This window comes from Ambystoma mexicanum, chromosome 7q (assembly GCF_040938575.1).
Source record: "Ambystoma mexicanum isolate Mex_15411 chromosome 7q, UKY_AmexF1_1, whole genome shotgun sequence".
Classification (NCBI taxonomy): domain Eukaryota; kingdom Metazoa; phylum Chordata; class Amphibia; order Caudata; family Ambystomatidae; genus Ambystoma; species Ambystoma mexicanum.
In genome coordinates this window covers 1,114,455,841-1,114,744,198 of record NC_090941.1, presented here as the reverse complement: position 1 = coordinate 1,114,744,198, position 288,358 = coordinate 1,114,455,841, and positions in this window count along the sequence as shown.

The following is a 288,358-nucleotide window of genomic DNA, read 5'->3' as shown; positions in this document are numbered from 1 at the left end:
CTTCTTGAGTTTCTGTGTTTGGTGTTTAAACTGTTTTGAAAGGTTCATTTAATTTAGCCATCCAAAATTAAAAAAATATTTTAAAAAAGAAGTACAGCGGTATATCTCCCTTCCTTCCCCTTGTTCAGGTTTCTTGCACAGTTCAACAATTGTTGGGGAACACCCTGTTCTCAGGTTGGCCCAATTTAGACTTACTTTACTGTCTCTGGGTGCCTGACCCCGATTGGCAGACTTAGTTCTCTTTCACCAGGCACAGTCAAAAGACAAAGTTGTTTGAATGTTTTTCCAGACTGAGCTGGATCCTTCACCCTGGTTGGCAGACCTGGTTTCCTCCCACCAGGAACTGCGATGAAGAAGAATAACCTGGATACACTCCCAGGTTGTGGTGGGTCCCTAACCTGGTTGAAAGACCTAGTTTCTTCCCACCAGGTATTGCAGCAAAGAAGAATAACCTGGATTCACTCCCAACCCGTGGTGGGTCCCTGACCCTGGTTGGCAAACCTGGTTTCCTTCCACCAGGTACTGCAATGAAAGAGAATAGCCTGGATGCATTCTCAAGCTGTGGTGGCTCCCTGACCATGGTTGGCAGACCTGGTTTCCTCCCACCAGGTACTTCGATGTAAAAGGATAGCTTGGATGCACTGACAAACTGTGGCGTTACACACAGAATTGGTTTACTTGCCTGCCAAGTACTGCATTTATTGTATATCACTTTCACAGTTCTCTTTGTATGGGTGTGCTTCCTAGACTCGCACTGCGGGTGTCTTCCATTACCTCGCCAAATTTGGTTCAGTGTTCTGCCAAGTATTGTTCAATTGATTATACTTTCTGAAAGTCTTTGGATTTTGAATAGGGTCGCAGACCCATTCATGTGGCTCTTTAGGCCTACTTGCCTCCTCAAATTGTCTCTGCCACTTTACTCCCCAATTCATCAGCATAGCCAAAGTGGCGTTCTGCAATATTCTCAGGACATCCCGTGCACCTTCTGTCTTTGGTGGTGCTTCCCCTGCTTCCTCCTCTTGTCTCTGGAGGCCTGCGGCTCCTGGGTGACTGCTTCTTCCTTGTCGGCATGGGACCATTCTTCTATGGCTAATGACCTTCGAGGATGCTAAGAGCATCTTCTTTGCTGGTCACTGAGCTGTTCCTGCACCCAGACCAGCTTGCTAGCAACCTCCTTGCTTGGCTCCCCAGTCTGCCTTTCCCCGAGTGTACTCCATAATGCGATACCTCCAGAGTGGGCCTCACACTTTGTTAAATCCTTCTTTGCTTTTAACTCAGCTCCTCCCAGTCGGCTGTCGAGAACCTCTAAGAAGGACAAAGTGGTTCTGGCAGGCACTCTGTATTGCTCCGCGCCTGCTCCTCATCCCAGTACTGATTTAGTTATGGCGTTGTAACTCATTAGAGATCTACCTTGTTTCAGTACTCTATACTTCTGCTGTACCACTGAAATAAATAGGAGTGTAGGTGTGGCAAGGGAGGTGGTGAAAGGGAGGTGGGGGTGTGAGAGGGATACTGTGTTCTCCTGATATGGTCGTCACTGGTCCGACAGGGGGTTTCCGCTCCCATGAGATCCACCTGTTGAGTGCTACCCGCAAGGGGACTATCGGGTAGCAACCTCTCCTCCCTGGCCTCGTGGGAAGGGCCTCCCCCTTCTGAAGCAATGACAACATCTAAAGATTCGTCATAGTATTTAGTTCTTTCACAGATGATTGCGTTGATGGATCAGGGTAACTTTTTTGACAGCAGCCATTTTGCAGTTGCACGTTCCGTGGTTACTGCTTCCCTTCACACCTCCACCCTTACCTATTGGGCTGGTGTGTGGGTCTCTTTTCCCTTTTATTGTATGGAGAACACGCCCAGAAACCCCAATTTTCCTTTTTATTTCATTTTTTTCCAGGCACCTCAAAATCCTTTCTGTGCTAATTTGGCCCTTTTCCAGTGATGATATCTTGATAAAATGATTAGGTGGAAATAGGGTGTCACTAGGTAAACACTGCTCATGGGATTGTTCACACAAAGTAACCATATATGCAAGTTCCGGCCGAAACGCACCTGTCACCTCCCACGCAAAGCGAAACCATCCAGAAACAGTTACCTTTGCGTTCTCCCCGGGCACAAATACATGCACCCTTGAAACAGTGCATGGGGTATCCCGCAAGCAGGCTTGCATCTCTGTTACCGGCACCCTGACAACATGCGTATGATTTTTCATAACTCAGGGAAAACTCAGAAAGTCTGCATGCCAAACCCTGTAAATCATTCCTGCACCCCGCTACACTGTATACGTGCACCTCTAAGTTGGAACAGAACTCTGACAGCGTACATGCACCCCTAAATTAAACACCTGATCTTACCTCTGCACGGTGAATCCCATGCGCAAGTGTCTGTCCACTTGCCTTTGGGTGGCGGATAGAATGAGTGCTTTGCGTGGGCATTTCTATGCCTATAGGTTGCGCGGTTGGATCCATGAATGGTTATCGTTCTGCGCAATAGTGGGCATGCGATGACCCTGGATTCTTTCCAGCCAGGCCATGGAGACATGGCGGGGTGCGTTGGAATGGTGGTAAATGGGAATGGTGATAAGGAGGAGTGGATTGAAGGTGAATGGGTGTGAAATCTAAAGGGAAGGGGATGGAATAGAAATGGGGGTGCAGATGGTAAGATCAGTAGATTGATGTTTCTAAACTGCTTGTGTTCTCTTTTGCTCTGGGTTTGTACTGGATGTTTTCCTGGGTCAGGTTATGCATATATGTTGAATAAACGGTGCACACTTTTTATTCTTAGGCAATGATTTATTGGGTTTCACCTCTCAGGCTCTTGTTAGAGATTTGCAGTTAACAGTTGTAATGTATCCTGCTGTGGCAATGGCAGTTTCCCTGTGGGAATGGGGCGGGTGGATGGAAGCTCCTGGGAGTAGCGGGTGAGAAGGATGGGGGTCAGACCAGGGATGCAGAGAATGGAAGGTGAAAGGAGTGAGGGTTTTATGGAAAGAGTCAAGGGACCAGGTGCCAGAGGAGAGCAGAAGATTTTGGAAGGGGGACAGGAGAGCGCGTGATTTTTGGAGGGATGAACAGATGGAAGGGGAAAGCGACTTTCCCCCTTAAGCAACATTGAGTGGTCGTGGACAAAACCCCTATACGTCAGCATGATCCGGTGAGGTGGACGTGCTGTTTCTTTCCCGCCAGAAGCCTGAACCCAGAACACGAGCAGTAGAAAAGAGAACTTAAAATACATGGAACGTTTTCCCCTGAAGTTCGTCAATGTCACACTGTGACAGCCATTAACTCCGCCCACCGTAAGCGGCCGCCTACCCACAGTCCTCTGTCAGTCTTGCCCACTTAGCCTTTGCTTAAATCTGCCACTGGCAGTGGGTGCCTAGCAGTGTCAGTGATGCTTGAAAGGGGGCTCCCGATGGGCGGGGTTTCATTCCGTAAAAGCTTTGGTGGAGCTAAGGGGCGGAGCATCAGATCCCAGGTAATTAATTAAGGCTGCCAATTCAGTCGCCATCTTTAATTCGGTTGCCACAGACAATTGGTCACCTCCAAATTAGAAAGGATTTCAAGTGGGCAGAAATTGCCATTCCAAGAGACTTAGAGGGTAGAGTTTCAAAGTTCTCTTCTACTTACAAAAAGGCACTTTTAGCAAAGGTCTAGTATTTCTCCCACCCCCTTTACTTCGCCTTCTACAGCCCTGCTCTGCTGCCCTCATCCACCCCCTCTCGATAGGCAGCAGGCGGGCACCCCAATCCTGCTACTATTGGCAATCAGGTTTGGAGAACATGTAACAGCGAGTAGAGTGAATTGATTCAAAGGGCCTCAGGGGAAGTCTCTGAGAACATCCCCGAGCCCACAGCCAACCTCCCGAGTGTAAGGAAGCAGACTTTTCCATAACTAGAATCAGGAGAAGCCGATAGCGACTGATACCAAACAGCCTGGCACAGGACACCCACTGGGCACACTGGGGCTGCCACAGCATGCTAGCACCCTGGGCACGGGGTTCAGAATGTGACCGCCTTCCGAGCAGCTGTGGCCAGCTGCGTGTCCTAGGCCCACGGGAACCACCAGACGGGCTAGCCACGCCCCCTGAAGCCACGCCCACAACATCTGCACCTGCCGCCGCAGACACCAGCTGCACGTGCTAAGCCTTTGTTTAACCAACAAAAAAAGAAGTAATATTTAGCGTTTGTGTCTTTGGAGCCACTGCTTAAGACCTTGCGTTTGAGATCACCACAATCAACACAGACCGCGAAGAGTGGAGTGGCTTTGAAAATGCAAAGCCTAGGGTGGCACACCAGTTGACTGCGTTAAGGGACCCTTTCTTTTCTTGGGCCCAGGGCGGTGCACTTGACTGCATTAATGAACGCTCTTTTTTTTATTTATCATTTTTAAAGCGCTCACACAGCCCGCGGGCATCGAGGCGCTGTTACAGGAATTGTTTGCTTTTTTTTTTTAGTTTCGTAATTGTTTTTTTGCATATTTAAACACCCAGAGGTTTCTAAGCACGGACCCGGGGATCGAACCTGTGTTGCTTCGTGTCGTCTTGCTTCCAAGGCGCGCACGTTGCTGCTGAGCTATCCTCCCAGGCTATTGTAGAGATATCGCGAGAGCGCCCACTCTCGCAAGATCTCGCCGCGAAAGTTAGCTCCGTCCCCGCGCGCTCCGCGCGCATTACGGGAAGAGCCGAGGACGCGATAAGGTGCGTCCTGCCGGCTCCTCCGAGAACGGGGCCCGCGGCCCACACCCAAGGACACGGACATTTCGGCTGCAGCCTCCCAGCCACGTTAGGCCCGTTGGCCTTTGTTATTGAGGCACGTACTTGGTGTGCAGTGTTGCATGAAACCTGTGGGAGAATAAAACACAGTGAGACAAGCCCTGCGACTCCTGTCTTCATTGTAAGCATTATACTACATAAATTGGCGACGAGGATCAACACCAGAACTCACGGAGGATCAGGCAAGGGGCAACGCCACCGCCACCCTTTCTACAGACTCCAGGTAGGCCTGTCATCCCATGGCCACAATGGCAACCCCTATTCACAACATATGTGGAGGCTCTAGGAGGAGCAGGGTTCTCAGCGGCAAGGCGCCGGGCCATCCTACTCAATGCCTTGGGAGTGGAAGGACAAAGAGTATTCGAGAGTCTCACCCCGATACCGGTGGCTGACGACAATGACGATGTTTTCAAGGAGGCGGTCAGGAGAATCATAAAAAGATTTGCCAGTAAAGAGAACTCAGTCCTCCACAGGATACGGTTTTACACTCGAAGGCAAGAAATGTCTGAACCAGTTGACGATTACGTCACCAAACTAAGGGAACTAGCGGCGCTGTGTAGTTTTGGCAACAATGCAGAGAGCCTCATATGTGATATGTTGGTCGTTCACACCAACAGTCGGAAAGTCCAAGATAAGTTCATTGTTAAAAAGGAACTGCAGTTGGAGAAAGCAATTGAGATCGCCAGAGCAGTCGAAGAAACGGCGGGAAGACGAAAGGAGTTTACAGGGGCCCAGAGTTCCGCTGAAATACAATCAGTGGGCTTCCATGCAAAAAAAGAAAGGCCGGCAACCGACACGAGAGAAGGGAGAGGGAGCAGGAAAGAACCCCTCAAGTGTCACAGGTGCACCAGCACGAAACACCTAGCGTTCGACAGGGAGTGCCCAGCCCGAGACAAGGAGTGCTCCATATGTAAACGTATTGGCCACTTCTCTATCGTGTGCCGGTGGAGAAACAAGAAGGTCTCCAGTCTCAATGCAGATCGCAATACGGAGAAAGAATCTTCCTCAGAAGATGAAGGAAGACCCACAGTCATTATGGTGAACAGCACAAGAACAAGGAGCGAGAAGCCTCACTGCACGATCAAAATTGATGGCATGGAAACAAGGGTCATGGCAGACTCAGGTTCGGATCTAACGATCATTCCCCTTCGGATGTATAAAGACATGGTGGGAAAAGAAAAGGTGCAAGTGTTAATGACGAGGCATAAACCCACGGTGTTTGGAGGCGCGTCAGTCGAACTGTTAGGATACATCAAGGGCAAAGTAGAATTCAAAGGAAGGGAAACCACAACCAGAATCTACTTCAGTCACGAAGGTCCAGCAGTGCTAGGTTGGGATGACCAAGACAAGCTGAAAATCAGACTAGATCCCAGCACCGAAGAGCAGGTCCTGTCGGTTAGGGTGACGAGCAGACCCGCCGTCAAAAGCGACTACCCAACACTTTTCTCGGAGGAGCCGGGGCACATTAAGGGTTTTCTACCCAAAATAGTGCTCAAAAGAAATGCAGTCCCCGTAAAGCACCGCGTGAGGCCAGTACCGGCCACGGCAAGGGACATCCTTAGAAGTCAGTTGGAAAAGATGAAAACGGAGGGGGTCATTGAAGAAATCGAAGCATCTGAATGGCTGAGCCCCGTTGTGCTTATAAAGAAACCCCAATCACAGGAACTCAGAGTGTGCATAGACCTGCGCAGTTTAAACTTGGAAGTCATCACAGATAATTACCACCTTCCAAGCATAAATGAACTCATTCTGTTAATGAAAGAAGCCAAAATATTTTCGAAACTTGACATGAGGAATGCATACCACCAAATACAGCTACATGAAGAGTCGAAACCCCTCACGGCATTCATCACTCCATTTGGCACATACCAATTCACCAAAATGCCATTCGGGTTGTCATCAGCAGCATCGGCTTTCCAACGTATGATGGATGTCTTGCTGAGGAAAGTTAAAAATGTGGTGTACTTCCAGGATGACATCCTCGTGTATGCGGAGGATGAGCAAACGCACGATGCCACGTTGAGAACTGTCCTAAGCAAGCTACAGGAAGCAGGTGTGCGATTACGTCATGAAAAATGTTTGTTCAGGGTGAATGAAGTTGAATACTTAGGGTATAAGATTTCAGAAAAAGGAATCAGTCCCAAACAGAATCTCAAGCGAGCAATCATCAAAGCACCGGAACCCACCAGCAAAGAGGAAGTGAGGTCATTTCTTGGACTGGCTGAGTACTATGCGAAGTTCATACCGAAGTTTTCCGAGACCACGGCACCCCTCCGCGACGTACTCAAAAAGGGCTCGGAATTCAAATGGCAAGAACCCCAAAAGACGGCAATGGAGAAAGTAAAGCAACATATCATAGATGCACCATGCCTTCGGCCATTTAATCCGGTGTGGGAAACAGTCGTCACTACTGACGCCAGTGCATATGGACTAGGAGCAGTGCTAACACAAAAGAAAGGTGACACGGAACATGTTGTGGCCTTTGCGTCGAAGGCATTATCGGAGGCGGAACAGAACTATTCCACCATAGAAAAAGAAATGTTGGCCTGCGCATGGGCAGTGGAACATTTCAGGACATACGTATGGGGCACAAATTTCAAGTTAGTGACTGATCATAAGCCCCTCATTCATATGCTCAGCCCGGGAGGAACTAAAGTATCCACACCCAGATTAGCACGCATTGCAGCCAAACTGCAAGAGTACACGTTTGAAGTCCAGCACATCTCAGGCTGGAAAAATTCGCAAGCTGACTGCATGTCGAGACTGCCGGAGGGTAGGGATAAAGCCACCACATTCCTTCATGGAGAATGCATAGTTGCATCCATCACGGACTTGAGAGCACCAGATTACCTAGAACTCAGTGAGAGACACTGGGAAGAGGAAGATGGGAAAGACCCCACCATGGCCATGATTCGCAAATGGATCAAGGAAGGTTGGCCAAGTGAAAAAACGCTGCCCGAGGGCATGAGACCCTATTGGAAGGTGTCAGACGAGCTATCTGAAAGGAAGTGTATAATTATGAAAACCGACCAGATTATCCCCCCCACAGGAATGAGAAATACCATTGTATGTAGAGCCCACGCGGGCCTCTTGGGAAACACGATGACCCGTCGCAGAGTGAGAGAGGCCTACTGGTGGCCATCCATGGACCAGGAAATTCGATCCATGATAGAATGTTGCCATGAATGCCTCAATAGCGACAAGAGACTGAAGGTCCGCCAAGCACCCCTAATACCCACGGAAATACCAGAAGCCGTGTGGTCAAAGGTTGGCATCGACTTCATAGGGCCTTTGGAAGCAATGGCACCTGAACATCGGTACGGAATAGTACTGGTTGACTACCTATCCAAGTGGGTGGAGGCGGAGTTTGTCCCAAACATAACTACAGCAACAGTTATAGAAGTACTTACAGAAATTTTTCAGAGGGAAGGCCTCCCCAAGGAAGTGGTTACAGACAACGGGGTGCAACTGGTCTCTAAGGACATGGAAGAATTCTTAAAAAGAAATCACATTAAACAAAAGAAAGCGGCCCTATATCACCCCCAGGCAAATGGGCTGGTAGAGAGGGCAAACAGGTTCATAAAGGGTGCCATCCAATTGGCAACGGCTTCGGGTATGGACCCGCTCAAAACCACCAAGGAGGCCATAGCGGCCCACAGACTCACTCCAAATGGAATCACGCAAATATCCCCGTTCAAAATGTTGAGAGGGAGGAGTGCGGCTTCCACGCTGATTCCACCATGGTTGTCGAAAATACGAGAAGACGAAGCAGTGGACATGGCAGAAGTAGTCTGGAGAATCGAAAGCAGCAAGACACGCATGAAATCATGGAGTGATCGGAGAAGAAGAACCAAGCAAGCGTCCGACATAGGAAAAGGAGACTTGGTTAAAATCAGACTACCGAAGAAAGATCAGGTCACGGGGTCTCGGTTTAGCCGACCTATCAAAGTGAGTCACAAAGGAGCAAATCATGTTCGCACGGAAGACGGGCGAGCGTGGAAACTCGAAAGAGTGGCACTATACCAGAAGACTCGAGGAAGAGCGAGGACTCCGGAGAGATCACAAACGGAAACCGAAAGAGACTACGGGACAGGCGCGGAACGAGAACCAGAAGGAGACGACAGAGAGAGGGTGGAAACCGAGGTCGAGCCGGAAGCACTGAGGGCAGATCCCGAACAGGAGCAACAGGAAGATTGCGCCGGAACTGATGATCGGCCCAGAAGAGAACACAGAAGACCAGTGAGATACAATGACTATGTTTTACAGTGAAGTGCTGTCCATTGAAAAAGGGAGATGTGTAGAGATATCGCGAGAGCGCCCACTCTCGCGAGATCTCGCCGCGAAAGTTAGCTCCGCCACCGCGCACTCCGCGCGCATTACAGGAAGAGCCGAGGACGCAATAAGGTGCGTCCTGCCGGCTCCTCCGAGAACGGGGCCCGCGGCCCACACCCAAGGACACGGACATTTCGGCTGCAGCCTCCCAGCCACGTTAGGCCCGTTGGCCTTTGTTATTGAGGCACGCACTTGGTGTGCAGTGTTGCATGAAACCTGTGGGAGAATAAAACACAGTGAGACAAGCCCTGCGACTCCTGTCTTCATTGTAAGCATTATACTACAGCTATCCTCCCCCCTCTCTTTGCTTGGGCCCAGGGTGGCACACGTGACCGCATTAAGGGACCCTCTCTTTGCTTGAGCTCAGGGTGGCTACTGGAACGCGTTAAGGGACCCTCTCTTTAGTAGGGCCCAGGACCCAGGGTGGCACACTTGACCGCATTAAGGGACCGTCTCTTTGTTTGGGCCCTTAACTTGGACACCGGTCATTCCAGGAAGACCGGTCCAATCCCCAGGTAATAATGCCTCATTAATGACGTCCTCATGCATCCATTCACCTATTTTTTTTTAAAAGTAGTATCCTGGTGCAGCCGCAAAGCGTGAACATGACTTTTAAAATACTAAGTGCTAGATTCATGAAACTTTGAGTGCGTTCCAAAGTGACTTTACACTGCCAACAAACACCCTGATCCACAGAGCGGTGCAAAGTGCATTTTTGCAGTGAAAAATGACTGCCCTCCCTTTGCACCAGTGTAAAGTCACTCTGCAACGCGCTAAAAGTTCCATGCATCTGGCTCTAAATAGGGTTGAGGGGCTTCTGCGATTCTGAGTCACACAGCTGCAAAGGGTCAGTGGGTCCCTCAGCTTGGCAATAAGTTGTGACCTGTCTGGCGCTGTGTGCAGGGTCATGCACCAAGAAGTCTTATTTAGACATTCTGGGCCTAATTCACAGAGGTTTTTATAATGGCAAAACTCCATTGGAAAACGTTCTATGAATTAGGATATCTGCCTCTTCACGAGTTTGGCGATAACCCTTAAATGCGGCAGTAACGCTATTACCGCTGCATTTAAGGGTCCGTCAAATCATGGGCTTGGTGGATTTACCCCCAGTAATACCGCCGGCGGTAATAGCGCTGAACATTCCCCATTGGGCCCAATGGGGAATGGGGCATTCCTGAATGGGCCCAATGGGGAATGGGAACTTACTGTTCCGCCAAACCCGTGATCAGGCGCTAATAGCGATGGGGGGTATGCCAGTAACGCTAATAGCCCCGGTGGTAATACCACAAGGGTTACCACCCAACTCCTGATGAGGCCCTAAACTCTAAGAGGTAAAACTACCAGCTGTACCTCCTCAGAGGTATTCTTTCCTTCCGCACTTTCCCCCAGAAGCTCACTGTCTCCAGAGCCCTGGTTCTCGGCTGGACTACTGCAACAGCCCCTTTCTAAATCTTCCTGTCTCTACTCTCCGTCCTTTACAAATCATCCAGAACAGGACTGCGAGGCTTGTCTTTGGCCTCAAGCCCAGGTACCGTATCTCTCCAGCTCTGAAATCTGTTCATTGGCTCCCAGTGGCGGCAAGGATCAAGTTGAAGACCCTCTGTATTGTCCACAAGGCTTTCTGGGGCCTGGGTCCGCACTACCTCCAACTCTCTCTTCCTAAGTATCTCCCTTCTAGAGTTCTCCGCTCTTCCACCTCCAACTCGCTGAGGGTCAGCCGCTTTTCCAAGCAGAGAGTTGGGGGCAGATCTCTCTCCTCGGCTGGGGCCTCCCCCTGGGACAGCCTCCCTGCCTCTCAGGCTTGAGCAGAACCAGCTCTGGTTCCGGAAGCAACTCAAGGCCTTCCTCTTCGCTTCCGCTTTCTCTCTTCCTCTCCCCTGCTGACGATCCATCTGTTGCACGCACTGGTCACCTGGCCACCCTCTGAATTTGGGCCCAGATCCCTGCCTGTCCAGTTGCACCTCGTACTGCCTCTTGCCCCACCTCCCCAAGGCCTTGTGGTCTGTATCTGTTACCCTAAAGTCCACCCACTCTCTGCACTTATGAGCCACCCGCTGGCTGCATCCTCTGATTACCGGCACTTAGCCACCTGCTGGCTGCACTCTGTTCACTTGCACTTCTTCATCCCCCCTTACTTTTTAAACTTCTCCCCCCCCCCTTATGCACTTCTCCCATCCCCCCGCCCTGCGCTTGTGCGACCTGAATGACACAAGGCCTTGCAAGATCGTTGTTTTGTCCTCCCTTTGTTTCCCCCTCCTTGTCTTGTCGTGCGCCTAGAAACACTTGTGTACAGGCGCCTTATAAATGCCCCATCATATCATTTCGCATCATGCTGGGAATAGTGAGCCGGCGCTCTTCAGCCCTGCAGGATTAGCGTGTCTGCTGGAGCAAAGCACTAGTGCAGCAAATCTCTTGTGAAATGAGTGTACAAGGGATAGAGCAGACCTACAGGCCGATTCATGTAATTCCTCACAAAAGTGTCGCACGCGGCTGGCGCACAGCGTGCCCGTGCGAATGTCTGCGCCAGCCGCGTACGATAAAATCAATTTCCGCGCACAACGTATTCATGGATTTTCGCCTCCAAAAGCAGACGTGGCGCAGAGTGGCGCAGCGACCCTGCAGCAGCGCCAGTTACGCCCGTAAAAACGCCCTTGCGCAAGGAAAAGCCATCAAGATCGCAAAACCATCGCACTAGGGGCTGCGCCAACCCTGTACCAGTTTACCGGACTGGCAAACAGCAAACGCAAAGCGGGGAACGCGTATTACGGGTGTTTCGCGTGCGCGAGAAGTTTCACACGCGATCTGGCCTGGGGGAGCGTGTGCGTGTATTTCAGGGGTGCGCAAGAAATATTACACGCGAATGGCCTTGGTGCATGTATTTCAGTGGTGCGCGAGAAGTTCCACACACGAATGTCCTGGGCGTGTGTATTTCAGGGGTGCACAAGAAGTTCCACACACGAATGGCCTGGGTGCGTGTATTTCAGGGGTGTGCGAGAAGTTCTACACGCGAATGGCCTGGGTGCGTGTATTTCAGGGGTGCGCGAGAAGTTCCACACGCGATTGGCCTGGGCGCGTGTATTTCAGGGGTGCCCAAGAAGTTCCACACGCGATTGGCATGGGCGCGTGTATTTCAGAGGTGCGCGAGAAGTTCCACATGCGATCTGGCCTGGGGGAGCGTGTGCGTGTATATCAGAGGTGAGCGAGAAGTTTCACACGTGATTGGCCTGGGCGCGTGTATTCCAGGGGTGCGCGAGAAGATCCACACGCGATTGGCCTGGGCGCGTGTATTTCAGGGGTGCGCGAGAAGTTCCACATGCGATTGGCCTGGGCGCGCGTATTTCAGAGGTGCGCGAGAATATCCACACGCGATTGGCCTGGGCGCGTGTATTTCAGGGGTGCGCGAGAAGTTCCACACGCGATTGGTGTATTTCAGAGGTGCACGAGAAGTTCCACACGCGATTGCCCTGGGCGCGTGTATTCCAGAGGTGCGCGAGAAGTTCTACACGCGATTGGCCTAGGCGTGTGTATTTCAGAGGTGCGCGAGAAGTTCCACACGCGATTGGCCTGGGCGCGTGTATTTCAGGGGTGCGCGAGAAGTTCCACACGCGATTGGTGTATTTCAGAGGTGCGCGAGAAGTTCCACACGCGATTGCCCTGGGTGCGTGTATTCCAGGGGTGCGCGAGAAGTTCCACACGCGATTGGCCTGGGCGCGTGTATTTCAGGGGTGCACGAGAAGTTCCACACGCGATTGCCCCTGGGCGCGTGTATTTCAGAGGTGCGCGAGAAGTTCCACACGCGATTGCCCTGGGCGCGTGTATATCAGGGGTGCGCGGGAAGTTTCACACGCGATTGCCCTGGGCGCGTGTATTTCAGGGGTGCGCGGGAAGTTTTACACGCGATTGGGCTGCGTGCGGGTATTTCAGGGGTGCGTGAGAAGTTCCACACGCGATTGGCCTGGGGGAGCGTGTGCGTGTATTTCAGAGGTGCGCGAGAAGTTCCACACGCGGTTTGCCTGGGGGAGCGTGTGCGTGTATTCCAGGGGTGCGCGGAAAGTTTTACACGCGATTTCAGCAGGGTACGTGTATTTCAGGGGTGCCGGGGAGTCCTACATGTGCTTTGGCAGTGTGGGTCCTCCCAGGTGTTCCCTGTACACCCTCTACGGCCCCTGCAGGCAGCCCACACCACAGGGGACTACCCTGCATCCCTGGTCATGTCCCGCAGGCAGCCCACCCAACATGGGCATGCCCCCCAGCAAAGGCACATGTCTCCTTGCACTAATGATCACCAACTCATGTCCCCTTGCACCCCCACCCCTAGAATTGCGGGGCACCTGCCAGCAGGCCCCCACTCATGTCCCACTCATGTCCCCCTGCACCCCCACCCCCCAGCATTGCGGGGCACCTGCCAGCAGGCCCCCACTCATGTCCCCACCACCCCCACCCCCCAGCAGTGCAGGGGCACCCTCCACCAGGCCCCCACCCATGTCCCCCACCACCCCCAGCCTCCAAATGCAAAACACCCACCCGAGTATTGCATCCACCCACTCAGAAATGGCAATTACATGACAGAACACCAATTGCAAGTTTCGAAACAAACACATGTCCCTCACATACACCCAATGGGTGTCAGTGAATCTCAAAACCCATATCATGATATGCATGAAACCAATGAGATGATACTACACATTGAAGTTCGATAAAAAAAATATGTATTAAAGGAAACATAAATAGATTCAAAAATAAAGAAACAGAAATGGGAATGTACAAAAAAGAAAAGAAGCATGTCCGTGAAAAAAAGCAAATCCAAAAATCATAATCCAAAGTAATGGTGTCCAAAGTCACTGTCCACAAAAGCAAATCCAATGGGAAATAATAATAGAAAGCTATTGCTCCATGGGTAAGTTGTGAAAGAAAAATTAAATCCAACAGTGAACTATGTACAGACGAACAAGCCAGGGTCCATTATCCCAACAAAAGAAATGAAACCTATCTAACAATACTAACTAATAAAATAAACTATATACAAAAATGTGGCCAATGTCCAAAAGGTCCAAAATAAATCAAAAAACAAAGGAAACCTGACACTACCTACATAACTATGTACAAGGGCAGCGGGCCAGTTTGACAGCTCACTTTTGGATGTCCCGGGCCAGGGCATCATCGAACTCCTGCTCAATGTCCCGGAGGCGGTCCTCCTCCATGGCCCCGAGGGTCCGCAGGGCCGTCGACGTGTCCACCTCCAACCCCCTGCGGATTGCCTCGAGGCACTCGGCCCGTCTCAAGGCCCTCCGAATGGAGTTCTCCGCCCTGACCATTGTGAGCCGTGCCTCTTCCGCCCGCTGCCGCTCCGCATCTATGGCGTGGCCCAACTGCTGCCACACGGAAGACACTCTCTGTCCTGGGTCCTCCTGCCCTCCGGCCGATGCCTGCCCCTCCGATGTTGAAGGCTCCGAGCCTTCATGGCTCCCACCACGTTGCTGCTGCTGCTGTGCCTCTGCCCGTGCACTGCCTCCTGCTGCCTGCACATCCTCCGCCGGCTGGGGTGCAGTCGTTGATGTTGCCACGCCTGCTGGACGTCCGACTCCCGACTGTGGCAGGGATGCCTCCTCCACCAGCCTGGCCGCACCGTCAGAGGCAGCTCCACAGGGCACCTAGGTGATCGATGGGTGGGAAGATGGCACGGAGGACGACTGGCGCGTAGGGGGTTCAGTTGAGGAGGGGGTCGTAGCAAGCCCCATCAAACGGAGGAATCCGGCCTGGGTGACCTGTCCCAGCAGGCTGACGTGGTCAACGAGCCATTCGAGATGACGTGCAGTCTCCTCATGAAAAGACTGCAGGTCACCTCGCATGGCCCGTTGACGCAACGCCACACCAGTCAGGACAGGCTCAACCCGGACCCGGATAGCCACGTCCGCAGGCAGAGGAAGGCCAGTTGTCGTTTGCTCATCCCCTGCCTGAAAACGGGTCTGGACGTAGGCATCCCTGCTGGTGCAAGATGATGCAGGGACAGGATCAGGGACAGGATTGCACACAGGCACCTCCGCGGCAGCCTGTGCTGCCTCCTGTCCCTGGTCCTGCACTGCACCACTAGCACCAGTGGGATCCCCACCTCCAGACCCCGTCTCTGTTGCTTGCACGGCCTCCTCCTCCACCAAAACCCCCACCAACCTGGATGACTCCGTGCCATCTTCCCCCGTTGGGCCCTGTGGGGTCCCAGCTGCCCCTTCTGCTGCCGAGGAGTCCAACTCCGACCTCTGCCTCTTGGACCCCCCCCGGCAGCTGCGGCCTGGGACGCGGCACCGGACTCCTCACTCCCCGACGAGATGGCAACATGGGAGGGGAGCCGGGCCTTGCGTCTCCGGCTGGCGGTGGGATCCCCGCTGCTGTGCTCCACAGCACCTTCTCCGCCCTCTTCATCAGTTGACGCTGCAGACAGGGAGAAATAAAACACAGGCATCAGGGCACTGTACAATGGACACATACACACATTGTCGGGGGGGATTCTGCCGGGGTCGGCCGGGCCGTCCGCAGACCTCCGGGCAGGGAGGCCCCAACTCCTCCCGTGTATATCTCGGATCGAGACAGAGTATGAGGCACACACAAGGAGCAAGGCAACTTCTGTCGTTTATTATGCAAACGGCAGGGATGGGTCAAGGAGCGTACGCGTTCGTCCTGACACACACACAATAGTGGGGCTCGCAGGCCCTTTTTACTACATTATGACGCGCTACTTGCGTCATTCCAAAAAGTTACCAAAAGAACCTATCGCCACTCTTGATTGGTTGCTCGAGTGGTGGGGTTAGTATAGTACGCATATAGAGAATGATATTAGTGGTTAAGATGTAGTCAGGTGGTATATCTGGGTTGTCCCTACAATTAGATACATAAGAATTGTTACATGAAGACCCCTGAGGATTGGCTAACGTTACTGACGTCTGAGATAAGAACCTCATGTTCTGATTGGTGCATCCGTGAGCTCCCCAGCCTGGGATCACCGTTGTTCCCAGCACACGGTGCACCTGTGGTTGCAACAGTGTTTCAATATGGGTACGTGCAGGCAATGTGAGGATTTATTCATAGGTGGGAGACTGACCGTTCCCACTGTAGCAGGTGTCCATTGAGCCTTTCAAGTGTGTCGGCCTGCGTCTCGTAGCGAGGTACCCAGACGCCTTTTCTCTCCTGGGTTTTGGCATCTCGTCAGGTTCGGCTTGGTCACGTGGGGAGGGACCGTGTTTGAGGCATAATTCTGCACAATTAATATTGTTTTTCCACTGTATGTCTGGTTTAATTTGCAGATATGATTTTAACATTGGTACGTGGAGTGCGAGGTTGCAACATCGTGCCTTTGAAGATTTGTTTCTTGACTGTGGGTTTGCAACATTACGACCTTGGCTGGTTGCTCCACTGGGTTCTTTCTGCAGGCTCAGCAACCTGACTTTTGCTTTGTTAATGTTCACGGGAACTCTTGCTTGAGGCCTACTTGGGCCTGGTGCACGGGTAATCCATTTAGTGCATGGATGCTTTAGGTTATAGTGGCATACAGTTTCATGGCCAGTATCGTGTTTCCATTATATCTCTCATGATGGTAACGGGTTTCAAGAGAAGCGTGAGCAAGCGTTATAAATGAGCTCATGGTGCGTCTTGCGTTTCTGCATTCTGAAAGCCTATGTAAAAATAATAAAGATGCACGTCCGTGAATAAGCCTGTCGCCTACGTCAGAGCACTGAGTATGTTCTTCGTGTAGATTGGTGTGGAAATGTTCAGCGTGTATAATAGTTCAGCGGTGCTTCCCGTTATCTAGGTCGTCATGGCATCTCTAACGATGTGTAGATTTCAGTCTAGTTGGTCCGTGCCGCAGGTGTCGGCATGGCCAGTGCGGGCTGTTGGGCAGGCAGATGGACACATCCGTATGTTTCTGTACCAGGGTATTTGGTCATCTGGTAAATGGGCAAACTCTTCTCGTGGCGGGTGTCTGGGCCGCGACCCTCTAGGCCAAGCGCGAGAGGTGAAGGACGGGAGTCTGGTTTTCCATTCTCCCACTTCAGTCCCCCCTCTGGTCGACTTGTCGACCACAAACATATCCTTCTCGTTATCTCCTCTTACTCTCCATATCTTGGTTATCCCTCCGAGATGTCCATAATGGTTTACGTGATCTTCAAATGACCAATACATGTATTCGCATGTTCCTCCAGGAGTACAGTACACCCATCTTCCTATGTAGCTCCTAGGGTTCCTTGGGTTCTCGATCTTCACTGATGGTGGGTCTAGATGATTGGCGATGATTTGGGTGCGCAACTTCTCCCTTTCGTGTATTATCACACCTGTGTGCTGGCCGTCATCCGCTGGCATCAAGGGGTGCATTCCCACCATTTCCAGCAACTCATCAGTTGAGCGCGCCTTCCGGGCTTTCCAAAATCTAATTATTATCAGTGCAGCTCCAGCCAAAATAGCACATCCCACTATTATTTTCAGTCCATCTGACAGCCAAGATGGCATCCATGACCATAATAGTGAAAACCAGCTTTTATCCTTGTTTACGCCGTTACTTTCGTCCATCATTTTGGAGTGCATCTGGGCCAATTGTGAAACTGCTTCTGTTAGTGTACCATTGTCGGCATCGTTGGCAGGTATGAACGTGCAGCATGATTGTCCTATCTTTGCACAAACTCCTCCTTCCATTGCTGTGAGAAGGTCCAATACATATCTGTTCTGTAGTGCTACCATCCTTACAGCTCGCAGCTCCTCTTTAATTGCGTTAAACCCATTTACTGTCGAATTTATGGTCATCATTAGTTCCCATCTGGTTATTTGCAGCCATTTTGCGTTTGCGTATGCCTGCAGTCCCGGATGTATTATTGAGGAGAAGAACATTGCTGCTCTGCTGAATAGTCTGTGTTCTGGCGGTATTGATGTTAGTTCCGTTTCCGACCTTCCCCACAGATAATTTCCTGTTAATGGCTCTCCTTGTCTTTTTCTCCTGTTTAGGACAGTATCATTGCTGTTGGTCCTGTTTTCTTGCTCCTTCTGGAGTGGTGCAGATCTCTTTCTTCTCCTGTCTCCTTCATCCATTTTCGGAAATTTCGCCACATCGACATGCTTCTTAGGTACCACTAGTGATGGTACATTGACGTGTACCATTGTGCACACACCACTCCACAGGGGAGGCAGTGTATGATATGCCTTTTCTCCACAGGCCCAATAATGGTCCATTATTACTGCTGTTCCCGCTCCCCCCTCAGGTAACTCCATCACACTTGCACAATTGGTGTTATATCCCACGTCCACCTCTCCTTTATGCTGGTAACATACTTTGGGCGCAGTCAATGGTAATATAGTTATCGGGTCTTCATCTTCTTCTACCCACGTGAGCATTGGTACATACTTGATCCATGTCGTCCAACATCGATGATTGTGTGTCTCGATGGTTGAGATAGTTTCTTTTGTTACCATGTTGCTGCCAACCACTCCTATCTCCCAGCTGGTACCCAGGAACACCTTTCCTGTTATCGTCAGTAATGGCCTCTCCCAGCATCCTTGTTTACCCGGAACTTCCGTGGCGTACCAATCACATGGTAGATACTGCAGTGTTACCTTCTTTGTTTCTCCTTTTTCAGGGCCACTTGTTATGTATCTGAATGCTTCAGCATGTAAACTGGTCTTGTGATAACTCAGATAGGTCTTGAGGAAGTTGTTTTCATATGGGTATGAGTCTCGTGTTTTCCATGTCATGTGCACTACTGTTCCTTGGAATCTTCCTTTCGTTTGGAACAGGGCCAAATATATTATGCACTGTGCTGTTTTTTCATCTATTTCTGTGGCAACAAATGTTCGTGAAGCGCTCATGGCGTATGGTATTAATGAGCAAACGTAACAGCTATCCTCAGTTGTCTGCTTACCAATGCGGGTCATGTGCTGGTACCATATGTTGTTTGTGACGTGTGCTGAATCTTGTACATAATTATCAATACCTTTATTGTCTGAGTATGTGCTGCGTTTAACTTTATTTCGCTTTTGTTCATTGTTACTGTTACCACCTGACGTAACACCTGTTGCAGCAGGGAGGTGGGGTACATTAGGTTTGGGTGCAGCAAAAAAACTCATAGCATAGCTGTACTGCCATACAGAGGCAGCCAAAACTCCGGTGATCATAAAAATCCCTATTATTTTTATTACATATGCTAACCTCACCGACATTTTTGCTCTTACCTTGCTGCAGTCCTGGCAGCGTATTCTTGCGACGTTAAAGTTGCCCGCCTAAAAATTCTCAAAAAGTGCTTGTTATTAAATGTTAGTTTTGTTTCATTAAGCTCTCCCTATCAAATAGTCATTCAGTGCCCAGGTGAAGAGTTGCTCCCACGCTACTCTAAGTGATCGGTCTCTCAAGACCGGTAAGTATGGGCGGAGGTGGGGCATGTAATTTTCTATGGCCAGGAGGAAGGCCGTGTAGTATACACGTACCCTTTTCTTTTTTAAGTATGTTGGCCTTTTTATTTCGTATACAAATTGGTGTGACAACTCTTCTGGGTAACTATCGTCTGGCAGCACCATCTACGCCTGCACACTGAATTTGTTAGATAACTTTTCTTAACAATACAATATTACGCAGCTCCTGTATGTGCGAGAGAAAAAGAGAACATTCACGTGTTTACATGTGTATTGGTGCAAGCGAAGTCCTTAGTTTTTATTACAATTGTATTTAGTAGTCAATGGGGGGGGGGGGTTTGCTCAGATGGCGGGAGCAGTTTTACTCTTTGAACGTGTGACCATGGGGTGGGCAGTGTGGGGATCACCCCCTTCTTCGTCCGTTATTCTCTCCGAGGGAACAATTGGGTCGTTGTCTGTGGTTGTGTTTTCTTCCGCTGCCGGGGATGTTGTTGGCGTTTTTCCAATGGACCTGTCGTTGGCGCTGGGGCGGGTCTGCAGTTTGTAGATTTTTACATCATGCAGGTGGTTCCACGCACGCTTATCCTTTAGTTTTACTGCTCTTGTTGATACGTCCTCTACTAAATGGGGGCCAGTGAACCTCTGCTGGTTCCACTTTCTATTAAAATTTCGAAGTAGTACGTGGTCACCTTTGGCAAGTTGGCACAAGTTCTCCTTTCCCAATTCTGTATTTTCGTCTATTTCTTGGTTGCTGGTGGACCCGCCCCGTGTGCGCTCGAGCTGTTGAGACACAAACACAACGCTAGTAATCAAAGAAGACACATATTGATACATTTCATCACCTAACACATTCGCAGAACTTTCTTGGTCGGTGAATGCCCTTGACGTTGGTGTTAGGGGAAGGCGCATTTGGCGTCCAGTAACCACCTCGTGTGGGGTGAGGTGGTGGTCGGACCCTGGCCTGTTTCTAAGTTCGAACAGTGCTAACGGAAGGCAATACAACCAACTTTTCTTTGTTGTTTGCTGTATTTTAGCAATTGCCTCCTTCAATAGGCCATTCAGGCGTTCACATACACCATTGGCCTGTGGGTGGTACGCACATGCAAATTTGTGTTTAATGTTCAGTAGGGATGTGATATGCTGGAACATTTCATTTGCGAAATGGGGTCCGTTGTCTGATCTTAACACCTCGCACACTCCCCACCTGGGGAATACCTCCCTTACTATAAATTTGGCTGCTCTAAACGCATCAGGGTGTGAACAGGGCCCTGCTTCGATCCACCTAGAAAATGGGCATACTACTACTATCATGTATCTATTGCCTTGACAAATGTTGATCATATCAACATAGTCAATGTGGAGGTGCCGAAAAGGTCCTTCTGGTCGGGGTATGGTACCTCTTATCACCTTTAAAGTATGACCGGCCGTGAACTGTTGACATGTAAGGCAATTGCTGATAAAATTTGACACATGGGATGTTAACTCGGGACAGAACCAATCTTCTCTAATTCGTGCTGCTATTATTTCTTTGCCTGTATGGGCAGGGTGATGTAATTGGTTCAAGGCGGTATTTAACAATGCCAATGGTATTACAACTTTCCCAGTGCCACCCTGGCGCCATAGTGCGTCGGTTGGTGACATTGTGCATCCTCTTTTCACCCATACTTCTTTTTCGGCCATTGGTGCAGCCGCTTGTAACTCCATAATCTGGGTGGCTGGGAGATGGGTGTACCCTTCTTTTATTAACATCTCCCTCGCTATTCCCCTCCCTCTCCCTCTCTGTGAGTCTGTGGGGTTCCATATCTCACCAAAATATGCAGCATATTTTGCATGTGCGTCTGCTGCTGCATTTCCTTTTGATATATAGTCTTCTCCATTGGTGTGTGCTGTGCATTTTACTAGGGCTAGTTCTTGGGGATCGTTTATTACTTCAATTAGTTCAGCCAACAAGAGGGCATGTTGTACTGGAGTGCCGTCAGCTCTCCTAAACCCTCTTCTTCTCCACTTTGATAGCCCTGAGTGGACAGTGGATGTAACATATGCACTGTCGGAATATATAGTAACTTTTTTATCAAAACTTTCCTTTAGTGCCAATATGAGTGCAACCAGTTCCGCCGCTTGAGCAGAGTAATGCTGTGGTAATTGTACACACTTAATAGCCACACACACTGGCGCTTCCATCATTTGTACTACTGCTGCCCCAGTCCTCCTTATCCCGTCTCCTTGATCAATAGTTGATGACCCATCAATAAACAAAAGCTCACCTCCCTCTAGTGCGTTTTCTTCAACTTTCCTAGTACATGAGTACATCTCAGTTACTTGGGTGCAGTCGTGGGCGTAATCTCCCTCTTCAATTACTTCTGCTAAGAACCTTGCAGGGTTAACCGTGCTACATCTAACAATTGCCAGTTCAGCTTTGGACAAAATAATCTCATAACCTGTTGCCCTCTGTGTCGTCAGTGTGGACTTAGGTTTATTCAATATCGCAAATAGTGCATGTTCTACAAATAGTGTAGTTGGACACCCCATAGTTATTGATGATGCTTTTTCTACTGCAAATGCAGCTGCAGCAAGACCTTGTTCGCAAGAGAATTGTCCTAACATTATTGGATCTAAGTGACCGCTGTAAAATGCTACTGGTTTATAGCCCATGCTAGTCTTTTGGGCCAATACTGCTTTCATTACTGCTGAGTCGCAATGTGAAAATATAAAAAATCGTCGCTCATAGTCTGGGGATGCTAGTACTGGAGCAGTTGATATTGCTTCTTTTAATTCATCAAATGCCTCCTTCATTTCCATAGTCCATCCCAACTTTTTCTCCCCTTTATTTGCTTCCTTCAAACCCTCAAGCAGGGGTCCTATGTAAGAGCTGTAATCAAATACCCATGCTCTACAGTAGTTGCACAGTCCCAGAAATTGCTGCAGTTCTCTTACAGTCTGTGGCACGGGAGTGCCTGATATTGCCTGTGCTCTTTGTGGTGCAATCCTTCTTCCATATTGTGATATCAGTTGGCCAATGTAAAGTACCTGTTCCTGACAGTATTGTATCTTTTCCATGTCTACCTTGTACCCCTTTTCAGCCAATATCGTCAACATTTTTAATGAGTCCTCTCTACATTTATCTTCATTTGTACTGCAAATTATTATGTCATCCACATACTGTAACACTGTGCTTTCCAACTCAACGTTACCCAAATCCATCTGTATTACCCTATTGAAAATTGAAGGTGATTCACAATATCCCTGTGGTAATCTGGTATGTTTCCACTTCCTATTTCGGTAAGTGAAGCTTGTCAAGTCTTGTGAGTCTGGGTGTAATGGTATTGAGAAAAAAGCATTTTTAAGGTCAATCACTGTAAACCGTGATGCTTCTGCTGGAATGCCACACAAAATTGTGGCCGGGTTTGCTGTTACTGGATACTCTGCTTCTACTATGTTGTTCAACGGTCTGAGGTCCTGTATGAACCGCCAAGACCCTCCTTTAGCCTTGCGCACCGGGTACACAGCTGTGTTGCATGGGGATTCTGAGGGGACCAATATGCCATTGTTTATAAGGGCTGTTATGGTTTCGTATATGCCCTCATCTGCCTCTCTTGACAATGGGTATTGTTTCACTCTTGGTAGTATGGCACCCTTTTTTAATTTTATCCTTACACCCCCTATGCTTTTAATGCATCCTACATCATAAGGGCTAATAGTCCATAATGATTTTGGCACCTTTGACATATCTTCTTTAAAAAATGGGACTGGTGTGCCAGCGGGTGCCTCAAGTGCCATTGCAATTTTCTGTGCCACTTGTTTGTGAGCCACTGTTAGCCACATTTCTACACTCATCATGAACACCATTTCATTTTCCTCCTTTTCTTCTGAAAACAACTCTTCATCTGACACCTGGGTCAGCCTACATCCTTCTGCTAGTGCTATCACCGCCCTCCATGCTCTCCCTTCTTTATCTTGGGCGTGCACAGCAACATAATCAGCTGTTGCAATAATGCTCTCAATGTCCACTGCAAGGACCTTCCCTTCCAGTTCATTAGCTGGTGTTTCTGGTCGGAATAGATAGGCTGCTGGTCTCCTCCATATTTTCCCTCCTATCCCTGGCATCCATGCAAATGCCATGTCTGTTCCGTACTGGAATAGCTCGCCGTCTACCGGCTCCGCCCTGATCGCTATCTGTCCACAGTATGCTTGCAAAATCTGTCGTGCTGCAAGCATGTTAATCCCTGGAGTAGAGCAAATTATGCCATCCTCTGTAAAGGAGATCGTCATATTTAATCTGTTCATTATGTCCCTCCCCAGTATGTTTACTGGTGAGGCACTATAATACAAAAGTGGTACTGACAGATCGTAATCTCCAATAGATAGCGGAACGTTATCAGTAAATGGAACCAACCCTTTAGCCCCAGAAAACCCTTGTGTGTTCATGGCTTCGCCTGACATCTTAAACTTACCTTCCCTTATGCAAGACCGGGTTGCCCCGGTGTCAACAAGGAATGATAATTTTTTGTCACCTATCGTTACCTCTATGCGTGGCTCCTCCGCACTATTAGGTGTTACTGACAGGATGGGACACACCAAGGCCGTCTGTGGGCTGTCCTATTGGGGGTACAATGACTGGCCATTCCCTGTGTAAGGGTTGTGCCCTAACACCGTCACCCCACCCAATTGCGTTCGTTCAGGTTGTGGTGGTGGTTGTATTAACGCTGCACCAGTTACTTGTGGCAGGTATTGTTTTATTTGTTGTTGTGGTAGGGAATAGTGTTGGTCACTCCCTTGTGGTGACATCTGCTGTGGTTGTATGCCCTGCTGTTCTTGTGATGTCCTATGTTGTGCTTGTTCGTTCCATGCTGGTGTTCCTGGCCTGACCCTGCATGTACGTGACATGTGTCCTAATAGTCCGCAGCTCCAACACACGGGTGGTTCCCTGTTTTGCCATGGGAAGTTCCCTGTGTTGTCCTGGTATACTGGTTGCCCTGTCTGGTAGTTATTTCTGAGTCCCCCAGCCTGTTGTTGGGTATTATATCCGTATCCTCTTCCCCTCATAAACCCTCCTCTCCCTCTATTATAATTATAATACCCAGCTCCTTGCATTGGGTACCCTCCTCCCATGTTCTGTGCGTGTGATTGCAGAGGCAGCACTTGCTCTATTACCTCTTGTGGAGGCGCTATTTGAGCTGGATTTTGTGCAGCCACTACTTGCGTTGGGCTTTGGGCCATTGGTGTTGGCGCAGTTATTAGTGCCCCTTCCATGGTATATTTAGTAAGTTTTTTCTGTACTAATTTGGCCTCTTCTGTTTTCCTGTCCTCTTCCTTTTGTTTCATTTTTCCTTGCCATGTTCTACAGTGATGTACTATAGTCAGTTGTATTTCCGGCCATGGTTTTGCTTCCATCCCCACTACTTTCTTTAATTGTCTCTGAACTCCTTCTGGGAGCCCTTGTACTAGTATATGATAAAATATGGCTGGTGTTTTGTCCCACTGTTCTCTAGTTTCCATGCGCCACTTCTCTTGAATATCCTGGATATAATCAACAGGATCCTCGTTCTCACCCATCTTACGGGAAGTAATGGCTCCTATGTCTGATGTGTCTGGGTACTGCACTCTTAGTGCCTGCCATAGCGCATGTCTGCAGTTTGCAAATGGTGCCCCATCATGCGATGTGTTTGTTATTGTTACCCCATGGAATCCCGCTCTTTTCCAAATGTCATCCGCTCTATCCCCTAATATTGATATTAACAGGCCCTTAACATCTCCCACTGCTAGCTTCTGTCCTGCGGTGTGTTTTTCCATTTCATATATCCATTTACCCGCACCTCCACTTAATGATGGGAGCCTACATTTTATGTTTTCCTTATCCGTATGTTTCCAAGGTACATATTGTGGTCTAACCCCTCCTCTCTCCAGCAGTGGCATTACATTCTGTCTTGTGTCATCCTTTATGCTCCATGATGTTAACTCTTCACACCCCTCCTCTTCCCCCATTCCTTTTACTACTTCAAATCCTTCCTTACTACCTCTTCTCCTACCTCCCTCTTCTTCCTTTCCCCTTTTTTCATCCTTTCCTGTGTTCAATATTGGCACGTCTGTTTGCCTGTCTTGCCTGCGACTAGGGAGGTCCCTAAGCCGACATGCATAAGGTGTAACTTCGTCCATGAAGGGTGCGAGCTTTATTCTGTGCAGAGAGCGTGCAGTTGTTGAACATGTGGGGTGTGGCGTTAGAGAGCGTGATGGTGATGTGGGTGGCGTGTGTTGGTTGGTGAGCGTCGGTGGCGTGTGTTCGTTAGTTTGTGTTTCTCCCATTCTTTTCACTTCCTCCTTACTTCTCTCCAGCTCCTCCCATCTTCTACTCACCCATGGCGAATCTATGTTTGTTCTAGTGAGGTATAGCTTATCTAAGCTTTCCCTTTCACTCTTCCTTCCATCCTCACTACAAAAATCATTCATAAATTGCGCCCCCCACTCTGCCTTTTTTCCTTTTATTGTTACAGTTTTTAAGTCTATTAGGTCTCCCTCTTCCTTTCCGTTGTTACCACCTGTTCCCCTTAGTGCTGACGTTGTTGCTACCTCTCTATTTTTATATACTTCTCCCCATCTTTCACTCTCCCTCTTACTCTCTTCTCTCTCCCCTTCACTCCTCTCATCCATCTCCCTACTATTTTCCTCTCTTTTCCTTTTTAATTCCTCCATTACTTCGTTGCTCATCTGTTCCAATATCCTTTCATCCTCTCTTCCCTTTCCCATTTCACCCTTTCTCTTTCTACTATACTCTCTATTACCTTCCCCTCTTCATATTTTTTAGCTGTCTCTGATATTATCCTCCTCCTCCATATTTCCATTTCTTTTTCATTTTCTTCTTCTTCCTTCTTCTTCTCCCTCATCACTACTCTTGATACCCTTTCTGCTGCTGCTTTTACCCTTACAGCTTCCCTCTTTCTCTCCTCACTTTGCTCCCTTAATTTTTCCAATTCGTCCTTACCTTCTTTCCTTTTCCTCACTCTCTCTCTTTCCTCCCCCTCAAGTTGTTTTATCAGTTCATTCTGCTCATCCCTTAGTTTAGCTAATCTTTCCTCCAAAATCTCTTCCTTCTGCCGTAGCAGCTCCTCTCCCCTCATTTCACTCTCTCTTTCACTATCCTCGTTTGTTCTCTTTACCGCCTCCCTTTCCTCTCCAGTTAGTGATCCTCGTAATTTCAACAATATCTGTGCAGCTACCCACTCATCGTTTCCTATCTCTACAGTCTGCTCTTCTCTCCTCCCGTCCCCCATTGGTATCTTTCCATGAGCCACATATGGTGGAGGGCTGTATGCCGGGTTTGAGTATCCTTCAGCCGCCCTTAACTGTCCTTTTATTTCTCCTAATTCTCTTAAAGGGTACAACCCTCCTCCCTCTGTTTTCACTCCCGGTGTTAAGGGTATCTCATTGCTCGGTTCCTGTTTTATGTCAGCTAATTTATCAACCTTTCCTCCACCCAGTTTTTCATTCCCCATATTCTTTGTTCCTTCACTCTCCTTTTCCCCATCCGTTCCTTCTTTCTTAATCTCCTTTTCTTCCGGTGTTTCCCCCATAGTGAACATTCCATTTGGTCCTGGTCTAGACCCCTGGAACATCCTCCATAAGTTAAACACCTCCACATGGTTTGCCAACTTCTTCCCCTTGTATGTATTGTGCAGATGGTTTAATAGTGAATGTTGGGCATATGGGTCAAAGCTACCATTAGGCGGCCATGGTGTCAACATTTTGTTGTCCGTCCCCTGGGTCCACTCTATGCTGTACTTAATTAACTTCTCCCTATGTGGTGGCAGTGTGGTGCATATATGTTGTAGTGGGGTAGTGAGGGTATTCCCCCACCCTCCCAACCCTCTCCCGTATGACATACTAGCGCACCCTTTCTTACCCTTCCCCTTGCTACCAGTTTGCAACATACAACCTTTTATTGCTTACCTTGCCCCGCAAGTGTGGGGACTTACGACAATCCTTTGACAAATTATCCAATGATAATAATCACAAAAAAAAAAAAAAAATTATAAAACAAATATATTTATGATGTTATATTATATTCCTTCCCCTACGGCCCCCTGCGGCCGAAGCGCACGCAGCCCCCTGCAGCTGCGTACCCCTTACGACGATCTTACACAGTCGTCCTTTTTCCCCGTTCTCCTCCCACCTTTACACTTGCCGTGGCCGGCGTTCTCCGTGCGCAGCCACGCCCCCTTCCCCTTCTCCTCTTTGATCCACTCGTTTATCGTTTATCTCCGTGTCCGCTCCTTTATCATGTTTCTCTTCCCCACCAATGTCAAACCCAAAGCTTCTTGTGTTCACGATATCTTACTAAATCCCTACTGGTGACGTCACCTATTTCTTCGAACTACTGGTATATTCGTGTTATGTTCTTTAAATTCAAAATACACTTGCAATCTACCCCGCTAACCCTACAGCTGTCTTCCTGTCTCTCCTGGAACAAGGTAATCTCATCAATACTATAACCGGACTGCGCACGCTGCGTCGCCTCGCGTGTGATACGCCCCTCAACAGGAGGGCTTAACCAGCCAATTATCTTCCGTTTTGGGCAACTACGTAACTAGCCACCGCCCACAGGGAAACGTCATCTACCTATCGAGTTTCTTGCTCGAACAATAGGGAACCTCATCTACCTATCGAGTTTCTTGCTCGAACAATAGGGAACCTCATCTACTCATTGAATGATAAATGTCAAATCGTAGGAAACCACACACACCCACCCTCACACGTAGTCGCGATTTAGGCCAATCAGTGTCTTTCGAGCGGCTGCACGTGATGTTTTCGTGCCCCGCCCCCCTCTTTCGCGTAACGTTAGCTTTTTGTTGCGAGCGTCTGCACGTGTTGTTCTCGTGCCCTGCCCCCCTCTTTCGCGTAACGTTAGCCGCCTTCCCTCGCACTCAATTCACTACCATTCATTCCATTATCATCACTCAATTAAACCTTCACCCCACCTTTTTACAATACCTCCCTCCTCCCTTATTTACTTCCGCCCCCTCCCTCACAATTTCGCATTGCTTGTTGTGCGTGTCATGCTCACCAAGTTCCCTCGATGCAGGGCCGCTCGACTGCGTGCACCCCTCCAAGCGGCTCGCCACCTCCCCTCGTCTGGACCACGTCTGGACACTCGCCGACCGCGGGCGGGATACTTCTCAACCGGCTCCCGAGGGCCAATATCCGGATTGCGCTGTCCGGTCCTCTCGCAGCTCCGCGATGGTCCTGTAGTCCTCAGAAGGGGGCAACGGCAGAGGGGGCCGCGCCGCCGGGCCTCCCCGCAACGGGAGTCACTGGAAAAATAAAAAATAAAAGTCGATCTTAAACAGATCTCAGCAGTGCCTCCAACTTGTCGGGGGGGATTCTGCCGGGGTCGGCCGGGCCGTCCGCAGACCTCCGGGCAGGGAGGCCCCAACTCCTCCCGTGTATATCTCGGATCGAGACAGAGTATGAGGCACACACAAGGAGCAAGGCAACTTCTGTCGTTTATTATGCAAACGGCAGGGATGGGTCAAGGAGCGTACGCGTTCGTCCTGACACACACACAATAGTGGGGCTCGCAGGCCCTTTTTACTACATTATGACGCGCTACTTGCGTCATTCCAAAAAGTTACCAAAAGAACCTATCGCCACTCTTGATTGGTTGCTCGAGTGGTGGGGTTAGTATAGTACGCATATAGAGAATGATATTAGTGGTTAAGATGTAGTCAGGTGGTATATCTGGGTTGTCCCTACAATTAGATACATAAGAATTGTTACATGAAGACCCCTGAGGATTGGCTAACGTTACTGACGTCTGAGATAAGAACCTCATGTTCTGATTGGTGCATCCGTGAGCTCCCCAGCCTGGGATCACCGTTGTTCCCAGCACACGGTGCACCTGTGGTTGCAACAGTGTTTCAATATGGGTACGTGCAGGCAATGTGAGGATTTATTCATAGGTGGGAGACTGACCGTTCCCACTGTAGCAGGTGTCCATTGAGCCTTTCAAGTGTGTCGGCCTGCGTCTCGTAGCGAGGTACCCAGACGCCTTTTCTCTCCTGGGTTTTGGCATCTCGTCAGGTTCGGCTTGGTCACGTGGGGAGGGACCGTGTTTGAGGCATAATTCTGCACAATTAATATTGTTTTTCCACTGTATGTCTGGTTTAATTTGCAGATATGATTTTAACATTGGTACGTGGAGTGCGAGGTTGCAACATCGTGCCTTTGAAGATTTGTTTCTTGACTGTGGGTTTGCAACATTACGACCTTGGCTGGTTGCTCCACTGGGTTCTTTCTGCAGGCTCAGCAACCTGACTTTTGCTTTGTTAATGTTCACGGGAACTCTTGCTTGAGGCCTACTTGGGCCTGGTGCACGGGTAATCCATTTAGTGCATGGATGCTTTAGGTTATAGTGGCATACAGTTTCATGGCCAGTATCGTGTTTCCATTATATCTCTCATGATGGTAACGGGTTTCAAGAGAAGCGTGAGCAAGCGTTATAAATGAGCTCATGGTGCGTCTTGCGTTTCTGCATTCTGAAAGCCTATGTAAAAATAATAAAGATGCACGTCCGTGAATAAGCCTGTCGCCTACGTCAGAGCACTGAGTATGTTCTTCGTGTAGATTGGTGTGGAAATGTTCAGCGTGTATAATAGTTCAGCGGTGCTTCCCGTTATCTAGGTCGTCATGGCATCTCTAACGATGTGTAGATTTCAGTCTAGTTGGTCCGTGCCGCAGGTGTCGGCATGGCCAGTGCGGGCTGTTGGGCAGGCAGATGGACACATCCGTATGTTTCTGTACCAGGGTATTTGGTCATCTGGTAAATGGGCAAACTCTTCTCGTGGCGGGTGTCTGGGCCGCGACCCTCTAGGCCAAGCGCGAGAGGTGAAGGACGGGAGTCTGGTTTTCCATTCTCCCACTTCAACATGACAGTTGTACATGAGTGGCATTGGCAAACCTCAGACATGCCATCACAATCCCCAACACACATGTCATTTGAACTCGCACACATGAGCCATACCACAGCCATATCGCAACTGCCAGCACCATCCATACCGATACAACAGCATGAGCAGGCAAAGCTGAGCCAGATATCACATGCAACACAGGAAGTGCACCACACATGTACACACACCAACACACTTGCATGCATGTGTACACCTCTGCCAAGTGTCGCAGTGTTCAGATGGGCATCCATGTCACATCTGCCAATCAGGCTTCTACATCCCGCTGTCACATGCATCCATGTTGCATCACTGTTGCACCCTTGTCAAATACACACAAATGCACATGTACACAGTGCTGATACATGCAGCTGAAAACAACATACATGCGTGACATCACGGACATGTCTACTTACATACACATTCATCCAAACATGTGTGCCCACACAACTGCATTTGGCATGCAAGCCTACACACACAAGCACCAACCATGTCTCACACATTACAGCCCTCGCATGTGTTAGCCCCACGGCCCTGTACACCCCCACCCATACTCGACCCCATACAAAAAGATGTGCAACCTGCACACTACTGAAACATCACCACACGCACAGCTCACAATCAGGATGCATGTACACTTACCGCTCGACTCCAGACGGGTCTGCCTCTCAAGGACCTGGACGTGGAGCGCTGGGGATATGCGTTCCAGGAACTTCATCTGATCTTCTGATAAGTGGCCCTGGCGCCCCTTGGCATCCGCTGCCTTCAAGAGGCGCCGGGCCTTGTTCAGGGTCCTGGACCTGAAGTTCTCCCAGCGCTTCTTGACATGTTGGAAGTCGCGGACTGCCACCCCCTCCGCGTTGATGGCAGTCACGATGTCAGTCCAGATCCGAGTCCGTCCTTCCTTGTCGGCGCGGGAACTTCCGAAGAGGGCATCATACTGCCCCAGGACTTGCTCCACCAGGACACCAACTTCGGTGGCACTGAAGCTGGTGCCCCTCTGCCTCTCTGGCCGGGGGTTGTCAGTGGTGCCAGATGTTGCAGTGCCCGACATGACAACCCCAGAGGCAGGAGTGGGTGGGCAACTGGGTCCTGGGGCTGGGCTGTGGAGCGATGGAATCCCAGTCGGGAGTCTTCGCTTCCAGCAGGGGTGGTCACAGCAACAGCACCCCTGGCTGATGTGCAGGCAGCAAATGGCAGGGCACGTGGGCAGCAGGCAGTCAGGCAGCAGCAGATGGCAGGTGGGAGCGTGCTCGGGGCTCTGGGGGGCAGTAGTTCGGCCTTCTGGGCAGGAGCGTGGTCTTCCGTGTGCTTACGCGTGGCCAGCTTGATACTGAGTGATTTGGCACGTGAAAATTCTGCACGTCAGCGTGTAATTCGAGGAAAGGCCCTTAGCGCGTAAGCGCGTCAGCACGCATACGCGATTCCATTGGACCAAAGGCCCTTAGCGCGCATGCGCGTCTGTGATGTATCGCGCACGGGCGCTGCTTTTCGTGGGGTGCGGTGCGTGTGTTTTGCAGGCGTTGGGGTTCACACGCTATCACTTCACAGTGGGTGGGTGTTGGCTACGTGTTCTTCTACACGCAAGGCAGACGGGTGAGTGGTACCCTGCTCCCCCAGGCCCGATCGCGTGTGAAACCACCCGCAAGCCCCTGAAATACACGTACCCCGCTCCCCCAGGCCCGATCGCGTGTAAAAACACCCGCGAGCCCCTGAAATACATGTACCCCGCTCCCCCAGGCCCGATCGCGTGTGAAAACACCCGCGAGCCCCTGAAATACACGCGCCCAGGCCAATCGCGTGTGAAACTTCTTGCGCACCTCTGAAATACACGCGCCCAGACCAATCGCGTGTGGAACTTCTCGCGCACCTCTGAAATACACGCGCCCAGGCCAATCGCGTGTGGAACTTCTCGCGCACCCCTGAAATACACGCGCCCAGGCCAATCGCGTGTGGAACTTCTCGCGCACCTCTGAAATACACGCGCCCAGGCCAATCGCGTGTGGAACTTCTCGCGCACCCCTGAATTACACGCGCCCAGGCCAATCATGTGTGAGAAACTTCTCGCGCACCTCTGGAATACACGAACACGCTCGCCCAGGCCCGATCGCGTGTGAAACTTCTTGCGCACCTCTGAAATACACGCACACGCTCCCCCAGGCCCGATCGCGTGTGAAACTTCTTGCGCACCTCTGAAATACACGCACACGCTCCCCAGGCCCGATCGCGTGTGAAACTTCTCGCGCACCTCTGGAATACACGCACACGCTCCCCCAGGCCCGATCGCGTGTGAAACTTCTCGCGCACCTCTGAAATACACGCACACGCTCCCCCAGGCCCGATCGCGTGTGAAACTTCTCGCGCACCTCTGAGATACACACACACGCTCCCCCAGGCCCGATTGCGTGTGGGCCTTCTCGCGCGTGTAGTACTTTGGCGCACATTTATTTCCTGCGCAGGGACGCTACCCCCTGCTTTCGTGTGGCGGACATGTATGGGCCTGTGCGCATCTTTGGCCGTGCGCTGTTTTTCCCTATTCGATTCCATGAATACGTGTTGTAGGCGAGCGTGTGGGCGTTCTGCGCACTTGCCTCCTGTACTTCCCCCGTGACGCCCACATTTTCACGAGTTGTTCCCCATTCTGCGTGTGACGCCCCGTGTTACGCCTACTTTTGTTATGTGCGCAGCGCTATGTGCGAATTCGCTGTGGCCTTATCGCACGGCGTACGATGACCTGTGTGCCAGTGTGCGCCAGCGTGCGCCGCGCACTTTTTCAGCGCACATCCCACATTTTGCACGTGCACGGACTTCCATGAATTGATGTGCGATGTTTTCTGTGCGATAATCGCACTTGCACTGCGATTTTCGCTATTTCACTGAGAATCGCACGTTTTCGCGCCCGTGCGCCGTTTTTTCGGCGCACATTAATTCCATGAATCGGCCTGCTAGTCTGTTAGAGGTGCTTTAGGCGCTGGTTTCTTCCGCTTGAACATCATACTTGTGGAGGAGACAGCACATGTCTGGAAGAGTCAAAATGGGGGTCATGTAAAGTTTCACCATATGTGTTTTTGGTGTTTGCAAACCCTGTCCAACGTCTCGGCTTCCACGAAAACAACACAATCAGTCGCGCTAATTATTCCGCTGCAGATAAAGGTTAGATGCAGGGATATACCCACAGGAAATGCCCAATAAAGCTGTCTTAATGCATGCTGGTGAATGATTCCATTTAGTGTGAGCCCGGAGGGGTGCGAATTCCCTGAAACCCGGCCAGCGGTGCCTATCCCACACGTGGATCAGAACTAGCAGGCCCTTTCAAGCGCTGTCCTTTTATTGCCAAATTTGGGGTTTCAATCTCTGGCCTCAATTAGTGGATGTCTGGAATAACACGGTCCATAGTGGCACATGCGCTGCAGTGTGGTTAGGGGGGCAGCTGGCCGCCAGAAGTGGATTCACATTCAGTGCAATCGGCTTCATCTGCCAGACATCTAGCCTGGCATTACCCGCTGCCGCCTCGATAGAGGGAGTCCGCGTGCCCATCTCTTGTGCACTGAACCCGTTGGCAGCAAAGGCGGCTAAAGAACCGGTGCAGAGACTTCTGCAGACCTCATGAGCAGAAGCCTGCACCTTCCCAAGGAATGTTCCATTCTCTGCTCATAGTTCCTAGAGCAAAATCCTACCACCATACACAGCGTTTGGTGTGGCACCTGGAATAGTGATGGGCACGCGAGCACACAGCACTGGGCCTCCTCCTAACTAAGTGTCGCTTTAAACAAACAAAAAAAAAAGGTAGTTTACAATTGCGGCTCACAGCTGGCTGCCTTTCTTTGTTCTGCCGTGCAGAGGCCAAACAGCAGCTACTGACCCCCACACGGATTAAGCCACAGAATAAAGCAATAGGCTCCAAGGTCGTATACACATGTTCCCTAAAGAAGCATCAGTCTTCACAAACTAAAGTCTAAGCCAAATTATTTTCCCGGCCAAAGGCAGGCTTCGGTGTTAACTTATCACAGATCTGCTTTCAGCTATTTGGCTGGAGCAGTAGTTCAAAGTGGAGCTCATGTTATGGAACTTTAAGGATAAAACCAAGGAAATCACCCGCTGGAGTTTGCCTTAGGGAAAATATCCATCATTTAGGCACCACACAGCTGCCTCAGATGGCTTTCTTTAGCTGTAGGCAATTGGGACCCCACATATTTTGAAATGGGACCCTTACTGGCCTATAGGGCAATAGGCCCATGGCCAAACCAAAAACGCAAAATGCTGGAGTGGGCCAGTTTTTTTGTTCAAAAAGGGCCAGTTTTTTGGGCAATGTGGGCCAGTTTGATGATTTACTTCACAATGCGGCTAACACCGGTTTTGACCAGTGTTGCCGAATAACTAATCTATAAAATGCACAATTAGTATCACATGTAGCAAAAAACTCACCCTTGGGTACTATTCAAACAGTGTCACAAAAGGAATGAATTGCCATTTGCCACTGTGGGCCACTTTTCTATTGGTGCCTGTGACAATGCTGAGGCCCAGTCCGACCCACTAGCACCCCTGTATCTTTTGTCGACCCCCTAGTACTTTACACATTTGCAGGCACGTACGAAAAGTGGTGGGGAGGCGTGGAGAGAGACAGGGGCACTCTACATGAACCGGAAGCCTGCTGGTGATTACAAGCAACATGGCTTCTCGAAGGGACTCTGACGAGTCTGTAATTTCCGGTTCTGTGAAACCGTATCATGGCCCAGCTGTGGGTGCAATGCAGACCCCAGGAAAGCTGCCCATCCAGAATCAGCTCTCCTTTGACCAGTGGGATTAATGTTCTGCATTAGGCGTTTGCCAGGTCCTCAGTAACCGAGACAGAATCCGAAGCCACTTCTCCATAAAACGTGCCCAGTATTTGCCATGGGTCTCAACCCCCTCACCGGGGACACATATAGCCACAGGACAGCCATCTTCCCCACTCATCTTCTGGCGCGGATGCGCCAGAAGTTTGGTCTCAGAATTCTGCTGAAGCCAGATAGGCTAATGCGGTGCAGAGTGGAAACTAGGAAAGGGGGAGGAGGGATTTCTCAAAATGTCCCATCAAGCAGGGAATACCCCCTCTGTGCAGAGGGGGCACCACAGCTGCAGAGAGGCGAAAAGAAGCGAGAACACGGGGGAAACCCCTGCTGCTGTCATAGTATCTGCCATCCTTCAATGCAGTGCAGCATGTGGTGTCCTTCTTGCCACTTGTTTGTTTGTTTGTTTATTTTAATATTTATAATGCGCGCCAGACCCAGGGGTATCAGGGCGCAGAGGGCAGAAGAGGATTGTTCAGCTTCGGTTACATTGCTGTAAAGTAACATACATTATATACACATTAAGGCATTAAGGGTTGATCAGCTTCGGTTACATTGCTGTAGAGATGTCAGGGTCAAGAATTGATCTTGCTGGAGGGGTTCACTCCCTCCAACCACAACCCCCACCCACCAACCCCTCTACTCTCCCCTGAAAAAATATGTTATTGAAGGTTTTCATTTTTGGACATGTATCTCCACTTTCATTAAAGGGAAAAATGTCCAATTTAGGAAATAGAACATTTGTATTCACAGGCTCTGAGACAGGAAACAACTTGTAGACCTTTATCTGTCAGAGAAAGATCAGACACAAACACGTCTTTGTCAAAGTATATTAATTATAGAGCACTTACAACATTGTCCTTAATGTGCCTTCCAATGTGTGTCTGACCAGTTAAGGAAAGTGGTTGAGCACGTGGATTCACGGTGTAGAGAGCCTTCGGTAGAACATGAGTGTCTGTGCAAAAGAGATGGCACAGTGTGTGACAAATCATCTTCCAGGGTACCAGTGTCCAGGGGTAAATATCGGTTTCCAAACCATCAGTCATCCCCACACCCCTAGTACACCAGAAAGGATCCAAACAGATTGTAATAACAAGCAAATTATAAACCTCTTTGTCCAATTTTGGTAACGTGGATGGAACGGCGGCTTGTTTCCACAAGATCGTGGATCGTTGGTTAGTTGCAACCCAGGGAAAATACAATTATTACCCAATGATAAAAGAAGTGTCCAGTCAAGGTTGTATTAAAACCACCTACTTTATTAATCACAACAGATATTCTAACAACACTACGAAATAAAAACTACCCTGTCGAGGAATGCAGAGGACAGACAGTTTCAAAGAAGGAAAGGGGATGCCCTCTGGAAACAGACAGGAGGGGAGTTAGCATGGCAAATAACCAGAACAGTTTGTTAGGGTTTCTTTGCTTTAGCACAAATGGAGCAATGGGTCTTAAAAGGTCTCTAGCGGTCTTCTGGGAAGGACCAGGGGGACAGAACCACAATGTACCTTGTGCTGTAGATCTTCTTAGTGGTCAACAGGATCAAGTCGGCTTCAGGGTGCTTTGCAGGATTCTGCAACAGAGTTTGAGATAGGAGTTCACTGCGGGTATCAGGCATGTTGGGGTAGCCAGGAAAGGTCCTGTGATTGAGGGTTTCATGTTGCATGCACTGTATGGCTAACTGGGGATAGCGGCGAGCTGGGCGCCATGATGTCATTTCATGGGTATCAAAGTGTAGTTAATTATGGATGGGATATGTCACTTTAGTGTTCCTGTTGGTCTAGAAATTGATACATATTAGCTTGCATGCATGCAGATAGATAACATGTTAAACCCACCAAATGTAAAAACATGCATATTCAAAAATAGAAATACATGGAGAATTCATGACTCTCACTAATGAAACAGAAACACAGTAGTTGGGACTATTTTTGCAAAATGTACTTTGACTTTTAAACTGACTTTGGCAGGTTTTCCAAATGCAGAAGGCAGGTGAATGAGTAAGTTCAACCTTCGCGGTCAGTACAGATGTAGAAAATAGCCATGAATTTCTATAATCTGATAAGTACTGTAAATAGTAGATGTAATCTGCCAATGTCTGAGAGCATGGCAGAAGGAGTTCTGTTATTTATTTTGGTTAGTAGTAAAACGTGGGGTGAGCCAGTGCCTAATGCTATTCTGGAGTTTCAATTGTGTGATGCAGTGGGAGTTTTGTAGATTGGAACGTTTTAATGTAACGGCAACCTGGCGGATGAGATAGCATTACTAACTCAAAGAGAAATCATTCACCCAGCTTTCCTCATATCATGGGAATATTCATGCAAGCCATGTGCAAATCAGTAGTTAGGGTTTACATGGTTTGGGCCAGTTATTGCTAGTAATAAATTATGTTAATAACAATGTTTAACCATGTGCTGACGTTATCACCTACTACGGATGAATCCTAAGATGTGGTGTGTTATGAATATGACCTGAAGATGAATTTTAAGCTAAAACTGGCCAATGAAGAGTTAGGAATTGGGAAAAGATGGTATTTCTTTGAAAAAGGGTTTGTCCAATCATGTTTGGAGGGTGCTTTGCAATAAAGTATTTGTGAGTGTTTTAACTGTTGCAAAACTGTATAAAAGATGTGAACTGATGTGGTTTGTTGAGACTTGGGTTAGTTCGGTTCTACAGCACCATCTAAGTGCTCTCTGGAGAAATGTACAATAAACCTGCTTCATGTATAACCTTGTACTCACTTCTTAAGTAGTGGGCATTTTTGGGTTATGGTGATTAAAGGCCCATCCACACATTTGGGGAGACATGGTAGGAGGTCAGGCTTTCTGAGACATTGGGGGACGTGTGCCCACACTTCTCAGCTGTGGCCCCTCTTGACAGGGACCATTCTTCAGTGGATGGTGAAAAAGAGGTCTGCGGACGGTATATTGGTTAAGCTCTGCAGGATGACTTGACGGAGCACCACATTGCAGTGCCTTGAGTTCACGTAAGTGCACATTTGGGGTATAAAGCAAGGGGAAATTGGGGGAAAAGGCGTTGTTTCTTTGAGTTAAGTGGTTTTGGTAAGGGTAGACATGGAGTTTGGGTGTGAAATTAGTTGAGTTTCTTTTTTATTTATTTGCATTTTTAAAGCACTCACAGCCCGGAGGCATCGAGGTGCTGTTACAGGAATATGTCTTACTTGCATATTTATAATGTGCTTAATACCCAGAGGTTTCTATGCGCGGACCCGGGGATCGAAACTGTGTTGCTTCGTGTCGTCTTGTTTTCAAGGTCAGCGCGTTGCCGCTGAGCTATCCTCCCAGGACAAGTAAATGCAGTAAATGGAAATGTGTCTGTTTTTGATAGAATGGTTGAATTGTGTTGCAAGTCCCCTGTACAATTCTTTTGCCTAGTTTGGTATTTTAGAGGTGTGAGGGGGTATATCTTATCATGAACACCTAGTATGAGGTTTGACCTGATACCCTTTAGTTTGCTTGTCTGGTTGGCTGGAGCCCTCACCTGAAGGTGGGGTGGTATCTTAGGGTAGGTCCAACCATAGATACCTCTGACCTCTCACCTCTCACCTCTCAGATACTAGAGCCTCTTACCTCGGTCTTCTTGGTTAGTCTAAGCAGTGAAGGGGAAACGTACTGCAGTCAGGAAAAGTCGGTCTTGTAGTAGAGAAAGCCGTACTAGTAAAAGAGAGAGAAGTGAGAGCAGCGGTGCTGTAGCAGAAAGCATTGCACCCCTCCTATGCTTGGGTGGTGGGGATATCGCAGAAATACTGGCCAGTGAGTGTTTTTGTTTTGATAAGATGCTGTCTTTTGTGTAAAAACGAGAAGTAGAATTGAAATGATTAGCTGAGTGAGGTAATTGCGATATAGACCAGTACAGTGAATGAGTGTGAAGTACAACTGAGGAATTGGGTATGGGTAAAAGGATGTTTTTGGAGCAAACATGTTTTTTGTGCCTCTGGTTCGGCTCGGTATTGGATTTTTGCGAAACTGTTTTTTGATAACTTGGGTTGGAGTATGGAGTTGAATCGTTTGTGCCATGTGTTGCCCAACTATAAGGCCAACATTTTAAAGTATCATAGAGAATAGTTGCCGGAGAGTAAGGGGAAAATGATACTTTCTTTGCCTATTGCAGGAAGCTGATACAGTGATATTTGAGAACCTGCATACCTTTTTAAATATAAAGCACAACACCAGACGTTAGAGAAGCAATTAAACATCTTGGAATTATGGAGATGTATGAAAAACAAGGGAAGGGCCATAAGGTGGAAATTGTGGGAAGAGGGTCGAAAAAGGATTGTGCAGGAATTTCTTTGGTGCTACCCCCACAGATGGATACATGTAACACCTCCATCAGTTACATTTTCTAAAAACTGGGATTTTGAGGAAAGTGGAATGATAACTCCTTCAATGGTTAGGGCTACAGAGAGGTTGAAAACCGAGAGCGGGAAGGTGACAACACCCCCGACTGCCAAGTTAGCAGATATATTAAGTGTGGAGCAGCCTATAAAGAGTGAGGCTGGTAGCCAGAAGAGTGGAGGAAGGATTGAAAATGAGAGATAAAGACAAGGTTATGCTTTTTCCTGCTAGGATCGGGGATAGGCTGCAAAGAGTGGTAGACGCACAAGAACAGGAAAAAATGAAGGAAGTGCTAAGGCTAGCAGAGGAGGAGGTAGTGCTCCTATGGCGGCAAAGAGATGAAGGGCAAGAGGAAGTGATAAGACAGGTAAGGGATGTAGAATAAGGAAGGCGGAGACAGGGGCAGGTTCTTGTTAGATTGGATAACTCGGTTATCCCAACGGTTCAGGTGGATAGGGAGTAATTATGAGTTCTAGGCAGGGACAGCAGGGGCAATCAGGACCACAGGAACACAGTGAACCAGTTATGACACAAGGGTGGATAGATGGGTATATCCCCAGTCCAAGGCTGATGAGAGGGTTTCTGAGGGGCAGAGGAGGATTTCCATGGGATCAGGGTCATTTGGTGGGTTCTGAGGACTGAGTCCCTGGATTAATGGGCCAACAGGAAATAATGTATGGGATTCAGTGTTGGTCATTTGGGAGGTTGGGACATGTGTCATGAGTTTGTCATGGTGGACCACAATATTTCAACATGGGAGCTCAACAGATGGAGGCCTGACCCTGCCATATGCCCTGTGATCTGTGCAATCTCAGTAGGCACGGGTTGAACAGAACCCAGCGACTGGGGCTGCACAGATCTTAGGAATCCCACCGACCATGCCAGCACAAGCATTTGTGCAGACATGGGACAAGAATCCTTTACTCCAAGGAAAAGTTGTGCACTACACTGGAGCTAGTGTTTCCTGTCATTTCCATATACTGAAGATCTTCATATCAAGGTGGGTAATCAAAATGTATCAGCCCCTGTGTTGTATTGTACAGACATCCCAGCAAATCCTTTTGGAAGGGACATCCTGAGTAAGTTGCAGATGTCAATTGCTTTGACGGAGGAGGGTATTGTATACTCAATCCTAGGGTTGTATCTGTAAAGGAAGCAGCGTGTTTTCAGACCTATTGTAGCATTAGCGCGATAAGGGGGGGGGGGAGGTTTGCCGTGCATGCAGCATTGTTTCTTTATGGGGTGATGGTTTTGTTGAGCTGGGTCCCAGGGATCAGAAATCAGGCCTGGCGGGTACCATTTGAGTTTTTATTTCGGCCTAATGTGCCACAGGAAGTAACACCAGGCACTATTCTTACGATTATCTTAGAAGCCATAGTGATCAAGGAGAACAGGGTAGTTCTCTCAGGCACAGTTGAAGAAGGCAGAGAATGGCGCACAGTTCTGTGCATCGATCCAACCTTGTTAAGGGATGTGCGCAATGAGCAGTTGTTCGAAGACACTGATGATACAGGAGAGATGGACTTAGAAATGAGGGTTCCTTGCCAGATAGTGATAGAGCAAAGGGAAGTAACACAGACCATGCTCATCATTAAAAAGGGATCGCCATTTTGGAAGGAGGATTTGGGAAAAGTGCTGGACCATTTGTGGACCAGCAAATGATGTGGGACTGCTAAAGAGTGTTGGAGCAGTGAGGATAACATTGAAAACCAGTATGATATTACCATGGATTAAGCAGTACCCCATGTCTAAGGAAGCAGACAAAGGGATATATGAGACCATTATGGTGTTGTTAAAGCAAGACATAATAGAACCTTCTGTGTCGCCATGCAATACGGCTATCTACATGTGAAGAAATCGATGTGGTCCAGTTGGAGGATGGTCCAGGATTTGCGCCCCCTCAATAATATTGTGGCGGCGGAATTTCCGGTGTTACTGAATCCTGCCACCATTCTCTGTGATACCTACTGATTTAAAAAATGCATTTTTCTCTGTTCCCTTAGACCCCTATTCTTAGTACCTCACAGTGTTTACATACCGTGGTCAGAGATTTGAGCACACAAAGTTGCCCCAGGGGTACTGCAAATCTCTGAGTGTTTTTAAGAGGGTAGTACAGATGGAATTGGGGAATCTACATGTGTCCAGAACCAGTAATTCAGTACATGGACAATCTATTAGTCTGCAGCATTTCAGAGGAGCAGTGTCGAGAAGACTCAATAATGCTCCTCACCCTGCTCGAGGAGAAGGGGTACAAAGTGGATAAAAAAGAAATTGCACTAGTGTCAGCCAGAGATAGTATATTTGGAGCAAGTAATATCACCTGCATGAAGAAAGGTTATGCTGTAGAGAGCCACTGCAGTTCAGAATATGCCTCAGCCAGACACAGTGAAACAGATGAAGCAGGTTTTGGGGCTCTGAAACTATTGTGGACCTTCAATTACTCAAGCCATGAGAGGCTTTACTGCAGGGACTAAAGGAAGCACAGAAAATTAAAAGTATGATAGAGTGGCCTGAGGAAATGGGGACTTGCTTTCGGGAACTCAAGGCTGCGATCAGCAATGCTCCGCTGTTGGCGACTCCAAATTACAAGAAGCCATTCTTTCTGCTTTCCCATTCAAATGGGCAGGGGATGGCAGCAGTCTTAACCCAGCAAACATTGCTAGATCACAAACCTTTAGCATATTAGGGTGGACTCCTAGACCCAGTGAACCAGGGACGGTTCCCTTGTGAGTTGGCTCTAGCAGCAGCATTTTTTGTGATTCAAAGTCTTCGATAATTACTACTATGGGTTTCCCAGTGACATTGTACATGGAGCATGCAGTCTTCGCGATTCTAGAAAAGTTCACGTTAATGACTCAGAGAGTGTCAGGGTATGAGGTCATTTTGTCAAGTGCATCAATTCCTTCCATGTGATGTCACCTAGTAAATTCTGTGACATTTGTAGTAGAGCCAGTGCAGCCTGAGGATATAGTTCACAATTGTGTGATATATGAGGGAGAAGAGTATGAGAGTATGTATGTGAAAGAGGATGCCCTGGAGAGGGGTGATGTGATTTTTGATGATGGTTTTTCGACCATCAACCAGGAGATGGGTGAGAGACATACGGGTGCAGCTGTCGTGGGTCTTGTGGATGGGGAGTACCAGGTCAGACTGAAGAGATGGTTGCCTTCTCATTAGTGTGCACAAGTGGCAGAACTGGTGGAACTTATGGAGGCACTAGAAATGATTAAGGGAAAGGCAATCACTGTTTATTCTGACTCCACGTGTCTCACCATCACCGTCCGTTCTGGGTTATAAAGATGGCAGAGAAGAGGGTTTAGGAGGTCTGATGGGTCACCTGTCCAGCATGCTGTGCTGCTATCCTGGCTAATTGAAGAGTTAACCTTGCCAGCAGAGATAGGTCTCGTAAAGTGCACTGCTCAAACTAACCACACTAATTCAGTAGCTTTCGGAAATGATGCCGCAGACAAGGCAGCAAAGGAAGCAGTGTATTTTCCTTTCAGAGATTCACAGAAAATGCAAACTGTGTCCCATCAGGCACAATTACCAGTCCCATACACCCCAGCCCTGATGATCCAGATAATAGAAATGCAAGGAAAAGCCCTGAGAGAAGAACAGAAATTCTGGAAAAAAGAAGATGTGTTCTCTGACCCACAGATTTTCTCTGGAGAAAGGAGGTTATGGGCATGGTAGTAATGCCTATAGAGCTGCTTCTTTTGGCTCTAGAACCACAAGATTACCTGTCACATACCTCTCAATGACAAATCACAGCAGAGCTCCAGGAGGACTGGTTTATCCCTAACTTACAAGAACATGTAAGTACATTTGTGGGGAATTGTGTAGTGTGAAAAAAGTTCAAACCCAGAATGCCTGTAAAGATGCTTCTTTTGGCTCCAGATCAATTAGATTACCCGTTGCATACTTCTCAATGACAAATCATAGGAGAGATCCAGGAGGAGTGGTTTATCCCTAATTTAAAAGGACAGGTAAGTAGATTTGTGGGGAATTGTGTAGTGTGCATGAAGTAAATTCACGGAAACACTATGAGGTTGGCGAGGGGGATCTTGCCCAGGCCCATATCGATTTTGTGGATATGATGATGAGTTGCAGTAACTTCATATATCTAATTGTCATGGCTTGTCCATTATCCCGGGGGCTAGAGGTTGGTCCCTGCATATATCCTGATGCTAAATCGGCAGTGAGATGTCTGGTGAGAGAGGAATTTCCTAGATGGGAAATTTGCGAGGTCCTAAAATCCGACAATGGAACCCACTTCTTTAATGCCTTGTTTGCAGAAATCACTTTGCTGCTAGGAATAAAGGATAGGTTGTGTTCAGCGTACCACCAGCAAGCCAACAGAATTGTGGAGAGGCTCAATGGGGTCCTTAAGGCCTGTTTAGCTTAAATATGTACAGAGTTAAACATCATGGTATGTATGCCTACCACTAGCACTGTTCATCAGCCAGGGAGGGAACACCACTTGATCCCTCTCGAAAACATGACCGGTCATAGGCTACAAACAACTCTCTCACCTACACATATTACATCAGATGCGCACAAGACCACAGCAGTCCTAGGAGAGGAGTTTAGCGAATACCTTAGGGCGTTAACGAAAAGTGTTAAGATTATATCTTCACAGGTTGTGCCTTCTCACCAACAGACAACAGGAGAAAACGGCTAGAGAATACCTACGATCAGCACAAGACACAGCTTCCCCCGGGGACCTCAACTATATCTGCACCTTTGTGTGTCACTGGAAAGCATCATTTCCATGGACCGCACAGAGTAATCTACGTGACTCCGGCCGCCGTGAAAGTGGGGGCAACAAGAGTTGGAGCCACCTAAGGGATACTCAAAGGGATACCAGCAGCCCTCCACCTGCACAGAAGCAGGCGCACGCTTAGAAGATTTGTACCCGTAAGGATTCCCCATTCATTTCAGTGTGAAGGGGGTGTTGAAGAGATCTGCAATTTAAATACGTTTTGTATAGGAAAAAGAATGTCTAAGATTGTAAATGATTTAAAAATGAATGTTTTTGTGGTTTTCTTCGTCCTTGGGTCATCATGTCTGAAGATGACAACTTGTATAAAAAGGAGACATTTAAAATGTCTAGTTTTATTAAGTCTGAGGAAAAATGTTAAGAGTGAAAAGAAATGTTGATAATAATCTTTTTTTATAATGACGATGACAATTTAGAAAATACAATGAATGCACATGGTTACACAGTGGATAACATACGGTATAGTCATATGAGGAAGGTGGGGAGAGAGGATTCGTAGGATATTTCTACATCTGCTCTCACATCCCTCATGCTTCTGGCATTCATAGCTTCTGGCATTCATAGACTATTCATCCCGAATGAGGTAGAGGGAGCAGATGCTCTATACCTAGTGCTGCTAGCCCTGTGCAGGTTCAAGGGCAGTTTAGAGGGCATTCAATTACTGCATCAATTATACCAAGGGATGATGATTGTTCAATTGCTGAGCGAGCAGAGCACAAAAAGATTAGGTGCGTTCAAAGAGTTCAGTTGACCTTGGAAGGAGCTATTATTTTCAAAAAATCGATGGGAGCAAGGGGTGAAGAATTGCAGAGCTGGAGGAATGAGGGGTTTTTTAGAGGAAGGGGTGGCATGAATAAATCAAGAGTGCAGGACAAGATTTAGAAATCATTTGCAGATAATTAACATGATGGAGCAGGCATTAATGAGGTAAGGGCAAGGGTATGGGATGCCCTACAAAGCATGTACCCAGATACCCGTGACTTACATTCTTTAATGCCCTGCACAATGGGTGATGATGAGGACCCAATTAGGTTCATTCTTAAGTTACAGGAAATGTGGAAAGTTGAGACAGTACCATTTTTCTATTTTATTGTAAAGAGGGGACTACCAAAAGAGGTCCAGGTGGCACTAGATAAAATTGTGGGAATTGAATCCAAAGGGTGGGCAGAGATACAAAGTATAATGGTCCACAATTGTAAGAGAATCAAGGAGTGGAACAAGGAGACAGCCCAAATGTGGCAAATTGACGATGCAAAACTAGTGGAAAAGAAACTAAATAAGGTTGTCAGTGATGGCACCGGCTCGGGGTGAAAGGACACAATATATACTCAACAAATGGGGAATGCCACAACTGCGGCACTATGGGTTGAAAGAGGACAGGGACAATGGGGTCAGGGGGACAGTACCCCAATCCACAGTGGCAGTATGAAGGAGCACCAAGGGGAAAAGGAGGATTTTGGGGAGCAGGAGGCTTTGGGAGGATAGGGCCCCGGGGAGGAGGACTGGGAACATCACAGTGCTGGTATTGCAGGAAATGGGGGCATTTCGCAAGGGAGTGCAGGAACAGGCCTGGGATGAGATTTAATTATGGCCATCACATTCAGGGCAGAGATTCCAAGGGCCTCAAGGAAGGAGACAACAGCAATTTGGGCGAGGGGGTCACAATCAGTTCCCTTATGGGGCTGAAAGGCAAGGGTAACATGCGCAACAACTACAGCAGGGTGAGGGAACACAGTTTAACAGAATGGAATTGGGAACAGGTGCCCCATTCCAAGGAGTTACAATGACGGGGCGGCCCTTTTTCATTCCCCAGGACAAATACATATTCTGTATAGGCAGCCCACAGAAGGAACTTGCATGTCCAATCCTATTGATAACCGCACACCCTGAAGAGGAGCCCTTGGTGGGAATAGGAAACAGGCAATTTATATTCATGGTAGATTCAGGTGCATCTAACTCATGCATCATGGAGGGGAACTTTCCATTATCAGGTAAAACTCTTTACATGCAGGGATTCCCTGGGGCTATTTCTAGAGTTCCACAGACTGAGGAGCTGGATATAAAAGTGGGAGGGGATGTAGTACGAGCCCCCTTATTATATTCAGAGAGTTCCCCTGTGAACTTGTTGGGTAGGGATCTGCTCAGTACAATAAATATACACTGTATTATTCACAGATCAAGGAGTAGTGTGTTCCACTCCAGGGATGTGTGTAACTCAAGCAATGGTAATAATCAATGCAATAGCAAGGGAGTCAGTAGTACATGGGGTTCCTGTGGTCCCAGATACATATTTTGTTATGGTATCAAGGTATTAGTAAATGCAGTGCCTCAAATTGTGACAAAGTGTTGGCAAGTACCTACAGACTTTATGTTCCGACCCATGGTGCCACCCGGGATGGTGGCAGGGACAATATTGTCATTAGATTTTCAAGGACTAGTAGTGTCAGAAAAAGAGCAGTCCTAATTGGAACAGACCATGTTGGGTGCAAGTGGCACACAATATCATTTATAGACTCAACAGTGTATTTCAAGAAAATGACTGATGAAGAGTTATTTGAGGACAGTGAACAAAATGGGGAGATTATTTTAGAAATCTGCATCCCCTGTGATATCATGGTTCAATATAGGGAGGTGCAGTGCCCTCTGATGGCAGTGGTAACTCAGATATTTTTATTTTTTGAGGAGGACATGCGATATGTGCCAGCACAATTATGGACTTGAACTGAATAACCTTAGCCCTTTAAGATGAGTAGCAATTACCCTGGAGATGGATGGGGATGCAGACGTTACTCAACATCTATAATCAAGATGACTCAGTTAGTTGGTAAAAAGGATAACTGTTCTATTTTCAATTGTCTAAAACAGGGAGCATAATGAGCACCAACGAATTCGCTCAATCCTCTTACTCAAAGCAGTTCATAAAAAACACAACTTATATATCAAAAACTCGTCATCATTGACGTTGACCTACGTTACTACCAACGTCATCCTATGTGGCAAACTACAAAACCTATTAACAACTATGATAGGCTCTGGGTGAACATCTAAGTATACAATCAATACTAGCATGGGATAATAAGTGGAAGTGATAGGTTTCTTAACAACAGGTGAGGCATCTAAGCCCTCCCTTTAAAATGGCCACTATGAACATCACTAAATACGCAACGTTCCATTGGCTACACAAACTTTAGGACTCTTAATTATGTGGTAACCCTGCAATTGGTTGGCACTCTAACCTTTGTCAGTACTTTTCCACCTACGTCTAGCAGCAAGCAGATTGGACCTCCACGTGCTGGTGAGCTTGTCTTAGTCCCAGCTTCCCACTAATTAGCATATCAATCTATCATCACCTCAATGGTCAGCATAGTCAATTAGGCCTTGAAGCTCGGCTTTGAGTTTGTTCTGTACTGTGGAGAATCAGGGGAGTGAAGGCACGCTCTGCCCTCATGCGTAGGTGTGAGCATCTTGCTCGTCCAACTTCATCCTTCCCCTGACTATAGGCCACAAAATTCAGCTTTTAGTGTATTAAAATACTATTTTTTAATAGACCTGTGATGTCTTCTGTGTTTTGTTCATGCCTTCTGAACAGAAGCTGCTCTTTCACATGATTCGGTACCCAATGTCAGCTCATTCCAACCTGATAAGACTTTTGCTTCTTGGCTTGACTTCATGGCCCATTCAACTTCGTGTTTTCGAGTTTCACTTTTAATTCATGTGTTTTCTTACTGCGCCACACTGAGAATGAGGCCTTCCATTTTTAGTCCAACTCTGCTATAACACGTATTGGAAACATCCATCCTTTATTTTTAAATGCATATATGTATATATTGACGAATGCCACAATCTATTGACTATAAAGCTAGCTTCAATAATACTTCACCTGCTTGCGTTTCTTTTGCATCTGTACATGTGCAAACTGATTTGATTTCTTCATCCATTGTATGGCATAAGCTTCTTCACCTTGATCCCAAGATATCACTTATCCTTGATACTTTCTTCATGCCTTATAGAATAACTGCATTCCCTAGTCTCTGCATCTCTTCTAGGTATGTCAGCTCAGGTCTGTATGATGTCACCATACATCATGGCCATTCATTTGCTCTACTTCTTCTGGGATTTAATTCAAATGGCCATCATATTTTCTCGAATGCAGGCATGGTTTTTTCAATGGGAACCTTGCTTCCAGGATTCTCTTTGGTATTGGTATTCTTACGGGTACCGCACATGTCTCACATCCTGGCTCCCAACTTATAGGCAATATGGGTGACGTGGTTGATGTGGGGGTAGTTGGCTCCTTCTCTACAGACTGTTAATCCCCATGATGTTGGGTTACTGAGAGATGTGACCCCAGTACAAGATTACATTGAAGTTAGGTGTTTAGCACAAATCATCCAGTATGTGGATGATCAGTTGGGATGTAGTGAAAATAAACATTAGTACAGGAGGGATTCTGTTGCATTATCGTAATTGCTGCTCACAAAGGGTACAAGGCAAATACAAAGAAGCTACAATATTGCCAGCAGGAGGGACTATACCTGGCACAACTCATTTTTGTAATGGGGAAATATATTATCAGATAGGGCTGTGGCAGTACGCACCGCCCCTAGGCTCAGTACTGTGAAGGAAATGTAGATGTTTTTTGGGCTTATTTATTTATTGTAGGGCATGGATCCTAGACTACGCAGTCTGAACAAGGCCACTGTTATAAAGTCTCAGGGAAGGACAGAGGACTTAAAAGTACATTTGAATGGACTGACAAAATGACTAGATAATTTGAGGACTTAAACTATTTGCACGGCCCCTGTTTTAGCAACTCTGGATTGTATACAGGAGTTTTATTTATTTTCCCACTCTCATGAATGGCGCATGCATTAACAGAGGGAGACATATTATATGTTGATGGGTCATAAATAATTGACCAGGGGATGGGACGGAAGCACACAGGGGTGGTAGTGGCGTGTGGTAAAGGGGGGAGAAATAGTGACCACCCCTGTAGAAAGCAAGACCATAGTTCCATACACAGCATTGCCCATATTAAAACTGGACCATTATTATCTGGGGAACTGATCAGCCCCAGGATTAAAGGTCCATATGAGTTGCTGTTCTGTACTCCTCTCGCCATCCGTTTGAAGGAGTTAGATATTGGCTGCATCTCTCGGATGTCCTAAGAGCACCTGAGACAATGCAAAAGTTTAGTAAGGGCATAGCGAAAGAAGAGACATTTTTGAGTATTCATGCCAGAGTGGGGTGCAGTGGCACATGCTTGCTTTTTTCTTTTTCTTTCTCTACCTCTTTCTTTCTCCCTCTCTCTACCTCTCTCTCTCCCTCTTTGTCTCTCCCTCCCGCTCTCTTTCTCTCTCCCTCTTCTTCTTTCTCTTTCTCTCCTTCTCTCTCTTTCTCACTTTCTCTCTCTCTCTGTCCCCTTTCTCTTTTTCTTCCTCTTTCTTTCTTTCTTTCTTTCTTTCTTTCTTTCTTTCTTTCTTTCTTTCTTTCTTTCTTTCTTTCTTTCTTTCTCTCTCTTTATTGACAACCTTTTTTCTCCTCGCCAGGAAAAAGCAAAGCTGGCTGACCGACCTCTCTGTTATGTAGGGATAAAGTTAAAATACATTACATTTGTTTTAGAAATTATGTAGTGCCTCTTTTTAGTACTATGCAGTTTTGTATGACACTGGTTGTGGTTGTTGGGGTGGATGAAGGTATGTTTCTTATATGGGGTGGCCATATAAAGGGGGTATTTTTCAAATATTCTTTTTTTCTTTTGGAAGGTCCATGACCCAGTCGGCCCTGGTGGAAAAAGAGTCTCCCTCTTTCTCTCTATACCTCTTTCTTTCTCCCTCTCTCTACCCCTCTCTCTCTCCCTCTTTGTCCCTACCTCCCTCCCTCTCTCTTTCTCTCTCCCTCTCTTTCTCACTCTTTTTCTCCTTCTCTCTCTTTCTCTCTCTCTGTCCCTCTCTCTCTTTCTCTCTCTTCTCTCTCTTTCTCTTTTTCATTCTCTTTCATTTTTTTCTCTTTCTCTCTCTTTCTTGACAGCCTTTTTTTTCCTCGCCAGGAATAAGCAAAGATGGCTGACCGACCTCTCTGTTATGTAGGGATAAAGTTAAAATACATTACATTTGTTTTAGAAATTATGTAGTGCCTCTTTTTAGTACTATGCAGTTTTGTATGACACTGGTTGTGGTTGTTGGGGTGGATGAAGGTATGTTTCTTATATGGGGTGGCCATATAAAGGGGGTATTTTTCAAATATTCTTTTTTTATTTTGGAAGGTCCATGACCCAGTCGGCCCTGGTGGAAAAAGAGTCTCCCTCTTTCTCTCTATACCTCTTTCTTTCTCCCTCTCTCTACCCCTCTCTCTCTCCCTCTTTGTCCCTACCTCCCTCCCTCTCTCTTTCTCTCTCCCTCTCTTTCTCACTCTTTTTCTCCTTCTCTCTCTTTCTCTCTCTCTGTCCCTCTCTCTCTTTCTCTCTCTTCTCTCTCTTTCTCTTTTTCATTCTCTTTCATTTTTTTCTCTTTCTCTCTCTTTCTTGACAGCCTTTTTTTTCCTCGCCAGGAATAAGCAAAGATGGCTGACCGACCTCTCTGTTATGTAGGGATAAAGTTAAAATACATTACATTTGTTTTAGAAATTATGTAGTGCCTCTTTTTAGTACTATGCAGTTTTGTATGACACTGGTTGTGGTTGTTGGGGTGGATGAAGGTATGTTTCTTATATGGGGTGGCCATATAAAGGGGGTATTTTTCAAATATTCTTTTTTTCTTTTGGAAGGTCCATGACCCAGTCGGCCCTGGTGGAAAAAGAGTCTCCCTCTTTCTCTCTATACCTCTTTCTTTCTCCCTCTCTCTACCCCTCTCTCTCTCCCTCTTTGTCCCTACCTCCCTCCCTCTCTCTTTCTCTCTCCCTCTCTTTCTCACTCTTTTTCTCCTTCTCTCTCTTTCTCTCTCTCTGTCCCTCTCTCTCTTTCTCTATCTTCTCTCTCTTTCTCTTTTTCATTCTCTTTCATTTTTTTCTCTTTCTCTCTCTTTCTTGACAGCCTTTTTTTTCCTCGCCAGGAATAAGCAAAGATGGCTGACCGACCTCTCTGTTATGTAGGGATAAAGTTAAAATACATTACATTTGTTTTAGAAATTATGTAGTGCCTCTTTTTAGTACTATGCAGTTTTGTATGACACTGGTTGTGTTTGTTGGGGTGGATGAAGGTATGTTTGTTATATGGGGTGGCCATATAAAGGGGGATGGACAGTTGGAAAATAATGCTAGTATAAAAATATCTATGAAACAAAAACACAATTACAAAATGTCTCACTTTTTGCCGGCCACCCCTACAAGTTTTCTTAGACGAATGATATGGGAAGTATGAACATCGTATGATTTAAATAAGTGGTTGGGCTTTGGTACCATTTCTGACATCCAGCATTTAGAAACATTGAATAGCTGGTACTCTGATATGCACATTGCAGGAAGGATTATAATCAAAGAAAGCTGTTACATGTGTGCACTTATCCTGCACACATCAGGGGCTCCTAAGGTTTTAGTTCTACGTCCAGTCCCAATTACAGAGGCACAATGATTAGTACATCTTGCACTATTCGGGATAAACAGCACATTCCAGGCACATAGTGTGCAGTTGAGGAGCATTGATCTAGACCCAGCGTTATGCAATGGCAACACAAAATACCACAGTGTCTACAAGGACCATATTTCTCCTTAGGAGGTTACTCAAATGACAATCACAAATGGCAAGGCACCAAAGTGATGTGCCTGGCATATGTGCTGATCGAGTACAGTGGAGAAGCAATATCCCAAATAGAGACTATGGGCCTCATTACAACCCTGGCGGTAGCCGTGCCTGTAGATCAGGCACGCTGCCCCGGAGTTGCATTTTTTCTGGCGCCCAGAAATGGGCAATTACCAGGTCATTACGGCCTTGCTGGCATTGGGCTCAATGGGAATCGGGAAGCCGGATGCACAGGCACTGTTATAAACAGTGCCTGTGCATCCAAAATGCTGTGCTCGCCGATGCCTTTCATTCCGCCAGGTCAGTCCTGGCGGAATGAAAGGCATCCGCGAGCACAACTCAGAGTTTGTATTTATTTGTATTTGTATTTATTGAATTTATAGAGCGCTTTACTCCAAAGTGCTTAGTTTCCCGGTCTGGATACAATGGTACCGGTAAGCTTACCGGTACTGTTGTATCACGACCGGCAAACTCGTAATGAGGCCCAATGTGTGCGCACATATGGTCCCAACACATCACAAGGCTGACACGGATTGCAACAATGAAGAAGCTAGTGCAAGTACATAGAGCCATAGACTCAACGAAGGAACAGTTCCTGGTGGCACAAACACACAGTGCATCCACACTCTTGTGATCCCTGGTATGACGAAAGGTGCGGCAGCGGTGATGGATTACTACTGGGTTTGTGGCCAATGAGCATACCTGCACCTCCTGCCATTTTGGAGGGGCACGTGTTCACTGGCCACTCTGCACTCTGCACTCAGTGCTACTAGTAATCCTGGAAGAACACCTGAAGGGAAAAGAAATGCCTGTCGAGGTGCCAATAGTCACTCTAGCATCTAAAGAAGCAGAAAGAAGCTTGCAGATCATGCAAGAATTTGGTATACTGCCAGAAAAAGACCGATTTCAATGGCGGGGAAGAAGGAAGAGCTCAAACTGTCTCAAAAGACTGTTCCACGCTGCTCAGATGAATACCTGACGAGTATCAGCTTTTTAGCTCAGCAGAGACTTTTCTTGCATCTTTTTTGGCCCCTGGGGTACAAGCAGCTGCTGCACTTTTCTACCCCCGGAGGATGCTGAGAATGGGTCACTATCCCACGTCATCAAGGCGGTGCACAATCTAGGTGTTCAAATGAAGAAAGAAGGTGGAGTTCAGAACACAGATTGGCTATCGCTTGCCTTTGATTGGGTCTCGTCATGGCTGGAGGTTGCAGTAAATATACTGGTTCTTGTGATCATGTTCTTCTTGGTTCTGTTCTGCACGAGCCAATGGGGTCCACGATGATGTGTTCCTATAGTCCCTAAGAGTGCAAAGATGATGGTATCAATGGGGATCTAAATCACCTTGCCATACAATAAACAGCGTAAATGCAACGCTCACCTCACTCCCACGGAGACGCTGACCAGGTCTGGACTGCTGCGGCCTCTTCTAAGGTGATGCGCAGAACTCGGAAGACCGACTGGACAGGACCCCCAAATCTCGCTTGTCTGACTCGCAGGAGAATCCTTCTGCAGATGGAGAAAGGGGATTAACTACCTGCGGAGTAGCGCATCGGCCTCCTACTTCCCTCTTTCGCTCTCCTCAGACCACCTCCGAAATTCCCCGTTAACTCTCACCTTAAGGTTTGAAAGGACGAGCTCTCCATCCTGCTTCTGGTGCAGGGGTGCGTTTATTTCCAGTTACTTCACTGGTGTTCGGAATGGTGAGGATCCAAGCTTACTTGACTTTCCTGGCAAGGTGCCGTAATTATACTGTTGTAAAAGTTCAAGAGTTGGCCTCCTTTTCTATTTGCCTTTATATTCAGTAGTCCGTCTCTTATCCCTTTTATCACAGGTGCTGAGTGAAGATTTTGCGTAGAGGAAACAATTCGCCGAAGGTAAACTCAGGTGAGTTTATGGTGGGTGGTTCCTTTAATGTCCTTATATTCACCCACTAATGCGTGTGTCTTTTTTCCCCATAGGGGCCGGGGTACAGTACTGCCGAAGAAGTGGCGCCGACCCGAGATGAGGAAAGATTCTCCCAACAATAATCAGGTAAGTCTTATGGCGAAAATCTGGCTTTCCTCAATATGTTCCTTTTGCTCACCTTTTGTTCTTCTCTTCCCCCTTAGGCGCAGGTATGCGGCGGATCGTGCAGATGGTCGCTAAGGAGCACGGAGATGCTTCGTGAACAGGTGAGTGGAACGCGGCGCTGCAGCGAGTAACGCGATGTGTCTTTAAAATAAATGTCTTCCCTTAGGATCACCGGCGTGATGACTCCGGACTCCGGGTAGAAGCAGGTAATGTTCTTCTGTTCACCTTTTCCCTTCTCTTCTTTCCTTTCAGGTGTTCCAGGATGGAGGCGGGCGTGGCTGGAGTCAGGATGCAGGAGCAGACACGGTGAGCGTCCAGCTGCTAGGTGCAGAACAACGCGAAGCGTGAGCTGCTGTCTGGGCGTGGCTTAAATAGCCCCCAAAGTAGTTCCAGGTACGTATTCCTCCCCGGCCACGCCCGAGTGGCAAAATAGTCCCACAGGTAAAATAGTCCCTTCAGGCCTCAAAGAGGTCTGGATCTGGCAGCACGGTCTGCATCAGGTAAGTTCACATAAGCACTCCCTTTATGAGCCTGGCACCTATGGCGCCAGGACTGAGGTCCAAAATGAGCCTGGCGCCAAAGGCGCCAGGACAGTGTCCAAAGGGCCCCTACTAGGGGTTGCTGGCCTTTTCCCCGGGAACATGATGTCTTCTTCCGGGGACGCTGGTCCTGGACTGGTTCTCCGGGAGTAGGCATCATGACAATAAATCAAACTAATATTTCTGCGTTTGTAGATATGTCGGGTGGGGATTAGATTGTTACTGTAGAAGTAATGAAAGGGGGGAATGTTGGGAAGGAGCCTAGTGCTTTTCTTCATTCCCAAACTTCCCAAGCACTTTAGAATTAGGCAAGACTTCTGTTAACTGTTTTCTAAGCACTACAGACACCCTTTGGTTTCTCACAGTTCAGTGCCATTAGGGAAGAATGAAGTGCTCTGCAAAACCGTTATATACTCGACCACTTAACAGCAATGGAAGGTGGGGTATGCCGGAAGATAGGGAGTACCTATTGCACGGTTGTGCTTCCCAATGATACTGAAAATGGGACACTTACCAGAACCTTTGCTGCCCTGTATTAACTGAAAGTGGTCATGGAAACAGTGGCTCAGATCACCAACAACTCTCTATTCTCATGGGTGCCTTCTTGGTTGAGTCTCTCTGCAAAGATCATGTTACCTATTTTTGAGTTTTTTCTCATTCTTTTTTGTTATTGTCAATTGCTGCTATGTTGTTGCTCTGCCCAGGTACCAATAGTTGCTGCTATGATGGCCGTACCCTGTCCAAGGCTAGGGCCACCACCCATATGGGTGCTCAAACTGAAGGTGACTTGTGTCCTCCACCAAATTTGCATGCTAGTATGGAACAGCAGGTAGATAGCGGGAATGGTGGGCAGATGAGTTGGGCTTGTTCGGCAGAGGAGTATGCCCATATTGAGACCAGTGTGAAAGATGGTCGTGGGGTTGTTCTTGAAGAAGATGATTATGATTTGTTAGTTAAAGTATTAAATAAAGGGGGGAAATGTCGGGGTGGTCATGAAAGCTTACCATGATTACAAGGGGTTCATGTTATGTGCACCGTATGGCTAACAGGGGGTGGCGGTAAGCTGGGTGCCATTTTGCAATTTCATAGGTATCAAAGTGTAGTTAACTATGGATGGGATATGTTACTTTAGTGCTCCTATTGGTCTAGAAATTGATACATATTAGCTTGCATGGGTGCAGAAAGATAACATGTTAAACCCACCTATTGTAAAAGCATACATCTTCAAAAATACAAATACATGGGAAATTCATGATTCTCACAAAAGAATCAGAAACATAGTAGTTGGAGCCCTTTTGCAAAATGTACTTAGACTTTTAAACTGACTTTGCAGCTCTTCAGAAGGCAGGTGAATGAGTAACGTCAACCTTCGCTGTCAATACAGCTGTAGAAAATGTCCATGGGTTTTTATGATCTGATAAGCACCATAGCTAGTTAATCTCCTGATTCCTGAGAGCGTGGCATATGGAGTTCTGTTATTTATTTTGGTCAGTAGTAAAGCGTGGGGCAGACCAGTGCCTAAGGCTATTCAGGAACTTCAATTGTGGGATGAAGGGGGAGTTTTGTAGATTGTAAAGTTACAATGGAACAGTGACCTGGAGAATGAGATAGCATCACTAACTGAAAGAAATATCATTCACTCAGCCTTCCTCATTTCACAGGGAATATTCATGCGAGCCATGTCCAAATCAAGAGTTAGGATTTAAATGGCTCAGGCAGCATGGTGAATTTTGAGGGTCTCTGGAAATCGGATGATGGGGTGTAAGCTGAAAGTTCATGTAAATATATGAAACCTATGCAGCCGACCTGCATGCGGCTGTCTTTAATAGAAATGGCATCCAAATATCCACCAAAAAGCAATCATCTCTGATAAAGAACAATACCGGTTTTACAGTCAGCAGTTCTTAGAAGAAGTTGTAAATTAGTTCTACTTGAGCAAACTGTGATCGTGGGCACATTTTCATGTGACTGGACTATAAACTGGAGCTGATAAGCATTTGGGTTCACCAGGATACATGCCTTAAAAACAAAAAGATGACTGCAGCTCTGTATCTTTGCAGACCGCTGGCCTTGAATATATGGCTCTGCTCCTACAATTGGACTGAACATCTCCCCTGGATTATAACAGTGAGGAAATGCAAAGTTTATTTTTACAGACGGTTGCTCTATAACTATGCGTGTCTGTTTGGGTCTAAAGTGAGGCATTGCCACTTGCAGCAGTGGGGCCAGACAGTTGTGTGGATGGCAGCACCATAGAAGGATTCTAGGACAGGGTTTTCACTGTCAAGACTTTCCCAGTATCAGTGGGCACATCAGACCCCAACCTCAAGATGCCTTCGTGCAATTTATTACACTCACAGGGGAACAAAGCAAACTTGGCCTATGCTTCAAACATCTACCAAGGAACCATGGAAGCTGTACAGGCTATTGTCCTCAAATGTCACTGAACATACATACAGACGCACATGCACTGGCTGATTCAAAAGAAAGTACTTTTGTGTAGTGTGGCCAACTTCCCAAAATGGTTCCACAGAAAACATTGAAGGTGTAGGTGCATCAGAAGCAGTCTGCGGTGTGTGGGTTCTATATGGCTTCACCCGCACTCACTGTGTGGACGGGACCACCACCTCCAGGGCTATCAGATATCTGCACTCCCTGTGACTGTTGTTGGGCCCGCCCACTGCTCAGGTGTGTCCACTCTGAGCCCCCAGGCCGCTGCTGCAGATGCTTCCCGGGGTCAAAAGACTCACCTAGGGTGCCAATTATAATGGTCCGCGAGGAGCCTGGGGCCACCTAAGGTCTCCTTTGTTCTTCTTTGAGACACAGCTGAAAAGGACATTGGGCCTTATTTATAAAGTTGGCGGCCACGGTATGAATGGTGCTGCGCCATAGAATTACGAGGTCTGCTCGCGGGTGCCAGACAGCCCGCCAGCATAACTCGTAATTGCACTGGCACCATTATCAACGGTGCCGGTGCAACCATGCACCCACCCCCATTCTGCCCTATGAGGATCAGGAGCCCGGCAATAGCGCCACCCGCAAATGGGCAATTACCAGCCCATTCAACTCATAATGGGCCGGTTATTGCCCAATCGCGGATGCCGGTGCCGGTAGAGAGTTTGGCGGTAGCCATGGGGGACCTTAAGGTAACTATGGTGGCCTATTGGGATTAGATTAGTGGATTTCAGTGTGATCAAGTACAGGCAAATCCCAGAATGGTGTTTTATTTTGAATTAAGGAGATACTCCGGCCAGGAGTTACATCTTAATGCTGATTCTGTAGTGGTATATTGCCCATTATTTTTGTTTAGTTGATTTATTTGTAAAGCACACCAAGCTCTGCGGCATCAGGACACTAAGCTTACAAGTTTTAAAGTATCTTACATTTTACAAAGTTGCATACATACAGTTAAGTTACATACAACGGAGTGGAATAGGTGCAATGATGTTGCCAAGCAGGCGTATCTTACATAGTTACATATTTAATTGATTGTAAAGGTCAACTGTAGCCGTTAGGTCTGTGAGTGTCATTGAGGGATTCATAATTGGCTGGAGTAAAGGTAATAGTTTCTCTGCCGTAATATTGCATTTATTTCTGGTACACAAGGGTGGGGCAAGGTTCTGTTGGTTAGTCTGGTTACCTTCCTTGATGATAAAGGAGATTAGGTGATGGTCGGACCATGCACATGGTAAGTTGGACAAGATACTTATGTTGCAATTGAGAGCCAATCTAAAGTTCTGCCTTTGTTGTGTATTGGTTGAGTTATGCAGTGTAGGAATCCAAGTTTGGTGATAGTATCGTCGAGGGCCAATGCCTTGGAATCTTTAGAGTCCTGAAAGCCCAGGTTCAGATCACCCATGAGGATAACCTGTGAACTAGTCTTAATGTTGGAAGATAAGAGGAGGGAAATGTCTTCAAATGTGGAGGTGGGGGCAGGGGATCTGTAAATGAGATGGATAGTAATATTACTGGAAGGTGAGGTGGGTAGCTTAATGGATAAAAGTTCTGCTGATGGCATGGTTTGGTTAGCGATGATCTTTAGGCTAGTGGTGTTTTCGAGATGAAGGCAATGCCCCCGCCTTTATATAGGTTAGTTTCTCTGTCATGACGAATAATGGAATATTTGTCCGGGCTAGCCAGAGAGAGTGACGATCCTGATGCAGCGTGGAGCCAGGTCTCAGTAATGGCAAGGAAATCAAGGTCATGTGTCGTTATGTAGTCAGAAATGTTTAGAGCGTGGGCTGGCACAGATCTGGCATTGATGTGAGCCCCTTTAATTGCAGAAGGGATGATGTCCAATTTATCTTTAGAGTGTGAGGTGCTGCGTTTAGGCGAGTGTACATTGATGCCAGGCCTTATAGGGGAATTGTCTGCGTTGGAGGTTTGTCTAGAGTAGGGTGGGGGGTGTCGCAGCAGGAATCTGGAGCTTAGTCTGAGATTTCAATTTAAATTTGGGCATGGAATGTTGGTCGTAGGTGTAATAGTTGAATGAATAAACCGAGGGCTAGGTGATGATGGAATGTGGTTGTCTAGCTGTGGAGGTGATGTTACAGGTGGTGTGTAATCCATGAATGGTGTACTCTGATGTGTGACTAATGTGGCTCTAGGTGAGGCTTGACAGCAGTGTGGTAAGAAGCCTGATGGTGGTATGTGGGCTGAGGGTGGTAGGCTCAGGGACATGGATAAGCGAGCGTGCTACTACTAGTGATAGACATGAGTGAATATCTGAGGACTATAGAGAGATAGGCTATGACTGGGAGTAGCATGCGCATGGCTGGAAGTGTTAAAGCGACGGTGGGTAAATGGACACATTTAGATCCTTCAGACTGCTTCTGCTCTTGTGGTCAGGGCCACAAAAAAGTGCCCCATTGCTTTTTTATGTCAACATTATCTGTGTTTCAGACAGGCCTGTCTCTGACTTCTGCTGAAGGAAGGCAAGATAATGTATTTTCAGGAGGCTTTTTGTTGGACACTTTCGACCACAAGCCCAGTTTTGGTGTTTGCGGTTGCTTCTTATAATTGGAAAGCATTCTACTGTAGGAGATATTTATGCAACCACAATCAATACAGGAATTATTTGCCTCCGCAATCTGAAGCGCCACACCAATATTCCTTGTATATTCAATCAATCCCTGTCTGTGACTCATTTAGAACCACATGGGTCCCTCACCCTTTAGCAATAGGTAAGCCAAGAACCAGGCTGGCGTACAGAAAGAATATATTTTTTATTAATTAATAAGAACATTAATATTTGTACAAAATCACAAATCACGCCACCTCACTCCTTTTCTTTTCCTAACAACGTAACAATTCTCTTTTCACACACATTGAAAACACTAGTAGGTTTAGGATAACACATATCACAGACCCTTTAGCCCCACAACATGTACAGTCAAAATACTTTGCGGAAGGTTCACTTTAAATAACATGTAGTACCCTGAAACATGACAAGATCACAAGGCTGGCACTCTAATTTATTTGAAATTTGATTTAAATGATATGCAACACTTTTCTATTTGGAAAAACAATTTCAAATATGCAGCGCTCTGTCTTTTTATTGATCTCCATGCGCACTAGGCAAGGCTAGCAGTGTTGGAGCACAACAGACTTTGAAACCAAAACACTTTTTAAACATATAAAATCCTTCTTCCTTCACCAGAATGCAATTAAGAATCACTCCCTTTCTCACTCTATGTAGAGAGTCTGCTTTTCAAATGAGGGACCTCCCTTTATTTAATATTGCTAGATACTTTTCTGTCCCAGCACAAAACCCAGATATTCAGTTGACATTCAGCATCTCTCTGCTTTAAGGCAGAAATGGTGAACAGTTGGGAATTTTGTTTTCTATTCACCCCTCCATATACGGAATTTTGGGTTGTCAATCAGAAACAGGAGTACCCAATTACTTTACAGGCTATATTTGTATTCACACTGAAAGCAATGTTGCTGAGTTTGTATGTCAACAAAATCACCCCATGTTAGTTGGCTATAGGGGAATTAATTAAACTATGTCTATATTAAAAATACTAAGGGCCTGATTCATGGAAGTGTTTTATAATGCCACAATCCCATAGGAAAACGTTCCATGAATCAGGCCCTAAGTGTCTACTTGGTATGCCCTCCCCATCAATAATGGCAAGATATTACATCAAATTGATCCCTAAAAGACTTGGTTTGTTTGGACAAGTTTACTTACATAGAGTCGCTGGGTTTTTCGTGCTGAGGGAAAAGACACCACCTCAGAATTTGTTTAGAAACCCCTCCAGGTTCAGTCAAGAATGGTCTCCAAGATTAATCCCTTTTGATTGGCCTCTGCTTGTATAGAACCCCGCCAGATTTGAGTCCCCTACAGTAATCAGCAGGTCCAACTCAGATGATTTTAGACCACTCTCTACCCAATATCATTGTGTGTCACCTTATGAATCCATAATCACAGCCCTAATTATTAAAATTAGGATGTGCCAATTAGCTCTTGTTTTGGATTGGACCTGTATTGTGACTCTCATTGCAATGATTGGTTCCTGAAGATGTAAGGCATCATCCCTTTGAATTTCTGCCTCCACCCACCTGGGACACCCTTTTCACACATGTCAATTTTGCACTTAAAAAACTATGATGCAAATATATTTTGTTTATAGTCAAGCATAACAATATATATTTGCCTGAAACCGTCTGCTTATGCCAGACCTAATGGAACATGTCTCACCGCGGCATGATGCTGCAGGTTCCAATGAGAGTTTTAGTTTTACAAAGGTAGCGGGCGCCCCTCTCTCGCAAGAACAGACATGATAACCTGTTCCGTGGTTATTAACCACTTGAGAGTTCGCAGCCACTGCTTTTACTCACTGTGCCTTTCACAGATGGGAAATATCCATTTGCATATCAGTCTTTGTCCTGCCCAGGGGCAGTCCAGCACCGAAATACAATGGCAATTCCAATCTGAACGAGAGTACCACCAGCAACCCCATACACGTGTTTCACCCTTGTTGGGGATCATCAGTGAGGTGAAGCTGATGCCTCTCTAAGCACAGTGGGAGGGAGACCACGTCTGGTTGCCCCCAGGAGACCTAGGGTTACCAATCCCAGGTTCCTTAACAAATAGTTTTACAAAGGTAGCGGGCGCCCCTCTCTCGCAAGAACAGACATGATAACCTGTTCAGTGGTTATTAACCACTTGAGAGTTCGCAGCCACTGCTTTTACTCACTGTGCCTTTCACAGATGGGAAATATCCATTTGCATATCAGTCTTTGTCCTGCCCAGGGGCAGTCCAGCACCGAAATACAATGGCAATTCCAATCTGAACGAGAGTACCACCAGCAACCCCATACACGTGTTTCACCCTTGTTGGGGATCATCAGTGAGGTGAAGCTGATGCCTCTCTAAGCACAGTGAGAGAGAGACCACGTCTGGTTGCCCCCAGGAGACCTAGGGTTACCAATCCCAGGTTCCTTAACAAATAGTTTTACAAAGGTAGCGGGCGCCCCTCTCTCGCAAGAACAGACATGATAACCTGTTCAGTGGTTATTAACCACTTGAGAGTTCGCAGCCACTGCTTTTACTCTCGTTCAGATTGGAATTGCCATTGTATTTCGGTGCTGGACTGCCCCTGGGCAGGACAAAGACTGACATGCAAATGGATATTTCCCATCTGTGAAAGGCACAGTGAGTAAAAGCAGTGGCTGCGAACTCTCAAGTGGTTAATAACCACTGAACAGGTTATCATGTCTGTTCTTGCGAGAGAGGGGCGCCCGCTACCTTTGTAAAACTATTTTTAAGGAACCTGGGATTGGTAACCCTAGGTCTCCTGGGGGCAACCAGACATGGTCTCCCTCTCACTATGCTTAGAGAGGCATCAGCTTCACCTCACTGATGATCCCCAACAAGGGTGAAACACGTGTATGGGGTTGCTGGTGGTACTCTCGTTCAGATTGGAATTGCCATTGTATTTCGGTGCTGGACTGCCCCTGGGCAGGACAAAGACTGATATGCAAATGGATATTTCCCATCTGTGAAAGGCACAGTGAGTAAAAGCAGTGGCTGCGAACTCTCAAGTGGTTAATAACCACTGAACAGGTTATCATGTCTGTTCTTGCGAGAGAGGGGCGCCCGCTACCTTTGTAAATCCAATGAGAGTTTTTCCTGATTTATTCACCAAATATAACAGTTATCAACAAAACATTTCCAATACAGATATCTAATTAATAAGCTATCATCTCTCTGAATCTCTGCTTCGTGGCATTTTCTGGGGGGGTTAGAAACACATTTTAGGTTCTAGCTTTAGTTTTCAAGGTTGAATTTGTATGAGATGTAAATGAACATATAGGTCTGGTCCTAGGTTTTACAGTGACATGTGTCCCATTATCGTATGACTTATGGTTCCTGAGAAAATGAACAAAACATGATCCTGCATACTCTTCTATGTAACAATATTTGACATGCATAGTTTCCCTTCAATTAACTGATAGATTTTTGTTCCAAGATCTATTTCCAGGCTTGGCCTCTGGCCTTTGTTGCCTCAAGTCTGCTATAAAATAATTTCTGTCTCCCAGAGCTAATGGATCATCTGTTGCTTATCTTTGAGAGCAGTGGCAAGCTTTACCTCCATGCTCATGGGCCATTTTCTGAAACCCATCACTTGTAAAATGGTCTTGGGCTACACCATAAAACACATGTATTGTATTTTTAAAGTGTTTACTCCTTTTGGCTGAATCTTCTGGTTATCTAAAGTTTCATCTGTTCACCTCATCAACCCTTGGGTCTGGCCTAACCCCATCCCATGCCTTAGTTCTGTGAGCTTCAAGGAGATCTTCTTTCAGATAAAGAACACATGCAGGGTAAGTGTGAGTTCTTTGTCATTCACACACGTGGCACATTTAATTTGATTTCTCTGCAAACAGTATTTTGATTTGGCAGTTGAGACTGAAATGCTGCATTTTCAGTTTGCCAGTCATCTCTGTGGGTTTTCAAATTCTAAGACAGTATTCGTGCATTTTTAGGCCCAACTCAGCCAGATTCTGTTTCTTTTTGTTTTGGGGCTGTATTTGTCCCCACAGATTCTCCCCCCGCCCCACACTCTTGTCCTTTATCATGTTTTTGCTCCTGGTAAAGATCAGGGAAGAGTGGGTTTTTTCACACCATTCACATTTTTCAATGGAGCACATCCCACTCTTTTTTTATTCCTCTGGGAGTGGGTGATTTAGTCGACATCGCCCGATTTTGCGTTCCAGGTGTATGGTAATTTATTTATTTATTTTTGATTTGTATAGCGCACTAAGCTCTGGGGCATCACGGTGCTGTTACATGATCAGTTACTCAAAAGAACAAAGCACATATATTTCTTGCATAACAGAGTGAGCAGATATCATTGATTAATTGAATGTAACATTGTACATATCAGATTAAGTGAACATCAGTGCTTTTAGCATTTTTTGGAAAGTCCAATAAGAGTGCTCTGCTCACAAGATGGGTGGGAGAAGGTTCCAGTGTTTGGCTGCAATTGCCGGGAAGCTAGAGCCTCCATCTTTTGCCTTTTTAAATTTGGGCTGGACGATGCTGTGGGAGTAGGCTGATCTACTAGTAGGTCTGGTGGAAGAGGCTTTGGTGAATTTTAGAGATAAGTAAGGAGGGGCATCCTTGCACAGGCACCTATGAGTGATGCACAGTGTTTTGAGGAGGATCCGTTCTCAGATAGGGAGCCAGTGAGCTTTTGGTTCAGACTGTAGTGATATGCTCAACTTTGGGGATGTTCAGGGCTGCTATAAGAGCGTGGTTTTGAATAAAATGCATCTTTCGAATATTGTAGTCCGAGGTGCCTACAAAAAGGGCATTGCAATAGTCCAGCCTGGATCCTATGGTGGCTCTGGCAATTGTCAGGCAGCTGTCCAGGGAGAGGAAGTGTCTGGAGGCAATGGTGCTGACATGCCATATGAGAGATAGGAGGCATCCAGGTATACACCCAGCGTTTTCACAAACGGTGAGACTGGGATCGGGATGCCGTCGATCTTAAAGGATGAATATTATGAGTCTAGTCGTTTGATCATTGTGGTCCCATCAAAATGAACTCTGTCTTTTGTGAGTGGCCCTCCAGGCCTGGATGGTCGTGTTGATGGAGTTTAGGGTGGAGGAGTCCTTGTGGTAGTCGTCAGAGAGGGTGAGGAGAATTTGAGTATCGTCTGCATGGTTTGTTTAGGATATGCCGATAGAGTTCAGGAGTGCAAATAGTGGGATTGTGAATATATTGTACAGTGTAGGGGATATGCGGGATCCTTGATGTATGTCGCAGGTGATAGGTGCGGGGGGCACTGGAATTGTCTGAGAATACTCTCATTGATCTGTTCCCTAGGAAGGAGGCAATCCAGACTTTGGCCTCCGGAGAGAAGTTTGCAGAAGTAGAAAGTTGGTGACCCTGGATTTTGTGATCCTCCAAGTCAAATGCTGCTGAGAGATCGAGGAGTAGTAGCAGGACTAGTTTGCCTTCATCTCTAATAGTCAATATGAATCTTCAGGTCCAGTAATGCTGATTCTGTTCCATGGACTGCGTGGATCACTGACTGGTGTATTCCTAAAATGTGCTTGGCTTCTAGGTTTGCTGGATTTGCAGATAAGCTGCTCTGTCCAGGATTTTTAACAAGAATGGGACTGCTGTGATTAGGCGATAGTTGGATGGGATGGTAGGGTCTGGTGTGGGTTTTTTGATAAGGAGGAGCATCCAGGCTTCCTTAAGGCTAGTGGGGACTATACGAGTGGAAAAGGAGACTTTGATGAAGGCGGCAATAAGGGGTGCTAGGATGTTAGTGCAGTCTTTGATAACACTTGTTGTGTTGGTGCTCCTTTACATCAGGAAGGTTTAAGTCCTTTTAAGATGGATATAACTTCATCTTTATAGACATTAGTAAAGTGGAACATGGGAAAATCTAGAGGGTTACTGGTGAGGAGTGGTGGGATGCTGTGGAAGCTTCTGAAAACTTTAGCAAGGATTGTATAGTTTCAATTTTCCTGTGTAGGGAGTCAACGTCAGTGAGCATGGCATTTTGAATGTTGGTACACCATGTGGCATCTTTGGATATAGTGTCAGGGGGTTTGGTAAGGTTTTCTAATTCCTTAAGTATAGTGAAAATATCTTTGGTGTCAGATTTGTCCTTGGCAATGTGGGCATTGTATATGAAGGATTTGGCAGAGAGCATGTCCTTTTTGTAGTGTTTGGTGGCTGTCGTGAACAGTAGATTTTTGGCTTCTGAAGGTGATGTCTTCCTGTTGACTTTTACAAGCCATTTGTTGGAACGGAGCATTTGAGGTTCTGGTGTGAACCATGAGTTTCTGTGTGCAGATGGTTTGAGTTTACATGGTTTAAGCAGGTCAGTCGTGTCAACTGCTGTAGTAAGGATTTTGTCATACAAGTTTGCAAGTGTATTGGGGTTTTTGTCGAAGGGGGGCATAGGTAAGAGTGAGCTGAGCAGTGGAATGAGGCATTCCTTGGTAAGGATTCTGGAGTTTTGTGCAAGTGTGGGAGGCAACAGGATGGTGGTAGGTGGGGATTGCCTAGTGAGTGCGATAGAAAAGTGTATGCTGATGCATTATTGGAAACCAAGAGCGCTAAGTGTGTTAGAGAGAGATATGGCTGCTGGGTCATTAGGGTCATTATACCCTAGGTTGAAGTCTCCCAATAGAATAGATTTCGAAGTAGGTTTGATGTGGGTGCCCAGTGTGTGTAGGAGGGACTCCTCAAAGGACAGGACTGGGCTTGGAGGACAGTAATTGGTGTAAATGGTGATGGTGTAAGGTTCTTAGAGGGTCAGTTTATCTGACAGTATGTCGCAGTTGTCAGACAGGGTGGTGCTCAGTTCTGTAATGGAGAATGCGTCTTTTGCTATGATTGCTACTCCTCCACCTTTGGCATTGGCTCTGTCCGAGCGGAAAATGGATTACCCCTGTGGCAAGGCAACAGAGAGGTCAGGACCAGAGGCAGCATGTAACCAGGCTTCTGTGGTTACTAAAATATCGAGGTTTAAGGCAGTGATTATATTGTGTATGTCGAGGGCGGGTGCAGGGATGGATCTTGCATTGATTAGGGCGCATTGTAGTAGTAGGGTAGGAGCATGTCTTTTGTGGATTGCAGGTGGACCCCTGATGGAGTCCTTCTGCTGACTGGCAGGTTTTATTGGTCTATAGATGATGTGGGTAGCTGCCCGCTTGGATCTGGGTTAAGTGGGGGGTTGCTGTCTGCACTCCTAGGTGAGTGTTTCTTAGGGCAGTAGTTAAGGGAGTGGTCAATAGCCTAGTTCTAGGTCTGTAGGACAATCCTGTCTGCACTCCCAGGTGAGTGTTTCTTACGGCAGTAGTTAAGGGAGTGGTCAATAGCCTAGTTCTAGGTTTGTATGACAATCCTGTCTGCACTCCCAGGTGAGTGTTTCTTAAGGCAGTAGCGTGGGGGAGGGTGGTCAACAGCCTAGTTCTAGGTCTGTAGGACAATCCTGTCTGCACTCCCAGGTGAGTGTTTCTTAGGGCAGTAGTTAAGGGAGTGGTCAATAGCCTAGTTCTAGGTCTGTATGACAATCCTGTCTGCACTCCCAGGTGAGTGTTTCTTACGGCAGTAGTTAAGGGAGTGGTCAATAGCCTAGTTCTAGGTTTGTATGACAATCCTGTCTGCACTCCCAGGTGAGTGTTTCTTAAGGCAGTAGTGTGGGGGAGGGTGGTCAACAGCCTAGTTCTAGGTCTGTATGACAATCCTGTCTGCACTCCCAGGTGAGTGTTCTTTAGGGCAGTAGTCTGCGGGAGTAAGGCATGCCAGAGGAGAGATGATATTTGAGGGATTGCGTCGCAGGGGGGGGTAGCTCTAGAGGACGTAGAGGCTTGGGGCCTTGCAAAATCCCTGAAGCCTCATGGTACTCTTTTGATTGTCTATTATGGCTGTGCAAGGTGAAGTAGGGGAGGCCCTAGGGTGGCTACTAATGTGCTCATATGGTTGGGGAAGGCTGCTTAGCATGTGAGTGTGTTCCGAGTGGAAGACTGGACTAAGGTTATAGGGGGAAGTAGTTGTGAACAAAAGTTGTGCTGCGTAAGGTATAAGAAGCTCTGTGGTGACGTATCTTTGTGGGTGGGGCTGTTGGGAAGCTATGGGGAAGTGAGATGGAGGCGCTCTGGGATAGTTTAGGTGTGACAATCATGGACCTGGAGGCAGGGGTTACTATGGATGTGGACAGTGTCCTCCTGTCTAAGGGTGCTTCAGTCTGTGGCGGGCAGAGAGGCGCGGAGCAGGGTTGTAATATCTGACTTTGCGTGGACGGGATGTACAGCTCTGTTTGCCCAAGGCAGTGTGTTTTGACAGTAAAAGTAGATGGGGTAGCATGGCAGAGTGGAGGGACGAAGGATGTCAGCAGTGGGAGGGAGTGCAGGTAGATGTTGGCTGCATGCGTAACACTTGAGGGATGTAATATATAATAGCAAGCAAAGTGCGATCTGAGCAATTGCACATTTCCTTGATGCCGTGGTAGAATGAGGTCCGGCGAGGGAACTGATCAGGAAAATTGCTTAAGGTTGGTGGGGATGCAAGGTGATGGAGGGGGGTGCCAATATCTAGGTCCGGCCAGGAAAGGCCAAGACAGGTAGTGGCCTTAGGCTGCTGCCTTCGGGTGATGCTGGCTCCGCTTTGCGTTCTGGGGCTCCAGTCCCCTCCTTTACCCTTTGTTCCTTTCCAGGGACCCTGGGGTCCTACCAGGATTCCACTTCTTCCAGTCCACAGACTGAAAGGAAGAGGCGTTATTGTTCTAAAGAGAATAGTACAAAGAATTGTTAGGTCATTTTTGCTCAAATCTTCATTCCCCGGAAGACATTTCAGAACAAGACATTAATATATATAGTTTTATCTCAGACAATATTAATTAACCATAATGAATCATACATTATCATTTACATTTAATTACTTACCTGCTATATATTTTTGTTTCCATCCAGTATTTTGATTTACCTCCATTCCTCAGATGGTTCCTCAGTTCTAACGTCAGTGGGCTCCTCGGTCACTCTTAAAGTTAGTCTGAGATAACGGCTTTTTAACTGATTCATATGGGCCCATTTCTCTTCTGGCTGTTATCTTTTGGGATGCAGATCCTATAGGCAACAGGTGATGTTTTGTCCATAATTTCAAAACTACCACGCCAAGACATAAGAGATTTCCGTTCCTTGGCCTGGTTTTTCTGGGAACTGTACAGGTAAACCTTTTCAATTACCTTCTACTCATTTTTTTGTAGCTTTCAGGTCGTAGCATGATTTCATTCCTTCAGCCGACTACTCTAAGCTCTGTTTCACATAAGCAAAAGTGTGCTGGAGGTGCTTCCTTAGGTTCTCAATGTAGTCATGAGAGGTGGATGCATTTATCAGTGTCTGCTCCTGCGTTTTATAGAGCAGATGCTGAGGTAACATCATTTTAGTAGCATAAGATGTTGTAGACCTAATAGCCATCAGAACAAGAGGTAATCGAATGTCCCAACTGGGTCCAGAGTGCTCCACAAACTTCTTTAGTATGCTTACAATTGTCTTATTGTATCTCTCAAACCCTCCGTTTTGCAAAATTATGAACAAGTGATTTTAAACAAATGGCAGCAAAACACTCAATTCATTAATTAATTACAATATGCTCAGATTAATAATAATAATATTTAAATATTATTAGAGTTTAAAATAAATGTTACTGTTATTCATTCACACCTATATTTATTTGCAACTAAAACTTGATTTCATAGTGTAACCTTTAAAATATTAAAAGTCACACCCCAAAATATGACAATAGTTGCATTTCAATGCACGCGGCTTTATGATGTAATGTGCTCTTGAAAAACAACATCACGTTGAGCACTCCCCACATTTTAGGGAAATTTTTCCTATTTTGTTTGACCGATGTAGAAGCTGTTATACATTCCCCAGATTATTTCGATATTGTTGAAATCGCATCAAAATAAACACCTGTGTATAAATACTCCATTGCCTCCCTGTAGGAACAGAAAGAAAATGGCTTACTATGTAAGGCAGGAAGCTTTTCCAAATTCTTAATGAACCCGGGCAATCGGAAGTAGCAAATTCTAACACTTCTGGTTTCTCTTGCAAACTTGATACAAAAGCTGCAACATTAAAACAACACAAAATTCACTGATCTTTATCTGGTAGCTAATAGGATAGAACATTCCCAGTATTACTGTATAACATATAGTCTGATCAAGTGTATGCGTACTTAATTCACCAGAATCAGTGGAGAATCTCAAATCTAAAAGTTTATTTTTTTACCTTTCTTATCCATCTCGAACTTTTAACCTGCTCATTGCACACATTAGCAAAATGTGATCAAATACAGCTCTTCACACAGGGCATTTAGTAGAGAAGTTCTCAGTGTCTTCCTTTGACAGTGATAAAAGGGTTCCCATCTTATCCTCCTTTAAGAATATATTTATAGAGTACAGTAATTCCACGACGAATAGAAGCTCCAGTCTTATTGCCGTCACTGGTGGTACTTGTCTTAGATTTTGTGACTTTCTCAAAGGTTTCACTCTGACAATCTTTAGTTTAGTGATGTCAAACCAGCCAAGGCTGAGAATATCATCTGGGGAAGGAACTACAATGAGTAGGCTTGAATAGGTTTAATCACCATATGTAAGTATTGGAAATTAAACAACAAAACACCATTTCCTGCACCAAAGCTTCAATATTCAGAGGATCAGAATAATTCCTCCTCATCACTTTAGAATCAAACATCACAACCAAGTATGCATCAGTAGACGTTTGTTCAGCAGTTTACCAGTTATCTCACACCTCAATGCTCGTTTTCATCTTATTGTGGTTAATTGCTAATCTCTTCATATGTGACATCGGATGGATTGACTGCTGGAGCCTGTGATGAAGCAGGGATAAACAATAGCTGACATGTAAATCAGTTCCCAAATAAGGAAACAAAGAAATTATTAGGGCAGGATAATTTAACAGAAATGATGCTCATGCCCCCCTAAAGAACGGATGCTGTCAGTAGGGACACACACATTTTACAAGTCCCCAAGGTCCCTTGTCAAAATGGCTGAGACCTTTCCTTCCTCCATAATGGGAAAGCTAATGCAAAAGGGCAACTCCCTCGGGTTCAAACATCAAAAAGCAAACAACCAAAATGTCTATTAGGTTGGCTCCTGTATAAGGTAAATCTAAGTGTCTTGATTCAGTCTCTGTTGGAAGACACGCTAATTCCCAAGCCAATCAGGATCTTCAAAGACTGTAGAATCTGTACATTGCAGGGTGCTGTTCTCACTACTTGAGTATGAAGCAGGAGAACTGCTCCTCTCCCTCTAGTTGGATTCACCAGGCAAATATTCAGCACCACCCAATACATATCAATCAACAGGGCCATTGCTTCCAATAGTTCAGGCCTTTCTTAGATTAGACACTCATTGTCGCTTTGTGCAACTGACCACTTCACTGTCAAAGGGTACTGAACCTAATCCCCAACACACTGCCCTCTCTTTCCTCCTCAATGTATCAGCACATGATTGTTCCAGTGCGACTCTCATCTAGTTCTTTCCTCTGCCCCCTTTTCCTCTTACATTTCTTCTGCATCTCCTCAACACGTTGTTGTGTGCTCATTCCTCCACCCCCCCTCCCTCAGATTCATCCCTTGTGAAATGATGTGCACTAAGTATTCCCCTTGAGTACCACATTTTGGCTTAAACTCTAGCCTCTTCCTTTCCATGCTCCTGGTGAATAGTAACTCCTCTTCACTTTTAAGGTTCCTTCTTTCTTTATGTTTATTACTACAACCTCTTTCAGGCTGTTCTTTCTCACAGAGAGCATTCTCCATCAAGTTCTCTCTTTCCATCTCCTGATGGCCTTCTGTACCTTGTCCATTTTCCCTCTACCTCCTTTTTTTCTTTGCTGCACTTTCCGTCGTCTGCTCGCTTAGGAAAATCTTTAGTCAGTTTCCACCTCCTTCCTGTCACTCCCTGGATGATCTCTACAATGCCTCTCACCAAACCATCATATCTTATTCTCTCTCCTCCATCTCCCCCTCTGTAATATTCTGCCACCTCTTTCTTCTCTCTTTTGACATACTGCCTCTCCTCCCATAAAACCTCTGATACACTTCTCTAAACCTTTTTCTTCTCCCAACTGATGTTCCTCCAATCAAAGAGGGTGTCATACTCCATCTGTCCATCCACATAGGTCGCCCAATTTCCAGCTAGAGACCACAAGAGGCTCCTCTGGTAACACCAATCAGGAAGAAAGCACCTCTTCCCAGCAACACCAGGGAAGAAATCAGGGAGACCAACCACTGATTTACTAGGTAATCGAATAACGAGAGCGTGTGACGTCACTTCCGGGTTGTGGCTTCACTTTTTGTCTGTGACATCTCTTCCTGCGGTCATCTTGATTCAGTGACATCTCTTCCTGTGGTCATATTGGCTTGGTGACATCACTTTCTGCTGCCGTCTTGGTTCAGTGAAATCACTTCCTGCGGCCATCTTGGTTTGGTGAAATCACTTCCTCTGGCCATCTTGGTTCGGTGACATTACTTCCTGCAGCCATCTTGAGTCTGCCCAATCTCTTACTGACTAGGCAATCACATGACAAGAGCATGTGATGTCATATCTGAAATCTCTAGGGGTGTCCAGGCCAGGGAGTCCCAGTAAAGGCGGAACAGTGAAGGGTGAAGAGCAGCCGTTGACCATTCTCTTTGCTTCTTTGCCTTTGAGCCTTTGCTTTTGCCTTCCTACCTGCTTGCTAATTACTGTGCTGTCTATACACACTGTGGTGCTCACTTATTATGCATTCGCTCCTGCTGCTCCTCCTACTCAGCTCTCTCTACACTTTATCCAATCATACTACAACGTCCTCCTTTCTAATCCCTTCAAAAAACTCACGTCTCCAAATGCCACTACTCCGTCTCTCTTTAAACTACTTCCAACAAACATGGCCGATGAGAAAACCATACCTTCTCTAACACCTATCCACCTCACATCTCTTCCTCTGAGACAACTTCTCTGCTCTTCCTTACTGCATCAACTGAACATTTCACTCTGGAATGCTCAGTCTGCATGCAACAGAACATCTTTTATCACTGACTAATTTCACACCAGCACTCCTCCCCTCTGTCTACTTGCTATCACTGAAACCTGGATTTCTCCATCTGATACTGCCACCCTGGTGGCCCTACATGACTGCACATTATCCTTTATTCACTCTCCTCGTCTGGCTGGCAGAGTGTCAGGACCCTACTCTCTTCCCGCCTCAACGCCTCAAAAAACTTTAATGCCACATCCTATTCTACCTCTTTTGCATTCACCATCTCTACTATTACTCAGCATCACTCAATTTACATCATCTCCATCTATCACCCTCCTGGTCTGACTGGACCAGTCTATGATGAACCTGGGCAACTCCTTGATTCTCTTTCCAGTAAACATCATCTCATTCTCTTGGGTGACTTTAACCTTCCCTCTCTAACCACTTCTCAGAAATCAGGACTTCAGTCTTTTCTTAGTGACCACACTCTCCACTCTTTCCATAACCTACCAACCTACACCAGGGGTAACAGTATGGATCCCTTGTTCATCGCCACTTCTCTCCCAGTGACTAATATTACTGTCACAACCTCCCTATCCGATCACCCCATGTTTCCACCCCCATCTCTTTTCCACCATCTGACCTCTGCTCATCACTTGCCTCATCTATTAATAATATGAAATTTCTTCCTTCTGTCATTCCTACCTTTCTAACTGACCTACAGTTCTCCCTCTTCTCCTTCATACCTGATGCCACTTCCACTAAAACTGCCTTCTCCAGCTTCCAATACCTGCTATATGACTCATTCTCCTCTCACTTCCTACTGCTAACTTTCACCCCTAAGTCTCAGCATCCGTGTTAATGGGTCAACCCATTCATACACTCTCTCTGCAAAACATGTGTCAGCTGCTGTCCCAAAAGGAGGCATACCCTCTCCCAAAAGGACCTTCAATACTACCTCTCTACCCTGCACTCTCTATGAAATCCTCTCTTGATAGAGCAAAAAGAGAATTCTACCACACCCCCTTTCACTCTTACTCCAACCATCCTCACCGTCAAGGGCCCCCTAAACGCACTTGTCACTCCTCCAAAACCTTTCACTATCCACTCCATTCTCACAGCTAATAACCTAGCTGAGTATTTTGCTGCACACGTTTCCAAAATTAAAGACTCTCTCCTAACCTTCCACACATCCTCTTCGCCTACACTCTACACTCTGCCTACTTTACCATCATCCTCTGCCTCTATCTCCCACTTTAGTCCACTAATACTGAAGAAGTCCGATCTCTATGGATGAAGGTTAACCCCTATTGTGCCCCATTAGACCCTCTTGCTCCTCAGCTAGTCAAGCCTGTTGACCATTAAGTGGTCTCTCACATCACTGAACTCTTCAACCTGTCCCTTTGACTCTGCTTGTTTTCCCTCTATTTTCAAAACAGCCACAGTCAACCCTCTCCTACAAAAGAAAGGGGGTGACCCAAAACTACCAGCTAGCTTTTTTCCTGTTCCCCTCCTTAAGCACTACTCTGAAGTGCTCAAATGGGTTGTGTTCAACCATCTTACGAATTTCATAGACATCCACAACCTTCAAGACTACCTACAAGCAGGTTTCCTCTACTGTCACTCCACGAAAAGTGCTCACATGAATGTCTCATATTTTATCACCTCTGCTACGCACTCTAACCTATCCTCTATCCTATTTTTCCTTGACCTGTCCACTGCTTTTGACACTGTTGATCACTCTGATCTTCTTAATACTCGCTCTCTTCTTTTCATTCACAATAAAGCCCTTGCCTGGATTAAATCCTACCTGGCACCTTTTCAATTCTCTGATGTCTCTATCAAAATTTCCGACTGTTTGTCTGCCATTAAATTTTGGATGACTTTGCTCTCTCTGATCTTAAACTCTACCAAAACAGAGGTGCTTTTCTTCCCTGCCAAACACCCTCTCTCATCTCTTCCCCTGCCTATTCATTTCCCATCTGACACTCTTGCCTCAACCTCCTAAATGTAAGGAAAATCAGAGACCTCCTTCCTTACAACACCGCCAAGCATCGCTTAACCACTCTTGTCTCCAAACTGGACTACTGTGCCAGCACCCTCTTTGATCTCCCCATCTACTCTTTCTGTCCTCTCAACAAGATCATTAACTTTGCAATCAGGACTCTCTTTGAACATCATCACTAAACACCTCCTTCCCCTTATCTTCACCAGGCTGGATGGTAAGGCACCACTGTATCTATCCTCCTCAACTCTACAAGCCTTCACGTAATATCCACTCTGCCTCCTCGACTACCCTTGTGGCAACTCGCCATCCCTGTGCTTCCTCTCACTTACACTCTTTCTCTCTTTTTGGTCCATTTGCATGGCATTCTCTTCCCTGGACATCTGGGAAACAGTCCACACTGATTTGTTCAAAACCAAGTAAACACACACCTAGTCACCTCTGAGTTTCCCCCTTAAATTATCTCTTACCTGCCTTCCAGCTAACATTTTTCCCTCACCACTAGCCTGCCTGTGTCCCTCATTTTCTCTGCCTCCACTTCGGCACGTCATTCATCATGGTAATATCCGTAGCACAGCCGGCCATAGCACCTACATGCACAATGTCTAATGTTGATTTTCCTTAAGCGATGTATGTCCACCCGTGTATTGTCCCCGGTGACTGTTCTGTTTACTCCCCACCACAACCTGGTCAGAATGTCACTCGAGCTCACCCCATTGTCAGAAGCTCTCTGCATGCCGTCAAATCTGATCTCTTATCTATTGCACTTTCTTTTGAGATCAAAATAGCATTGTTCTTCCCTGTATATAAATAAATATAAATAAATCTGGTAGACGGCTTGCAAATCCTTAGCAAGGAATGGCCTGATGTATAGGGGCCAACATAGTTTCTCCTATTTTACTGTCTCCCAGAACTGTTAAAAGTGATTAAAATAGCTGTCAGGATTTTAATCCCGCAGTGGACATTTGAAGGAGCATGGTCGGAGACTACAGGAATTGGCTGTGCTACTGTTATTGTATTGTATTTGGTTATTTATATAGCGCTCTTTCCCCATTTGTATGCGCTTTCCAATTGTCCTTATGCCAGTTTGTTTAATACAGTCGTCAGGGCTGCAGAACCTTCGTTCTCCATTGAAACTCTTGAGCGTGAGGACAATGGTCCTGGGTCTTCCATCATAAGTTTGGCATATGGAGGATGGAAACATCTTTTGCTGTAGCACCAGCTTGGGGGAGAGCTGCGTCTGATTCTTTGGTTTGCTCTCTTCCCCCAGACTGAGAAAACAGCCCTCCGGCCTCACCCAAAACATGCCTGTGATTAAGCTAGGGGGCAATGCTGTTAACTCATTGGACCCCTCGGATGCTCCTTTTTAAAATTTGAAATTTATTTTTATTGGAGCCAAAAAACATTTCCAAAATGTTTTTTAGCTCTTTCCTTTTGCTTCCTTTAAAAACGTTCTGATTGACTTCCGGTAAATCCTAAAACTGATGATGCAACCGTCATGAAGCACGTTATGAAAAAATCTATTTTATACAATTTCCAAAGAACATTCAAATAGAAATATTTTTTGTATTTCAAATGATTATCACACTAGAAGCCCTTTTTCCGGTCGGTTGTGCCAAGAACAAGTCATTTAGAAACCACACCTACATTGATCATCAGATAATTGAGCCTCCTACTTGTCTAGAGGGGAAGTAGATGCCCCCCCCCAAGACTTCGACTCGATATGCAAAATGTGCACCAATAAGTAGAAATGTGTTTTTATCTCAGCTCCTTTGCTTCCATCTCACTATATTTCCTCCCTTAGAGCCATATCATGAAACCTAGAAGTGGAACTAATAACATGAGCAGATCAGGTGACGAAAATATAATTTCCTGGACAAATTGTCACTTCATGTCTCTCCTAGGCTGAGAAGTGAGTGCGTGTAGAAAAATCTTCTGATTGAAAAAATAAGTCAATCAAATATGACTTGGAAGTATTTTCCATTCTATTAGCACCCGGGAAAGGGGAGCCAACCAATCAGGTTGCTCATATCGCAGACTGAATCCCACAATCTTAGCCCGTGTTGCGAGCAGCTTGATGACTGTTTCCCACCCCGCCATCTTCCCCCCACCATAGACTCCAGTCAACATTTCTTTCCCTTCTTAGCCCGTACCACACTCACCTTACTGTTTTAGTGTCAGCAACTGCCACTCCAACCTCCGTCCTGGCCGGCCGGCGGCCATGGAAATGGAATAGAGGCTTTGCATGGAGCCCTGACTTCTGTCTCCACGGTGGCCATGTTAAGTCAGTATTTTCTTTTAATGAACGGGACACCATGAGATGTCCTATTCATTCAAAGGAAATACATTGCTATCAGCACCCCCGTTGTCCCGATTGGAAACCCTGGGTGCCAATGGCAAAAAAAACGAGTTCAATGGGATCCAGTGGCCCAGTAACGGCACCGGGGCCCTGTGTTACTGGCCAGTGAAGGTCACCGAACCCGCTATTAAAGACCATAATGAAAGCTGTGGTTCTATCATTTGGCATGCACCTATTTAAGGTGTGAGGGCCGACCTGCTTTATACATAAAATCAATTCCTTTCCACTTATGTGGAATTTTAAATGCTGATAACATGGTTTGGCTAATCCCTATATAGAGTCAACATTTTCAGCCTTACCTCGCAGTACTCAAGATCGAGCACTTTGGATTAAAGTGCTATACACATTTAAAAAAATACAAATATAAATAAATCATATCACAATGATAGACAACCAGAAGTCCGCCAGATGTTTTGACCTTTGACCCTATGATCCCACAGCATTGACTATACTGGCTTAGACTGATGGAAGTTGTAAATCAAAACATCTGGAGGGTCACAGGTTGTCCACCGCTGCTATATCATATGGCTCAGTAATAATTACACAGTAATTAAACAGTAAAGGTCTGTAAAACGCGAGCACCACAAAAAGAAATCCAATATTGGCTTATGGGGAAAATATACATTTATGATACAACACAAGCAAGTTCAATCTTTAGCACCAAACATTAGATGACTGGAGGTAGTCTCTGAAAAGTTTTAAATTCATCTCTCTCATCTAATTAGGAAAAGTCCCTGAGTTCCAGTTTGCAATTCCTTTTGATAGTTTATCCACGTGGCAGCCACACGTGGAATATTGGAAGCCGTCTGATGGACATATCATTTCACTGAATATCATGCTACATAATGCCAGTCATGCCCACTGTGTCATCTGTCAGGAAGTAAATGCTTCTTGTGGGGCAATGACATTGTCATCTGCTGCACCAAAGCTTCTTTGTATCACAGGGTTCTGCAACCTTTGGCTCTCCAGATGTTATGGACTACATCTCCCATCAGTCCTAGCCAGCATATTGAATAGTGAAGAATCATCACAGTCATAGTCCAAAACACTATGAGAGCTGCAGCCTTCATACCTGCCTCTATGATCTGGTCTTTTAGAAGTTGTATTTATAGATCAGCTTCTTTCCAATTTTAAAAGGCTATGTATGTTGCCTGGAATGCTTGATTCTAGGCTTTCATTGATGTGTAGCTATGTTTATGATTTCATTTCAATTGATTGATGAAACGCATGTGTCTAAGACATGGATGACAGAGCAAACCTTTGCGTGTCTAGCCATTAAATGGCATTGTTGGTTAACAGCGATTGTGATTGTTTATGAAGTGTTCTGTGTGTCCCAAACTCTTTAAGGACCTACTCTGATACCAACATGTCTTGTGCTTCATTTGTTTGACTGTACAACCCATGTTGCCAGTATACAGAGAAGCACATGTCATGGGTCTTCCCCAACCAAGGAGAGCTTCATTAGTTTACAGGCAACTAACAAACCCACTTATCCGACCATAGTAGTAAACATTATTTTCAGTGTCCTTTTTTCGGAGGGGAATGCTCTCTCAGCAAAGAACACAAGCCTTCAGCAAAAAACATTACCTGGGTACAAGTCTGCTGAAGTCAGACTACTCCCTACTCATTTGTACATTTTAAACTCTACTCATTTCTTAGCGTAGACGAAAAGCCAGCCACATTGCAGGAGATTACAGCAAAACCCACCGCAGTCAACTCATCCAGAAACCATCCGACTTACATCTTGCTTCGGGGCACCCCCTAAACAATTACATTTCAAACTTCGAAAAACATTCGTTTTTTGCACCTTAGAAACCTGCAATATAACGTTCCTTTGTTGACTACTTATAAGCAAGCTTAAGCCAGACATTCCATTGCCTTAGAAAGAGTTCCAATCTTTAGATTAGAACAAAGATGACCACAAGCTTTGCCATTTAAACAGGGCTCTATCAAGGTCATAGGAAAACGGTCTAGATGACAGTTTCTCTGTATTAATTACTCTTTGCATAAATAACTTTCAGAGCTGAGCTCATATGATACAGCTGCTCACCCGTAAGAGCTCGCCTATCCTATCAGTTGGCTTCCCCCCCCCCCAGAGGCTGACACCTGATCGAACGAGCTAAATGTCTCTTGAGTGTATAATACACCATCAAGGCAAGTCGTGTAGTAATTTGAAGACTTTCCCTCTGTTCAAAAATAATATTATCATTCAACACTGAGTCAATAGAAAGATGTAAGAACAATTTATAAAATAGCCACATCATTCACAATGAATTGCGAATTTGAATGTCTAATAGACAAAGATGACATTGCCTGCGAGTCAGTGGTATCGTTCTCTACAATTGAAAACCTAAACTTCTTCAGAAAGTTTTCATAATTACACAGTGGCATTGAAACTGTAGATGATATATTTCCACATATTCGAGGACCCCTAAAATGTCCACTTTGTGGGTCCATATTTTCGGAATGTATAGTCTGTACTTTGATTATGGGTAGTAGAATTCTTATAACAATGCTATCCTGCACTTAATTCCCCCTGGGAATGTTGTATTGACCCTTTGGCTTTGCTTCTTCTGCTTAGGTTTTGTATTTAAGGTAGTGTTCTTCACAATGGATTAAGGTCACCTAGCCTAAGCCCCGCCCACCTTGTGCCTTCCTGGTTGCCACTCGTTTTCCCTACTTACGGAGCCCTCTAGCCCCTTTTCCTTTGCAGATGAGGAGCAGGTACAAGTGGATCTAATTCACCTGGTCTAAGCCCCGTCCACCTTCTTAACCCTGCCTCTTTCAGGGACGTCATTTCACCAAAATGCCAGGGGTAGCGGAAGTGACATCAAACAACCCTTGACCCCTGATGACATTTGACCTGCCCCGAAGTGATATCGCAGGAAGCAATGGAACAAGACCTTTCACCCATTGACAAAACAGGAGGTGGCATCACATAGCATTGTACACTACGAAAAATATGGTTATGATATCACTATAATGTGATGTACATTTCCTACAAGAATTGATCACTAGTTTAGGATCAGTGAATATAGGCCCATATTACTAAATTACTGTGATTGCAAGCAGACGTCCATGACCAAATGATAATGATGCGTTATTATATAGCACTTACGCTTAAGCGCTTTATATAGAAAAAATGTACACCCAATATCACCCAACCTGTGTTGGTACTCATTTATCGACCTCAGAAGGATTGAAGGCTGAGTTGAGGCATTTAAGATTAGACTAAATCAGTGACTCGCCCCCTGAAGCGTGCCTGAAATAAACCTTTGATGAGTCTAGTAATTATTGTATAGAATACCAGAAAGACACATTATTTGGTATTCCTATTCTTTCTTATTTAGGGTCAGTGCAGAAAGTGTTAGACTTGTGGCACCCCTGATCTTATTTTTCTTCTTTTTTAAAGGTGACTGAACAAGAAAGCCAGCCACTCCAGAAGTAAAGAGCCACATGGTGCTGGCCACAGCCCAGAAACTTGCATTACCAAAAAGAAAAATATATATTTTTTCGTTTTCTTTTTAAGACAGAGGTCGCAAGGGAGGCCACAGAGGTCGCGAGGGAGACCTCAGAGGTCGCATTTGCGACCTCTGGCGACCCCTAAATGACGTCCCTGGCTTCTTTCTTTCTGCTTTTAACTCTCAGATCAAGGGCGTCTCTCGCCCAGGCATCTGAAGTGAAGGGCAGATGAAGAAAAGGGCAATTCCTGTTTGGACCTTTTCGGACCATAATGACCCACAGCCCAAACATCTGCTTAGACAGCAGGTAAGTATGCACCAACATGTGCTTACTCCCTCTGTCCCCACGGGCCATCCCAACCATCATCAGGCAACGGCAACATCAACTTCTCTGGTGCTGGGGTGAGGACAGTGTTCCGTAGCACAGTAAGTTGTGCCGGCCCGCCTCTGAGCCCCATGATGTAAGGCCCCTGTCTGCTACTATAACGCTGCCCGCTTCTGGTATATTGCCCCTCTGTAGTATGCATGTGATGCCTGTATGCCTGCCACTTGCATTTAGCTGCCTGCTCTGTTGTATGCATGTGATGCCTGTATGCCTGCCTCTTGTATCTGGCGACCCTTAAATGACGTCCGAGGCTTCTTTCTTTCTGCTTTTAACTCTCAGATCAAGGGCGTCTTTCGCCCAGGCATCTGAAGTGAAGGGCAGATGAAGAAAAGGGCAATTCCTGTTTGGACCTGTTCGGACCAGAATGACCCACAGCCCAAACACCTGCTTAGACAGCAGGTAAGTATGAACCAACATGTGCTTACTCCCTCTGTCCCCACGGGCCATCCCCACCATCATCAGGCAACGGCAACATCCACTTCTCTGGTGCTGGGGTGAGGACAGTGTTCCGTAGCACAGTAAGTTGTGCCGGCCCGCCTCCAAGCCCCATGATGTAAGGCCCCTGTCTGCTCCCTGTCTGCTACTGTAACACTGTACGCTTCTGGTATATTGTCCCTCTGTAGTATGCATGTGATGCCTGTATGCCTGCCACTTGCATTTAGCTGCCTGCTCTGTTGTATGCATGTGATGCCTGTATGCATGCCTCTTGTAGCTGGCGACCCTTAAATGACGTCCCAAGCTTCTTTCTTTCTGCTTTTAACTCTTAGATCAAGGGCGTCTCTCGCCCAGGCATCTGAAGTGAAGGGCAGATGAAGAAAAGGGCAATTCCTGTTTGGACCTGTTCGGACCAGGATGACCCACAGCCCAAACACCTGCTTAGACAGCAGGTAAGTATGCACCAACATGTGCTTACTCCCTCTGTCCCCACGGGCCATCCCCACCATCATCAGGCAACAGCAACATCAACTTCTCTGGTGCTGGGGTGAGGACGGTGTTCCGTAGCACAGTAAGTTGTGCCGGCCCACCTCCAAGCCCCATGATGTAAGGCCCCTGTCTGCTCCCTGTCTGCTACTGTAACGCTGCCCGCTTCTGGTATATTGTCCCTCTGTAGTATGCATGTGATGCCTGTAGGCCTGCCTCTTGTATTTGGCTGCCCCCCTGTTGTATGCATGTGATGCCTGAATGCCTGCATCCTGTATTTTGCTGCCCCCCTGTCGTATGAATCTAATGCCTGTATGCTGAATCCTTCATCTTGTTGTACCCTCCCCCTATGGTAGCCCTCTCCTGCTATACCCCTCTGCATCAATCAATCCCTCCCTGCCCATTGTGCGAGTTTGTATTGACACATTATGGTGACATCATCACCGCCTTGTTGCTGATGCTTTGATTTGACCTTTTGAACTCATGTGACTCTTGTTGGTTCATCATCTCGAATCTCGTTCTCATGCTGGACTTCCTTAAGCATCACGTAATCATGGTGGCCTTGAATCGTGCAATGCCCATCTACGACTTGAACCCTGGCTTGCTCTTGCTGTTCTCTTGCAATATTTTGTGTTCAGTATTTACCTCTGCAACTTGATGCGCTCTCTCCACTTGCTTTTTCCGCTCTATAACACTGTATTTCGCTGGATTTGCCTCTTCCTTTCTTTCACCACACTCACCGGTTCTCAATCTCCTCCTCTCCCTATCTTTTTCCCTCTCTCCCTCCCCCATCCTCTTACTTTATTCTATGCACTTTCTCTATCAGATATGTCATCTGACCTTGTACGATAGTAGCTTGTTTGTTCCTCCCCATCCCGCACTTGTCTGTTCCTCCCCCTCCTTCTCCAGCACTACCTGAAAGAAAGGTCAGCAGGCCTAGAATGATAGTCGCTTGTTTTTTTCCTCTCCTCCTCCCTCCTCCCACTTCCAGCACCTCCTATCAATCTCCAGCACTACCAGAAATGTCACCAGGCCTAGTACGATAGTTAATTTCACATTCTTAAAGTCTCAAGGCCTTGTTAGAATGTCATTGTATTTTCCCTTGCTCCCTCCCTTGCCTTGAAGTGCTTTGAAACACATGTGTGTATAGGCTCTATACAAATAAACTATCATTCATTCATGCTTATTTTTAAACTTCCTCCCCTCCTCTTGAGATGATTTTCTTTATATCCTCCTTGTCATAGAATGAATATCACCCACGTAGGCAGGTTTTGCAGCTTCCATAGTGCTATGCACAATACAGTGTTTTTTCAGACATGGTCTCTGCTCTCTATGGCAAGCGTGCCCTCTATGCTTCTGTTCCTGGTAGACAAACTATGAGTCACCATAATTGTCATGGGCCTCCTGTGGGGAATTCGACCATCCGCACAGGGAGAGGGCGCTCACCTGGGCTTTTTTGCTTTTTTGATAAATGAGATGGGAGTCCAACCTCCGAGAAATTAGTGTGGCCATTCCGCACCCATTTTATCTGCTTCCCACACCAAACACATAGTCACCCGTCCTCTGGGAAGACACAGCTTACAGGCGCCGTCTTCCCCTGTCATATTCACATGGGATGTGACGCCCCTGGGTGCATCAAAGCATTCCAAAAAGTGAGAAGGCACATCTTCTTCCAGCTATGAACAGCCTAATGAAAATATCAAAGGCTCCATGGATCTGCATTTCTTTGTTCTCCGGCTGGTGGCAGTTCATACTAATAAGCGATAAATGAAGCGAGCCTGCTGAGGGGCTTGGTTGCTGAAGAGACAAAAGGAAGGCATGACTAACACCCCTTTGGTGTGCAATGTGTCATCTTTAAGCTAGTTCCCACCCCTCTGTATGAAAGGCAGTGAAATGCATGTCTGGGTCCACTATTTACCGTAGGCAAACCCCTGCAGAGCTGACCCCTTTCAGAGGGGAGAAGTACATGGTTTGGGGGAGACAGGAAATCTGCTCCCAGAACATACTTCAATGGAAAACCTGCGCTTTAATCAAGAGATTCAGAGGGCTCATTTAACCAGAGAGACACTTTGATCTACAACAGACAGGAAGATGAGTCGGACATAGGCATATGTTGCCACCCCCTTGTCTGTCATGTTGCAGAGCACTCTGGTCCTGACCTCAAGCATAACAGAATATTGTTGGTGGGGACCCAGGATTGGTTCTTTAAGGTAGGCTTAGCCTACACCAATTACTGGAGCCCAATTGACTTTAAAAGGGGGCTGAGCCCGTCAATGATCAGATCATCTGAAGACTTTGCAAGGAGTATGAAGAAGGACTAATTTGGACCCGAGCTGAAGGTGCAGTCTACCTTACATCTTCCGCCAGTGAAGGAAGGCCAGGAGGTCCAACAGGGAAGCAAGATCCCTCGCCTAAACATCTCCCAGGGAATAGAGGGAGATACCGGACTCAGAGGACCCACCCAGCAGCTCCAGAACCGGTACCCAGCCAGCACACAGCATACCCTGCTAGTTTCTGACAGTAAACCTCCTAGGTGGGAAGTGCCAGAGAGTTTTTGGACAAAGGAAAAGGCCATTGCCAGCTAACACCCTCCTGAAAGGACACAAGCCCTGTGAAGAAGCTAGGAGGAGTGCCACACAGCCATCATCCAGTGTCCATCTTTTTAAGGACCATTTCGAGCTAGTCGAGTCCTTGAACCGCATCCAGCTTCACCGCTGACTGTTGTCATGCCTCTGTTGCCAGAGCAGTCCGGGACGCCTAGACCAGCCTTCCAGATCCGCCAACCAGAACAGAGACAACAATTCTTTGCCCCGCGCTGCCGCACCGGACAGCCTGCAGACGTCCATCCAGACTCACTTGCCGAACTGCCTGCCGCCTGCTACCCGTAGCTGTCTCCTGCCACTAACTCTGTCACAAAGGCTGTGAAGCATCCTGGAACCGCCTCAACGCTGCCGAGCACCAAGAACTTCCTCAGCACCAGGTACATTGTGGCTCTGCCCCCCTGGTCCTTCTCCAAAGGCCCCTACAGACAGTTACAACCCTTTGCGACTTTGGTTATAAAACCAAATAATCTTGAACTCTAAGACTGATTACTTCACCAACTACCCTCATGTCAGTATCCAGAGTACATCCCTTTCCTTCGTGAAACTGTCTGTCCTGTGTGTTCCTTTACAGTGTGGGTTGCAATTGTAGTGTGCTAGAACTGTCTGTTCTAGTATTAATAAAGTAGATATTTGTATATAACCTTGACTGGACAGTCCCTTTTATCATTGGGTAATAATTGTATTTTCGCTGGATTGCAACTAACCAACGATCCTCGACCTTGCAGAGATAAACCTGCCATTCCCTCCACGTTACCAAAATTGGACAAGGAGGTCCTTTAATTCACTTGTATTCCAATATGTTCGGATCCCTTCTGGTGTACAAGAGGTGTGGGTTTGATGCTAGGCTTCGACAGGCAAATGCAACAATGCGTCGGGCGAGGACGAGCCCGGCTTGAATTGAGCTAGTATTGCCCTCAAACCTACTGGACTTGCATCCAGGGTCAGCTCTGTTTCCAGATCAGAGTCATAGTAGGCCATGCAAGAGGCCGATGAGATGGGTGACTTTATCTCCAGGGAGGCTTCCTCACACTCCAATGCCCATGTAAATTATTGTCCTTTGCAAGTGAGAAGCTGTAATGGTGTACTAACTGAAGCAAAGTGTTGTATGTATCTTGTACAGTAACTGGCCATACCCAGAAATGACTGCAGCGCTGATATTGACGTGGGAGTTGGTGTGGCAATTAAGGCTTACACCATGGACGAATCAGGCTCTAGACATTCGCTTGAAAATTTATGTCCAAAAATTGTCAGTGTCGATTTTCTGAATTTACACTTGGCTGCATTCAGTATCAGGTTAGCATTCTCCAGTGCCATACACACTCATCGCAGAGTGTCATCATGTCCCTCCTCTGTGGCCTCAAAGATTAAAATGTCATCAATGTATTTGAGACACTGGGGGATGTGTTTGATGATTTGATGGATCTGGTTCTGAAAGATTTCAGCTGTTGAGGAGGCCCCAAAGTGGAGTCTCTTGTACCTGAACAATCCCAAATGTGTTATGAAGGTGTTGATATACCAAGATTCAGGGTGTAGCTATAACCGGTGGTACCACTTGTTTAGGTCCAATTTCGAGAACACCTTCGACCCATGCAGTAGATACATAATATCCGTCATTCTTGGAGATAGATGCCTTTTTTTTTCAATGGCCAGGTTGGGTGCTCGCATATCCACACAGATTCATATATTTCCTCCATTTTCTTTTTAGGCAAACAGACAATTGGAGAGACTGATCGGGTGGTTCCTGTTGCATGTTCAATAATATCTTGGTTCAACAGTGATTGTATTTCATCCTCTTCTTGTTTTTGAACATTCAGGGGAATTCCCTGATAATGCTGCGCCAGTGGTTTTACACCGGCTTCATGTGCAGTTTTATTTGCTTCTCTTCTAGTTTTTGCAGTCCAGTAAATAGAGAGGGAAACATCTTGACGATCATGTCCTTGGGATCTGTGATGTATGCCGACATGATTTGGTACAGTATGTGATCCAACCGCATATGCATGGCTGATTTGAAGCTGAGGGTGCTCCCTCCTTGTACTTCACCTTTCACGACGTAGATGATCAGCTCTGCAGATTTATTCTTGCATGAGCAGGTGGTTGCAAACATCCCTTTACATATGAGAAGTGTGTTAGATCCATAGGGATATATGTCGATATTGGGAGATTGAAGTTTCGCAGTGTTTTTGAGCCCTTGGTACCTGTCGTCATTTATCACATTAACAGTGTCACCTGTATCAAACAATATTGTTTATTATATTTAAAGTTTAGGCCAAGGATGCTTGAGGGCATTATAGCTAGCATTATTGAATTAAATTGTGCTTTGTTTTTATTTAGGAGATTGTGTTGCTTTGGTAGCTGGTGAAAAGGTGACTGAGATGCCACATAGAGTAAACATTAACTAGGATAGATGTTGATTTTTTAGCAACATAAGGGCTGTCAGCCATATTAGCAAGAGTTCTGCCATTTTGAATTGGGCCCTGTTAGAGGTTGTAGCTTTTGTTAGTTAGAGTATCAGGTCGCATCTTGGAGTTTCTGTTCTGTTCATTTAATTAGATTTTATTCCTTCTTCCCCCAGTGACTGTTTAGATGGCCAAGGTCCCTGGAGGAAGAGGAGGCACCATGCAGATGGTAGTTAATTGTGCAATGACAAGCAGTCCGCAGGCACAGTGAATGGAATGCATTATTATCAGTTTTGTTCCTGCTGATAAGGTTGGTGAAGCAGCTGTGAAAGACAAATCTCACTGAGAACGAGCCCTGGTGTCCGGACAGTGCCAAGGCGTTGAACTAGGTTGTGGTTATACTGTTGGCAGGTCCATTAGAACTACAGGTGTCGAGCTGAACAGAGCAAACAAATCAGAGGAATTAATCCCGAAGAGCAGTGTCTCGGCTGCTTTTTTTTATAAAGCCACTTGGTTCCCGTGAGAGATAGGAAAGAATGTGATTCTTCTTTTTTTGATACATGTTGCTAATGCAGTCATTATGGTTCTTTGCTTTTAAAGCTGTAACTAACGTGGGTGTGAGTTCTCAGTTTTTAGTTCCACTGAGCTGACTGACCCTCCCAGGCGCATTTGCATGTAATAATCTAATTTTCCTTGCAAAATGTGCACTCCTTAGTGACCCCATGGATTGTATTTTATCAATCTGATTTTGGGTCTACCATACATAAGTGCCAAGAGGGAGTTGGCGTGGGTAAGTGCAAAGCAGGAACACACAGCAACCCACAAAGAAATGATAAGGCTGAAAAAGGGTAAGGCAAAGACCTCCATTCACAACGGAGCACCACTGTGAATAATCAGAGAGGTGCAAGAGACAAGTCCCAGAACATAAGCAACAAGTAAAAGGAAACATGATGGATGACAGATAGGTGCAAGGCCCATGCCTATGGGTGCAAGCCTAGGCCAGACCTCCAAAAGTCCCAAATCAAGTATATAGACCTAGGACCACCTAGGAGATAATATGGGAGGAGTATGCAAAGAAGGCACTGAGGGCCTAGAAATTCCCAAAAGACTCACATTTTCTGAAGCAACAGTGGCTTTTTATCCCTGATTTGAGACAAAAGGGAGTTCCACAAACAGGCCCCAGCAACAACCAGGGTCTTACCACCAAATGTTTTACGCTTAGTCCGTTAGATAACAAGTGCGCTGTAGTAGGCAGACCTTGAGGGCCCAGCGTAGCAACACTTAGTCACGTTACATTGGAGGTATGTGTTTAGAGGGCTGCTATCTGGTTGACATAGCTATCTGTTTATTCTATGTTCTTTGGTTCAATTAGGCTGAAATAACAAGTGACTTTGGAGGGTGCATGCACGGATTTAAGCAAATTGATGGATTGATTGATATTTTATTTCTATTGTGCGCGTACACAAGTGTTTCAGAGCGCGACAAGGCATGGGAGGGGAACAGGGGAGAACAAAACAGCGATCTTACTAGGCCCAGTGACATTGAGAACGCGCAAGTGCATGGGAGGGGGGGGGAGTGCATGGAAGGGGGGAGAGGTGGAAAGTGCGAAGCAGAGGAGAAACAGATAAATAACAATAAATAAATAAAGGCAACAAACAGTGGTAATGTAGCCAGAAATTTGCAAGTGCTAGGTTTAAGGCAGCAGACAGGGTAGGTCCGATAAGTGCTGGAAGAAAAAGGGGGGGGCTGTATGGGTACAGATACAGACCCCAGTGCAAGGAGTGGCCCGGAGGCAGTGCGGGAGGGTGACAGGATGAGCAGGTACCTGGGCCCAAAAGGCAGAGGGTGGCCAGGTGCACGGTGCCAAGAGAGAACAGATCAGCAGGGGAGAGGGGGGGCAAAGGCAGAAGAAAAGAGGAAGGTCTTGAGGTGCTTCCGGAACCGGTGATGGTTCTCCTCAAGTTTTAGAGTGGCCGGGAGGCTGTTCCAGAGGGAGGCCCCAGCCGAAGACAGAGATCTACCCCCAGCTCGTTTCTTAGAAAAACGACTGACCCTGAGTGAGTTGGAGGTAGAGGAGCGAAGAGCTTGAGAGGGGAGGTATTTGCGGAGGGATAGCTGAAGGTATTTTGGACCCAGGCCCCAGAAAGCCTTGTGGACAATGCAGAGGGTTTTGAATTTAATCCTTGCATCCACTGGGAGCCAGTGGAGAGATTTCAGAGCTGGAGAGATACAGGTAGAGGCAGGTAGATTTAGAAAGAGGCTGTTACAATAGTCCAAGCTAGAGACTAGAGAGAGAAGCTAGAGAGAACCAGAGCTTGAGATACCATGAGCTTCTGGGGGAAGGAGAGGAAAGGCAGAGTACCTCTGAGGAGGTGCAGTCGGAAATTTGACTTTTTAGAGACCTCAGAGATGTGGGCGAAGAAGGAAAGGGTGGAGTCAAAGATGACCTTGAGGTTCTTAGCCTCGCAGGTGGGGGTAGGAGGAGGGCCAAGGGAGGCCGGCCAGAGAGTGAGGGGAAGGATGGTGAAGGTGTGCCAATGAGGAGGATCTCCGTCGTGCTGGCAAAGCCCTAGGCCAATACATATTAAACTTCCACTGGCTAGCTGTGAACCATGCGCTCCTTATCTCCCATTGACTCACTTCCGGGATTTATGTCTGAAAAAAGTTTCTTTATAGCTTTTGTTTCCAAATTATTTAAGGACTTCATGTTAAAACAGCACACAGGGCCAACCACGAGAGAATAACTCGAAATGCAAACTACTTATGATGCTTAGAGGCGTTTTGACAGTAACAGACTATAGGAGGAATTATTTATCGCTTGCAAAGCGAGTGAGGAGAGCATACATGACAATTCGACTTTTGCCCTGATGAAGACCTAATGGAGGTCGAAACCAGTGCCAGTTATGTGTGTTGTTCTGACATTAAATGCTTAAGAAATTTGGAACAAAAGCTATAATTAAACTTTTTTTCGGGCATACATTCCGGAAGTTATTCAATGGGAGATAAGAAGCGCATGGGTCACAGCTAGCCAGTGGAATTATGTTGGAGGTATTCAGGTTTTGTGCCCCAGAAGGCCCGTAGGATAATGCAGAGAGCTTTCAAGGAGACCCATGCATCAACCGGGAGCCAGTGCAAGGAATTAAGGCAGGAGTAATATGATCATTCGTTTCAATGAGTCTGTCTGCCTTGTTGAGTATGACATGGCCTGTAGGTGGGGCACTACTGCCTTAGGGAGGAGAAGAGAGAGGCTATTACAATATTGGCACCTGGCATGAGGTGCCAGACAATCAGTGTCCTGGAACACCGGGCTGATATGAGTTCATAAACCAGCCTTCCAGTCAGTTCATTGCCTCTACCTGCCCGCTGGGCTCCGGCGTTCTATCACACCCCCACATCACACTTCTGCTTGCCCACCACTTCAATCCTTGCGTCCACTTCTCCCTCCATCTCTTGTGAAAGCCTCCATGGAAAGCGAGAAGGGACTCACGCATGAGACCCTCTCACTTCTCCACGGCGGCCATATTTGAATGGGCATTTCTTCTCTGTGATGAATATCTGCCACACCAGGCATGCCCGTTCATCAAAGGGAATATTTTGTTAATACAAACAATGCTTTTAGCAACCCGACAAATGACGTTTTTGGAGGTGGGGAAATCCTGCACACAGTGATATATAGAAATTTGATATTATTACTTTGGCCATAGTATATATAGTTGCCCTGGAGAGCAAGGCTGCACGTGGGTAGATGGTTGAGAATAAAATAAGCGTGTTGGACATATGGATGTTGGATAAATAGCTGTCTTGGGAGAACCATCTGAAGGCACCCTGAAAATGGATTTTCAATGGGTCCAACAAACTGTGCTTGGGGCTAGAATATGTATGCAAAAAAGGATGATACAGATGTATAGTCTGAAAAAGCTACAAGTTAAAAAAGGCAAGAAAAGGGGCCAGGAGAATTGTAAGAAATAACAAAACAAGTCTCATATGAAGTCATTTGCTTATAAACAAAAATCCTGCCTCTTTTTCACATAAGAATCTAAGAAAACTGAATGAAATTGATTTAGCAGAACTTTCAAGCCTTTCTTCTTTAAGGAAATGAGATCGAAGGCAATGTGATCGCCAATTTCCTCCCTTGTAATGAAGCCTGGCAGGTAGCCCACCCTGCCCAGTGCCACATCTGCTGTATGTCACCGCTAGACTTCGAAATCGGTCCACACACAGTTTAGCAAAGCAGCAATTTAAAGACAAAACAATGCAGAGGCCAAATGGTACCCTTGCATGCTAAAGTACAGTATGGGGTCACGTGAGGGGCAATTTGCGAGCGCTTTGTTTCCCCTTGGAATTGCTGAGAAGCTGGTCATCAGCTGAGGCGGCCCTCATAACATAAACTCCAGTCTGCTTTCCTGCCCTCGCGCTGTCATTTCTAAGGAAACACGTGGAGGGCCTTGGCTGGAATTAGATGCTCTGGTCCTCTCCTGCGGTCAGACTGGACTCTGGCGTGTTTGCCAGAGCTCCTCGAGTAGTGTCTTACCTAGGCACTAGTCAGCACAATCTAAATAAATTACAGATCTATCAAAACAACGCGCTAAGAGCAGCCACCAACTTCCCCAGAAAACTGCACATCTCTGAGTTGAGACACCGTGTTCACTGGCTCTCAATCAACCAAAGAATTAAATTCAAAACTCTCTCCCTCTTGCACAAATGTATACATAATCAAGCACCCAAATACCGCTGCAACAACTTCTAACTCCAACCTTCATTAAGATAAACGAGATCTTCCAAATCCAACTATCTAATCATACCAAAGTTCAAACTGCAAAAGGCAGGAGGCAAAAGCTTCCCAGCACTAGCAGCCAAAACCTGGAATGCACTACCTCCCAACATGAGGTTAGAACACTCCATCCATAAATTCTGCCGTAAGGCCAAATCCTGGCTCTGTCTGAACCAAAAATTAATCTACCTCATCGCCAATCTCCAAACACTGCTTATCTGTAAATATTCTGTTTTCCAATTTTCTACACTGGATGTACCCGCTGCTGTGTACTCCCTATACCTGCAAGCTGTGTGTACTATCTGTATTACTTGTTAATTATGCATGTAAACTATGTGTTTTACCATGCCTGTAATTGTAAATATGCACCTTATATGTACCCAAGCAATGAGTCCAGTTGCCTCAGGGCTCGGCGCTCTATATAAATATAATACAATACAATGCTGAAGCGTCCCTGAGAGTCCTCCTGCATTTCCGGGCAGTTTCACGCTGTATATATATTCCCTGTACGCGAACCCAGAACAAAGCACCGGCATCACAGGCTCCCCAAATCAAATTACAAATATTCTGGATGGGCGATAACGAAGAGCTTGTGCTTGCTTTTATAAAGTATTGATTGCAGCTGGAGAGAATCAGGGCGCTGTACAAGGATTGGGATGTCAATGGTGTTTCAGGACACAAATAGGGGGGTGGGTTCAAGTTAGTGCACATGATTGGGGGGGCAAGATGACTGCCTGAGAGGTTAACAGTAGGGGATACGGGGCTCCCTGGAGAGGTGGGTCTTCACTGTCTTATGGAATTGTGGGAGTGAGGGTGTGGTGAGGAAGATGTTTTGCCAGATCCTGGGGTCCATTAGTTGGAGAAGGCCTGTGTTCTTTTCTTCTCCTTCTTTCATTTATTCACTTCGATTCTAACTCTAGTGCGGTTCCTAGAAGACATAGGGTTATATGTCTGGTGGTATCCTCCCAGTAAATCCGGTGGCATACCACCAAACGGTAATACCGTTAACAGCACCTGGTCTGCTGGAATTAACGGCAGATTAAAGGTGCTGGCAAGGGCTGGTTAATCCCCACTCCATGGGAGTTGATTGCTGGTATTACTAGCACTGGTAATACTGGTGCCACTAATACTGTTTTTTGCCGGTGGGGTGCCTGATTTACCTCCAGCTAGAGGTAAGTCAGGCACCCCACCAGCGAACTTGTAGTTCACAAGTCCTGAAACATGCTGGTAAACTTTATTACTGGCATGTTAATTCCAGGCAGCAAACGTCTAATTAGGCCTATTGGGGCTCATTATAATTTGGTGGTAGCCTGCCAGTAAATCCTGTGGGATACCACCAAACAGACCTACCGTTACTGGCACTTGGCCTGCCGGAGTTACTGGCAGATCACAAGTGCCAATAAGGGTCGGTAAATCCTCATTCCATAGAGTCCTATAGGACTCCATGTAATGGGGATTGCCGGTATTAGCCACCGGTAATACCGGTGCTGGTAATACTGACTGTTTTTTACCGGTGGGCTGGTGGGGGGGCCTGACTTACCTCCAGCTCTTGGCTCTTGGCTGGAGGTAAGTCAGGCAGCCTAATGGCAAACTTGTAGTTCGCCAGTCCGGAAACATGCCGGTAAACGTTATTACTGGCACGTTAATTCCAGACCGGCAAACGTGAAATGAGGCCCATTGGGGCTCTTTAAAATGTGGTGCTATTCCACCAGTAAATTCAGTGGGATACCACCACACAGACTTACCATTACTGGCACTTGGCCTGCCGAAGTTACTGGCAGAGTACAAGTGCCAATAAGTGTTGGTAAAACCTCATTCCATACAGTCTTATAGGACTCCATGTAATGGGGATTGCCGTTATTAGCCACTCGTAATACCGGTGCCGGTAGTACAAGCTGGTTTTTGCCAGTGGGGTGCCAGACTTACCTTCAGCTCTTGGAAAGTGGTAAATCAGGCCCCCCACCATCAAACTCAGACTATGCCCGTCCGGAAACGTGCCGCTAAATGGAATTACTGGCGCTTTCGTTCCAGACCTGCATAATTAGAATCAGGCCATTGTCTTTTCGAGTAGTCAAGGCGGACCTATCAGGATGGTGGGAATACAGCTGATTTTCTTTAGTCCTTTCATTGGACGTGGCACTGCATGTATAGCCACTTCTATGGGATAGGATAGAGTGGCATCATAAATGCCAGCTTACAGAGGGTTGCCACCATCAAGATGAAAGAGGACCGGAGGATGGTGTTTTGAAATATACATTGGACATGTAGGGCTTTATAAGGCAATATTCATGACAGGGCAAGAAGATCCTGCGCTGCATACCCAAGTTAAGGTTCAGAGCAAAGTGAAGGTCCTTTAACTCGGGTGTCGGTGCCGTTCACAAGAGGGTTGGCCGGCCGTGGAGCGGAATATGTTCATCAGCACCTGAGATAAGCTTGCGTTGATGATAAGGCTCATTAAGAATTTTTTTTAAAACGTAGCTCAGCAAAACAATAAGGCCACAATGATTTGATGGAGTCTGTTGTTAAGATGGATTTCTAAACTCTAACCTGGTGGGGATAAGTTTAGGATGCCACCCTAGTTTAGTGGAACAGGGGAACCTTCTGGACAAACCAGTCCAATCTACGGTAGCTTCAGTGGCGTAACACAAAATGTGGGGGCCCCCCTGCGAGCCATGCTGAGGCCCCCCCAACTCAGCAACAAATCACGGGTCGCGCCACACTCTGGGCTGGCCTAGATTATCATGCTTGCTCAGTACGCACAAATGTGCTGTTGAAGGTGTATGCCACACACTGCACTAGGAGAAAGATATACATATGTGTTTTAATGCAATATCCAGCACATTTCCTGAGAAAAATTGTCACAAAAGCCAGAGTGTTTGCAATGGTTTTGTAGGGTAACACCAATCCAATAGATGCAAGTCACCAACAGTGCACAGGAACATGAATGCTTTGCTATTAAAAATGCCATTCCACAATGAAAACATGTCCAACTGGCTGCACAATGTAGACCAGAGTAATAACATTACAGTAAAGCATGCCAGGCCACATTTAGACATACCTAGACTGGTTGCACCAAAATGCCAGTCGAAGCAATAACACTCATCAAGAAGAGAACACACATCTCCGCGGCCTCTACCAACACAGCCAAACTCTTTAAAATCTGTAAGTAACTGGTCAATCCTGTTGCGGTCTTCACCTCCCCTGTTCCCTCCCAGGCCCTCTGTATGGTTCTGTTCTCTCACTTCTCTGCTAAAACTCAGGACATCCAGTCCCCCATCTTCTCTTCCTCTCCCTCTTCCGCTCTTGGCCCCACATTGGCCAACTCTACTTCTCTTTCTCTTTTCACCTCTTTCTCTCTGACAATACCTGATGAGGTCTCTAGACAAGTCTGATCTTTGAAAGTGTTGTCCAAACAGGTGCTCCCCTGCTCCTCTAAAACCATCAAGGACCATACTGACACCCTTGCTCGAGCCTTGGCCGATTTCTCCACTGGAATCACTCTTTCACCACTGGAATGATCCCCTCCCACCTTAAGCACTCCTTTGTGCACCCACTCCTTAAGAAGCTGTCTGCCTTTCCTGCCTGCCTGGTAAACTTGGCCCAATATACATCACCCCTTTCCTGGGCAAACTGTTGGAAAGAACCGGCCATCTTCCAGCATACTCCTCACACTGAATCTGTTGGTTGTCTCCATGACCATCGTCTGGCTTAAGAGCTGCCAGAGGCATGGAAACTGTTGTCCTGAACACCTGCTCTCTAACCTTGATTACAGCATTCCTTCTGTCCTCATCCTCTTTGATATTTCTTCTGCCGTCCTGATTAATCAAGTCCATGAGAACCTGGGCATCACGGATCAGGCCCTTGAGTGGCTGACCTCCTCCCTCTTGGACTGCCCTTCCCAGGTGCAACTTGGTCCCTTTCTCTCCACCACATCTCTCCATACCTGTGGCTTTCCCAAGGGCACCATCCGCTCACCCTGGTTTTTCAACCTCTTCTTGGCCCCTTTGGCCCACCTGATGTCTACCTTCTCCTCTTATGCAAATGACACTTAGCTTTCCTTCAGGCTCCCCTCAGACTCCTCTCCTCTTTCTCTCATTCCTGACTGTCTATCCACAATTCAGGATTGGTTCGCATCCACTAATCTCTCCCTTAATGCCAGTAAGATGGAGATCCTTCTCATTGGGTCCCCTGCCCCTGCTTTCCCTCTCACACTCTCCCCGCTCACCTTGGGCCCTCTTCCTGTGCCTTCCTGTGAGGCAATAAACTTGGTTGTCATCTTTGACTCAACTCTCTCTTTCTCTCCTCACATCTCGGACATCGCCAAAAAGTCCCACTACCAGCTGCTCCTCCTCAGAGGGGCTCTTCCTTTTCTCACTTTCCCCTAGAAGTTCACTGCCCTGATTCTCTCTAGGCTGGACTACTGCAACAGCCTCTTTCTCAACCTGCCTTCCTCTACTCTCTGCCCTCTGCAACTAATCCAGAACAGGACTGTGAGACGTATCCTTGGCCTCAAGCTAAGGGATCATATCTCTCCCACCCTGAAATCTCTCCACTGGCTCCCGGTTGCTGCAAAGATCAAGTTCAAGACCCTTTGCATTGTCCACAAAGCTTCATGGGCACGGGCCCACACTATATTTATCGCTTTCTTCCAAAATACATTCCTTCTCAAGCCCTTCGCTCAGTTACCTCCAACTCTCTAATGGTTAGACACTTCCCCTGGCAGATAGTAGGGCTGGGGAGTATATCTCTCTCCTATGCAGGTGCTTCCCTCTGGAAAGTCCTCCCTGCCCTTCTCAAACTTGCTGGACCACCTGAAGATCGGGTAGCAGCTCAACATGTTCCTCTTCTCCTCTGCTTTCTCTCTCTCCCTCCCATGCTGGCCTACCTGACCTACCTGCCTGCTGTACCGACTGGTTGCTGGCTACCCTCAGAGTCTCACTATGTCCAGACTCTTTCTTGATCAGTCACACCTGCACTGCCTCTGGGCCTACCATGTACTTAGGGGCTGTAACTGTAACCCTACAGTCCCTTGTTCTCCTTGCACTACCCAGAGTCGGGCTGCCCTGCCTGCGCTTACTCAGTACATTGCTGTCCTGGTCTTCCCTTCCCTCTCCCTTGCACTTCCCCCCTCCCTTTCCCCTTGCACTTCTCGTTCTCACACATGCACAATCTGAATGACACAAGCCCTAGTAAGATCATTTGTCTTGTCCTCCCTCTATCTTCCCTCCCGTGTCTTGTCGCACCTAGAACACTTGTGTACAGGCGCGTTATAAATGACTTATATAATATCATTTTATCACAGGTGCCCAGAAAAATATTCAATGCCACAGTAAGAAACAACTAGTCTGGCAGCACCCAAATGTAAAAGAAAGGAAATATCGAGGCTGAGTACCACAAAAGGAAATACACCAAAAACGGGCTATAAAGATTCACAGATCTTTAATACTGCGCAGTTACAAAGAAACACAGATCTGATACAGATAGCTATCTGGCTCTCGACACCCTGCAATGAGTATCAGCCCTTCAGAGTGAGGAGGGAGAGTGCTGGACATCTAAACATCTAAATTTTTATACATTTCCTACAATATTGTCCAGCCCCTATACAGGTTAATAGTCTGTGGTCTAGAGTCTGTGCCGAATTCACATATAGCTCATAGAATAATATGCACATGGATTACATAGGTCTGTGTTTCCAACAAGTTACAATGGTGAAGTGTATTCCTGGATTTAGCAGTGAGCCTTAGTACATATCCCTTCACAATGTAGTTCTGCCAGTGTCCACTCTCAACATTTACATAGCATTGTCCTCGATGTGTATTTGTGGATGAAGCTTATTAGTGCAGACAATCCTGGGACAACAAGTCAAACTTGGTGCAAGGTCGCATTACCTAGCCTATACAGTCAGCCCTCGGACAGTCTAACCATTAACAGAGGCTCAAAGTTCGGGAAGGCTCGGTTGCAAGTTAAACACAGTCCACCATTTTAGAATAGAGAATTCACATATGAACAGAAATCAAAATGGCGGACAATTCTAAAATGGCAGCGAAGTTGATCCAAAATCGGAACTTTGCAACACGGTTTTCTTTGCAGAGCGACTATGCTTAGGCCAATATAAAACGGAAGGAGGCACAATATGATTTCCCGTTTAACACAAATGCCAGTCTAGCCAGGTAATTACCCTTAGCAGGACTGCTTTATCAGAAATGCCCAGTTATAAATAAAAGTCATACCAAACTGAGGAATGACTGGACTGGCTGCACCAAAATGCCTCTCTAGCAACTAATACCACATATCATGCCTGCTTAGCCTGTACATGGACAACAGTTATGATTGGTCAAACAATCCCTTCCCCCCACAAACATCCCCTCTCCCTCCCACCCCTTCCCCAACCTCCAAAATCAGCTCCTTGGCCCAGAATTACCTCCACGTCCCTCTTCCTTGTCCCAGAGCTTACATATAAGTATCCTTCACTCATAGCTAAGTATGGGGATGAGGAAGAGTGGGACTAGGAGTAATGAAGATTACAAGTAGCTAAGTGAGGCATTACCTCCATGTACCTCTACCTCATCCCAGTACTTGTGTATGAGGCAGAGGGCTAGGAGTAATGAAGATTACCAATAAGTAACCCAGGCATTAAACACAAGTAGTGGTGCAACACCACTGAGTTGACTGGGATTCAGCACTCCTGTCCCCCGAACTGTTGGGCTATGTTGAATCGACCTGGCTGACCTACACAGCAGTTGCCGGACAGAACAGGACAAAGATGTTAAACGGCACCTGGGTTTTGCTGTTAACAAGAGCCTAGCAATCACTAACATAAAGCATTTCACTGTTAGTACCTGCATTCAAATACCAAATTGTTTAGCCAATTGAAATCGTGATGTGGGTTTAGTACTTCGATGCCAGGGGAGTGATTGGAAGGGTAGATAGAGAACAGGAGACTACTCAACTCTCGCACCAGTCCATACGTGGGAGCTCTAAACCTTAAAGGAGAGAGTTAACTGCTTGTAACATTGAAGCTGCACTAGAATAGTCTCATTAAAATGCGTAAAGAAATTGGATGCCCCCACACAAATATGTTTGCCCCTCCCCCACCGCCTGTGAAGTTAGTGCCTCTCCCAACATTTGAAGGGGTAGCTCCCCCGGAATGTAGGTTTTGTTGCACCCCTGAACACAAGCACACACACCATTCACCATATACACACATGCACACCTAGCTATCCATACATTTAAGTGTGCACTCTTTCACCATACAGGCACACCTAGGCAGCCACCCGTTCATTTAAGTGTGCACCATTTCACCATACAGGCACACAAACCCAGGCACCCACCCATACAATTAAGTGTGCACCCTTTCACCATAAACTCACACAGGCAGCCACCTATACATTTACGTGTGCACCCTTTCACCATGCAGGCACACCCAGGCAGTCATCCATACATTTAAGTTTGCACCCTTTCACCATACACTCACACACATGCACCCCTCAAGGGGAGCCCTATTACTTCAAAAAGAAATTGTTTCTTTTTGAAGTCACGTTGACTTCATAAAGAAATTATTTCCTTTAAGGACTGAACCATAAGGACATAATCGAAATAATTTCTTTATGAATGCAGAGTGATTTAAAAAGATACTGGGGGCAATTATGACCCTGGTGGTAGCCGTGCCTGAAAATACAGGCACAGCTGCCGTCGGAATCATGAATTGTCCGGGAATGGTTAATTACTGGTGCATTACAGCACCGGAGGACCCGGTAATTGCCATTCCTGGACTCAATGGGAATGGGGAGGCTGGATGCATGGTGCCGGTCCATCCGTCGAGTTCTGTGCGCTGGTGCCGTTCCGCCTGCCAGATCAGACCTGATGGGCTGAAAGGCACCCGCTTGCAGAACTCGTAGTTTGCCGGTCCGGAAACAACGGTACCGGCAAGCTTACTGGTACCTTTGTTGCCAGACAGGCAAACTCATAATGAGGATCAGTGTATCTTTTTAGAGGGCTATGACTATGGGGGGCTCAATGGGAATGTGGATGTACCGCGTCCGGGTCCCTGGAAATGGAATTACTGGGCCCTCCAAGGTCAGAATGGCCCGGTAATTCCCTATTCCTGGAACCCGGACCCGGTACCTTCAAACTCCTAATGGGGCCCATTATTTCTGTTACAAAAATCTTGTTTTTTTATGAAGGCAAAGCAAAATCAAAAAGAAATAAAATTATTTTTTTGAGAAAAAAAATATGTGTCATTTTTCTTTGTTTTGTCCAAGTGGGGCCCCCTCCAAGGACATGTGCTGGTGGGGAGCCCCGCACCACGGGGGCTGCAGAGGCCCCCGTTACGCCAGTGGGTAGCTTAGCAGGCGATCAAGACTAAGGGCCTCATTACGACCCAGGCGGTAAGGGGTTTACGGCAGCGTAAACAGCGCCGACCCTTACCGCCTGAGTACGAGGTCCCTTAGCGCCATGGAGGTTTTAACACCTGCTTTTAGCAGGTGTTAAAATCCATGGCGCTAAGGGACCATGGAGTTAATTACGCCACCGTAATTTACGGTGGCGTAATTAACGCCTTCCCCACTCCCATTATGCCCTATGGGGCAAAATGGGAATGGGGAAGGGAAAATGGGAAAATGGGGATTTACCGCCCCGCCAAGGTTGGAATGGGGCGGTAAATCCGCCAACCACCATGGCGTAAACATAGTTTATGCCATGGTGGTAAAGTCACGGCCCAGGCGGTAACTTACCGCCTGGGTCGTAATGAGGCCCTAAGTCTCAAAAAGGGTGAGAGTAATCGGAAGCCCACAATGGGCACACACAGTAAAACTGCACAGATTACCCTTAGGCAGATGTATATCAAAAATATATGTATTATAGGCCTTTATAACAAAACACGAATAAACCACAGTAATAATGAAACAGTTACCACACACTTTTTACTATGTAACATATATACAAAATGCGTTTAGCCTAATGCTGATGGAAGGGGAGAAAATAACAACAACCTGCAACAGAAGAGGTAAGTTCAACACAAATGTCGCATTAGGCATTTCTTCATAGTCAATCCCTAGTTTATGCAGTCCAGCCCTAAGAAGTGAGTAGCCTTATGCTCAAAGAACAGCAGTGCATTAACAATGCGCGGTCGTGTGTAAAGCGAAAAGTTGGTTCTCGTCAGGGAGCTGTAGCTGTTCAGGAAGAGGGTTGAGGAGATGCAGAATAAAGCCCTACTCCTTGAGGAGGGTCTATCCTTGCAAATAGAGCAACTTTCGGAGTTCAGGAATAGCTGTGGAGTGCAGGCTAGCCCAGCCAAGGTCAGTATCTTTCCAGGGATTCTCGTGTGTCGAAACAGATGGCTGTGCCAGCGGGCCACCAGTAAGTGATGGAAGTACTCACCAACCCAAACCACCCCTATTATTCACTGCACCTACCCTACATCCTAGCTAGTGTCCACTATACTCTAATAATGTAACCAATGATTTGCAGACCATCCATGGGGCACGGGCTTCGGCCGCATTCCCCAATAAGCAAATCAGAGAACTCCAATGCAAACCTTTTTCTCCAGGAAATTGGGCCTCATTACAAGGTTGGAGGTAGCCTTGCCGGTAAAACCTTCAACGCTACCTCCAAAGCTGCAAGAAAGTCCGGCACCCACGAATGGGCAATTACCGGGGTATTCCCTTTCGGGGGTGTCCCGGAATCGGGTGTTCCCCATTCCCATTGAGCCCATAGGGCTCAATGGGAATGGGGATGCCTGTAGCAACGGCAAGGCTCATTACCGTGCCGGAGCTACAGGCAAGATGTGCTCGCGGGTGCCTTTCATTCCGCCAGGTCAGACCTGATGGAATGTAGGGCACCCGCGAGCACAACTCAGAGTTTGCCGTTCCGGATACAACGTTGTATCCGGACCGGCAAACTCGTAATGGGGCCCATTATCTTTGTCTATGAGTTCATTTGCATACCCACAATGCCTTGCTGCTGTGGCTCAGAAATGGAGGTGAACTTCTAGCCATGGCTACTAGGTGGTGTTGTGGAATGTGTGACTTGGCTCAAATGAACTTTCCTACCAAACGTTTTTAAACCCACCATAACTTTCTTGCTGTTGTGAAAATATGTCCAAATACTTCTACCACAAGGCTATCAGGACTATACTGCACTGATGATCCCTAATAAGGGTGAAATCTGGTATGTAGTTGTTCTCACAGTGTTGCAACATGTCTGTTTTGGGTTGATTAAGCTATGTATAAAGTAACATTATTCCTGGAACCCGGACCCGGTACCTTCAAACTCCTAATGAGGCCCATTATTTGTGTTACAAAAATCATTTTTTTATGAAGGCAAAGCAAAATCAAAAAGAAATAAAATTAATTTTTTTGAGACAAAGACATTTTCCTGGAGAAAAGGGTTTGCATTTGAGTTAATTTGCATACCCACAATGCCTTGCTGTTGTGACTCATAACTGGAGATGAACTTCCAGCGATGGCTTCTAGGTGGAGTTGTGTAATGTGTGACTTGGCTCAAATGAACTTTCCTAATATATATATATATATTTATATTTAAGAAAACTTTGTAGAGCCATGTTAGGAAAAACTGATTTAATAAGCAAGGAGGAAGTGTCCACCAGGGGGCGTAATACTGAACTTTGCAACAATGCAAGTTGACATATCACTAGGGTAATTATTGCCCTATTGCAAAAAACAGTCTTACAATGCACTTTTGCATCGGGGTAATGTTTTCCCTAGTCGCATTCCTTTACCCTTTTCAGAAAGTACATTGAAAGAATATGTTTTTTGCGTTAGAGCTCCTTCAATTTGTACCTGTCTGAAGTGTCAGAAAGGCCACCAGATAATTAAGATGTGAAAAATGATTACAACGCAATCTAGCAAAGTATGTGGCTCGAAATCCATCACTGCTGTTCACTGACAAAAAATGTCAAATGAAAGTAAGGGACCTATAGGTTAAAAGGAGAAAAGGCGAAAATGCTACTTATGTACATGTATCCGCTATTAGGAAGCTGATAATCTGGGTGAAATAGGCCATGCTACTGCATATCAACGGATGGGATAAACTTCTCCACTAGCACCCTGGGACAGGGCAGCAATGGCGTTGTGACGTCACAATTCTGGCTGCTTGAGCCAGCACCGAGCAGATTCCAGGTGTCTCTGCATCAGTTAATGAAAGCCGTGGCAAGCCTTTGAAATGCCTTGCTAGCAAAATCGTTTTCTGTGACACTTTACAGACATTAATTGATAAGGAACTGTTGAGGGCTGTAGGTTTATTTAGTGCACTGCTGGAATTTAACACATGGGAGCAATACTGGATCTGCAGTTAATTACATTCTTTAAAGCACACAAACGTTTTCAGATGCATTTTATTAAACTGCGTAAATGTTTTTTTTTTTTCTGCAACACATTAGAAGCTGTATATTACTTTTCTTAGGTAAGCTAAACTGCTTCTACATTGATTAGATTAAGCAAGATGTCAAGTATCAAACAGCATGACAGTGTGTGAGTATGCATTATAAGAAATAAAATACCTCTTACCATAGATAATAAGGATATTGCAAGTCGCCTCTGACTTCCGTGACCTTGTAAAGGTCAAATGATTAAAAGCAAATGTACGCATTTTTACATCTGCAGTCACTTTTGCTTCATGTGTCCTAGTGTGCCTTACTTAAAAATCGAATTTAGATGTTTTTACATCTGCAGTCACTTTTTTGTCTGGATGTGCATAGTGTGCCCCTCCCCCTCCCCCTCTCACCTCCTTCCTCTCCTCTATGTGCCTCTTGCACTTATTTTTCTCTGTTCGTCTTCCCCTACACCCCCCGCCCCTCTCTCCCTTCTTCATGTATAGTTCTTGCATTATTGTAATGACCGTCAGCCACGCGCAGTATTTTTTGTCATAATTTGTAACAGTTGTACTCCTCCTGTCCTATGCTGTACCACTAAATGCATAGCTCGTGCCCATTCTGAATATCTCAATGCCTATTAAGAATGTTAATCTTTGTTTAGCTTCTCACTCTCCCTGCGTTGGAGTGCTTTGAAACGCTTGTTTAGTGTATGGGTGCTTTATAAATGACCAATAAATAAATAAATAAACAAACAAACAAATAAATAAATAAATAAATAAATAAAGGATCACAGACTTTGGCATCATTCCCCTGTTTGGTCGCAGAACTCCACGGTGACTTACAATATCCCCATAAACTATATTACGTGGCACTTTATCCTGTATATAATGTGGCTTTCATGCCAGCTGTGGGGGGCAGACAAGGCCTTAACGGCCCACCAGCTCGAGCCATAGTAGGTCTGAGGGAAGCGAGGGCATCATCTCGGACTGTGGGCTGTTAAAGGCCATGGGCCTCATTACGACAAAACCGTGCCTGGGTCTGGGATCCCTGAATGGGAAATTACCAGGGCATTCCGAGTTTGGAGGGCACGGTTATTCCTCCCTCGGGGAACCCGGGCCCGGACCTTCCCCCATTCCCATTGAGCCCCCCATAGGGCTCAATGGGAATGGGCGTGGGAGCTAACAACGGGGCGATTACGACCGGCCCGTTGTTAGCTCCCTGGTCCCCTCGCAGGACCCGGTAAGGATGTCTGGTAAAATAAGACGTCCACATCGGGTCCCGCAAGGGTACCTCGTAATATTTCGGAATGGGTTGAATGGGTCTGCCACCATTAGCGGCACCCGTTAACCCATTCGGCAAAACTTATAATCAGGCCCCATGTCTGCCCCCCAGTGGGCATGAAAGCCATTCACACCCCGGTGTTCACTGGCTGCGCAAGCAGCGCAAATATCCCAAGGAATAAAGAAAAAAAAAGAAAAAAGATGGCCGCCACCAAATGGAAAAGGGCCAACATTTTCCTGGCTGCGGCCAGACGGGAGGAGTGCCTGGACAGGAGCGCAAAGCTTTGTCCCCAGCAGGCAAGTGGTGAGGGAGGGGCGGGGAAGCTGTTGATTTGTTTTAGGAGGTGGAGGGCTTGGGGAGGCCATTATGTTTGGTGCCACCCAGTAACAAGCCTCAAGTGGCTGGAAGCAGCGGGCTAAGCATGTCTATTCTCGCCCACTGTTCCAGCCACCTGATTGGTTGATGGCCACTCCCCTTGTGTAAATATTCATTAAAAACATATGTGGTTTCATGCTTCTCTCTCCATTCCTGAGTATATCACCTCTTTGTCTCAGCTTATTTTAATTTTTTGTACATGTTTCATTCCTAAGTGCTATTCCTGGAGCTTCTTCCAGAGGCTTCTGAGCTGTAACAAGCAGGTGGGTATATATATGTCTCCTTATTCTTGAAGCATATATTTCTTCAATCCTACAATTATATAAAATCATTCTTTGTTAAAAGTAGATTATTAGGGCTACTTGCAATATGCAAAAAACAGCCAGAAGGGGGACGTTTCAATATTCCCTGCCAAAGTCTTGAAAAATAGAAGTTCTTCTTAATCACTTTCTTTGAGCAACGCTATCACAAGCCGTGAAAATGTATTATGCATGTTGCGTCTTCCCTCATGTGCACGTGTGCATTCGGAGCTAAAAGAGGAACATATAGACGTATATGAATAATCACGCCACTGACATGGGCACCAACGCCCATCCAGGGGCCACTGACAGAGTCCAGAACTCCACTTCGGCCTCAAAAGGTAATAGTGCGTGCTGACAGTAACCCTTTTCTCCAGTTATGACGACCCCCTCACTCCCCCCCACACATAAGTCCTAGTATTTCTTTCTCCGAGCAGCACCTGGAATTATGTTCCCACTGGTGCCGGGCGTCCTCCCTTACTATACCTTCCAGACAGTGCAGGACATAGGAAATGTGGCAGTGTAGCCTGTAAGAAGGTGGGTTGCCTGATTACCTGCCCCCATACTTGTTTTGCTATTAGACCTGTTCCTCACATCTAAGAGGCAAGACATACAGGTCCAACTGCTCACAGAACCTCAAAGTGGACAGAGTTTGCACTAGAGACAGATTTAGCTAGTGGCACTGTCAGCATAAGCAGACCGGGCCCACATTCTAAACCCATCTTGAAGGTTCTTCGTTTCTCTATGAGTCTGTGCCTATCACCCTGGTAATCATGGTCCTGGTATACATTTTGCAAAAATAATATGAAATGTAAGTGGTCTCAATGTTTTTCTAATGAAGTGCTTATACATGGTGGCAAGCGTCCCTTGCAGGTAAGGGCCCACCAGTAAAGGCAAGGGCCTGAGAGAGGCAAGGGTCCCTTAATGCAGGTGGCAGTGCTGTTACTGGAAGGGTTGCCCAGCCGTGCTGCATAGTAATGCCCCACTAGCACCCACGACACGATGTGCTTCGAACATTGGGCTTGTACTGGTATCTCAGGCTGCTATCAATTATGTACCATTAATAAGATGTTTGTGTAAATATTTTGGAAATGTATGTGTGGAACAAAGGCATGCTGTAATATTGTATAGACCACGGTGGATGTCTTTGTAGTTAGAGGGGGTTATTCATGCAAGAGGCAGCCCATTGCGATCCAGCCCCACCATCGTGCTGGAGCTTTTGGCATGTGCAGAGTGCTTCGAATGAGAAGGGCCTTATGTTCGTTGTTTGAGAATCCGAGGGCGTGTCCTGTTTCCCGGGACACCGAGCGCGTCGCGCAACCAAGATAGTGCATGTTAGCGCAAAAAGGTGGAGGCATTCAGTTCTAGTCCATTTCAAGATGATGGAGGTGCACTCCTCGCTTAAGGGGTGTGGGGGATGAGGTCAGGCAGCCCTATGAAGACCAAAGCATGCTACCCAACATTGAGGCACAATGCTTTATGCTACCCGGTGTCGGTTTCCTGTCCTTTGGATCAACTTGCTCTATCCTGATCTCTGCAGAAGCTCATTTGAACTCTCCTTCCCATGACCAGTTGCCCTGTTGAAGCCTCTGCTCAGTGTCCATCCTTCCACTGACTCTCCAGAGCAGCCGCCACTTGTCCAGTCATCATTCTTCCAAGACTCTGCAGGCCTCTGCTTCGATTCCAGTGAAGGCTTTTGCCCTTTGGGGTTTATCTCGTGCTGCTTGGCACCCCTTTCTGAGAGCATCTGTTTGCAAGATGCTCCTTCAGCTCTGGACAGAGTGGCGCCTGGAAGGGAATGGCTGTTTCGATGAGAAGTAAAGATGAAGGGTAGGAGCTCTCACCGACAGTTACCTTACACATGGGGTCTTGTGTGGGTCAAGACATGTTCACATTAGGGAAATGTGGGATATCACATTTGGATTAAGGCGCTATTTAAATACAATAAATACAAATAAATGCAAATACAATACCTTTTATAGGGCAAACGTCAGCTATAATGGTGCAGTGAGCCTCCACACTCAAAGTCTCCTTAGGGCTCATCTTCAACACTTTGACTTTCTGGTTCTTTCAATTATAAAGTAAAAGCAGCGGATAATATGAGGTCAAAACAAGCACAGCTTTGGGAAAGGGGACATTGAGAAAAATTGGACAGACCAAGTTCTTGTTTGAAAGAGATGTGAGAGGATATGAGGTGAACACGAGGGCACATCAATAGGAATTGCCATTCAGAAAAGGCATATGTGCCACTTGCTAAGATGCCAAGCTGATGTGGCACAGCTCGCCTCAATCAGCCACAAGGCAAAGTTCACACTTAGACATTTCATAGCCCGAAATACTGCACTTTATCACCACACGGTTTCTGGGGTTGGGAAAACATGGTATCCAGTGATCACAGAGAAAACAATTACAGAGAGGGAATTTATAACGAAACAAAAACAGCAGAAACATAGATGGGGTGGCGTAAGGGGATAGAAATGGTGGGAAGGGTGTTGGGGTGTGCTTAAACACATAGGGAAACAGGGGTATGGGGGAGGCACCCCCTCCCCAAATAGAAAAAAAAGGAAAAGTTGATATTTATTTCACTGTTTTTGTTTTAGGTGAAACATCCCTCTCTGGAATGTATTCGTTATAATCACATAGACCCGGAAAACATACCATATAGTAAGGACTCAAATGCCACCTGGAGCGATGCCAACGCATGAATGCAAAGGGGGTTCAAACGTGTGGGATGGGGAAAAGGGACATGTGATACAGAGCAGGCGTCAGAAGGCCCCTACAAGTTTGAACAAGCAAGCAGTGCCAAGGTATGCACAAGGATAAATACCATGACCCAGATCAGCATATCCCAGCCCGGATGGGAAAGACATATGGGCCACATGCTGAGGGTTCTGCCACCTCCCGAGGTCTGGCACTCGGCTAGAGACTGAGGCTCAGGGGTGAAGAGGTAAGGCGGGAACTGAATGCGACCGATATCACTCCAATGGAAAATCTGGGAATGTCTACAGAGGAAGCTAAGGAAACTGAAAGTGCTTGAAATAACTGTGACTCACTAATAACCCAAGAAGCCGGGAGGATAGCTCAGGGGCAACGTGCTGGCCTTGGAACCAAGACAACACAGAGCAACAGGGGTTCTGATCAAGGTCCTACCATGAGACGGCTCTCTCGTATTAAGCGTGTTATAAAATATCAATTAACGCTGGAGAGGCCATAATCAATGGCTACTGTTGTGGACTCTCAGTTACTATTCCATCGTGCACTGTTGCGGGTCGCACCACATAATAGTTCCACATTTCCACAATACAAAGGGGAAATTGACCGCACTCACATGGTGGCGTGAAATGCATTGACAAGAGGCTACCATGATATGATAAGATATGATATTTTATTTGTATCGCGCTCATACACAAGTGTTTCAGAGCACAACGAGGCAAGGGAGAGGAACAACGGAGGACAAAACAACGATCTTACTAGGCCCAGTGACATTGAGAACGCGCAAGTGCAGGTAAGAGCGAAGGGGGGGAAAGTGCAAGGATGAAGGGACAGGTGGAAGTGCTGAGCAAGGGATAAAAACAACTGGTAGTGCAGCCATCAAGGTGGCAAGTGCAAGGTTTAAAGCGCAGGGGATGCCAGGAGGCAGTGCAGGTGTGTTGTTGATTGGGGAAGGGACCTGAGGGTAGCCAGGTACACAGAGTCGAAGCAGACATATCAGCAGGGGAGATGAAGAGCGAAGGCAGAAGCAAAGAGGAAGGTCTTGAGGTGCTTCCGGAACCGGAGATGATTCTCCTCAAGTTTCAGAGAGGCAGGGAGGCTTTTCCAGATGGAGGCCGCAGCCGAAGAAAGAGATGTACACACCGACTCATTGCTTGGAGAAGCGACTGACCTTGAGGGAGTTGGAGGTGGAGGAACGAAGAGCTTGAGTGGGAAGGTACTTACGGAGGGAGAGTTGAAGGTATTCTGGACCCAGTATGATGCTTTATGACATAATGTATTTCTCAGCATTTTCTATAGATAGCTTTGGTTAGAAGGCATGCCTCATGAACACTGAAGGGTTGAGAAGTGGTAGTCATAAAAGTGAGAACATGCATAGGGCTATTCTCCCATCTGAGATGCGGAACAGGGGAACAGGGAGAGGGGGGGATTTGGACAAGCAGCGTATTGACAGTGTCTGATGGTATGCTTTATATTTAACGAGGACTGCTGTAGTCTTTCAGAGGTGATCATTCTGAAGCATACTATACCTTTATAGCTCAGTCCGTGGCTCAGTGGATTCATGCATACTCACAGTGCATCTGTGTTTGGCCTCATGGCCACAGGTTCGAATGCCACCAAGTCCACCCAGCCCGTTATCCTTTCACAGTTCATAAAATGTGTACAATTTAGTTTGGATAGTGAAAAACATTTATTGTCTGTCTATAGTGCCAAGAAGCCACTGTGGGGGTGATCATGCCCTCCACAAATAGACCTGTTATGTCATCTTAAAAGAAGTATACCTTGATATTTTCAGACTACCACCAGAGTCAACAAAGCATGGAAAAAGGGCATAATGAAACCTAACAGGCTTTATTGCGGGCACGTGCATCATTATGTGGCATGAGCAAGGGTGACTACACGCAGAGCTGTGGCACAGTCCAGTAATGGGGCACACTTTACGGCATAGAATCTTAGACCGGTCCCAAGGAGAATGCAGTGTCCATTAAAATAAAGGCACCCTACACCTTCTAGTCAATCATAGCTTGCAGCTTGCCAATGCTTGTACAATAACCTAGACGGCTAATAACCATACTTAGGAACTTCAAAACACAATATCTACCATGATTAGTGGACAGATGTAATACTTTCCACAGAAGAAAGAGATTCCATAAAAGTAGTGCATCCATGTAGACCTACTCTATGCATGCATAAGACACATTCTACCCTTTCAACAGTAAGACCTAGTGTAAGTGGAATAGCTCAAATTACAGAGCCCTTCTCACAATATGTTGATCGGCATCCGAGTCCCTTTGTCTTAGAGTTACCTTGAGGTATTTGTAATCCAAAGGATATTGCGAACTAACTACAGGAGACAGAATTGTGAGCACATTATTGGTTGGTGACACAGGATGTGTCATCACTTTATACACCATTTCAACATGATATTGCAACAGATAATGTGACATTTATTGAATCCTCAAAGGATCAGCTTTATACTTTGCACAATTTAAAATGCTATTGCATATACTTGTTATTGCACTTAAGGGTATATTACACATGCTGGTTGTTACCGTTAAGAATATATTGCATATTGCAAATGCTATTTATTATACTTAAGAATACATTACACATGCTGGTTATTACACCTAAGAATATATTGCACATACTGGTTATCACACTTAAGAATATATTACATATGCTGGTTATTACACATAATAATATATTGTATTTGTTGGTTATTGCACTTAAGAATATATTACATATGCTTGTTATTACACGTAATAATACATTGCATATGCTGGTTATTACACTTAAGAATATATTACATATCCTGGTTATTACACATAAGAATACATTGCATATACTGGTTATCACACTTAAGAATACATTACATTTGCTGGTTATTACACATAAGAATATATTGCATATGCTGGTTGTTACACTTAAGAATATATTTCATATGCTGGTTATTACACACAGGACTATATTGCACATGCTGGTTATTACACTTAAGAATATATTACATATCTTGGTTATCACACTTAAGAATATATTACATATGTTGGTTATTACACATACAAATATATTGCATATGCTGGTTATTACACTTAAGACTATATTATATATGTTGGTTATTACATTTAAAAATATATTGCATATGCTGGTTATTACACTTAAGAATATATTGCATATGCTGGTTGTTACACTTAAGAATATAATGCATATGCTGTTTATTACACTTAAGAATACATTACATTTCTGGTTATTACACATAAGAATATATTGCATATGCTCGTTGTTACACTTAAGAATATATTGGATATGCTGTTTATTACACTTAAGAATACATTACATTTGCTGGTTATTACACATAAGAATATATTGCATATGCTGGTTATTACACTTAAGAATACATTACATGTGCTGGTTATTACGCATAAGAATGTTTATTACACTTAAGAATACATTACATTTGCTGGTTATTACACATAAGAATATATTGCATATGCTGGTTATTACACTTAAGAATACATTACATGTGCTGGTTATTACGCATAAGAATATATTGCATATGCTGGTTGTTACACTTAAGAATATATTGCATATGATGTTTATTACACTTAAGAATACATTACATTTGCTGGTTATTACACATAAGAATATATTGCATATGCTGGTTATTACACTTAAGAATACATTACATGTGCTGGTTATCACGCATACGAATATATTGCATATGCTGGTTATTACACTTAAGAATATATTGCATATGCTGGTTATTACACTTAAGAATACATTACATGTGCTGGTTATTACGCGTACGAATATATTGCATATGCTGTTTATTGCACTTAAGAATACATTACATTTCTGGTTATTACACATAAGAATATATTGCATATGCTCGTTGTTACACTTAAGAATATATTGGATATGCTGTTTATTACACTTAAGAATACATTACATTTGCTGGTTATTACACATAAGAATAGATTGCATATGCTGGTTATTACACTTAAGAATACATTACATGTGCTGGTTATTACGCATAAGAATGTTTATTACACTTAAGAATACATTACATTTGCTGGTTATTACACATAAGAATATATTGCATATGCTGGTTATTACACTTAAGAATACATTACATGTGCTGGTTATTACGCATAAGAATATATTGCATATGCTGGTTGTTACACTTAAGAATATATTGCATATGATGTTTATTACACTTAAGAATACATTACATTTGCTGGTTATTACACATAAGAATATATTGCATATGCTGGTTATTACACTTAAGAATACATTACATTTGCTGGTTATTACGCATACGAATATATTGCATATGCTGGTTATTACACTTAAGAATATATTGCATATGCTGGTTATTACGCATACGAATATATTGCATATGCTGGTTATTACACTTAAGAATACATTACATGTGCTGGTTATTACGCGTACAAATATATTGCATATGCTGGTTATTACACTTAAGAATATATTGCATATGCTGGTGGTTACACTTACCAATAGCACATTTACCTTTAATGGACACTATTTTGAATAAATCCGAGGTGTTGTAGTGGGGGCCATGTAAGCACCAGCACTGCCAACCTGTTTATGGGAAACTTTCAACAAACAGAGGCTTCGACACCTGAGAAAGGGAGGACTAAGAGCAATATCAGTAAATGTGTGTGTTTCAGAGATAACATATTTATGGTCTGGGAAGTTTCTGGGATGGAATGGTTGTAATATTTTAAAATATTTAATAGCAACAAATTCCAGATAAAACATACCCTAATTTATGACAGATTCAAACTTTTGTTTTTGAATGTAGACATTTTCTTTAACAACTATGGAAAAGAAACAAAACCGTACTCAAAACTAGCAGAAGGCAATCTGATATTTAAAGCATAGAATTTCAAAATGTTATTGAAATATTTCCTTTGGGTAATTTATAAGAGCAAAGAGAAACTGCAAGTTGGACACGAACTAAAGTGAATTGGGGAAAATCATATGTAATACGTTTTAAGCGAGGGGATGTAACCTAGACATCATTCAAATGTCAATAAGAGCTTTTCATACATGAATACTGAAACATGAACTTATACCAAAACAATGATTACACATAAAACATCCTTTACTGTCAAATAAAGTAAGCAATTCTCAATGTAAAACCAATATGCATATAATTTTGAAAATAAACAGTGTTGGTGTGCAAGTGCAATGGCTCCACCATGGAAAGATGTTAGGCTGCACACATTCTGTTAGCAAAGAGAGCTGGTCATACGGTGATAGTCTTTTGCCATTTGGATTGGCAGTTCTGCACACCTGTTGTTTGTAGTTAGCTTTGATGAATGAAGGAGCAACAATGAAATGACGTTGCTTATTATATTTAGTGGTTAGAGACGGGCGTGGTTTAATAGTTTTGTAGCTAGTACCAGTGACCTAAATACAGTGTTTTGGTTGCATTAAGGACCTGTTGTTTTATTTGTTATTCAGCACAGCTTTAGGTAGTGGGTAAAAAGGTAGTTAGTGGAAGTTCAAACAGCCAGATAGGGTAAATGTTGTGCGTGAGTAACATGAGAGCTGTGTGTTGTGGTCGCAAGAGTTCTGCCATTTTGGATTAGGCTTCCCTAGAAATGGCTGCTTTATGGAGTTAGAGAATTAGGCCGCACGTTGGAGCATTTGTTCTGTTCATTGAATTAGAGTGTATTTATCCGTGCCCCAGCGAACAATCAGGCAGCCAAGATTGAGGAAAAAAGGTAGATGCGTAGCACAGACAGCAGGTTAATTGTGTCAGGTTGACCAGCGCACAGGATCTGGAAATGGATTGAGTAGATTAGTGCATGCTGTAGCTGTGAAGGACGAATATTATGAGAGCAGGGCTTGGTAGCGTCCACGGCCAGGATGTCCAGCTACGTCTGAATTAATAATGCCCCCATTGAAAAGTGGCCGGACAATTTGATCTACAGGTGTTTGCAAATACAGGCAAGAATTTCACCCCCAAGAACAGTGCCATGAGTGTGTTTTTTATAAAGCACCTGGTTCCCAAGAGAGATAGTTGAGGCCTGCTAGGGGTGGAACGTGTTCCCAGACGGGAGTCGTGAGAGTTGATACCAAAAGAGTACAGCAGCAAGGTCAAAAAAGCCATTTGGAGTGCCAAATTGTCTGGCCTCATGAGGAAACCATTGTACCACAAGGTGGGGTTGGCCTCATTGTTCGTGCGAACTCCCTGACTAGGTCCTTTTGGAGGTATGCACATCACAGGTTATCCAAAGTTGTCTTGACCAATAAGGAGAATACATTATTGAAACAACGTACCTGAGTATTATGGGCCAATCACGTCAGTGTTCTCTGTTCACTGCACAATTAGATTATCTTTTTAAGGGGTTGCAATTGGATCTTTTTAAGGGGTTGCAATTGGATATGCACGACCATTGGGGTACTGAACTATAGGGGATGCTGAAATTTTTGTATAGGTGTTAGCCAAAGGGGAACGTGGGATTATGCTGTATCTGCCATATTTTGTTTATGCTAATTTGTGGTTTTACTGCTATAAAATATGTAACTTCGGATAGGTGTGTCAAGCGTAGTTGCAGTTTTCAGTTCTATGGGACTCACTGACACTCCCGGCCATATTTGCATGTAATAGAACATATTTTCTTGCAAACTGTGGACTTATTTTTGATGCCGTTGTGGAGTGATTTTTTATCAATCAGGTTTTGGGCCTAATTCACAACATTGTCATGTGCTCCATTTAGATTAAGACTTGCAGCAATATGTAAAGAGAGAGCTATAGATAATATATAGGACATCCCAAACTCCATGCAATAACTTGTCACCGAACCATATATCAGCCTTTTTAAATTAGAAGATTGACTGGCTTAAAACACAATAACTGTATTTTTAGAAATGTACAACATGTAACAATTGTCCGTATTGAATCAAGAAAATACAGACCTTTGGAGACAAAAACAACAACAAAGCTGATATAAGACAATTTATGAATTGCAGAAGTGTATTCTATTTTATTGTATTCTATGGAATTTAAATAAAGCGCCAAATCGCCCGCGGGCCTCAGAGTATATGTTGTTGGATAATAATTTGTGCATGGGAATGTCTGTATATTGCTGATACTAAGCATTCCTTATGAAAGAGAATGTACAAATACATTAGGGAAATCAGAATGCTAGATGAACGCTATCCTTCAATGAAATCAGTTCTTCAGATGAGCTGAACACTCAACACTCCTACTTCCTAAAAATAAGAAAATACTCACGATAAAAATAGGTAACACCAAACACATAGTAACCTGTGCCCTACTCCCATCCACACAGCGGCATGGATGTGTTCAGATCAGTGTCACCAGTATTGCAGCGGCACGGCACAGGATGGAGCGCTAATGCTATTACTGAGTTATCGTAAGACGAACTTGGATGTCAAAAATCGGCTTCTACTTTGACAGGACTACTAAGTGCAAAGAAATATGGATTTAAAAAAACATATCTGTTTTAGAGTTAAAACATATTTATAATTGCTTAAAAACATCCCATTTGGGAATAAGAAGTGATTTTTCATTCCCTAAAAATATTTTATGCCCATCATATAAAAAGGGAAATAAAGTATGCACAATCGAAAATGTCATCTGGTGCCATGGGAAGAACATTGGGAAAATATCAGAAAGATAAACAAGTTGAGATTGTGAGATTACTTGCCATTGGAAATGAGCAGAGGAGGAGACAGTGAATTGCAAGTGTAAGGAAGTGAAGCTAAGTGTATTCTTTCATTGCGAGCAACTATTACAGGGTTAAATCAAGATAATGAATGGAATGTGTTTATATTGCAAGGGGTAGATATGTTGGATGGTATCATACTTTATATGTTTTCTGTCAAGGACCAACGCAGTGGCAAGTGGCGCATTCTCCCAGTACTGTTTCGGGGGTCCTGGAGGATGTGTATTTGTTAGAGGATCATGTCTGATAAAAATAACTGAATAACGGGTATTAAAAGACAGAATGCAAGTATATCAGATAATATCATTGGAATGATCCATTGAATTTGGAGTGGGTGGCAATGGATTGCCCACTTTGAGAATCCTACTTTTTTAAATTAACTTATTTTTTTTTTTTATTTATTAATTCAAATTTATTTTAAAGCGCACGTCAGCCCGGGGTCATTGTGGCGCTGTTACATGAAGACATAATCGGGTTACAGTGGAAAGAAGATGGTTGCAAATCAATTTTCATTACAGGACACATTTCGTAGCAGACGTATGCGAGCTAGTGTAGGTGAGGTGAGGGAGGGAGGGTGTTAGTTGAATAGAGTGGTTTTGAGGGATTTGCGAAAGGAGTACAGCGAGTATTTTATTAAACATGTGACCATATTTTGTATTCAGAATTGGCCCTTAATACAGCATCGTTTTATATTCTATTTTGAAGTCTTCATCAATTTGTATCAATATACTGAAGAAACATGAGACCTTTGGTAACTTGTATTTGTATTTTATCAAAAGTGACTGATTTCTAATCACGTGGTCATCAAACTTTATCACTAATCATTGTTCAGTTTAAGAATTGTTTTCATTCTGAATCAGTATTAAACTATCTTGAGTACAAAGGTGGACTGTAACACCATAAAGTTGTTTTATATACAGTTTCATTTGCGAAATATTGCAAATGTTCAAATGCATATGTGCGTGAATTATTTTGTTCTGCAAAATATTGGGAATCTAAAACAAGTTGAAATAATTACTTTCCCAGGAATCGTACCAACATGTCGCCCTGACAATTACAATGTCCGAATATGCGACTTTATTTTTAGACCCCTCTTTACACCACATATATATGCGGGGGGTAATAGAATATAATATTAATATGAGGGTGATGCAGGGAGTCTCTGTCATGATGCCTACTCCCGGGAAGCCAGTTCAGGCCCAGTGTCCCCGAAAGCAGACATCATGTCCCCAGGGAGGGACCCAGCAACCCCTTATAGGGGCTCTTTGGACATTGTCCTGGCGCCTTTGGCACCAGGCTCATAGAAGGCATCAGTCCTGGCACCATAGGCGCCAGGCTCATTATGGGAGTGCTTAGATGGACTTACCTGATGCAGACCATGCTGCCGGATCCAGACCTCCTTGAGGTCTGAAAGGGACTATTTTACCTATGGGACTATTTTACCACTCGGGCGTGGCTGAGGAAGAATACTTACCTGGAACTACTTTGGGGGCTATTTAAACCACGCCCAGACAGCAGCTCATGCTTTGCGTTGTTCTGCATCTAGCAGCAGGACGCTCACCGTGTCTGCTCCTGCATCCTGGCTCCAGCCACGCCCGCCTGCAACCTGGAACACCTGAAAAGGAAGGAAAGGTGAATAATCGAACTTTACCTACCTCCATCCGGAGTCCGGAACCATCACTCCGACGATCCTGAGAAAAGACATTATTTTTAGAAGCGCATCGCATCGCTCGCTGCAGCGCCGCGTTCCACTTACCTTCACGAGGCGCCCTCGGGCTCTTCAGCCACCATTGGCACCATCCGTCGCCTTTCAGCGCCTAAGGAGAAAAAGAGACAAAACAAAGGTGAGCGAAGGAACAGATTGAGGAAGGCCTGATTCTTCCACCTTAAGACTAACCTGATTATTGTTGGGACAATCTTTCCACACCTCGGGTCGATGCCGCTTCTTTGGCACTTCCGTACCCCGGCCCCTAAGGGGAAAAAGACACACGCATTAGTGGGTGAAAGCAAGATCACTAAGGGAACCATCCATCAAAAAGACTCACCAGAGTTTACCTTCGGTGAATCCATTCCTCTACGCGTATTCTTCATCCTACATCTGAAATAGAGAAAAGGACAATGGACAATTAAGGCTTGAACTTTTGCAACTGAATACTTACGGCCTCATATCGGAAAAGTCAAGCGGAGTTGAATACTCACCAAACCCGAGATCCAGTGAAGTAACTGGAAATCAATGCGCCCCTGCATCAGAAGCAGGATGGAGAGCTCGTCCTTTCAGACTCTAAGGTGAGACTCTACGGGGAATCGCGGAGGGGGTTCGAGGAGTGTGAAAGGGGGAAAGGGGGAATCCGACACATTATCCAGCAGACAGTTAATCCCCTTTTCCATCTACAGAAGGATTCTTCTACGGACCAGACAGGCGAGGTTTGGGGGTCCGGTCCAGTCCGTCTTCCGAGTCCTGCGCATCACCTTAGAAGAGGTCATAGCAGTCCAGAACAGGTCGGCGCCTCTGTGGGAATCAGGTGAGCGTTACAGTCTCCCCCCGCATATATAAGTGGTGTAAAGGGGTTTAAAAAAAAAGTCGGCATTTTCATCCGTCGCAATTATCACATAGATCCCTTTCAGGCCAACACAAAAGTTACTTTGACAGTTATAGCTGTTACAAGATCCTATGGAAGCAATACTGGCTTCACTTAATAATGATCGCATCATAACACCAATATATTTGGAAGCTGAGCACGGCTTTCCTACTCCAATTCCTTAGAAGGCAACTATGGGGCAAGGGTAGGACACTGTAAGGAAACTTCACGCTGGCAAGAACCATACTGTAGATTGTCATCCCAGTTGACACACATCATGTTCTTTTACTAGCCAGACTACTCTCCTGAATGAACGACAACACTGTTTTGACTGAACAACATTCCAGGGCTAAATCAGGTTTCCAAAAAGCTCTATACTATTTTGAAAGTAGGTAGCTCCTTATTCTTCCATTACAGTGATCTCTGGAGCCACCTTGCCTGCTGGCAGCCTTGGGCTTCAAAGGACATGTATGTTAACCCTTTACGTGCCAGGGATGTATGTTTATTCACAGTTCTATGTGTTGTCACTGTAGGCCCCCTGCTTGGCATAGGCACTCTGAATGGACTGGTGGTGGACATGTCAGAGGGGTACCAATACATAGGCCCTGCAGGGCTTGTAGAGTCCGGAACTGGCTTGTTTTCACCATCCCACACCTGATAAAGTCTGGCTGTTCCTTTTGAGTCCCTTGGTGTGTTGGCCCCATCCTTCAAGGTGACCACCCAGATGTCTCCACAGTAATCACAGAGCCCCGACTTGACCATGGTTGTGGATCACTGCCATGGGTAGGGAGAGTACCATATCTGCCGGGTCACTGGAGGTCCTTAGATGTGTATATATTTTTTTCTTTCACCTTTAGAATAGATATATATGAGGTGCCCTATGCCCTCCGGATTACGGAAGGGCTTAAATTGGTGATAAGGGGCCAGATTGAAGTCCATTGTTGGCTTCAAACATTTAACATTCCATGCTCGAATGTTCTCCAAGATTTTTCTCAGTAGGTTGATTGAATTGTTTCTTTTTTCCTGTATGTTTATCTACATTCATTATGATTTGTGTATGTTGTATGGGTTATTTTATCTTCGATGAAAATGTGTTGCTTTGAATGTTTCTATAGGTAGCACCATTTTTAAGAAAATGTGAACATTTGTTAAATATATTTCATATTAAATATCATTTTATTTGGCATTTTCTCATATTTCCAAATGAAGATTTATTCATTACGTCTTCACAGTAGAGTTGATTAAATTAATAATCGTGAAGCCTCTGGCTCTATTATAGATATGTGCCTAAGTGGCTGTAAGAATGCCTGATGGGAACAATTCCCCCCTGTGTATGTACCTACTTCTTCTCCATTTCCCGTCAGTGATGGAGACAACCCTTGCATGAATACACTGAAGGTCCCAGGAGTGGGAGATTACATCTTTGTTGCCTGCTGCATCTCAGGACCATGCCCATAAAAGTATCCCACCTCCCTATAGACTGTACTGGAGACAGGTTTCAAATGAGCCTTTGTCAGTATTTCTAGGGCAGTGTGGCCAACTGGTCTTACCATTCATTCCAATGATAGTTCAGTTCAAGGGCCTTCCTTGCACATCTTACAGTTCCCTTCCTCTCTTTAATTATGTTTATGTTTATTAAGTTGTATGTTGGAGCCACCAAGGTGGTCTTGTTCAGGACTCATCATCTAGCCCCTGGCCTCTTGGTGGCATCAGATATATTCTTGAGAGAGGTGGCCCCTCTTTTTCACATATAAGTCTGAGGCAGGAGGCTCTATGAAGAGGCACAGAGGACTAGGAGCTGATAATCCCTAGCAAACCAAGGCTCCACAGTGCTGCAGTATAGTTACAGTGCTGGGGGTTATCATTTGGTGATGTTCTTTCATAATTCCACAGATGGTAACTTCACCCTGAATGGCTCCTTAGCCAATACCAAACTCAAATGTCTAAACCTTTGTTAACTCTCAAATGGCGAAGGATTAAAATGACATCCCATTACCAGTAGACCTGTTTACAATGCTCTAACCTCACTGCCTAGTAGCGAGTGAGCAATTTACAGCTTTGCAAATTGACCTTTACAATTATACGAAGAGCCAACATTGAAAGATCCGTAACGCTTGGGCAGACCACACGTTAAGGACGGGACCCGCTGAGGAACCTCATAGTAGGGAGGTAGGGGATTACCGTAAAATGAGGCCCTGAGTGTTTCAAGCCAGAAGCACAGGTCCAACAGGGTAAGAAACAATCGCAGTACTGGTGTTTTATCCATGGTACCCGGGCGTCCAATTTACCCTACACCTCTCACGTCTCTTGGCAGTCCCAGACTTGCATGCAGCTAAACATGGCCTTTTGTATTCTATCAAGCCCACCTGCTCACCTGTGGTTTCACCAGAAGATATGTAGGGACAGCGGGTATCTTGGTCATGCACATAATTAATTAGATGGCAAGCCATTTGGCTAACTTAAGCGAGTCATGGTTATTTCTGCTGTTTACCCATGTTTTCCTTAAAAAGTCTTCACTTTGACATTCCTAGCGCTGGGCAGAAATCACATTGTGTTAACATGTAGAGTCCAGAGATGAGTAGTAACTAAAGCGCCTACTCAGTCCTACACTAGTGCTAAACAAACAGCGATCCCGATCATAAAGATGAAAAAAGGCACGACATAATCCACAGTGCTTCAAAGCCATAACACATGGCAGCACACACTGTACAATGACCACATAACATGACATTCATGGCATAACTCCTCCTCTTCGCAGAAGGGATGTGAGCACGCATAGAAACAGTCCAGACACATAATAACATTGTGGTACCAAAATAAATGAAGGTTTCATAAAAATACAAAACTTTAAACCAAAACTACACACAACTAATAAAAATATGGATGAGCCACCCTTGCAAGGGTTAACACAGAGAATGCAGAAGACATGGGCACATAGGCAATCATTTCAGCTTCTAATGTTCAAGTTCAATGAAGATATGTTTTAAAAGGTAATGATTTGGCTCTAAGTGCAGAGCTACAATCAACGTACATTATGTGATCGCTCCTCCTGTGACACCTGCGCCCGGCTGCTCATTAGCCATAGATCTGCTTGACTCGCCAGTGGACTCTTCCTCTCTGTGCACGGGCACCAAAGCTGGCCGCACCCCCTTAAAGGCACCCAGTACACCAGGAGATTTCTTAATCACTTCCAGTGCAAAGCTCTGGGCGATGTTCGGCTAAGACCCTTGCTGTCTGTAGCTAGCTGCAGATAGAATCAACACTTGCCCTCTTTTGCAGTCGGCTCTAGCTACCTTGAGTGTCATCATGACTCCTTTTTTCAGTCTTCTTTGCTGCTCTCACTGCGTCTCATCACCTGGCCTCAAACATCTTCATCTCAAACATGTGCAGTGTTTCACTCTGCCAGTGCAGTAAGGACAAAAACAGAAGACAGGCCTTCTCTGTCTATGCCCCAAGACTCTTGAACCTCCTCCCCATCAACATCCGGCTCAACCCCTCGCTTCTACAATTCCAGAAGGAGCTCAAAAACCCTCCTTTCAAGGAATGGCTTCTCCCTAAAACCAAGGTCCATACACAATCCACTCACCACCCTACCTGAGACTGGACGATCTGATCCCCACTGTTTCCTTTGCATGTTACTATTAGATCCATTGCTGACAACTGCCCTCCCCCGTTATTAGAGCCCCACTCCCTTGTTTCTCTGCTCCCTAACCTGGTTGTTCCCCCTTTCACTGCAAAGCGCTCTGTGCCTCCCAAAGCCAGGTCGGCACTCAATATATAACTTAATAATAATACTAATAATATTCTTACCGGCGTCCGCCTTTCTTCACGCCTAAACTCGCTACATTGTTGGGTTGTACTTTTTTTCCTACCAACGTAGCACTGGTTTGCTCACTCCTCCTTCTTCAGTTTATTCAATCTGCCCCTTTTTTATTCCTCTTTCTACACCTCTTGACCACCATGTCTCATCCCATCCCTTCTCACTATACCTCTCATCGTTCTACTGACCACCTCTCTAATCGCAATGTGCGCAATCTTAACTATCACTCTCTTACTGAACATTCTTTGATTCATGTTGCTCTTTGGAATGTGCGCTCCATCTGCAGTAAAGCTCACTCTACTCTTAACTACTCTTAGTTTGCATTTTCACTGTATCGCTGACACCTGGCTATCATCTTCTAATTCTACTAAACCTGCTGCTCTGACACCCTCTTCCACTTTTATTTCCACACACCCCGCCCTCTGGGCTGAAGGGGTGTTATTGTCATTCTGTATCTCTCCACCCGCTCCTGATCCTCTTCTTTTTTCTACCTTTGAATAGCAATACTCTCTGTTTTCCAAACCTTACCCTTTAGCTTTTCTCTGATTTACCGACCTACAGGGCCCTGTTACCTCTTTTTTGTGATGACAAACTCAATCAATATTTTTATTTGTACATGATTTGTGCCGTTTAAATGTTGTGTTAAGAGCTTTGGCGTAAAGAGCTCTGTAAATGCAAATAAAATACAAAATACAAATGTCAATATACCCCTTTATTTGTATTTGTATTTGTATTTGTATTTGGTTCATTTATAAAGCGCAACCAGGCCCAAGGGCATACGGGCGCGTACGTTTTTTGATCATGTTACATAAGAGTACAGTTACATTAGCAACCAGTAGGCAACAGTTACAATAGTTGCGGTTACAAATAAATACATACATTGGTATTACAGGTACAAGCATACATGTTGCAATTAGAGCGGTGGGCTGAAGGTGAGACAGATAGTAACATTATTTACAATATGTACAGTGGGTAGGCAGTAAATCTAAGCTCTAGGATGTTAAGCTGTCAATGTGTCCAGGCCATGAAGCCAACGTTTGGTGTTGCGTTTAAATAGGTTGAAGGAGGTTACAGACCTGATTGGAACAGGTACTGTGTTCCATAGCTTTGAGGCTTGTTCAGGGAAACTAACTCCTCCCGAGTTATGGAGTTTGAATCTCGGTATAGACATAGTGTTAACTTGAGCTGTTCTAAGTGGTCTTGTAGATGTGTGTGGGGTAAATTGGTTAGAGATGTAGGATGGTGCGAGGTTAGCCCTGGCTTTGTGGGTAAGGGCAAGAACTTTGAGGGATATTGTGTGCTCTATTGGGAGCCAATGCAGATTACGTCTAGTCTTAGAGATATGCAACTTCTTAGGGATGTTGAGGGCTGCCCTAATGGCGTTATTTTGAGTTACTTGTAGTTTGTGAATATTTTTGCGGCTAGTGCCTAAGTAGAGGGCATTACAATAATCTACTTTGGACAAGACTAACGTTCTAGCAAGAGTAATGCAGTTGGGGGTGGAGATAAACGGCCTACATGCGGTAATAAGTTTACATGTGTAGGCGGCTGAAGACGCTACTGCATTGGTCTGTTTGGTGAAGGATAATGTGGCATCGAGGTAGATACCAAGGGTTTTAGTATTATTAGAGACAGGGATGGGGTTACCATCAATAGTGAACGATTTGAAAGCAGTATTTAGTTTTTTAGTTTAGCGTGAGTACCAAGGATAATCAACTCTGTTTTTTCGTCATTGAGACAAAGTCCATGGTGTGCCATCCACGCTTGTATTACTGCGTATATTTCATTGAGGGTTTTGCTATCAGTTTCATAGTCACCAGAGATAGGAATGAGTATCTGGGTGTCATCCGCATAATTAGTATACGTGACACCAAGATAGTCAAGGATATCGAAAAGGGGCTTCGTAAATACATTATAGAACGTTGGGGACACGCAAGAGCCTTGCGGGACACCACAAGGGACTGGTGAGGGTTCAGCGGAGTGAGTAGGAGAAAAGACTCTCAGGGTTCTGTTAGCCAAGAAGGAGCTGATCCAGGCAGTGGATGCGTCTGAAAAGTGAGCTGCAGATTTCAGGTGGTGGCAAAGCGTTTGGTGGTTGACCAAGTCAAAAGCTGCTGACAGATCAAGCAATAAGAGCAGTGCTAGTTTGCCATTGTCTTTTTAAATTTGAATCTGAGTAGTGAGATCTATTAGGGCAGTTTCCGTGCCATGTCTAGGTCGCAAGTCGGATTGCCTTAGTCCCAGAAGATTGTTTGTTTCTAGATAAGCCTGTATTTGCAGGAAGGCTGCTCTATCTAGTATCTTTAGTAAGAAGGGTACAGTTGTTATCGGCCTATAGTTAGACGGGTTGGCTGGGTCAAGAGTGGGTTTTTTGATTAGTGTGATGACCCAGGCATCTTTTAAGTTATTAGGCACTACTCCCGTTTTGAAGGAGGCGTTGATAAGGTTAGTAATGAATGGTGCCAGTTCATGATCTGCTGCTTTGATAATCGGAGCAGGACAAGCGTTGCCTTGGCAATTCGATGGTTTAAGTTTCCTAATGATGTTTTCTACTTCCCAAATTGACAGTGGTTAGAAACTAAATGGTTTACAGGTTGGCTCAAAGGTAGGTGGCTTGTTAGGAAGATGTTTGTGATCAGGGTCAGCGAGTAACAGGTCTTTTTTCGCATTGATTTTAGATTGTAAACGGGCTATTTTACCTAGAAGTGCCTTCTGGATGTTGCTGCACCATAGTGCATCTGTGACACATTTATCAATAGGGGCAATCGGGGATTCGGATTCTTTTAGAATCTTAAAAAGTTCTTTTGTGTTAGATTCCACTTGTTCGATCCTTTTGTTATAGGTGTCTTTTTTGGCAAGTATAATAGCTTGTTTGTAGCTAGAAGTTGCTAGAATTAGTTCATTTTTATTATTTACTGAAGGGCACTTTTTCCAATGTGCTTCTGCTGTTCTCTTAGTTTCATGTAGTTCTCTAAGATGCGACATGAACCATGTATTCAGTGACGTTGTGGTTTAGGTTTCCACAATTTTAGGCGGCGATGGTATTCAAGGCTTTCAGTATTGCCTGATTGTAAATGTCTACTAAGACTGTGGGGTCAGAGGTCGCCACGTTGTCAATGTTGGTGTAATGTCTTTCTTATTTCTAGTGCGGGTGGCTGGAGCAATGATAGGAGCAGGGTGTTGTGTGTTGGCTTTGATGGAGAAGGTTATTTTATGATGATCCGACCAAATACATGGATCATTGGATAGAAGATCGATCAAGCAGTTAAGGTTGGTGAGCCAGTCCAATGTTCTTCCTTTGACATGTGTGGGCTCATGAATAATATGGGTATGACCCAAGTCTGATAGGGCGTTAGCTAGATCACGGGCATTATTATTTGTGGGGTCATTAAAACCAAGGTTGAAGTCCCCTAGTAGGATAGTTTGTGAATTAGGTTTAGTGTTGGTGGATACAATATCCTCTATGAATGAGGAAATGGGTCCTGGTGGTCGGTAGATAAGGTGCACTGTTGCTGTGTGGTTAGGTGATAGTGGCGGTTTGATCGACAGGGATTCGGCAGAGCGAATTTGAGCATCCTGAATGACTCTAATATCGTAGGTGTTTCTGAAGATGAGGGCAAGTCCGCCTCCCTTCACTTGGTTGGTGTTTCTATAGCATCTTATGATAGCATAGTCATTTGGTATAGCAAGGGCCAGAGATGGTCCAGAGGCTGCATTAAGCCAGGTTTCCGTAACTGCGAGGAGATCAAGCTTTTCATGAGTTATGAAGTCAGCGATGTCCAGTGCATGGGCGGATAGGGACCTAGCATTCACCAAGGCTGCTTTGATGAATGTGTCTTTTGCAGGAGTTTTTTGCGATGGTAGAGATGGGCCATGTGTGATGATGGGGGCTAGCTTGCTGTCTAAATCAGTGGCCAGATTAGCTAGAGTATTGTTACTGCGCCGAAGTTTGTTGCTCATGTGGGCGTGTGGTTGGGGGTTATTTAATCACAATCGTGCTCCTAGTCTGGAGTTTCTAATCTTGATGCTTGGGTGGTAAGAGCATGGTAAGGTTGGGGCGTAGTTGTTAGTGATGTTGTTACAGGATAGGGATGAGCTATTATAAAGCTTCTTGTATGGACGTTGTTTTAGTGGGGTGGTTCTAGAATTGAGTCTGAGGTTTCTATTAGTAATAGCGCAAGGTTGATTGGGAGTTGGTCTGGTAGCAAAGTGGCGTATCCAGAGTGCTGGATCATCCAAATAAGGGTTGGCAGTGTCCATAGTAGTACTCCACAAGGTGTGGATAATAGCTAACCTAGGTGTGCTAGTGTGTGTGTGTTGGTTAGTATGTAGGTAGGGCTGGCCTGTCCAACGTCTAGTGTAAATGTACATTAGGTGGAGGAGTGTGGTCTGGCACCAATACATAGTGGAAGTAAGCTAAGCCAGTGGGCAGGGATGGAGGACTCAGAGTGTGTAGTGAGTACTATGTCTGAATGCAATGGATAGCATCAGGTGCTGGCATAAGGCTAGTGGCACGGGCACTGCATGAGTTCAATTAAGAGCAAGTAGTACAGGTTAAGGCATCAGGTGATAACATCAGGTGATGGCATAAGGCTAGTGGCACAGGCAGTACATAAGTTCAATTGAGAGCACGTAGTTCAGGTTAGGCAGACTGGCAGGTGTGATGGCTATCCTTAAATCATTTAAATACAATAGGTGACACAAACGTGGCCGTATGTAATATGTAACATCAGGTGACAACAGTTGGCTACCAATATATAGAACGGCACATGGGTTATGTCAGATATAAGTTGGCAGAGAGTGTGAGTGCGGCTAAGCATACATGCAGCGAGCATATAGGCAATGATGGCCAAGTATTGCAGTAATTAAGCATAGCGCATGGAGACGGTTCAGGAAGTTACTGGCGCTTAGTGAATAAATCTACAGAATGCGGTCGAGTAGATGAAGTGGAGCATGGGTGCCGTGAGTGCTGGGCAAGCAGGGTAGTCGCAAGAACAAACAAAGGCCAGCCAGGGGGACAGAAGCTCTTCAAATACTTTGTAGTCTTATTCATGGGGCTCAACAGCTTCAAGTCACACTTCTAGGAGCTTTCTGAGCAAGCAGTGCGGTTCAAGAAGCAGCAATGGCACATGGCATGCGGTTCAACAAGCAGCAATGGTACGTGGCATGTGGTTCAACAAGCAGCAATAGCACGTGGCATGTGGTTCAACAAGCAGCAATGGCACGTGGCAAGCGGTTCAACAACGGCACAGGGCACAAAGAAGCTGCAATGTCTGAGTCGGAGTAGCTCACAAGTGGTTTGAAGTTCTAACTAGGGCCCAGGGTTGTGTCTTGACTTCTGGTTTGCTGTGAGACACAGTCTAAGGTCCAAAGCATAAGGCAAGTCCTCATTCAGTCCTTCCCAGTCCGGAAGTTTGCCAGAGAACATTTGCATATCTGCCTCTTCCGGTAACGCTCCAGTGTGCTTGTAGTACTGTTCATTGATCAGCATTTCACGTGTGAATCTGTTTGGATGATTTTTGTTTGTGTTTGTGTGGCGTTTTGACACATGCTGCTTCCACCTGTCTTGGGTACTGAATTTTGAAAGCCCTCTTTGGGGACTTTCCGCGCTGAGCTTGCACTCATTGCAACACCTGACTCCATCTGCTAGAGGAAAGCCTCATTATAGTTGTTTTTACCGTGCTGGGATTGAACACGTAGTTTTATGTGTTTACACAGTGTGGTGAGACGGATTGTTTCCTTTGTTCTGTCAACAACATGCGAAGCAGAGAGAAAAAACACTCTCATTCACGGAGCGAGTACTCATTTGTAAACTACAATTCCCAGCAAACCAACCGTTGCCTTAAGGAAATGGCAGGCGCTTCAGCGCCCGCGCTTCTGCGAGAAACCGGTCTGTGTCGGTCCGTGGCAGGTCAGTGGCTCTTTGGCGCTGTAATCTCGATTGCTGATGGTCCGCTTGGTCCAGGTACTTTTCTTTCTGAAGTGTATGCACTGCTGTTTGCTGTTTTGAGTAAATTGCTGAACTACCGCCATTATCATGGTATATTTAGAAAAGCTTAACCTTCTCCTGGCAGCACAAAAAATCCAGCCGAAATGGATATTGTTGAGAAATATATCTCCAGGAGGCTGGATTCCATCCTTCTTACCCCAACGGTCCTCACCCCTGCCTGCACTGCAGCAAATATCGGAGGGGTACTGTCCCCACCCAACGAGGCTGCTGCCACTTCCAACACCACACCCTCACAAAATACACATATCCTTCCACCTGCTAGCCACGCCGACTCACTAATTCCTATAAATAATTTGTCTTCTACCGCCCCCCTTGCCACTCAGCATAACAAACCTGACATATATGAGGCCCTGAACAACCGTTTCACCTCATCCTCCTACTGTTTCAGGACTGCACTCTAAAGGTAGTGGCACTCCCAGTTCCACTGACAGTCACAGTACTGTAGTCAATTAATCATCTTCTATAGACAACAACCTTTCTTAACAAGTTGTATCCTCATTATTCAACCCATTGAAATGTGCCTCACTTAATAGTAGGTTGTTTTACAAGCACGCTATAGCCATCCACGTCTACATCATTAATCTTAATCTGGATCTCTTACCGAAACCTGGATTAGCGATGCAAGCAGACCCCAAATAGCCATAGCCACCCCTGAAGGGTAAAATATCTGCTGTCAAAATTGGACTCAAGGCAAAGGTGGAGGTGTCGCAGTTATTGAAAAAAAACATCTAAAGCTTTTTAGAAAAGCATTGAATGCGATGGCTGTGATGGCTCGATGGCTGTGAAATACCCCATCTCAAAATGACCCACACTGCATGCTGCTGTCTGAATCTTCTCCTTGTCTACCGTCCCCCTTCCGGGATGCCGAACTTTAACGGCAAAATCAGCAATATCGTTAATGATATAAGTGGCCCGAATTGCTGGACACTACTGGTTGGCGATCTAAATCGTTGGCATAATAACATCTTAGATAAAGAGGCCTGTGACCTCGGATTTGCTGTTACCATCCAACAAATCACAGTGCATAACTCGGAGCCCACTACCAACAAGCGACATTTGCTTGATTGGGTGGCCTCTAGAAATCTAAGAATAATAACCATGAGTACAACCCACTGCGTGTGGTCCGACCACTTTGCTATCACCTGAAATATGTATCCCATCACCACCCCCAAAACCATTAAGGCTGTAACAAAGAATCATGAGTCGTAACTTAAAAAAATAAATGGAGAAGAGCTTCAGGATTGTTTATCCCATGTTATGTGAATAACGTCAGAACTGGACTCCCCTCCTATTCTTATCGATCAATTCTCCAATGAGCTGAATGGCATGGTGGCACCTATTCACCCAAAACAAGTGAGAGATAATGTACCACATAGAAGCTGGTTTACTCAGGAACTAATCTCCCTCAGAAGGAAAAAGGAAAGGGCCGAAGCAAAATGGCTCAAGCTTTCCTCTCCTATAAACAAAGCCAATTGAAAAGTGACTGAAAACACGGAAAAAATGCTTGAGGCTAAGGCCACCTTCTTTATTGACAAAATTGAGAAAGCTGCAAACAGCGCAAAGAAGATCTGAGAGGTCTTTAAAATGCTGGAAAAACCAGCTGCTCTAACACCATCTAACGTCTATTCTGTACCAAGACTGTGCTAGGGTCCAACTACCTTTAGAAATTAAAATCAAAACAGCAAAGGGAAGGATGCAAAGCAAACTGGATAATTTAACCCTCCTGCCTACAAATGAGATTAAAAAAATGAAGTGAGACTCTGGCTGAGTTTAACTTCTCACCTATTTCTGTGTCTGACATGCTGAAAATCCTATCCTCTATACGGCCCTCATCCAGTCCTGAAAATCTCAACCTGCTGAAAATAATCTTGGAACAAAATCTCAACCTGCTGAAAATAATCTTGGAAAGCAAAGGGATGTTCGCCCCATTCTTGACATGATTTGTTAACGCCTCCTTTCATCATCTGGTGGTCCCGGATTCTATAAAAAAGACTACCATCTCTCCCCTCATTAAAAAAGCAGGGCTATAACCACATGATGCGAACAATCTGCATACTATTAAGAAACTGCAACATTTTGCTAAAAAAGGTAGGACTGTCTTTAATGACCTTCAGACCCAGCTGCTCAGTATCCTTGACAAGGCTCACACTGGACTACTGATACTGCTTGATTTATCTGCAGCTTTCGATCTCTTGGACCACGATCGCCTGATCCAGACATTGAGGGCCTCCTGTTCACTTAGCACCCATGACATTATCTGGGTTCACTCATTTCTGTCTAATCGTACTTCTACTGTCTGTTGGGGCGATGCATATTCCCCCTCTACACCCATCATATACGGGGTCCCCCAGGGCGCCTGCCTGTTGCCACTTCTTTTTACTCATTTCTCAAACCTCTATGCGACTTGCTGCAAAGCTCTGGGGTCTACTTTACCAGCAATGCTGATGATACTCAGCTGGTCCTGGAGCTTTGCAGCGATTATGAGCAGGACTCAGCTAGATTGAAGGAACTCTACCTTTTCATAGAATCTTGGATGTGCCAACACTGGATGTGTCTAAACAACAACCAGACAGAACTGATAATTTGTGGCTCCTCCTGCACTTGAGACAAACTTGACGGGAGATATCACTCCTTTAAGATCCAGAAATTTGAAATCCATGTAGTCAAGAAAGTTAAGACCCTAGGCTTCCACCTGGATGCATCCCTCAAAGCCCAAACACATTAATCAGACCATTGCAAATTGCTCCTACTACCAGTGGCTCCTGAAAAACATCCGTCCATTTTTGTCTGAATCCAACAGTGCAGCCATTGATACTCCCTATAATTCATTACTGTGATGCCCTTTTTGGCGGAGCATACAAAAAGAGCATACAAAAACTAAAGGTGGTCCAGTATGCTGTGGTCCACATTGTTAAAAAGAAAACAAATAGGGATCACATAACAGAATGCAGTCAATCGGTGCATTGGCTTCCTCTCATGGCAAGAGTTCAGTTTAAGACTGCCACTTTGGTGCATGTTTTTATGGCTCCTGCCCTACCTATCTTAAAAATCTGATATGTCCATACCAGCCTTCCAGAACCTTGCAATCCTCCTCGCTACATCTGATCTGTCCAGTGAACTACACACATACTTATGGCCTGGGAATATCACTTCCTGCCACTACAGCTGTTCTCTGGAATACCCTCCCCAACCAATTCTCTGATCGGATACCTCGTCGTCCACATACAGAATCGAATGCTAGTAACAAGTGAGCATGTCTTGCGTTAATATCGTTGCAAGCCTACTGATCATCTATTAGTCCATGTGAATTCGGAACTGCTTTGACGGCTCTGTCTGTTAATACAGGGTGCCGTGCTTGCAGTGCCTTAGCCTGGGGACACGAGGAGATTAATAAGAGTTTCCCGACCGACGTCACTGTCAATTGCTAACACCATGATAGGACACGGAATGATTTCAATATTTTTTTCGCTTTTAGGTACAAAGGGAACAGTGCGAAATGAATATGAATGAGAGGTTAGTGAGTTGCACATCACTGGGAATTTAGTGGTTTATTGTTAATACATTTGGAGAATGAACAGTGAATTATAAACCCTCTATTATTACTTTGTCCCATAGGATAGTGTGACATTGTAATCTAGCAACACAACATTGAAGCAGATGTAGTTTTATATGTTGAGTATTTTAGACAGTGATTTTGCTATCTTTTTAATCTGTGTTTAATGAACTTTGTGTTTTATGAAATGAAAAAAAAATAAAAAAAATTTAAAAAAAACATTGAAGCAGAAATTGAATTAGCCTCTGAAGAAGGATACATGGATATCCAAAATGCATCAGACTTTCAAAGTTGTGTTAGATGACACAAACTGCTTGATCCAGTTAATTAATGGTGGACATATATACATGAGTCACAGCAATTTATTGTGTGCCAGAAGATGTATACACACAGACCTTGTTGTCTGTCATTTAGGGACATTTTTGGGAAACAGAAATTGATGTATGAAGAAGTTTATGCATTTGGAATTGATTTGCTTTAGGAATTTACTAGGGAATTGAAGTATGTGAATGTTTGTATGTAAATACTGATTGATGTGTAGTAAAAAACAACACAAATCTGACTTATTAAAGTGAAGGTATAAATTAGATTATCTATAATAACTTTGAAGATACACAGTAAGGGATTCCTCTCTTTACCTCAAAGGAGTGCCCCAGGCTCACCCGTTGGCAACAATGGGCTTTTGTGGGGATGTGCATGAATCTTCACCTACCCTTCCCCTAAAGACCTGACCACCCATTGCAGGTTCCCTTTCCTCTCCTACTTCTGCCTCGCCCGCATTCTTAGTAGGTCCACCAGTTACCCAATCACAGACTGGATCACTGTCAAAGTGTCATGACCCACAGAACGCGCCCCTTCGGACTTCCTGGTCCTTGTCACGGCGGGGCTTGCATTCATTGTTTCTCCCAACATTGCCGTATCATGTGACACGCCTCGCACCAGCCTTCACGGTGGATGTAGTACGTTCCATAAATATGCCATGCCCCCGCTCCCCCACGCGTCTCAATGCTATTGCGAAGTAGTGACCAGACGTGTGCTCCGTAGCTCACGGTATTGTTTCCCTTTCTTCTTCCACTCTAACCCAATTCTAGTCCCTTTCCTTCCTTTCTTGATTCCTGGACTTGTGTGCTAGTAGCGCACCCTGATATTTCCTGGATTCCTGGATCCCTGCATCCCGGTAATTGAACGCACGCTGGAGTCGGAAGAGACTCGTGCAGCCTTATTCAAGACTCGAAGGCATCGATCAAGAAATCCAGCAAAGATCGAACTCAGGTGAGAAGGGGGGAACTCCTTGACAAAAAGAAGTCTCCATAGACCCATAAATCAAAGGGTGATATGATGTTTTTCTCCCTTTTTATGATTTACAGATGTTACATTCGTCCTTAATTTATTTTGAGCTATATGATACATCCATTTGTCAAAGTATGGGACTTCCCTGCCCAAAACCAAACATGTGGGAAGATCAGATATTACTGTCACTATTACTGAAGGACTCTTCCTTCAGTAGAAAGCTAACATCAATGGTGGACAAGGGATGCTTTTCCATTTGCCCATGTACACAATGTATTTACTTATGGCCCATAGTTTCCTAACTGGCTGGAAGAAGACTAGCTTGTATAGCACAGTTTTTACTTCCAGTCTCTAACTGGGCCCAAATAGTTTTACCCTGAAACACCACAAGTATTCTTTAAGTGGTCTTTTCCACAGTACACAGCATGTTATCTGCCTAATCTCCTCGCTTATATTCCGACAACTTCAAAGAGGACATACTGCCGGTTGAATTTGCCTGGTTTCCCTATTCCCATTCATCTTGCAAGACACTATTTGGATGTTAAGGTCTACATCCATACTCATTCTGGCCAAAACACCCACATCGCAAACATCTTAATTCAGGAGAAACATCTTTCTCAGAAAATACTGAGATCTCTAAAAGGAGAAGTGTTTTCCTGTGATCTTCTGGAATTTTAATGTTGTTTCTATCAAAACCTGGAGGTAAGGGTGTATCTGCTTCCTCATTGGTGGACATTTTGTTAGTTAGTGATGAAGACATGCACCCATGTGATCTTTTATCACTAAATGTCATATTTTCTTCAAGCAAATTAGGGTCATGTTCTTCTTCCACATGCCAATTATCACTTGCTTGCTGCTTGGGAGAGAGGTTCAAGTTCCAGGTCACTAATGTCTTTCTCAAAACAGTACAACATGGTAGCCTGAGCATGTTCCCCATGTGCCTTATACAAGGGTTCAAGGTCAGAGCAACAGCTCTCTTTCTTCACAAAATATAACCTAGTATTCTGGTGCTCTTCCTGTTTGGTCTTAATGGAAATAGTGTCATAGAGTACATGGGTAGAAAAACGATTTCTAGGGGCATTATCAGCATTTACAGGTGATTTTTTCTCGAGATGCCATGATTCCCAAACTACATCATACATTAATCTATCCAATCTATCTCCTCGATGGATTGCATGGGTAGTGGCTGAGAAATTGAGAGCCATAAGTTTCAATTCTTTTCCTCTAGAGATAATGTGATTGATCTTAAATTGGGGTCCTTGTTTTGATATAATCTAGACAGAGATATAAATATTAAATTCTACCTCTAGTAACAAAGACACTATTAATTTGTCCTTTCCTGGTACTACATGATTCTGAGGGAAATACAGATGACACACATTCCCTTCAACTTATTGGGCCTCATTACGAGTTTGGAGGTAGCAATGCCGTTTTTACCGACCTGGCTACCCCCAAACTTGGGTCCGGGCCCTGAAAACTGGGAATTACCGGCCATTCCGACCTTTGCGGGCCCGGTAATTCCCATTCACGGGACCAAGACCCGGTACGTCCCCATTCCCATTTGAGCTCCCATAGGGCTCAATGGGAATGAGGAGGATGGTAACAACGGTCCTGTTAATAACGGGGCCGTTGCTACCATCTGGTACTGCTCGCGGGTGCCGCTCTGCACGTCTGGTCTGACCAGGCGTGCAGAGCGGCCCCGGTGAGCAGAACTCGTAATGTTGCAGTGAGGTAACAAGGGCGCCGGTAGCACTACCAGCGCCGTTGTTGCCTTACCGCAACAGTTATAATGAGGCCTATTGTCTTTTTGGAAGAATAGCCTAACCTGAGACTTTAAAAATGTGTATTCCTACATTCATCTTAAGAGGCCACTGCTTATAAGGGACTGCTCTAATTTTTAAGGCTCCTTTGATGGAAAAGAAATCACAACTCCCTTCCTCCCTATTAAGGGAAGTGTTAGAACCAGGGTTTTAATGGGAAGTACAAGTGGCACGAGTAGGAGAAATACGGTACACCCCATTTCAGCCCGGCCAGGTCGGTGCGGGCCATTTAGATGCGACCAGTCCACATGGATGTTTTGGTGCCCAGAATGTTTTGGCGCATTACATGTGGAAAGCAGGAGTCTATGGGCCAAGAGCGCCCTCCTGTGGGATCGACTTGACAATTGCTGTAGTGTGCGTGGAAATGTAACATCACATATAATGTCAGAGGTGGTGAGAGAGAGTACTGTGGCATAATTACAACAACGAGGGTCTGAGAATTTCGCACTCTCGGCACCAGTAGCTATTTCGGCCCAAGGTCCAAGTCTTCTGTGTATGGAACCTCGACCACCGCCCCAGAGAACCCCTGAGTCTCAATTTTGAGATTAGATAACGGAAACATGCCTTCCCGTAGGCATGAATTTTCTGCTCCCTAATCTACCATTAAAATGAACTGTTTGTTACCTACATCCGCCCCCACCAGTGGTTCCTCTGCATCATTAAGGGTCGTAGATAGTACTGGACACGCACATGCTCTCTGTGGGCTGTCCTATGCTGAGTATCTTATGTTACTTTCATTATCAAAAACATTTCCTGACACCATTTGCCATTGTAACAAAGGGATTACCTCGAACGGGGTCCATATGTTCTCGGGACTGTGGGTGTTGTTGTACATTCTGTGGGGGTGCTCAGCGATCTTCCTTGTACCTCTGATCAGGCTTCTCCTCCCTTCTTCCACCACCCATGGGCAGACCATGCCCCCCCGGTGGGGGTGGCTATACTGTTGTTCATTTTTGTAATTGTTCATGGGGTGGCTTTGGCATTCCCTTGAGAAATGCCCCCACCTCCCACAATTCCAGCAGTTCCCGGGTCCCTCTTTAGGTCCCTGCCCTTCATATCCTTCGTACCCATATCCACCTTCTATAGATCCTTTGTACCCACCTCTTCCACCGCGGGTGCTCCTTCCTTGCCATTGTAGCCCTCCATATTGTTCTTCATCATTGCACTGCTCCTGTCCATTTCCTCCCCAATTTGCTGCCATTCTAGCTTGTATTGCTATTGACCCTTCCTCCTCCTCTCGTTCTCTGTCTGTGGGGAGGGGGCCTACTGCTGCTGTGACCTTCACTAGTTTCATCTGAATTAATTTAGCCTCGTCTGCCAGTCTCTTCTGCACTATCTTTCTCTTTCTTTGATTCGTTTGCAATGATGTACTATTATGCTCTGTATTTCTGGCCAGCCTTTGGCTTCTATCCCAGCTATTTTATCAAGTGCCTTCTGAACTTCTTTGGGAAGGCCTTTTTCTATTATGAAGTAGACATTGCATTACAGACTGTAAATCTGGTGTGTCGGGGAAAGTGTCTCTTAGTGCATCCCATACTCTCGCTCTTACCGTGTTAAAGGATGCCCCATCATGGCAGTCACAATCTAATGTTATTCCAGGAAAACCTGCTTTTGCCCAAACCCTGTCTGTTTGGTCACCTACTGCGGATATCTTCCCCTTCCTTCCCATTATTCTCTACTGCCAAGGGAGATGAGTTATGTTCTTTAATTTGTTCTTTTCCCTTAATTGGAGGTACTTCCTCGAAGCGCCTCCATCGGATTAATATCTCTTGTTTATTGTGATACCGTTTGCCTTTATCTTTCATATACAGACATGTGGCTACCATGTCTAGTACATTTTTGTTGAACGATCCTCCTTTGGGCCATACCTGAGGTAGCCCTTCCCCTTTCAACTCTGTGATCCACTGATCATGGTACTTGGTAATTATCTCAGCGTAACCTGGCAAACTCTAACAGATGTGGGCTCACGGTGTTTCTGCACCCATTCTGTCCCCAAAACTTCTTTCTTCACCTTATGACCCTTGCTTTACAAACAATACAAATTCACAATACTACAGCACTTCATGCCTTGTATACCGGTACTGTGTCGCAATATTCAATTCTTTCTCCAATGTGTCACACTTACTATGACAATGTGTGTAAAACAGTATTACAATACTTATTTTGTCATGGCTTTTCAGTGTATACTATGCGCAATAAACACAATAAAATGATCACATGACATTAACCAGGGAACATATCACACAGGTCCTCCCTGCCTATCCCCTTTTCCTCCTGCCGTTTACCCCCTGATAGTTTATGTTTTTTCTGGTTCTGCCCCTTCAACATTTCCCCTCTGCCCAAAAGAAAAAATAATAAAGTGTTTTTAAATTGTACTACTCCGAGTCTCCCTTTTTATGAGATTCCACTGATTTTCTCTCTTTATTCCCAGCACTAGTCGAGATAGCACTATGCAGCGCCGCCTTCCACCGCCTTGTAGAGCTAGTTTCCTGTATTCCCTTTTCACCTCGTAATCTCATTAACCTGTCCTGATGGCCATATGCAGAAAGAATAAAAATAATAAAAATAATAGATTACACCCACAAGACCCTCTTGTAGCTTTATTTTCCTTTTGCCCTCCTTTAGTCCCCCTTTACTTCATCTGACTCCGTATGCTACACTTATATCCCTCCTCTAGCTTCCTTTAGGGTCGCTCGCACTTGATACTCACGTGTCGATCTTGATCCGAGACCCTCCGGACCCGGTCTGTCCAGGCGCTGCCCCCACTCAATGGCCTCCCCCGGCGAGCGGTACGGTGGGTTTTGCAAAATGGGACCCGTACCCTCTCGCCCTACTGTGTGCGCACGTCTAAGTGTACCGGTTGCCATAGACGGGCAGCTCTCTTGAGGGGGTGTGGCCTGGTTCTCCTCTGTGGCCGGGGATGTCTCGTGCCAAAAGGAAGAAAAGGACAAAATCACGTCGGGGTCACAATTTGAAAGTGAGCATCCCCCAAAAATGCAATGATAACTCCCCAATGAAAGTCAGTAATGGACACACCCCAGGAGGGATTGAGACCAGGACCAAGTGCGGGGGAAGATAAAAAGTAAAGTTTATCCAAAACCAAAATAGGGCAAGCAGAGAACTCTGCAAACTCCGAGAGCGCTCTGCCAGACAAAAGAAAGGCATTCATATTTATTACAAAATAATGTCATCAGGGAGGTAAGCTATAGGGGGCACATAGTCGTGGGGATTGGGTGGCGAAGACTAGACACTATGGGATGTGTATGGGTGGTGCTCCAGCATTGGCGGAGATCCACATGGTGCCAGTGCGGGGTGCATGGGGGTCAGCTGGGCTCTTCGGGGTGGAGGGCAGGGTCAGATGGTGATTGAGCTGTTACAATTTATACTGCATAGCTTTTGCCCTTGTGGCCACACATACTTCGACCATCATCTATTTAGTTTAACATATGAGAGATACATTACTAAACATTTGACCTGAACAATAAAAGTGAGAATCCAGGTGGCAAACTTATTCATAAGATTATGTTGTCACATTCATCAACCATTCCTTTGCAACTCTTAAGGCAATTCTTTATTGTTTGTTATCATGAGAAAAATATATTGACACACAGGGGGTCATGGGTTTGGGGTGAACTGGGTTGGTACACTGATAAGGGGGCCTGCAATGGTACTTCATAAAGACATTGAGGTGAGAGACTTATTGCCCATATTTCTTTAACCTGGGTCTGGGGGTGCACGGCAAGTTCATAGTGACATCATGAGGCAGGAGGCTGAGGGGAGGGTGGATGCTTGGTGCAAGCTCAGCAGAAGGGTGAGAGGTTACATTTGTAGCTTCAGAACATCAGTGGGAACAAGTGCCTCCAGCCAACAGCCCAGCATGAGGTGGGAGGGTGGTGGGGGCTGAATGTGCGGCGCTGCAAGGCGGGGGAGAGAGCGGGAGCGCTGAGGCCTATTGAACTGGGTCCCGCTCCCTTTGTGGAGTTATTAAGGGATTTATTAGGATGAGGTAAAACTAGGCCAGTGCGAATATAGGTGCGTTGCATGATGAACAAGCTTCTGTTTACAATATTACACATATGGAAGACATATATTTGTTGAACACGTGTGTGGGTGAACCTACACAATATTAGAAAACCATCGAGCATCTGCATTATCGTAAGTAAGTACATTAACATATCATACATCAGTATGAATTTCTGGCAGAGGATACTATTCAGCCAACAGCATGGGCCTAAACATGTGAACCACAGCTCTATGCACAATTAAATAGGCAAATCATCCCCTCAGTATACAACCACGGAAAGGGATCTATAGCTCTTACAGAGGGATTAGCAGTGCGGGTGAAACAGAGTGGCAACCAAGCATGGGGTATGTGTCTGTTACTTCAAAAGACGAGCAAGGTTGGGGGGTTATCCACAGTTTATGTCACAAACGTAGAGTCTGCAAGGGGACAGGACATGTTTGTGGAGCTGAATTGTGCTTCTCAAGCCCACGCTTTCTGCCCGGTCAATCGCAGGTTATTGATAGACTGCGGAAGGTGAAAGATACAGTGTTTGTCTTGCAGATTGTTCGCACTTCGTCTCTTATGATAACAGGCCTGCTACAGGGACGCAGAGGAGAGGAGGGTGAGGTAGGTAATTGGCCATTGTGCGCAATCTCAAGGGGAGAGCTGCAGTCCTGCAGGCAGCTTTTATTCATGGGGCCTATTTTGTCATTTCCAAAATGGAGCCGAAGTGTGGTACAAAATGAAGTCTGTGGGCGGCCTTCTGGCTGAGTTTTGCATCCATATGGGTCCTCCCGCAGTCACCCCGCATCCCTGGCCACAGGTGCAGGGGCGACTGGTGGACGAATCATACCCTGCATGTGGGTTAGAATGGAGGGTAGCGGTCTAGAAGACTGTTCCTCCCTTGCAGTGCCCCTCAGAGGACATGCATTCACTCGATCCCCCATGCCCACTCGCATTACTCAATAAACCCACAGTGGGTACAAGCACCCTGCAGGGGCCTTTTGGTGACATAGCAACCCTAGTGCCCACATTTATACATGTTTTAAATTTCAATAGACGCTGGTATCCAGACATCCACAAACAAGTATCCCCTTTCCCAAATGGTGCCAGCACCGCTCCCCACCACTCACTTGTACACAGCCCAATGTCACACTATGGATGTGGTATGTCCCTTGCTCCTGCAGGACTCCCTGCGTCTCCTGCAGGAAAGCAAGAAGGTACTTAAGACCTAGTTTCGAAACATAACTTCCTGGTTTCTTTCAATGCACAATTAGGGTCTGTTTTACCTTTTCAGTGTCTTTCTACAAAGTGTCTGTGACACAGTTGTATAGTGTTATTATAAGTACAAATTGTCTTCTATATCTGGTAATAAATAATGCCATCCTCCTTTTAGTCAACACGTTTTACTGGCAAATGACAGTTCTCATGGGTTCAGTTTCTTTCCTTTGTTTCCTTGGTACAGCGCAATCAGGTTAAGAAAATGCTCTTTATTTTTCGATCAGCTGCATGTCATTTCTTTTCTCCTCTTGGGACACGCTGGGAGCATAATCTTCATAGGTTATGTTCAGAATATTCAAGTTTATTTAATAAATGCTTATATTTTTTTAAAGGGAAATATTTCTACATGTGTGTATCGTTTTCTAAGATTGTAGCATGAACTTGATGGTTGCTAATAAAATCGTGAAACAATTGCGCCGGAAAAAAGAAATGGTTATTTTTTCTTTTGTTTTGATTAGAACTCTTTTGCGTCAAACCAGCTGCAGCGAAAATGCAGCGCTGAACCGGCTGTAGCAAAATGCAGTGCCAAGCCGGCTCCCGCAGTGAAACATCAGCGCCAAATCAGCCGGTGCCGAACTAGCAGCGCTGCAAATGTCCTGCTCCAGGAGGAATAGGCTCAGACCAACTTCTCGCTGATTCAGCTTCAGTTTGATCAAAGTCTACAGAATACATCCTGGATACCCAGTTTGTATCAGACGATTCTGATCCCAACCCTGACACCATATGTGAGGGCTCAGTAATGCGAGATGGACAATTGCCTCTAGTTTTCTGAAAGTATGATTTTTTTATTAAAGTAAAAGGTTGCAAATAAAGCCTTGCTTGCCCTACTCTAACAAGGAATTCCCAACCTTTCTAATGGATAAGGGAATAATCTCTAGCATGTGTAAACTGGTCCACACTCTAAACAACAAACATTCAAAGTAAATGATAAAGCAACACAAAAACAATGATTAAACAATATTTGGATGACCTTCACCTGTCCTAGTTAAAATCCATTTCCCCAGGTTTCATCGTCAGCTTCAATATATTCAAAGGAAAAGAAAAGTCTTGAAGCAGTTATCAGTTCCAAGTCAAAAACAAAAGTTCATCAAACAAAAATCCACTGGTAACAATTCTCTGGTTTGTTTGAAAAGATCCCCTTCCAAGATCCATCAAAGAAAATAGCACCAATGGTAATCCTGGTTATCTCCTCTTCAAGGTTATTAGCCACAGTTCAAAAGAATAGGTATATGACTTCTCCAGCTACAGCTTTGCAATGGGTTTAGTAAGACTTCTGCAACACATTTGGTATATTTGTCAGGATATCTCTTCTTTGGGTTGCTACTTCCTTGTACCAGCAACTCTTGTACTGTTGTAACTATGAATACAGTTACTTTTGTTTCACAGTATGCTACATCGTCAAAACTATTCCAATGTGACATCCACTGACAACTTTTTATACCACCACAGTTCAAATATTTCTCCCGCTATTTTGTATTTCAGAATCATCAGCAAGTATGGCAAGACACTTCAACCTCATCAGGTAGGCAAGGCACTCGTCCCTATAATGCCTTTCTAAAAGGGGTCAGACTCTTTGCCTCTTCCATCTGTCTAACTGTAGCAAGGCTAACCTGCCTCTGCCCACCAGACTTACTTACGTTCAACTTCAGCAGTCTTTTAGCATTACAAGTTAACTTCTGCAACTTCTGGACAAGCACCCAACTCCTCTTCCCCAGCTTTCCTACACCTCTTCTGCCCAGGTAAGTACCCAGAAGCTGTAGGGACACTTTTCCAGCTTCAGGAAACAATGCCACACTTAGGTCTGAAGTCTCTGAACAGTTCACAACTTGAAATATTAGGTAGATGGATTTAAACAACTTGTTTCACAATGAAAAATGTTCACCTCTTGGCTTGGGTATTGCTTGTTCTATTTTTCAGTATAGTAACTTCTTAGAATAAAGAATGTCAACTCAGGATAATACAAGGTTCAGTCTCCAAAGTGAGAATATAATAAGGCACACACAGCCATTCATTAAGCAAGATTTTTACACTTAAAGTATTGTCTGGAATTGTATTCCCGTCTAGTATCACAGAGGTAACTTCTACTTTCCTCTGGAACCACAATTGGTCACACGCGACCTTCCCTTGATGCAGTTCTCAATTGTAACTTCTGTAACTCTTTTATGCCGCTTTGATTCGGGTTTTGGAATGGATTCAGAATGTGTTTCTTCTACAATTAAGGACAAACAAGCACTCTGGTACATCGTAAGAGTTCAACAATGGAAGTAAAGGTCTTGTATTTCTCACGTGAGCACTGCAGCTTTCCTAATAAGTGTGCATGTTACATTACTATTGTTAAAAGTCAATTGGATAATAACAAACAACTTCTGCTTGAATTTAGTTGTACGCGAGCCACTTCAGACCTGGTTATAGTTATCGGAAAGGCTTGCAAAGTGAATCTGAACGCTGTGCTTTACTCATTGGCTTCAGGAACACTGCAATTGCAGGTTGCTTTGCTTTCCCAACTTCCTAGACTTCTGCTACTAATTCAGGCTCACTTTGGACCCACACCCTTCTCCAGTGTGTGTCCAATCCAGCCACCTTAATTGGGAGTCTCCTCCACTCCCTAAAGCCTTGGCTTGCATTTTGCCTCTGGCCTTGGGTTGCTGCACGGTAACTCCACAGTGACTCCGCTCACATGAGGAAAACTTTACTTCTAGCAAGTCTTCCCTACGCAGCCTCTGCAATATAGGTTTTGAGAACACGAGGACCCTCTCAGAACTTGCAGGTGAAATCTGATGTCTCCACGTTCCGGCGTCCCTTCTGTGCTCCCACTTCCTCGTGAATTGCCAGCCTCATGAGTCTCCTCTTCTACTACTACTGTCAGCCTTCCAACTCCTACTTCAGCTCTTTCTTCGTCTCATTTCCTGCTGGGGCCTTTTATGCCAGTGGCCCATGGATGAATATCGGTTTCTAAACCATCAATCAGCCCCACACCTCTAGTACACCAGAATGGATCCAAACAGACTGGAACACAAGTCAATTATAAACCTCCTTGCCTAATTTGGGTAACATGGATGGATTGGCAGGCTCATCTCCATAAGGTTGTGGATCATTGGTTAGTTGCAACACAGTGGAAATACATTTATTACCCAATGATAAAAGGAACTGTCCAGTCAAGGTTGTACATAAATATCTACTTTATTATTATTACAACAGACAGTTCTAGCACACAACAAAATACAACCCACCCTGTAAAGGAACACAGAGTACAGACAATTTCACAAAGGAAAGGGATGCACTTTGGATACTGACAGGTGGGTAGTCGGTAAAGCAATCAGTCTTAACTGTTCACGGTTATATGGTTTCAGTACCAAGGGAGCAAGGGGTGGTAAATGTCACCAGGGGCCTTCGGAGAAGGACCAGGGGGGCAGAACCACAATGTACCTGGTTCTTGAGATGATATTGATGCATTACAGAATTGAGTCAGTTCCAGGATGCTTTGCAGCTCCTGCGACATACAGCTGCGGGTATCAGGTGGCAGGCAGTTTGGCAAGGGAGGTTGGACGGACGGCTGCAGGCTGGCCTACATGGTGGCTCGGGGTCAGGAATTGTTGTCTCTGTGCTGGTTGGCAGATCTCGAACACTGGTCGAGGCATCTCGGATGGCTTAAGTGACTGCAGTGTGACAAAATTCAGTGGTGCAGCTGATGGCGGTTCGAGGGCTCGACTGCCTCAAAAATGTCCTTAACAGATGGATGCTGATTGATGCTTGTTGTGGCACTTCTCCTAGCTTCTTTGCAGGGCTTTGTGGGGTGCATTTAAAGGCCCCAAACATAAGTCCCTTTCACATGAACAGCAGCATTTAAACTCTGCAACAAAAACGGCCTGGCTTTTCCTTTTATTTCACAAGAGTGGCAAGAATTCAAACACTGCAATAAAATTGGCATGGCTTTTTCTTTTTGTTCATGTAAAATTAAAGAACCATGGAGAAAGGGGCACACCTAGCATTATCAATGGACACGCAGCAGTTTAAATCCCAAAAGAAGGAGAAATCAAAGGATCCTGTCACATGGAAAACAGAATTTTTAAACATTAAAAGCAAACACGGCCTGCACCTGTGTTTGCAAATAAAAGCGGCTTTAAAAAGCCAAAATGGAAAAAGATATCCCTGCTCACAGTTCACAGAAAAATGGCAGGGAAGTATGTGTGGGGCGACCAAAGCAATATAGTATAATATATTATATTTCCCCCACAAAACTCCAGTAACCTGTGAAGAGACACTTACTTCAGGAAAAACCTGTTCTGGCAGGGGGCAGATACTGCACAATGAAAAAGCCCCACTCCAGCTGGATGTCGCACCTCCCAGCTAATAGCCCCACAATAAAATGTGATGCTGTTGGAGGCGTCATAGTTCCCTGTTCTGCAGACTGGATGGCAGGAAAGCAGAGATTTCTAAGAAGGCAATCTTTGGCTAAAGCATGACATAAGAGTTTGAGCCCTTTTTGCACGCACTTCAAAAGAGCCCACACTGACTTCAAAGAGACTCAAAAAAATCTCTGGTCACAGTCTGAACCAGGGGCACAGGTGGCTGTGGGGGACAAAGCTGCTACTCCATGTGCTGACAGAAACACTAATCATTTAAGTTAAAAGACTATTTCCTTTTTAGACATTTTGCACAGCAATCAGAATGAGGATTAATTTCATTTTTATGCCATTTTTCATGTCATTTCCAGGTGGTTTTGGGGGTATATAATGCATCTCCATGGGACTCTGGGAACTGTAATGGCCAGTTAGACTAGGTTTATGGCAGATATGAACATGTGACAAATGTGACAGTTGAGGAAAAAGTGAGAAATTAAATTAGGAACATGCGTGATAACTTAGATATTCATAACTATTGTACATTTTGTGAAAACGACAGAAATGTGACACATGGCCATGCTACATCGTACGGATTTGGCAGGCTGCTTATCTAATTCCCTGTGATATTCTAAAACCGAATATATGTTTTATATGGCAGTGGTTAGTACAATTAGGAAGTTATGATACATAACTCATTTTTGCCAAAAAGTTATAAGGGGGAAAAAAGGATGATGACAAATGGAAAAAGATATATGGTGCTCTCCTCCCCTGAAACAATCCTGATTGGGGGTGGAAAGAGGGTTGGTAACTTTCCAATCCTAGTGGCTTGGATGGGTACTCCCCCTAGATTGTAAAAGTAGGGATGTCATTTCTGCTGTATAAGGGGGACTGTACTAGGACTCAGGGCACAAAAACCGGGGAGACAGAAAAGGAGGACAGAGTGAAGGCTGCTGAACCTGACCATCTTTGAGGGTGGAGTGACCAGAACCCCTGTCCTTTCTTTCCAGAGTGTCCTGAGATGCAGCTGGCTTTCCTGAATCTTAAAGAAAGGCTTGCTATGTAAGTACCAAAACCCCAGCCCTAAATTGCATAAACCCTTCATTTTTGAAGCAGTGCATCCAATATTTCCCCATTGAAAACCCCAATTGCCTGTGTAGTTCAGTCATCTCCCCATAGAAGCATCTCTTGTTTGCCTGTATTTGTTAGCATATCCCCATTACCAAAAACCTGCATTTGTCTGTGTATATCCCTAGTATTTTGCTTAGAAAATCTATTAATTCACCAATTGAAATTCACGGTTCAAGATTGTTGAAATTCAAAGCCAACAATCTTGTTCCTGGTGTTTTTCTTTAATCGTTATAGTCATTAAAGTGATGCCGCAATAGAATTATTCCCATTGTGAGCTGAAAACCGAATTTTCTGTGTATTGTGTGCATTACCAAACAAATACCTATTTGCATCTGTTAGTTTAAACCCCAACTGGTTTCATTAGTGTGAGCAATCCCTTTTGCCTAGCGGTCTACCTGTTATGTGCCTCTGTCATTGTCACTGAAAACCAATGTTCCTATTGTAAGCTAAACCCCTTCCCCGAGCTGCCTGTCACTGTAAGCCTCAGTGTAAACAAATTTCCATTTGCCAGTGTATTTTCCCTTTGCATTTGCTTTATCCTAAAAACGATTTCCAACTTCATTTTTATTTTGCCCTGGTGTGCTGATTAGTATTCCCTAAAACCTGGCCTATCTCCTAAGTGTAAGCAATAAAAATGTTGTTCTATTCTGTCCCTTGGCAGTTGTGAGAAATAGTAAAGACCCATTCTTTTATTTTGCTCCAAAAATACAGGTTTTCCCTTTCTTTGCTGGCTTCCAATCATGTGGTGGTGGACTTCACCCCAAATCCGATTTTCCCCCTATATTCCTACTCCTTGCCACTGCTTTCCACTCAAAAGAATCAGGTTTAATTGAGGTTTGGGGCTCGGTGTTGCAGGGGGCAGTGCTAAACTGTAGGTGCTATCACTTTGTGGTAAATTGTTCTTTTCCTGTTCTGCCATTAAACACCGGAATTAACTGTAATATTATATCTTAACCTGGTGTTTTTGTAGAGATTTTTGCATTTTGTGTTGCCACAACCTTGGTGGCTGTGTAATTGGTTGATTTTCCTTTTTCATTAAATAATACATCCATACATATCTTATTAATACACAACAGCCTGGTTCCTAGTCCATTGTGACATGGGGTGTTTGTGGAGGTTGGGTGCATGACGGGTTGGAGGCCTACTCAAAAATAATCTGTAGTATACTAAAGAAATAAAAAGCATTTTATTGTGCACTACATTCATCGTAGGGCAAGGAGTTCCCTAGCTGGCGTGTGCCGTGTAATAAAACCATGACAAAGTGGGGGTTCATGCCGTGATTGTGGAAGAGTTTTCACCCGTGACAGTGCAACACAGCAGGCAAACCCATTGAAGGTATTGTTACTTTTAGTGGATAGAAATCTGGGTTGCATTGTAAATGCGCTGTCCACACTTGTACCCTGGATGTCAGGGCCACTGGCGTAGCAGTTGCCCCTGCAGCCCCTCCCAGCACTTGTCCCGGGAGGGGGCCCCACTTGAAACAAAAAAAAAGAAAGTTCTCAAAAAGAAAGGTTTCTTTTTAAATTCACTCTGCATTCATAAAGAAATTATTTCTGCAACAGAAATCATTTCTTTATGAAGGCAGAGTGATTACAAAAAGAAACTTTCTTTTTGATGTCCGAGGGCTCCCCCCACCCCATGACATGGAAGACCCTAGGCTGGAGGCCTCCATGTCATGGGGTGGAGGGAGCCCTATGACTTCAAAAAGAAATAGTTTATTTTTGAAGTCACTCTGCCTTCATAAAGAAATAATTTCAGTTATGGTTCGGTCCTTAACTGAATAATTTCTTAATGAAGTTAGAGTGACTTCAAAAAGAAACAATGGGACTCATTCTGACCATGGCAGTATGGAAACAACGGTGCTTTAAGTTTTTTAAGTTTGCGGTAAGTTTTCCGGCACTGTTGTGTCCGGACCGGCATATTACAGGTCTACCTACTGGGGCCACCATGCCCAACAGGTCTGACCCTGCCGGGCACAGCGGCCACTGTAGGCAAAACCATCACGGAAGCACCATTAATAATGGTGCCCGTGCTTCCATGTCCCCATTTTCGTGGAGTCCTATGGGGAATACCGAAATTACTGGTGCCTGACTTTCCGGCTGCCAGACTTGGAATAGCCTGGTGGCACCGGGAAGTCAGGCGCCAGTAATTTTTTACAGGCCCGGCGTCAACCCACCAGTAGCATCGGCATGGTTACCACCGGACCCGTAATGAGCCCTAATTTCTTTTTGAAGTAATAGGGCTCCCATCAACCCCATGACGTGTGAGTGTATGGTGAAAGGGTGCACACAAATGTATGGGTCGCTGGGTATTTGTGTGCGTGTACAGTGAAAGGGTGCACACTTTAATGTATGGGTGGCTGCCTGAGTGTGCCTGTATGGTGAAAGAATGCACACTTAAATGTAGGGATGGCTGGGTGTGTATATGCAGCGTCAGTGTTACAAGCAGTTAACTCTCTCCTTTAAGTCTCCTATTCCCTCTCTACCCTTCCAATCACTCCTCTGGCATGCAAGTACTAGACCTACACAGTGATTTCAATTGCCTAAAAAATGTGGCATTTGAATGCAGGTACTAACCGTGAAATGCTTTACGTTGGTAATTGCTGGGCCCACATTAATAGCAAAACCCAGGTGCCGTTTAACATCTGTGTCCCGTTATGTCCAGCAACTGCTCTAAAGGTCAGCCAGGTCGAATCACCATAGCCCAAAATTCCAGGGGGGGAGTACTGAAGCCCATTCAACTCGATGGTGTTGCGCCACTACTTGTGGTTAATTCCTTGATTACTCCTAGCCCTAGTCTTCCTCGTCCCAGTACTTATGTATGAGGCAGTACTTGTGTATGAGGCACTCTGCCCCATACACAAGTACTGGGATGAGGTAGAGGTACATGGAGGTAATGACCACCTGTAATCTTCATTACTCCTAGTCCCACTCTTCCTCATCCCAGTACTTACCTATGAGGCAAGGAGCCTCATACGTAAGCTATGGGGCACGGAAGAGGGATGTGGATGTCATTCTTGGCCAAGGAGCTGATTTTGGAGGTTGGGGTAGGTGGTGGGAGGGAGAGGGGATGTGTGCGGGGGCAGGATTGTGTGATAAATTATAATGGTTGTTTATGATCAAATTTCCCTCTAGATACTACCGTAACCTATTCATGAGGTTCCAACTGAATGCCCTCCCGACTGGAGAACTATTGCAAATGCGGAACCAGTGGCCTAAATCTGTGGTAACATGTAGATACTGTGAGGAAAAAAACTCTACAGAATCTTCATACCATTTGATGGTGGTGTGCAGGAAACTCAGAGGCACAAGAACTAGGTACTTGGAGAATTTTGTAAAACAGGTTCAGTCCCTAACAGCTCGAGAATGGTGGAACAGACTTGCGATTGAGGAAACCACAAGTCTGATCCTAGCCTCAATTAAATTCTTGGAAGAAGTTCTGAATAGTGCTGTGCTGGAAGAATCCGATGAGACCTCGGAAGGAGGAACACAATCTCACTGGGATGAAGGAGGACGCTTGTAACTTTAATATTATGAAATGTATTTCTTTTAATTGGAACAAGAATGTATTGTATATGGTTTATTATAAACTTTTTAAATACATCAGAAAAAGGCCTATACTACAAAAAACCTAACCTTGCACTCCTTCTCAAATGACAAATGTGTGGTGTCTAAAAAGAAATGTCAGAATGGCTAAGGTAACAATTCCCTTCCCCACTTTCAGCAGCACAAGGAGTTTCTCGAGAGTTTCTTAAAAGGATAGGTGATGGCACCGTTCTATCAGTCTTGCACTTTTTGGCTTACTGGTACAATTCAACAGTTCAGGCTTGGGTTTCAAGCTTTTTGGCAACTCAGGCTTCCCTCAGCCGGGCTCCAGCCTACCTCTTTTTTCACTATTACCTTTTCACTTTCTCACAGTTCAGTACAGGCTTCCATCTGCCGGGCTACAGCCTTTCTTTCTCTTTGTGGGGGTTCCCTTCCCCCCTTTAACATACTTCAGCTCAGCAGGCTTCCCTCCGCCGGGCTCAAGCCTGCTTCTCTTTTCACAATTACCTTTTCACTTTCTCATAGATTCTACAGGTATTAGAAGACATACAACCCGCTAAACAAAACCTCACATTTCTGCATACTTAATTCACACAAAAACTCACACAACCACCTCTCTCACGGCAAACCGCATGGACTTCACCACACTGCAACAACAAACATTCAACACAGAGATCGCAACAACAGCATGCGTGGACCCGCTTCGATCCTATATGCACACCCAAGCTCAGCGCACAGTGAAAACCGTCCTGAACCCACCCCCACATCTTTGTTTACAGATCCGCCTGAGCGCCTGGAGACCAACTCCATTGGTGACAGGGCGCTATATAAATACCTTTAACATTAACATGGCCAGGCTAAGCAGGGATGATATGTGGTATTAGTGCCTAGAGAGGCATTTTGGTGCAGCCAGTCTAGTTGTGCACTAGGACCCCAACCGGCCCATAGAGCTGGGGGTTGCCCAATAGCACTTTAAGACGAGGCAGCAGCACCTGTGAGATGGATGGGGAGGCAGATTAATACTCTTGCATCAAATCAATAATGACAACTCAATAGTTAGTCGTTTGACAAGTACAAAAAGCAGGGAGTTCATGAATGTCAGCAATCGCTCGATCTTCCTTCTCGCTTCAACAACTCCAATGAATTCAATAAAGTATCATTTATACTAAAAACCATCATCACTGACATGTAAGGCTTAAAGGTTGGCATGCAATTCCATTGGTTCTAGGAAGGTAACTTTACTATAGGTACTATAACTTTATATGGTAACGGAGTGAGGGGATTGGTCAAACACTGTCAGGTGGGGCATTTAAGCCCTACCTTCAAAACGCTACTGTAAATGTCACTAAAAGTATGACGTCTCATTGGTTTTACTAACTATAGGGCCCTAGATTACTTGGTCCACTATGATTGGGTTGGCAACAACCCCACTCATACTTTTCAACTTGCTTAGCAGCGTGCAGAATAGCCAGTCAGGTGGGGGCGCTGTTGAGCAGCCGACAAGATGGCTGCCTAGCCTTTCAGCTCCGTGTGCTGCCGCTTTACATCTGCTTCCATCTGCGGTTTGCTACTCTGCCCCGTCTCCGGACTCGGCCAACGCATAGCTGACACTCGGGGCCACCCGCCTGTGAAATCTGGCCCTGAATCGGACCTTCTGACCCTGTGTTCGCGGTGCTTCGAACCAGGCCCGTGCGCTGCCGGTCGACGCCGCGGACGGTGTCGCAGACTTCCTTCCGTCGCAGCTGGCGACCCGGCGGGCCGCCTCCCTATCTATCGCCACCGCGCCCACCTGCCTTGTGACTGGGGCCGGGGCATTGCCCCGTCTCACGATAACCACACGAGTCTGACTCCCTGGAACACGCCACGATGTCCAACAGGTCCAGGAACACCGGTAAATCTGGCGCCATGGACAAGTTTGCTAAGGCCACCCCGAGACCCGACTCGGCCCATACATCATGCGATCAAATCGAAGCACCGCTCCCTGCAGAGGCCCCCCCGCAGACCTGACGGTCGTTATGGAATCCATGGCCAGAAACTTTGCAGCTTTTCACGAGAAGCTAGATGACATTAATGCAAATGTGGCATCTCTACGAACCAAACTGGACCAACAAGGGTCGCGTATCACCGAAACCGAAAACAGGATCAGCTCCAACGAGGACAATATTAACACGCTGCAAAGCACGGTGTCCACCCTTGTCATGGACATGAAACTAGTGCGCGCTAAATGCGACGACCTCGAATCTAGATCACGGAGGAATAACATACGCATCATTGGAGTCCCGGAAAATGCACTGAAGGGCCGACTTGAATCCGCAGTCGAGAACCTCCTGAAAGACCTATTGGGCAATCCGGAATTGTCCCCCTTCTTCACAATCGAAAGGGCCCACAGGGCGTTAGCCCCACGTCCCAAACCAGGAGACTTCCCGCGGCCCATCATCGCCAAAATTCTGAGTTTTAGAGATCGGGACCAAATCCTCCGCCTTGCGCGGGAGAAGGGTGAACTCAGATTGGACTCGCAGGTGATCCGAATCTTCCCCGACTTCTCGATTGCAGTACAGCAGGAGCGTCGCCAATTTCTCGGGGTCAAGAACCTGCTCAGGGAGAGAAGCATTCCATACGCCATCCTGTTCCCGGCCCGTCTAAAGTTCACATTTAACAACAAACTTTATTTCTTCACGGTGCCCTCAGAAGCGGTGAAATTCATAGAGGCACACATCCCTCTGCATCCACCTGCCGGAGATGATATGGAAAATGACTGAACTTAATTTGAAACTTGCTCTCCCGGATCGCCGCCTACTCGAGCGGTCTGAGGGCTTTATCATCCATGGACTGCCCACACTACCACCCTGCTGTTTTATTCCTACTTTTCATGCCCTCCGGGCTGTACTCACAGTCCCTTAGCCCTCAGATACGCACTTTCTATTTTGAATGTTGTTGGTCCACTCATAGTGATCATGTTGATTCCTGTCTTCATCAAATGCAATATCTCCCCATTTCGCATCCAGGCCGGCGCGGCCACAGGTAATGGCTGTGACATGCATCACTAAACCGCAAACACTGTTTATTTTCTCACGGACGCCTTAGTGTCCCAAGCGTGCTAACACACGGCAATAGCGCACCCCATTGCGATTGCATTGCTTCCTATTTCTTTGTTTTTGGTTCGCCCCTGTTGGGCTCTTGCACAGGCTGGATCATGTTGGGGTCGGTCCGACTGTGCACTGTTGGAGATGGGTGGGATGTACACTGCTGATCATGGGTTGGTGGTGAGGGTGGGGGGGGGAAACTGGGTGTTATCTACAAAAGGCACACGGGGCTGCATGTGGCCGGCACTAATGGGCCACGTTCGTAAATTTTGCCCCCACCCTTGGGGCGCACACTATTGTTGGGTCCGAGACGTTCATTGAGAACACGTGTTACATAATAAGATACCTGGCACAGGTATGGCAACCGTCTTAATGTCATGGAATATCCGAGGGGTAAGCAATCACACTAAGGCGCGCAAAATCATGGCATATGCCAACAGACATAATTGCAAGATACTGTTCCTGCAGGAGACACACTCCAATGGCCACATCCCCAGAACAATGGCCCCGGCATGGGGACCTACTAGATTTTTTACCTCCTACTCCACTCAATCCAGGGGGGTTCTAACCATGATCCATAAATCCATCAAGTTCACACTGCATAAAAACTACACTGACCCTGAAGGACGCTATGTCATACTACATTGCACTTTGGCCAACAAAGAATATCTACTCGTCAACACCTATTGCCCCAATATCGATTCTCCTGATTTTTTTGACAAGATCGCCACTATACTGCTGGGATACGTGGGAACTCTGGTCATTTGGGGGGGAGATTTGAATCTTATCCTTGACGCAGCCCTGGATAGGACTGGATCCAACCCACGGCCTCTGTCCAGCACCGCACGCAGGTTGCACTCTCACATTAAGACCCTCGACATTTGCGATGCCTGGAGGTCGCTACACCCACATCTTAGAGACTACACTTACTACTCATCAGTGCATGGGAGCTCTTCTAGGATAGACTTGTTTCTTGTCTCGAAAGGTGTCATGGGAGGGGTGTTGGGCTCCCAGATCTTACCCCGCACGCTTTCTGATCATGCCCCGATCACACTCACAGCCAGACTAGGAGTACCCGTCCCGACGTTCAGCACCTGGCGTTTTAAATCCGACGCCCTGCGAGATGTGGTATTTAAGGCTGAAATACTCGACGATATTCTGTCTTTCTTCGAACTAAATACTCTCCGAGATACCTCTGCCGCCGTGAGGTGGGACGCCTTTAAGGTGTACATCAGGGGAATGTCTATCTCCCGGGAAGCTGGGGTGCTGAAATCAATCAGAACAGCGCTGAGCCGTTCAGAAAGCAAACTGAAACAACTGGAACTGCAAGGCGCCTCTGGTGCCGACCCCGCCACTCTTGCCCAGATCTCTGAGGAACTCCAAGCTTTCAACAAACTCGCCGTCAGCGAGATACATTTCCTTGGTCGCCCTCAAGCGGCCAGGAAATATGGTGAGGGAGAGAGGCCCGGGAGAACGTTAGCGACACTAACTAAATGGGAATCTGGCCGAACGCAAATCACCTCACTTAAAGATGAACAGGGTAATACCCAATGGGCTGACCTACAAATCCTGAACACATTTACCGAGTTCTACAGATCTCTCTACTCCCAGCCTGCTGAGCACACTGAACAGCACATGCGGGAACTCCTTGACTCGATCCCCACCACTGAGATCTCCTCCGCTACCCGTGACGAACTGGACTCTCCAGTCACGCTTGACGAGATAGTAACAGCCATCTCTGACCTACCCAAAGGCAAAGCCCCGGGGCCCGACGGTCTGACTGCCGATTTCTATCAAGAACACGTTGCTATACTCGCCCCCAAGCTACTCGAGGTCTGGGATGAATCGCTCCGAGTCTCTATTCTTCCCCTCTCTATGCGCGAGGCAGTCATTACGGTGCTGCTCAAGCCCGATAAGCCCGACGACGAATGTGGGTCCTATAGACCCCTCTCCCTAATGAACCTCGACACAAAGATCTTTGCAAAAATTATAGCGAACTGATTTCTGCCCATTATGACATATCTGGTCCATGATGACCAGGCCGGCTTTGTACCGGGCAGGTCCACCTCCCACAACATCAGGAGACTGTTTAATGTAATGTCCCGCATTGATCAAGAGGCACAAGCAGTGGCGGTCACACTGGACGCCCAGAAGGCCTTCGATATGGTCTCCTGGAGATACACTTGGCTGGTCCTTGAGAATATGGGTATTGGCCCGAACATGATTAAGTTTATAAAATTACTTTACACTTCTCCTGTGGCACGGGTTAGGATCAATACACTAACTTCTGATCTTTTCACACTGTTCAGAGGTACCCGACAGGGATGCCCCTTCTCTCCAATACTGTTCGCTTTAGCAATTGAACCAATGGCAGACTATGTCCGTGCTCACCACGCCCGCAAGGGTATAAGACTGAAAGACAGCCCCGAAATTATATCCCTATATGCGGACGATGTTCTCTTATACATCAGAGACCCTGCAACACACCTTGACTCAATACTAAGGGACATTACTCGCATAGGCACTCACTCCGGCTTCACTATCAATTATTCTAAGTCGGAGATCTTCCCGCTCACTAAGGCCACCCAGCAACCTGCCTCTGAATACCCCCTCCGTTGGTCACCGAACGGTTTTAGATATTTGGGCGTGCACATATCCTTGGCCAAGTCCTCCCTTCTCGCTGACAATTACTCGGCGGTAACACGCATGGCCGAAACTAAAATCCTCAGGTGGCGTGCCCTCCCGCTCTCCATTGCTGGACGGCTCTCCCTCATTAAAATGATTCTGCTCCCCAAACTCCTCTACATATTTAGCAACGTACCCGTGTGGCCTGGGAATAACTACTTTGCCAGACTGCACACACTGTTTGCTCAGTTCCTTTGGCACGCGGGCGCAGTACGCAAAAAGTGGACGGACATGACACTTCCATACAAACTAGGGGGACTCACAGCCCCGAATATATCACTTTACTGGCACGCAGCTCAGGCCCAACATGCCACCCACTGGTATCCTGGTGCACCAACGCGTCCCCATGTCAAACTGGAGAGATTGGCGACCACCGGCATCGACCTAATGTCCGCGCTACTGCATTACCAATACATACCCGACTCTCCTATCGACCCTCTCTACACAACTCTCTTGGCCTGGTCTCGCATGCTTTCCCAGACGCCTGGAGCCTTCCCGTACTACAAGTGGCTTCCCGTGTGGGCCTTTCCTGGCCTGGAACCCACACACGACGCAGCGCTGGCCCGACACTGGGGGGAGCTGGGATACCATGCACTGACGGACTTCTACCCTGAAGGCAGCTTTATTGACCCCCGATCTTGGAAACCGGGTCACACCGGGACCGCTTTGGAAACCCTCCAATATTATAGACTGCGGGCCGCGTTTAGGTCCAAATGGCCCACATTCCCGGACGAGCCCCCAGACAACCCAGCCATCGCATACATTGCCAACTCAGGGGGCGCCCGCGGCGTGATCTCCTCACTCTACAAGATATTTCAGGCTGCTTCCCCTACTCCCACCCTCAAGGCACGCGATGACTGGGCCGACGACCTGGGCCTGGAAATATCAGATGGGGCCTGGGAGAACATGTGCCTGCACAACCAACGAGTCTCCCTCAACTTCCGTTTTCGTGCCATGCAGTACAAACTCCTAAATAGACTTTATTATACTCCGTACAGAACCTCTAGGTTCGCTCACACTGCGACACGCCCCTGCCCCCGCTGCAGGGCGACAGAGGCCGATCACCTACACATGTTTTGGTCTTGTAACAAACTGCTTGGTTTCTGGGAGGGCATCCTAGAAACTCTCTCTGCTATCATTGGGGTTGTTGTTGACCCAGATCCTCTGGCCGTCCTGTTTGGCGCCTGGACGACCGATGACACTAGATGTTCAGCTAGATTTTTGAATATTGCATGTATGGTTGCCAAGAAATGCGTCCTTCAGAATTGGAAAAATCCCTCCCCTCCGGCTCACCGGAAATGGCTCCATATGCTTACCTGGTCACGCAATTGCGAGGAGGAATTCATATCCATGCTCCCTGTTACATCTCGCCCCCGTAACATCTGGACAGAATTCAACACATACCTTAACAATAGAAGCACAAGTGCCTCCAGCTCTGGCTTGTCTCCCACCCCTCTGTAATTACCCCTACTATGTGCACACTTATTTGTATATATTTCATGCGACCACTGCCTTGTATTGCTGTGACCAATGTACCATGTTAAATGTACTGTATTGTTACGTCTTTTACACGGGCTGGACTCGTGCCCTTGTTGCCTGCACCATGTAACCTTGTGCCGCTAAAAATAAAAGTTTAAAAAAAAAAAAAAAAAAGAATAGCCAGTCAGGTGCAGGGATCTCGTCTGCACCGCCAGCTTCCTTCCAATTATTGCTACGATCAATCATCACCTTAGTGGTCATGTGTCAATTATTTCTTTGTGGTTGGCCTCGAGACTGCTTCTTGGTCTGGAAAAATTAAGATATCTGTGCATGGCACAAGGCCATGCGTGGGTGTGAAAGTTTCATCCCTTCTCGATTGGCTGGTCACGTGATTCCGACACCGCGTAATTGTCGTATTCTTCATTTAAATTGTGCATTTGATTTACCTCTGCCAGCCACCTGTCTTCTATGGCTTATCTTGACCTTTCTGAACAGGCTACCCTGTTCTTCTTTCATAAATTGTATCCACTGTCTGTCTATTTCAGCCGATACGACCTTGGATTCCTGGCATGATTTGCATGCATCTGAGTTTCTCTCTGTCTTTAGGTTTCAATTTGTTCGCTGCAAAGCTCTTCTCTTGAGACCTTTAGTAACCTTTGGTTAATTCTGCTCTTGTGCATAGTGGAAGTATACTTATATAATGTGCTCCTTTTGAGATAGATATGTACATGTGGCACTTGCCGCAATCTATTTTACTACTAAGCATAGGCTAGCCTCACAAATTCTTGCTTCTTGCGGTTCCTTGCGTATGTACACATGTAAACTAACTGAATATCTTCATCTCGCATGTGGCATTATTTCTGACATTTTTGGCATTGATTATTCCACTTTAGGTTCATGATGTCACCATTCGTCTTCCTTCAGTATCTTTTTAGCTTCTTCAGGGACTGCATTCTGACAATCTTCATTCTGTTTCATTTGTCGGTATGGTTTTCTCAATGGACAGGTGCTGTTCTTCTGATAGGTACTGGGCAGAGCTCACCTGCAGCTCTCTGCTGGTTTATTTGCTCATCATATGTCACATATTTAGGTGTGAACATTCCTGGTACTTCAGAATGGACGGCTGGAGTGCGGTTCATGCTTGGGACCTCCTCTATATAGTCATTCCTCCGTTTGGTATGACTTTCTTTTAACTGGGACATTCTGATGCAGTCCTGCTAAGTGTAATTACCTGGCTAGATTGGTATTTGGGTGCTGCCAGTTTCGCCATTTCTTACTGCGGCATTGTATATTTTTCTGGGCATCTGTGATAAAATGATATGATATAAGTAATTTATAACTCGCCTGTATACAAGTGTTTCTATGCGCGACAAGACAAGGGAGGGAAGATAGAGGGAGGACAAGACAAACAATCTCACTAGGCCTTGTGTCATTGCGAGAATGAGAAGTGCAAGGGGGAAGAGGGGGGGAGTGCAAGGGAGAGGGGAGGGCAAAACATGAATGCAATTCTCTGAGTAAGTGCAGCCGGGGCAGCGCGGCTATGAGTAGTGCAAGGAGAACAAGGGGCTGCAGGGTTACAGTTACAGCCCCTAAGTGCATGGTAGGCACAGAGACGGTGCAAGGGTGACCAATCAAGAAAGAGCCTGGACTCAGAGAGACTCTGAGGGTATCCAAGCAACTGGTCGGTACAGCAGACAGGTAGGTCAGCAGGGGAGGGAGAGAGAGAATGCAGAGGAGAAAAAGTGTTGAGCTGCTTTCGAAACTTCAGATGGTCCGGCTCAAGTTTGACCATTCCAGAGGGAGGCACCAGCAGAGGAGAGAGATCTACCCCCCACTCTCTGCCTGGAGAAGTGTCTATCCCTTAGAGAGTTGAAGGTAGCTGAGTGAAGGGCTCGAAGGGCTCGAGGGGGGAAGGTATTTTGGAAGAGAACGTTGGATGTAGTGCGAGCTGCAGCCACAGAAAGCCTTGTGGACAATGCAAAGGGTCTTGAACTTGAAAGGTAAAGAGTGTGAAAATGGGAGTGATTAGTTGGGGTGAGCTCAACTTTCTTATGCTATAAGTTGTCCAATGCTGCAGGAACTGCGCAGGAGGCTCCCCTAGGTTCCTCCAACAGATTTTCACACAGGAATATAGATTGTGCAGTTATACTGCGTAAAGGAATCGGTGTTCTGAAGTTCAAATCCTTGGGATTGGCTGAATGCTGTAAAATCTATGAACAAGCAAAAAATGGCCCTCCATTAGTGTGAACGGTGATTTATTGTGGTCACAGCCGACATGTGTTTCGACCATTCGGTCCTCCTCAAGGCTGTTATAGACATACATAGTTATTTCATAGTGAATGAGCCTATACATAGTGATAACCATAAAATAAAATCATAATAGTGACAAATTGTGAATAAAATCATATAATGGGGTTGCATGTCCCCCATAAACCATACAAAGGAAACATTGGTTCAACATTCAGTAATTTATAAGGAATAGCAAAGAGGGTGTACATACCCATATTGAAATTGATTTCACAATGATCAACCATGGGGAGGAGCAGATGCGGGGAAACAAAGGAGGTATTCTTAGCAATATATCATTGAACTCTATATTTACTGTGAGTCTCCCGTGTTTCATAACTGATAGTGCCACATGCACTTCCAAAAGCAATTTTACAAGTCCAGTGAAAAGCAATTCTCAGGTAGTGCAATACATGTTGTGCCATGCATTGGTGATTCCCAATAACAAGGATGCCAGGTAGAATGTGAGAAATTATAAATGGGTTGGTTTGGTTGGTGGTGAAAAGAAATATCCTAATAAGGGTGACATGCTGGTTAACTGACTTAAGGTGAGCTGAGTAGAAAACTCACCATTAACTGATAGGGAATGATCCCTTGTGGCATGAGTTCAGACACTTGCGTGTTAGGTCGTGCCTAGTTATTGATAAGAACCTGCAAAGTGAATAAACTATAGTTGTAGCCAAAATTTCACGTACCAATATTGTTGCTAGTAGGCAAATTAAAGATGAATAAGAAAAGCATCCAAAATGGGTGGCCAGCACTCTGACTTACCTAAATGACAGTCAGTGAGTGCACCGCAATGTAATGGAGGCAAAGTTCCTAACTTCAATGTTGCGCTCGAGTATGGTGAGTTAGAGGCCGCGGAGACGCAGGCTTTAATGTGTGCTCTCTTCTTGATGCGTGTTATTGCTTCGACTGGCATTTTGGTGCAACCAGTCTAGGTATGTCTAAATGTGGCGTGGCATGCTTTACTGTAATGTTATTACGTGTCTACACTGGTCTTCATTGTGCAGCCAGTTGTACATGTTTTCATTGTGGCATGGCATTTTTAATAGCAAATCAGTATGTATTTGCATGTATTGGATTGGTGTTACCCTACAAAACAAATGCAAACTTTGTGGCTTTATAGCCAATTTTTCTCAGAAAGTGTACTGTATACTGCATTAAAACACATATTTATATCTTTCTCCTAGTGCAATGTGCGGCATACCCCTTCAGCAGCACGTTTGTGTGTATTGCACAAGTGTGACAATCTAGGCCGGCCCAGAGTGTGGCGTGAACCGTGATTTGTTGCTGAGTTGGGGGAGCGGGGGCCTCAGCATGGCTCGCAGGGGGCCCCCACATTTTTTGTTACGCCACTGGTCAGGGCGGTGTGTTTAAAGTAAAATAGCGTAAGCATAAACTAGGAAGGAGCATGGTGGGGATTGTGCCTTTGCATAGATAACCCAACATGTACAGAACACTCTTCACAATGAGCACTGTGGAAATGAACATGGCCAGACTGCACCTTCTATCCAAATTGTTTATTAGGGGGGAATGGGCAGAACAGGGACATGAAGCCTGGCAATCCAGTATGATGCAACAGGTAACCTCTATAAATATGGATGTGTGGCAGGACAGTGGCCTGTTACATCAAGCCCATACTGATTTTACATGACGCAGACCACCAAAGATGAGCAAACTAAAATGGTCCAACTCACTGCATACATGTACTTCTACATGATAGTTATGGAAGAAAGATACCATGAGAGTGTAACCTCTGGGCAGAATCAATCTGAGTTAGTGGAGCAAGCACAGAGGGATATAAGACACGCAGTGGAGAAGATGCTATAGAGCCAAAATTCGGAGTTAGAATTAGGCAGCTAAAGGAGGCGTTGGCAGCAAAGCAACACATTAATTCAGAACGAGAATCACAATTCTCTGCACTGAAAGAGGAGTGCCAAGAAGGGGTTGAGAACCTCAAAGAGAGTCAGCTAAAAGTGAATCATCAAGGGACGTACAGAAGACTCTGTATAGAGCACACAGGCACTCTCCAATATCAAATTAAAAAGTTGAAAGAGGAGAATAACCAGTTGATGATTAAAGAGGTCCACTTCCAAGCAGATTTTGACCAGGAGTGGCAGACGTTGAGCTCTATGAAAGAGCAGAGAGTTCACCTCAGTGAACAGGATAGCACATTGTACCAGGAAAAGGATGGCCTGGGCCGGGAAGTGTGCCAGTTTAAGGCTGACCAGGAGAAAGGAGAGTCATTTTTTCAGGAACTGGCTGACATGAAAGTAGAGTTTGAAAAATGAATGGGACATATGACGCAAATAGAATTTGACCAAGAGCAGATAACACAGACCAATACTGCACAGGGTGAGATCAGCCTGCTGCAAAAGAAGAGGTTTGAGTATTCCCAGATCTTACAAGATTTACAAAAAGAAAGTGAGGCCCTGGATGAAGATAACAAGGGACTCCAGGGCCAAGTAGTAGCACAAGGTACCGTCATAGAAGCCAGTGAAGCCCTAATATCAGAGCACAAAGCTCAGGCCTCCCCATACTACCAAGAAATAGTGGCTGAGAAAAATAAATCAGAGAGATTAGAAAAGGAGTGTGCTAGGTTTAATCAGGCATTGGGGAACCCCAAACTGTTAGGGAATGGAAGGTCAACCCCTGATTATGGCGTGATGCCCCCGTACCAGGGACAGCAAGCCAGCTCACACCATTGCATGCGCAAAGTGCGGCTAACTTCTTACCTATGAGACATCAACAACCAGGAAATATGAGGCAGCTGGACCCAGGCAGGCCTTGCATGACTGAGCAGGAAGGCCAAACCCCATCAGATATTGATGGACGTGTCTCACTGCTTACGTTCAAAAATATTTTGGCAAATGTGTCTGACCAGGAGCACTCCTATGAAGAGAAGATCAGGGAGTTCGAATGGCATAAACATCAGCTACAAAGGGACCACCTGGTCCACTTTGCAGATAAAGAAGAGTGTGAGTTTAGGCCCCAAAAGAGCATCCTGAAAACCTCCACCCGTTCAGGGAGGTGGGGGGAGTTCTCCATCAACCCGGAAGAAGGGAGGAGTCAGATGAGTACTCCCCTGTGCGAAAGAGGGAGCCCAAGGGGAGTGACCCAGAGAGCCCAAAATACCACAGGGGAGAAGAGACTAGGCGCCATCATTCTGGGAGAGACTCTCAGTCTCCGAGAATCAGGGAGCGCCTAGAGGATAGGGACAGGTCCTCAAATATCAGCAGCTCTGAGTCTGAGGGCGAGTGGACTCAGGTGCAGCGGAAAAAGAAGGCTACCAAACAAAAGAGAACTCTAGTAAAAGACCCCATAAGACAAATAAAAGCCATTAGAAACTTCATGACTCTTTACCACAAAAATGCCAAGTATTCAGTCTGGGAGCATCTGGAGCTGTATGACCAGATGAAGATGTCATTTGGCATCAAAAATGACAAAGATTCTATGGAGTTTGTCAAGTGGACATTCTCCCCGGAATACTCCAGCTTCTTTGCGGGGCTGGAGGATCAAAATCATTCAAGGTTGTCTACCTACAAAGCGGCCATCTTGAAGCACTTCTCTGTGCATGGAACCCAAAGGCGGCTCATAAGGTGGCCTACAACCTGCAGTATGGAGAGGATCAGGCACCAAGAGAGTTTATCCAGGAATTGAAGCAGGCATTTGCCCAAACTGCTAGACGGCTGCACACAAACAGTAGGGAGTTCATCAATAACTATTTCCATGCCCTCACTAAGTACATTATAACGCAGCTTGGTTAGGGTCTTCTATGAGGTCCAAAAGCCTGTGGAAAATAAGAATTCCCCCAAAAATCCCAAACTGAACAACACCCCCGCTGCTGCCATGGTGGCCCTGAATCATGCTGTTCCCATCTTCATCTTGTATCCTTGCTTGCAACATTATGTGTTACTACTGACTTCTGCAGTTGTATTCGCTCTCCCCTTTTGCTTCTTCACTCTTTTTGACTGCTTACTCTCTGTTCTCTCCTCCTCTCCCTTTCTCCCTTTTCCTATCTCCTCCCCTCCTCCCGTTACTTTTTCTATATACTTACTATATCAGAATTGTCCCTGGACCTAGTATGATAGCAACATCGTCTGTCTCCTCCCACCTCCCCTTGCTGGTTCCCCCCAGATCCCCCAGCACTATCTGAAATGTCGTCAGGCCTAGTCGCTTGTTTTGTTCCTCCTCTCCCTTTCTGCACCCCTCTCCCTCACCTCTAGACCCTGATTCATGAAATTATTTGCGTGTAAAACACACATTTGCGCGCCATTCTTCCCGAAAATCCCCATACCTGAAAAAGGGATTTTCAGGCAGAAAGGCACGCAAATGTGCGTTTTACGCGCAAATAAATCCATGAATCAGGCTGTTTGTTTTCTCCGGCTCTACCAGAAATATCATCAGGCCTAGTACGGTAGTTGTCTGTCTGTTTCCCTTTCCTTCCCACTCTCCCCCTACCTTCCTTATCTCTGTTTTAGCTCTGGCACTATCTGAAATGTCATCAGGCCAAGTACGATAGTTAATTTCACATCCTTACTGTTCATGGCCTGTAATAATGTCATTGGCCCTCATTACGACCCTGGCGGTAAGGGGTTTACGCCAGCGTTAGCTGCGCCGACCCCTTACCGCCAACTACGAGTTCCCAGAGCGCCATGGTCACTTTTCCGCCCGCTTTTTGCGGGCGTAAAAATCCATGGCGCTATGGGACCTCGGTGTTAATTACGCCACCGTAGTGTACGGTGGCGTAATTAACACCTTCCCCACTCCCATTGAGCCCTATGGGGCCGAAATGGGAATGGGGAAGGGTAAATGGGTCAATGGGGACTTACCGCCCCGCCGACCTCGGAATGGGGCGGTAAGTCCGCCATCCGCCATGGCGTAAAGGGACTTTGCGCCATGGCGGAAAAGTCCGCCGATGGCGGAAAAAATCCGCCAGGGTCGTAATGAGGGCCATTGTATTTTCCCTTGTTCCCTCCCTTGCCTTGAAATGCTTTGAAACAGATTGTGTATAGACACTATATAAATAAACTATCATATCATATATTGGGGTACATAGGGACTCCCCCGGCTCAAAGGGGGATCCAACCAGGCAAGTAGGACCCCAGGTAATTTAACTCCCAACTTATCCCCCAAATTTCCCACAAAACTTCCCTCAGAAGGGCAGTAGTGTTCCACCCTCCAATTTAAGCTTCTGCCGCAGGCACCCTCCAAACCCCAATATTCAGAACAATCATTCTTTCCCTCCCCACTTTCAGGCGTCTAGACCCCCAAATCAGGGAGAAGGGAGACCAAGGATGGAAGGCTACCTAGGAAACCCTCAATACCCAAGCTACTCTGGGAGAGGGGACAGTTACCCTTCCCGCAAGCAGCAAAGATTTGACCCAAGACCCCTGTATCAGCCAGAGAGGGTGTCACAACTGGAGCGCCAGGTCCAGAGCTTAACCCAAGACCTGAGTCGCATATTGAGGGCTCAGCAGAGCCCTCAAATGAACATGGCTGCCCAGAACAGCTCAAACCCAGGGTCTGGCACCCCGGAACAATGACGGGGATAAACCCGACAACCAACAGGTCCTAGAGGAGGAGGCTCGGGAGGAAGGGGGATGCAAAGCCCTAGAGGAAGCTTCCTTCCTCACTCGTGAAAAGCCCCTAGAAACCTCTGAACCTGAACCTAAAGTTCCTACCCCTGAAAAGCTGCAACCTAGGGAACAGAGGGTAAGTAGGAGAAACCAAGGGACAAAGAAAACCCACTTTGTGGAGGAAGTCAGCGTCCTCCAGGTTGATGGGGAAGAATCCCAGGAGGATTCAGGGAAGAAAGTCTTCTCTTTCAAGGATGGGTGGGGGGGATTCCTCCCAAAGAAAAATGGGTCCCAAAAGACCCTAACCTTGATTGGGTAAGTATGGGGACTGACCTAGAACAACTTATCCCTGAACCCCAGAAATGACATCCCAATGTCTCAGAAATAAAGGAGGGATCCTCCCCCCAAACCGGTTCAAGTGACTGTCTCCAGGAAAAGGGGGCCAGCATAGAATCAGGAGAAAAAGGGGATTCCAAAATCCCCCAAATCTCAGGATGCCAAATTTTGTTTACAGATTCCCGAACTTCGAAACAGAAAATTTCCCAAGGTCACACAGTGTTGGAGTTCAAAATAACGAAGTTAACCACCCAGCTGGCCCACAATGCCCATTTTCTTTGCCCCTAAAGGAGAAAGAAGGTAGGTTTTATGCCCCTGTCCGGTTGCAAGGGCAGTGTGCATTTTCAACGCTGGTGGATACAGGATCCCAAGCCACCCCTCTGTCCAAAAAGGGTTTTGAGCAACACAATTCAGGAAGGGGGAGAGTCACCAAATTCCCCTCACGCCTCTTCCTGGACAACTCCAGAACTTCCACGGAAAAGACATTCCCATTGAGGGGACTGCGGATCTGGAGATCACAATTGGGCGACACAAGGTGAGACACACGGTTATAGTCGTAACTCCAGAGGAAACACCCTGTCTCTTAGGGAATTACCTCCTTTGGAGCTTGTCACCCCTAATAAACTGCGCAAACAAGGTCCTCTGGACGCAGACTAACCGGCCAATAAAATTAAAACAGAGCACCAACTATGTGAGTCTAAATGCCACATGCTGAAGGGGCCCCTGAGGGACCCTCGGATGTGGAAACAAGGCACAGTCACCACACACAAATAGATACCCCAGACACGAGGTTCTGTTCCCAAAATCTAGGGTTTATTGCAATACAAAATAGTCCCAGTTGGCCAAGTGGTCCCACGCCCCGCGACGTGTGTCTAACAGACCTTGGGGGACGGAAGAGAATGCGAGATGTACATCAGTTACATATATACAAACAGAGCATCTTACAATCAGTAATGACACATTTGATGCCGCCCCCAATTAATTTCCCTTTGAATTAGAGGCGATGATTGACCAGTGTGACAAATATGACACCTTAGACCACCATATTTAGTAACAGTTTGCAATCTCAAATTTTACAGACACCATTCTTTGTTTGCGAGAACACAAAATTTCTGTTTTTCATGGGCAAGCTGCGCGTAGGAGACTGGCACATACCAGACCTCACTATCTCTAGTTTCGATTCTCGCTCTAGAGGTCAGCCCGCTCTCCGGGGCCTCACTGGGATCAAAAAGGGGGGCCGTAAAGAAGATCATAATTCAACTCTTTAAATGCTAGTTTTGTACATTGCTATTCTTTCAGGAGACTCGCTGGCATTCATATACTGATTAAATGCCTTGCTCCCTGTCTTCAAGGATACGTGAGGGAGAGAATCGGGCATTCCTGTCTGGCTCTCCAGTGTAATGTTTCAACATGTTTCTTAGCCTTGCACCATTGAAGCGAAATAATATCTACAGCAAATCAGTTTTACATGAGGCAAAGTGGCAACGTTAGAGAGAGCAGAGAGAGAAAACAAATTGGCGATTCTGGTCATCTTAAAATGGCTTCACTCTAGCTAAACTAATAGCTACGTAATAACTAATGACTAATTAATATATATTCTTACACTGTAAATGAGGCGGTTGGTCTTCGGCCAACCAATTATCATTCATTTCCGGACCCTCAAGGGGTGCTTAGTTTTTCTGGTCTGACAAACCCTCCTCTTGGCCGTAAGCCAAACGTCTCATCCATACATTGCATCCTCCTCCAACCAAGTATTTGGATTAGATTCGGAATCTGATTCAAATTCGGACTCATGTACACTTGTTGTCTCCTCGTTCTTATTATCAATATCAATTTCCATGAATTCTTTAATGGTTTCAGATTCGTTACTATGGCGAGTGCTCGGTTTAGTAATGGTTTTTCGTTTCATCATTTGTACACACTCTTTGCTAATTTCAGTACATATTATGGGAAGACAATGTATGCAATAACAACATGTCACGAATATTCCTAGGATTGCTACTAGGATTGCAAATAGTTTCTATCCCCAGGATCGCAACACTTCCCAGAACCAGGAGCTTATGTTTAATTGCCAACCGCCTTCAGGGGGGTGAAGATCGGAACTTAACACATGCAATTTTCTTATCACTTCAAAAATCGTGGGGGAGGAGTCACTTACAAACACGCAGCACGCTGATCCCACGATTTTGCAAACACTGCCGCGATCAACTAAGATTATATCAAGGGCCATTCTATTTTGTAGTGACATTAATCTAATTCCTTTTTCTTCAAGAGTCATATTATATAATATATCAGTGGTTCCATTTATTGTTTCTTCTAATATCCTAGACAGTCGTCTTATGATATAAGAGTTTATCGCCTGGCCCCAAAATGGTATGAATGATTTTTCTATGTCCTCTACAATCAACCCGTCTTCAATATTGCGGCAAGGTCGTGACCTAGTCAATTTGGTTATGTCTGATGTTTTTAAAAGAAACACCCCAGGAAACAGAAATCCCAAATAACACGTACCTCGCCAGTTCCTAGGTAACCAAGGATATGCTTTTTCTCCACATATGAAATACACAGGATCTCCCGCATATATTGGTTCCACTTCTTTATCAAGGAATGCTATATTCCTGCATCTGGTAAATGTTCCTACCTGGAAAGAACCCTTTTTTCTTTAGACAGAATGGGACAGAATTAGGGTTATAATTCACTGTATATGAAGGGGGTTCCACATCCTTATTCCCATGTGGGTTCATGTGGAACGTGATCACAGAAGTTTTATAATGTACAGACAATCTATCCTGTGGCATTATTGCTGGTGTAATTAATCGTCTTTTTTGGAACACGGAGCAACCCACCGGTTTCATAATCACTTCCTTGAATTCATTCATATTTGTTTTATCTAGTTGACCAGTTTCACTTCCGTTCCAATTCCCATAATATAGGGCACTCAGAGGAGCATAACATGCAGATGTTATGGGCAGGGGCTGTACATACCATCCTATTCCCTGACCACCATGCTGTGGCAGGTGGGCACAAACCCAACAATTATTTTTTCTTAGGATTGAGTGTGTCATATTCATTATTAACAGCAATGTGTTGTTCCTATATCCTTCCATATGTTTCTCTTCCTTTGGGGACAAGGTATAGGAAATCACATGGACTGGGCTTTCCATTGCGGAAATGTTCATCATGGGCAAAAGTACTTCAAGAGGGTGCGTTTCCTCTAGGTACCATAACACTATTATGGTCAACACTGGGGCTAATATACTCATTGTGCACATTACTATGGTTAGACCCAACATACAATTCTTTTTACCATGTCCTTGTTTCACCTTATTATGTACTACGTTTAACTCGCTATCAGCATTGGTGCAAGAGGAGGCATTTCCTGGTTCCGACATTCTTCCCTCGTCCTTCTTCTTCCGCTGTGCTCGTCGTGAATATTGCTTGCTCTTGTGCTTCTCTGGATGTTGAAATAGTTCAATCAATGTCTACAATCTTTTTATGCCTGTTTTCTGTCTGCCTGTATTGCCTATTCATCTGGCAAGGCCTCTGTGTATTTTGCACATCGCTCTACAATTTCAGAGCAGCTTCCTTTGTACCACGTGCGCCCCGCTTGTTCACTCGGGTTCCTGACACATGGATTTAGCACCGAAGAGTTGCGTTTCATGAGCTGTCTAATTTGCACAACTCTAACGCCACCCTCCTCTAGGCCTCCGGTTCCCACTTCATCCGAAAATAGGAAACAGAGGCAAGAAATTCACCAAGAGATGAAAATTGTGATCACTCCTTCTTTCTGCTCCGCAGGTTGTACCGATTTGCTCCTGGTACTGTGTGATCAACAAATAGTGCGGGTGCACTTCCGGTCTCGAGCTTGGGGTCAGCCTGGAGCACAATGGCAGATGATGATGGGTGCCCAGGCGACAATGCAGGCTGTGGCGCAACAGAAGATAGTGGGCGCCACAGAGGTATGCGCTTGATGTCGGCCAGCAGAGATGAAGAATCTGCTGGACAACGTTGAGGCACTCTTTGCTCTTCCGTTTTTATGGCAATCTCATCAGGCTTTGTTTCAGGATCAGGCAGTTACTGTGGCAAGGGACTGGCAATGGCATTTTTCGTTTCTGGAACCGCTGCTATCTCTTTCTGGTCTTTGTCCCGATCAGTTGACGTGTCGAATGGGGATGGGACTTTCTTGGTGTGCGTGGCATGAATCCATGCCTTGCGTCCATCCACGCGTAATGCTGTCTGTGTGCTTAAAAGTACCTGGTAGGGCCCACGCCACCTGGGTGCTAGCGATGTTTTCTGCTCATAGTTTCTGATGAGCACCCAGGTTCCTGGCTTCAATGCATGTCCTGGGCCAGTATACTGCACCGGTAATGCCTCTTGCACCTGCTGATGAATCAAACGCAGTTTTTTTACTAACAAATTACAATAAATGCTGAGTACAGGGTATTCTACCTTGCACATTTTCTTAGGCTGAGGTGCGCACCACACATTCGCCGGTCTCCCCATTTTAATCTCATAGGGGGTGAGCCCAGTTCTGGCCTGCACTGATGTTCGCATGCACAGTAACGCTATTGGTAATGCATCTACCCAGGTTAATTTGCTACCTGCACAGATCTTACTGATTTTGGATTTCAAAATTCCATTATGGCGCTCTATAAGACCGGCCGAACTCGGATGTCTCGAACAATGGAATCGCTTATCGATCTGGAATCCTGCACAAATCTGCATTTTCACTGCACCTACAAAGTGCGGACCATTGTCCGACCACATGACACGGGGCAGACCAAAGTGAGAGAAATACTCTTTTAGCATTACCTTCGCCGTACTCATGGCTGTGCAATCTTTCAAGGGATATGCTTCTACCCATTTGCTGAATGCACATATGAACACCAGAACATATTTCAAATTTTGGCATCTCTCCATCTCTATGAAGTCAAAGTGGATCACTTCGAATAGCATAGATGGAGGTCCAAAACTTCCTGTTGGAGTCACTGTACCTTTTCCCACATTATGCTGCAGGCACGTGATGCAGTTCTGCACCAGCCTCTCGGCATTCTTTTTTATGAGTGGATTTTCCCAGACTGTGGCTACATTTTGGACTATTTTCTTCGCACAGATGTGTGTGGGACTATGAGCCATTGTAACCATTGCATTTACATACGCATTTGGCAACATCCAATTCCCATTTTTTTTGTCCACCCAGCAACCATCCAAATCCAGTTCTGCAGAGCCCTTGGCCCATCCCTGTATTTTGTCAGCGGTAGCTTCCGCCTGCATTTCTTTAACAGTCACAATTCCATTCTCTATCATGCAGGGCACTTCCTCCGATTGTACTGTCAACATTTTTGTACTCAAATCAGTAGCAGTCTGTTTCGCAATCTTGTCTGCAAATGCTTTTCCTTGTCCCACTTTACATGTTACTTTTTTATGCGCCTCGCATTTCACTATTGCCAGGTGCTTTGGACACGTAAGTGCAGACAGTAATCGCACAATCAGAGGGCCATGGTGAATTCTGGCCCCGTGGGATGTTAAGAAACCTCTCTCGGCCCATAATCCGCCAAAATTATGAACTACGCCAAAGGCGTAATGGCTATCAGTATAGATATTTACGCTCAAGTTCTCTGAAATTTCACAAGCTCTTGTTAAAGCAATTATCTCTGCTGCTTGGGCGGAGTTATAAGGTATTCTTTTACTCTCCACACCGCTTTTTAATGTCGTAACAGCATATGCGGCAGTTGATGTGCCGTCAGGTAGTTTAAAACAGGAGCCGTCACAAAACAGTTCCCCATCTGGTTCTTTTAGTGGTGTGTCACTCAAATCAATTCTCCCTTTTGTTTCTTCCTCAGTAACCATTAGGCAATCAATCATGGGGAGGCAATTCAGTCCCACCACTATTTTCCGTGGGCATTAGCATTAAGTCTGCTGGATTCAAAGCGCTACACCTCATAATTTGGATGTTGGGCGCGAACAATACAATTTCATATCTAGTCAATCTAGCAGAGGTGAGGTGTTGCGTCTGTTCTATTGAGTAGAACGTCTATGGCATGTGGCACCATCAAAATTAAGGTGTGCCCCAAAACCATCCCTTCTGTTTGTTTTACTGACGCAGCAGCCGCTGCAACAGCTCGCAAACATCGAGGTAGTGCGCGCGCTACAGGGTTCAGCGCAGAAGAATAATAGCCGCACGGCCTATTTCTTCCACCTTGTTCCTATGTTAAGACAGACAACGCGCATCCTTCATTCTCATGCACAAATAGCCTAAACACCTTTTCATAATTCAGTGTGCCCAAAACTGGAGCAGAACTAAAAATGTTTTTTAGCAAATCAAATGCTTTCTGACATTCTTCATTCCACTGCAAAGGCATCACAGCATCCTTCTTTGTTAATTCCTCCATTGGTTTCAAAATCAAAGCAAAGTTCATAACCCATTGACGACAATAAGAAGCCATCCCTATTATCGCTCTCACACCTTTCTGTGTTGTTGGAATAGGCATACCAGAAATACTCTTTATTCTCTCTGGTGTTAATCTTCTTCCTTCCTTTGAGAGTAGGTAACCCAAATAAGCTACTTCTTTCTGACAGTACTGGAATTTCTTTAGGCTTGCTTTATGGCCATGCGTGGCTAGATGAGTCAATAATAGAACAGTACCTTCTTGACATATCTCCCCCGTGGCAGCAGCGATTAGTAAACTGTCAAAGTATTGTAACAATACACAGTCTGCTGGTAATTCTAACATGTCCAACAGCTCTTTCAACGCTCTACTGTATATGCTTGGACTTTCAGTATAGCCTTGTGGAATGCGTGTGAATGTGAATGATCGTCCTCCTAAAGTGAAGGCAAATAAATACCTGCTTTCTTTGTGTACTGGAATGCTGAAGAAAGAGTTTTTCAAATCAATAACACTAAAGTATTCTGCCGAAGCAGGGATCATTGTCAAGATCATAGTGACATCTGGCACTAACGGGAATTGGGGATCTACCACTTTGTTCAGTGCACGGAGATCAATTATGAAACGGTACGGTACCTCGTTACCCCCTTTCTTGTACACAGGAAGAATGGGGCTGTTACATACACTACCTGTAATCTCTTCAATCACTCCCAATTTCACCAAATCAGAAACAATACTTTTCAATTCTTTTTCTCCTTCCGCTGAAATTTTATACTGCGGAATACACGGTAGCGTTATTCCTTCTTTCAATGTAATTTTTACTGGCTCTATTATCAAACATCCCACATCATTGTCATTCACGGCCCAAATTCAAGTTGGCAATGTACTCAATTCCCCTGTTAAGGGTTCTGCCATAAATTCAGAAGTCGGCATAGTCTGGGGAGAAATAGTCAAAAATACCCCATCTGGTGTATAATGGATAACTGCGCTTAGTTTTTTCAATAGATTCAATCCTAAAAGATTCTCCCCACAATGCTCTGTTAAAAGAAATGGACAATGTTCAGTAAACGGCCCTATTGTCACTTCCACTGATTTGGACTCTGGGTTAATTACTGGGGTACCTGCGAACCCTACTGAGATATTTTGTCGCCCTGACAGAGGTATGTCTGGAACCAAGTGATGATCTATCGAGCACTTTTGTGCCCCCGTATTTACGAGGAATCTATGCTCATCATTCCCGATTTTCATCTCTACGTAGGGTCCTTTCTGGTTCATGGGAATTGACCCTGGTTCCGACCCCTGTCCTGGGCTGTCCTATTGGTGTAACAACACGTCATCCGATGTGTAGTCATCACTGTTATTATAGTATGCACCTGTCTGGTTATCAAAAATGTTCCCCCCTCTCCCTCTATTTCGCATCTGTGCACCTTGCTGATTTTGACTCTGAATAGTTTGATTCGGGCCTGGCCTTGATTCTGTGCACCATTCCCTTGATTATTCTGATGCTGCTGCATATGATTTCTGTTGTGACCATTTGTTCCCATGTGCCCTCTGTGAGGACTTCTCTGACTATATCTGCCTCTATTTTGCAAATGCGGACATTGGCCCGCCAGTGTCCTTCCTCTCTGCAGTATGCACATTGATTTAATCCCAAAGGCCCTCCATGCATATTCGAATTTCCCTTACTCTGTGCATTTCCCCTTCCCCTGTGGTGTCCTGCTATCTGCTGGAGTAACACCCCTACTATCGTCCGCAGAGCTTCTATTCTTATTTGCAAAGGATACTCATTGCATATCTCATTTATCTACCGAAGTTCTAGGGCTTGACATCCATCTCATCGTTTCCCGCACACACACCTGCAATCTTTGTCTATCACCTATCTGTCCGGGTGGCGGCAAGGATTTCTGCATATACAGTCTTGACGCTCTCTTTCTGCCCCTCTCCATATTCCTTCTCCTATTTCCCGGTGTGGGGAGTACTTCAGAATACTCTTCATCCAATTCATTCTTTATTTCAAACAGTCGCTTCACATGCTCTTCTATTTCTTCATCTCTCGCTCTACAACGGGCTAATGCATTTAAATCCAACAATCGTTGTGGTGGTAACATTCCAATTAACTTTTTCCATTGTCCAAACAAATATTCCCCCATGCATTCCAACAATACCTGTCTTTCGTTGTTTCTTCTGAAGTCATATAGGGACGCTAGCGTGGATCCCTCAACATTATCGTCTATATACATTTCTGCCTGTTCTTGCAGCTCACGCTTTCTCTCCTTACTGATTGCGCTGCGAGTTACTCTCGTACATTCATTCTGCTCAATTCCACTCATGGGAGGGGCAGTCGGGACAGTGGCACCCTCTTGATCAGGAGGTGCAGAGGGGGCAGTGAGAGTGGGGTCCGTCTGTTGGGGCCGTGGTAATTGCGAAACACTCAGGGCGAGCTGGCTAGTGGGCAGTGCAGTGTCTGATGCAATCTCTGGTTGTGCAGGTGTTGGGAGGGGCTGAGCAACGGGAGGGGGTTGAGCGACGGCTACTGCCGTAGTCTTTTTAGTTTCACTCCTCTGGCCCTGTTTTGTTTCAGTTAAGATTCTGTTTATTAATTTGTCCGATGAGTGTAGCTCTCTTTGTGGATATATTTTTTCTATGTTTAATTCATCGCGCCGTCTCGCCTTTCTCAAGCTATTACTCCACTCCTCCTCCTCCTTCTCCTCAGCTTTCTCCGTCTTTGACTTATGCCTGCGCGCATGTTTCTCTCTACTTCTAAATCGAAGCATTGCTTCCCTCCTCCAGTCCCTTAGGATATCAAGTGCTCCAGGGCGTGCTCTTTTACTCATCAACACATTTTCCAGGTTATCTATACGTTCCATCTCAAAATTCCCATCCCTCGGCCACTGAAGAGTTTCCTGTTTTCTGGTTTGCTTATGCCAAGTTTCACAAAACATTATCGCTCCCATACCATACTTTATGTACATATCATAAGCCAGCGTTCCTCCCGGGGGTGCTTCCTGGCCAGTTTCCAAAGATTGTTCACCGCAGCAGAAAAATCCAGCTAAGGTGGACAATACCCCAGGTATGTTTTAACCTAACTCTTGGATAATCAAACTTACTCTGGGTGTTTGATTTTGCAAAATCAACTCTCAACCAATATCAGGATTACTTACGAATCGGGGCACAACTCACCTGATCAATTTGTCTTTTCAAGACACAATTCGTCCGTATACTGATGCAACCAATGATGTCGTCTCTGCGTATCTCGGCTCTGCCTCGTTTCGGGACCCTCGCCTCCTTGTTCACTGGCCAGGGACGTCGATCAGGGATCATCTGTGTGCAGATCTGCAAAGGAGTCTCTCATCGCTTTCGCAGGGGCGCCCCGAACACCTCTTGATCCCGACTCGATCGTTCCCGTCCTCGCCGTTCTTACCGCCTTCCTTATTTTGCAACGTACATGATGGAACAAGTGGGGGAGGGTCCCTCTTCGGGCACCATCCTGAAGGGGCCCCTGAGGGACCCTCGGATGTGGAAACAAGGCACAGTCACCACACATGAATAGATACGCCAGACACGAGGTTCTGTTCCCAAAATATAGGGTTTATTGCAATACAAAATAGTCCCAGTTGGCCAAGTTGTCCCACGCCCCGCGACGTGTGCCTAACAGACCTCGGGGGACACAAGAGAATGCGAGACATACATCAGTTACATATATACAAACGGGGCATTTTACAATCAGTAATGACACATTTGATGCCGCCCCCAATTCATTTCCTTTTGAATTAGAGGCGATGATTGACCAGTGTGACAAATATGACACCTTAGATCTCCATATTTAGTAAAAGTTTGCAATCTCCAATTTTACAGACACCATTCTTTGTTTGCGAGAACAGAGCGTTTCTGTTTTTCATGGGCAAGCTGCGCGTAGGAGAATGGCACATACCGGACCTCACTATCTCTTAGTTTCGATTCTCGCTCTAGAGGTCAGCCCGCTCTCCGGGGCCTCACTGGGCTCAGAAAGGGGGGCCGTAAGGAAGATCATAATTCAACTCTTTAAATGATAGTTTCGTACATTGCTATTCTTTCAGGAGACTCGCTGGCATTCGTGTACTGATTAAATTCTTTGCTCCCTGTCTTCAAGGATACGTGAGGGAGGGAATCAGGCATTCCTGTCTGGCTCTCCAGTGTAATGTTTCAACATGTTTCTTAGCCTTGGACCATTGAAGCGAAATAATATCTACAGCAAAGAAGTTTTACATGAGGCAAAGTGGCAACATTAGAGAGAGCAGAGAGAGAAAACAAAATGGCGATTCTGGTCATCTTAAAATGGCTTCACTCTAGTTAAACTAATAGCTACGTGATAACCAATGACTAATGAATATATATTCTTACAGTGTAAATGAGGCGGTTGGTCTTCGGCCAACCAATTATCATTCATTTCCGGACCCTAAAGGGGTGCTTAGTTTTTCTGGACTGACAATGCCACATAGTTGAGCAGTGGTCTGAAAAAATTGAGTTCCACTTTAGTAACAATCAAGTCGCTGACATAACTGTAACTGTAACTGTAACTGACAACACAGTATTCCTCTGCACTTAGATCTTCAACGTTCTCGTCTGAATATTTGCTTCTATGACAAGAATTTGCAGGGGTTGCACCCTAGACCTTGCTATGCTCTTCCCTGAACATCACAGCAGCCATCAGTGCTGGTGAGGGCCAGGTATTTCTCTGATGCTCTAGAGCCATCCGATCACAACGCTAGTTCATTTGGCAGGTGAGGTGTTCCATACTCTTAAGTGGATTTCAACTTCCATGGCCACCGTCCTGTTATCTATATCAACCAATACCTTTTCTACAATCTGATATGTGACAGGATAAGGTGCCTTGATCCAACATTTTGCTCACTTTTCAGAGCTAGTTCTACTTATCAATAGTGGCCCTCTGGGCATCCACGTTTGATGCCTGACTCAAGTGATTGGTACGTCCTACCCACCTAAAGTTTGAGAATAGTTGTAGAGCCTTCCAGCCCAAGATCTTTGATCAGTCACTTTACTAGATAAAGCCTGGGTGTCTGAGTATGAGCCTGAGTGAACTGTTAGCAGGAACCAGCTACTAGATGAGTCAATTAGCATTGTTTCCTCAATATCCAGGTTAGACAACCAATCTGCCTGTCTGGAATGCTAGCGCTATCCACCAGAGCTTCGCCTGGCATTCCCATACAAAGGAGCAGTTCAGCATCTTCTGGGTCCCATCACATGAGCTCATGCCCCACAGCTCCAACAGAGTGTGCGAGATGGCACGTGGTGGTCCTCTGCCCGCCTCCAGACCCAGTGGCACCGCAAAGTCATGGTATATTGTGAAGAGTCTGCACCAGTCTACAATTCCACAGGGAGACCACATCCTCAAGAGGAGCTGGTTGGTTGGGGAAGGAGTGTGTAGCAACAACCACTCTGCCAAAGTTCTACTGACCGAGCAAAGTGTCTGCCAAGGGAAGGGAACACTACCTGCCAGTACAGAGAGTCACCTGTCCCCCCCCCCCAGGATGCTACCAGCCAAACCGAGACTCTTTGGTGCACTACCATGGAAGCAATGCAACCTGACTGTGCCAGGTGTATGTAGGGGATGGTCTCATGTGAGGGTACGCCCTCTCAGGCAACTGATGTGCCCAGCATGTTGAACCTGCAAGGTGAGCATCCAGCTACTTCATCTGCAGGTGAATTGAAGCCCTGAGGCATTCCAGGTGTCTGCCTCCACCACATGAGGGAGGCTACGATAGACCCGAAGGGGACAGCCTTCCAATAATCGGCGGAGGCAATCTGTCACACACACTCCCTCATCCCTGACCATAATCCCCATGGGTGGAAAGGCTCGAGGTGGCATGTGGCGGTCAGCGGGGAGAGCCTTGAAACCAAAGCCTGACTGCATGAGGTTGAGCACCACCTGCCTGGACATGACGGCGCATGGCCGTTACTCACACTAACTTGCCATTGCCCACCCTCATCAAAAGGGCAGTTGTGTCTCGATGCCTTGCACCATGGGATTTACTCACTTCTGGCTCCACCCACTGATGACTCCCCTTTGGACTGGCGCCCCATCACACACCGCTGGAATGGTGGAGGTAGGCCGTCATCTGGTAAGGTGTATTGAGCTCAGAGAGTCCTGTTGGAGCGCTCTCTTATTCATTTATTTATTTGTATTTTTAGAGCACACAACAGCCCAGGGGCATTGTGGTGCTGTCACAGTGATGGCAGTCTTGCTGATCACAGAGGAAGGCAAGGTGTTAACGTGGATGGTTGCATTTTAAGAGAATTTTGAAAAACATAGAAATGTGATACAGACATGGTGCAATACGGTACAGCTTGAGGTAGGAGGTGGGGTGCTAGGGTGTGGGCGTAAGTAGAGAGTTGAGTGAATAGTGTGGTTTTAAGTGATTTGCCAAAGGAGAACAAGAAGGGTTCTGCTCTGAGGGAGTTGGGGAGGGCGTTCCAAAGCTTAGGTGCTATGTGGGGGAAGCCAACGCCGCCGGCTTTGGCTCTTCTTATGGTGGGTATGCAGAGTTGGTTTGCATGGTGGCTTCTTTTGGGGCGGTCGGAAGAGTTCTTGAATATGGTTTCGGATAAGTAGGAAGGTGCGACTAGATTCTTGGCCCCAGTTGTTCTCACAGCTGCACATGCAAAGCCCAACAAGGTGAGCATCTGTTCAGTTGGGAACGCTGATGACGGGGCCCCCACGCATGCATAGTACCACATGTACCGCAGTGGCTGACTGCTTCATTGACTGGGCTGACTGGTGGGCCAAGGGTCAAGACACTCAGGCCTGTATCCCCCAGCCCTCCATACACCGCCACAGGCAGTGGTCAAAGTGTAAAATAAAGCAGTGGAACGATGTTCCCTCTGTCACGCCCCCTACCCCCCACAACCACCATACTCCCCATCACCTCCCCCATTCCAACCCCATAACTCGGTCCTTCCTTTCGGCCACTGCACCCTGCAATAGAGTTTTGCAACAGTTCTAGTAAGACTGAAGAAAACACCCTGAAAGTAAATGCATTTAAATGGCCGCCATCAGTTTGCCATTGTGGCCCTCAGCATGCACCTTTATGCATCCTGCCTTTCACCACCCACCATTCACACCTCTTAAAGAACACGCCCAGCCACAAACACACCCCTCCCATTACCTGAAAACAAGGCTGAGCATACAGCCACATGCGGATGGCTATCAAGCTGGGCGTTTTAGCTGCTTGTGAATGGGTTTTATATCCCAGGCAGTCTATTTGAAATAACTAACCACAGTACATACAGCCCCTGCGAAATAGTGCAGGGCATGTCACACAGGCTTGATATCAGCAGGGCTCAAGCAGGTTCGAGTCCCCCAGTATGGGTGAACTTCAAAGCAAAAAGTATTTTTTTTTTTAAGGTTGCCCTCCTGGAACGGTATTCCGGGTCGCGTGAAGTAAGGGAACGAAGATTGATTTCCCCTCAAAGTAATGGAACATCGTACCCTTTAGTTCGCGCCCACTTTGACCTCTGGCCATAGGAAGCAGAGAGGCGTCCTACAGCAGAAGGAAGCAGCCTGCACGATGCCAGTCTACGTTCGGGTGACCAGACGTCCCGGTTTTTGGAGCTCTGTCCCCCTTTGTCAACATTATGTTCCCATTGGAAACTGCAGTGGTCCCGGTTTTCGGAAGTAGGTCTTTATACCTGGCAGGCACAGATCGCACAGAAGAAATGCTGCATTTTACAACTTAAGATAGTGTTACTTTGTGATAGATTAATTATAAGATGTGTTTATCTGAACAGTAACACTTAAACCCCCTGCTCCTCCAACCTCTACTGAAGTGTAGTGCCTTGACAGCCACTTTCAAGGGTTAATCCTAATTTTATGTTAGTTGCCCTGTCCCGGTTTTTGTTCTTTTTAATTCTGGTCACTCTAGTCTACGTGAACACATACAATCGGTATTTGGCCAACGGCAACTCTGCCATTTTGAAGCGCTAGGGGCATCAAGCAGCTAAGTAAAAGCAGTCTGACTTCACAGGCTGAGCCCCGGCTGCCTCGGCTGCATTAAGGCCCGTTCCACAACGACCCCTGTGACCCATAAAGCGCCCTACTGTTTCATAGAGCTAGGTCCGCCCTCAACCAGTGCCCTAGTAATTATAATACTACTACCACTACCACTACTACTAATAAATAATAATAAATAATAGAAATCCCCAAACCTGCCCATCACCAAACCTCGGCAACCCAAAGGGCGGACAGATCTCCAAGCATGTGGTTTCAATGAGTGGTGCAACTCATTTTAGAAAAAGGGGTGCGTGCAGAGACCACCCTTTAGGAACGAATCCTGCCATGCACGCGCGCATGCGCACCGTGGTCGTTTGCAGCCCTTGCGGGGACACGTCTCTGTATTTTACTCGACCGCTTGTCGCACCCCACAGCTGGAGTGCAGCGCATGCGAGGTTCCAGTCGCGACACGCTGCACGCTGCACCAACACTGCCTCCTCCCAGCCGTCCCAGACAGGCCGGAAATCCTACACACAACTCGTGTGTTTACCGACCGAGACACGCCTTCCCACATCAAACCATTGCCATCACATGCGTGATCCCCAGAGCTTTGAAGGTTCGTGAAGGCGAGGAGGGGCGGGGAGCGGGGGCCTGGATCTGTCTGCACCGTGCAGACAGTGCATGAACCCAGTTTTACTTGGGAAATCAGCGACACGTGCACCCACAGGCTGGCCTCGCAGGCGCGAAGCCCTGCACCGCAGCTCTGTAGAATACATTTTGCATACAGCATAAGGGCAGACCCCCCTACAGAACCAGGAACTCTGTGCCTTTTTCATAGACCTGGTCGAGCAGCCAATCCCAATCTTCCAGGAGTGGAGAGAGGGCAGGGGAGTGACTGTAAATGCAAGGCCATGGTTCTCCTAAAGGCTACAAAGGAACTGCTTTGAGAACTTAGTATTAACATGCAGTTAAAGTAGTGTTCTTGAGTGATAACCTCACCTGGGTTTGTGGAAGCATTCTAAAACACCTAACGGTTAGGGTTAGTGTCAAAGCAGGGGCGCAGTAGTTTTGATGCACTAGTGGAGGTGCCTCCCAAGGTCTATAGAGAGATGCCTAATCATGAGGATGGGCTAGCTTGGATGCACAAAAGGACCTGATGCTGAACCATCCTAACTTGGGCAGCAGTATCTGGGCAGCCCGGCCCCCCTCATTTATGATCCCCTAGCAATACCTGGCGTTCACAGTCCAATCAAAACAGGTTGAGTTTAGGTCAAAAGCACTGCACTGAGTTGAATTTTTGAATGATAGCATAGTCTCGGGAGGATAGCTCAGGAGCAACGTGCTCACCTTGGAAGCAAGACGACGCAGTGCTATACAGGTTCAATCCCCGGACCTCTGGGTATTAAGCGCGTTATAAATAACCAATTACAATCACATTTACATAACATTTGCTTTACTCCCAGACAGCACAAAGATACCAGAAGGCGTGGTCTACTTTACCCATGGTCTTTGGCGATGTCTGAGGTCCATTCACTCATCTGATGTGGCCACTTGGCCCAGTCTATGACCCATGCCCTAACAGACCCCTCCAAAAAGCGGCCACTTGACCAGGCCAGTGAACACTTTGCCCACATTGTGGGTCTGAGGGTCACTGGAAGGTGTAGTGGCCACTTTGCTTGGGGCATGGCCTTTGGCAATGGGCGAGGCCTGCCAAGCCGCCCGAACGAAACACAGGGCTGGCCTGCGGGCATGGCGGCATTGCCAGAGCCCAATTTTCTAAGACATGCCACCATCAAGCTACCACTTAAGTGTCCATTGGACCTGGCCCTCGGTAGGCCTTATGGCCACTGTGCCTTCATTGGAAGTCTATGGATTACTGGCCAAGGCCAGTGGAGGGTTTGACTGGTTTTGAGCCCTGGGCCTTGCTATGGGGTTACCCTGAGTGAGCGGGAAGAAAGACATGTCCGACTGACAGTCATAACTCCTGTGTTCTGAGCCAGAAAGCAGGCAAATAAATATTCTCCCGAGCTCAGTGGCTGAGCCTCTATACAGCAGTCTGCCCTTCACCTTCGCATTGAGAGCAGGACCTCGCAATGTATTGACATGGTAATGGCACGTTTATCAATAGGATCCTAGAAGCTACTTTGGGGTGTTGCCCTTTGACGTCTGCCGCCCAGCTGTACCCCTCCTCTGTGCCCCTCTGTAGCTTACGCCCGCTGTATATGATTTCGTTTTTACCTCTGTAAAGCGCTCCGTTGTGTATCCGTATTGTTGTGTACCCCTGTAAAGAGCTCCCTTGCTTCTCGAAGCTAGGCCTGCGCTCAATAAATACGATATTATTGGTGGGGATAATATTACCTGATACCATGAATTCAATCATAATAATAATATTAATATTATAATAATCTTCAAGCTTTGCAGAGGAGAGGGGAAAACATGTCTCATAAATAACGCACCCCACAATAACCATATAGAACCCCATTCAGCATTTCACACGTGCAGCGAGACTAGCTGCCATGACCCCCAGGGTTATGGGGGGCATAGTGTACAATGCGGATACTTCTTGTCTGAAATCACAAATGCAGCAGACGGGAACCACCGCGTATTGGGTCATCCTAACATATTTAGTGCATACCAGAAAATCCCCCAGGCAGAATTTTGGGTAAATATAAGTAACCGAAAGAACCTCGGAACACTCTCTATGTACTCGGTGCACCCCAGTAGTCACACCATAGTCACATACAAGTGTCCTCCTGACATGCTAAGAAGGCAGATCCAGTGTTGCCAATGTTGGACATGAAAAGTTCATCAACAGGGCGAAACCTGTCTTCAGTATGTGACAGTAGTGAACTCGCAATCTTGCCACCGGTGAAACCTCTGTACCGACCTGTGCTAAAAACCCAGATACCTTTAAATGATGGACCTTATTCACAGTATTACTGCAAACCAGCAACAATGTCAAGGGATAGAAAGGCCAGGGGTTCGCCCAAAAAGACTAATTCTCCACTTGTTATAGCACGCCGTTGAAGAGAAATGGCCTGCTGCGTTAGTACTTCCACTGGGATCCCCCTAGCAAAGCCCAGATCACTTACAAGGGTGTAGGATTGGTTTTGGAAGTAGAGAGAAACGCGCAGTACTTACTAACAAGTGAATTGTGCAAGTCAATGAGATTAATCTGCTACAAGTCCCATTATAGTCACAGATACAGTTCTGTTTTGAGCACGAGAAGGTTTAATCGTGAAAAAAACAGCCGACACGTGTTTCGACCACATGGGCCGTTTTCAAGGCGTATAGCGGTTTGTCAGGGTAATGGACCTGGGTAGGCCACTAATGTGGTGGTAGATGACATTGGGCATCAGTCATCAGTTTCGATCATATAAGTTTGAAGAGGCCTATATCACCAACAATGTTAGTCTGGCACCTGCTGTGTGCACCGTAGTAATTTGTTTTGAGGCCAGACAAGAATGATGTTATGTTAATGGGCATTTGTACAGCGCCTTTCACCGTTGGCTTGGTGTCAGTAACACGAAGGACCTGGGAAAATGTCCTAGGCACTGCTGAATTGGATTCAAAATGTCTGTTGAAGGACACATCCCCAGTAAGATTGTTAATCACCAAGACTGTTGGTGGTATTTTTTCTTGAATGAACATTTTGAGTTCATGGCTGGACTGCTGAGGATGCTACTCTCTCCCCCTGCCTATAATACCTCTCCTCTTCCTCGCCTCCTCTCTTCCATGCACAGGTGCTTAGCAAGTTGTATTCCCCTTTCTTCTCTCTTTTCTCTCGTCTTTGGCCTTTCTATTTTGCCAGGACCTGGGCCAGAACTTCCAGGGATTGGAGGACCAGGTTCCTTCCCTAATTGATTCCGACTTTACACCGCATCAAACCACAAGACTTGTTGTTCGACCTCCTCCACTTCCTCTTTCGTCCTCCCTACTAACCTCCTCCTCACACATCTGCCCTCTTCCTTCTCCATATTTTTCTCTTCCTTTCACAGTTTCAACCTCTTTCTCAAATTTCTGCTTTCTTCTTGATCTTATCCTCCTCTAGCTTCAGTTTCCCACTCAAACTCAGTTTCTCACTGGTACTCATTCTATCTTCCTCTTGATCTTTGATTTGATTTATAACGCTCACCACTGACCCGGAGGCTTAAGGGTGCTGACAAAACAAACAAATACAGCTTCAGTTTCTCTCTGGTACTCATTCTTTCTTTCTCTTGATCTTTCCCTCCTCTAACTTTAGTTACTCTCTGGTACTCATTCTATCTTCCTCTTGATCCTTCCCTCTTCTAGCTTTAGTTGCTCTCTGGTACTCATTCTTTCTTCCGCTTGATCTTTCCCTCCTCTAGCTCCAGTTTCTCTCTGGTACTCAATCTTTCTTCCTCTTGTTCTTTCCCTCCCCCAGCTTTGGGTTCTCTCTGGTACTCATTCTTTCTTCCCCTTGATCTTTCCTTCCTCTAGCTTCAGTTTCTCTCTGGTACTCATTATTTCTTCCGTTTGATTTTTTCCTCCTCTAGCTCAAGTTTCTCTCTGGTACTCAATCTTTCCTCCTCTTGTTCTTCCCCACCCCACCCCAAGCTCCAGTTTCTTCCTGGTACTCACTTTTCCCCCTTGATATTTCCCTCCTGTAGCTTCAGTTTCTCTCTGGTATTCATTCTTTCTTCCTCTTCATTTTTCCCTCCTCCAGCTTTAGTTTCTCTCTGGTACTTAGTCTTTCCATATCTTCATCTTCCCCTCCTCTAGCTTCAGTTTATCTCTGGTATTTATTCTATCTTCCTTTTGATCCTTCCCTCTTCTAGCTTCAGTTTCTCTCTGGTACTCAATCTTTTTACCTCTTGATCTTTACTCTCTCTAGCTTCATGTTCTCTCTGATACTCAATGTTTCTTCTTCTTGATCTTTCCCTCCCCCAGATTCAGTTTCTCACTGGTACTCATTCTATCTTCCTCTTGATCTTTGATTTGATTTATAACGCTCACCACTGACCCGGAGGCTTAAAGGTGCTGACAAAACAAACAAATACAGCTTCAGTTTCTCTCTGCTACTCATTCTTTCTTTCTCTTGATCTTTCCCTCCTCTAACTTTAGTTACTCTCTGGTACTCATTCTACCTTCCTCTTGATCCTTCCATCTTCTAGCTTTAGTTTCTCTCTGGTACTCATTCTTTCTTCCACTTGATCTTTCCCTCCTCTAGCTCCAGTTTCTCTCTGGTACTCAATCTTTCTTCCTCTTGTTTTTTCCCTCCCCCTGCTTCGGTTTCTCTCTGGTACTCATTCTTTCTTCCCCTTGATCGTTCCCTCCTCTAGCTTCGGTTTCTCTCTGGTACTCATTCTTTCTTCCCGTTGATCTTCCCCTCCTCTAGCTTCAGTTTATCTCTGGTACTAATTCTATCTTCATTTTGACCCTTCCCTCTTCTAGCTTCAGTTTCTCTCTGGTACTCAATCTTTTTTCCTCTTGATCTTTACCCCCTCTAGCTTCATGTTCTCTCTGATACTCAATTGTTCTTCTTCTTGATCTTTCCCTCCCCGAGATTCAGTTTCTCTCTGGTACTCTTTATTTCTTCCCCTTGATCTTTCCCTCCTCTAGCTTCAGTTTCTCGCTGGTACTTATTCTTACTTCATCTTGATTTTTCCCTCCTCTAGCTTCAGTTTCTCTCTGGTATTCCTTTTTTTTACTCTCTGGTCTTTTCCTTCTCGAATTTCAGCCCCCCTCCCCTTGTGCGCCTTCCTTCGTACTCTCTGCCTGCCCACCTCTGCTTCATCAATTCCAGACTCTGTGGCCTCCTCCTTGCGGCCACCAATTACTATATCCGAGGTCACAAGCAAGTGAGGACGCTAATAGATTTACCAGGGCTCCTCTGCCTCGCTGGTGATGGGACCTGATGCTTGATGTGTGAGGATCGCCTGCTCCTCCAGACTATGTACTGGAACACTGCTGTCATTATATATCATGGACTCATGGCAGCCAGGGCTGAACTTGGAGTCCGATGGCCCTGTCATGGTGAGCTCACAACTCCATTATGCCTCCATCATGTGCCCAGATCGTGTGCTCGTGGGCCGATTCTAGCGCACCTCGGTTCGCTTATGGTATAAAGGTCTGTTCTACCCTCTTATGCAGAGTAAACTTTGCAAGTCTTTCTGTCCACAGAGCACAGACTCTTGCACCAGCCCAAGATGGCGGTCCTGTCCTCCGTTAGTGACAGAGTCTACAGAGCCGGTGCTAAACTGGGTATGTGTGCGGACAATATCAACAGGTTTGGGATGGGGGAGGCTCCAGGGGATCTTCCTGGGCAGGGCCTCCGAGGTCAGGATTGTGGAGATATCGGCATGCACAGGCTCTCAGAGTCTCACCCACCTTTTCCCCCATTGGCCAAATGTACCTTTATCACAGCCCTAAGCACTGTGTTGGTGCTGAAGGTGAATTATGTTGGGCCCTATAAAGGTCTTTGATCATGATATGTAAAAAAGAGGGTTCCTATGCCCTCCTTGTGGGCCGATCCCTGGTTAAGCTGATTGGGACCAGCCTCCTAGTGGCCCATCCCTGGTTATGCTGATTGGGACCAGCTTCCTACTGGCCTATTCCTGGTTAAGCGGTTTGGGACCAGCCTCCTACTGGCCTATCCTTGGTTAAGCTAATTGGGACCAGCCTCCTAGTGGCCCATCCCTGGTTAAGCTGATTGGGACCAGCCTCCTACTGGTCTATCCCTGGTTAGGCTGATTGGGACCAGCCTCCTACCGGCCATTCCCTGGTTAAGCTGATTGGGACCAGCCTCCTACAGGTCTATCCCTGGTTAGGCTGATTGGGACCAGCCTCCTACCGGCCATTCCCTGGTTAAGCTAATTGGGACCAGCCTCAAACTGGCCAACCCTTGGTTAAGCTGATTGGGTCCGACCTCCTATTGGCCCATCCCTAGTTAAGCTGATTGGAACCAGCCTCCTACTGGCTTATCCCTGGTTAAGCAGATTGGAACCAGCCTCCTACTGGCCCATCCATTGTTAAACTGACTGGGACCAGCCTCTTACTGGTCAACCCCTGTTAAGCTGATTGGGACTAGCCTCCTACTGACCCATCCCTGGTTAAGCTGATTGGGACAAGCCTCCTAGTGGCCCATCCCTGGTTCAGCTAATTGGGACGAGCCTCCTACTGGACTTTCCCTGGGTACGCTGATTGGGAGAAGCCTCCTACTGGCTTATCCTTGGTTTCATTGGGACCAGCCTCCTACTGTCCTATTCATGGTTAAGCTAATTGGGACCAGCCTCCTACTGGCCTATCCCTGGTTAAGCTGTTTGGGACCAGCCCCCTACTGGCCCATCCCTGGTTAAGTGGATTTGGACCACCCTCCTAGTAGCCCATCCCTGGTTAAGCCGATTGGGATGAGCCTCCTTCCGGCCCATCCCTGGTTAAGCTGATTGGGACCAGCCTCCTAGTGGCCCATCCCTGGCTAAGCTGATTGGGACCAGCCACCAACTGGCCCATCCCTGGTTAAGCTGATTGGGACGAGCCTCCTACTGTCCCATCCCTGGTTAAGCTGATTGGGACAAGCCTCCTAGTGGCCCATCCGTGGTTAAGCTGATTGGGACCAGCCACCAACTGGCCCAGCCCTGGTTAAGCTGATTGGGACCAGCTTCCTACTGGCCCATCCCTGGTTAAGCTGATTGGGGCCAGCCTCCAACTCACCCATCCCTGGTTAAGCTGATTGGGACCAGCCTCCTACTGGTCTATCCCTTGTTAAGCGGATTGGGACCAGCCTCCTAGTGGCCCATCGCTGGTTAAGCTGATTGGGACCAGCCTCCTACTGGTCTATCCCTTGTTAAGCGGATTGGGACCAGCCTCCTACTGGCCGATCCATGGTTAAGCTAATTGGGACGTGCCTCCTACTGGCCATCCCTGGTTAAGCTGATTTCAACCAGTCTCCTAATGGACCAACCCTGTTTAAGCTGATTGGGACCAGCCTCCTACTGGCCTACCCCTGGTTAAGCTGCTTGGGACCAGTAACCCAGTGGCCCATCCCCGGTTAAACTGATTGGGATGAGCCTCCTACTGGCCCATCCCAGGTTAAGCTAATTGGGACGAGCTTCCTACTGGACTTTCCCTGGTTAAGATGATTGGGACCAGTATCCCAGTGGCCCATCCCTGGTTAAACTGATTGGGATGAGCCTCCTACTGGCCCATCCCACGTTAAGCTAATTGGGACGAGCCTCCTACTGGACTTTCCCTGGGTATGCTGATTGGGAGAAGCCTCCTACTGGCTTATACTTGGTTTAATTGGGACCAGCCTCCTACTGTCCTATTCATGGTTAAGCAAATTGGGACCAGCCTCCTACTGGCCTATCCCTGGTTAAGCTGTTTGGGACCAGCCCCCTACTGGCCCATCCCTGGTTAAGTGGATTTGGACCAGCCTCCTAGTAGCCCATCCCTGGTTAAGCCGATTGGGATGAGCCTCCTTCCGGCCCATCCATGGTTAAGCTGATTGGGACCAGCCTCCTAGTGGCCCATCCCTGGCTAAGCTGATTGGGACCAGCCACCAACTGGCCCATCCCTGGTTAAGCTGATTGGGACGAGCCTCCTACTGTCCCATCCCTGGTTAAGCTGATTGGGACCAGCCTCCTAGTGGCCCATCCCTGGTTAAGCTGATTGGGACCAGCCACCAACTGGCCCATCCCTGTTAAGCTGATGGGGACCAGGCTCCTACTGGCCGTCCCTGGTTAAGCTGATTGGACCAGCCTCCTAGTGTCCCATCCCTGGTTAAGCTGATTGGGACCAGCCTCCTACTGGTCTATCCCTTGTTAAGCGGATTGGGACCAGCCTTCTACTGGCCGATCCATGGTTAAGCTGATTGGGACCAGCCTCCTACTGGGCTACCCCTGGTTAAGCTAATTGGGACATGCCTCCTACTGGCCATCCCTGGTTAAGCTGATTTCAACCAGTTTCCTAGTGGGCCATCCCTGTTTAAGCTGATTGGGACCAGCCTCCTACTGGCCTACCCCTGGTTAAGCTGATTGGGACCAGTATCCCAGTGGCCCATCCCTGGTTAAACTGATTGGAATGAGCCTCCTACTGGCCCATCCCAGGTTAAGCTAATTGGGCTGAGCTTCCTACTGGACTTTCCCTGGTTAAGCTGATTGGGGCCAGCCTCCAACCCACCCATCCCTCGTTAAGCTGATTGGGACCAGTATCCCAGTGGCCCATCCCTGGTTAAACTGATTGGAATGAGCCTCCTACTGGCCCATCCCAGGTTAAGCTAATTGGGCTGAGCTTCCTACTGGCCTATCCCTTGTTAAGCGGATTGGGACCAGCCTCCTACTGGCCGATCCATGATGAAGCTGATTGGGACCAGCCTCCTCCTGGCCCATCCATAGTTAAGCTGATTGGGACCAGTCTCCTACTGGCCGATCCATGGTTAAGCTGATTGGGACCAGCCTCCTACTGGGCTACCCCTGGTTAAGCTAATTGGGACATGCCTCCTACTGGCCATCCCTGGTTAAGCTGATTTCAACCAGTTTCCTAGTGGGCCATCCCTGTTTAAGCTGATTGGGACCAGCCTCCTACTGGCCTACCCCTGGTTAAGCTGATTGGGACCAGTATCCCAGTGGCCCATCCCTGGTTAAACTGATTGGAATGAGCCTCCTACTGGCCCATCCCAGGTTAAGCTAATTGGGCTGAGCTTCCTACTGGACTTTCCCTGGTTAAGCTGATTGGGGCCAGCCTCCAACCCACCCATCCCTCGTTAAGCTGATTGGGACCAGTATCCCAGTGGCCCATCCCTGGTTAAACTGATTGGAATGAGCCTCCTACTGGCCCATCCCAGGTTAAGCTAATTGGGCTGAGCTTCCTACTGGCCTATCCCTTGTTAAGCGGATTGGGACCAGCCTCCTACTGGCCGATCCATGATGAAGCTGATTGGGACCAGCCTCCTCCTGGCCCATCCATAGTTAAGCTGATTGGGACCAGTCTCCTACTGGCCATACCTGGTTTAGCTGATTTCGACCAGTCTCCTAGTGGCCCATTCCTGTTTAAGCTGACTGGGACCAGCCTCCTACTGGCCCATCCCTGGTTAAGCTGATTGGGACCAGTTTCCCAGTGGCCCATCCCTGGTTAAACTGATTGGGATGAGCCTCCTACTGGCGCATCCCTGGTTAAGCTGACTGGGACCAGCCTCCTACTGGCCATCCCTGGTTAAGATGATTGGGACCAGTCTCCCACTGGCCTTCCCTGATTAAGCTGATTGGGACCAGTCTCCTATTGGCCACCCCTTGTTAAGCGTATTGGGACCAGCCTCCTACTGGCCCATCCATGGTTAAGCTGACTCGGACCAGCCTCTACTGGCCCATCCATGGTTAAGCTGATTAGGACCAGCCTCCTACTGGCCCTTCCATGGTTAAGCTGATTGGGACCAGTCTCCTGCTGGCCATCCCTGGTTAAGCTGATTGAGACCAGTCTCCTACTGGCCATCCCTGGTTAAGCGGATTGGGACCACGCGCTAGCTGTTTCTCCAGCTATCACGCCAGTCAATCTTTACTGCCTGTGTACTGACTATTTCCTAGAGTTCTAAGTTTGCTTCTTTCCACCCTTCAGTTTCATCCAATTTCTCTCATTCCTCGTGTTTTGCGAAAGTCACGGTAGGGCTGTTAGTACTGACTCGTCTGACTCCGAGTCCACTGATTGGCTTGACTCCCATAAGTGGGATTCTGCCTCACCAGAGGCACTGTGTCTGTCGGTGCTCCCCTAAATTCTTAGGACCGGATGCCATTGGCATAATCCTTTATTAATTGCTTGTTGGCTGTGAGTGGACGAGGAATCAACAGATTCTCTTCAAAGTCCTTCCTTGTCTCCCCTCCACGGATCAGGCCACAGCCCTAGTGTCTAATTAAGGCTAGGGGAACTGCTCCCTTCTGATCACTCGTCTCCAGACCATCTAAATGCTGTGGCATGTTTACTGATGGTCACTCATTGCCACGGATCACTTGGCATGTTTACTGATGGTCGCTCATTGCCACGGATCACTCGTCTCCACACCATCAAATGCTGTGGCATGTTTACTGATGGTCGCTCATTGCCACGGATCACTCGTATCCAGACCATCTAATGCTATGGCATGTTTACTGATGGTCGCTCATTGCCACGGATCACTCGTCACAAGTCCATCTAATGCTGTGGCATGTTTACTGATGGTCGCTCATTGCCACGGATCACTCGTCTCCAGACCATCTAAATGCTTGGCATGTTTACTGATGGTCGCTCATTGCCACGGATCACTCGTCTCCAGACCATCTAATGCTGTGGCATGTTTACTAATGGTCACTCATTGCCACGGATCACTCATCTCCAGACCATCTAAATGCTGTGGCTTGTTTACTGATGGTCGCTCATTGCCACGGATCACTCGTCTCCAGACCATCTAATGCTGTGGCATGTTTACTGATGGTCGCTCATTGCAACGGATCACTCGCCTCCAGACCATCTAATGCTGTGGCATGTTTACTGATGGTCGCTCATTGCCACAGATCACTTGGCATGTTCACTGATGGTCGCTCATTGCCACGGATCGCTCGTCTCCAGACCATTTAAAGGCTGAGGCATGTTCACTGATGGTCGCTCATTGCCACGGATCACTTGTCTCCAGACCGTCTAATGCTGTTGCATGTTTACTGATGGTCGCTCATTGCCACGGATCACTCATCTCCAGACCATCTAATGCTGTGGCATGTTTACTGATGCTCACTCATTGCCACAGATCACTCATCTCCAGACCATCTAAATGCTGTGGCTTGTTTACTGATGGTCGCTCATTGCCACGGATCACTCGTCTCCAGACCATCTAATGCTGTGGCATGTTTACTGATGGTCACTCATTGCAACGGATCACTCGCCTCCAGACCATCTAATGCTGTGGCATGTTTACTGATGGTCACTCATTGCCACGGATCACTCGTCTGCAGACCATCTAAATGCTGTGGCATGTTTACTGATGGTCGCTCATTGCCACGGATCACTTGGCATGTTTATTGATGGTCGCTCATTGCCACGGATCACTCGTCTCCAGACCATCTAAAGGCTGTGGCATGTTCACTGATGGTCACTCATTGCCATGGATCACTCGCCTCCAGACCATCTAAAGGCTATGGCATGTTCACTAATGGTCGCTCATTGCCACGGATCACTCATCTCCAGACCATCTAAAGGCTGTGGCATGTTCACTGATGGTCGCTCATTGCCACGGATCGCTCGTCTCCAGACCATTTAAAGGCTGAGGCATGTTCACTGATGGTCGCTCATTGCCACGGATCACTTGTCTCCAGACCGTCTAATGCTGTTGCATGTTTACTGATGGTTGCTCATTGCCACGGATCACTCGTCTCCAGACCATCTAATGCTGTTGCATGTTTACTGATGGTCGCTCATTGCCACGGATCACTTGGCATGTTTACTGATGGTCGCTCATTGCCACAAATCACTCGTCTCCAGACCATCTAAAGGCTGTGGCATGTTCACTGATGGTCGCTCATTACCACAGATCACTCATCTCCAGACCATCTAAAGGCTGTGGCATGTTGACTGATAGTCACTCATTGCCACGGATCACTCATCTCCAGACCATCCAAAGGCTGTGACATTTTCACTGATGGTCACTCATTGCCACGGATCACTCGTCTCCAGACCATCTAATGCTGTAACATGCTTACTGATGGTCGCTCATTGCCACAGATCACTTGTCTCCAGACCATCTAAAGGCTGTGGCATGTTTACTGATGGCCGCTCATTGCCACAGATCACTCGTCTCTAGACCATCTAAAGGCTGTGGCATGTTTACTGATGGCCGCTCATTGCCACGCTTGCTCTCCACCAGTTCCTTCCCTCGCTCCTGGTATGCGTGTGTGTACAGTTTCAAGGCACTTTGTATAACTATTTGTGCTTTCTAAGAGCACGGTCCCCCATTCCTCTCAGCCAGGCTGACTCACACTGCCCTTCGTTCTCTGCCTCTCTGCATTTCAACAATTTAAACACAAACGGGGCCTTCTCTGCACTGCCTCTCACTTCTGGAACCCTATTTCTCTGGATCTTCACCTCACCGTTGCCAAACTTGCTCTCACAAAAAAAAGAAAGCCTGGCTCTATCCGATCCTTTCAGCTAGTGGAGCCCACGGGTCCATTGTAAAAACAAGGAAATATCGAGGCTGAGTACCACAAAAGGAAATACACCAAACTCGGACTATAAAGATTCACAGATCTTTATTCTACTGTACAGTTTACAAAGAAACATAGAAACAGATAGCTATCTGGCTCTCAACACCCAGCAATGAGTACCAGCCCGTCAGAGAGAGGAGAGAGAGTGGTGGACATCTGAAGATTCATACTTTTATACATTTCTAACAATATTGTCCAGCCCCTCTACACGTTAATAATCTGCAGTCTAGAGTTCGTGCCGAGTTCGCATACATCTTATACAATAATATGCATATGGATAATATGAGTTTATATTTCTGTTTTGATACAATGACAACGTATGCTTTCAAATCCACCAACAAGCATCTTTTACGACTATGTTACATTTGAGTTCGGCCTGTGTCCACGCTTGGTGTTTACTCTGCATTGTCCCAGACGTGTATACGTGGATTAGTCTTGCGAGCACATACAATCCTGGGACAACTGTTCATACACATTACAAGGTCTCATTACCCAGTCTAAACAGTCGGCCCTCGGACAGTCTAACCATGAACAGAACTCAAAGGTCGACAGGCTTGGTTGCAAGTTGAAAACACAGTCCACCATTTTAGAACAGAGAATCATACGAACAGAAATCAAAATGACGGATGATTCTAAAATGGCGGCGAAGTCGATCTAAAATCGTAACTTTGCAACGCGGTTTTCTTTGCAGAGCGACTAAGCTTAGGCCAATATAAATCAAAAGGAGGAACAATATAATTTCCCGTTTAACACCATGTGCACTATAGAAACTGCATACACATAGACATACAAGAGGAACAGAGGCATTCCGGAGCAATGATGCACAGATTGCTCAGAAATGGCCCTTCTACGCATTGCACAGCACCCTCCGCCTGTCTTCTTCCTGCTGACAGATTTGATCCACCAGAGGTGATTTTTGGATACCAAGGCTTGAGTCTCGTCACCCCATGGGCAGTCGCGGGTTGGGTTTCTTCTTGGTCTGTGTGGACTTGTCACAGTAGGGCTGGTTTCAGAGGGTCCTCGCCATGATAACCAGCAGGCTCAGGGGAATGCCTTCCGGTTTCATTCTTTAGAAAGGCATGGACCGCCCCGCTCCCCCTCCCCCGCCCCACCTCTCTAGCTTACAGAATTATGCAGCGGAGTTGGGGGAAGTGCACAGAGGAACATTCGCAAATTAACTTTGTACATCGTGCACAATATTTGCCCCCCACACCCTCTTTTTTTGATTATTTATGTGTTCTATATGCATTGTTTGATAACATAAACACATTTATAATTCATATTTAGCAGTGGAATAACTTCGCTGAACATGTTGAGGGGGGGCATGACATCTAAAGGAAAGGGGCCCCTACCAAATGAGGGGGACAAATGGGGTTTATGGGGGACAAACCCCCTTGCCTCCCCAGAATAAGTTAGGTCATGATACTTAGCAATGTAGCGAATTGCATTCTATCCCTCTGAAAATGAACCGCATTGAGAACATTTGCCCGCTGTGTCCTGCCCCTTTTCAGCCTTTTCAGGCCATTATAATGTGAGCCTGGAGAAGCGGTCAGACGGTTCTTCAAGTAAGGTGGTCTTAAGAAAGACCTCTGAATTTGATGATTTTAGACCAGGTGCTTTGATGGCTACATGAGCTGTAGATTTTAGAGACACTAAGGTCATGACCCCTATCTATTTCCCGACCCTATTTTCTCCTCTTGCTCATCCTGAGTCATGGATGTCTGCAAATGTGTATTTGAAAGCACTGGGCTGCCCCTGTGCAATCCACAACTTTCTAACACCCTCTGTGTTCCCTCCTTCCTCAGCCTCTGTTGCCCTCACTCGTTTGCCTCTGTAGCCCTCACTCCTCTGCCTCTGTAGCCCTCATTCCGCAGCCTCTGTAGCCCTCACTCCTCTGCAGGCCTCACTCCTCTGCAGCCCTCACTCCTCTGCCTCTGTAGCCCTCACTCCTCCGCCTCTGTAGCCCTCACTCCTTTGCCTCTGTAGCTCTCACTCCTCTGGATCTGTTGCCCTCACTTCCCTGATCTGTAGCCCTCATTCCCCTGCCTCTATATCCCTCACTCCTCTGCCTCTGCAGCCCTCACTCCTCTCCCTCTGTAGCACTCACTCCTTAGCCTCTGTAGCTCTCACTCCTCTGCATCTGTAGCCCTCACTCCTCTGCAGCCCTCACTCCTCTGCCTCTGTAGCCCTCACTCCTTTGGATCTGTGGCCCTTACGTCCCTGCTCTGTAGCTCTCATTCCTCTGCCTCTATATCCCTCACTCCTCTGTCTCTGCAGCCCTCACTCCTCTGTAGCCCTCACTCATATGCCTTTGTAGCCTTCACTCATTTGCCTCTTTAGCCCTCACTCCCCTGCCTCTCTAGCTCTCACTCCTCAGCCTCTATAGCCCCCACTCCTCTGCCTCTAAGAACACACTCCTCTGCCTATGTAGCCCTCACTCCTCTGCCTCTGTAGCGCACACTCCTCAGCCTCTGTAGCTCACACTCGGCCTCTGTAGCCCTCACTCCTTTGACTCTGTAGCCCTCACTCCTCTGCCTCTGTAGCCCTCACCCCTTTGCCTCTGTAGCGCACACTCCTCAGCCTCTGTAGCTCACACTCGGCCTCTGTAGCCCTCACTCCTTTGACTCTGTAGCCCTCACTCCTCTGCCTCTGTAGCCCTCACCTCTTTGACGCTGTAGCCCTCATGCCTTTGCCTCTGTAGCCCTCACTCATTTGCCTCTGTAGCCCTCACTCCCTTGCCTCTGTAGCCCCCACTCGTCTGCCTCTGTAGCCCTCACTCCTCTGCCTCGGTAGCCCACACTCCTCAGCCTTGGTAGCCCACACTCAACAGCCTCTGTAGCCCTCACTCTTCTGCCTCTTTAGCCCTCACCCATTGGCTCTCTAGCTCTCACTCCTCAGCCTCTAAAATCCCCACTCCTCTGCCTCTATAGCCCTCACTCCTCTGCCTCTGTAGCCCTCACCTCTTTGCCTCTGTACCCCACACTCCTCAGCCTCTGTAGCTCACAATCAGCCTCTGTAGCCCTCAGCCCTTTGTTGCTGTAGCCCTCATGCCTTTGCTTCTGTAGCCCTGAATCCTTTGCCTCTGTAGCCCTCACACCTTTGCCTCTGTAGCCTCACTCCCCTGCCTCTGTAGCCATGCATCCTCAGCCTCTGTAGCCCTCACTCCTCTGCCTCTGTATCACCCAATCCTCAGCCTCTGTAGCCCTCACCCCTCTGCCTCTGTACCCCCACTCCTTTGCCTCTGTAGCCCTCACTCCTTTTGCCTCTGTAGCCCATACTCCTCAGCCTCTGTAGCCCTCACTCCTTTGCCTCTGTAGCCCTCACTCCTCTGCCTCTGTAGCCCTCACTCCTTTGCTTCTGTAGCTCTCACTCCTCTGTCTCTGCAGCCCTCACTCCTCTCCCTCTGTAGCCATCACTCCTCTGCCTCTGTAGCCCTCACTCCTCAGCCTCAGTAGCCCTCACCCCTCTGCCTATGTAGCCCCCACTCCTCTGCAGTCCTCACTCCTCTGCCTCTGAAGCCCTCACTCCTCTGCCTCTGTAGCCCTCACTCCTCTGGATCTGTTACCCTCACATCCCTGCTCTGTAGCACTCATTCCCCTTCCTCTATATCCCTCAATCCTTTGCCTCTGTAGCCCTCACTCCTTTGCCTCTGTAGCCCTCACTCGCCTGCCTTTCTAGCTCTCACTCCTCAGCCTCTATAGCCCCCACTCCTCTGCCTCTAAGGCCTCATCCCCCTGCCTCTATATCACTCACTCCTCTGCAGCCCTCATTCCTCTCACTCTGTAGCCCTCACTCCTCAGGCTCTGTAGCCCTCACTGCTCTGCATCTGTAGCCCCCACTCCTCTGCAGCCCTCACTCTTCTGCCTCTGTAGCCCTCACACATCTGCCTCTGTAGCCCTCACTCCTCAGCCTCTGTAGCCCTCACTCCTCTGGATCTGTTGCCCTCATTTCCCTGCTCGTTAGCCCTCACCGGCCTCTATATTCCTCACTCATCTGTCTCTGTAACCCTCACTCCTCTGCCTCCGTAGCCCTCACTCATATGCCTTTGTAGCCCTCACTCCCCTGCCTCTTTAGCTCTCACTCCCCTGCCTCTCTAGCTCTCACTCATCAGCCTCTATAGCCCCCACTCTTCTGCCTCTAAGACCCCACTCCTCTGCCTCTGTATCCCTCACTCCTCTGCCTCTGTAGCCCTCACTACTTTGCCTCTGTATTCCACACTCCTCAGCCTCTTTAGCCCACACTCCTATGCCTCTGTAGCCCTCACTCCTTTCACTCTGTAGCCCTCATTCCTCTGCCTCACGCATTTGCCTCTGTAGCCCTCACTCATTTGCCTCTGTAGCCCTCACTGCCCTGCCTCTGTAGCCCCCATTTGTCGGCCTCTGTAGCCCTCACTCTTCTGCCTCGGTAGCCCACACTCCTCAGCCTCGGTAGCCCACACTCGACAGCCTCTGTAGCCCTCACTCTTCTGCCTCTATAGCCCACACTGATCAGCCTCTGCAGCCCTCACTCCTATGCTGCTGTAGACCCCAATCCTTTGCCTCTGTAGCCCTCAATCCTTTGCCTCTGTAGCCCTCACTCCCCCGCCTCTGTAGCCCTCAATCCTCTGCCTCTGTAGCCCACACTCCTCAGCCTCCGTAGCCCACACTGCTCAGCCTCTGTAGCCCTCACTCCTCTGCTTCTGTAGCCCACAATCCTCAGACTCTGTAGCCCTCACTCGTTTGCTTCTGTAGCCCTCACTCCTTTGCCTCTGTAGCCCTCACTCTCCTGCCCCTGTAGCCCTCAATCCTCTGCCTCTGTAGTCCACACTCCTCAGCCTCCGTTGCCCACACTCCTCAGCCTCTGTAACCCTCACCTATCTGCTTCTGTACCCTCACTCCTTGGCCTCTTTAGCCCACACTCATTTGCCTCTGGAGCCCACACTCCTCAGCCTCTGTAGCCCTCACTCCTTTGCTTCTGTAGCCCTCTCTCCCTTGCCTCTATAGCCCTCACTCCTCTGTCTCTGTAGCCCTCAATCCTTTGACTCTGTAGCTCTCACGCCGCTGGATCTGTTACCCTCATTTCCCTGCTCTGTAGCCCTCATTCCCCTGCCTCTATATCCCTCACTCCTCTGTCTCTGCAGCCCTCACTCCTCTCCCTCTATTGCCCTCACTCCTCTACCGTTGTAACCCTCACTCCTCTGCCTCTGTAGCCCTCACTCCTCTGCCTCTGTAGCCCTCACTCATCTGCAGCCATCACTCCTCTGCCTCTGTAGCCCCCACTCTTCTGCCTCTGTAGCTCTCACTCCTCTACCTCTGTAGCCCACACACCTCAGCCTCTGTAGCTCTCACTCCTTTGCTTCTGTAGCCCTCACTACTTTGCCTCTGTAGCCCTCCTTTATCTGCCCCTGTAGCCTTCACTCCTCATCCTCTGTAGCCCACACTCCGTAACCTCTGTAGCCCACACGCTTCAGCCTCTGTAGCCCTCACTCCTATGCTGCTGCAGACCCCACTCCTTTGCCTCTGCAGCCCTCAATTCTTTGCCTCTGTAGCCCTCACTCCTTTGCCTCTGTAGCACTCACTCCGCTGCCTCTGTAGCCCTCAATCCTCTGCTTCTGTAGTCCACACTCAGCCTCTGTAGACCACACTCCTCAGCCTCTGTAGCCCTCACCCATCTACTTATGTACCCTCAATCCTTTGCCTCTTTAGCCCACACTCATTTTGCCTCTGTAGCCCACACTTCTCAGCCTCTGTAGCTCACACTCGGCCTCTGTAGCCCTCACTACCGTGCCTCTGTAGCCCTCACTCCTCTGCCTCTGTAGTCCACACTCCTCAGCCTCTGTAGCCCTCACTCCTTTTGCCTCTGTAGCCCACACTCCTCCGCCTCTGTAGCCCTCACTCCTTTGCTTATGTAGCCCTTACTCCTTTGCCTCTGTAGCCCCCACTCCTTTGCCTCTGTAACCCTCATTCCTCAACCCATGTAGCCCTCACCCATCTGCCTCTGTACCCTATATAAATAAAATAAACAAATAAACAAAACAAACAAATAAACCCTCACTCCTTTTGCCTCTGTGGCCCACACTCCTCAGCCTCTGTAGCCCACACTCCTCAGCCTCTGCAGCCCTCACTCCTTTGCCTCTGTAACCCATGAACTGCAGCTGAACCTTTTGCTTTTCCTGAACTGAACTGGTTCACCAATCCTTTTCGCTGTGGTTGAAATGCCACTAAGGCGAATCTCTGCGTTTTGTGGCCCCCTCTGAGAACATAAGCATCTCAGTGTTGGGTGCCCCAGTATCCTGTGTTTCCTGGCCAGGTAACTTAGACCAGATATCTGCGTGATCCCCATAGTGGTGGAAGCAGTAGCCTGTTTTCTGCTGCACAGCCCCCATGAGGTGTTCTTACACTGGAAATCCTGGAGGCACAGCCCCCATGAGGTGCTCTTACACTGGAAACCCCATAGGCACAGCCACCATGAGGTGCTCTTAGACAGGAATTCCTGCAGGCACAGCCACCATGAGATGCTCTTAAACAGGAATTCCTGCAGGCACAGCCACCATGAGGTGCTCTTACACTGGAAACCCCGGGGCACACCCCCCAGGAGGTGCTCTTACACTTGAAATCCTGGAGACACAGCCCGCATGAGGTGCTCTTACTCTAGAAATCCCAGAAGGCACAGCCTCCATGAGGTGCTCGTACACTGGAAACCCTGGAGGCATAGCCCCCATGAGGTGCTCTTACACTGGAAACCGTGGAGGCACAGCTTGCATGAAGTGCTCTTACTCTAGAAACCCCGGAAAGCACAGCCCCCATGAGGTGCTCGTACACTGGAAACTCCGGAGGCACAGCCCCCATGAGGTGCTTTGACACTGGAAACCCAGAGGCAAAGCTCCATGAAGTGTTCTTACACTGGATACCACGGAGGCACAGCCCCCATGATTTCATTTGATAGGTTATTTATAACGCGCTTAATACCCAGAGGTTTCCAAGCGCGGACCCGGGGATCGAACCTGTGTTTCTCCGTGTCGTCTTGCTCCCAAGGTGAGAATGTTGCTGCTGAGCTATCCTCCCGAGTTCAAAGGTGCTCTTAAACTGGAAAGCCCAGAGGCTCATCCCCAATGAGGTGCTCTTACACTGGAAACCCTTGAGGTACAGCCCCCATGAGGTGCTCTTACACTGGTAATACTGGAGGGGCTGTGCCGCCAGGGTTTCCATTCTAAGAGCACCTCATAGGTGCTGTGCCTCTCGTGTTTCCAGTGAAACACTGGCGGAATAGCCCCCATGAAGTGCTCTTACACTGGAAAGCCTGGAGGCACAGCCCCCATGAGATGCTCCTACACTGGAAACCCTGGAGGCATAGCCCCCATGAGGTGCCTTTACACTGGAAACCTTGGTCGGCACAGCCCCATGAGGTGCTCATACACTGGACAGACCGATTTGGATTCACGAATTGGTTCTTTGCATGATGGATATGAAGGTCCACTTTTATCATATAAGAAGCAACACTAGTTTGGTAAAGCATGTGGGAGGCCTTTGTGGAATAGGGATCACTGTGAACTGATTCATTTCTAGGACCTCCATATTTTGGCAAATAAGGCACAGTGAGATTAAAAGATTTGCCAACGATCACCCTCTTTGGTTAGGTGGTGCAGCTGGGATTTTAGCCTAGTCTGAAATGTAGATGCGTTGCAACGTATCTTCCCAACACTTCTAGGTGGAAATGTGTTGATGTTTGGGTTTGAAGTGCTAATATAATATTCTGCTTCATAGAGAGGGCAACACACTCTCGTGTGGGAAGCAAGACGATGCGGATCAACACAGGTTCGATCCCCGGCTCTACGCTTAGGAACCTCTGAGTATTAAGTGTGTTATACACAACAAATAAAATTAAAAATAAAACAAGTCACCCAATAAAGCAACCTAACAAAACATGAATTGTTGTAGAAACACTTGGATCCCAAAGAGTATGATTGTAGCTTTATTTTCCCATCCTGAATGGAATCCTACAAGTACCTGCATGCTAATTAAAGATAACCTACAAAACATCTCCTACAGGCACAAAGTTAAATGAAAGGCACGACGAGAACATTATGTCATTCAACTTCTAGCTTTTTTTGTACCCTCTTAATTTCCAATTACCTGAAAATCGCACTTCAAATAACAGCGTAAAATAGTTTCTATGAAAAATAAAATGGTTACTTCCAGTTACCCCCCCCCCCCGCCCACATTGCTTATGGTTGTAAATGCTTTGCTGAGTGACCTCAGCATAACGCTGGCTATTTATCTTGGGGGTGAGTGAGGCAGAGCAAAGGGGCCCTGTTGGCATGTGCTCCTTTGCCGCCCGCTAAATCTGCGTGTGCTATAGAGCAGAGGCGATCTTTCCTCTGAGGTGCCAACCACCAGATTATCCTGGCCATTCGTCCATCTTCCCTGCCATCTCCATCTGATATCCACACCTGCCCTCTGGAATGGTGAGCGTATAGCGCCATCTTTCAAGCCGCTGACGCCATTCAGCGACAGTCGGTCCCACCTGTGAAATGAAACAGGAATCTGAGACCACATTCTGATTTGCAACACAATGTTTATGTTTGGATGTCAGTGAACTATTCCTTTGCTAAAGTTTTCAAGATGGAGATTGTGCCAAGGAGAAAAGGTACCCCCATTAGCGTATCCCAAAGGTTGTTAACATTTGGCCATTTAGCCTTCGTGAGTGCCCAGTGCTGTGCTTTCCAGCTAGGCCTGCACTTGATAAATCCAATACATACATATCATCTCACCTATATTAGATATATTATCCTATCAACTTTGCAAGTAAGGCTGTCACTGCTCCCATATTACAAGCCGAACGTTGAGGTACCTGCAGCATGTGGATTACTGCAATGCAATCAAAACCATCCTCCCCCAAAAGCGCATTGCAGCCTGCAAACAGTACAAAGTGAGACAGCTAGGTTGACCCTTAACACGAACAAGTGTTCAATACACTAAACCTACCTGAAAGGCCCTCCATTGGCTGGCAGTGGTAACCAGGATCAGATGCAGGCTCCTATGAAACACAAAGTAGGCTTTCTTAACAAGGTTAGCCTATCACGTTCCCACCTGACACTCTCCCCTACTCCTCTTCAGCTAGAAACCTCAGCATCATCTATGACTCTTCTGACACCTTCTCTACTTTCAACTCCAAAACTGCAACGGTGGCTCCCCTCAACCTCCTAAATATTAGAATAATCGGGCACCTCTTTCCTTTCAACATCACTAAGCATCTCTTAGCTATTCTTGTCTTCTGTTAACTGGACTACTGTTCAAGCATTCTCTTTGGTCTCCCCAACTATCAGTGGTCGATGTGAGCGGGAGCGGTTGGGATCGGTGCTCCTCTACTTGTTACCGTTCCTATACTTTTATTTAAAAAAGAAACTGTTCCGGAACGGTTTTGTTTTAAAATAACAGTGTAGGAAGCAGTTGAAACATGTACTTTCAGTGCACTGAACTGAACATTCCCTTAAACATCAGGGGCATGTGTTTGGGGGTGTGTATTGACTGTGTAGAAGGCGGTGCGGTGATGGGGTTTGTGGGGAAGGGTTCAGGCTAGCAGGGAACATAGTTCCACTACGTCTTTTCGTACACTTCGACCACTGCCAACTATGCTTTCTGTCCTCTTGACATGGTCATTAAATTCGCTACCAGGACTCTCTTTCGCTCACTCACGTCACACCTACTTCCCCGTACCATCACCAGGCTGGATGTCTGATGATGCAAAATGGCCAGATTTAAATTTCTTCTCCTTGTTCACAATTCTATCCATGGTAAGGCACCACTATATCTATCCTCCTCTATCCAACTCTACAAGCCTTCTCGTAATCTCTGCTCTGCCTTCTCCGTTACCATTGTAGTTCCTCACCATCCCTGTGCTTCCTTTCGCTTCTGCTTTTTCTCTTTTCTTGCTCAACTTGCACAGAATTCGTTTCCCCCAGATATCTAACAAACAATCCACTGTAATTTTTTCAAAACAAAACTAAAAGCCTACCCCCTCTTAACTTACCTCTGCCTGCTAGCTAACATTTTTCCCTCACCTCCAACCGGCATCTGTCCCTCACTTCCTCTCCCTCCACTGTAGCCTTTCAACAGTAACAGTTACATTGTGAGCGCAGCTGGCTGTACTGCCTAGCTTCACTTATTTTTGAATGTTGATTGTCCTTAATTTAAGTTTGTCCACTTATGTTGTAGAGAAGTGTTGAAATAAAAAGTATATCGTGCCTCCTATCGTAATAAATATATTTAATATTGGCCTACGCCAAGCTGCTCGAAAGTCGCTTGTGAAAGAAATCTGTGTTGCAAGGTCCTGACCTTAAATCCATGTAGGCTGCCATTTTGGGTCAAACCGCCATTTTAGGATTCGTTGTATAAATGTCACCCTGTGAGCTAAAATGGTGGACGATGTCATTGCAGAATACAACATGGCCGTCTTGACCTCTGTACATAGCTAATGTGTAATTTGCCTGCAGGCCACTTGTTGAGGTCATGAACTGAGACCTTGTCTTTCACTGACCTATGTGTAGCAGGATTACTCGTGCAATGAAACTAATCCACAAGCATATGTTGAGACAATGTATTCAAATACTGAACGAAGAACATCTGTTTAACCACATTGTATTAATGTTTAAGAAGGCCTGCATGGAAAACTTTAGAATACACAGCTATTGCATACGCTTGTTGATACATGCATTAAAGGCAAACCAGTTATATGCGGTTATTTGAGACTTGGCACAAACCCTAGATTGGTGATATATTAAAAGGAATATTAACCCGAAATGGGGCTGGGCATCGCACCCACTAAATGTATAAAAAGCAAATGCATTCTAATGTACAGCGTCTCTCACTGAACACACTGAACCACGCTGGAGTTCGTTGTGTTGTACTGAGGGCGATAGCTATCTGATTTTGCTCTGTTTTTGTAATTGGATTCAGTATAGAATAAAGTACTTTGTATGTTCCTTTTTAACCCGTGTTCGGTGTATTTCCTTCTGGGGTACTCAGCCTCGATATTCTTTTTCTGTTTTCACAGTTGGCGCCCGAATATGGACCCTCAAGATTGATGCCGGATTGTTGAAGGTTGACCTACACTATCGGCCCGGGATCGGACGGTGTGACATAAAGGGGCCCCTGGATGAGAAGCGACACCTCAGCAGCACTGTACGACCCAATCCCTGGATGATTATCTTGTGGTCTGAGATGGCATCTTGACAAGGATCTACTTATCGAGGCGGGCAGATTTGCCGAAATCACCATACACGAGGTAAGATTAGTTAGATTAGTTAGGTAAGATTCTTAGAAGTACCTAAGCCCTCCTTAGGTTTGGTCAGGTGAGTTGTGACCCGATTCTTAATTTAACCCTGACAATTTGAATTTTGGCGCATTGTATCTGCAGACACAATTATTGACCAGGTAACACCAAGAATTTGAGATATGCCTGGGAAATTGTGTACCTGCTTTAGAGCATTATTCCGCAGTGATAGACAATCGTTGGAATTTAGCCATCCCGCACCACAGGAGGGGTCACCGGCATGTTCTATGTACTGTAAGTACGGCATTGGAAGTATAGTATTTAATGATATTTGGCACAGACAAACCAGACATGCCTCCGAACTTCAGTGGCCAATCAATGGTAGTTTTGAGATCCCTCGCATTGAATATTTGGAGTCAGTCTTGTTAAAGAAAAAGGTTAGAAGGAAGGAAGGGGTTAAGCGGACTCACCTGGCTGGCCTCTTCAAAAGCTTGCATTCACGGCGAAGCCGCGGCGAAGGGCGGATAAGGGCAGTCTCTGCCTAGGACTGCTGGAAGGAAGGGGTTAAATGGACTCACCTGGCTGGCCTCTTCAAAAGCTTGCATTCACGGCGAAGCCGCGGCGAAGGGCGGATAAGGGCAGTCTCTGCCTAGGACTGCTGGAAGGAAGGGGTTAAGTGGACTCACCTGGCTGGCCTCTTCAAAAGCTTGCTTTCACGGCAAAGCCGCGGCGAAGGGCGGATAAGGGCAGTCTCTGCAGTCTGTGCAGTGTGCTGCCAGTTTGTGTTCATCCCAGCCCCCACGGCTGTGAAGAAGAGAAAAGTTGTTGAACCTCGCTGCGGTGGTTTGGACCCTGGATGTTGCAGTATAGGCGGCCTTCGGAGGTGAGGCCATCACACACGGCTCTATTCCATCAGAAGCACCGCGCACGGGCTGTTAGACGGGGGGCTATTTGACTGCTGAAGCCTTTTTCACCCGCCCCCTTCCCTTGGCTTACTTCAGTCTCGGGCTTGTGGACTTTTGGAAATGAAGAGCCCGTTTGTTCTTTGGATTCACCCCTTTTGTGTTGCTGTGACTCCCACCGTGGTATCTTGGCGCTAAGGACACTTGAAAAGTCATTATAAGGGTGTCATTAAAGTAGCAGGAACTGAGACTGTGCTTATACAGATCCCATCCTGAACCCTGATCCTGCCGTCTAAGTCATCCCTTTGTCCTAAACACTGTCACATCCTGGCCACGGACGCTACCCGCTAATTTTGATAATTGGAACTTGGCAGTTTTTACAGTCTGTGGCAGTTTGGAGGACAGGGGGGGAGAGACGGACTAAGGCAGCTCCTCAAGCTGTCGGGCGTGCCCTGCCCTCACTGCCTGCCACTCTCACCTTTCCTCTGCGCCCTGCTTTGTTTTATCTCCAGGACTGGAACCGTGGGACAGGGGGGGAGAGTCGGACTAAGAGGGCTCCCTGAGCTGCCGGGCGTGCCCTGTCCCTGTACCTGGAGGTGGTGATTTCTTTCTTATTACTTCTGCTGGAAATGAAGTTGATTTATGTCCCATTTTACATTATCTTTATCTCACACAATGTCTTGAAAACTCAATGAATAACCATCCCTTGGAAACTGACCTAACGGGTGGTGATAGCGTGGGGATCCATGCGGGAGGCCCAACACATGAGAAAGAAAAAGCAGCTGACCCTATGCGCAGCTTGGTGGATAGTGGTCAAAACCCTCACCTCGCTGCATCATTTAATGACTCTCTGGCATCAGCCTCGAGTGATTTAAAAATCTTGGACGCAGTATTAGACAGAAAGCTAGCACCAGTCCTAGATAAAATAGGGGCCCTCAAAAACTCCCTAAGCACAACCTTATGTATCATGGATGACCTATTAAGAGGCCTAAAAAAAGACATTAGGGAAATTAGTGAATTTGTTGTAGAACGCACAGGGCGAGTTGTTCCCGTGCCCATAGCAGAAGCCTCTTCAACCCAACACCCAAACTCTTTAACTAATTTACCCAGGGGTGGGACGGTGGTCCATAACCCTATAGTCACCACTCTACCAACTGTCCCTCCAATACGGCATAATGCCGCACTTTTGGATCGCACTTCTTGGAAGGGGCCTAACACTGGCTTGGGGGTTTCAGCCGTCGGTACACACAAGATCCTAAAAGACAAATGTCCCCCCAGTGAGCAAGTCGTACTTAATCTCCCCCCATAGGCTGCTCCTCTGGTGGGAGTCATTACGGGACTCCCTCCCCTGGCCTTGGGCCAGGTGGAATCCACCCTTTCTCTCTTAAATAAGACGGCACAATGGATCAATACACGTTTGCCCGGTATGAAGGTGAACCCTAGAGGCATCCTTATGGCTAGGAGGGTGTCCTGGGTGGGGAAGGAACCAAAATGGGCTGTGGGGGACTGTGTGGTGTTGTCTATGATCGCCCCAGCCATGCTTAACTATGTAGTTGCCTCCATTAATCCAGAGTGGAGGGCCTGCAATTCTTCCTTACAAAACAGTGCCTTTTTCCCTTTAGGAGCATTTTACCCGGTAAACCAACCCCCACTAGCACTACGCACCACCACCAAAACTTTGTACCCACAAGTAGTAAGGGATGGTTTTGGGGAGGCAGTCAGATGGTACCAATCACGCCAGTGGCCATGGTTGATCTTACAAATAGCTACAAGGTCCTGGGTGAAATCGAAGAACTAGATTGACCAGCTGCCATGGGGGAGGTGGGTTATCTAAAGGATCTATCTGAAATAGAGGGTGCATGGGGGGAAAACCATTTTCAAAATGAACGGGCGCCATCTCAAACATCCATGTCCTTCTTATCTTGGAATATAGCAGGTGCTGAGTCCAAGATCTCACAGAGGGAGATAATTGCCACTATGAGTGAATATGACATCATGTTCCTTCAGGAGACGTGGGCACTTTCTCCATTATGTTTCGATGGTCATGTCTCCGTATGTGTCCCAGCTGAAAAAGGTAGACGTGGACGATGTTTTGGTGGCCTGGCGATCTTGGTAAAGGCATCCCTAGCCTTAAAGTTGACGGTGAGAGAAACCAAGAATGGGTATGTGCAATGTATTACTGCACGTCCTCCCAGTGGCCGTCCTTTACTCATGGTCAATTTTTATAATAGTTCACATATTACGAACCAAGGGTGTTCAGGTGTGCTGAGAGACTTGATGGAAGCACACAGTAGTGACAATGAGAACCGGGGTCCTTTGTTAATACTGGCCAGTGATTTTAATGCGAAATTGGGTCTAGGGGAGTTGTCTACAAATGTAGACCCTGGAGAGGAATTTGCGTATGGAATAGCCCCTGCACAAATGGAGGATGAAAGAATGTGTGCAAGGGGTTTACAGTTTGCTGAGTGGTTTTTTGAGTGGGGGGTTTGGTCTGTAAACGGCCGTGTAGGCAATGACCGGCCTGGGAGGCCAACCTTTGTGGGCACACAGGGATCCTCCACGATTGACTATTTTTGTCTTCACGTAAGAGATTGGCACCTAATTAAGGAGTTTGAGGTCCTTAATAATTTATGCAGTGACCACCACGCATTGCGGTTGGTCTTGGGAATTGTCTCACCAATGGTCTCAGCGGTTAACTTTTCACACTTGGACCATTGCGGTCTCAATCCCCTGTGTAAACGGAGAATAAAATGGGCTAAGTTGGACCCTGTGGACATACAGTCTTCCATATGCAAAGTGAACAGTGAGGAATTCATGCTTATTCTATCAATTGGACATCCCCCAGGTCGCATAATTTTAGCCTCACAGAAAATTTGGGATACTATGTCGAATATCTTCCAAAGGGATTTCAAAACGGGGAGAAAGAAATTGGAAACATGGTTTGACGAATCTTGTCGGTTAGCACAGAAAAACCTTAAAACTATCCTGGGTGCAAGAGATAGTACCCGGCGGGACATAATTGCCACTAGGGCGCATTATAAATGCGCCCTTGCCACTAGGAAGTCCAACCTAGATGAGCAAGCCTGGGAGGAACTACTCCAGGCTGTACAGTCACAAGATTCCAAAACATTTTGGGAATTTGTGGCAAATGGGCAACCCCATAAAAGATTGAAAACATATAAGGAGAACACTGTAAGTGCTCTGGCTTGGTCTGATCACTTTAGCTCCCTATACAAAGTTCCTCCCTCTTCTTGCTATGATGGTCCACATGGCTCGTCCTTGTGTTTTACAATTCAAGAGGTAGAGCTGGCCATAAGTAAGCAACTCCACAATCGCGCTCCCGGGCCAGATGCTATTCCTGCTGATATTTTTTGTATGGAGGTGGACCTTTGGGCCCCTTTATTGACCAAGTCCTTTAACGCATATTCAGCAACATGGGGTCAAGCTATAATCTTCCCCATTTTCAAGAAGGGTGATCCTGGTAGCCTTTTTCCTTATCGTCCAATTTCCCTCTTGGATACCTCATTTAAAATTTTTGGTAGGCTGGTTTTGGCACGGCTCGAACAGTGGATTTCTGACTCAGGGGTTCTCACAGAGACCCAATATGATTTCCGCCCAGGCCTGGGAACCAGGGACCAGGCTCTGAATTTATATTTGGTGGGTGCTTCATCCATATATGTTAGGGGCGAGCCTCTATACTTGGCCTTCATGGACCTAAGCACCGCATTCGATAAAGTGGACAGGGCGATGCTCTTGGCCGTGCTCAGGCCCATGTGTTGCCCGGAAGATCTGGTCAAGGTGCTCCAAATAATACATGAAAACACATCAGCTTGTGTGAGATTTGGTGACCAGGGACAGTGTACAGCCTTTTTCGAGACCTTTTTGGGTGTACGCCAGGGTTGTGTTGTGACACCGGTGCTTTTTGCATTGTATATAAATGGTGTATACCAGGCCCTCGTTAACTCTAATGTAGATTTCATTAGAATAGGAGTTGTTCCCCTACCTGTCCTAGGCTACGCCGATGACATGGTTCTTATAGCGCGTAAACCTATAGCCTTACAACGTCTGGTGGATGTTTACACCGAATTTATGGCCACTCACAAACTCTCAGTAAACTCCAAAAAATCTGCCGTCATGGCTTGCAGGAGAACAGGCGTCAGATCCCTTAAGATGCGGAGGATATTGAGTGGTGGAGAACCCATTCCCAGGGTCACTAGTTTTGTATATTTGGGAATCAGCTTTACTGAGAACTGGCGAGGGTTTGGCCACGTGGACAAACAATGTACGAGGATGAGACAGGCCTTGGGTGGCATATCCCGTTTTCAAAATGACTCTTTAGGGCATCCACTCAAGCTTATCCTTGAAGTCTACAGGGCACAAACCAAAACAGCCACTAACTATGGGGCTGCACTGTGGGGCATTGAAAAGATGCCAAGCATCGAAAAAGTTGAGAATAGTTTCTTAAAAAAACTACTTGGGCTCCCGCAGTCAGCCCCAAATAATGGCACCCATTTGGAACTAGGGTGCCCTCATATTGGTGATGAATGGTTACTGGCCCCCCTTGCGCATTGGTTGGCGTTATGGTCAAATCAGAAAGCCATTCTTTCACATAAAATCATAACTGCATTGGTAAGAAGCCCGGTCGCCAAGAAAATACCGTGGCTCATTTACATTGAGAAATGTGTGAATCAGTTAAACTGTGCGAGCCTCATCTGCCCTCCAGCCTTTTTGACTCCGAGTGTTGTAAGGGCCCACAAGCAATTGTATAAATCCATCCTTGAGTCAAACAGAGAGTCTGTTGCACTAGGCACTTGTGCTAATAGAAGGCATGTTGTTTTAACTATCGCAGACACTATCCAGCCATACTTGTTATTTAGTAACAAACCTTATGACCGTTGGGCACTTACAAGAGCACGATTTGACTGTTTATGGTTGGGGGCCCGCACAAAAAACTGGTCTCACAATGCTCAACCGCAGGCTTGTCCTTGCTGTCAGTACCCCGTGGAGGACCTTTTGCACTTTGTGTTGTTTTGTCCAACATATATGGACTTAAGGAGGAAAACACTTTTGCCACTATTGAGGTCAGCTGGATTGTCCCAAGCCAGACCAGCCCTTTGCTATTTACTCTCAGCTGCCACGTTGCCAGTGGCATGGGGCTCGGTGGACTATTTGAGAAAGGCCTGGCACAGGAGAACTAAAATCATCTCTCAAAATTAGACCGAACATTGACAATCTAACGACTACTCAGGCATTCCCTTGGAGGATATTAATTGCCATTCACACATGCACTTTTAAAGTTTTGCCATTTTTTATCTAATGTGTTTTTTTACTATGTCATGTGTTTTGTATTGTATTTTATCTTGTATTGTTGTTTATGGTAATTTGTTTCCGAATAAACGTATTGATTGAAAAAGGTTAGACCTGCAACATTTGATGTTTTGCAGAATTGGAAAAAAGAAGCGTTGCAACAACTTCAAGGTAGAGAGAAACATGCACGTCGTCATAAAACGAACGCTGAAAAAGCATTGTTATATGACCAAAACAAACAGGCTGAGGCGACTAAAAATATGGATAGGGTTTTCTCACTTGGAATTCAGAAAATCTATCCTTCTAAAGATCTTCATATTTCTGATGAGTTTATTGACAAAATATTAAATGAACGAAGGCCTGGTGCCTCTGCGCCGCCACCGTATGTTCCTCTTCCCACTGCTGTACCTCTTCTGCTGTTTTTCCTGCTCTTCCTGCTCAACCTGTTGTTCTTACTCCTCTGGTTTTTGTCCCTCCACCTGCTCCTCCACCTCTTTTTATCGCACCAGTTATAGTACCTCCATCGAATTTGCCTGCTCCCTCTCTTCCAAGTGGTCCTGAGCCGCTTGTAATCGATCAAGGTACGGGAACAAAAGTTGTCACTCGCAATACTGTACCGCTGGAGAAGAAACGTGAGTTAATTGCATGGGCTAAGTATTGTATGGAGAAGGATGATCAAGCTAGTATTTTTGCCACACTTTGTAATACGGATAATTTTCCTGAGAAAAATGTTTTTATTGAAGGTTTAGGGATTCAGTTATGTATAATGTGGGGAAGATTAAATAATGTGGATGTTCCGCAAGGGTTAAGGGATCTAAATACCCTAGCACTTTCCAGAGACACTGTGGAGAAGGTAAATGAGCATGTCGAGAGGTTATTTGGGTATAGAAAGGAGTTAGAAAAGATACAGAATGAGGATGACGAAGAGGAGAATATGTATGTACAGAAACGGTTCATTCCGTGTCGTAAACCGATATCGGAGGAAATGCGAATTTGTAAGAAAGACGTGATTAGATGGATTTCAGACTTATCGATAACTCCAATTGAGGTATATGACACATATAGTCAATATACGTTGGAAATGCAGAGGAAAGTGATACAGGTAATGGTAAAGTACCTGCAGGATGAGTGTGTAAAAACGAAGATTAGTTGTCCCACAGAGTTATTCAGCATTTATAAGAGAGCTTTTTCACTTGACACTTCTTCGACTGCTTTAGCGCTCGACTTGGCTTTGTTGCTTAGTAAGTGTTCGGAGTTGCCTACATCTCAGTTGCCTATGAGAGAGGTTCCTCCGACATTTGTCCCGAAGGTTGAGGTTGAGGCCGATCCTATAAATAATATAGTCGCTGTGAACATTCCTGCCCATTGTGTATCACAGTTTGTTCACGTCCCGTTTTCACGGCAGGAAGTGAACACCATTAGACAGTCTATTCCTGACATTAGGAAAAATCCGACAGGGTTCTATAAAGAGATGGAATCTGTTTTGCAATCCTCAGTGTTCACCTTAGGTGACATTGATTTGTTGTTTCCTGTACTCCTGCCCATAGATTTATGGAAACAAGTTAGAACTATTGACGATGTACCCGGGTTGGGAGATACATGGGCGAATATAACCAGACTCGATGGGGAAAGGCCAGCTGGCGAAAGCCACAACAGGTGATATTAACTCTGCCTGATAGAATCATTGCTAAATTAAAAACCATAATTCCCGAAAAGAGAATTATTTGGGACAAGCTTACGGCCTGTGTCCAAGGAAAGTCTGAAGGTGCTACCGAGTTCTTTAATTAGTTCGAACAGGTATTCTCGGATTTCAGTGGACAATACTTAGGCACAGAGTCTGGGAAAAGATTATTTGTGGACAAATTTGTACGTGGATTACTGCCTGACATCTAGTCACAGATTATGTCTTCTGAGAGCGGTTGGCAGGCGAAATTACAATCAGAAGTACTGCACATGGCTCAGTACTATGAGAACTGTGTCAATAATGAGAAAGATAGGATTGAAAAACGGAAAGGCGATTTAAAAAATAAAGTGCTATTGCAGCAAATTGTTAGGGGCCCCAGAGGGGGTAATTCTCAGGTGAGAGGTCAGTATGTCCCGCAGGGGAATGTGCCCTTGGTCCTGTGAATATTAACCAGATTGCTTATTGTCATCGAGAGGGTCATTGGCGAGCACAATGCCCCGTCCTTAAACAATGGTCGAATAATACATTTGGTAATATGGGTAGGCGATCCAGAGGTCTCCCGGCCGCAGGGGGCCCTGGTAGAGGTTAGTTTACACAGGACCCTCAACAACCTTTTTCGCAGGACAATCAGACTCCGAGTGCAGACACTAGGAATATATTTGATCATCCTTCCGCTGCATATTTATCTGAAGAGCTTCCTTTTGATGATATTCTGTTTCGTTAGGATTTCCCGAAGCAGGGTTCGGAACCTACACCTATTCCCGTCAATCAGAAAGGTCCCTACATTGAAATGGTGGTGGGAAATAGGAAACATCAGTTTTTGATAGACACAGAAGTGTTCCATTGATCATTCGTGGGTTCCAAACATTCCACTGTCAGGGCAAACAAATGTTTCTGTAGGGTTTTCCGGTACACCAGTTTTTTGGTCCATTTTCTATGCCGGTACCTATTTCTTTAGGTCCCTTTAGGGACCAGTGTCCTTTTCTGTTGACTTCGGATTGCAGAGAGAACTTGCTAGGGTTGAATTTGTTAAAAGAATTAAATGCAGTGATTTATTGTTCTTCTGATGGAGTGCGCTTGACGATTTCACCACAGCAATTTTCTGCCTCACAATTTTTGACTAGACCTTTGCCTCCAGAATTCATTGATGTACCAGAGAGTTTGTGGGCTGTCGACGACAATGATGTCGGTGTTTTACAGATCGAGCCTGTTAAATAGTTTTGAAACATGGAATTGAGCTGCAACGCATTCCCCAGTATAAGATTTCGGTTGAGGGCAAGCGAGCTTTGAAATGTATTGTTTCCGATTTTGTGCATCGCGGTGTGATTGAAGAAATTTCAGGAAGTTTCTGGAATAGTCCGATTTTACCCGTGTACATGAAAGGCGATAATGTAATTCCTTTCCGTTTTATAATTGATTTACGTGCCATTAATAAAGTTGTGGCACCACAATTTCCGATTGTGCCTGATGTAACGACGATCCTAACCATGATTCCAGCTACAGCTACTTACTTTAGTGTTGTGGACTTAATGAATGACTTCTTTAGTTAGTTTGTCTGCCGCGTCTGTAAAACAGAGTGATGGAATGGTCCTAGGCCATGATCTAACCCTGATGGTGCCTCACTCTGTAGATGTTCTATTGAACCGAACTCAAACGCAACACCTCACTTCTGCACGGTTGACAAGATATGAATTGATCTTATTTGCTCCCCACATTCAAATTAAGAGGTGTTGTGTCCTTAATCTGGCTGAACGCCTACCATTTCCGCAAGATACTACTTGTGGTTTTGAAGAGTCTCATGATTGTTTGTATACGACCGAACAAGAAACAAAGGGCAGAATTGATTTGAAAGATACTCCTTTGAATAATCTGCAAGGAGAGCTGTTTTGTGACAGCTCTTGCTTTAAACTTCCGGATGGAACATCCACAGCCGCTTATGCAATCACTACATTGAGCACGGTTGTGGAAACTAAGAGAATTATGCATAATTCTGCGCAGGCCGCAGAGATTAGAGCATTGACCCGAGCTTGTGAACTCTCCAAAGGGCTTGCAGTAAATATATATACTGATAGTCAGTATGCCTTTACGGTGGTTCACAACTTTGGGAGACTTTGGTCAGAAAGAGGGTTCCTAACTTCGCATGGTACCAAGATTCAACATGGCTCCCTAATAGTGCAACTACTCTCAGCGCTTGCGCTCCCTACTCAGTTAGCTGTTATGAAATGTGCAGCACATCGAAAGCTTGTGGAAGATATTGGAAAAGGGAATGCTTTCACTGATCAGATAGCTAGACAAACTGCCACAGATCTCTTCACGGAGATGTATGTTTCAAGGGAGACTGTAGATGCCTATATAATGGATGAGGTGTTGGGTCTGTATGGGATATCCAAGCTGATGCCACGATGGAAGAGTCTAAGAGGTGGGCTGAAGGCTTGGGGAAACTTGATGATGATGGGTGTTGGGTGGACCTGGTCAAAGGAAAATGGCTGTTACCTGACGCCTATGTCATGATGATGGTTGTCATGGCACACGGCCCTACACATGTTTGTGCCCAGCAGGTTATGAAAATGTTAGAAAAAGTTTGGGCAAATTAAAAGATTTCAAAAATTGCCCAGCATTACGTCCAGAACTACATGATTTGCCTACAACACAATGTGGAAAAGGGGACAACAACTCCAAGGGGAAGTTTTGGCCCACCTTCTGTCCCCTTCGAAGTTATTCACTTTGATTTCATTGAAATGGAACGATGCAACAATTTAAAGTATGTCCTTGTGGTCATTTGTGCCTTTAGTAAATGGGTTGAGGCTTTCCCTGTTAAAGATGCTACAGCCATGACCACTGCGAAAACCATGTTAAAGGAGTACTTCCCCCGGTTCGGTTTGCAGAGATATCTGGTCAGACAATGGTCCACATTTTGTCGCTGCTAAAATCCTACAGATATGTACAGCGTTACGAATTGACAAACGGTTCCATTCGGCCAGACACCTCAGAGCGCCGGACTAGTAGAAAGACACAACGGAATCATCAAGAACAAGCTCGCTAAGACGTGTGCCGGCACCAAACTAAAATGGCCGGATGCCTTACCGATCGTGTTACTAGCCATGCGTACAATCCCTCAAACTAAGACTGGGCGCTCTCCATTTGAGGTGGTAATGGAGAGACCTGCCAATATCTGGAATCTTCAAAAATGCCGAACTTTAAAGAATGTTGAAAATGTACTACTTTCAGATTATTGTAGCCAATTGACTAAAACCCTGTATTTGATTTACCACCAGGTACGAGAAGCCGTACCTGTACGATACGAGGGGCCGGGCCACGGCATACAACCTGGGAGTTGGGTGCTCGTCAAATCATTTGAGCGCACCTCCTGCCTCGCGCCTCGCTGGCGCGTGCCATTCCAGGTCCTGTTGGTCACCCAGACAGCGGTGCGGGTAGCTGGACGAAAGAACTGGATCCACGCGTCACACATCAAGAAACTTCCTTGCCCTGTGCCACACGCTACAGAAGAAACAGAACCCCTCGCTGATACTGCAACCAACGATCCCAAAGCAGTAAGCAGCACTGAGAGTGTGTCGGAGAATATCTCTGAGCCCAGGAGGCTTGGGGAAGCTGCCATTTTGTCTCCACACTCTCCACAAATTTTGCACCCAGAAACAGCTGTTTCAAATTCAGCCTCTTCACTTGCCTCCGACACGTTGCTTCCAGCAGGAAGTGACGATATATTGTTTCCGGATCAATCGGTACCAGGAAAAGTATGATACAACTTGCGAAGATAGACTTACGGCACGGTTCGGCTGTGCATTCGGAGAAGGAAAAGAGTCATCGAGGGCTTGCTTTTGCCCAAATTTGAGAAAGGGGATTCTGTTGGCTAAGGGTTGTGGAAGGACTAAGAAGCCGCGCGACCGGGGGGTCGCCAGCAACGAACATTGGGGTTTCCATCCGAAGACTACAATGCCTGCTACCGCCGCCGCTCATATGGGACTTGTAAATAAGGGGGTGACCAACCGGGACAATGGACAAAATACCTGGGCCCCGAAAGCATATTCCTGTATTCTTGTAATGATATTTGGTTTTTTAATAGTCGCTGCCTTAGGATTATGGTACCTTGAGGAAACTCACTCTTTAGAACTTTTGTTGCCTACTACTAGTTGCTACTCCCTTTGTACATTTGCACACTTTATCCCATAGGGGTTCCCAGCACAATCAAAGGTACCATAATAATACTCTACTGCTTATCATGAATGCTATGCATGCCATTTTTAATAAATCTAACTGCTGGGTCTGCTCACATTTACCACAACACACGGATAAGGGGCTAGGTTGGTATATTAATCCCTTAGCATTGACAACTGCCTGCTATGCTTCTCTTAGAGCACTGTTTTTTGGCCAATGGAAAGATAGCATCTCAGGGAACTTTGATGGCACCAATTTGAATCGTTTTGAGAAACATTTTTTGACTCCCCTGGGATGCTCACTTTTTGCAAATAGGAGTAAACCGAATGTTGCTTCTATTAAGCCATCTGACAAACAGTCTCGTCCTTTCCAATCTTTGATTTCCTTTAAAATGGCTCCTATAGGCAATAAGGATGCCATGCCTCCTTCTTACACTGTTAACCATAGCCCTGATTCAGTTTCTTTTTGCATACAGAGGAATGGAACTCAGTCAATGGGAAAATGTTTAGGTTGTGCCAACGTTGCAAATTTTACTGGAGAGAACAGACCTTTCTATGTAGGCGAACCTATCTACTTTGTCTGCGGTAATGTAGCATTCCCATGGTTGCCCAGGGATTGGCAGGGAACCTGTTATTAAGGGACCCTGTTACCTGGGGTGTTTATAGCTAGTACAAAAGAAGTTTCGAAGGCTCGCCCACGGCGGGATGAGAATGGTGACACCCCGGAACAAGTATTGGGAGATATAGCAAAATCAGTTGTGCCATTTTGGGGGCAGATAGTGAATTCAGAATATATCAGAAAACTAGCTAGAGTACTGGAGAGAACCATCAACCAGATCACGGACATACTTTATAATATGATGTTAGAACAAAAGGCGATAAGATTAGTAGCACTTCAAAATCGAATGGCATTAGATGTCATTTTAGCTGAGCGTGGTGGAGTATGCAAATTAGTGGGGTCCGCTTGCTGTGTTTTCGGTCCAGATTCCTCCCCAACTATCTTCAAAGCAATACAGAATCTGCACGTCCTTAGTTCCGAAGTGCATATTCCCGAGGGAAACTGGGATCTGAGAGCTTGGTTCTGGGACTTCTTGCGATCTTGGGGTTGGAAGGTGCTTTCGGTCTTATTGATTATTTTGGGAATACTGTTGTTTCTTTGTTGTTGTATTCAGGGTCTGCCTGGTATGTGCTCGACATTAGGGGGATGTTGCGCAAAAGCGATAGGTTCGATAGGACATAGAGTATATCCCCCAGATAAGACTTCCAAAGAATACGTATTGAAGGATATTTTAGCAAAAGACCTAACGGCAATAGATATTTCTGATAGTGATTCAGGGTGCATGGACAATGAGGCATGGAGTTATTTGCAAGGAGATCCAAAGTAGTGTTTAGCACTTTGCATAGGCCAAAAGGAGGGTTTGTCGAAATAGAAAGTATATTGTGCCTCCTATTGTGATAAATATATTTAATATTGGCCTACGCCAAGCTGCTCGAAAGTCGCTTGCAAAAGAAATCTGTGTTGCAAGGTCCTGGCCTTAAATCCATGTAGGCCGCCATTTTGGTTCAAACCGCCATTTTAGGATTCGTTGTGTAAAAGTCACCCTGTGAGCTAAAATGGTGGACAATGTCATTGCAGAATACAACATGGCCGTCTTGACCTCTGTACATAGCTAATGTGTAATTTGCCTGCAGGCCACTTGTTGAGGTCATGAACTGAGACCTTGTCCTTCACTGACCTATGTGTAGAAGGATTACTTGTACAATGAAAACTAATCCACAAGCATATGTTGAGACAATGTATTCAAATACTGAACAAAGAACATCTGTTTAACTACATTGTATTAATATTTAAGAAGGCCTGCATGGAAAACTTTAGAATACACAGCTGTTGCATACGCTTGTTGATACATGTATTAAAGGCAAACCAGTTATATGCGGTTATTTGAGACTTGGCACGAACCCTAGATCGGTGATATATTAAAAGGAATATTAACCCAAAGTGGGGCTGGGCGTCGCGCCCACTAAATGTATAAAAAGTGAATGCATTCTAATGTGCAGCATCTCTCACTGAACACACTGAACCACGCTGGAGTTCGTTGTGTTGTACTGAGGGCCGATAGCTATCTGATTTTGCTCTGTTTTTGTAATTGGATTCAGAATAGAATAAAGTACTTTGTATGTTCCTTTGTAACCCGTGTTCTGTGTATTTCCTTTTGGGGTACTCAGCCTCGATATTCTTTTTCTGTTTTCATAGAAGCAGATGATGGCATCTCTAGTGCCCCCCCCTCACCTCCGTCATATTAGAAACAAAGCAGAAAGACTTTGTGCATGACACCAGGTATTCTCCCAATACCGCAACAAAGATATGAGAGACGTTCTGCACTCAGGCAACCGTATTGAATGTATCCTCACACTGAGATAGTAGAAAGATATCGGCATACAGCTTTGGACATCGAGGAGCTGCAAGCAAAGCCTGATGGATGAAAGATTATGTCATAAGGAGAAGACACAATGACGTACAGAAACAATAGAAACAATATAAGAATACTTAAAGAATGAAGGTGTAACTGACGTAACAAAGTAACCGAGTATAAAGAGATGAAGAAATCATTAATGCTGAGAAGGCGAGCGGGATGAAGCTCAGCAAATGTACATATGCAGAATGCAAGGTAGACGAGACATATAGAAGCTTGTTGCAGTAGAAACTATAATGCTAGCTTAGAAACAGACCAAGGCTGCAGAGCTGGAAGATGCTGCAGAAACAGTTTCATGCGAAGAACAAATAATATCTGCTTGGCTGAGACTAAGGAGGACACACCAAGACATAACTGGAAGGTTATGGAAAGGACACATTCCTCTTAGATGAAGCAGAAGCGAAAACATCTACAGGTGCCAGGTATTGAACAATCAAGGATGCAAAAAGCATATGTGCGATGGAGCGAACAAGTCTCTAGAGTATAAGGAAAGTAATAGCACCAAGCATAATTAAATCAAATATTAGTACATAAAAGGACGAAATGGACAAGTGTGTGGGCTACTGACACGTGGTGCAAGAACAGAAGAGAAGGTCTATTCATTAGGCTCCAGACAAGGAGAACGGTGTACCAATACTCCCTTAAAAGTCCCTTAAAAGTCCCAGAGAAGAAAACAGCCAGCAATGCCAACTACAAAGAGGAGGCCTTGTCTTAGGTCCTAAATGATTAGAGATGGTGGACTAACCAAAGTGGGCAGTGATCTGACGTTGGTCTCCGCACCTGGGTTTCGTTTTGCTTATGTGTTGCTAACGAGCCAAATGTCCAAGATAAGAAGAGTATGCCAACCAATCATGAGTGGCTATGTAGCGGCATAATATGTATGTTGCACCAGCTAATCCGCTGTTAGTATTTTTATAATCTGTATTATACTTATTTAGTAGTAGTTCAAGGCGTGTACCAGATAAGAAACAGCCAATGATGTTATTAACCCTAACCAAACCCTCCCCTCGATAGGTTTTAGTATTTGCCATGTAGGATGACGTCAGAGCTGACGAACATTGGAGTATAGAGCTTTTGTGCATTCAAATTATCACTGAGAGTGTGTGAGCTGCATTTTGGATGGTCACCAGATTTCCCTACTTTATTTGAGCTGACAATAAAGTAGTTCTTTGCCATATTCTTTGGGTCTGTCCAGTTATTTGTGCCTGAAATCATTTATTATGGTAATTCCATCCTGCGCATAATAAACGCTCAAAGGTGCTACTGCACAATGTATTGTCGTTATTGTCCCCGGTGACTGTTCGATTTACTCGCCTCCACAAATGTCACTCAAACTCGTCCCATTGTAAGATGCTCACTGCTTCCCGTCAAATCTGATTTCTTATCAACTGCACTTTCTTTTGTGATCTAAAGAGCATTGTTCCTATTGTATATAAATACAAATAAATAAATAAAATAAAATAAAGGGCCAAGGATACCTGTAGAAACTCCCTCTTCATTCTACATGGCCTGAGACCATTTCATTTATCGAATTTACAAGTATTCCAAAAGCTGACGATGAAATGGCAAAATCACAGGACTGTACCCCTTGAATGTTATAGGCTTGGGAAACAACAACTCTCCCTTGAGAGCAGAGACAAATGATTGGAACTTCAGAAAAATCCTAGCCAATCAGTTCTTCGACACAACCACAGAAAGACCAGATGATTATACATATGCAATTAACTCATGCCTGATAAGTGTCAGGCCTGCACCTTGGTCAGACTCTTAATGCCCTCGAACTGTGCATATCAACTACCCTAGATTCCTACAATCATCACTTACACTTAGGGGCTCCTTCTGCCCTCATCCCCACCCCCCCCCCTGCAACCTCCTGGATACCACCCCTCTCTCTGAGCCATGTAGCGTAGGAACGCTATACGAGAGACCTTGGACCTTATTACTGCCACCTCAATACCTCTATGGTAGGGACTCTTCTGAAGTCTGTGTATAGCCACATGTTTATGCTGTTGTGTCCTCAACCTAGAATGTTGCTACCTTGAAGGGGTGCTTATTTGGTATAGATTCTTGGTGACACATTTCTCTAATTGTTGCATTATGTAGATTTCTATTGCATCTTCATAACATTTTGAAATTAAGTCAATAGGCTATTATTAAATGGTCTCCTGTTCATGCACTGTAATTATGTGCAAAGGATTTATTGTTTTGAAATCCAAATCAGGCAACCCCTCAATCACCTTATCACAAACCACACCTATCTCACTCCAAAACATTCTCACCATCCTGCAATCCCACAGCATGTGTTCCAGTGTACCTGACTCATGTACTCATCTCCAACAATCTGAATTTTCCAACATTCCTCACTTCCACATTCTTAATAAACACGATTTAGGATCTTAATCTGTCTTGATCTCTCTGTAAGCCCCAAAGAGCATAACTTGACATTCACACACATTTGTTGCCATAACTGCTCTGAGATATCCGAACCGATTCTTCTCCTAATGAGTCATTACCCTTGTACTCAGACACAATCATATTGTAAACACGGCTGGCTAATCCACCCTCCCCTCCTATTGCATTCCTTGTAAACATGTCCAGATTAATCCTCTTCTCTAAATCAATGTTTCCAATCACACCTCTAAGTTTTCTGTAGTCTGAAATTTTATAATTCTCAATGTTAATATGCATCTGTAATTCTGTCGCTGTCATCCAGATCCCATCCTTAAACAGATCAGCTATCCATTTAACACCACCCAGAAACTAATCAGCCCAGAAAACCACTTTGCCCTCTATTTTAATAGACAGGTTCATCCAGACAGACGTCCCAGGTTCCTTAAATGCGTCCACTCCCAGCAAATCACACAAATTCTTCCACAAGTTTCTTAAACACTCAATCAAAGGATCATTCCCACAACTTTGTCTCGAATGTGAGGTTAATATAGCTCCTGGCGTCAGTGGCCCATTGTAGCTAGTTTCTGCCAACCTCCACTCATCAAATGTATCCTCCAGGAAGGGAACAAGAAAATTAGAAATATATGTCAGGTGGTAGGCTCTAAAATGAGGTACCCCTAATGCACATTTTATCAGTGGTAACTGCAACTTCCACAACTTCAACCTTAGGGGGTTTTTATCCCATAAGAATGCTTGAAGTAGTCCGTCCAATTCTTTCCAGTATGTGGAAGTTACAGTCAAGGGAGTCATACTCAGAACATAGTTAATCTTTGGGGCAGAAACCATTTTCAAGGCATTCACCTTGCTCCAAAGTGATAGATTCAACAGACTCCATCTTTCCAGGTCATCCCTTAACGTACAACAAACAATTTTCAAATTTTCATGTATCATGTCTGTGATCTTAGGTGTCAGCCAAATTCCCAAATATAACAATTTATCAGGGCACCATCTAAATCCTAAATTAGTTACAAACTTTTTATCGCAAACATGCGTCAGCGGCATGACCTCTGACTTTGTCCAATTTATTTTGTAACCGGAGCACAAATGAAATTCAACCAAAATATCCATAAGTGTCGGTATTGACTGCCGCAGATCCCTAAAAGCATATGATCAGCAAATAACCACAGATTTTGCTGTAGTCCCCAGCAAGATAAACCCTTTATCCTAGATTATTCCCTGATGGCTGCGGCTAATGGTTCTAAAGCAATTACGAATTATAAGGGCGACAAAGGGCCTCCTTGCCTAGTTCCTCTTTTAAGCTTGAGAGTGTCGGATCATATTCCATTAGTATTTACTTCAGCTGTCAGCTCATTATAAAGTAATATAATCCATGACACAAACTTTCCCCCAAAACCCATCCCGTCAAGCACCGAGAAGAGGAAATCCCAATTTACGCTGTCAAAAGCCTTCTCGGCGTCGAGGGACAGAAAAGCAATGTCTTCCTGTTGTTCACTTGCCTTGGAGATTGTACGTAATAGTCTCCTGATGTTGCTCGAGGGTTTTCTCCCCTTCACAAAACCCGACTGGTTTCTGTGAATTAATGATGGAAGCAGATTTTCCATTCTTAAGGCCAAAATTTTAGCCAGGATCTTGTTATTCGTTTTAATAGGACTTATAGGCCTATAGCTTGTTGGAAGGGAACCATCCTTCCCTTTTTTTAGAGAAGACAGAGATCATAGCATGTCTTGTAGATTCTGGTAACAAGCCATCCACCAATGACACCGAGTACATATCCTTCAACCGGTGTAGGGCGGAGTTCAGTAATAACCTATAGAATTCCACAGGTAATCCATCAGGGCCAGGGGATTTCCCCGTGTTCAATTTACTAATCGCTCTTTTTGTTTCATCAACCGTAATGTCTCCTTGCAATCGTTTTGAATCGCACTCAGTAATCATCGAAAGATTTGACTTTTCCAGAAAGTCATTCTCTTTGCCTGTTACACCTAAATAATTTTGGTAAAGATCCATGTAGAAATTGCGAAAGACGTTGCTTATTTCTTTTGGGTCATTTTATCATTCTTGTCTCGAATCAATGCTATGGACCGCTCAGCCTCCCTCTTCCGTAATCTATAAGCCAACCATCTGTCGCACTTTTCCCCCTTCTCGAAGTAGGTACATTTCAGGTAGAAGTTATTCCGTTCAGCACGTTCATCTATCAGCTTTTTCAATTCTCTCTTCAGTCTTTTAAGCTCAGATATTGCATCTACGCCAGTTGGATCAGCCATGACTCTTCGTGATATGTCACTTATCTTCCCTCCAGGTTCTGCTTCTTTATTGTTGTATCACTTTCTTTGTCCACTTGACGCACCAATCAGATATCCACGTAAGGTGCACTTAAAAGCTTCCCAAATGATTCCAGGACTCAAATCCCCAAGATGATTTTCAGCCACCAAGAACTCTATTTCTTTTATCAGTTCCTCCACCTCATCATCATTTTGTAGAATCGAGGTATTCATCCTCTAGAAATATTGTTTGTGCAATGCATATTTCAAGTGCATAAGTACATGAGCATGGTCAGTTAAACGTATGTTACCAATTTCACTTGTTCTATAGTTCTCTGTCATTTTACCTGCTGTTAAAAACATATCAAGTCTAGAATAAACCGAATGTGCGCCGGAAAACAAACTATTTTCCCTATTTGAAGGATGCGCCAGCTTCCAACAGTCCTTTAAGTTGTGCTAAAAAAGTAAATCAGTCAAGGCCAAGTACTGCCTATCAATATGCCTAATAGTTGCTTGTTTACTTCTGTCCATATTTTTATACAACACAATATTGAAATCACCACCTAAGATAATATCCCTAGATCCCAAATCGTGTAACGTCTGTGCCACTTTCCTGAAATAGGACCCATCATCCACAGATGGTGCATAAATATTACAAAGAGACACCACCTGACCCTGAATATCGACCAACAAAACAATTATCCCTCGTTCCCTATCTGAAATGTCTTTCAACACCTTAACAGGAGTATACTTCCTAATCAGGATTGCCACCCCTGTAGATTTTGAGTTGAAAGAAGAACCATAAACTTTCTCCACCTAACCATTCCCCAATTTCTCAATGTCTTCTCTCTCGAAGTGCGCTTCTTGTAGGAAACATGTATCACCTTTCAGCTCATTTAAAAAATTCAATATTTTCATTCTCTTATTTACATTATTCAATCCATTTACATTCCATGTTACCACACGCAAATCTTCAACCATCTTCTCCACTCTATTCATCTCCAACTATACAACAGAGTATATATCAATCAAATGTACTAAACTTAGAAAAATATTCAAACACACAATAAGGTACCCAAACCTTCCCCCTCTGAAACAGAAGCAGTTTGCTAACCACAGTCTAATGTAACAATTTAAATAAAACATTCCAAACTTCCTAGTGCCCTGGCTACCCCTCCCAAATTAACTCAAACTAACTATCTATATAATATTTTCAGAAATCCCCATCTACAACTCACTCCCTACATGTATTTCTCCCTCAACTGTCCAGACTTAACAACACATGGTATCACTAATAAAGTACAATCCTTTAAAAAAAAAAATCACTTCCTCCTTCGCTAGAAAGTTTGAAGTCACCCACACCCTCGCATCTATCTTACCACCCTTGATACACCATCTATTCCACATTTTCTTAAATGTATGGTAAACATGAGGCCCTCACAACTAGAGCCTTTCAGCCCCAATAGGTACCAATAGCAAGTGCCCATATTTAGCGAGGGATCATATTAACCTCATGGAACCCTATTGGTACATCATAATCCGGAGTCGCCCCCCCACAAGTTTCCAACAATCCACCCATACAACCCCTAGATAGAATAATAAATTAGGGATCCATTGAACATGAATCTTTCGTGTAACCTCCATTCCTGAGGAAACTAATTAGATATCCCTTCACAGTTTATTCAACCGAATGACACATACTCTATATATCTTTTATGAAAAATGCAAGTGCTTCGCTAATATAAAGCAATTTGTCCTCTATCTTTTATGCAATCATTTATTAGGTCACCCATAATATTGGTCTAATACAGCTTGGCACCATATCAGCTCTCTTAGTATACCCAACATCCCAGTGGTCGAATGAAGTGCATTGTCACCCCTCCCGCAAGCTTGATGCTGCATGCTATGTATGGTGGTTTTCCACAAATGCTGCAGATTATTTTCTACATTAGAATATGGTACGTCTCTCATTGTATTTTATATGTAGTTAAATGTCGCAGCAATGATATGTGTTCATTAATGCATGAACCCGGCGTGGATAGGGATTTTGCGCTCTTGAAAAGCATCGCAAAGTAAGTTCATTGTAGAACATTAGGACACATTGGGTTACATTGGTAGTGAAGTAACCAACATGTCCACTGCAAGCAGTGACTGCTGAGCTGGGACGTGACCCTCCACGTATTTGCCAGATGCAAATCCAGCCAAGCACAGTTATCATTAAGAGTCCGATGCTCATCTAAACATCCAGTTAGCCGATGACCAAGTCAGTGTCTCAGAGCCATGCCCACTCCTCAAACCCCCCCCCGCACACCACATCCGGCCGCGCGGAGCAAGGGCACCGGACAACCAGCCCCCAGACTACAATGCGGAAACCAGTCATCCTGCACACTCGCCCCGCGCAACACACCACAGCACACAGGAGGAGGTGAGCGGGAACCCCCACCAAATGGAAGCCGCGGTCCATCACAGCAGCCCCAAGGGGCCCAGAGAGCAAAAAAAATGACTCGGTGCCGGAGTCAAAAATAGTCATTACCGAGTAATCATATAGACCACTGATGACTGTCGGTGCTACGGTTGGGCCCATCTCAGCTCCGGAAACCAATCCATCCATATCCTGCTCCTCCCACGACTTCATACATAACTGATGAACTCGAATCAGCTGGCCCTAGGCACGTTGCAGGGTCCTTTTTTCCATACTCTGTCTCAAACAATTACAATTCCAGGATAGATAGAATCACAATCTCAGTAAGTGATCTTTTAAAAATAAGATTGTTTAACTGAACCATGTGCTGGCGCCATTTTCCATCATGTTCAAACCATAAAAAATATATATAAAGTCATGAACAAAAAAACAAATGTGGGGAGTAAGTTAATCCATACAATCTCAGTTATCTTTGTTATGTAAGGGCTCCAGCCAGCTTCCGCTTCCTTAGGATCCAAAGTGCTTTTCTCACCCCAAGGAAGGACCAGAGTCAGCAGATTGGCTCGACTGAGAAACATTTCCACCCCCACTAGTTCTGGCTAAATCTTTGGCTTCTTTAAATGATTTTCTGATAGCCAATGATTCCTTAGGGCAATCAGGATAAACAAAAATCAGTTTACCTTTGTAGGAAGCATTTCCTTTCTTTCGTGCATTTCTCAGGATGTCCTCTTTGCTCCTTGTACACATAAATGAGCTGAGAATTTGTCTAGCTTTTGGGCCAATCTTTTTGCCGACTCTGTAAACATTATCAATGTGCCTTGTGCAATTCGATCACAGCTGAAGCATGTTTTCAGAATATCCAATATCATATGTAGCAAATCTTCGTTGATGTTTTCTTCTACCCGCAGCAGCCTCAGGTTTTTGCTTCTGATCTTTAAATCCAAGTCCAAGTTTTTATCTCTCCCTTTCTGTAAGTCCTCTTTCAAACTGTTGTAAGCTTTAAAACTTCCTGCACTCTCTGTAGAAATCGATGTTGAACCATTTTCCAGAGCAGAAACTCAGATGTCTAATTGGAAGACCTGCAGGGAAATATCTTCCATAGCGGATTTAACATCTCCCACATCCTGAGCCACTTTTCCCAGATCTTGAGCCATTTTCAGCAGTAAAGAATAAATACCTTGAATATTTGGAACCTCATTCATCTCTGAAGCTGGTTTAGGTTTCTTAGGGATAGGGTTCTCCACAGTATCAATCTATTTTTTGAGTTCGTAATCCAATATAATCAAAAAGGAGAGAGCCAGGAGCTACAGGATTATGCTGCTGCCTCTGCTGCCTGCATTCCAGAATGCATTGTTGAAAGTTGGCAGAACAACACTATACATTGTTCTGTACTAACTCTCCCAAGACACCTTATCTTGTCCTTTCACCCCTATTATTCTGAGTTAACAGCCGCTTTCAATCGTGTCTGATTCTCTCAAGGTCTCCTGGGCTCAAGCATAAGCAGGCATCAATGGTTTGATAGAAATACTGTGACAGAATGCCATCTGGTGGGGGCGTGGTATCCTGACCATTTTTTAGATTTTTATTAATAAAAGGTAATTCTGTTTCTGAAAGGGAGGTCTGCTGATCAGCCCCTCTTTCACATTGATCCATGTAAAACAATATAGTGCACTCATGTGCCTTTGCTTAGAGTTGCTGAAACACACGTTTACAACAGGCAGAGGTGGCTTCTTAATTGTTGGTCCCTCTGATTTAATACATATTAGTACCCCGCGAGAGTCAAGCAGAATGCAACACGCATTCCTTCGATTCTCGGCCGGAATTACAGCTGCCTTGTCCTTGGCGGGCGGCGTGGCAGCCCCTCAGCCAATGAGGAGGCTTGAAACGGGACCATCCCCACTCCGAGCCTCCCCATGGCTGAGAGGCTCTCTTCATCCCCAGTCGGGGACTCAGGTAAGCTTTTTTTTCCCTTCCCTCCCTCTTCCCTGCTCTCCCCACCCCACTTACCTGCTTGCTCCTGATAGCAGCCTCCAGCAGTGTGGAGACTCGGAGCGGGACCATCCCCGCTCTGCGCCTCCACAAGGCTGAAAGCTTCCATCGTCCCCCGCTGGGGACGCGGGTACTTTTATCTTTTTTTTTCTTCCCCTCCCTCCCAACCCCACTTACCTTCTGCTTCTTTTTCTTTTTCGGGAGCGGACGCGCTGGGAACACTTGTGTTCCCAGCGCGTCCGCTCCCCATGGCCGCCATGGAAAGGGAAAACGGACTCCGTTTTCCCTTTGCATGGCGGCCATTTTCTTGGTCGTTTCTTTTTTTTTTCTGTCCCGAAACGCTGCAGCATTTCGGGACAGAAAGAAATGCTTTAGTGCCCCGGTCACGCACATAATGCAGGCCGGGGTAATAATAGCAATATGACTCTCGCGGCAGGGGCATTACCGACTCAGGTAATGCCCCGGGGCCTTCGTTAAGGCCCTCGCTTTGCTCGGGCCTCTAACTATGGGCCCTGGGGCATTACTTGAGTCGGTAATGCCCCCGCCACGAGAGTCATATTGCTTAAATAGTTGTGCAACCTAGTCAGCCTGGTGGCACATTAAACTGTAAATATAAGCCATGCCTGGGTATAGCGTATTGGCTGCTAGCTTCACACACTTATAAGGCCACATCATTTGATACTAGTGTCAGATTGGTGAGCAGTGCTCAGCTGTGACAGGGATGTGTATTAGCTGTCTGGCTGGATGTCGCCACAACAGGTACATGGGACAATAGCCAGGAAGCTGCCTTTTGATCCTCCTGGAAGAAGAGAAACACCTTCATCCCTGAGCAAAGGAACCCTTCCCTCAGAGCTATCGTGGGGATGTATTCTTCAAAGGCAGCACTGACATAACAAACACAATCTCATGCCAGGGTACTGACCACTGGAGTGCCTTTGATGTTAGCAAACATGGGAAAGAGGCAGAGCTGGAGTAGTTAGGGGATAGAGGTAGAATGAAAGAAGGGATCAACCATCTTGTTTACTGCTAGGACTCCGTACAACTCCCAGTCCTCCTCATTTCCTGCTGACAAGGCACTCTGGATATGATGTCAGAAGGCAAAGGCTACAACTGCCTTGCAGGTGGCTTATAGTTAACTGATCTGCTAGGAGATCTTGCCTTTATAGGGAGGAGAAGGATTCACTGGACTTCTGTTGGGAATACAGGCTATTCCCTCTGCCATACTTTGGCCACCTCTATAGCAACAGTCTTCTGCCATAGAGATGAAGACAGAAAGCATCCAGTCCAGAGACAATCTCTGCTGCCCGTAACCATCTTGAGGGAATGGTGGGGGTGACATTGCTGTGGGTCAAGACCTCTCTGCTGCCTGTGCCCTAAAACTAAGATGCTGCTCATTGGAGGTAAAGGACCTCATGTAGGAGCCGGGAAACTTCCTGGTGTGAAAGTGCACAACTAGGTGCTCACCTTGTCTTTGGATACCCTGTACTGGGCCTCCCAGCAACTCAGGAGTCCAGGAGCAGCTGGAACCCTGTTTCATCCCCTCAAGACATCTTTGAGCCACTTTGACCATGCATAATGCACTTTGAACCACAGCAGGGCACCTAATGCTGCTTTGGGCACTCTATGGATCGCCGAACCACTTTGGTCCATCTACACTCCGGCTTGAACTATTGAAGTGGACCGTCTCATCTCAAACCGATCACCATCTCGAAGCAACTGATTTGAATGCCGACTCAACCTGCGGGAAGCCATTGGCGTTCCCGTGTAGAATGTCAATTCGACCCAGCAGAATCATCATACTGCTCCCGCTGTATACTGTTGGAAGCCGTCATCACCCATCTCAAACGAGGACATGACACAATGGGAGCCCACATATTGAAGTGACGCAATGCCGACTCACGAGCAGAACCGCACGACTCGACCATCTCAACATCCGCTCGCTTGCAGTAAAAGCACCTAGGAGCCGTGCTCGATACTGTCAAGCACCCAGGACAAGAACTAAAGATTTTTTAGGAGGCCCTGTCTACCTTATTCACTTGAGTGACTTTCGAGACCGCCTTCTTTGCCTTTTTTGGAATATATCATTGAACATTGATCTTGCTGCTGCAGGCATTTGCTGCGACACCCCTGCCCTTCAACCTAGAGTGCCTTTTCTCAGTAAAGACTACATTACCTGTGTTATTCCTAGAGGGGTGGGTCTTAGGTGGTTCTTATTAGTTTTGTGCATTGATTGTTTGGATTAAAGTCCTTATTTTTAAAAGATCCATGATTGGACATTCTTTCATTTTTGTACCATTGCGTTGCACCTGTATGCTGGCAACCACCCTGAAGATGGCCCGCGCTACCAAAAGAGGTGACGGAGGCACACCTGTCAGGCTGTGCCTGTTTCACCTTTACCATTGGGGTCGCTGCTGGTTTAGTGGTAGTGAGGGTTTGAGAAGGCGGTTTAGCTACTACTCATCCCTGTACTCCTGCAGAGCCATCAGTCTCACACGCCCCTGTGGTTGGGCAGACGTCCTCTCACAGGGAACCGCGGCAGGGCCCAGTTCTCCGATCTAGTATTTTATTATCGCTTGATTCGCTCCCATCCTCCTCCTCGGTGCTCTCCTGTACCCCTCTGCCTTTTAATGCACGTTTCCTCCTGATTACAAGCTATCCGTTTCCAAACTGTCAAACGTCTGCACTTCTTCGTGCTGCCACCTCAGCGTCTCTGATGCCATTTTGCCTGTCCCGGATCCTTCCCAGAGGTGGGAGGCTCAGATTAGCCAGGAATCTGGCCAGATTGGCCTTCTCGTTTTACATACACTCGAGGAGCTACCTTTGTTTTTCTCAGTCCAGTCTGTCTCCAATAACTCCCCTCTCTCTGGTGCCAGCTCTTTATGACGCCAGGTACCTGTCCATCCAGCTGCAGCCCTTATTTCTTGCTGTCCTCCGCGCCCGCGCGACCCTGCTTATTTCTCTTCTGATTCAAGTGGACACGGGCCCGACTGTGGGCGACGTGGGTCATAAACAAGGCAATCTCTGCCTGGTTTGAATGCATAAAGATATGATGAGCTCCTTATATTTTCCCCAGAGGCAAACATTGTTGCACAGGAATGTTTCTGGAATTCATTAAAGTAAAGTGAGGCCGTTCATGCGTGGTGCATGTCTCATTTTCTGCTCCATGTCTCTCTAATCTATAGCGCTGTTCAGCTCTAAAAAGCCGCCATTTTACGAATACACACAGCTGGCTCCTGTGAGTGTTGTGCACTCTCACCCTGTCGCCTCTTTCTGCTCCCTACTCTTACTCTACTAGTGAAGTGACCCCTGTCTGTGTGGGGGTACTGTTAACAACTCTTAAATAAAGAAACACTGTTCTTTGAGCACCAGCCCATGTTTACCTCTGGATAACCTCTGCTCAACCATATATTGGGATACATAACTAGGGAAAGCACATGGTGCAGCCCTGGTGGGCTCGAAGCGCCAAGGGTTAACAGGGCGGAGGGGCCGAACCCCCAGCCACGCCCTGTCTGCTACCTCACTGGTGAGGCACAGTAAGGAAAAGGAAGTGGGGCCATATAACATGGCCGCTATATAGGGTACCTGCACAGGGGGAGCGGCCTCTTTGCATGTCCTCTCTCCGTGCAGCTGGGTCAGCGTTGCCGGTTGCCCTAGCAGACAGCGTGTGTTGAGGCAGCATGCCGGCGAAATATTAGATTCCAACAATGAGAGGGAGAGACAATCGTAGAGGAACTCACCTTCAGTCCAGGGTGTCGGCAGCCTCAGGAGAAAGGCAACTGGCGACTCCAGCAGTTTGGGCTGCCAGCGGGGAGCAGTGGTCAGTAAGTGATGTCCACGGGCAGGAGCACTGGTACGGCCCTGCAGTGTGCTATGGATGCTGGCGGGGAGCAGTGGAGAGCAAGTAAAGACCGGGGGCAGGAACACTGGCCCGGTCCCGCGGTGTGCGCCGGTGCAGTGGGGAAGCGGCTCCGGTTCCCCACCCTGGCATGCCGGAAGGGTGAACAGGAGGCTTAGGGGGGTCATCCCCAGTCCCCCACCCACCCACAGGACAAAGCCATAAGGTGGGCAAGCACTGCTCATCAGCCCTAGTGAGGGGGCATACAACCACACCTGCCAGTGCACGCAAGGGCTGCGCATATATTTGGAGGAGAGCCTGAATTTGAATTTGGCTCATGGGGACAATTAGAGGAAAGGCTGCACATGCACGGCCGCCATTTTCAGGAATGGGGGTCTAAAAACAAACTAAGGACTACGGACCCGGGTGGCCATCGTGTAAGGGGTTGAGGAGGAAGCCCAGCATACAGTGGGCAACTGAAAGAGAAGAAGGACCCGGCAAAGGGGGTATGAGCGGAGGACATCTTGGAAGGGGATGAAAAGAAGATTGACGGTAGTATGCGGGGGAGGGGTTCACCAGGCGGTCAGGGGTTAGCACCTCTTTTGCGGAGCTGGGGGAATGCCATGAGAGGGGGAGGAAGAGAATGATAGGGCAGTTTTCGGCAGGAGTGGCGCTGACAAAGGGGCAGAAACACCTTTTTGCTGTGGTGGTAACTCAGGCAATCAAGCAGTGCCTAAACTAACCTTCTGAGGGAGGTTTAAAAGGACTACGATTCACTGGCCCCCCAGAAGCTTAACACAGCGAGGGGTCGCACAGGATAAAGAGTAGGGACATCACGTGGTCGTCAGCTTCCAGCTTGGGCTGGTGATAAAGAAAAGCATAATGGCACCCCCTGCAGCCCATCACTGGCGCTGGCCGGCCGATGTGTGTTGCCCAGACCCAGGGTCTGGGAGGTTGGGGGAGTGGTGGCCTAAGTATGCAGGAAAGGAATGGATAAGTAAAAGGAAGAGCTGACTGGAAATAAAGGAAGGAACAGAGAAAGGTGAAAAGGAGGGTGCTAAGGAAGGTGAAAACAGAAAGGTGCTGCCGATCGTCTGGGATTGTAATAATGTGAGCCTGTGAAATGTTTATACATAAACTGCAGCCTTGTTATGACACACATGAGGAAAACTGGTTTGGCCTCAGTTATTTAGCTGAGGCGGGGAGGGCGTTACAACAGGCTTTATGTATTGACAGGTGGGGGGAGCAGTACCCGACTGCCCATGTTAGCAGCTTTGAGCAGATGTATTCTGCATCAATGCCTTCCGGGCAAAGACGAATGCGGTGCCACCACACCGGCTTGGCTCCACTGCCAGTGCACTGCAATGTCCACGCAAGCCGTTTACTTCCATTGACTCTGCCTGGTTTTGCAGCGGGGGTGTACTGGGAGCCTCCATTTTAGAACTCTGTGCATTGCAGAGATCTGAGGAGGCTTCGCTGCGTGCATGTTGCAATAGGCCTTGATAACTCGGAGCTCCTGAATCCACGCAGCGACTACCCATCACCCATACCTGCCTACAGAGGAAAATCAAAAACCCAGAGAGTTATGGCCCGCCCATAGCCACACAAGACCCCACCCAATTTCTCAAGGCTCCATCCACATGCCCAGGCTACATCTTAACAGAAAGTAAAACAAAATGTTAAATGTATTTACTAATTAAATAAAACAAACCAACTACAATATATACAACCAGTATTCAAATACTAAAATAATCTTAACAATAAGAGCGTGGCTAGTGGACAAATTATTCCTTGCAAATCTCGTTCTTATAAACCAGTTGCAAAGAGATAATGAGATGGCAGGAAATGGATCACAGATGCTGGGATTTACGTGGCAACACAGAAGGGCATAGCTTGATGTGCTTGGAGGCCTGGGACATGGCCGAGGCAGCCCTTCTAGGGCGATTAGCCAAAAGTACCTACAATGATGCAGGGTAGAAGGCGCAGGGGGCATGCATCCCTGCTGCAGGTGGCAGAGAGCATTTATTGCATGAAAGGTTTGCACGCGATGAATTGCAAGTGGATAGCGATGCAGAGTTCTTTGCAACAGTGGCTGGATGATCAGTAAACTTTGTAAGCCAGTCCTTGCTTCTCGGTTTCTAGTTAAGCAACAGTATTAACCAATAACCCATGCATGCCCAGAACTTCTGCATCGTTCACTGCATAATCTGAAGCTTGCATTATAGAACTTAATACACAATGCCTACAGTGCAGGGACATCATTTAGGGGCTGCCAGGGGTCGCAACTGCAACCCCTGAAGTCTCCCTCGCTACCCATAAAAAATTTAAAAAATGAAGAAAGATGTTTTTTTAAAATGTATTTTTAATTGTGGCTCCTGGCCTGTGGCCAGCAGCATGTGACTCTTTGTTTCTGGAGTGGCTGGTTTTCTGGTAGCTATAGCCAGTACGATAGCTCAGTGGGTTGAACGCTTGCTGCTGCAATTAGTGTGTGATCTGCAGGTTGCAGGTTTGACTCCCGGCAAGGTCAATTCAGCCTTTCATCCTTCTCAGGTTGATAAATAAGTACCAACACGGGTTGGGTGATATTGTATGTATATTTGTTCTATATGAAGCGCTTAAGCGTAAGTGTTATATAATAACACATCATTATTGTTTGGCCTTGTACGTCTGCTTGCATTAACTGTAATTTGGTAATATGGGCCTATACACAGTCATATTAATGATACAGATGGTGATTTATTCTTGTATGCAAGGTATGTCACGTTACATTGATACCGTAACCATATTTTTTGTTGTGTAACATTGCTATGTGATTCCACTTCCTGTTTTGTCAAGGGGCGGAAGGTTGTGTTCCATTGCTTCCCGTGATGTCACTTCAGGGTGGGGGTCAGACGACATCAGTTCCTGTGATGTCATCAGAGGTCAAGTGTCGTGTGAAGTCAGTTCCGCTACCCCTGGCAGTTTGGTGAAATGACATCCCTGCTACGGTGCTCCCACCCTGGCCCCCTCTATTATTGATTATAAAGAGTTTTAGGGTCCTCGTTCAGCTGTGCTTTAAAACGGTCATGTCAACAAAAACTTTGCTAGGTGGCTTATTTATAATCAGCGTGTTCACAAATGTATTTTATTTATTTATTTATTAGCATTTATAAAGCGCGCAGCAGCCCTCAGGCATTGTGGCATGTTACAGAGATACTGGTTACAGAGGATACAAATGCTTAGTGGTTACATAGGACGCAGAAAAACTTAGTTACATGATATGCTGTGTAGAGGAGAGGATAGGAAGAAATTTAGGTTGGATAAGAGCAGACCTGTGCAGGAGTGGCGGGGAGGATGGGGAAGGGGGTAGGTGGGAGAGGAGGCAAATGGATCTCATTGAACAGAGTGGTTTTGAGGGTTTTGCGAAAAGTGGATAAGGAGGGTTCAGCTCTGAGTGCGTTGGGCATGGAATTCCATAGCTTGGGAGCTACTTGAGGGAATCCTATACCTCCGGCCTTTGTTCTTTTGATCTGGGGACTTCTTTTACTTTACTCTATTACATGTATATTGCACGGCCATAGACCCTAAGGCGTGAGGGCGCAAACTTCTGATGTTGGTTGACGTGGTGACTTCTTTACAGGCGTGTTGAAGTGTCTCTGGTGATGTTTTCTGATTGGTAGGATGGGACAGAGAGGCTAATGCATTTGTGTGTGAGGGTGAGGATCTTGAAGTTGACCCTTTCTTTGACTGGGAGCCAGTGTGCAGCTCATCTGCCCTGTTTGATGTGGTCTCTTTTAGGGATGCTGACGGATGCGAGGAGCACATTATTTTGTAGTATTTGGAGCCTGTTAAGATTTTTAGTTGAGGTGCCTCAAAGAAAGCTGTGGCAAAGTGACAAAATTAACTGGCTGCGCCCGCCGTGACGGTTCTGTATAGGGATCCTTGGAGCCCAAATCCACGGCATTACTGGGTCCCAGCCACTTCTCCACCGGCTTGGCTACCAGAAACAGTCTTTTGCACCCAATTGGATGGAGGCATGGGTCGAAGCCGCAGCAACTATGGGCCTGCAGCCGAAAACCCAGAGACTCCATACTCTTCCCCAGAGATGCATAAAAACCCAGAGTCTTCAGGCTAAACCCAAAGGATAGGTAGGTATGCAAACTTGTATATATGTCCTGAAATGTACAGACATTTTTTTCTTAGGATGAGTAGGGTGACCAATCAAAACTACAGATGCCAAATTTCATTATTTGCTCAAAAGGGTTTCTTACTCAATCACTACAAGACATGTTTCAAATCTAAAATTGTGGACATTCTTATGCTCCCATAATTCCCTTTGCTTTTATGCAAATCACCAGGATTGGGTTCTCTGAAGATATACTGTATTGTGTAACCTAACCTGGGGCACGTCCCTCGGCCCCATCCCCTTCCTCCCCGCAGCCCCGCCCTCCTAGGATGGGAGGATTCCGACAGTAAATTTTGTCAATTTTCAGCATTGACCAGGAGTAGTATAATTGCTGGTCAGGGGCATTTTAAATGTACCAGGGAGTGAGCAACCATTTACGTACATGATGTCATGTGAAGTGATATTACAGGGAGTAAAACCCCAGGAAGTGACACAACACACTGGGCAGATATATATATATATATATATATATATTTTTTAAATGACACTTGGCTTTTCACCAAAACTAATAATGGATGAATACAAGGTTTTAAATAAAGCATAACAACAAGCATTGCTCTGGGCCACGTTCCATACCACACATTGGTGGCAGGAGCAAGACTGCTTTTTTTTTTTTTTTTTTTTTTTTTGTAATTTCTAGTTTCTTACAAACTTTTATTACAATGTTTTCCAACTTTCTTCCTCAGTCACTTCACTTTTGCAATAGAGTTGACGACAAGAGTTTGACAACTCGCTAATTTCATAATTTCATGGTTTCATGATTTCATGATTTGCTCCAGAAAGTTTATGGCTGCACAAGTCAAGTGAACTGAGGTCCCACTTAACATTTTCAACCACAATTCTTCCATGCAATCGGTTTGAGGGGCGAACTTAAATAGGTGGAGAGACCTTGCGTCCTTCAGTGAGTGACAATCAGTCAGTAGATGTTTTAGCGATTCTGGGTGAATTCCACAAAACCTGCATGAAGGGTCTTTTACGTTGTCGATGTGTCGGAGAAAGCACATTTGTCTAGTTTTATGGAGGTTTGTTCTTAAACGCAAAAAACTATCTCTGTGATGACGAGACGGAAATGTGCTCAGGTATTTCGGTAAGCAGTCTAATTTGTTCGGAATCATGCTCAGGTCTATGGCGGTCTTTAGTTCATTGAGTTTTCCCGTGTTGTCAATCCAGAGCTGACGTCTCAATTTTTTTTTTGCGTTTTGAGGTCGTTCTATTAGCATCTCCATATTGATGTTTGCGGCTTGCATGATTGATTTTACTTTTTTGGCCCATACTTCTTGTAAGGTATTTGATTTTGAGTTTTTTTGTAAGATGAGCAGTTTGAATGCAGGCTCAACCTTCTCTGACGACATCTTTCGTAACAAAGTCATTGATTTCCAAATGACGGCTCCATACATTGGTTCGAGTCCTAATTCATAGCGGATTACTGATACTGACAGGTATTTAGGTAATCTTAGCACCCGGCGCCAGAATAAACCCTCAAATTTAGACCAGATATTAAAATCGATGTTCCAGCCTGTCTCTGCCCCAAACGTCAAGGATGGTATCACCTTTTGATGGTAGAAGGTTCGTACTGGAATCAGGGAGAATTTTCCAAATTGCGAGTGTATCTTTGCACCTTGTAGGGACAATGTTTTTATTCTTTTTTCGAGTTCGGACACCCAGCTCCATTCTCTTATTGACATAGAGAATGGAATGCCCAAGTATCGAATTGAGGTCACTTCCTCAATAAGGACGTTGTTTAAATTCCATTTGAAGTTCTTATTTTTATGGCCCTCGCCATGGCCTAATTTCAGAATTTTTGTTTTGTCAACATTGATTTTTAAGTCATTGTCCATCATGTAGGTGTTCAATGTATTTAGTAGCCTCTGTAGTCCTATTTGCGTTTTGTCGACTAGGACGAAGTCGTCGGCGTAGATCAAGTAGCTTACCGGATTGCCATTAAGTTTAGGTGGAAAGCAGTGAGTATTTGTTAGTGTATCTGACACATCTGCAATGTATAATTTGAAAAGTACCGCTGCTAGAGGGCAGCCTTGCTTCACTCCCTTTTTCGTTGGAATGGCTTCAGAAAGAACACCACTTTCGTTCAACCTTATTCTTACTGATGTAGATTCATGTAAGGCTTTTATGGGATTTAGTATGTTTGGAGGACAGTTCCATTTTTTCAGTTTTCCCCAAAGTTTTTCTCGGTTGATTCCGTCAAAAGCTTGTTGCATATCTATGAATGCAAAAAACAATTTTCTCTTACTTCTCAAAGCTTCCAACTTTAGTAGATTAAGTATAGCAAGGTTGTTTTCAGTTCCTACTCGCTTTGTAAAACCAGTTTGTCGTACATCGTTTAATCCGCAGCAGGATGCCCAAGCTGAGATCTTTTCTTGTAAGAACGAGGCAAATACTTTCCCGATGGTATCCAATAACGCGATGGGACGATAGTTGGCAGGCACGTCTCTGCTGCCTTTTTTGTAGATCGGGACAATGATGGCCTCCAGCCAGGATGACGGAATTGTCCTGGAGGAGGCTATTGTCACGAATAGATCGGCTATGAACTTGGCCCATGCTTGAGGTTGTTGTTTAAGCATGATGTTCGATATACCATCTGGGCCAGCTGCTCGGGAATTTTTTAACTTTGATATGGCGCCACATATGGTCTTCACAGTTTCTACAATGTCCCAGCGTAAGTTTTCATTGTTTTTCTCAACCCCCAAAGTGGTGCTAGTGGATGAGAAGACGTTTCCAAAGTACGCTACCCAAGTCGCCTCGGGTATTCCGTTAGCCATGATTACAGCTTGATTTGTCTGGTCCATGTTTAGAATTCTCCAAATGTCTCTGGTGTTCTGAGATCTTATCAAGGACAACATCTCCTCGCCACGTTCTTGGTCACGTTGGAGGGCAAAAGCTATTGTCCAGTTTCAATATAATTGTTTTCGATGTTTGATTTTTGCTACTCTATTAACGGCACTCCCAGCTCGTAGTTCTTTCAAATCTTTCCTCAGTTTCTTCTTCTCGTTATTCTGAGATACACTCCATGTGTGTTTATGTTTAAGCACTGGCGTGATCTTTCTTGGATGGGAGCTGGCCACAGTTAGTAGAATTGCAGGATAATCGATAAAGACTGTTGGTGCCTCATTTCTTAATTGAAAGTCGGCAGTGAGGTTCTGTATCTGTTTTGATGACATCCGGATTCTATTGCGGCTGGCATTCACCTCTAATTGGGTGCATGCCGTGCCGCTTAGACGCTTACAGTGAGGTTGCCAGTGCATTTTCAACGGAAAATGGTCGCTGTTCTTCGTTGGCGTGATCTGCATATTGGTGATTATCGGCATCAGGTTGTTTGAAACCCAGATATAATCCAGTGTTTTCTTTAGTCCCATGTTCATCCACGTAATTTGTGGTGGAGTGTCACCCGGCACATTGCCGTTTAACATGGTGCAATCTCTAGCTTCCATCGCCTCATGCCATCTTGTTCTTTTGGAAGAATCCTTAAGATCCTTATTACGGCGATGATTGGTGTCCAAGTGGTTTCCGTTTGGCCAAGATATATTTAAGTCACCACATACAATTATCCACAGATTGTGAAGATTCCTTAGATTTATGTCGATTATTGTTGTTATTGATTGGATAAAGACCCCTGCCGAGATCTTTGCAGGGTTCCAGTATACATTGACTAGCAAAAGATGTTGAGGTGAGCTGGAGTCTTTTCTAGAATCGTTGGTTTTTCTTACGAGTAAAGTTGACTGTACATGACCATTAGGATTTGATGTGTCCGCCACTTCCCAACCTGTTCCTATTTTTATCATTGTCAATAATCCTGAAGACGGACGACCTCTCGCATTTTTGCTTGCAGGATTTATTAGTATGTGGTAACCGTCTTTTACGGGAAGCTGGCACATCCAGGTCTCTTGCAAGCATATTATAAAATTGTCCTGGAGGTCCACTGGAAAGTTGTTATATAAGTGGCCGAATCCTCTGGTATTCCATGAAATCAGGGTATTGACAGACTCTGGTCCACCGTTATCTAGTTAGTAATTTCTCGTGTCGTGTTGTAAGGTCCTGTTGGTCTTAGTAGGTATCAAATTTGAGTTCAAATGCCTTCGAATCTGCTCACGCCGATGACTCAGGATGGTTTTTTGTTTGTGTTCCTCCAATAGATTATCTCTGTACTGTTTAGCTGATTCAAGATATTCAAGAATTTCAAAACCGAGCTGTAATATGTCTTCTCTTGCCCCCATGATTGCTCTTCTAACTGCTTGTGAGTTGACATGTAGTAATACGCAATCGAGTCTTTCTTCGGAGTAGTATTCGACAATTTGGATGTCGTCAGATGAAATTGTCCTTAGAGAAGGGACTGAATGCAGAAAACGCATGACATTGCCACGGTTCAAATTTACATCAGAGTCGTCAGCCAACACATTGGTCAATTTGATTTTCTTTGATGTTATGACACAGTGTTGCCCAACAGTGGTACGTTTTGTTCTTATATCCCTGAATTTATGATTCTGAGCAATTGTGCGCTTTGGATTTAGGACAGTGACTAGCTTTTCCTCACTGGTATTTAAGTTGAGACATTTTCCCCCAGTCATTTTACTGTCAGACTTTCTTACATCTGGTGTGCATTTCTCACTCAGTTTTATTGGCAAACATGTTTGATTTTCTTTTGTTTTCCAGGGATTATTGTGTGGTTGAATATAAAGCTCAAGGGGAGTTTTATCAGTGTTAGACATGTTGTCATCAAGGACACGGCCACCATCCCCACTCACTTCTAGTGAGTAAGTGGACAGGTTGCAGAGTTCCTCGAGGTCGTTTGCGGACGAGTCGCTACCAGAGTCCGAGACGACCCTCCTTCGCTTGTTTGGGTTTAGTTTTATTGGCTTAATCACATGGTTTTGCGTATTATTTTTCAAAGATGAAGGATTGGATGCTTTTTATTCCTCTTTTTTTTTTTTTGGCCATTTTCTCTACTAGAGACCGGGGCCTGGAATAACGATTGACTCTTTGACAATTTTCCTGACGTGGTGTCACGGACAAAGACTTTGGATTTGGGAGGAGTTGTTAAGTTTCTGATGAATTTCTTTGCGATTGGAGATTGCTTTAAGACCGTTGTAAATCTTGTCTTTTCTTTCTTTTTGTTATGTGAGTCACTACTTTGAGGACCTCCTGATTTTCTATTTAGTGTGGAGCTTTGAGTCTTTCCATTTTGGAGGTTTTTTGCGCCCCCATGAAAGATACCATAAGAAGCCTTTAGATTTGAGCAGCTTGGGGCTGCTGGAGGAAGATCCCAGATACTAGGAGGGACTTTTCCTTTTAGATTTTGATGTGCTTCTCTTTCTTTTGGCAGTTGAGAGCCTTCCACTAGATAAGATTGAAGTTTCGCAGGAGTGTCAGTTTTAGAGCTTATTTCTTTCACTTTTGACACCTGCTTTAGTGCATTTGCTTCGACTTTTGCTTGGGGATAAGTAATGCCTTGCACGTTCACCTTGACTATTTGCCCAGGGAATGTTATTGGCAGTACAGCTGATTCATCCGAGTTTATATGTTGACAACTTCCATTTTCCGAATTAAGCGATTCTATTGGGGCTGGACTTGGGTGCAAAAGAGATTTTTTCATGAATGTCGACAACTCGTCCATTTGTGTCTTTGCTTCGTTTGAAGTTTTTCCGATTAACAGGAATATTTTTCTGAGACCGTCTTCTATCTCTAGTTGATCTTTTGTTCGTTGTTCCAACTGCAGATTAAAGTTATATTCCAGCAGGGATACTTTTTCTTTCAGATGTCCAATGGTTGCACCGTTATTGTGAAGTGTTTCATTCATACTTTCATATAGCTTTATGAAAGGTATTAAAGCCTGAGATGTCGCTGCTAGCACGTTGTTATGTATTTGTATTGCTGCAGCGACCGAGAGATTGGATTTTGCTTCGGAGATTGAGTCCATTGGGTTAGGCAATTTTGGCTTACAGTGACCATTATATTCGAAGGGGTCCGCTTGAAATGGTAGACGTTGTTTTTCTCGGCCTGCATCAGCGGATTCAAGTTTATGGGCATTAAAGGGGGTCGAGCACTTTGGCGTGTTGTCACCACCTTTGTTTGTCACAAGCTTTGGTCTAAGCGTAGTCTCTCCTGCTTTCTCAACTCGATCATCTCTCAGTACATGGGACCGATGTGAACTAGGGACACCTCTCACCTGTCTCGGTGAGATGATCAAAGTGCATTCTTCTTTTTCTTGAGAACTGGATTTTTGTTGGTAGTTTGTAGTTTCTGATTCCACATTGGGAAGTGACTCCGAAACTAACCTTGTCCGATTGTTAGTCCCCTTTTCATTTTTTCCTTCAGGGTAGCTTTCTGACAGTTTTACTTTCATTTGGTCAAAGTCGGCTTGTAGCCTTTGTGTAAGTCTGGCCTCCCGACCAGGTAAATCAATTGCAGTATTTGATGCTCTTGTAAAGAGAGTAAAATGTGTGGAGTTTACTGGCATGTTCTCTATTAGTGTACGCTGATTTTTTTCTGTTTTCTGTACTTAAATTTGATGATATGTTGTTTGCCAGTTGATTGATCAAGGGATGACTGTTCTGAGACATTCCGCAAGGAGTTGTAATAGCAGCGGGTTGAGCGGCATCCTTATTTCGAAAATGAAATCGTAACATTTTAGGGTTATTTTGGGTGCGAGAGGGATCAGAGTTTAAGAGCTCGGCATCCGTCACCTCAAAAGGAGAATAAAACAAATCTTCTCCGTCCTCGTTGCTCTCTTCTGGTGGACAGTGTGGTTGTAATATCTTACGTGCAGCGTCGAGATGTGTTTTGCATGTATGTTCCACGCAATCGGTGTTTAAAACTAGTGCAAGTTCTGTATTTAAATGCGTGGGTTCAGGTAAGTTTGCGGGATTCTCAAAGAGTCCCGCTTTTGGCTGGTCTTGTTGGGCATCTGGACAAACGGTTCGCTCACAGTTTGCCACCTCTTTAGCGTGAGGCTGTTCCAGTACATCTCTCGCCTTTACCTGGAACTCAGAGGCCGAGATGGCCTCGTCCAGGGGCACTGCAGGCGAAGGGCGTCTCTCCGCAGGACACAATCCATTTTGTACAGCATCAGCGTCCGATGTTGAAGCAGAAAGTGCTGATGCTGGTAGAGGCACAATAATGGGGAGTTCGAGGGGAGCATTTCGCAAGAGGGCTGGGGCCAATCGAACTTCCTGATCAGAGCTCAAAATGCTAGTTTCGTTTCCCACAAAATCTCCTCTTGGGTTGTTGAACTTGTTTACGCCCCCAAAGGCAGCCGTCGGGGGAATAAAGTCTGGGTCAACAGACATCAAGTTCAAAGATGAGTCACATCCAATTTCACACAAGGTCTGTTTTGTTTTAAGGCGAGTTAATGAACGGGTATCCATGGTCAAGAGTCTTACCTGGCGACTGGCTGCCTGCCGATGACTGGGACTTAGCACGAAACTCTATATGTTCTGCTCATGCACCGTGATGAGTTGATCTTGCAGACTGTGTGTGGCTTTGCTGGATTTTCTGAAGGGATCAAGGAGAATATTGTCTCCGCAGTCTCCCTCCCGCACCACCAGCACCTAACAGCCGCACAACAGTCGATGTGCTTTACTTCCTCGGGCTTAACGCCGCAAGGGTGGTAGCCTCGATCTTTTGAGGGCGGCCTGTGTCACGTGATAGGTCACGTGCCCGCTGTAGCCCCGCCTCCTCCAGGAAGCGCAGGAAAGCCGTCAGGAGCTTTGTTCCTGCTCGCAGTGTCGGGTAGGTGAAGATCAGAGTTCCAAAAACGCTATGAGCACCTTCATGACGCCGGAGCACAGCGCTCGGGCGGCAGCCTCGATCTTTTGAGGGCGGCCTGTGTCACGTGATAGGTCACGTGCCCGCTGTAGCCCCGCCTCCTCCAGGAAGCGCAGGAAAGCCGACAGGAGCTTTGTTCCTGCTCGCAGTGTCGGGTAGGTGAAGATCAGAGTTCCAAAAACGCTATGAGCACCTTCAAGACGCCGGAGCACAGCGCTCGGGCGGCAGCCTCGATCTTTTGAGGGCGGCCTGTGTCACGTGATAGGTCACGTGCCCGCTGTAGCCCCGCATCCTCCAGGAAGCGCAGGAAAGCCGACAGGAGCATTGTTCCTGCTCGCAGTGTCGGGTAGGTGAAGATCAGAGTTCCAAAAACGCTATGAGCACCTTCAAGACGCCGGAGCACAGCGCTCGGGCGGGAGCCTCGATCTTTTGAGGGCGGCCTGTGTCACGTGATAGGTCACGTGCCCGCTGTAGCCCCGCCTCCTCCAGGAAGCGCAGGAAAGCCGACAGGAGCTTTGTTCCTGCTCGCAGTGTCGGGTAGGTGAAGATCAGAGTTCCAAAAACGCTATGAGCACCTTCAAGACGCCGGAGCACAGCGCTCGGGCGGCAGCCTCGATCTTTTGAGGGCGGCCTGTGTCACATGATAGGTCACGTGCCCGCTGTAGCCCCGCCTCCTCCAGGAAGCGCAGGAAAGCCGACAGGAGCTTTGTTCCTGCTCGCAGTGTCGGGTAGGTGAAGATCAGAGTTCCAAAAACGCTATGAGCACCTTCAAGACGCCGGAGCACAGCGCTCGGGCGGCAGCCTCGATCTTTTGAGGGCGGCCTGTGTCACGTGATAGGTCACGTGCCCGCTGTAGCCCCGCCTCCTCCAGGAAGCGCAGGAAAGCCGACAGGAGCTTTGTTCCTGCTCGCAGTGTCGGGTAGGTGAAGATCAGAGTTCCAAAAACGCTATGAGCACCTTCAAGACGCCGGAGCACTGCTTTGAAGGTGCCTGGTCCCCTTTCATAGGACAGATGAGCTAACAAATAGTATTATGGAAGCTCGCTCAGAGCAATGGTACTGGTTATGACTAATTCAACGCCTTTCATCCATCACTGTTCTACTGCAAAGAGGTTGCCCAAATGGCAAAAGTTGCAATAAACAAACCCGCTTCGCATTGCCTTGCGTTACTTTATGATTTAGCTCCCCATATTTCTCATACGTCTTATTCTTTCACCTATCATTAAGTAGGTGAACCCATAGAATAGATCATTTGAATATTATTTGCAGGGTGCCTCAGTTGGTTGATGCATCTGCTGTTCTGATCTTTGTGCAAGCTGAAGTGCACAAGTTCGCGTGGGCGGGGAGGATAGCTCAGGTGCAACACGTTTGGCTTGGAAACAAGACAATGCAGAGCAACACAGGTTTGAATCCCAGTGCCGCATTTAGAGACTGGTGTCCAGTATTAAGTACGTTATAGAAGCTTAATTAACAACACAAGCATGGAATCAATGTTGATACAATGAGTAACACTGAGTTGGCCCATGCCGCCTTCTCTAGAGAAGGACAGAGAAGCAGTAAATGGCACCCCTGGGGCTTAAGCCCTAAGGGAGGTTTCTCCAAGAAGGCACGAGTGGGAGCAGAAGGCAGCACCCACATGTCCTGGATGTGGGAGAGGGGCGAAAAACTAAAGCAATGGGTGGGAGGTAGTAAGCCTCTGGTTAGACAAGCATCGCCCATGCCCAAGACAGTGTGACCCCCTCACCCCATTCATAAACTGGGTAGATCTTCCTGTTTTACTTGGGCAGTCCTGCCACTCTTTACAACGTCTGTTTACTTCCTAATCTTCTGTGTTTCGCTCCCCACTGTGGCCTGATGCCACATGCAGTGTTTGCAAAGGGTAGCCAACGATATGTGAGGCCGTCGGATTCTGTTGCAAACCGAGGAGACATTGCAAGAACATCTTTACTATACAGAACAATGCTAGCCAAGACTATATTGGACATTCTTCACTGGAACACATGATTGTGGTATATGTAGGAACTGGCATACCCAACAGCACCTTTAGGTGTGGAATTTGGGGGTATGCAATGGCTCCCTGTTTACAAAAGCTGGAAAATGCATTCTTAAGAAGGTTGCTTCTAGTCCCGCCTTCACCACCATCCACTCCCTGCATTTCGGAGAGGAAGGATAGCTCAGGGGCAACACATATGTCTTGGATGCAAGATAGCGCAACACAGGTTCGAATCCCGATCCCACACTTAGAAACCACTCTCTGGTATGAAGTGGCCCAATAATTATAATTTTAATTTGGAAACAGGGAGGATTTAGCTGGCAGATTCTATTTTTCTACGACCAATTACAATGTGGGCTTCATGATGGACAGGCACTCGCAGTCTCCTAAGTAAGGATTCCATTAGGAGCATAATTTACCCACAATGGCTATGGTAAGGTTGGCTGGAGAGTGAATATAAATGGGCCTCATCACGAGTTGGGCTGTATCCCGGCTGTAATACCACCGACTGTAATAGCCCTAGCACCGACCGGTCCGACGGTATTACCACCAGCTCACGGGTTGGGTGTTAACGGTAAATCCCCATTCCCTATTGGGTCCATTGGATTCAATTGGGCATTTTCAGCGCTAATTATGCGGGTTAATACAGCCGGCGGTAATACAGCCGAAAATAGGGGATTTTCACCTTCAGAGAAATGCTGGTGGTAAAACAGCCCATTTAGCACCCAACACGTGATAGGGCTAGCCCTTAAATGCGGCGGTAATACCGTTACCACTTACCACCGCATTTAAGGGCTACAGCCCAACTCGTGATGAGGCCCAAAGTCTTTGTTATGTAAGCGATCACTGGCAACTTACTTTAGCGATCCGGGACAGCTGAGTGGTCTCCCGACGACGTTGGTTAAAGACAGGTCCTTGTCCCTTTTGCTGTGTTTAAGGGAAGACGAAATGCTGTCAGAAAATCAGGTTAGGAGTAATTTGCCGTTAGCCCCTGACAAAAAGCTTAGTTGCATTTCTGCATCTGATAACAATGACTTTGTACAGAGCTTTTTTGACCGAAGCCAGATTGAATTGTCTGCAGGTGGGGGTCGTGACTCTGTTTTGAATAATCAGAATGGGATCCAAACTTCAGTTGTGTATTCAGTGGGCTTGAGACCTTATCCCATTTTATTTTTGGTTTGCACATTATTCAAGCCGCAATTCTGGTTTTTTGCTCTCCCCAAATAAGCCTGCGGTTCTATTCGGGCTTGAATGTTTTTTGCAGAAAGCGCGGCGAAGAAGAGCTATGTTCAGGACAATTAGGCCAGTGCTGGGCTGCTTTAAATGATATCAAATCTATAGCTGCTAATGAAGGGTTCTGGTGTCTGATGACGTTGTGATTTAATTTGTTTCACATTTTAGTATTTTGTTCAGTTATATTTTTACTTGTGATTTTATTAAATGTTTTTATTGTGAATGGTTTTATGGGTTATCCAGTGATAATGGAGAATTTAATTACAGAGAAAGCTAAAAAAGAAAAACAGAGAAAAAACATTGAACATTTTTAAAATAGATATGGGGGTGATCCAAGGGGGTAAAAAGGATGGGAATGTGGTTGGGGTTGGTTAAAGCACATAGAGAAATGGGGAGGTTGAGGGGTGGGGGCCTTCCCACCTCCTCAAAAATAAAAAATAAAACACTTCCATTGTTTCCACTGTTTTTGTTTTTGCTGAAAAATCATTCTCTGTTATGTATTTTCTGTAATCACATTGAACCCTTTTCTGGATGTAACGATCCGGAAAAAAACCGTAACATTGACAATACTCTCATCCCACTGTCGTGCTGAACAATTCTTCGTTCAAGAAAAGCCTGCACTAATCTCAAGCGTTCTCTAATGGAAAAGTAAGAAACTCCATGATGAAGTTGGGAACGTATCAAGCCCAAAGCAAACTCATTGCTTTAACCCCAAACATCTTTTCCTTGGTTCATCTTTTCCTGCATAACCAATAAAACCGATCCAAACTCCTCTCCAATATGAAATCCCAACAGTTACTCCTTCAAACCCCAATTTAGCCAAATTAATAAAATCCCGTTTTGAAACAACGTACCCTTTGCAACACTGATTTTCTCGTGGCAAATACATATTTTACCATACCCAATCACTTAACAAGGAACTTCGTTCTCTGAGCTAAACTTCCCTGGATCTAGCAGGGAACGCAAATACTGCATTGTTTTAGGAGTTCCCTTCTGAAGAAAACTTATTGAACCATGTATGATACCTGAACTTCAAGAACTGCAAAGGGGCTTCCACCATTGATGCCCACTGAAACCACTATCCTCTAAAAAATCAGTGTCATGCTCTGGAACGTTCGTAGAGGATAGAAATGCTTTTTAAAGTATAACGCTGATAATTTCTTTCAGTACATACTCACTAACTGGTCTAACCTGACTAACCTTATAGAGCCTAGTTAGGACTTGTATTGCAATTAGCATTGAAATTTGAATTATAGTTGTAACCTGCCAGGACCTAGCAACGTTACGCTCGCAGGCTGCAAATTGTTTAAAGCAGCCGCCTGACATCAGCGCGTGAAAAACTTTCATTTTATTACCAAAGTCAATCTGTGTGCATTGCGATATTGAACTGTATTACTGTCTTTGCTTGGCAACAGTGAGAGAAAGTAGTTGAGTTCAGGTCAGAGAACACCCTTTGTATATTAGCAGAAAAGCCTACAGACTTAGGGACTACATATCCCATACTCCCCAGCTGGGCTCTTAAAGAAGCGTCAGGCGCTTCAGCGCCGGCGTTTCTGCGCCAAGCCAGACTACGCTGACTGCGAGGCGTTTCTGCTCCACAGTCTACTTTCCCCTTATTATTGAAATAATTACACGATGGGCTTTATAAAACAAGAACCCCTATCTTTGATGACACTCTGTCTAAACCATCTGGCACTCATTGATAGATTTAAAAGAACTATCCTAGATAGTCACAATGCTAACACAGAAGAGAGAGGAGCAGAAGACGGACCCTCCCCCTCTAGCCACCTACATGCGAAACTAGCTCTCACACTTAACAAGTAGGAAAGTGACCCTCTTATTCAAGAGGGTTTAACGGTGGGACTTATGCCCGAACTTACTACTGACACCACTGACAACAGTGTGTTACCGTCTCCCAATAAAACTGAACAGCAATACACTGGCCTCCCACATACTCAGAATGAGGCATGCCCAAATACACTTAAAGTTGCCCTCATCAATACAATATCCCTGGTAAAACATACACAGTATCTCCATGACTACATAGTCCACATAAAGTAGACATCCTCTGTGTGACAGAGACATGGTTACAAGATACCAGTGTGTTAAACGCAATATCATAGTGTGCCTCCTTTATTGTATATATTGGCCTAAACCCAGTCGCTCTGCGAAGAAAACCGCGTTGCAAAGTTCCGATTTTAGATCGACTTTGCCGCCATTTTAAGTCCATCCGCCATTTTGATTTCTATTCCAATGTAACTCTGTGTTCTAAAATGGTGAACAGTGTTTCCCGCTTGTAACTGAGCCATCCTGGACTTTGTACGTTAGTTAATGTATGAATTGTCCGTTGGCCGAATGTTTGGGTTGAGTAAAGAGACCTTGTCCCACGCCTGACTTGTAGACAGAGGATTGTCTGCGCCAATAAGTCTTATCCGCGGACATACATCGACCACAATGTTATAGAAATACTAAACTTGGACACTAGCTGAACTGCATTGTAAAGGACATGTGTTAAGGCTTATTGTTAAATCCAAGAATACACTGTTGCCATTGTGACTTGTTTGTATGTCAACTGAGAATGATCCATGTGCATATTGTCGGACAAACCAGAAGTGAACTTGGCACGAACTCTAGACCATGGATTATTAACTTGCAGAGGGGCTGGACATTATTATTGGAAATGTATAAAATGTACAACTGTTTAGATGTCCAGTACCTCTCACTTCTCACACCGAAAGGGCTGGTATTCGCTGTGATGTACTGAGGCCAGATAGCTATCTGATTTTGTTTCTTTGTGACTCTACAGTTTTAGAATAAAGATCTGTGAATCTTTATAAGCCTGTGTTTGGTGTATTTCCTTTTGGGGTACTCAGCCTCGATTTTTCCTTTTGCTTTTACAAGTGGACCTTTCATCTCAGAAGCCTATCCCCTACGTTACACATTTTACAATGCAGGCCGTAAAGAGGGACGTGGTGTGGGTGTTGCTATTATAGCCAGATCCACATTAGGCCTATTTCCAACTACTATCTCCTGTACCGAATGAGAGATCTTATATCTCAAAATGATACCGACCTATCATCATTGTGTTAAAATGGTGTTGATTTATCGTCCCTTTCCCCCCCGCAACATGCCGGAATTCAATGAAGAAGTAATGGAATTACTAAACAATTTAATAGCCCAAATTCATCAACCATCTCTTTGGTCAATCTCAATCGGTGGAAGGGTGACTCAGGTGATAAAGAAGCAATACTTTTAGAGACTGCACTAACAGACAATGGCTTTGGAAACATAAATAACAACCCCACATTTGGGAACACCCATATCTTGGACTGGGAGGTCACCAAGAATCTTAATACAAAGAATATTGATACTTCACCTTGCATATGGTCGGACCATTCCATGATTAGCTTTACTCTTCACATCCAAACGCCAATTGTTAAGCCTACAAATACATTAAAACCTGTTAGAGGTTGTAATTTTAAGAAGGTGTGCTCCATTGACATCCAGAATGGACTTGAAGCCATCATGGCTAATTCTCATCCGACTGATCACGTTGATTACATGATGTATAGTTTTGATAATACATTCACAAAAATGCTTGATGACATAGCCCCAATACAAATGAATGCAGTGAGAGAAAATCCCAGACATCAAAGTTTTCACCAGAACTAGATGAGATGAAAAAGAAAAAAAGGGCACGAGAACTTATATAGACTAAACACCCCTCTGACACTACCCGACAAGAATGGAAGAAATTGGACAAATCTTACAGAACAATAATAATAGATACTTACAAAAACTTCTACAATACACAGATTGAGCAATCTTCTAATTCTACAAAAGACCTGTTCAGTATTCTAAAATCACTAGAAAAATCCAAAACCTCTGAGCTCCTAATAACAATCATGGACCAAGATTGCACCCGAATAGTGCAAGCTTTTGACAGGAAAATCTCTAAAGCAAGGGATAAAATGCTAGCAATTCAGAGTTCTATTATCATACTGAATCTTTCCGTTAAAAGGTCAGAGGTTTCTCCCTCCAATCTGGGTTTCTCATTTTCACCCATCTCATTCACAGAAATGATTTCGCTGCTAGTCTCTATGAATCCCGCCATGTGTCCTTTAAACATATTACCATCTAAACTTATACTGGAACATAGAAAATTGTTTGAACCTTTCTTCACACAATTTGTTAAGGCCTTTTTTCGAGACCAGCAAGTTCTTCCAGAATTAAGAAAGTTACCATCATGTCAATTCCCAAGAAATTGAATCTTTACAACACAGACCCAAGCAACCTTTGGCCAATAACGAATAGTCAATTCATTTTAAATATATTGGACAAGGCTGCCACCTCCCAACTACAGATGTTTATAGAAAATAACAACAATTTACACAGAAGGCAGTCCGGTTTTCATCTGGCCTACAGCACTGAGACCACACTTCTGGATCTTCAGACCCACATGTTAGATCTGCCTGCCTCTACTCTCCGCCCTCTGCAACTTATCCAGAACAGGACTGCGAGACTTGTTCTTGGCCTCAAGCCCAGGGATCGTATCTCTCCAGGACTGAAATCTCTGTACTGGCTCCCAGTGGCTGTGAGGATTAAGTTCTAACCCCTCTGCATTGTCCACAAGGCCTTCTGGGGCCAGGGGCCACAATACCTTCAACTCTCTCTACCTAAATATCTTCCTTCAAGAGCTCTTCGCTCACCCGCCTCCAACTCCCTCAGGGTCAGTCGCTTCCCCAAGCAACGAGTTGGTGGTAGATCTCTCTCTTTGGCAGGGGCCTCCCTCTGGAACAGCCTTCCTGCCTCCCTGAAACTTGAGGAGAACCATCTCCGGTTCCGGAAGCACCTCAAAACCTTCCTCTTTGCTTCTGCTTCCTATCCTCTCTCCTCTGCTGAATTTCTGGCTGAAACTGCACTGGTTACCTGGCCGCCCTTTCTGATCTTGGGCCCAGACCCCGCCAGTGCACACCTGCACTGCCTCCCTGGCAACCCCTGCAACTCAGGACTGTTTTATGTATCCCTACAGTCCCTCTACCAGCACTTATGTCTGCACTTACCTTGCACTTGCCACCAGCTGGCCATTTTTATTTATCTTATTTAGTCTACTATTGCATGTACTGCACTTTCCCCTCTTCCTTCCCCCAGGCACTTTTCACTTTCCCCCTCCCCATGCACTTACGCAATCTGATTGACACCTGGCCTAGTAGGATCGTTGTCTGTCTTCCCTTTGTTCCACCTCCCTTGCCTCGTCGTGCCTTGAAACACCTGTGTATAGGTGCGTTATAAATGCCATATCATATTGTTGACAGTGGGAAAGCAGGGATGCTGATCCTTTTGGATCTATTGACGGCATTCGATCTCGTAGATCACAAGCGCCTTTTAGAATGCTTACGGCAGCGTGGGGGTTGCTCGGGGTTGGTGGTCAACTGGATTCAGTCATATTTATCCAATCGCGAATCCAATGTACAATGGGGCATAGCCACATCCCCGGTTTCCCCTATAAAATATGGAGTCCTTCAAGGAGCATCAACATCACCTCTCCTTTTCAATCTACATATGCAGGCCCTCTGTACTCTGCTGGAAGAGTTAGGGGTCTGTTTTCCCAAGTATGCCGATGACTTGCTACTAGTCCTCGAGCTAATCGGTGACTACCATCAAGACTCACTAACATTAAAGAACCTCTACGATGCCATTGAGAGATGGATGTCCTTGAATTGGCTCTGCGTGAACAGCAATAAAACCGAGATACTCATATTTGGATCCCCACAGGCCCGAGCCAAACTGGACCCTGCCTATGCCTATTTCACGCTGCAAGGCAACAAGATCATAACACAAACCAAAGTGAAAACACTAGAAGTCATTTTGGAGGCATCCCTGAACTCAGATTACCATGTGCAAAATCTTCGAAAAACATCCAACTACCACCTGAGGCTTCTCCGAACCATACGGCCCTACATCAATAAAAAGAATTGGGTGACAATTGCCCGAGCCATGATTCTATCATGATTAGACTCAGCAACATCCTATTGTGTGAGGGCATCAACATCTGATCCCAGGATATGCCAAATCATTCAGAATGATGGTCTGTGTAGCAATGACCATTCCAAGAAGAGCTCATATTACTAACATCAGGAGAGAGCCGCACTGGTTACCAGTACAGCAACGTATCAAGGTCAAGTAATGGGCTCCCTTATTCACTCTTTCCTTTATGGAAAAGCACCGGAATATCTCAAAACTGTCATTATGCCCCACACACCAGTCAGAGATCTGTGACCCTCGGCCCACACCCTATTGGAACTCCCTTCCAATATCTATTAGAGAGATTTCAAATTTGATCCAATTCAGAAAATCATTGAAAATGCACCTCTTTAGCTACATTTTTGACACTCCCGTCTTAAACAATCCTTCTAGGATACTTTTGTTGTTCTTGTCTCGTTCTTATGTTTGTCTATTTTGTGTTCATATCAGCACCCCGATACCTGCGGGTTTTCGGCGCTATAGAAATAAATAAATAAATATAAAACAAATTTAAAAAAGATAAGACTCAGGGAAGGCATACCTCCTTCTCCACATTTAGAGTGGCTTGGCTCACTAAATGCTGTTTTAGCATCCCCGCCTTTATAGCCATTATAAAATATCCCAATCATTGACCAAAGCTTGATGGTCAAACAGGAGTTCATCCAACTAAACCTTGAAAATCCAGTCCCATTCCAACTGCAGGAAGAGTATCCTCTCTTCTGCCATGCCAACTACTTGACTTCTATATGGACTTACAGAGGGATTTCAGCAGGAGTGCCCGTTGACCATCACGCAGACGGCATAAATCTCTTAATATGTCATTCAGCTAAGCATCTGTTGCCTCAGGTATTGTTATCCATAGACACAGGCATTTCTTTATCACAATCTTCTTAACAAATTCCACATTTTCCATATTCAGAATTCCAAATTTCAGGACTTTGATGATTGCAATTCTAAATGTTTCAAGCACATCCTCAGCCGGTAAAATTGTGACTGAGAGAAAAGGATACCCCCAAACCTGGACATTTTTGCACAACTCATCACATTAGGCTATTAAATGGCAACCAAAACTTCCCTGGATAATAATTGCTGCTAAACACTCTTCTATTCCAGAAGGAGCGTATGTGCTAGGAAATGGTGTAGCTCCCTAAACAGGGATATGTCCATATTGTAGAAGGTTTGGATGTCCCATGGCAGCCTTTTGGCTCTCCAGATGTGTTGGACAACAACTCCAATACTTCATAGCCAGCATAGTCAATGGTGAGGGATGATCACAGTCATAGACAAAAACATCTGGAGAGCTGCAGGTTGCAGACCTCTGTCTTATGGGGTGTGGTACTGAAGCGTTCTCGAATACACTTGGGGGTCAGACGTGTCCTGGGCCAATTTGACTGAGGTGACTGTTCTCATGTCCAACAGCAAAGGCCATTGGGGTAGTTTCCGCGTCTTTCACTTGCACGTGTGAATATATGACCAATTTCTTGCACTGAGGGTCCCGTGACTGCGGAGCTAGCGTCATCATTGCCGTGCCGTCGGTTGACCCTACACAGTATCATAGAAGGCCTCTGATGTCTGTATGGAAAGGAAGGTCGGAGGCTGCTGGGTTTGATGGCACCTGCCCCAGTGCAGAGTGGGATTGTTGTCCTTTGTAAGCATGGGTGCTGAAAAGAGAACATCTGGATGCAATGGAATTTGGAAGTAAAAACACACCGAATGGCGCATGCATGATGCAATAAACCTCAACACCATCCACAGCCTGTTCCTCTTATTACCACTGCACCAGTGCTGCCTGTTTCTCTTATTACCACTGCACCAATGCTGCCTGTTTCTCTAATTTTCACTGCACCAGTGCTACCTGTTTCTCTTATTACCACTGCACCAGTGCTGCCTGTTTCTCTAATTATCACTGCACCAGTGCTGCTTGTTTCTCTTATTACCACTGGCCCAGTTCTGCCTGTTTCTCTAATTACTAATGCACCAGTGCTGCCTGTTTCTCTTATTACCACTGTACCAGTGCTCCCTGTTTCTCTTATTACCACCGATGCAGTGCTGCCTGTTTCCATTATTGCCACAGCACCAGTGCTGCCTGTTTCTCTTATTAGCACTGAACCAATGCTGCCTGTTTCTCTTATTGCCACTGCACCAATGCTTCCTGTTTCTCTTATTGCCACTGCACCAGTGCTGCCTGTTTCTCTTATTACCATTGTACCAGTGCTGCCTGTTTCTCTTATTACCACTGACCCAGTGCTGCCTGTTTCTCTAATTACCACTGCACCTGTGCTGCCTGTTTCTCTTATTAGCACTGTACCAGTGCTGCCTGTTTCTCTTATTACCACTGCACCAGTGCTGCCTGTTTCTCTTATTACCACTGACCCAGTGCTGCCTGTTTCTCTAATTACCACTGCACCTGTGCTGCCTGTTTCTCTTATTAGCACTGTACCAGTGCTGCCTGTTTCTCTTATTACCACTGCACCAGTGCTGCCTGTTTCTCTTATTAGCACTGCACCAATGCTGCCTGTTTCTCTTATTACCACTGCACCAGTGCTGCCTGTTTCTCTTATTAGCACTGCGCCAATGCTGCCTGTTTCTCCTATTGCCACTGCACCAGTGCTGCCTGTTTCTCTTATTACCATTGCACCAATACATCCTGTTTCTCTTATTGCCACTGCATCAGTGATGCCTGTTTCTCTTATTACCATTGCGCCAATGCTGCCTGTTTCTCATGACTGCCTAGACATTTGGAGCGGCAAAGTTTTGGGGGCGCATGGGGGGTGTGGTGGGCTATGGTGACCCATGTGCAGTTGGCCAGTGCCTAGGCCGTCCTGTTTTAAGTTTGGATGGCAGACTCCCTGGCCTGTGGAATGCAGCACAAAGCCCCACTGTTCCTCATAAAGGGGAGATTTAGGGCTTCCTTTAGCCAAGGCTTGTAGTAATATTAGAACAGTCATCTCATAAAGAGAGATGGTCTGCAGCTTATTAGGCTCCAGCTGCCATTCAGTAGAACAGGAAGAAGAAGGCAACAGAGATGGGCGGGGGCACTAAACGTATGGAGGAAGAGCGGAGGAGAGTAGGAAATGGAAGGTGAATCAAGAGTGACTGATCGGCAGAAGTTGGGCGGTATCCTGGCGGTAAATGGGCCAGGATACCGCCCAATGCTGATGGCGTTACTGCAACTCGGTCCGATGCAATGGGGCATATTGGATGCAATTACTGCAGCACAATTTGCGCCACAGTAATTGCACCACAAATGGGAGGAAACTCGCCAGATTTACCTCCAGCACAAACTGGAGCGGAAATTACAGCGTTAATGCAGAGGTAATAGCGTTACCGCTGCATTTTTACCACTTTTCCCAACTTCCGATGAGGCCCTGGGATAGAATCGATAGAAAGACTGAGTCAGATAAAAAGGAGTGCAGGGTCCTGGAAGCCCTGCATACAAATCAGAGATGACCACAATTTAGTAAACTGCATGCAAACCTTTGCAAACTGAAGCTTTGCATGCATGTACATTTTTTCTTACTCTTTTGCAGGACATAGGTTTTTCAAATAAACAACGCAGTTATGCAAGTCCATTTTGACCTAAGGTTTCCTATGCTTGTAAATATTTGGATTACAAAACAAAAATGCTTTACAAACATAATGCATATTTAAACTGTCACAATCATGTCAATATCCTCTATACAAATAAACATGTTTTCTAAATATATGAAAACTGAAGGTACAATTGAAAGATCATAAGTGGGTGAACATTCACTTTACAAAAAATGTAATGACTTGTAAAAATGTGCAAACCTAAAAGGCACTTAAAATACATCATCACGTAAATATTTAATGTGCTCTATCCGCACAGTTTGTAAACACGCTGTTTCATTGAGTTAAATCTTCTGTGTAAACATCCAGTTTGCTAAAAGTGAACAATGCTGTAAACTTCTGTCCGTACAAAGCTCACCAGGTGTAAATAACAAGGGCCAAGTGATTCAACCTTTGTGTTTCTGATTGAGCTTAGCTGGTGTACGTTTTCCACAGCAAAAACATGTTAATATTTCATTAAAGTTCCTCGTTTCAGCCAAAAATGCAAGCGCAGTGAGATTAATACTACACAAACATCTCTGTATTGACTGCTGCGGTTACCATCGACAGGGTCCAGCTTATATCACATGGATTTTCCAGCATGAAATACCGACCAGCTCTCGTAGATGAAGTAATACTGCTCTAGTCCTGGGTCCCGACTTCAAAACAATAAGGCAAGGAGCATCCTCTCACTCCATATTGGCTAGTGAACTTTGGAACTCCCTACCCAACCAGCGTTGCGTGGAAGCGAACCACCAAATATTCCAGAAACACTTCAAACCATGACTCTTTAGCTAGAGCAACCTGGATGTAAAACAACAAACCCAATTCAATCCAAGTGGAATGGCCGACTTTTATAAAGCTCAATTCATAAAACTTAGAGCAGCTGCCAACTCAACCGAACCCTTTCGATAAAGGCGCTATAGACTCGTAAAACAAAGCAGACGCGCAACAAACACACCTGAAGGAATTGCTAAACGGAGAATCCATCCCCCCTCCCCACCTACTCCGCCATTACTAATTACTCACTTCTAAATCTTTCAATCGCTCACACCACATACACCCCCTCATCAGATGACACACAAGACCTAATATAGTATATACAGATTCCTAACCTAACTTTTCCCTATCAAGACCTCACCCCACCCCCACGTAAAGCACCTATAACCATCTTCCCAACCTTTAGACCACCTTAACTGCTAAGACATCCCAGAGCATGTTTTCTCCTCACCTTAACACAGCACACAGGTAACAGGTGATTGTGGCCTGCACACATCAATGCCACACAGCCTTTCTGCTCCTTGCTTAGCCTACCATCCCACTAACACTGCTCACCCAACCAACCCATTGTTACACATATATTGAAAAGAGGCCATTTCAGCTAAGTGACACATGACACAGTGCCAACAAGTATCAGTGACTGGAAGTTCACCTCCAACTCAGAGCCACTTCAGCAATGCATTCTGGGTATGCAAGTTAGCCGAAATGCAAGCATTTAGCTCCAGAAACTGCCTTTCTCTTATAAGTCATTTCCATTTCCTAGACAGGCAGCTCTTAAGGATGCAGACAACTGCATACATGTTTCACCCTTATGAGGGATCATCAGGGAAATATATTCTGACATCCATGTGGTTATAAACCCATCATAACCTTGCTGGAGTTTGCTAAACATATCCTGATTCCCCAACCACAGGGAATATACTACACTGATGGAATAGTTCTCTGACTCTGACAGTGCTTTGTTCTGATATCATTTTCAACTAACCACAGCAATTGGCACCATTTCCCCGAGCCAAATGCATTGACCCCTCCCTTGAAACCCTGTAAACATAATAAATGGTTCACAGTGAAGTCATTGAGCTAATCGGGCTCCAGCCTCCTCCAACCCCGCGAAATGTGAGATGAGGGGCGGTGCTTCCGTGCTGAGCCGTTAACAGTTCAAAGGATCAGGAACATCGTCCTGTGCGCATTTTGTTTCTTCCGAGGCAAATCTACTATCTGCTCGGGTCGGATGATCAAGCACTACCTGTTTCCCCGAGCCAGAGCCCCCCTGAGACACACAGGGTGCGTCCCTGGCACTACAGCCAGTGCCATAATGAACGCGACCACACATTTCTTTTGTCATCAGCAGCAGAGCCTTTCTTATGCATGATGGTGAATTTCCAACTGAAAGACCACCAGTCACCTTGCAAAAATCTGTGACAGTTGAAGCGAGCAACACAATGAAGCACCCTTTGGAATATTTGTTCATACCCATAACGTCTAATAGCTTGATATGCTAAAAAGTAAAGTTTGCTTTGATGTCCTTAGTTAAATGTTCTTAAAACCATAAATAACAACACGCTGGAGGCTTGTGACAAATCTCCAAACCTTTGATTATGTGTCTTAAAGTGCTGAAAATAAAGTGTGTAAATAGATATGTTGCCTTTTCTATCTTATAGTTTTCCATTCTGAATCTGGAAAATAAGGGGACTCTGATATTATTTTGACCCAATATGCTGCTATAAGGATTTACATGTTGTTATGATGCTTTACTATGTAATTTGTGTATTTTGTAAGTAAACTCTTTGGGACAGTATTATTGTAGGCCTTGAGACCCAAAACCTAAATATTTGTTCCAAGTAAAGCATGGAAGAAGATGGCCATACCTAAATTGCAGCGTGGGTTAAAATCCCTGCTTCACTGTTTAACGTACGTTTGTGATCCTGGGCAAAGAATGTAATATCAACCTGACTTCAACTGCAAAAATTAGAGTGCTTATAAGTAATTGCATTTACACCCTTACAATAGGACATTTTTAATAAGTTTAGGCACAAATTGGTGTACCCCCGTGCTCCTCAGCTAGTGTCTCCAATAGTGCCACATAGAATTGCATTATTGCTGCACGCACTGCACCCCCCCCACAGTCTCGTATAACTTGCTTTGACAGGTAGACATAGTCTCACCAGCCAGTCAGTGCACCAAAGATTATAATATATTGGATAAACTGTGGTTGAACCAACATTACATGTTCTCCCCTGTCGCTCCCAGCCACTGAAGTTGCTTGGGCCGTCCAGAGTACTGCCCCCCCCCATTCTGCTATGTCCTGTTATGCTTTGATATTGAGTCTTTCATTTCACACCATCTGCCATTTTCATCCTTTCTAGGAGCTTCAGGATCTGCAAGAAATAGGGTAGGGGGGCTAATGCCATAGCAGAGGGATCAGGCCAAGACTGCTTTGTTACAACATTGATGTGTGAAGATCTTAAAAGAGATGGCTCTGTACGTTGAACATTTTAGATATTTTGTCAGCTGTGTGGAGCAGTGGTTATGTGCGTTTAAGGAAAATAAGCACAGAAAATTGAAGCGTTTTACTTATTGTTTTTGCCATCGAATCACCAGAGAGCCAAAGACCAAAGAAGGGATGCACCAAAAGTCCAACTCCCAAGGGAGCCAAGGACCAGAGGATAGTTCACCAGAGCAGCCAAGAACCAGAGGGGCAACTGACCAGAGAGGTTTGCTTTTACCCTAGTTTTAATTAATTCTATTTTTAATTTTGGCTGCAAAGCTTTGAACTGGAGTACAATTAGGAGGGAGATGACTTGTGAGGAGGGACTCACAGCTTCAGGGTGTTTTGTTATGTACCAGCCCACTGACTACCCGTGGCCATGTTAATCTCCATGGCCATTCCCACCCACTACCTGCCCCTACCAAACAAACCTCTTCATGGCATCTCTTTGAGCTAGCTTTATCAAGCATTAACATTAACCATTAGCCTTGCAAGGTTATTTCTAAGCAGTCTGCTGAGAGTTAATGGCTTAATTAGAGCTGTAAATGGCGACTGGTGAACAAAAACATCCTCAACCAAGTGTGCCTTCAGCCACTTTATTTAGATCTGTTTGATCCACTGAACTTCTTTTAAAAACAAGCAATCACAAAGGAAACAGTTTTTGGTTGAGGTATTAGAAAGGCATTTGCCAGTTAATGCCATCATATGCTGAGGTAATCACTCAATGTTTCAGCTGTTGACATCTTATCACAAGGTAATATCTTTATATCAATGCCTATCCCATACTTACACAAAAGCCCAAACTGGCGGCTTTGCCAGTGCCTGTTTATTATTCCAGGCAATGTCTAGTCTAGCCACAAAGCAACAAGAGACATTTTTTTTGTTCGAAGAAGGTGTGGTTTTGCAATCCAATGTAAGCTTTGTATGGAATTTAAAGGCACTGTGACGTGCATCAGGATTGAGGGTGCTGACAGACGGGTGCAGGTCAGAGGCCTTCGAGTCCTGAGTGATGGTCTTCTTCAATGGGTTTGGGGATATGCTATGAAATGTGGAGAACCCGAGGGCTGATCCCGTTGTTTGTTTGTTTGTTTTTTTATTTATTTATTTATGTATTCGGATTTGTGGAGCACACATCAGCCCGGGGGCATTGTGGCGCTTGATACAGACATAGCTTAGTTGCATATACACGAGTAATACATAGATTTACAGGAGCAAGTATGACATTTTTACAAATTTACAGTGAAGTATATTTACATAGGTTAGCGATAGTTACATATTATTGCGCAAGGAAGATGATCTTAAGTTTCCTACGAAAAATCGTGAGTGAGTTTTCCGCTCTAATGTCTGCAGGTAGTGCGTTCCAGGATTTAGCAGCAATGTAGGGGAAGCTTAGGCCACCGGCTTTGGCTCTATTGATGCATGGGATGTGGAGTAGGTTGGTGTATTGTGTCCTGGTGGGACGTGTGGATGAGGGTTTGGAGATGGTCTCTGATAGGTAGGAAGGGGCGGAGAGAGAGAGGCATTTGTGTGTGAGGGTGAGGATTTTGAGTGTGATCCGCTCTTTGACCGGGGGCCAATGGGCTGAGTGTCTGGCCTGGGACATATGCTCTCTTCTTGAGATGCTTAGAGTGGCCCGGAGAGCATTGTTCTGTGTGACTTGTAGTCTGTTTAGGGTTTTTGCTTATGTGCCTGCTAGGAGGGCATTGCAATAGTCCAGTTTGGCTCCAATGGCTGCTCTGGCTATTGAGAGGCCGTTAGGTTTTGAGAGGTATGGTTTGATGGCGTTTATTAGTTTGGTGGTATGCGCAGATGAGGACGTGATTGTGCTGACTTGTCTGGTCATGGATAGTGAGGAGTCTAGGTATACTCCCTGTTTCTTGACGGCTGTGGATACGGGGATGATGGAGTTGTCAATGGAGAAGGTGGTGTACAGCTTATCCAGTTTACCTTGGGTGCTCTGTTGACCTAGTATCATGATTTCAGTCTTGTCCCCATTAAGCCAGAGGCCATTAACCGCCATCCATGCCTGGATGATGGAGTAAATCATGTGGAGTGCCTTGGCGTCTTCGTGGTATGATCCGAGAAACGTAGAAGTATTTGTGTGTCGTTGCGTAATTCGTATATGTGATACCATACCCTTGAAATGCTTTGTGGAAACTGTTTTTACGTAAAGTATTTCATTGTTAGCACCTGCATTCATATGCATACATTTTTAGGCAATTGAAATTGTGATGTGGGTTTGGTACGTGCATGCCAGGAGTGTGATTGGAAGGGTAGGAGGACAGGAGACAGCTCATTCTCACAGCAGTCCTTAAGTGGGTGTTTTCAGACTTAAAGGAGAGTCAACTGCTTGTAACATTGAAGCTGCACTAGAACAGTCTCGTTACAATGCGTAAAGAGGTTAGATGCCCCTACACAATTAGGTTTTCCACTCCTGCACCGTCTCTGAAGTTAGCGCCTCTCACAACATTTGAAGGGTTAGCCCTCTCCTAAATTTTAGCCCAGGTGTACCCATGGATGTGTGCACGCACTTGCATTTTGTTAGGCAGAGATGTGAGGAGAGCCTTTCCCCGAAACTAGCACTGTTAAAGTTTTACTGTGTTTGTGCACAAAAACGTACTTGAACAAACGCAGTAAAACCTTAAAGCTGCTACTTTCAAGAAAGACTTTCATCGCATCTTTGCATATTGCGCTTTCAAATGTACTATTTGGTAGTTGGTCCCCACACCAGACCACGGGTTGGGGTGGTAGAACAGTGGGCGAGGAGCCTCCAAGTGTGCCCCGCCTATTTTCTGAAGTGGCCCCTCCCATCACCACTTAGCCCCCGCCCTGAAATGTAGGTTATGTTGCACCCCTGCTAACATGCTGCTTTTCAGGAACAACACTTGTCAGAATTCCTGCATGCATTTGCGGAACTGGAAATGGCAGAGCTGCCGGGCCATCAAAGTAAGGAACAGGGCAGTGGTGGGAGAGACCGGGAGGAATGATGGCAGTGGGGAGTGATGCAGGGGGAGATAGCGTGTAAGGGGCAGAAGAGGGGTTCAGCGGGGGACCAGGAATTGCACGGGTCTCCTGCACATAAGACACAGGAGTTGGGTGACAGTGGTGGGCGGAACACCTCAGAAGGCTAATAGTCACATGAGAGAGGGGTGCAGGGGTGGAGCGGTCCCACGCAAAATGTTTCACAGCAGTGACACATCTGGATTCAGGAAACAGGGCTTCAACAAAAATGGTCTGGAGGAAATCACATGGAGTCATAAATTCACTGTACACACTCCTAAGAAGCGATATTTCTCAACCATCAAAACTGACGAAACTTTGAATTCATCTAAAGAGATATTCCAATTCCTCCAGGACCTATTTTTCCCCAAAACCCCTTCTAATACAATTTAGTGACAAAATGACTGCTGCTCTGCAGGAGCACAGGGATGAGTAGTGGTTAAACTGCCTACCCAACCACATTACTACTGCTAAACCATCAGTGGGCAAACCATCAAGGTAAAACAGGCGCAGCCTGAAAGGTTTGCCTCTTTCATATTGTATGGTAGTGCACACCAAGGGCAGGCTACATTTTCAGGGCGGGCGTTAGCAGATAACTAGCAATCTAAATAATTAAGTACAATAGTCCAAATTGAAGGAATGTCCAGTCAGGGTTCTAAAAAAGTATACACTTTTTATCAAACAATAAAATGCAAACAACCAATCAAAAATTACGAAGAAAACCTACCCCTGTAAAAAATAAAAAACAACAACGGGGAATGCAGACATTTGTGAAGGGGGACTCTGGATAGATGAGCAGGGGCGTTCAGGTGGAAGGTTGGTATTATGTCACTGTTCAAAGGAAATGTTTTAAAGAACAAGGTAGAGATGGGGGGCTTAGAAGTCACTGTGGTTCCGAAATGTGGACCAAGGGGACACGGCCTCTTCACAGTACCTTTATTCTTGTCTTTGAGGCTCAACAGCTTTGAGCCAGGCTTCTTGGCTTTGAATCCTGAATCTGCACTCTTTTGAGGCCAGGCCAGGGTCAAGTCGTGGAGTGGTGGTAACAGGTCCCAATGACTGAGGGCTGTTCGGCAGAGTATCGAAATCAAGGATGACTACAGTGGTTCCCTTTGCAGCAGCTTGGATTTATTTATTGTATTTATTGTTTGCTTGTTAGGTGCTTATACAATAAGAAAATACAGTTTCAAAGCGCCTACAGGGCAAGGGAGGGAGCAGGGGTGGGAAACACAATTAAAACACAATATTTAAGTGCAGTGGGGGAAAAGGAAAAGAGGATGAACCTACTATGCCTTGTGAGTATTCAGAAAGTGCAAGTGCAGCACGGAAGAGGGCAGAGAGGGTAAACGCTGGGGAGTCTGAGCTCATGGGTGAGCCAAAGATGAAGTGCTAGGAATGTTGAGTGCTACACGGCCTGGATCCGCGAAAGGTGTAAGTGCCAGCCTCCAGCGCAGGTGCAGTGGATAGACAGAAGCTGTGCCAATTGGGCGCGGAAGGTCAGGGGCCCAGAGGATGCATAGGGGCCCAGGACACCAATCGTAGCAAGTGCGGGATTAGCAGAGGTAGAGGCAGAGGATGCCATTGAAGGTGTCCAAACTGCGGTTGAAGCGATTTAGATATGCAGGGAGAGCCAGGGGTTGCTTCCTTGGTTCTCTGGTAGCTGGGGATCCCTATTGAGGGACTTCAGGACACAGTGAGTTATGCACCTCCGGTCCAGGGAGCTTCCATGACATCTACAGGGGATCTCATTGCATTAAGCAAAGTGTTTGCTTCCTTTTTTATGGACTATTTGGCTAATATCTGCACGATCACGTTATGAATTGTATTTATTAATATCCCCTCTTCTGCCCGACTTTATTTTACCAGTATTCTTGTCTTAGCTAATACACCTCCTCTCTCTTGTTTGGTGGCTCTGCACTCCTGTAGAGCCACAAAGGAACCACATACCCACTGACACACTCCGCATCAGCTATCGGCACATTACTGCCACTTTTCTGCTCATCATGACCCTGTTTTATCACGGTCAGCCCGCTAACCATTCCTATCCTCTGTAATACTTTTTATACCTCGCACTATGTGTGTTTTCTCCCCAGAACTTCTGTTAGAGCTCAATAATATTAAAGGCTCACTATCTCCTAGAGCACCCAATCACATCTGAACTGTTCCCTTGACACCCATGCAGGAGGCCGGGCCAGTCTCCAACAACCTACCTACGCACTGCTTAACAATACAGCTGCAGTCAGTAAAGCTGCGGCGGTGGCTGATAAAATCTGACTGAATGATGTGGATATAGTGTTTATAACAGAAACATGCTTAACTGCGGCATCGCCCTCAATCTTTTGATTAGTAGTGCCTCCGAAGCTCCAGATAAAACTGGGAGAATCGCGATTCCCGGCGAGGAGGTATTGCTGTGATTTATAAAACATGCTGTCCCATTTAAAATGTTTCCACTTTGAACTGGGACAACTCCGCTAAAATTAGTTTTTTTGATGTGTGTCTCTCTTCGATATGTTCCTTTTAAACTATAACATGCTATCGCCCCCTGGACCTGCTCAAATTTTCTTGGATTACCTAAATAATTGTTGGCCTCTAAAGCCATTGATTATACAAGAATCCTCCAGCTCAGTGATTTTAATATCCAAAGGGTTGTTTTTGATGATATTATGTTATGTTGTGATATGTTATCGACACTTGTAAAGTGCATCGGTCGCCAAAAGGCATCATGGCGCTATACCCTAAGCAGTGTATGCACAGGCTGAGTACCTACGTGAAACTAAAAAAGAAATATTTTCAAGGCCTGGCGGAAAGAAAAATTGGACTTAATAGTACGCAGGTGACGAGGAAGAGAGTTCCAAGCCTGTGCTGCAGCCACCGAGAAAGCACGGCATCCAACCCGAGAGAGCCTACACCTAGGAACTGAGATAGTCAAAGAAGACTGGGAGCGCAGTGCTCTCGGGGGACCATAAGGGCAAAACTCTGTGCTTGGTACACAGATCCTTTTACGAAAAAGGAGCAGAATATCTTCAGAGACTTAAACCTCACATGTTGCTCAACTGGGAACCAGAGGAACTGCCGAAGAATGGGAGTTATATGGGCACCATGCATGGTGGCGAAGAACCATTCTAGCAGTCCTGTTTTGCAGCAGCTGGAGATGGTGGAACAAATAGTGTGGTGCAGCCAAATAAAGCGCATTACAAAAATTAATTCCAATGATTACCAAAGAGGAGACTACAGGGGCATTTAATTTAATAGGAATAAAAGGCAATTCCTTGCACAGTGTCTGCATCTTGAAATTACCCTTTTGACAAGTAGCTGACACCTGTTCCACCATGGATAAAGAAATGGGCCTCATTACATGGAAGGCGGTAACCATGGCGCTATTAGGGCTCAATGGGAATGGGGAAGGCGGTAATTACAGTACCGCAAATTGCGGTACCGTAATTACCTTCAGGGTCCCTTTGCGGGTCCCGTACTTAACGGCAGCTAAAACCAGCGTTAAGGTAGGGACCCACAAAGGGACCTCGTAGTAAGGCGGTAAGGGATTACGGTACCCTTACCGGTACCGGTAATCCCTTACCGCCATCCATGTAATGAGGCCCATAAACTTGATGCCTAGGTCTTTGACCGATGAAACAGGTGTGGGAAAAGGGCCCAAACTAGCAGCCCAGAACTCTGGGGTCCAGAACAGAGAATTATTAGCGATACCAACCACCAGCACCTCTGTCTTCTCCCCGTTCAATTTAAGCCAGTTCCTGGCCATCAATCCACGCACGGCCTCCAGGCAACTCCTCAGCGGAACAGCCGTATCAAGCTGAGACAGATCGAGCCGCAGAATAATCTGTGTGTCGTCGACGTAGGAGTAGCGTAGGAAGCCATGTGCGTGGATGATTCCGAGAAGCGGCTGGATGTAAATGTTGAATGTTGTGGGAGACAACGAGGAGCCCTGAGGGACTCCACATAACAAGGGTACAGGTTGGGACTGAAAAGGTGGCAGAGAAACAGACTGTGAGTGTCCCGCCAAAAAAGAAACAAACCAGGCAAAAACCTGACCAGATAGATGGGAGACCAAGGTGGGGTGGTTCACGGTGTCAAATGCCGCCAAAATATCTAATAGAATAAGGACACCTGTCCCGCCCTGGTCCACTAACCGCATCAAATCATCAACTACTGACACCAAGACAGATTCAGTACCTCGGCCTGGCTGAAAAACCCGATTGAAAGGGGTCAACGAAGGAAGATACTTCAAGAAAAGAGATTAGAAGATGAGAAACAAGAGACTCAAGTACTTTAATAGGAAATGGGAGCAGGGAAATAGGGTGAAAGTTAGAAAGGACCAACAGATCCTAAGAAATTTATTTTAGAAGGAGGATTACAAGGGCGTGCTTTACATCATCAGGGATGACCCCTGATGAAAGCAAATCGTTACCTGCCGCGACCAACCACGGGATGACTGCACTCGACACATCTTTCAATATAGAAAGCGGGATAGAGTCAGCTGGTGACTCCTGCCGATTTTAGCTCTTTAATACCAGCTAAAATGTCCTGGGTGGTAAAAGTATATCAGTCAGCTGAAGCTCCACAGTCGTCCACAGATGGATAGGGCAAGGTGGAATGTGGAAGAGTAGTAGGAATTGCACTACAAATGGCAACTATCTTATCGTCAAAGAACTTAGACAAGGAGTCACTAAGCTCCTGTGAGGAGGAAAACTGGGCTGAGACTTAGGCAGAGAGGTCAGCGATTGAACTGCCTCAAACAGAGTTTCCGGTTGGTCGATAGCCTGCTCAATATTTCCACTAAAAATAGTTGTTTGACCACTGTAATAGCTCTATTGCAGTAGCCAAACGAAGGAGAACTTTATCGGCTAATAAATAGCCAGTTCTCCACTTCATGTCAGCCTTTCTACGCTGGAGTTTAAGATCTTTAAGTCCGCTGTATACCACGGTTCCAAACAGTAATTTTTCACTAAACAGTGCTTAAAAAAGGCAAGAGTATATGCCTCTGTGTTAAGTGCCCGGGACAGGATTGGCAGTTTGCAGTTAGTAGTGTTCGCACACGCATTGTAAATTAAGAGGGTCAGATCCTGATGCGAAATAGTGTGCCAACAGCGTTTCTGAATATACTGCCGGGGAGCAGGAAGAAATGAACCCTCAAACTGCACTGAAAAGGGCACCACCATACGGTCTGACCAAATTACAAATTGCAAATGATCCTGCCTCTATAAAATGAAATCGGTTAATCCATGCTCATGATTTATCTTCCTTGGTTTCCTCCCCTTCACATATTGTTGGCTATTGCCTGGGCCTCATTCTCTTTAGAGGCACCGGCCTTAGGATATTTGATACTAGCCCCATTTCCTGTTTGGATCATTATGAGAGATTTTCTTCCTTTGACCACTCATGCTCCATCGCTTACTCTTCTGAATCCATACCCCACCTACGCAGTAGAAAGGGTATATATGAAATCTCTTGAGTGCTACCTTACCTCAGTTGCAGATCTTTCCTGTGCAAATATCCAATGTAATGACTTTTTCACATCTGATATGCCTAGCCCCCAATTAGTTTCCGATTGTCTGGCCCCTCTAAGAGCCAGAACCAGAAAAACAAAATCCTCTTATCCTTGGTATTCTACTACGATTCGTGAATTAAAATAAGGTTACCGTAGGAAAGTAAATCGACACAGAGGGGTGACAAATCATCCATACTCTTACTAAAGTGTGCCTTGCACACATATAAGAAGACCATTTATTGCCAAAATCATTACATTTTCAGAATCGTATCAACAGATCCATTAAGAAGCTAATCCCTCTTTTGCCCATACAAACCTTTCCCCTTGACTGAAACTGGCAAATTAATTAAATACATTTTTTCTGGAGCAGATACATGAGATTTAGGAGAATCTTACACTCCTTGACAACCCAAATGAGCCTTTAACTGCCAAACCAACCTCAAATGTAGCCACTTCTATACTCTGTCATATATGCCCAGGCTTGGTCTTAGCACACCTTACATCTTTAAAAACTACAAACTATGACTACGATTTCATTCCAGCATGCATTGCTCGTACTCGTGCTCTAGCCTTTTCTAACATTCCTCTTCCTTTTTGGTCACAAATCCTCTGTGTGGGCTATGTGCCCACCTCCCTGTTTGGCCTCCCTTGATCCTATGCCAAAAACGTAAAACATCTCGGATGCCACTGGCAGGCAAATCTTGGTTGCAAGTCTCAGATCAGTGAGATTGTGATGTTAGTCCATTTCCGTCTAAGGGCTCTTCGATCTGTTCTGTTATCCGTGCTGCTGATCACCCCATAGTCGTGGGAGCCCCAGTGGACTGGACTATTCCAGTTCACGAAGTCCAATAACTGGACTATTCCAGTTCACAAAGTCCAATAACTGGACTATTCCAATGGTATTCTTTGCAGCATTCCTGAGCAGCCCCTCTGACGACTACAAGTGGCCCAGAATATGGTTGTCAGATTGCTGTTCAGAGTGAGTACATGTTCTTTTATTTCCAAATGTGAGATCTCCCTTCATTGGCTGGCACAAGATTATCTTTAAAATACTTTTATGGTATTCACATGCATCCATGGACTAGCTCCATCTTATCTTGCAAATAGAATTAGATCCTACTTGCTGTCTCCGCTCTGCTTTTCAACATCACCTGGTGGTACCTTCTCCTGCTGCGTCAATAGAGGGAACAGGCCTTTCTCTGTGGTTGGCCCTCGGTTGTGGAATTCCCTTCCACTACCCCTTAGGGCCAAGGACACTTATACCTTGGTTCCCAAAATGCGGAAGGCGTATCCTGTATTTTAATCTTGATCCTCAAAGCTTTCCTTAAGTAACACCTGTGCCCAGATGAAGTTCACTCTGCCCGGTTCCATAGCACTAAAGACATGGATCAAATCAAATCCTTCACCTCTAGTGATGAAGGTCCTGGTTCTAGTGCAGCCATCAATTGAGGCCTTAGTCCAACAGCAATCTCCCCCACTATACCCTGGGGATGGCTAGGGGACAGAGCTCTCCTCTGCCTTTGATGCCTTCTGTTGTCCCCTCTATGGCAGAGGACTTTAAAACAGACCGCACCCCTAACAGAGGTCCAAAAGTGGATCCTTCTTTTTCTCTTGATGGCCTAAAGATGAATCAAAGAATGAGGGAATGCCCCTCTCCTTTAAAGACAAAATGTCACAGGCGATTAGTCCAAAGCAAGCCTGATGTAAGGGTCCAATCCAGGTTGTTGTAACAAGTGTCCTTTGTCTTATGCCATCACACCAGGAGGGCCGTGCCCACAGGAAATGGAGGGGACAGAGAAGCCACAACAGAAATCAAGATTGTGGGACCCTTCTTCAGGTATATCTTCTCTCTCTGGCTACTCTAACTGCACCCCTTCCCTTGACTTCCAATTGTCAGCATCCTGGTGTAAGGGAGGGTTTGGTTATGTCAGAGCCTACCTTTGTAGCATGGTGCCAATAGGTTGGTGAACCAATGAGGATCAAAGGAGAAGCTTCCTGCTATTGTTCCACATGGCTGCATTAGAGAAAGTCAGACCAGGCACCATTTCACATCAGGCCTATCAGCTAGCCCTGCTCACCAAGCGGACAATAGTTTGATATGAAATTGCTGTGGCTGTATAATTGTGTGCACTTATCAATCACCATACCATAACTGGAAATGGATTATATTTAAAGCTGGCATGCCACCAGACTGACTAAGATTAACAATTATTACAATTCAGAACAGACTTGCAGAAGATTAAAATGTCAAGCTATTGTTGGGGAGAGTAAAGATGTGGACCAAGATGCCAAGGCTCTGAAATATTGCCACACATTGGCTCACTGATGGTCAACCTAGTGGTAGACATTTCATCACTGTAGAAGACACTGTGTCAAAGGATAAGATAGGTGGGAAGGTGGACACAGCAATCAAATTAGCACTTGATGCAGCCTATCATTGCATGCGGCTGTATGTGAAGTTGACTTATCTCTGTCCATGATGAAGCACTTACAGAGTCTTGGTTCTGCATCAGAGACAGGAAGGGACTGTGTCAAGTTTCTACACAACATGGACTCTCAAGTGCAATGAATGTTTGGCACTGCTATGGATGCCATTACTGAGGCTGCATTAACCGGGGGCACAGGGTAGCAGCCATACGTGATATTGGATGACTGACGGCAGTCAAAAGAGCGTTTTTCTGCACTTACCATTTGTAGGGGGTAATTGTCTGGGGACACGCTGAGGGTACTGTAAAAAGGTCTTCTGAAGAATGAACATTCTCTGCTCCTTTACAAGGCTGATTGGGCCTCATTACAAGTATGGTGGTGGGGGAAAAAAGGGTAGTCATTATTGCCACATCACTGCATCTCAGCACAACTATGGTGGTGAGGAGGAGGAAAACCTCCAACAAAATGCTGGATGTAATTCTGACACCTTACTGCCAAAAATTGGCAAAATTGGCAGAATTACCGCAGGAGGAATTACCGTCAGTGGAAATTCTGCCAAAATCCCCATGGAGTCCTATGGACTTTATAAATGGGGACTAACACCACCATACCACCGCTTGTAATCCAGTGGTAATTCCGCCAGACTAAGTGAGTGGTGGTATTGGTAATTCCATTTGGTGGTATTCTGGTAGATTTACCCCTATAATTGTAATGCACCCATTGAGTGTTGCTCCAAGAAAACAGGGACCATATGTTAAACTTGGAAATTGTCCCTTAACGAGACCCGGATTCAGAGGCCAAGAGGCAGCCTGTTGTATTTTCTATTACCAAGCTCAAAAGAACAATCCCACCAACCCATTAGACAACAGCAGTCCTGCCTACTCCAGGGCACCCCAGTCAACTCAGAATGCAGAGGTTCCACCAAGAAAAGGGAAACAGGATTTCAGGGTCATGAGCATTCCCGAAGAGAGGTGGGGGTGCTTCTGGGAATTCTCAACAGATCCAGTGGGGTCAGGGGGTCTCTAAAAGTATTACCAAGATGCCTGTGAAGACGCATCTTTTGATATCAAATGCACATGTTCTCCTGCAGAAATAGGCAATCGCAAATGTGCTGAAGCCGGTGGAAACATCAAATGTTGAACAAATACATTTCAGGTGTCAGCTTCAAGACAGAGATGATACAGGAAACATGCCTCAGATTTCAAGAGGTGTTTATATAATGAAAATAGATCTGCAGGGCGTTTACCACCTTGAACCTGTGTATATAACCAAAATAGATCTGCAGGGCGCTTACCACCTTGAACCTGGTATATAACAAAAATAGATCTACAGGGTGCTTACCACCGTGAACCTGTGTACATAATGAAAATAGATCTGCAGGGTGCTTACCACCTTGAACCTGTGTATATAACCAAAATAGATATGCAGGGTGCTTGCCACCTTGAACCTGGTATATAACAAACATAGATCTACAAGGTGCTTACCACCGTGAACCTGTGTACACAATGAAAATAGATCTGCAGGGTGCTTGCCACCTTGAACCTGTGTATATAACCAAAATAGATATGCAGGGTGCTTGCCACCTTGAACCTGTGTATATAACAGAAATAGATCTGCAGGGTGCGTGCCACCTTGAACCTGTATATATAATGAACATAGATCTGCAGGGTGCTTGCCACCTTGAACCTGTGTATACAACGACAATAGTTCTGCAGGGTGCTTACCACCTTGAACCTGTGTATATAACCAAAATAGATCTGCAGGGCGTTTACCACCTTGAACCTGTATATATAAGGAACATAGATCTGCAGGGTGCGTGCCACCTTGAACCTGTATATATAATGAACATAGATCTGCAGGGCGCATGCCACCTTGAGCCTGTGTATATAACGACAATAGAGCTGCAGGGTGCTTGCCACCTTGAGCCTTTGTATATAACGACAATAGAGCTGCAGGGTGCTTGCCACCTTGAGCCTGCACATTTAATGACAATAGATCTGCAGGGTGCATGCCACCTTGAGCCTGTGTATATAACGACAATAGATATGCAGGATGCTTGCCACCTTGAACCTGTGTGCATAACCAAAATACATCTGCAGGGTGCATGCCACCTTGAACCTGTGTATATAACGACAATAGATCTATAGGGAGTTTGCCACCTTGAACCTGTGTACATAACAACAATAGATCTGCAGGGTGCTTGCCACCTCGAACCTGTGTACATAACAACAATAGATCTGCAGGGTGCTTGCCACCTCGAACCTGTGTATATAACGACAATAGATCTGGAGGGCGTTTACCACCTTGAGCTTGTGCATATAGCAAAAAAAGATCTGCAGGGCGTTTACCACCTTGAACCTGTGTATATAACGACAATAGATCTGCAGGGCGTTTACCACCTTGAATCTGTCTATATAACAAAAATAGATCTGCAGGGTGCTTACCACCATGAGCCTGTGTATATAACAAAAATAGATCTGCAGGGTGCTTACCACCTTGAAACTGTGTATATAACCAAAATAGATCTGCAGGGTGCTTACCACCTTGAACCTGTGTATACAATAAAAATAGATCTGCAGAGTGATTCCCACCTTTAACCTGTGTATATAACCAAAATAGATCTGCAGGGTGCTTACCACCTTGAACCTGTGTATACAACCAAATTAGATCTGCAGGCTGCTTACCACCTTGAACCTGTGCAGGGCGCTTTCCACCTTCTGCAGGGTGCTTACCACTGTGAACCTGTGTACATAATGACATTAGATCTGCAGGGCGCTTACCACCTTGAACCTGTCAACTAGAAACACTGGAACATTCCTCGGCCCATTGAATAAGATTCTGATCACCAATTCATTGTTCTGCATTCGTGCTGACTTTAGTGCCCAGGGTATTTACGAAACTGATAGCACCTTTGTTGGGATTGCCACAACAGCAACAATTCATCCCTCCTTGGACGACTGGTTAATAAATGCAAGCTCCGTCATCAGGGCCTGGGCAGACACATGCCAAGTCTGTGCAGTCCAAAACATTGGTACAGCCAGTGAACCTCAAGAAAATCACATCAGATCACCCCAACACAGGGCTTACCGTTCATTGGAATTATTTTCAGATGGAAAGGGGCAGGGTGCTTCTTCCTTACAGGCCAGACTATTGAATCTGAAGCCTCCACTGCCAAGGGGTAGCTGATCGCCCAAGGGGGAATGACTGCCACTGTGATTATGGTGCCTTGAGCCAGAACACATATCAAGCCTCTGGTGAAATGCAAAGCCTGACGGTGAAGCCAACACTTATGGCAGAGGATCCCAGTGTCCCCAGAGTTTCCATTGCACCTCCAATAGCCGTTTCGGGAAAGTGGGAACGACCAGTGGAATAGGCTGGTGGCAACTATGGGTCATAAGTGGGCCGTGGCAAGTGGTGGCTGACTGCGGTGCAAATTTCATACAATTGGAAAGAAGTGTGAGCAGTGTTTTGTGCTCCACAGCACTTTTCAGAACAAAAAGTACAGTAACAAAGGCTTGCATAAACAGGCAGGGGGTATGACAGTAATGTCGCGGGGTGAGATAGCTGACCACAAAAGAGATGGGTGGAAGGTTTCGAATGAATCTAAACCACTGGCAATTGCTCTGGGCAACCTTCCACACCACCGTTTTTTAGCCTGTCTGCGCCATTGCAAAAGGGGACCAGCCATGTGCAAATCAGTTAGCAGCTGCCGTCACCGAAGGTAGCAGCCCAGCCCGAACTGCTAGGCCAGGTCCCCTCTGCACAGAAAACCAAGCAACCCCAGACATGTTTCGGCCTTGTTGGACCTCCTCAGTGAGGTGCAGCCTGGTTCCCTGTGGCGCAGCGAGCAAGGGACCCACGTCTGGGCATACCCCTCTCACAAGGAGAAACAAACTGACCACAAAAGTGATGGGTGGAAGGTTTCAAATGAATCTAAACCACTGGCAATTGCTCTGGGCAACCTTCCACACCACCGTTTTTTAGCCCGTCTGCGCCATTGCAAAAGGGGACCAGCCATGTGCAAATCAGCCAGCAGCTGCCGCCACCGAAGGTAGCAGCCCAGCCCGAACTGCTAGGCCAGGTCCCCTCTGCACAGAAAACCAAGCAACCCCAGACATGTTTCGGCCTTGTTGGACCTCCTCAGTGAGGTGCAGCCTGGTTCCCTGTGCCGCAGCGAGCAAGGGACCCACGTCTGAGCATACCGCATCTCACAAGGAGAAACAAACTGACCACAAAAGTGATGGGTGGAAGGTTTCGAATGAATCTAAACCACTGGCAATTGCTCTGGGCACCCATCCATACCACCGTTTTTTAGCCCGTCTGCGCCATTGCAAAAGGGGACCAGCCATGTGCAAATCAGTCAGCAGCTGCCGCCACCGAAGGTAGCAGCCCAGCCCGAACTGCTAGGCCAGGTCCCCTCTGCACAGAAAACCAAGCAACCCCAGACATGTTTCGGCCTTGTTGGACCTCCTCAGTGAGGAGCAGCCTGGTTCCCTGTGGCGCAGCGAGCAAGGGACCCACGTCTGGGCATACCCCCTCTCACAAGGAGAAACAAACTGACCACAAAAGTGATGGGTGGAAGGTTTCGAATGAATCTAAACCACTGGCAATTGCTCTGGGCAACCTTCCACACCAGCGTTTTTTATCCCGTCTGCGGCATTGCAAAAGGGGACCAGCCATGTGCAAATCAGTCAGCAGCTGCCGCCACCGAAGGTAGCAGCCATCCCGAGCTGCTAGGCCAGGTCCCCTCTGCACAGAAAACCAAGCAACCCCAGACATGTTTTGGCCTTGTTGGACCTCCTCAGTGAGGTGCAGCCTGGTTCCCTGTGGCGCAGTGAGCAAGGGACCCACGTCTGGGCATACCCCCTCTCACAAGGAGAAACAAACTGACCACAAAAGTGATGGGTGGAAGGTTTCGAATTAATCTAAACCACTGGCAATTGCTCTGGGCAACCTTCCACACCACCGTTTTTTAGCCCGTCTGCGCCATTGCAAAAGGGGACCAGCCATGTGCAAATCAGTCAGCAGCTGCCGCCACCGAAGGTAGCAGCCCAGCCCGAACTGCCAGGCCAGGTCCCCTCTGCACAGAAAACCAAGCAACCCCAGACATGTTTCGGCCTTGTTGGACCTCCTCAGTGAGGTGCAGCCTGGTTCCCTGTGGCGCAGCGAGCAAGGGACCCACGTCTGGGCATACCCCCTCTCACAAGGAGAAACAAACTGACCACAAAAGTGATGGGTGGAAGGTTTCGAATGAATCTAAACCACTGGCAATTGCTCTGGGCAACCTTCCACACCACCGTTTTTTAGCCCGTCTGCGCCATTGCAAAAGGGGACCAGCCATGTGCAAATCAGTCAGCAGCTGCCGCCACCGAAGGTAGCAGCCCAGCCTGAACTGCTAGGCCAGGTCCCCTCTGCACAGAAAACCAAGCAACCCCAGACATGATTCAGCCTTGTTGGACCTCCTCAGTGAGGTGCAGCCTGGTTCCCTGTGGCGCAGCGAGCAAGGGACCCACGTCTGGGCATACCCCCTCTCACAAGGAGAAACAAACTGACCACAAAAGTGATGGGTGGAAGGTTTCGAATGAATCTAAACCACTGGCAATTGCTCTGGGCAACCTTCCACACCACCGTTGGGTGAGATAGAAGCAGCAGAGTTTATTAACTCATGAGGAAGAGCATGTAGCTGCCAAGCAGGCGAGCCATGTTCAGGGTGTGCTCAACGCCGCAGTTGTTCGTCTAAGTCAGGTTTTCCTATCATCCCTGGTATTATACCTTTCAGAGATGCCACTAAGGGAGATTTGCAGGCTGATTGGGGTGGCAAAGATAGACCCATGTTCACACAATTCCAATGACAAGTAACTGATTCATTGCTACGACCCAGAATCATGGGAATTGGGTGTGCTTTCTGTGGAATGGCCAAATGCCCTCCTTTATACCTTCATTTAATTCCCAGGGGCTTGAGGAAGAGCAAGCAAGGGAGGGCTGTATTCTTACTGGTCACACAATACTGGACCAGTTGTTTGTTTGTCTTTCGTTCTACAGAAGGGGGCCTTAACATCGCTCTAGTTTCTGGACCAAATTCCCACCTCGATTGTCACTCCCATGTTATCAGTCAAATCTCTCTGCTAGCTCAGACTGGTGGCACGAAAGGTGACCAGACCAGGTAGCAGATACAGTGCTGCTTGCCAAAAGACGTTCAACTAGACAATACCACGTGTTTCCTTTCAGTAGTAGGGCGACCCTTCATCCGCATTGCCTGACCCCATTGCAGATTTACTTCTGGGGGGTTGCACGAGGGTCTGGAGCTGCCTCTTCAAAGGTGCCGTGGGCAGCCATCAGGGCCTTTGGGAAGCCCATGGGGGGGCATCTGAAGGTTGATTCTTTGGCCCACAGGCTGTTGGAGGCTTGCATAGTCTTTAAACGTCCTTGTAAGCTTTTATTACCAGCATGGGAGGATAGCTCAGGGGCAACTTGCTGGCCTTGGAAGCAAGACGATGGAGCAGCACAGGTTCGAGCGCGTTTCCAATGACCAATTATTACAACAACCTTCATGCCCACTGTTAGGGAGAATTCTCCTTCTAGGGCTAATTTCCCTCGCCTGGTGAGTCCCCCAGCAGCTTTGCTGGATTTCTGGAGTTTATTTTTTCCACCTGGTAAGAGTGTACATCCTTTTTCCACTCTTACATGTGTTTTGGCCTATGTGTTGTTACTCATGGTGTGATCTTGGGCACTGGAGCACACCACTCCAAGTGCCCCTGTTCATATATGGGTTACACAGCACCTTTAGTTTAGTAACCCAGGATTGTCTTTTAGACTTCCCTCTGACTCCATTTCGCTGGGGCTGAATACTGTCCCCCAGAGAAAGGTAAAGTTGCCATTTACTTTACATAGTCATTTTTACCACAGACCCAGTACACCCCATCTTACATGGAGTACTGGAAAGGGCTAATCTGTACCCCTTTTCTGTCTGTACCTCCCTGAGCATTGTTTTGCTCTTTTAACATTTAGACTTGGTTGGTGGCAGTGGTATCTACCCTAACTTTTCTACCGTGATTATATTAGATAAACGTGGTACTGTTCTTGGCTATTATATTAGCCTCGAACATAAACCCGCTTGACCAAATGTCTTTCTTTTGGCTCCGGTTGGGTTTATTCGCCATTTCTTTTTGTTAAAGTCCTTCTTGTGTTTTACTTTGCGCGGCAAACTAGGTTTGCCTTCTTTGTTCACCGTCTTCGTCTTTAGATGTGCTTCTGCAGAGAAGCCCTCCTCTTGGCGCCTGGGTGTCTAGGTAGAGTGAATGTGGGGAAGGGGTGTAGTCAGCCCCTGCACAGGGTATCCTAGGAAACCCAAGTCGCACTTTGCCATGATTGGCTGAGGTGGTTGTCCCGGCTGGACAACCCCCCTGCTGCGTGATTGACAGCCAGGATGTGTGAATGGGGGTTTTTGAGCATAAAAGGCAGGTCTCTTGGGCTAGAAGTCAGAGTCGCCTCTGAAACTACAAGGAACCGAAGAGAAATGGAGAGAACGATGGCTGCTGCAACTACCCCGTCCCGGTGAAGCCCTTCTGCAGTCCTGAGCTATCTGCCCTTCGACAACTAAGAGAAGATCCAGCCTGGAGTCTTCTTCCCTTGAGCCTGGTGGGGATAACCAGCTCATCTTCTTCAGCCAGAGATCTCCGCCGTGGTTGAAATTGCTGCACACTGCTGTAGTGGTCTGGATAGCCACCTGCTGAGCCTCTCCTGTTTTTTAAGGAGTACACCTTTGCATTGTCGCTGCTGTCGGCTTCATCCCTGTGTGGTGCAGACCCCCTTCAGACGTCCTCCTTCACTACGAAGCTCCAGGAATCGTGGGTCTGCGGGAAACCAAAATGAACAACTGCCAGGGCACCAGCTGTATCGTGGGAATAAGGTAATGTGTTCTACTCGAGGAAACTGGGTGAATCCCTTTTCTTCATACTCAAGGCTTGTCCTTGTCTTCCCTCCTTCTTATAACTTTTGCTTCCGAACATTGACCATATTCAAGTACTTTTTGGCTACAGGGAATCGTGAACTGTCTAACGGTGTGATCTTCGGCACAGGTCTCCGGTGTCACCTAAACCTGGCTCCGACCCTTTGACTTTTGAACTCCTGTTTCTGAGTGTTTCTCGATACTGTCTGCCTAATCTAAATATTGCCTGTGATTTTTGCCCCCAACTCCCTCTGGGTATCTCAGGTGCTAAGTGTGTTTTTGCCCCGGTAGCATTTCATGTCACGGATACGCGTTTATTTAGTAGACCGAACTGTCAAAAAGTGATCTGAACCGTATCCGCGGTCTCGTGTTTTGTTCATAACACCGGTTCATTCAAACACAGGGTACTTACCTTGAGACTTACTGTACAAAGTGAATTGGTTAGTTGTAGTATATTTAACGTGTGGTTTTGTTTAAAGTTTAATATAGTTGTGTTTATAACTGATGGTTTTAAAATAAATGAACTTATCTTTTTTACCTGAAACCTTGAGTCAGTGTTTGCTTGAGTCAAAGTAATTGTGGTCCCTTTGTGTAATCTCTGCTACTGCTCATATACTCTTGAGATAAGCCTGGCTGCTCCTCTCCGCTACTGCTACCACTCTAACATAGTAGTACAGGCTTGTACCAAAGGTAAAACTTGTATTGCCCCTGTGGTCTTAATCAGGTGTAGTGGTCCCTAAGGGCACTGCACAGGATTCTGCCTAACACCCATGCAAGTAGAAGAGTGGCTGGATGTGACAGTTGACTTATTTGATGAAAACGACAGATATTTTAATTACTATTTACCAGTGTTGGTTATCATTTGAGCAAGCAGTTGCGGCTTATTGTGGATGCGTTTTTCATTAAGTGAGGGACAAGGGAAGAGGTCTTGGGGAAATCATTGGATTACATATGATAATTGCATGGTCTCTCCCCCTCTGTCCTAGTACTCACAACCCTCCTGATCTGCCCTGAGGGTCACTACTGCTGAACGTTTCAGGGCGAGATCTGCTTTCTAACCTATAAGTGAGATAAGGTGTGGTTTGGGTAGTAAGGGGGAATGGCCATTAACGTTTTTATTGAAAAGTGTTACGTTGTACAAAGTGCGTTCGATGGCGCGTGGCACACGACTCCTGCTAGCTGCTATGGAATGAACTGAGAGCTTATGGAAGGTGGTGAAGGCGGGGATGGTGGCAGTTGGAGCGGAGCACGGAAAGGCAGTGCGCCAGCATTGCGCTGCCTGTCACAAGCATTTACAATCCGCTTACTTCTTTAACTCTCCAACACCCCTGTGCCAAAGAGTCTTATGAGCTTGATCAAGTGGGTTTTGGGATCAGAGCTGGGACTATGCGGTTATTGAGATTACCATGTGTAAAAATAACATACAACATTCTGGAACAAATATGAAAGGAATATCACAAACGTATCTAAGAACCAGAGTTTGGTATTTTTCCAGAATATTAAACATTCACACACACGGCTGGTATTTGTAACATAAAAACGTGCCAACAACTCCAGGAGAGTGTTAGGAAAGGTCAAGTTGAAACCATCCCCAGCACCTGCTTAAACTAACAATTGAGTGAAAAAAGCGACCATTAGGCCTGGGTGTATATATGTCTGTGGGTGCATGTGAAGTTCGGGCTGTGGTGGAGGGAGCCTGCGCGAGGGACGCACTCAGACACTGGATGCCGCGTGATAAGGGCCCTGCAGTGCTTGCCCGGGCCCCGCACTCGTTTTTATCTCCCCATCCCACAGATAAGTGGAGAGAGCTGGAGGCAATTAGGCCGAGATTAGAGGCAATTGAATCCACTGCAGCCGCCGCCTCTGACGTGCCGGCCGCGAGGCACGCAGAGCAGGCCTCGCGTGCATGTGCGCATGCGCAGTGGCGAGAGAGCGCGGCGAGAGGCGCGCACGCGCATGGGAGGGAGGCAGGCGCGCGCTTCAGGCTCCTCTCCTTTCACACCCAGGGTCTTCGTGCAGAAGGGCCGCTCATAACACGGCGGTGTGAAGTGACTAGGAACATCGCTATTGAAGTGATATTTGAAGTTCTGTTTTTAATGGGACACAGGGAAGTGTTTACTTCCAGACTCAGTGTTCACAGTGAAGACGTGTTCTATTAAAAATTACACTATCCTCCTCCAGCTTGTCTGATCACAAAGCTGTTGGAAAGCACACATGGGCTAATGAAAGGAATTTGTGTGTAACCTGTAGGCCACATGTTCCAATTCCAGTGCTTTGACTCACGCCTTTTACCCATCGTCACGTGCATCATACAGCTGACTAACGCCTGTAACATCTCTGTTTAAGAGTGGCCATTGTAATAAAGTTACTCACCGTAGTGACTACCTTTCTCCTAGTCCGTAGTCCCCTTTCCTCCATACCTGTGGGACATTCCGTCCTTCAGAACGGGATCGGAGCACTTTTGTAAAAAGCATAAAAAATGTCAAAATGTTGTCTATCTTTTATTTTTACATGGGGTACCGCACGTGGCCGTAACCCCGCCCTGCGCATCGCCCTTCAGTCCTTTTCTATCACCAAGTCTAAGACCATTTAAGCAATAATAGAGGATACTTATTAGAGGGGACGGCCGGCGGGCGAATGGAGGAAAGGGGAGTATGGACTAGAAGTAAGGGGGGCACTACGTTGAGTAACTTTATTATACTCCTACGTCCCGTTCCCTTTCCTCCATACTTGTGGGAGATTCCCAAGCATACACCACAGCTAGTTTGGGTGGATGGAAAAACACCCTTACTGGAATAAATTCTTAAGGACAGCCTGGCCAAACTGGGCATCAGCCCTGGAGCTCAGGTCCAAACAGTAATGCTTACAAAAAGCTGATGGGGGAAACCCATGTAGCCGCATTGGCGATGGTTTCCCAAGGAACACACTTTCGGAAGGCAACAGCAGCTGCTTTGCCACATACAAGATGGGAATGGATGCCTTTTGGAGGTCGAAGGCCATGAATGGTATAGGCTCCAGAAATACAGGAGGCAATCCATCGGGAGAAAATTGCCTTTAAAGCTGGTTTCCCTTTAGGGTCTCCGAATGTGACAAAGAGTTGTGTGGAGCCCCTGAGTTCACTTGTCCTGTCGAGGTAAAACTTCAGGGCTTGTCTGACATCCCGGTTGTTTAAGACTCTTTCGGCATCCGATGCCGGGTTAGGAAAAAAGACCGGTAAGGAGATCGATTGGTTAAAATGAAAATCGGTAACCACCTTAGGCATGAAAGAAGGATGAGTGCAGAGCACAACCTTATCCTTATGGAAGGTGCGGAACGGATGCTCCACAGAGACAGCTTGTAGTTCGCTTACTTGCCAAGAAAGGTATTTGAGATCGGTGGTGGCCATGGGTTCAAATGGTTTATGGCATAAGGTGGTGGGGACCACATTCCAAATCCCATTTGGGATGAGGAGTGCGTACCGGTGGGAAAAGATGTAGAAGACCCGCAAAATGCCTTTTAATGAGTGGATTAGTCAAAGAAAACGAACCGCTGTGAGTGGACAGATAGGCCACAATGGCAGATAAGTGCCGGTCCGATAGCCGAGCGAGTAGAGCGCTCGCTTTGACATCTGTGCAGAGCCTGCAGATGCAGGTTTGAATCCCGGCAGGGCCAAACTCAGCCTTTCATCCTTCCGAGGTTGATAAATGAGCACCACACGCCATGGGTAATAATAAGCAGCGCTCAGATACCTGAGGGTTCGTAGCGCTATATAAATGCTAAATAATAATAATAATTATTATAAGTAAGTCCTGCAGGACAAGAAATTAATGCCTGAAGCAGCAAAGTGAGATACGAACGAAAGAACAGTGTCAATCAAAGCGTGCTTGGGGTCAAGTTGTTTAGCCAAAAACGATTAGCAAAAACTGAGCCATTTGCTCCTATATTGAGACCTTGTAGAAGGTTTTCTAGCAGCTTGAATAATGCGCATATTGTCCTCGGACAAATTAAACTGCGCTAAAGATCTGAATTCAGGCACCAGGCCGCCAAGGAGCCATGAGGAGGAGAGTGCAGTTCAATGCATTCCTGAGCTTGCAGAGTGACCGATGAATCAGAGGCATTGGAAGAAAAGCATAATGCTTCATGTTGTGCCATGGAATCTCGAGAGCGTCCCCTCGGGAGGATACCCCGAGACTGTTTCTGGATGCATATAGAGGAAGTTTACTATTTGTAAAAGTCGCAAAGAGGTCCACTTCTGAGTGCCCCTTGGCGGAAAAATGGCAGAGAGAACATCTGTGTTCAATTCCCACTCGTAACTGGCTCCTGACTGGCGTCTGAGTGAGTCTGCAGTCATATTGATATGACCCAGAATGTGTACAGCCAGGAGCCAAATCTTGTGCTGAATGGCCCATTCCCAAATCTGTATGCCTAGGTCCACAAGGAGAGGTGACTTGGTGCCACCCTCCTTGTTGATGTAAAACATTGCTACAGAATTGTCAGTGCGAATACAAACTTCTTTGCTCTTGATGTACGGTTGAAAGGCTCTGAGCATCAGAAAAACAGCCAGGAGTTCCAGATAATTAATATGAAACTGACTGTCTTGAAGGATCCAAAGGTTGAATATTTCGAGGTGACACAGAATTGCACCCCACCCCAGAAGGGAGGAGTCCGTGGTAATCATCACTTGTGGGCAGGGCTCTTGGAAGGAGGGCCCCACAGAAAGGTTGTCGTATGAAGACCACCATTGTAGATCCGCCGTCATAGGGATAACCTTGGAATCCGGGTCCGAAGCCTGAGACCAAGAGCTCCGAAGAGTCATCTGGTTACACCTCATCTTCAGGCGTGCAAGAGGAAGGGCTAGCACGCAAGAAGCTATGAGGCCAAAAAGTCTCTGGAACCACCAAGCCGTTTGTGCGAAGACTGGAGGATGGGCTGACACGTGGCTGATAGGTCTGCAATCCTGTCCGCTGTTAGGAACACCTTGGAACTGACCGTATTCCAATGGAAACCCAGGAAAATCAGGTCTTGAGAGATTGTCATGGAAGATTTCTGCTAGTTCACCGGCAGCCCAAGGTGGAATTGGAGCTGGAGGAGAGACTGGAGATTGTTCAATTGTGTCTGTGGGCAACCACTGCCCAGGAGCCAATCGTCCAAATATGGATATACATAAACCCCCTGCAGTCAGAGGAAAACTGCGAAAACTGACATCATCTTCGTAAAGACACGTGGTGCCGAGCTGAGACCAAAAGGGAGCACATGGAACTGGAAGTGTTCCCCTCCCAGGGAGTACCGTAGATATTTCCGATGCAGCCTCCATATCAGGATGTACATGTACACATCCTGAAGGTCCACAACACTGAGCCACTCACCCTTCCAAAGAGAGGACTTTATTTGGCAAGGCTTGATCATCTTGAATTTATCTTGGGGAACAGAAAGATTGAACTGGGAAAGATCGAGGATAGTGCGCAGGCCAGCCTGGTTGGGTTTGGGAACTGTGAACAGACTTGAGTAGAAGCCCTCCCCTTGGTCCCCGAGGGGAAAAGGCTCCACCGCTCTGAGGTCTAGAAGTTTCTGTACCTTGCCTCTGAGGGAGGGCGACGCGATCTGTTGGAAGGGAGGGTTGAAGGGTGGGGTAGGAGGGAGGGGCAAGCAAAACCACTGGTCTTCGGTGATGGTCTGCCACGCCTCCAGATGAAACGAGATTCATCCTCCCACCGGAGACTCGCGAGACTGACAAAAAATATAATTTGGATGATTTGTTGGCAGGGAGACCACCTGTCCCTGGAGAAGAGGCTGATGTGCGAGAGAAAAAACAACCATCTTGCCGCTGTTGCTTTCGGCGGGTCCAGCCAACCAGAGCTTTAGTTGGGTGTGCACAGCGATTCTGAATCCCCCTGAACCCAGAGAAGGACTGGATCTGGGACCCCGAACTCTGTGTATAAGGGGCCTTAGCTGGAGCTTTCACCAGGACCGATAAAGATTTGGCGGTTTAGGTACTCGCTTTTGTCTTTGTGAGTTCCTCGTCTGTAGAAGAATGAAACAATTCCTTGCCATCAAAAGGAAGGTCTAGTACTTTGTCTTGCACTCCCTTTGAGAACTTTGGCATGTGGAGCCATGCCTGGCGGCAGGTGTCAACCCAGTAGATCCCGTGCCAACACTCTGGCGTCTGCCAAACCGGCTTTAAAGTCATCTAGCCTATCCGCAGGAATACACTCCTGGAAGTCGGCTAACTCTTTCCACAGCCTCAGATTGCCCGCTGCCAGGATGAGCTCGGTGTTCGCTTGACGAAATTGTAGCGCCGAATTTGCAAAGACTTTCTTTCCCAAGGCATTCAGAAGTTTATCCTCTTTGGGTAGGATTTGGGCCTCTGCCGTTGAAGATGCAGAGGCAGGCTTGGACTGGAGGGTGGCTGCTGCCACCACCATTGATGAATGGAGCGGACAACCCAATAAGGCTATATCCTCAGAGGCGTGAAGCTTGTATCGAGTGTCAATTCTCTTTTTGAGGTGTAGCCTGGTGTGGGGTTTATCCCAGACTTTACAGGCTTCAGCCAAGACATCCTTCTTGAGGAACAGACCGGTATGCTCCTGAGGTGACAGGCTAAAGGCTCCAGAAAGCACCCCCTCCTGAGGAGTGGGGGCCTCAGGTACTGGAATATCAAGGAGGGCCATCATATCCAGGACCCGGTCATGGAATGCTCTCACTGAGCGAGGCTGCTCATCGCTATCCTGATCCACTGGAATTGTATGATCCCCGCTCACTATACTGTGTGGTATAGTGAGCAGGGTGATGCGGAGGACAACCCCGCAGCACACCCGAAAAAAAAACGAGAATAAAAACAGGGGCTTCGGGGGTGTCCCCTGCAACACCCTGCTCACTATACTGTGTGGAATAGTGAGCAGGGAGTTGCGGGGGACACCCCTGCAGCTCCCGAAAAAAAAAAAGAAAAAGGACCCTGCGGCGCCGGTTCCCGATCACGAAAGTGAAAGGGAACTGGCGCCACAGGGAGATAGCGTGAAGCAAAGGTAAGTAGGGAAGGGGTATGTTAAGGGTGTGGGTGGGGGTGTGTCATGGGTGTGGGTGGGGTGTGGGTTTGTAGATGCGTGTTCGCATGGGAAATGTACAAACCTTTTGTGATTCGCACATTTCTCATGCAAACTTTTCCGTTGCTGACTTTTCCGTGACGGAAAAATCACACAGATCCGATCCGCTTGAGGCTCATCCAACGAGGCCGGAACAGGCCGGAACAGTCCACCACGCATACCGCCTCAGGTTTTAAAGTGTCCCGGTCTGCCGTTGTCTTCTCTTTAAGAGACAACGGGGGCAGAGGAGTGTTAAGAAGGATTTCTGAACTCTGACCTGGAGGGGTAGAGATTCAGAAGGTCAACCTTGTTTCTTGGAACAGGGTAACCTCTGGACAAGCCAGACCAATCAGGGTAGCTATGGCAGGTGGTCAAGACTAAGTCTCAGGAGGGGTGAGGGTGACTGAAGGACCTCAATGAGCACACAGAGCAAGGACACTTACAAATTACTCCAGACAGGTGTTATATCAAAAATATAGACACCTTTATTACAAGGCCTTTGTAACATAGACCATAGCAAAAGAATCACAGTAACACCAAGTAAACCAACACAACTCTATCAATACAATATATATACAAGACCATGGGGGTCTAAAAGGGTGACTGCACAAAATATGTCGACAACCTAGAGGGGAAGGAAACGGGCAGAGCAGGTAATCTTTAGGCCCAGTTCAACATCAATAATGCACCTAACTAAGAGGCAGTCCAAGCCCTACGAAGAGAGCAGCCTTGTGCTCAATAGTACATGCACGTGCTTGTGCCAATGGGCGGAATAGGGTCTCTTCAAGGGTCTCTAGCAGCTCAGGAAGGTGGATGAGGCGATGCAGAACAATTTCCCACTATTCGAGAAGGACCTCCACTTGAAGGCAGAGGCAGTTTGAGAGTGCAGGATGGATTTGCTATTTTGCAATAGCTGTGGAAAGGAGAGGGGCCCCCAGGGGCCACTCGTGCATAAAAATGGGCTCTTGCGCTAGGGGCCACCAGTTGGGGTAAGGAGTACTCGCAGGTCCTCGATGCAAGCAGACCCAAACTTCGCCAGTTCAGTCCACTTCGCTGGCAGGTTCGAATGCGGCAAAAAGGACTTCTCGGCACCTTTCAGTTCCTGAGATACAGCGATGATTCCCAAATGGGACAGTGGTGATTTCTCTGCTCCGGGTGGAGGAATCGGCCTAGTTTCACTGCAGCAGGCTTCAGGGGCAAGAAAGTCCCAAATGCAGCGAACCTACAAAGGTCGTTGCCACGGCAGGGCAATACGGTAACCGCATTTACTCCCGTCCTGGCACACTCGTCTCACTTCAGACCTGGGAACGCCAAGTGTACGAAATTCAGTGTGAGAGTGCCGTGGACAGAGAGCTAGCACTTTAACAAGTTTCGAGGGCCTCCTCAAAACGGCGACATTGATAGAGCAAAGCAACTGGGTAAACTGGTCTGTCCACTGGTTGGCCCAGGGACACTTCCGAGAAAGCTCACTTGCAGGGTTTGATGAAGGTGCCAAGAATAGTTGGTCCCACTATTCCAATGGGTCGAAGTGTCTTCAGAGACCTTCTAGGATGACCAGATGCAGAAGGGTCCCACGGGTGCCAAACCTTCCAGCGGGTCATCAGCGGTTCCTCGACTCGGCTTCGTGTTGCAGGATACTTGGATCCTATCCTTTGTTCAGTGAGAACTCAGGAGATCGACATGGTAGTGGTGTTTTCAGCCTCCTCTTATCCAAAGTTCCCTTCGTGCCAAAACGGAGAGGACCCAATGGGAGATGTGCTCACAAACACACACTCCATACGTGGACCAATCATGGACCACAGTGGTCCCAGGCATTCATGGCACTCAGACTCTTTGGCACCCAGGATGTGTATTGGAATCAGACATTCCAGCCCACATCCTGGAGGCACACACACAAGGCATGCAGAAGCCTGTGAAAGCATTGGGATTCGCAGGAAAGTGCATGTCCAAATAAGGACTGGCCCGGGTCGACTTGACCTGGGGAAGGTGAAGGGGCAAGATGGCCAAAGGACAGGACAAAGAAGCTTGTGGCATGGCCATTTTGGAGCCAGGCCACCTATTCGTGCCAAACGCGGTTAACGCGGTTTAACATGGCAGGAAAGGGTTACAAATAATGCAAAAAGATAGCTGCCACCAGTCCTGTCCATGACACATCTGCACAGTTCGTAAAAAGTCCAGCGAGAGTATCTAGGGCCTTCGGAAATGACTAGAGACCCAAGTGTGCTGTATGGTAAAATACATTGCACACTTGTTACGTGTTGCACAAAAGTTGTAACATGAGGAAAGAACTAAGGGAAACAAAGTCTCCCAGTACTGACTGTCTTAAGGGCATGTCAGTTTCCCCATAAAAAGTGAGAGAAAGCCCAGAGGAGTGCAGCTGAAGGCTGTGCTTCTTTGGCAAAGTCAGTCAATGGTGTCTAAACAGCAGCAAAAAATTTGGGGGTTGACACCTGGAGGGAAAATTACACACAATTATGAAATCTTTCCTAACAAGCAGGGAGAGATGGAGGAGGTCCAGAAGGAAGCGGTTTAGGAAGTGGCACCAGCAGAACCTGCATTGGAACAGCCGGGGCAGGAGGTGGGCCAGGAGGTTCAGGGTACATTTCCCTGAAAAGATGTTTGAATACGCCTTCATAGGGTCAGAGTGCATGAGCGTCTTAAACTTCCGAAAAAACTCATCCTCAGCCGACGGTTTTGGCGCTGGTACAGGAAGAGGCCGCTCATGAGGGACATACCCCCACGAACGCAAGGAGGATGGTTGCGAGGAGGGTCCACCACCGGCCAGATCCACATAGATCAGTGAAGCGGAAACAGGCGGGAGCGAGACTGTATGATGCAGCGGTATCCGAGCACACCAGTCGAATGAAGGGTGGAACAGATTTTTGTCCACATAGTGTGGAAAAGGCTGCTCAGCCCCAAAAGGAATGATCCCAGCACCAGATGACGTGAACGTTGGTGTAAGGGTGGCATCCAAAATGGCCGTCATGGACAACAGGGGTTGGGCCGCCAGTTTGTCGACACCTGAGAAGAACTGTGTCACATGTGGAGATGAGGCAATTGTCCTCTCAGGGCAGTCAGGGGACTTAAGTAACACCTTAGCCTTGACACAAGGATCCTCGGCCCAGCCGGTACTAGGGGTCTCGGATGTTTACTGGACATTTTAGCAACTGCCCCAGAATTTGCCTCCAGTGGAGGAACTTCGGCAGAACCTGTAGTGGAAGGAATATGGTCAGTGACCACCCTCTTTTCCCCCCTCAACAGAACTGGTACCACCACAAGCCTGAGCGTGGAACGGTTGAGGGATGAACCTCACTGACAAGACCTTCAAAGAGGTTCTCTCAGTTCTGTCGGTGCTGACTTTAGCCCCAAGAAGAGGAACCTCTGGTTTTAACCCGGGACGCATAGCTCCCTCAAGAGGGGCCTCGAGCCGTGACTCGTTATGAAAAGCTCCAGAAACTGAGACCTCAGGGCATACCCCAGTATCAGTGTGGAAAGCTCCAGAAATGGAGACCTCAGGGCGAACCCCGGTATCCAGAGACACAGACGAACTGGGCTGAACCTTAGCACCCAAATGGTGAACCTCGTAACGGTGTCCGGTTTTTTCAGGAGCGCTGCAGGAACACTCAGAGAACACTCCGGTGCGCCTATTAGGCCCTTGAGGCACCTCAGGGGAACCCCTGGTGACAGAGCTATATGAGCCCCTCTTGGACCTGGAAGACCCCAGGAAGGAGTCCCCTGGCCAGGGCACCCTAAAAAGTAAATAACTTACCAGGTATTTCTTCTTTTTGTCAATGAAAAGCTGGAAATGAGGTGGAGGAATGCGCCGAAACCCTTCCCCCCACCGAAGAAGATGACGTTGAAGTGCCCCTGTACAGAGAGGGAGTTGCAGTAGAACCACAAATCCCAGCGATGTTCCGGGCCTAG